General features: G+C 45.9%; 5 protein-coding genes and 1 long non-coding RNA gene across 16 annotated transcripts in view; 1 reads left to right on the top strand and 5 right to left on the bottom strand.

Annotated features, from left to right (window-relative positions):
• Nucleotides 1-5,982: 5,982 nt before the first annotated feature.
• Nucleotides 5,983-36,841, bottom strand: LOC120832988 (uncharacterized). 2 transcript variants are annotated; one of them, XM_078089018.1, is made up of 23 exons: nt 36,408-36,841; nt 24,182-24,311; nt 19,742-20,931; nt 17,499-18,562; nt 13,114-17,318; nt 12,420-12,458; nt 12,202-12,320; nt 11,853-12,030; nt 11,559-11,698; nt 11,172-11,298; nt 11,041-11,076; nt 10,804-10,946; nt 10,483-10,609; nt 10,046-10,191; nt 9,526-9,652; nt 9,363-9,392; nt 9,170-9,282; nt 8,836-8,968; nt 8,606-8,745; nt 8,023-8,146; nt 7,746-7,904; nt 7,159-7,321; nt 5,983-6,893 (listed from the first exon to the last, which is right to left on the bottom strand). In XM_078089018.1, the coding sequence occupies exons 1-23, from the start codon at nt 36,740-36,742 to the stop codon at nt 6,805-6,807; spliced, it is 9,057 nt and encodes a 3,018-aa protein (XP_077945144.1). In that variant the 5' UTR covers nt 36,743-36,841; the 3' UTR covers nt 5,983-6,804. The 2 variants fall into 2 exon arrangements, with proteins under 2 accessions (XP_077945144.1, XP_040055668.2); XM_040199734.2 differs by lacking the exons at nt 24,182-24,311; nt 36,408-36,841 and adding an exon at nt 21,800-22,139.
• A 3,848-nt stretch (nt 36,842-40,689) lies between these two features.
• On the bottom strand, nt 40,690-41,961 carry LOC144388336 (uncharacterized). Its single transcript, XR_013452662.1, has 2 exons — nt 41,753-41,961; nt 40,690-41,108 (listed from the first exon to the last, which is right to left on the bottom strand). It is a non-coding gene; the product is annotated as an uncharacterized LOC144388336 (long non-coding RNA).
• ccr6b (chemokine (C-C motif) receptor 6b) lies at nt 40,951-43,631 on the top strand. Its single transcript, XM_040198714.2, has 2 exons — nt 40,951-41,097; nt 42,282-43,631. The coding sequence occupies exons 1-2, from the start codon at nt 41,068-41,070 to the stop codon at nt 43,353-43,355; spliced, it is 1,104 nt and encodes a 367-aa protein (XP_040054648.2). The 5' UTR covers nt 40,951-41,067; the 3' UTR covers nt 43,356-43,631.
• A 10,222-nt stretch (nt 43,632-53,853) lies between these two features.
• Nucleotides 53,854-89,399, bottom strand: pxdn (peroxidasin). 3 transcript variants are annotated; one of them, XM_078089017.1, is made up of 23 exons: nt 89,083-89,399; nt 81,558-81,629; nt 80,548-80,619; nt 77,157-77,334; nt 75,342-75,413; nt 74,308-74,379; nt 73,518-73,687; nt 71,071-71,188; nt 70,477-70,646; nt 69,568-69,840; nt 68,950-69,225; nt 67,363-67,475; nt 66,980-67,136; nt 65,969-66,077; nt 64,053-64,210; nt 61,007-62,013; nt 60,355-60,851; nt 60,030-60,164; nt 59,712-59,920; nt 57,645-57,732; nt 57,393-57,525; nt 56,688-56,801; nt 53,854-56,197 (listed from the first exon to the last, which is right to left on the bottom strand). In XM_078089017.1, exons 6-23 carry the CDS (start codon nt 74,316-74,318, stop codon nt 56,060-56,062), a joined length of 3,876 nt encoding a protein of 1,291 aa, XP_077945143.1. In that variant the 5' UTR covers nt 74,319-74,379; nt 75,342-75,413; nt 77,157-77,334; nt 80,548-80,619; nt 81,558-81,629; nt 89,083-89,399; the 3' UTR covers nt 53,854-56,059. The 3 variants fall into 3 exon arrangements, with proteins under 3 accessions (XP_077945143.1, XP_040055451.2, XP_040055452.2); XM_040199517.2 differs by having other exon boundaries at nt 77,263-77,334; nt 89,083-89,360; XM_040199518.2 differs by lacking the exon at nt 77,157-77,334 and having other exon boundaries at nt 89,083-89,394.
• A 4,649-nt stretch (nt 89,400-94,048) lies between these two features.
• Nucleotides 94,049-173,877, bottom strand: myt1lb (myelin transcription factor 1-like, b). 8 transcript variants are annotated; one of them, XM_078089013.1, is made up of 22 exons: nt 173,107-173,277; nt 145,385-145,495; nt 140,258-140,303; nt 138,704-138,737; nt 122,524-123,005; nt 118,218-119,336; nt 115,455-115,589; nt 111,953-112,043; nt 110,324-110,431; nt 109,278-109,441; nt 108,706-108,986; nt 105,413-105,637; nt 103,772-103,893; nt 102,652-102,720; nt 101,608-101,670; nt 101,380-101,463; nt 100,038-100,259; nt 99,402-99,496; nt 99,113-99,216; nt 98,965-99,012; nt 97,430-97,492; nt 94,049-96,554 (listed from the first exon to the last, which is right to left on the bottom strand). In XM_078089013.1, the coding sequence occupies exons 3-22, from the start codon at nt 140,301-140,303 to the stop codon at nt 96,414-96,416; spliced, it is 3,696 nt and encodes a 1,231-aa protein (XP_077945139.1). In that variant the 5' UTR covers nt 145,385-145,495; nt 173,107-173,277; the 3' UTR covers nt 94,049-96,413. The 8 variants fall into 8 exon arrangements, with proteins under 8 accessions (XP_077945139.1, XP_077945136.1, XP_077945135.1 ...); XM_078089010.1 differs by lacking the exon at nt 173,107-173,277 and adding an exon at nt 173,739-173,877 and having other exon boundaries at nt 95,806-96,554; nt 98,869-99,012; XM_078089009.1 differs by having other exon boundaries at nt 95,806-96,554; nt 98,869-99,012.
• A 75,533-nt stretch (nt 173,878-249,410) lies between these two features.
• The window catches only part of eipr1 (EARP complex and GARP complex interacting protein 1), a 38,150-nt gene continuing 31,315 nt past the window's right edge, over nt 249,411-256,245 (bottom strand). Inside the window, exons 7-9 of the mRNA XM_040200045.2 lie at nt 255,674-255,841; nt 253,560-253,727; nt 249,411-249,962 (exon numbers count right to left, since the gene is read on the bottom strand). Of these exons, the coding sequence (XP_040055979.1) occupies nt 249,788-249,962; nt 253,560-253,727; nt 255,674-255,841 (511 nt within the window). The 3' untranslated portion in view covers nt 249,411-249,787. The remainder of the gene's footprint in view (nt 249,963-253,559; nt 253,728-255,673; nt 255,842-256,245) is intronic.

Raw genomic sequence — 256,245 nt, 5'->3', positions numbered from 1 at the left:
CATCCCCATTTGGTGTCAGGCTGTCTGCTCTAAATTTGCAGTCTCTGAGCTTTTGATTAAACCTTCAGCTCTTTTTGTTAAGCTCTCTCGAGCCAAAGAAGAAAACTGTTCTAACAGGCTGCCCATAACGAGTGGACTGACCTTTGTGGATAAAATTGGTTTGTTGAGTTTCAAGAGAAGTATTTTTACATTCTGCGGCTACGACAACATGGTCCTGAGATGTGGCTCATTTTTTTTGTGTAGCTTATTTTTATCTGGCATCTGCAGCTCCAGAAGGGCAAAAAGAACAGTGAAGTTTCTGGTAATATACAGAGCAAACAAAATGAAGAGTAACACATACAGACTCCGCACCATTGGACAACCTCAATTTATTGGTATAGCGCGGGTGACGCGTTGGGCAGTTCTGAGCGCCCTCTCTGCTTACCGCCGTGGAGCTGAGCACTTTGCCGTGATGCAACCACGGCAACCAAAACACAATAACCGCTGCGCGTTTTGAGGCGGTCTGAGCAGGTTGCCAGATTATCCAGGTGGATTTACTGAGAAAGGCACTTGTTTGTGTTCACGTACAATCGTATCCATGTGGATTTATTTCAAAATATGAAAAGCTAAACTAGTTAAAAGACAATAGAAAAGGTGGTTTTGGTCAAGTTTGGAAACGGGGGAATGAGGATAAAAGCTGTGCCAAACGAAAAGGCCACAGCATCAGCAAACATTATCACAAAAACGCTTCATCTTCCCACTGACACATTGAAACTCACCCACGGAGGAGAACTGCATATGACTGAGTTGAACCCCCTGCTGGCCTTTCAATGGAGGCCCTGCAGCTTTGTTCTTTCAGTGATTAACACGTTAACATAGATGGAGAAATATTGTGGAGAAAAAGAGCACAACATTTAGCTACTCTGCTGATTGCCGTCGCTCTCTGTAGGCCTTCGATCCTTCACATTGCCGTGTATTAGACTCTGTGGGCGTGTGTGTGTGTGTTTAGGGGGGGAGGGGCCTGCTGGCTTTTTTTTGTCTGTTTGTATTTGTGTGGGTGTGTGTAGTTCTGTGTGTGTGTGTGTGTGTGTGTGCTGTTTGTATGCACTGCATGTGTGAAGAGAGGAGGACGAAAGGGGATGCTGAATCGCACCAGAATCTAACACACACACACACACACACGGCACAGGCATTCAGGAATATAAAGTGGATGGCATCAGAATTCAAGGTTGTATCTCCGGCTGCGCACTCAAAATCCATACATATTGTACGTCTGTTATAAAGGCTTCTTATCACTGTCAACAAGCATGTTATTTTAACCCTCACAAGTTACCATTTACTACACATATTTGCGCCACCCTAAATTGCCAATGCTGTGATAGGGTAAAGAAATGAGCAAGTAGGAGAAGTTCATTTGAGCCTTCAAAGAAATACTTCATGCACAAATAAACAAAGCATCATTCATCGATATTATCCACATTTCCACTTAGAAGATCAATATAGCAGCAAACAGCTATTACGTCTGGCTGAGCGGACAGTGGACTGCAGCTCTGTGTGTGTTGTAATACTTTGTTGACGTAGCCAGGCTGCAGCGCATGCTTTCGGTGAGCGTGAGGTGGACTCAGCTGACCACTGGTATCGTCACAGCTCAGCGGCCCTCGCTGAGGTGACACTGCTCCGGCAGCGTCTTGGTCTTGTGCGCTGTTACCTCTGTTAGCTGCTGAGATTAATAAATGAATTCTTACTAAAATCATCCGTCTATGAACTAGAGTACTAAGCATTGTTTTGTGATTCAGTGTGTGTTTTCAACCCTAAATGAGTAAGACAGCTAAATCTTTCCTTTCCAATTTCTGCATTTGTTGGTGGTCAAATCTATTCAGGCTGCAACGAGAGATGTGTGCAGCATGCAGGTTTGTGGCTGGTGGGGGACGGCACGGCAACATAAATACATGTGGGACAAACAAAATCGACGACCATCAGCACAGTAACATCTCTTATCTTTCATCCATGGCGTGACAAAGGCAGCAACAAAAGAAATGAACGTTTATTCTCCTCTTTTTTTTGGTAAAGGCTACAGAGGAGCGAGTGAGAGAAAAGCAGATATAGGTGGGCAGAGTGGGACACCAGCACTGGGATGAAGAGGAAGAAAAGATCGGGAGGTGCCGATTATATAAGAACAGCACAAATATCGTGGTAAAGACCTGAGAGGGAGCAGAAGCTATTTTAAACCTAGGATTGAGCTCTGAGAAAGAAACAGTGTGGGATGATATGTTGGCCATCACAGAAACACTGTGTGTGTGTGTGTGTGTGTGTGTGTGTGTGTGTTCCCCTCCCTGTAGAACTCTGGCACATAGCGGACTAGGACTTTAAAGACATGTTAGGTAATGCAGACTGGAGCTTTTTGATCACAGAGAAACACCTCCAAACCTGTTAACTTATCATTTCATTCCAAAAAAATCTTGGATGTAGTTTCAGGGTTTGGCTGAAACGGAGAGTGCTGAACAAATCCAAGCTGACTCGCACATGGTTGTGGTGAGATGTCCAGTATTGAGGGTGGATGTTGGTAAAGAAAGAATACAGAAAACACACAGCAGACACAATAATGTTAATTACAAGAAGTGGGACAAATGTCAGTGTAATTTTCACTCTTTTACCTCCGTCCTGAGGGAAATATCTGAGAAACCATTTACACTCCCTGTGTCTTGTGCAGGTTGGGTGACAATGTGTAAACGGCCTCCATGCACAATGAGAGATGCTGCTGGTTTATGAGTCGCTGTTGGCTAGCCGGCTAAACCATTATTACTATAATTTAAGGTTAGTTTTCCTCGAGTCTATTTGTCAACCGTGCAACACCACCTCCCTGTGGAACGTCTGGAGGAGATACCTGCAGTGCACCCGGAAAGTATTCACAGCGCTTCACTTTGTCCACATTTTGTTATGTTACAGCCTCATTCCAAAATGGATTAAATTCATTATTTTCCTCAACATTCTACACACAACAACCCATAATGTCAAAGTGAAAACTGTTTGTTGCAAATTTTTTCAAATCTGTTAAAAATAAAGAACGAAAACATAAACTTATTTACATAAGTATTCACAGCCTTTGCTCAATACTTTGTTGAAGCACCTTTGGCAGCAATTACAGCCTCAAGTCTTCTTGGGGATGATTCCACAAGCGTGGCACACCTATTTCTGTGCAGTTTCTCCCATTCTTCTTTGCAGAACCTCTCAAGTTCCATCAGGTTGGATGGGGGGCGTCGGTGCAGCCATTTTCAGATCTCTCAGAGATGTTCAATCAAAAGTCAGGGCTCTGGCTGGGCCACTCAAGGACATTCACAGAGTCCCGAAGCCACTCCTTTGTTATCTTGGCTGTGTGCTTCGGGTCGTTGTCCTGATGAAGATGAACCGTCGCCCCAGTCTGAGGTCCAGAGCGCTTTGGAGCATGTTTTCATCGAGGAGGTCTCTGTACATTGCTGCATTCATCTTTCCCTCAATCCTGACTCGTCTCCCAGTTCCTCCCACTGAAAAACATCCCCACAGCATGATGCTGCCACCCTGCTTCACTGTAGGGATGGTATTGGCCAGGTGATGAGCAGTGGCTGGTTCCCTCCAGACATGACGCTTGGCATTCAGGCCAAAGAGTTCAATCTTTGTTTCATCAGACCAGAGAATTTTGTTTCTCATGGTCTGAGAGTCCTCCAGGCGGGCTGTCATGTGCTTTTTACTGAGGAGTGGCTTCCGTCTGGCCACTCTACCAAACAGGCCTGATTTGTCCTTCTGGAAGGTTCTCCTCTCTTCATAGAACAACGCTGGAGCTCTGTCAGAGTGACCATGGGGTTCCTGGTCACATCCCTGACTAAGGACCTTCTCCCCCGATCGCTCAGTCTGGCTGGGCAGCCAACTCTAGGAAGAGTCCTGGTGGTTCCAAACTTCTTCCATTTCCGGATGATGGAGGCCACTGTGCTCATTGGGACTTTCAATGCTGCAGAAATCTTTCTGTACCCTTCGCCAGATCTGTGCCTCGATACAATTCTGTCTCGGAGGTCTACAGATCATTCCTTGGACTTCATGGCTCGTTGTAGAAACATCTCAAGGATGATCAGTGGAAACAGGATGCACCTGAGCTTAATTTTGATTGTCATGGCAAAGGCTGTGAATAATGAATTTAATCCATTTTTGAGTAAGGCTGTAACATAACGAAATGTGGAATAAGTGAAGCGCTGTGAATACTTTCTGGATGCATTGTAAATGTGCCATGTATAAAGGAAAGGCTATGAAGCATACCTGGATCTACAGTAGATTTGAAGTCTTTTTAGGGAGTCGTCTGTTAACCCAAAACATGGAGCTCAAATCGGCCCAAAGCCGAAACAGAGCTGAGGTGAACTGCGGCAATTAATTAACTGTAAAGCTCCCTGTCAACTTTAACACTCAGATAGTCATTTAAACCCGCCTCTAAATCAAGCATTACATCTATTTCCTGCATGCGTTTCAAATCAATTCATTCTGAAACATTTGTCTGTAAATTTGTTATATTCATTTTCAATTACAAGTTGTGTATGACATGAAGTCCGTAGTTTAACCACTTCAAGATTCAAGATCAAGAGGGAATTATTCTGTCTCATTAACAGTTATTATATACTTGTACAGTACAGAACAGGTTCATGTATTGTTTGGAGGAGAGTATAAAAATATCTGACTGCACAATAAGTGATTGTTCATAACGTGATGTGATATTGTCCCTTGGTAACGATCAGAGATTATACTTTAATGATATTCTGTCTGGTTATGGGACTTCTATAACAGTTCCATTCATACTAATGTCATCAGTAACCGAAGATTTGTCCACTTTAAAGTAAATCAGTTGTTTCTTTCAGTCTCTTTATCTGCAAAGTGCATGAATGAAAGCTGAAATGTTGGATGAAAAGTCTCTCCAATACAGTGATAATAAAAATCGAAATGTCTCCATTCACCACCACTCATGTCCTTTACGTATTTGTATTTTGTGATCATGAAAAATGTTAATAAGCACAGCAACTGGCATCCCGCAGTGTGTGCTTTGTGGCAGACGAGTCTCATTTGAATCCTTGTGTGTGTTGAGTTTTCACACTCAGCAGTGCCAGCTGACATGACGCGGCCTCATGTCGCCGAGGTGTCGGGTTCACCTTGAAGCGAAGGACAGTCTTATTTCACACAGGGTCAGGACAAAAACACTTTGAGGGATACTATATATTGCTGCACCTGATATTTAAATTGTGTCTGCTTGATTATATGTTATTTAGAGTATGTATGAAACTCCCACCAGGTGGAGTGCTGCGTGTCCCTTAGTAAAGTACGCTGCCCTCTAGTGGTTACATTCAATCTTACACCCGTAGAGGGGATTTAAGTTAAATTAACCACTAACCATCATTTCCTGATTTGATGGAATAGTGATCAATTCTGATGACTGACTTTGTTATATCATTGTAATTTTATTCAGTAAAGTTATCATATTCCATACTTTCCAGTGCTAATACTAACCATTTTATATATATATATATATATATATATATATATATATATATATATATATATATATATATATATATATATATAATCTATAAATGATATACAAGTGTATTATTTGTTAGTCCTTAAAGACCTATCATGTTCTTTAAGGGAATCATGTGACATTATTTGTCTGAAGCTGACAGTAGAACCAATAAAGGAGCCGCGCGTCGGGCCTAACAACACCGCAAACTATTATTGGACAATAAAGTACAGCCTCTCGTACTGAATTGCTTAATTATACATTAGTTTGTCTAAATACACTATATCGAGAACAGCATTTGTGTATGTCGAAAATAGTCATTGTTGTGTTAAAAAAGTTATAAAAGCCTTATTGTCACAAAAAGCTATAAGAAATTCAAACAAAAAGACATTGTATAGTATAATGTATTTCACAATATTAATATCTGATCATTAGACGATTTAGAGCTACTCAAACAAACGTTGCATAAAAACAGGTTACAGTCTAAAGAAAGACTTTTATTTTCTATAAAAAGACAAAATCACATATCACATTCTATTTTGCCTGTGCAACAGTTCTCAAATACATTCAAATATTTACAATCCACAGTGGGCAGCATTGACCGTGCAGTTCTGATATGAAATTCAAACTCAAATCATATGGCTTATGTACAACATAAGCAGTGAAAAATGTAAAAAACAATAAAACCCTAAAAAGGTATTTCAATCCACAGCAGCCACCAAAAAGGAAACATCTACAGTAAGTAGGTACATGGGGCTTCATATTGCACATGTCAATACTTTGCATACATTCGTATTTGCCAACAATATCATCTAAAAACAGACATTGGAAACAGAGACTAGAAAGTCACCACAAAGTCAGGAATCAGGAACATGTATTACCAAGATATGTTAGACAAACAAGGAATTTGACTTTGGTTGGTGCATAACAGCAGACAAGACGATGGACAACAAGTAGAGAGGAGCATGCAGCACAGACCCACACGCAGTGGAAACACAGACACGGTGCAGAGTCTTTGTTAAATAGTGTTCAAAATGAAGTGGCGAAAAACAAGCAATATTGTTTAAGCTCGTCATTCACTCATTATGACGATAGTTTTACAGTTGGTCCAGTCAAATGTTACCCTCCACAACGAGAGTAAACACAGGTCAAAATACCAGGAAAAAGGGTGCAGTGTTTGCACAAATCCACTGAGGGGTCACAGGCTCCAGGGACAAATCCTCCTACTGGCTCCATGTTTGGACAGGGTCCCACGCTGGCTCCAGAGACAGGGGGCTGGTCCGACAGGTCGAGGCTCATCACAGCACTTCCAAGGTCCACCTCTGGTCTGACTTTTTCTCGTCTAATGTGTTGAGGATCACCTGGTTCTTGTAATACTGCTGACCACCTAAGAAGCATAGACAACATTAATTAACAAATACACCGCAGTGCTTTTGCTTTGTCAAATATTTAAAAGGACACCAACTGGTTGAATGTATTCACTGAGAAAATGAAACCACGAAATCCTGTAATTTTGTACCAAATGTGTTAAAAAGCAGCAACTATTTGACTCCAGAAAGAAAGATCACACCAGAAGATGGCGCTGATGACATACTGACAGAGTGGATGCTTTTTAATAATAAGATGTATGTTTGAAGAGAAGGTCGCCTGACCTTTGACCTCCAGGACCAGGGCCGGTTTGAGGAGACAGTGCACGCGGCCCTCTGGGCTGATGTTCCACAGGTAGTTGCCTTCGCCTCGCTTCGCGGCGACTCGAAGCCGGCTGCCCTCCATCACCATACTGCCTGAGGTCTCCAGGAAACAGTCCTCGACCAGCTGGGGACATGCAGGGCATGTGGGTGAGGGGGGAGCTGGTTCCATCCATCCGTTATTATTTATTAAAGAGGTCGTTGTGTGCTGGCAAACTGGCTGCCTTTCATTCATTGCACTGACAGGTTTGAGACATCCTGCTAATTATGATTGCAACCCTGCTGTACACACCCTTGTTTGAGGGCACACAGTTCACTATGATGACGAGGCCACAAAGTACAGTTGACATTTACAAACAATACCACTTTAGATGAAAAGATTGTATGTGGCATTTATACTGTGAGAAAAACAGTAAAAGAGACAAAGTACTAAAGATAATAGGGCAAATATTTTAACTGTGTATGAAAAAATCATCCCAGAGGCGTCTAAAAAGACAAAACCTCAATGAAGTATAGAGGGGGGTAGATGACTGGAACCCCGGATGTTTTACCTTGCAGGCGAGCTGCCCGTCCCGATAGACCCAGACCTGCTCCAAGCCTCCCGTCTCCTCCCCAACCTGAACCCTCATCAGAGAGACGTCCTCAGTAGTCCCAGTCAGGGACATCAGGCCTCCCGTCTCCGTGCTGCGCAGACGGACGTAAGTCTGCTTCTGGCGGAGGGAAACATTTAAATCATGAGTTAAGGTCAAAGTATTCACAACTGTTTGTTTGATTGACGTAACGTGACGTCAGTTATATCATTCGTACAGACCATAGAGCTGTTAATACCTGGAGTAATGGACGTAGCGATCCTACTTGCTGCCTGCCGCTGAGCTGCCACAGATCGGCCACCTCCCCCGGGCGGAGAAGCAGCTGGGCGCCGCGGTAGTTACTGCCTTCGTACAACACCCACCTGGAGACAAACACGGTGTTACTTCAGCTTCACCATGAAACCAGATTCCCAGCAAAGCTTCAGGATTTACAGCCAATCATTGGCTCTAAAAGCTGACACCGCCGAGGGGATGCCGAGGGGACGCCGAGGGGACGCCGAGTGTCTCTGCAGCAGGATTCTGATGTTTTTACAAGATGGTTTTGCTCAACGGGTGTTAACGTTTGGATCATATCTGTGAAAGCTTGACTTATTTAGATATGTATTTTAACTGCCACCCACAAGTGCTTAAATGCATATAGATATGACATGTTTTAAGTCTGCTTAATCATAAAACATTAATAACTTGGACTTTGGTGCGTTGGTATGTATGACCTGTCAATCATGTTGGGATTAACAGCAGCTTGTTACTGCTGATGATGCAGTTACTAATTGGCTTCCATTTAGATTACGGAGCGTGCCAGGAAGATAATAGTGACATACGTTCCCCCCTCCACCACCACGGAGCGGGTGTGGGTGTCCAGGCCGGCCTGCAGCAGGTTCACGGCTCCACCCGTCAACAGCACCCTGCGTCCTCTACAGCCCGCCTTACTGAACAGGATGATGGAGGGCAGAGACAACTCCTGCACAAGAGAGCAGAGGTTCCCTTTGTTAGTCTCATCCACGGTGACCCGCTCGCCACACAAAGGGCTCACATGCACGAGGACACTCACATGTCCAACGGGGTGAGTGGAGCGAATGGCAGCGTCTGAGGACAGGAAGCCCATGGCCTCCGCGTTGGGGTAGTGGCCCTCCTCCAGCACGTACATGCTGCCTGAGAACTGAGCTCCTTCATATGCCACCCAGCTGACACACACAAGTACAGACACGTCGTGATTGGCTTACTGTTCTTCATGTACTGTTTTTGTAACTAAGAAAAAAGAATGTGAGAAAGTGTGTACTGGTAATGTGTACAAATATATATTCACACACACACACACACACACACACACACACACACACACACACACACACACACACACACACACACACACACGTTGTGCCCACCTGCCAGCCAGCACCTTACAGGACTTTGGTATGAAGTCGTCACCCAGAGCTGCTGTGCCGTCCTCCAGATCCACCAGCCTTCCCTGGAAGTCTGCCTCAGAATACAGCTGTATCTGCAACACATGGACACTGGATTTAGGATGGACAAACAGCGCAGAGATCAGGCTTTATGTCTTAAATGGAGTGGTGATACCTTGAACTTTGTTGTTGCCATCGTAGCGTCCTAGGGAACGACAGAGGGGAGGTATTAACAAAACGACCACGTTAAACTTATTTCAAAAGGCTTTGATTTAGCAAGATGCCATTTACTGAAACCAGCAAAAGTTCCTGAAGCGCCACCACACATGGGTTCTTACGTGGAAGACCGGCTGTATGGAGGAGATCTTGAAGTTGGGGGCCCCCCAGTCCTCAGGCCCCGCATACAGGCCTCTCTCCAGGACGTACAGCTCCCCGCTGAATCCGGGATTCTCAAACGCCACCCACCTGCCGGGACACAGAACACCAGCATGAGGGAACGCGCTCACAGCAGGGAGGACGTCTCCTCGTAGCCCGGCGGGCTGGGACGGTGTGCAGTGCACGCCTTCAGGAGGCTGGAAAGCAAACCGCCGAACCACACTTAAGTAAACAAAGTGAATCCTTGCCCTCAAGAGATGGAAGATCTATTTCGTCTTCTGACAAACACGTCATATCAATTACCCAAAAGGATAATTGTGTCCTCTTTGGCTCGATGCGTCTGAGCCTGTGGGAGTCTTCGGGTGTACGGTGACGTAACTCATGTGTGGAAGGTGAGAAGCGCCCGCCCAAACAGGGCGTGGACGAAAGGGTCAAACTTCTTTTACTTAGTGAGTTGTTGTCTTTCTGACTGGTTAGACTTACACTCCGCCCATGACGTTGACGGACTGCGTTTTGCCGGCGTGGCTGAAGTCGGCCATGCTGAGGACGGGACCCAGCAGGTCCATATTCAGCCCCAGCGGGTCAAAGTGACGCTCACTGAACAGTTTCACATGCGGGGACAGGAAATCCTGGGAAGGAAAGACAGGGACGTTATCACAAAGGGATTCCTACAACTTTGTAGTTGGAAGAGGGGAAATCATTCTGAGAGAAAGGCTCTGTAATTATTGCTTCATACTTATGATGACTCTAGTACACAGTCGTACTTGTATAAACATGTATTTTTGCTTTCCAGTTCAGCTGGAACGGTTTAAATGGCCAATTCTCTCTGAGAGGTGGAGTGCAGGAACCCAGCACCGATCAGCGCTTGGTACCAAAGATGGAAACGGTAATAAGACGGCAGCATTGGAGGCGGTACTCACTGGGCATACAGGCCGGAGTGACAGCAGCCCGTCCTCAGACCCTCCCCAGTCACTGCAGTGAGGATACTCCCCCTCCTCCAGGATGTACTGCTGGCCTTCAAAGTCTGCTTCTAGATAGCCCACCCAGCTGCAAGCACACAGAGAATCATCACTAACATGTCGGGATTTGTCAGAGCCGTCTCCTAAAATCCGATGCATGTTTGTTCTGCACGCACAGAGATGCATTAACTTTTATCTCATGTGATTCTAAGAGGACAAAACAAAGACGCTGACAGCTGATGATCACGAGCAGCCCGCCTAATCCATTAACCAGATACTTACAGACCACCAAGGATCTTTAAAGACCCCACTGCAGACAGCGTCCTCTTCGTTTGCGCCTCTTCTGCTTCCTCTTGCAAGTTGTACACGTCGCTGTCGACTTCTGTGCACGCTCCCTCGAAGTCGGGCTTCTCAAACAGTAAGGCCTGGGTGGAAGGAGTTCAACATGAGCGGTACCGTCAATGTGGGTCCTGTGTTCAGTTTGTCGCGGTTTCTACAAACAGCTATTGACAAACACACCTTGAATTCGTGAGGATGCTCCACACTTATTGGTCCCTGTAATGAAGAGACAATCGGTGGTCAGACCGAGACAAATGACAAAATGACGGTAGTGCAAATGCACTATATGTTGCATATTTCGTGTTGTGTACCAGTCGGAGGGGTCTGATGGAACCGATGAAGGGCTCAGGGAAACCCCAGTTCTGTGGGCAGGGGTACTCCCCAACCTCCAGCACTCCAACAAATCCCCCAAAGCCCGGATCAGAGTACACCAGCCAGCTACACAGACAGCCAGCAGCATGGGGGAGAGGGAGAGAGTAATGTATGACTAAATAAATAACTCCACAACAGATGAAAAATGTTTGCACCATCAATAATCGGCAGCAGTTCAAACTATCCCGAGCGTTTGCCTGCAGCATGCCTTCCGTCACGCACAAGGAACAGATGCTGCACACAAACGAAGAGCTTGAACCATTTAAAACTAGCAGGGTCGACATGAATGGTGAAACTGAAAGGCTTCCCTTGACCTCTGAACTTACACTCCAGAATGAACCCTGATGGAGCCGGTGGTTTGTGCAACCCCGTAGGAGCCGATCTCTACAGCCTCGTCACAGTGGGACGACATCCTCCCCAGGCCATTCACCTCCGAAAACAGGTCGATGCGGGGCACGCTGTAGTCCTACCAGGTACCACAGGAAAATGGTTCAGAGGGAGCAAGTGTTTAGCCCGATTCTTTACAGGTAACTGAAGAGTACGAGTAAGCTGGGAAGCTTCTGGCACTGGACGGTTTCATTAGGCGCGTGTGACAGCCAGAGGCATGAACTGATGCTTACTCTAACAGCCAGTCGAATAGAGCCGATGACCATCGGCGCCGTGGGCACGGGCTGACCCGTCTGGTCCAGCGTGGTTGGAGCCCCCTCCTCTGCCCACATGTTCACTATGTGCTCCGTGGGCCCTTCCTCAAGGGCGATGATGCGACCCTGGAAGCCGGGTTTTTCATAGAGGAGCCAGCTAAAGAAAAGGAGATGTGTGAAGTGAAATGAGTTGATGGATGACCAAAGAGAGCATCACTGTGCTCCGTGCAGGGATGAGGACAAGGAAAAACGCAAGCAAACATTTATTTGTGAATTTATGATGCAAATGTGTCGCATGGTGGTTTAATAAATGCTTCCAGAGACGGACCATCCTCTGATTACTCTGACTGAGATGACCGGGGACAGCCTCATGGTGGTAGCATCCTCTAAATCACCGTGCAGTTCAAACGGCCGCCCTCCGAACTGAGCGTGCTCGTGAATGACCATCTGGAAAACAGACATTTCATTCAAATATGCAGCAGCAAACAATGGGCCATTGACACAAAGCATTAAAGGAAATGCAGGAAAATGGCCTTTAAATTGTACCTTTCCAGGCCTTTTGTGGAACCCTCTCACTGCAGGTATCTGAAAGAAAATGTAGTATTTTGATTGTGAACCTGAACTTTTAAAAAAAGATTTCCGTGAAGCGAGTTAGCGGGCGGCCGTATTAACCATTTATTTAATACGTTTAGCTAGCTCACATTTTTTACAGCTTAGGAACGAGCCCACCATGCAGGTCATCAGGGCTTTTCAATACACTTTTTTTGTTTCATGAGCAACTTTCATAGGAATGAAGGAGGATCACCGGGTGAGAACGTAGTGTAGGAAGTTACTGGAACAAGCGTGCTTTAATGAAAGGATCCAAAAGGTGAGCCATGGACCCTTGTTGTGCAGGAGGAATGATTTGCACACTGTGCTCATGCAAACACAATCACACACCCTTGGATGGTTTTGCTTTATTTGCATTTCAATGCAAATGCCCAATGGTCATGTGACAACCCAGTCCTCACATGCACGTGATTCACGACTTTGTTGCAACACCGCCACAAAACAAAAGAACAGGATATGAAAGTGAGACATGTCACCATGGAAACTAGAAAATATCTACGCTCAATGAAAAAGCTCAGACCCCATTGAGAATGTGGGCTATTAAATGCTTAGACTTTTAGTGATATTTAGTACAAAAGAGGACAAACATAATAAAACTGTTGGGGCTTGTTTGAGAGCCTGAAAGTCCTACCTTAGTCTTAGAAGTAGTGCGTCCATTTCCAGACCCCTGCTGGCTGCTTCTCACCAGAGGCGGCCCTGAGGGGCCCTTCAGGCCAACATTCACATTAGACACACCCAAAATAGAGGCCTGGTCCATCACAGTACCGTCGGGATCCAGTTTAGTTTTAGTCATCAGTGTCGAGTCCAGGGAGGTCTCAGAAACAGATTCTTCTTGAGAAAACGCATCTAAATGATCAGGCAGCTTTGCCTCCGGGAGTGGCAGAGGAGACGGAGGAGGAGGGGGAGGAGGGGAGGGTTTAAGTGCTGACTCACTAATTGTACCTATACCGCCACCCACAGGTGGGCCTTGATCCATAGCCGCATTACTTGCAGGCCCAGGTGACTCAACAACCTCCTGCTTTCCAGGCGCCAGCGAGCCCTGCTGCTGGGGGGAAAGTGGGCTGGGGGCAACTTCCTCTTTGGTCTTCCTGGAGCAGCGAGGGGAATTCAGTAAGCTGGAGAGGATGGACATCCTTTCGAGTCGTGACGTCAGCTTCCCAGGCTCTCCTCTGTTGTGTTCCCCCTCTTTTCCTGCCTCAGGACTCGTCTCTTGTTGTCCTTCCAGCTCACCTAGCGATGTCCTGTCATCCGGAGCATTATCCTGAGCCCGTTTTTCTAGGGTCCGTCCTTTCCTGTTAGCCGCCTTTTGTTTAATCATCATCGCTGGGGAAGGATCTCGAAAACCTTTTGCGTTTTTTCTTAAGCCAAACTGAAATTCCTCTGGATCAAATGTTTTCTCAAAATTGTCCTCCTTAATGGCCGGCATGGCAAAAGGTGGCGACAGGGACTTTTTAGGAATGTGTCTCTTTGGAGGTAGTGAGAAGGGGACGCTGCCCTCCTTAACGCTCCTGATAAAATCATCAATGTCATCAGGCTCAAGAGATTCATCCTCACTGGCTGAGGCCTTGAGGTCTTTCCTCCTGTGACCCTTCTTGTGTCTCTGATGCTCCACATCCAACCAGCTCGACGGAGATTCCTTTATCGGCTGAAGACGCTTGGACGCAGCCGGCTGTCCAGCTGTCGCACAGAGAGACAAATTGCCATCGGGTGTTGGCTTTGCGTGCTTCTGAGGGTCACTGAGGTTCATGGTTCTCTCTCCCTGTATCGGAGTGCTACCCGTTTGGGCTTTTTCTTTGGTGACATGAGCATTGTTCCGAGCATCAGTGCAGTTAAGTTCTTCATCTGGGACAACAGGCGTCTTTTCTTCTCCAACACCTTTGCTGATTGATGCATCTTTTGAGAAAGACTCTTTCTTTGATTCTGCGCTCTGATCCTCCTGCTTGGTCAATTTATTTTGAGCATCTGCACCCTCTTTCATTTCCTTTATGTTCTTCTGTTTCTCGTCAGCCTTGCCGGCAGCTTTTCCCGTAGTGAAAACAAGCGGGTTAGCATTGAAAGTTGACTGATCAGTTTCCACGGGAACGTCTTTGATTGAGCGCTTCGGGTCCTTTTGGACACGCTCATCCGCCAGCCTCTTTAATGGGGATGGATCCTGTAGTTCTTGAATTTGGCTTCCTGTCCTCACTGCCGTCTCATTCACTGATGGATGCTTTGTTTCAGTCTGGTCTTGTGCTCCGTCAGCGCTCTCGGTCTTGGTGCTAGCGATTACGGACTTCTGATCCTGTTGACTGCTCTCCTCAAAGCGGGCGCCTGCAGCTGCCCTCTCATTCCCCAAACGTCTTTTTGATGGATCCTTTGTTTCAGCCTTTCTCTCGCCCTCAGTGCTCATAGGGGGGGCTTCTTCAGTTGTATCTGCTTTTAAATCTTCAGTTCTTACTGTCTCTGGGGCCTGCTCCAGGTTACAATTTGGGAGTTTGGTGTCAGGCAACTTGTTTTTTATGTTCTCATCTTGGTCCCTACCAGGTCTGCACATGAGGTTTTGTTGGGTGCTAACGTCGCTGTCAGAATTCATAATCGCAGTCTCACTCACCGAAGCCTTCAGGGGGAAATCCTCGGGTTTCCGCTCTTCTTTAGTTCCCTCTGCACTTGGAGTTTTGGTGCTCACAAACTTCAGTTTTTCAATTTGGCTTTGGGATATCTTCTCTGGAGCTTCTGCTCCATCCGGTGCCCGTTTTATGTCAATATTTGCATCTTTAGATTTTGTTGATCTGCTCCTATCTTGTTTGTTTATTTCCTCATGTTGATCCCCGACAATTATGGACATGGGTTCCTGTTGACTGCTAACTTCACTGCTAGCACTGGTAAAGCCCGTCTCAACAGATACGTCCTTTGTTTCGGTCTCTTCTTTAGCACATTCAGCCCTCTGGGTTTCACTGCTTTGTGCTTCTGGATCCATCTGTAAAATGGGCCTTTCTGTTTCCTGCTCTGGAGCTTCTTCTTTGGACTCTGTTGAACTGTTAACACTTTCTACTGCTTCTCTGTTTGTAATGTTCTCATCTTGCTCTCTTGCAATCCCGGTTTTCTGCTTCTTGTGGCTCCTGACTTCTGAGTCGACCGTCTCAATTGGTAAATTCTCCATCAGCATTTCCTCTGTTTTTCGCTCTTCTTTAGGAGTAGTAGTTTTAGTTCTTACAGCTTTCGGTTCTGGTGAGTGAGTTGCTTCCTCATACTTAACCGCCTCTTCTTTAGCAGGAAGTACTTTGGCTTCCAGTGTTTTCTTCCCTGTTTGTGTCTTCAGATGCTGATGGGGTTCCTTATCACCACTCTTGGCATTTTCTTTTAAGATGATGTGAGCTTCCTGCTCGGTGTCAACCACGCTGTCCGTGTTCGTATGTTCATGGAGAGCGCTTCTTGCTTGCTCTGCTTCCGCCTCCTTCTCTTCCAGGGCCTCCACACCTTCGGTCTGTGGTCCCTCTCCTGAGTCAGACTGGAGACATTTGTCCCCTGATGACGGACCCGTCCGCTTGCAGGTTTTCGTGGTTACTCGCTCTGCTTCATCTTCGATAGGTTTGCCTTCTGGCTCCTTTTTGCAACTGTCTTGTGAGTCGGCGCTTTCAAATTCTCCCGTCAGTGAAAGAGACTCTTTGTCCAGCTGATGTTCAACATTCTTGGGAAATTCACAAACAGTCACAGTCTGTGCTGCTTTCCTGCCAACCTCCTCTTTGCCCTCAAAATCTGCTACTAAATCATTTTTAAGAATGATATTAGTTGTTTGATCCTCCAATAACCCTTTTTGATGCTCTACATTGGCCAAGTTAGATTCAACTGAGACAGCAATGGAAGTAATATCAGTTGGTTCAGCATCCTGATCTTTAGCAGGGACACTATTGCTGCTGTTATATTCCTCAGAGGGGACCTTTTTTGTTTCTTTGAGGGAAAAACCTTCCTGATCAGAGGAGCTTATTATGTCACTGTGTGGCGTTTCAACCGGAACCGGTTTGGGTGACGCATCAGTAACTCCTCCTCTCTCCTGGATTAAATCTGCTTTACGGTTACTTGTAAGCTTTGTTGTCCCTAAAATGTCTTTCTCTTTTACTTCTTCTTGACAAATCTTTGGTGCAATCGATGTCTCGATGTCTTCCTTTTCAGTACACTCAACTTTTGTTGGTTGTTTGATCTTAAGCTGGAAACCAGCCTTAGAATCCTTCACACCGGTGAGAGGCAGCTGAGATGGACTTTCCTCTGCAACCTCAGTAACCGGAGAAACGTTCACTGGAATAATGGCATTGTTGTTTTGCGTTGGACGGACTCTCTTAATCCCCTCAGCTGCAGGACTGGTTATGCTCTCTTGTAATTCTTTGGTCGCTTTTCCTTTTAGCTTGCCTTCCCCGGTACTGGAGGCATTGTCTGTCCGTTTTATCACTGGCTGCTGTTCCTTTGGAGACAGAGACGTGACTGTGAGTGCGTCACCACCAGCCTCCTCCTTCCCTTCATCTGCTGTGCCACGCTCAGATGCTGCGTCAGCTGTCTCCGTGTTGGAGACCTCCCGTTTACATGTTGGTGTGCTTACAGAAGTCTCAGCAGATGTCTGTTTTCTGGGCTTTTCTTTGCTGGAGCTTCTCTGACCCCTTGTAGGAAGCTTGCTAACAGAAGCTGAGGGATCAGGAGAACCTTTGGGGAGCTTGATGTTGTCACTCTGTTTGGGGAGCCTTGATGACACGTCTCTGCCGTGCTCGGTGGGAGGTTGAGGGACACACCCGGTCGGCGTGTCCCTCTCTTCGTGGCTGCTGCTTCTTTTAGAGAGAGGTTTGGATGGTTTGGTTGCCAGCATGCTTCCTGTTGAAAGCAAACAAAATGTTTAATATAACAACAACATCTACAATGACAGCATTGACATTATTTACGTGCATGTAAATATGAAGCCAGAGTCAAGAGATGCCAACGAGCGCCTCTAATGCTCACCGATCAACACGTTACATTTGCCTGTGTCCGGCACATGACATGCAGGGACTGTACCTTTCTTGGGACTTCCGGGGAGCGGTGGAGTTACTTCTTCCTGGTCTGGACTCGGCTTCTGCACTCTACTGGATCCGTCTGAATCCGTCTGACGAGATGTCAATTTTTCATCATGGTTGCTTAAAGTTACATTAATCGCATCGTTCCTTTTTCTTGTAGGAGATGAAACGGGCAACCGGCTCTTTGATGCCAAGGAGACATTATCATCCAGACGGTTTTGCCCTTGTTTTTGGTCACCAAGACCCTCCCTGTCAGTTGTGGGTCCCGGTCTGATACGACTCTCTTCGAAGTCTTTCTCCCCACCGTTTACCAGGGTTTTAGGGTCACGGCCCTTGTGCGTTTTTTCATTAGTAAGCTTTGTTGCTATCTTGTGTGTTTTAGTGGGAGAAATGTCTCCTGACTGAGCTTTCTCTTCAAAACTGGGTTTTCTGCCTGTTTCGGTGGCAGGAAGCGGGGATTTTAAAGCTTCTTTGCTTCTGGGTAGTTTCTGCTCTTTGGAAGTGACCAGTGGCAACGCGGCGTCGGTCGCCGATGGTTTATCTGGCGTCACTGGCGATTTCACATCAGCATCTGATGCTGACCTCTTGGGGATTTTAGACTTTGAACCTGAGGGACTGGAGCTTTGGTCCTTTAATGAAACGATTTTATCATCACCAGGTCCCCTCTGTGGTGGCGTATCACTGGAAGTCCGCGCCCTTGTGCTCTCGGCGGAGGCCTTAGCCTTTGTTGTTCCATTTTTGGTCTTGCTGCCGGCTGACGACGGCGTCTTTGCTCCACTGGACGTGCTCTGCTCACTCTGTGCTGCTGCTGCTTTGAGCCCTGGTTTAGAGGCTGTGGCCTGGTTGGTTCCTTGGCCTCTCAACCCAGACCGCACCGCTTGAGACTTTGTTCTGTGCATGTCTGAAGTCCCAGAAGTATCTTCAAAGTTTGTGGCCTCAAAGTCTGTTTTTTTCTCAACAACGGTTTCCGGAGTGTTTGTGTGTGCGTGCGTCGTCCCGGCTGTGGTTCCTGGCTTCCTCCCGGCTTCCTCAGGTTTTACCTTGTTGTTTTGGAGGCCTGGCAGTCTGAAGGGAGAGAGACAAAGAGAATAACATCAAAAGGAACGTTTGTGAATAACATAAACACCACAAACTACATATAACGATAAATTGTCAAGTACATTTCATAGTGTTCTCCTTTTGGAACCATTAAGTGTCAATAAAGAATCGTTAGACATCATAGGCTTCTTAGTGATCTGGTCCTAGTTGTGAGTTACAAAAGGGGATTGGTAATGACACATTCTTGCATCTGTATAGCAAATATGTTACACACCTCCCCAGACATAAAAATGCCTTCATCTTCCATAAATATCCATTGGTGGTGTGTTCAAGGAGAGTGTGAATCCCCCTGCAGCATCTCTGCACCTCTAAATCAAACCAGGAATGTTTTCAGGCATGAACACCTGTAGCCTGGAGGGCAGAGATACTTGCATTTCAACGCGTGTGGTTCACCCCTTTTGAAAGAAGTAGTCAAACCAAAGTGTGCAGGCGGTCAACGCCAGTTGCCCATCAACTTTTGTACTTCTTCAGGCAACTTATATACACGATAACTAAACAGCATCGGTCACCTTCATGCCAAAGAAAAGGTGATACAAGTCAAAAGGATCCTGGCGTCTTTTTTACTTAGTAAGTAGCACATTTTGTTTATTTTGTTAAGTTGAAGAGTACTTTACAGGAATAGGTCAGTGTTTTTGTATGATTAGATGTACTGCACATGAATATTTCAGTGCCGTCTGTATTGTTCTCCTCTGGTACAATGGGGCTTGGGAACGTAGAGCTCAGGTTGCATGCGGACATGGCTCTCTTTACCTCTGTTTGGCTCTGTTAGGCCCTGTTTGGCTCTCTTTACCTCTGTTTGGCTCTGTTAGGCCCTGTTTGGCTCTCTTTACCTCTGTTTGGCTCTGTTAGGCCCTGTATGGCCCTGTTTGGCTCTCTTCACCTCTGTTTGGCTCCGTTTGGCTCCGTTTACCTCTGTTTAGCACAGTTTAGCCCTGTTTAGCCATGTTTGGCTCTGTTTGGTTCTCTTTACCTCTCTTTGGCTCTGTTTAGCTCGGTATAGCCCTGTTTACCTCGGTTTAGCTCGGTTTAGCTCTGTTGACCTCTGTTTGGCTCGGTTTAGCTCGGTTTAGCTGCCCTGCTTTTGGTTTCCCACAGGATCAAAGGCCCTATTAAACAGTAACCACAGAACATGAAACAGATACTCACGCTTTTCCTGCCGTTGCGTCTGAAGTCTTTGTAGACAAATCTATGCTCGGCTCCTCCTCCGCTGGTTCAGTCCCGTCCAAACCCGTCTCCGGGGTAACATGGACCCTTTCGGCAAAAACCTTGTGTTTTGAAGGCAGGTTCACGGTCTTGCGCGTCACCCAAACGTCTGTGGGTCCGTGCTTCTCCCTGACTGGACTTTGCTTGGAGCCGGTTTCAGGCTCTCCTGGCTGTGGGGGGGCGGGCAAGGAGCCGGCTGACTCTGGCAAGCTGCCACTGGGCTCTGAGGGGGGGGCAGAGACCCGAGGGAACAAGTCGTCCTCAGGAATCACGTTGACAGGTATTGCCAGGACGGGAGGCGAGTCCGCTCTGAAGCCCTGCTCCGCTTGTTCCGTTACATCCCTCCCGTCCTCCCCCTCCCCTTCCTCCTCCGGCCCCAGGTGCGTCTCCACCCATATGGCTTTGTGGAGCTGGGCGGGAGATCCACCTCGGGGCGCTGGCTCGCTCTCTGTTGTGGCGTCGCACGTGAACAACTGACCCCTCCTCTTCTTCTCCCTGGCTGTGTCTGGAGAGTCCCCGCCTTCCCTTCGGCTGCTGGTGGGGTGTGAGGTGGAGGACTGAGAGCCTAACGTTATCCCCCTCAGAGTGGTGCTGTGCCCCTTTTCTCCAACCTTCAGGGAGGATGTCTTTGACGCTAAGCTTATGGAGGTGAGGTTTGGGGACGTGGGGCCCTCGGCCACCTTGGAGAGGGAGATGTTAAACGTTGACCGTGTGGTTGGGCTGAGCGCCTCGCTCACGCCGCCTCCCGATTGATTGGTGGCAGCCGCGTCCGGAGAGGTGGAGGTCGAATCCCCAGCCGTGCTGACCCCGCGGGCGGGCGCTTCCCTCACACTGCTTCTTCCGCTGCTGTCGCTGTTTGCTTCAGCGGCGAGCACGGAGACCACGCTGGAGCCGCTGAGGCTGGAGGTCCTGCTGAGGGCGTCGGCGCTCTCCGCTCCGCAGTCCCCACTGTCTCTTCTAGACGGAGTCGGCGTCTTGTGCCCGTCCCCCTCCCGTAGAGACCGGGGTGAGCCCGTGGGGGCGCTGACATCGGTGGACGCCTCTGAAGGATGCTTGCTGCTGCTGCTCTTCTTTCTCTTGGAGCTGAAGAAGTGGCTGAGACGATTCAGCATTCCTCTCTTCTCCTCCGAGCCCTGGAAGGGGAAGGACAGGAAGAGAAGAACATTTTCTCTGGGCCCATTTGTAACTATGATAATAAGGATGCATCTCTTGTACATGCATCTCTGTTTGTTATTCCAAAAAATGGTAAAAATATATAAAAATGAATGAATAGAAAAGAATAAACAAACCACAACTTTAAACTTACAGCATTAAACATTTCATTTAATAGATTAGTTATTCATACTTGGTTTTGCCCGATAAGCCAAACCCACTCTACCCCCCCCTGCCCCCCCCTCCCCCCCTTCAGTCGTAACCCCTGGGCAAAAACTGTACTTTTTAATATATCACCAGAATTATTCTGGTCACATCTTCAAAAACATACATTTACTCCAGTCAAAGGTTGGACGCACCTTCAGGGGGTGTACAGCAGGTAGAAGAGAGGACTTTGTGCACAATGCATATGCTGTTGTATGTTTACTCAAACTCTTATATACACACCCTTTTCTTTTCACAACAGAAGGTCTCTATTTTGGGTTCATTTGTCTTGTACGGTTTTCATTTTTCCTCAGCCCAGCAGGTAGAAGGCAGACACCCGCGTGTCAATACCAACACACTGGTAAGACAATCTGGAGAGGGACCACTAATGACTAGACGGACGTAAATCTTCCTTCATGCTCAGCTCCAGGGTCTGAAGTTTTCACAGGCTCAGGCGTCCAGTGAGAGACAGAGTTATATTAAAGCGGGAGACAGCAGCAGTAGCTTTTCAAAACTACATTTCGGTAGAACGCTGTGCCGACTAGAAACACACCTTGTGAACCTGGTTAACTGTAGTCGCAGTAAAACGAGCATGCCAGGACAAGAAGCAGGAGCCACAGGGCAGAATAAACATGAGTTACATACCATTTGGACTTCCTGGAGCCTCAACAGTTGAATTTCCTTGGTGTTCTCTGCCCATTAATGTATCGCAATTCTTAAACTGGATGTTCCCACGTCTTTAGAACGGGAGAAAATAAAAGTCTTCTCTTGTAAGCACGCCAGCAGCGCTGACTGCATGACTTGTGTGAGTCTACGGTTCAACGTTGCAGTGAACAAAGCGCCTGACCGGAGGGCTCGGCCGCTTGTATCACAGCAAACAGTGGGAACAAATAACGAATAAAAAGGGAGATATTGTGAAAGATGGTTCACATAAAGAACCAGTGAGAAGAATCCACAATCCGGTAACAGTGAAAAGGGTGTGGCCAAGCTGGCCGGGGACCAGCCCACACTTCCTCATTCTAAAGGCGTTTAGATAACATCTATACCATGCAGTGGGTCAAAGGTGCCATGTGACTACGTAAGTAAGGATTTAGAACTGCTGAGAGTGGAATGAGCACCTGTTATAACATTATTATTATTATTATCATCACATGATTTCACTGAGCAGGTAAAGAACGTCTAAAACGTACCCGGACAGCTGGGTTTGGGTCAAAAGCAACATACAGTAGCTCCAATTCGGTTTGACTCGCTCACAAATCCACCGTTGAAGGAGTGACAAAAACAAACAAATCAAAGAGAAATAAGTTTTGAATGGCTACCTGTCGGCCCCTATCCGCTGTCTGAGCGTATTTACTCATAGCAACGACTAGTGGCAGGTAGGTGGAGACATAGCAGCATATCTGAGCCCCGCTTCCTTATCTCACAGCTTGGGCTGTTGACAAATATTCTATAGAATGTTAAAATTATTATTCGAATGGAAAAAAACAAACAGCGGCAGCAGAGGCGTGACTGCCTGCTTAGCGGGCGCGCGCCTGCACTGACTATATTGCATGAATGAAATAGACTCCATCGGCTACAACAGCTTCATGCACTGCTTTCTTTATTTGCCGTTTCATGACAAGGAGAAGTTCTGTGTTTACAGCACAGATCGCTCCGAGAGTTCAATGCCGGTACTGTAAAACCTTCAGTTTCAATCACTGACGTATTTGGGACAAGCATCGCGACCTTAAACTGCTTGCACAAAACTCTTGATCAGCACTGTGCATTTGTTTATTGTTGTCGTTCTTTTAAACGGCTTTGCACAGAGAGCGCGGCGAGAGAGAGAGAGAGAGAGAGAGAGGTCTGCGGTCTTGGCCGTTAGTTAATTTACTTATTTTTGTGTAGGTAATATTTTGTTAAATCGGTTTAAACGTAATTTAATTAGCTATACAAGTAGTTATGTCTCGTTGTATTAATTTGTCCTGTTAATTACGTGTCTAATGTGCAACCAGATATTCGAATATATTGGAATATCTGTCTTTTTTAAAGTGAATATTCGAACGTCATTTTTGACGAATTATGCCAGCCTTCATTCTGTGATCAACAGCTCCACACGGGATGAATGTGTCCATCTTACTAACAGCACTGGACCCTTGACAAATTGGAAACCATCACTTATCTTTGAGTTAATCATTACAACACAACACAACACAAATTCTTTATATATATATATATATATATATATATATATATATATATATATATATATATAAAGAATTTTCCATCCATCCTTCCATACCGTGACTTAAAGCTACAACGAGGAACTTGTACTGTGTGTCTATTGTAGAATCCCTGCTGACGAAAGGGCGACCAGATGAGCGAAGAGGAAAACCAAAGGAATAAACAGGTCAAAGTTCATCACCGTAGCTTCAAGGACAAGTACTTAAGTCAATTTAAATTGAATTAAAAATGGAATTGAACATATTCTTTGATTATTATTGTGGATGCCTTTTATGTGAAAGCAGCATAAAGATGCAGTTAGTTAAGGAGGAAACAATTTAATCACTGATTATTGTAACAGTACATCAAATTGGCTCATTGCATGTTGTGAGTATAGAAACTAAAGCTTATGTCAGACAAAGTCAAAAGAACCAGATAAGTTTATAAAAATTATTCAAATACTAGATTATAACAGTAAGTCCAAAAATAATCATAGAAATAATAATTTTGATTTATTTAATGTTACTGTTCTTATCATTTGTATCAGTTTATAGCTTCATTCATTTCTTTGCGAAACTGCAATGTGGGCGTTAACATCTGGAACAATAGTTTGCTAGAAATAAAATACATTAGTATTTAGGATACGTAGTATTAAGGATTACGTTTAGATGAAGTCAATGTCATAATTGAATCAACAGATTATTTTAAAGCTTCTTACACAAACTATTATATTGCAGATATTACCCTTCTGAAAAGTGCAACCACACTGTAGCTCATTTGTCTCTCAAACACTGACAGCAGGTATGAAAACGTGTTCATAAGACCAACCTTGGAGTACTTGAAGCCGTGTGGCTGAGTCATGTCGAAGTTGATCATGGAGGAGGACTCCGAAAGAGGCTCCCAGTCCGATTCAGTCCGGAAGTTACACTCTGTGGAAACACTGATCTGGTCGAAGCTCCTGGTAGAGGGACAGGAAACAGGGAGAGAGAGGGGGGTGGGGATGGGGGGGTTATGTCACTGGACTGTGTTTCTCCCCTCCCTGGTCACGCTACGGCTTTACAGTTTCTACTCCTCACGGACTTGCATGTGGCCACGGAGGCACTAATTAGAGACACAGCGGTTTACTGAGCGCAGGACCTACGCGGGCTCGCGTGACGTCCTGCCTCCATTTAGTTGGGACGCACAACGTGACCATTGACACGCAACGTGGCTCCCCGGGCGGCAAAGCGCGCACGCTGAGCAATTAGAGCGCCATCGAGGATTCTAGAAGACGCGTGAGGCCGGCGAGGGGCCTCCGTCTCAGGTGGAGCGGCTGAAGCTCCTCAGTTTGCCCCAAAGTGTTTTACAGCAGCTGCCGGCCTAAACATCAGAAGAGAAATTTGATTTTGAAATAAATAATCTATTCTCGCCATTTCCTAGCTTTCCTCTGGGCGAATTTTGGGGGGCTGGCCTTCATGCTAGAGCTTATATCCAATGATATTTCAGCAGTTATGGTCCAAGAAATCTGCCCTCAGGCCTCCAGAACAACAGTGCAGGTCCCTTTAGCTTAAAGTCAAAGGAGACAAAAGAAATCCGATTGGTTGGTGACACCGGGGCCAGCGAGCAGGCGTACAATGACGTCAGAGCGCGCCCGTCTTTTCACCGGCTACGCACTAGTGAGAGGCGGAGCTGCACAGAGCTGGCAAACTGAAGCCAATGACCCCATGGCAACCTGCAGAAGTGTTTTTCTTTCCACATGGTTAACGGAGGACAAGGGATTGGTTTGGTTGGGACATACTTACAACGCCTGCTTAGGAGGTGGATGAACTCAGGTGGGACTGTGCAGAGGACATCAGTCCCTCCTGTGGCGGCAGTTCACTTGTCTCCAGCAAGTGAGCCGTTTGTCCACCAGGGGGCAGAGACGGGCTGGACCAGCAGAGCCCGTGAGAGATAACTAGTTGGCACGGATAACCGGCATTTTTCTGTATTAAAAGAAGTGCCGACACTTTGAAGTGACTGCAGAATAATGCTGATAAGCATCCAGCTTATCTACTAGAAGCCTGTTTAACCGGCAGCCGTGTTTGTGCGCATCGCGTTTACTTTCGTTGTTCAGGCTGAGCCGTGGGACCACGTCGACCACGCCTCACTCAACGGAGCCTGCGGCAGCTGCCAGAACCCCCTCTGCCTTAAAGTCATCCTCGGCAGGCTGCTGTGACGCACCTGTGGAGGATCTCTGATGATCCACCCACTGACATACATCCACTATGGTCACTGCCATGGGCGAACTTGGCCTGTATTTTGAGTTGGTAGACTAATGGTAGAAAAAAAAAATTAAAAAAAAGAATTATGACTGTAAGTGTAAAACCTAGTAAAAGTAATGACATTCAAAAAAATAAGATTGAAGGTTTGACACATGCTTCATTCTTAAAAATGACTCAACATCCCGAGGAACGACACGCACAAACTTGTTTATTTTATGGAATATGACAGTGGGAAATGAAGCGGCCTCAGAGGGCCATCATGTCGACACATGTGCAGCAGGAGAAGAGAGAGCTCCTCCTGTTACAGTTGGGACTTGTTCTCCATGAGGCTCCACTCTTCTGGACTGTTTTTGTGGAGAAGCGCACAATGTTTTACACAGCAATGGTAGAGGCTGTGTCTTGAGTCACGGCAACTGAGGTCATTTCAAGAAGCCCCAGGCGTCTGTGTGTGAATACGGTATTTCCCTCTCAGTTATGGTGGATTATTGTTTTTTTGTTCCTGCTTATTTATATTACTTGTTCTTGAGCTTATTTCCTGGTTGCACTTTAAGCCTAGTTGATGCTTTGTCCCTTGCGTGTCCCTTGCGTGCCTTTTCACATCGCCTTGCGTCCTTGCGTGTGTCGAGACATTTTTCTAGGCTTGCGCACCAGGCTGCGATTGGTCCGCTAACTACGTCCTCTGTTGTGAGAGAGAACGGATCAGATTTAAGAACTTTTGTCGGAAGAAATGCGTAAATATGAGCGCTTATACAAGCCGTCATTGGCGGGTTGGATTCACGGAGGGAGATCGCGGCAAACGCCGGTTTGCAGGTCGAGAGGTGCACAAAGTTGTGGAGGAAAATACGGGACAAATGTGTCCGCGATGAAAAGCAGCAGTGTCGATGCACGGGGCAATAAAGTCTATGATAAATAAATAAACAAATAAATGAATAGATGTGACTCTCTAGGTCGTCTTCAACAAAACACGTCACACCGCCTGTTGTTCTGGCGGTGAATCGCTCTGCAACACACGCAGAACCATGAAGTGAAACGAGTGCGTCGACGCAGAAGCATGCGCCGGCCTTTAGGCTACTCGGCTGGAAATCCTTTATATTCTCCTGCTGCAGGACTGAAAAGGATCCGCTTCTCACTTCTTGTCTTAAGGAAGAAGTAGTAGGTGTGCGGTTGAATTCTCTAATTCTTTGATATCCTGGATATTAGTCTAATACTGACTCAAATAGATGGATGTGGTCTCTGATACTGTTATTATAAAACAACAATTCAGTACACTGTCAGTCACTCCGACAGCGTGAGGCCTGCAGCTCAATAAGTAAACACTGGTTCCAGATCAGTACCTGGTGCTGGGAATCAGGACTGACGCAGTGCTCATCTAACTGTAAATGGTAAATTACCTGTACTTGTATAGCGCTTTTCTAGTCTTCCGACCACTCAAAGCGCTTTAACACTACATGACATCATTCACCCATCCACACACTGATGACAGGAGAACCACACACAGTGACACCTGCCATCAGTCACTAACATTCATACGCTGTAGTTGCAGCTACAGGAGCAATATTGGGTTAAGTGTCTTGCCCAAGGACACATCGATAAATGACTGTAGATATTTCATATCTACACATGACTGTGTAGCTGGAGGCACTAATTAGAGACAGTCATGTGTAGATATGATATGAACACGGCTAGACTCCAACCAGCGTGGTAGAGGAAATGGGAGGTCGCCGTCCCATATGGGGGCCTATCGATGCCCCTCCTAAACCCTCAGGGACGGACTGAAGCCAGCTGGTATTTGGTTGAGTGTGAGAGTTTGTAAGGGCTTAAAAAAGGTGTAAATATGAATGGAAGAGCACTTTATTGCAACATATCACGTATAAAATATATGATGTACAATTGTGGGTATTTCATACTGTTTAGGGCCTGTTTGTACCTCTTCTAGGCCCCGTCCTCACAAGATACGGTCCTTCCAAAAAGGACGAAAATAAATGTTTGAACACAAAAATGAATAAATAGGTTTTTTTGTTTGTTTAATCTTTAATCCTTAATGCTTCTGTCCGGACCTTGCTCGGGCATGTGCATGCACTAACTTCCACTGACTAAATCCACTGCAGGTTTGAGGCCAACCCAAAGATTAACACTGATCACTGGTGCCCAGAAAAGTGTATCCACGCTAACTCGTGTTGCATCGCTAAGAAACTAAACGGCTAAGTGAAACAAGCAGAGCTCAGGGAGCGCCGCCAACCTGCAGATACACCCGGAGAAACTCTCACGTGGGCTGGGAGGGATTCACATCTCCTGATCATGATTCAACATGGCGCCGATGATGGCCGCCATGGTGCTTCGGTGCTCGTTGTTTTTGTTTGTTAACCTATGCCGTCTTATCTGTCTGTTGATGTGCACCAATCGCCAAGTCAAATTCCTTGTATGTCTGACATATTTTGGTAACAAGTGTTTCCTGATTCCTGAACCAGGGACTCTCCCTCCGATGGCCCATGAGGGTCACAAATGATTCACGAGAGGCTGTTGATGTACGCAATATGTATGCAAGGGCTCCAAGTTCTCTCCTTTTCTGCTGAGACAACATTGTGGCGATGTTGAAAAACAATAAAACACAGATATTATCTCAAGCAATGTTGATGCATTCATAAAGCAAATTAAAATGCCGAGGAACCAAAAACCGCCGGCAGTGCTCACTGGAACGACTGCGGCGGGGGGGGGCGAGCGCTTGCAGCCGAATGGCGTCTGGCAGCCTCGACTCTTCCACTTGGCCCCGTGACCGGGGTTGGGGAGGAAAATGATACAACGCAGCTGATACTGCTGACATTTTGCCTTTGGAAGCAGAAACGCATCTCTCCTTTACCTCTTATGTATGGTATATGGTTATGGAAAACAACTTCTGTCAATGACAACATGATAAGAAATAATATCACTTGGGTGTTTTATGAAGACGTTTATCATGTATTATCATCCTGGCTGTAATCTGCTTCCATATAGGAGATTTTGAACCCACTACTGTGACACATCCATCCACAGTCCACGCGTCACTATTTCTCTGTGTTCACAGTGCGTGCATCGTTATAAAGCGATGACACCAGATTTGTGCATGCATGCATTACAAGCTGATAACACATTTCTCTTTCAGGCAGAAACAAAAAATGCCTGTAAAAGAGCGAAAGACGAGAGTTGGGCTTGTCCTCCTAAAGCTGTGTCTCCAATAATCAACAAGAAGAACTTTTTCCCACTGAAAGACTGGTCAGCTGGCGTTTCTTGCTTAAGACCCCTCCCTTTACCACACACACACACATTGTTTTGTAACTGCATCTGTGTTTAAAGCCCAGCAGGTTGAGGTCATGTTGACTCGAGTCCACTTATACCTGCATGTCGGCTTCTCCCTCACCCTGACTTTAGGGTTGTGTTTGAGGGCCTGCTGCAGCACAGAAGAACACCAATGTGGTGTTAACACCCAGCCAACAACACATGTCAACATGCATCCCATGTGCAAACACTGGCCGAGAGAGGAAAAGACAATATGTCAAGTCAAGTCAAGTCATTTTATTTTGTATAGCCCAGAATCGCAAATTACAAATTTGCCTCAGAGGGCTTTACAGTCTGTACACATACGACATCCTCTGCCCCGAAACCCACCATCGGCACAGGAAAAACTCCCCTAAAAAATGAAAAAACCCTTACAAGAGGGAAAAAAAGGGAAGAAACCTTAGGGAGAACGTCAGAGGAGGGATCCCACTCCCGGGATGGACAGACTACAATGGATGCCATGTGTACAGAATGAACAATGTATAATACATGCAATTCCTATGACAGAAATGATTCAAGTAATTGTGAGTAGTAAGCCAGGCGCACAGCAGGACCACTGCAGAGGCAACCACCATCAGATAGAACCACCATCCACAGAATCCTGTGGGGAGGGAGAGCACATGCACACGTGTGCATATATAAGACTACTAATGGAAACCCTTCCTCCGGCAGAATAACACAATAACAATTGCTATGGTGATAATGATCCAACAATCACAACGCCATGCAAAGCCAGATAATAAATGAGCAAATCAGCAGCTCAAGGCGTTCTCATCTGGGCTTTTGTTGGAGAGTAAAGTGAGCAAACCTACCAGAACGCTCTGTTCCAGAACGCTCTCACTGCATTTGTTGGCTTGTGACTCACACAGGTAACAATATGAATCCTCAGCCATCAGCAAGGTTAGTGAACTCCTCTGTCATCACATGGGTGAAACACACTGGATGAGCTGGCCGGAGCTGGTGAAGTGAAATACACCCATTGAAATTTGGCGTTGTCGTTGGACCTGTTTTTAAATGAGGGCTCTGCAGACTTATCCAGTGACTTTCGTTTGTTCACCTGGTTTGTCAATCAGCAGAACGTACCCGGGGAGCAAAGAAATTCAGATAATAATTCATAGAATAATGAAAAATCTCCGGTAGAAAATCATATGGCAAATTTGCATGCATCTGTGTCTAGATGTGCAGCTGGGGCCATCACACAGATGTTCAAACACTGATACAACGGCCCTCCTTTTAAAGTGGCACCGTCATAAATATGCTGCCCCAACAGTGAACCAGGGCTGTAGTGGAGGGTAAACGCACGTAAACGCCGTTTACGCACCTCTGGAATTTTGGAAATAGCGTTTACGCACCTATAAATAGCGTTTACGCACCTCTAAGTGGCGTTTACGCACCTCTAAGTTCCCTGCGCCTTGTATTCTTCCGTTGGAATTCCGTTGGAATAATCCGAAATAAACTTGTAATAAAAGTGTAATTTTAAAACAGCTAAGACTACGTTTCCTATTGTTGAACATATAAACGCCGTGAATCATGTTCATCTGCGCTGTATTACGGTCTGTGAGCATCCAATCAGTGCCTTGCGGCTGCAGCAGCGACACCAATCAGGATCCAGGAGGTGTGTAAACACACGTTGTGGATCAACCCAGTGGTCCCCAACCTTTCTTACCTCACGGACCGGTTTCACGTCAGACAATATTTCGCGGACCGGTCGAGAAGGTCCGATGGGGGTAATAGTCGTTGCGGGCAGAACGACCGACGGGGGGGAGTTAGTAGTCGCGCGCTCTGTGTGTTCGCCGGTCGTGCACGGCAAAAGGACAAGAAAAACTGGTGACGCGTTGATTAGAAAACAAGTCAGTTCTCAACGTGAAAAAACCCCTGCTGTATAGCCTATTTATGATGACATAGGTAGTACATGAGTGTTCCTTTAACTTATGTTGTCAGTGTAATTGACAGGCTGCTTAACTGGTTAACTCTTAAATTCAACATATTTTTTCAGGCAGTGAGAGGACAGGCAATGATGCAGAGAGCACAGGGAGAGAAACACCAGGTCCAATAGAGAGAGAAGCACAGAGGAGCCATGAACCCTAGAACACATGTTCTGGGGTTCATGGCTCCTCTGTGCAAGGCAGGACCTGACGTGGAGGACAAGGAGGCCCTCTGGGCACTACTGTAAAAAGGAGACTCCATATGTAGATAGTTCTTAATCTGCAATTGTCTTGTTGTGTTGTGTTGACATACTTTTCTTTACTGTTTTCTTAAATTTAATAAACTACAAACTACTAACACATTTATTCATTGTCATTGATTGTATATGACTTTTACTGATAACATAATGCAATATAGCCAGGACAGCCTTACAGAGTCGCAACGCTTTGTGTTGCGTTGCTTCGCATCGCGTCGAGGTCTGTATGATCACAACATTCAGAGTTTACCCACCTCTAATTTTACCACTACAGCACTGCAGTCAACACTTTCTGTTTGCAATGTACAGACAACCATCCCTGCATTACCTTGGTCCTAAAGACATCTTCAAAAAGTGTTGATTCTAAAAGGAAGGTTGATGGACTGATAGAGGATGATACCCTGCAGATTACACCAAATCCCAAAAACGTGTTTCCGGTTTGTCGGTTCAGATTTGGCTGCTGACCTCGTACAGTTTGGCAACAGAAGCAAATGGATCTTCCAACTACTCTCTTTAATAATCCGTTGCAGCACATTATTCACGGGTGAAACACGCCTCCTTCTCCCCCCCCCGCTGACAGATGTGACAGTTCCCAGGAAAATGCAAACTTACTGAACTGCATCACAGAGGCTGAAAAGAAGTATTCGCTTCATTAAAGCAAATGACACAGGTGACAGCCTCTGCAAAGTCAACCAGTCATCAAGGGCTTCTGCTGTCACTCACTCAAGTTATGTGGGGAATGAAAATGGGCATTGCAGGTGCAGGTGCACGATGACGTTCTATTTTACCTCCATCAGCTATTCAGTAATTATTAACTGTTAAGTAAAAACAAAAAACAAAAAATTTCATGAGCCGCTCCCTGGAGCGACTTCCTTAAAGTGTGTGTGGCCCTCCGCCGTGGTCCCTAGCTAGGATCCTGAACACATGTGGACATCTGGAGCTGCGGTGGGTCGCCCCCCCCCGCGTCACAGAATACAATAGAATAGAAGTCATGTCCCTCTTTTTCTAGGAAGGCAATAACTAAAAGTTGGGCAGAGTTGCTCAAAGAGCTGCTATAAAGCGTCATTAATTATCATGTGATGAGCTTCTAGTGAAAAGCTGTTCTGGATAACTGCATTCCTGTGGAAGGACAAGAAGGAGCAGAGCCGTCGGCGGGCTGGACCGGGAGATCTGTTGAGACGTGAAGAACGCCACAAACCGCCGCTCTGTAACCGCCGCTCTGTAACCGCCGCTCTGTAACAGCCGCTCTGTGTGCGCGTGTGTCTCCATACGGACGCTGTGTATAACCATAATGTCTTGGCACCCGACTGACGGCCAACCTTTTCCCCACCGTTGGCTTGGCGCTGGGTGGCCTCTGAAGTAGGACTGTGCGCTATACCGTTTCAACAGGTATAAAATGTCCTTACGGTATGAATTCTTCCCGTGCCGTCATACCGGTGTCGAGTCGCAAAAACCGCCGAAGCTCTCCGGCAGGCAGGAGGATTTCTTTTACACCTCTTCGCCAGACGCAAGCGGGCGGAGCTGCTTGTTTTAAGTGTATTGAGATTACAGCTCGCCCGCTATCACAATAAACTCATAAAAACACATAAAAGAGCGATGGCGGAGGACCAACGAGATACCAGAGATGCAACACATCTTGTGCCCAAGAGTGGAGCTGTGTGCGGTTTGAAAGGGTTCTTGTGAGTTAGATCAGAAAACGATTCATTGCAAAGGAGGTCGAGCCTCTGGTGAAAACACGATGACGTGCTAACTCACCCGGCAGCGGTGAACAGCCGTTCAGGTGGCCGGCGGTCCTTTTCAGAGTCAATGAATGAATGTTTTTACTTGGAAAAATTGAAATACCTCGATATACTGGGATACCGCCAGAAGCCAGCATATCTATTTCTCAATCATATTCAGTAACTACTTGACAGTTTGCGGGATAACAATTCTTTATATACAGTATGATTGTGTGTAGCCAGTAACCCTATGGTGTAAATTGTTTATTTGTTTGATTCCAAGAGAAATGTAGTTAATGCTGCTTCTGTAACACTGCTTATTTTGAATAGCGTACTTAACAGAAAGTGCTTTTATTTTGTGAAAAACAGGAAGTAGCATGACGCTTGACGTAAACTATAACATGTGAACCTGTATTCGAGAGCTCGTTCTGCGCACTGTTTTAGACCGTAAAAAGTTACCGTTCAATACAAGACGTGTTCGGGTCATTATTAGAAGCTCCACAACACCCTATAACATTTTAACAGATTATTGTTATGAGATATTTCATCCTGTTTGCTTTTGGGGTTTGTTTGTTATGAATCATGTCTCTGGTATCAGTCGTATTACCGGTTGAAAGACACGTGCATTTATAAACACATGTGTGCACAAGGACCAGATAAACTAATGACACTGTGTTAAACATAATTATCATGTACACTCCTCCACTAATCGTTCCTGAGTGATGCTTGTTGGATACATGAAACATCTATATTATCGATCGCTGATCGATAATATAGATGTTTCATCTCCTGAAAAGGTCCTGAAAAAAGTTGAGTTAGGGTTTTAATGACGTCTCCAATGGCAACAGATGGATCAGTCGTCTTATATTAGGATCTTATTTATTACTTAAAGCTGCAACAAAGAACATCCCTTTTTGTGGACTTTGCCCGTCCCTCTAGAACCCAGAGTCCCTTTTGACTGCAGCAGGGGTCCGTCGGAGCGGCACGCTCAGCCCTGGTTCAGGTTCTCCCGTACCCTCCTCCCTCCAGCGGGTCCAACGTCATGGCCACATATTTGCTCCGATGCTAGTTTAAGATGTGCACGTCTGTTGTCATGTGAACAATGTATACCTTCCTGAAACGCAACAGGTTTCACTTCCCAATCCCCCCCCGGGCCTCTGAAGATAAGAGCTTTTGGCTCTTATCTGTCAGTAGGTTGGGTCTCAACTCATTCCAGTGCACGACACAGAGAGCAGAGGAGATACGTTTCCTGATTCCTGATTATGTAGCGATGGAAATGACTGAAGATAACTAACATTCCATAAAGGAACATGGTCTAGATAGACCAGTTCCATAGTGAAGGTAACTCTGGATGACTTCTGTTGTGATTTGGCACTAAATAGAAAATAAAAAGAGGGGTGTGGGGGGGTGCTGCCCCAATATAATGGTCGGGCAAACACCGATCTCATTACAGAAAGCCTTGAAATCGTCTTGGTGCTCCTACAACATGTGGACCATATTTCAATAGAGTCATCTGACCCAACAAAATGGAAAAAATTCAACTTGTTTATAAGAAATGTACAGAACACGCTTATAGATCATGCATTCATTCACAGACACATCGGAAACCATGCAGGCCAACTCCACTTGACACGAGACGAATGAGTTTGACTTTCATTGAGCCACTAGTTAAAGAAAGGAACGTTTTTGCTGAACGCAACCTCTGACCTATTGGACTACACAAGACAAACCTGGGTCACGATCATCCATGAACAGAATATGTGTTTAATACAACGGCAGAGCGAGTTATGGGGACGCATGACGGAGGAGTTATTTGCCAATTTCTGAACTGCTCTGGGATCACAAGTGCACAAAAATGTTTCAAACTCCACACCCTCGCCTTGGGGATCGTCTACATAGCAGGAATCTGCAGAAGGGTGTGACGGGCTTATCTTTCTGTTAAGTAAGATCGCTTTGGAAAGCTCCATGAGTGACGTTCAAATACTCCACAATTGATTGCTTTGGTGTTTTATGGCAAAATATTGATTTCAAGTAGAAACTTACAGGTCCAACTCCAGCGACTCGCATAGTAAGGCCATTCTAAAGCGCTGTGACATAATCCAGCCCCGTCATACTGACCAGACTCCAGCACAACCCTCCGGCCAAAGTCATCTCATCTCAGTCAGCAAAACAGAAAAGGCGTTGTATCAAGCTGTGTGTGTGTGTGCGTGTGTGTGTGTGTGTGTGTGTGTGAAATGTTCTTGAAGCAAAAGACGGGGTGCAGCAGGTTGCAACACTCGCATAGGACCTTGGGGATAAAAAAAATAACTTTTTGACACAGTCTTTGTTAAGTGAGTTGAAATGTTGAGTAACAATTCTCCCCTTGTGCCAGAAACAGGGAAGGTTTGGTATCAAAATTAAGGCAGAGTTTGAAGATACCAGCGAGGCCATCGGAAGAAGCCAGCTGGAAAGGAACCTTCCAGCATTATTAAAAATCAATAAATAGATTACACTAATCAGATTGCTCTACATTGTTTCACCTCTGGCAAAAATCTAGGATTTAAAGTGCTGGTCAGAAGCCCCACCTTTAACTAACTAACAATTATACGCCTTCTATTCTATATCAAGCACGAGAAAGAGGCCACAAAATAAATCAAATTTGCCGTCAAGAGATGCCGAATTGCACATGAAGGTTCCACGTGTGAGGTGCAGAGCAGGTCTGACCCCAAAGCCTAGAACCGATGCGATGATCAGCAAGCAGAGAACTCACAAAGAGACATTTAACCCCATTGAGCCTTGTCATAACTAATTGCGCACCAGACATCACACGAGTCACGTGACAGGTTGTTTTTATTTACGCATTGTCCCCACTGTGACCTCCGCTCCGTCCAGCTGAGACGCAACAAGCGCCACGCGGAATCGTGCTTAACCGGGACACGCCAGATACCTGCAGGGCAGGTTCGTCCTCCGAATACCAACAACGTACAACAACAATAACAGCGTGTGTCGGTGCGTGTTCACACGTCTGCATGTGACAATAACACCGGAGTCAGAGGCTCTCGCCCCGTAACGCTCGGCTGCCGAGCAAACATGAGCCAACGAAGCTTTTCAAAAGAACTGGAAATGCATCTGGTCTAAATAAAGCGTTGGGGAAGTCAGTCATTACTGTGACTGCTGGAGGTTAACCAGTGAGTCCTCTATGTCTCTCATCCATCCAGGGAGGAGTGACTCATTGTGGATGTGCAGGACACAACGTGGTCGGTCTGCTTTTACGTTGCACGACTTCCCACACAAGGAAGACCATTGTGTGTACAGTGAAACGTCTAAAGGCGGCGAGGACAGGCTGTCTCTGTGGGGACATTTCCAAAGAGCCGGAGGGGCCAACCGTCGCTGCGTGACATGTTTCTACACATGCACGAGGTTCTCCAATGACAGGCGCTCTCCAGTAGTAGAAATGGAGACTGTGGTCTTTATCTTTGGTGTAGTCATTTAAAACTTTGTGCCAGTTAAAGACTGCATGAGCTGATACTTTGAACGGTAATCATCTGCTCTTTTCAATATGTAATTTCAGCACAAAAGGCAATAAATAGTAGAGGGAAACATGATTGAACTTGTGGACTTACAAGTGACTGTCGAAGCTGTCCAGCTCATCAGGGAAGAAGACGTCTCCTCCTCCTGCTGCTTCTTCTTCTTTATCTTTGCGCTTGGACTTCTTCCGTTTCAGCCTGAACGACAGCAGCCGGCCTCCCTTCTTCTCTCTCTGGGCGGCGGGTGGAACGTCCCCGTCCGATGGGGAGATGCGTCCCGGGCTGAGGGGACCGGGGCTCGCCGGTAGGGTGCCCGACTTGTCCCGGGGGCTGGTCGCGGCTTCATTTGACGGTTTTCGCTCCTTGCTCTCTTTGTCGTGTGATTTTATTCTAAACAGGCGCTTTACTCCCTGTGCGCCAGACTTACTCATGGCGCCTTGAAACCGGGGTGCTTGTTCACGAGATGCGAGGCGGGAATGTCAACGCGCGAGCGCTCCTCCTGCTCTGCGCGAGGAGGAGGGGTCACCGGGGCAACCTGCGGAGCGAGTTCCGGCCAGGCTGCACACCTGGGGATCATTAGGAGGAGTGTCAATCAGCTTCCGTCTGACACCTTCACAATAAAATATTATCCAAGCGTGTACTGATATATATATACACAAATACCCACATAAGTATACACAATATATATATATATATATATATATATATATATATATATATATATATATATATATATATATATATATATATATATATCGCAGATCTGTCACAACCGTGCAAGGTAAAGGTGATGCAAATGTGGATTTGGATTGTGGTTTTCTTGGTCAACTTGTGTTCTTTCCAAACACCCAATGTACTCCTTTCCATTTTCAATTTGACTAATTTTTTGTCCACTGATTGTCCAGGACCTCGGAGCATGCTTCTCCTGTCCTCCTGTAGGCGATGGGAACACATTTAAACCAACCTCAACTAAAATGTGACCCGGTCCCAGTTTAAGAATGTTTTTACAGCCCAATAACTTCTCGGTGTTCTCGGTAACGGTGCATCAGAAGTGTACACTTAACTACAGCATCAGCTAAATATTGATATGAGCTGTCCTATTATCCATCACAGTCTCATGGTGGTGAAATCTGTTGCTTTTGATTACATGAACACACATTTTATTGTATTTTTTGTGTTCCCCGGAACAACATTACATTTGAATAAAAGTTAGGTTAAGAAAAGAAAACCCTTAGTTAGGTTGGGGTTAAGAAAAGAAAACCCTTAGTTAGGTTGGGCTTGAATTTGGTGTTATAGTTATACAATGAATCCACAACCAGTCCTCCAGTTGGAAGTTCTGTTAGTTGAAGATGACCACCCACCATATACGATCCTTTTGGATATTAAACACTACATATAGCTTCGACAGTCACATGGACTTTAATTTGTCTGTCCACTATCAACGATAATTGACTTTTTATTGGTATTGTTATGGTGCTGAGTGACATGAAAAAAATGATTTGTGTGCATGTCCACAAAACCACTAGATTGCCTTTTTTGACTGACACTGCGCTGTATAATCTCACACACAAGGCAGCGGACACATTTAAGTGTAATGTAATGTAATTTAAGGAGTCGCCACAATAAAGCTTTTATTTTGAAAGTAAAACTTTCCCCAGCACCTTCTTGAATGATACAGCAGGCTCTTGAATTTCTCAACGCCCCCTGTCCAATTTAGTCTCACCTTAATTCAAACCTCCATTTAGCCTTTAATCTCTATACCCTCGAGGTATGTGTTTGGCTCTAAATTTATAAAAGGAATTGAACTGCCAGTTGTCTTTCATGATAATTACTGTTTTACCTCAAGTTCTAAGTTGTTAAAAGTGTGGAGAGCCTTATGAAAATAAGGCCCAGAAGATGATTTTTCCAATAAATAAAAGCTCAGTTGACATGGTTTGACATTCCACCTTGTCCTTGTAAGTGATGCCTTGATAATACATGTAGAAGGTGGCAGTTTGTCCACATACACGTGAAAGGTGTTTATCATCTATTCTACGTGCATCAGCCTCTAATGCAGTGGCGGCTGGTGCCCTCTACGGACGCTATTAATGGACTCTATTTATTATATTAGAAATACATTTGACAAATAGTCAATATTTGTGTTTTTGAAACGTGGATTATATACCCGGTGATATTTATACATTAAGACACACGCGCAAAATTCATGCTTTTCAGTTGGGTTCGAAGAAGATTTTCGGCAACATGTTTGTGAATGTGTGACGAATCAGGGAACAGAGCGGACACATCTGGTGCTGTGGAGTAAACACAAACACGCAGCACGCGGAGGGAAACCAGGGCCCTGTTCCTCGTACGAGGTTCGACTAAATCGATCAAATGTCCGAAGGCGGATCGGCGCTCAAACCGTCTCGTTAGTTTGAACCAGATGTCAATCATCAGGATAATCGTCTGACGTCAGAAGGCGGAAGAGTCGATCACCGAAACCAGGATTTTCTGACATTATAGCGTCTTTTTCCTCCGCTGACGAGCAGGAAATGATAACGAACACATATGATTAGATAATGTTCATCTGAATCATTTCTGTCGGATGAATTTAACGTATTATACATATTTAAGTTGTTCATTCTGTACGTCCATCGCAGTCTCTCCTCCCAGGGAGGATCGTTAAAGGTTTCTTCTTTATTCTCCCCATTAAATGCTTTTTCATTGTTTGGGAGTTTTTCCTGTGCCGATGTGAGGGTTTCTGGACAGACGATGGCACATGTGTACAGACTGTAAACGACAGTGTGAGACAGACTGCGGGACAGTGGACGCTCGGCTGCAGCGTGTGGTGTTCATCACGTGAGGTGAATATTCTTGTAAATAAATGATTCCTTGTCCTCAGCATCTGTAGCGCTCGTACAGGACGCCATCGCGGCTAAACGGGTCTTTGACGACGCACCAAGGGCTGCAGTGACGACACACAACCACGACGTGGATGAAAACTGCCACATTGTATCCAAAATAGTTAATTGTGTAAAGTTTAGTGGGGCTTAAGAGTTGGTCTTTCCTCTTCAGAGCTGGACGCGGGGGGCTTTCGGGAGCTGCCGCCGCCATTCTTTCAAATCGACACTCCGCCAAGAGACCCGCCCTCCCCTGACTCTGATTGGTTTATTTCAGGTTCACGGCCAATCAAACCAACGATGACAGCGAGTATTACCCAATCAGGGGCCGAATAGAACGAGGCTTCGCAGAATGGGGGTGGGATTTTTTTGCACGGGACGCTGCATAGAAGACAACTCGGAAAATACGGGACAAACCCCGCCCGTATTGATTCAAAACGGAAGCTCTTTATTCTCCAATACGATTTCGTATTTTAAGGGACAGGTGGCAACACACATATATATATATATATATATATATATATATATATATATATATATATATATATATATATATATATATATATATACATATATATATATATATATATATATATACATATATATATATATATATATATATATATATATATATATATATATATATATACATATATATATACACATATACATGTTTTAGTAGATTTTAAATAAATATATTTATATCTTAATTTATATTATTATTTTTATATTGGATGTTTATAATATTTACGATATGGTAGTTATATTCTGAATATTGTTTTATTTATTTTATATATAAATACCAACCATACCATTTTTTGCAATGAATTATACTGGGACGTTTACTGAAACCGATTGGCTGGCCCTGCTAAAAAAATAATCCGCCAGCCGCCACTGCTCAACTGTATTAGCTGCAATCCACTGACGTGACATCAGCTCTATCTGCTGGCCATATGGAGGGAAAGCAACAGAGCACTGCTACTTCCTCTCAAACCACCATCAATCACAAGTAATGCTCCAAAACGACAAATCCATAAAGGATTCATAAAGTCAGAGTTTAGAATTATATGGTAAATATGTAAAGCTTAAAAACTTCAACAAGCAAAAAACCCCTAAAAGAAAGCTTAAAAACAGTATGGAGGGGCCAAAATGAACTTTAAAACAGTAGATTATTTTATGTGATTTCACGGAACAAATAATGCGATAAGAAAAAAAATGACAATGAAATGCTATTATTATTATTATTAAGAGCAATAAATAAATAAATATTAGGGGGTCGGCAATTGCTCTTTATAATTTTGGATCCAAGTTTAAAAAATAAAGAAAATAACAGTTAATTATAGAAACCAAATTAAAAAACAACCTAAGATGAACTTAAAACAATAATCATTTTATAAAACAGACTCAAACAAACTGATGTTTGAGGGCAGTTAGTTTGAAACAACCCTTCCTTCTGCTAATTTGGAAATTCATAAATGATACAAAAGAAATCTTCTGTGTCTTTAAAAAGTGACTTTATTTCTTCATTTTGATCAAAAATCAGATGCCATAGTAGCTCACAAAAAACAACCCTTTGGTTTTTAAAGCATGAACTTCAAGTCGACTCTCTGATCAACTGGGGGAAATGAATGAATCCAACAAACTAGCAATAAATCAAAGCACTGGCTGTAAAGGCGTGGGGGTGTCCCTGCAGGTGAGGCTCAGTGATACACCTTAATCACACACAGCCTGTGAGGATGTGAGGTTTTGACTTCTTCTTCTTCTGATATTTGAACCACTCAGCATTTGTCACACAGAACTCACTCTTCTCAGCTTTGACACCCGGGAGGAAGCGCGTTCACTCTCTGCTGACTTGACGGCGAGGGACACGGAGGATAATGGAATTTCCTGAGATGTCGATCTTCGAGGTGCGTATGTTCTGAATGGAAGATATGAGCATGAATATTCGCAAAATGAAACGTTTTCAAACTTTTTTTCAGTTTGGTGACTGCGAACATGTTTTTTAGGTGTCTATGTATCATTCATTCAGCAGCCTCTAAAAGTCTTATTCAATGATTAGGCCTTGACATTGTACTTGTGATACATTTTAAAACTGTACTGATGAATGTTGAAGATTCACTGTGGCCCGTTTTAAACCCCCAAGGATCGATTGCTTTTTAAATTTATTTATTTATTTATTTTGATTTAACTTTTAAATCAAATTTTCTGTTTCACAGGCGGAAAACCTTTATAGAACTGTCAGTCCTGTAAAATATTGAAACGATACAGAGAACGCAGTTCTCAAAATGGTCTCAAAACAAAAGGCTCATATTTATCTCAATCTGTCATCTTCCAAAACAAATATATGAGACCTTCCTCATCGGCCACAAGCACATCTACACATTCATTTGTCTTAGTGATTTTTGAGAAGTGAAAAGTCTGAAACCAGAGATATCAACAAATGTCATATCTGTTCCATATATCAGGCTTTTTGAAGAAGTGAGTTGAACCAGCAAAACATTTTTTATATGCTACTTTTTGCAGAAAGGAGAAGTCGTGTTGATGTGAGGTGTGTGTTCTCACCTGAAACAGAAGAATCTACTGTTCTTGTTGCATGCAGAGGCACTCTTTGATCATCACTCTTTGATATGTTTTAGTACATGTTAGCGACCTTTCTACACACAAAGTGGTGCATCTAGAAGGTCCTCGCTGATACACATCTAATCATCCTCATAAGATCAGACACAGCACAAAGTGCAACCACCTCCATCCTACTTTCATGTTCATTTAATGTCGAATTGGGTCACTGGCAGCCGGAGGAAGAGCTGAACTAGAACAGCCTTCATCCTGTGTACAGACATAAGCGCTGTGACGTGATGGGAGTGTTACCAGTCATTGCAGGAGGATGTGACACGCCATGTGCTGATACCGTCTTTCCATCTATTTTGGAACAACCTTTTTTTTTCAAGTTTTACAGATTTGTTTGAGAATAAATACAGTATTAAAATGACACTCCTAAGGAAATGTACTTGGTAGAAAGTAAAAAAAAAAAATGTTATTTTCCATTTGCATTCCCCTAACTGTTGGCCATTTTGTGTAAATGTTCCTCCAGATCCAAAACATGACGTCACAGACTGTAGACTATTCCTATTACAGTGAAGAACCCGGCGGTGAAGAACCCTGCAACCTTGACCCCAACCCCATGGAAATCATCGCACAAACGTACATCCACTCCATCATCTGTGCCCTCGGCCTAATCGGCAACACTCTGGTGATCATCACCTACATACGCTACAAGAAGAGCAAGACCATGACGGACGTCTATCTCTATAACGTAGCTGTGGCGGACCTGATCTTTGTCGTCGCCCTGCCATTTCTCATCTACAACGAGCAGCACGGCTGGTTAATGGGCTCCGTGGCTTGCAAGATGCTGAGGTCAGCCTACAGTATCAACCTCTACAGTGGCATGCTCCTGCTGGCGTGTGTTAGCGGCGACCGCTACGTCGCTATAGTCCAGGCCAGAAAGTCCTTCGGCGCACGCCCGCGCACTCTGCTCTACAGCCGTCTTATCTGCTCGGCCGTTTGGGTGTTCGCAGTGGCTTTAACTGTGCCCACACTTCTCTACAGCGAGCGCAGCGAAGACCCCCAGGCCACGTGTCAGCTGTCATTCAAGGAGACAGGAACGGCGAAGCTAATGAAGGTGGCGGTTCCCAGCCTTCAAATGGCCATTGGCTTCCTGCTGCCCCTGCTGGTGATGATGTTCTGCTACACCAGCATCGTGTGCACCTTGTTGAGAGCCAGGAGCAGCCAGAGGCACAAGGCCATCCGCGTGGTCATGGCAGTCGTTGCGGTTTTCGTCGTGTGCCACCTGCCCTACAACGCCACGCTGCTGAACCACACTCTGTCTCTTTTCAAGGTGAGGACCTGCGCGTCAGAGAAGATCAGACTCCGAGTGCTAGCCGTCTCCAAGAGCGTCGCCTACTTCCACTGCTGTCTCAATCCCGTCCTCTACGCCTTCGTTGGGGTGAAGTTCAGGACCCACTTCCAGCAAATAATATTGGACTTGTGGTGCTTCAGCAAAAAGCACACCAGCACAGCTCGCTCGTCACGCGCAACGTCCGATACTTGCATCTCAGGCCGCGTGTCTTCAGACGGCTCCAACAACATGAGATCATTCAGTGCGTGACGCTGCAGCGGTACAGGCCACTGGCAATGATCTTTACCGAAGATCTTGTGTTCTTTGTTGTATTACTTTGCTTCTTGCTGTACATAAGACGTGGGGTATTTGAAACTTCTGAATTCTCAGCTGGCATTAGCAATTTACCTTCAATCTAAAATACTGTAATATTGTTGAAACCTAGATATTAATTAGCATGTGACTTTCAATAGAAATTCTATATCCACATTCTCTCTGTTTCATCTGTACTTTTGCAGAAAAATAAATAAATATTTTTCAAGAAAAGATCTTTAATGTTTTTAAATGTTATACAAACTCTTGGTTTTTGAAGAATCCCATAAAATCATCTAGATATATTTGTTAATATATACATATACACTTTTTTGTGTATTCTCCTTCTTCACTGCTGGGTCAGTGAGATTAATGTGAAAAAGACAAAATAAGACACTGTCTATGGCCTACAACAACGTGAGTATTACCTCACAGCTCCATGAATTATGGGACAACACTGGCTTGTATGTTTAGTGATTTCAAACCGACTCATAAGGGGTCCTTTTAAAAATATAACTGGAGGATTCGATGTGTTATTGGGACACAACGTTTTCTTGTTTTTCTGTGTAGGATAAAGCAATTCCACTCATTTAGGAAAAGAACAAAGGATGAGATTCTTCTCTACACATCTACTCAATACACTTGTCCACCTTTTGTATATCAGATTGTTTTGGTTCTGTCACATTTCCTGATCAAGTTCAATTGCTAAAATAGCGCATTTCCTTAACAGCTTAACATTAATGATATTACTAAACCAATGACCATAGCAAAATCTTGTCCTCTTGCCTTGGCTGAATCTGTTGGCATGGGGAGAAGGTTTTTCAGTTTAACTGGCTGCTTGTTACCTCTACACTCCAAATCCAATTATCGTGTGCAACTTTTACTCTCTGGAAGCCCCCCACTGCCGGAACAAGGTTTGTCAGCACATTAAGTCTGACTATACAGTTCTATCAAAACCAAAGGTTGTTATTCTTAACAAATCATACGTCACGTCCAAAGGTCATCAACGCATTCATCTCAGCAATTGGCTGAGGCCCCGACCGGAACCTCCATACCCTTTCACACAAGCGCAAAGTGGCTAATTTGTTAACAACGATCAGAGAACAGAAGGGAAGGTGGTGGCCCAGATTTCAGCTACACCAGAACCCCGTTAACACTAGTCTTTGCCCTCAGGATAAGTACGACCGCTCATGGAAACCTCTAACTAAAGGCAGATAAAACTTAATTTCACGCTATTGATAAACTATTTCGATCATCACACAATAACACTCTAAAGAAAGATTTATGCAATTTTCTGTCAACGTCTTTTTTGTGGGGCAAGACGGAAAATGTATCTTCCTGTGAAGGTCATTTCCTGTGGTTGGTTTAGGGTACACGTCAAGAGTGGCAAATGCCACCACAAGTTTCAAGAATCACGTATCACAGCTAGAAAAAAGACAGATCCCAATAGAGTCTCATGAAGGGCAGATTAACAACAGCATGAAAGCCATTAATTACCTGGTCCAAACAGTATTTTTGAGTCCACTGGCATCTCAGAGAGACACAGAAATCGTTACTCTGTGAGTTGTTGACACAGCCCTCTTCCTGGATGTTTAAGTTCTGTGCTGTTCTCAGCATAGCAATGTCTTTAGCCGGCAGCTGGAAGCTAACGATGCTAACAGCACAATCAAGAGACTTTGGTAAAAAGAAAGGTACTGTGAAATTCACATTATTAACTGGCAGTTACAATACTGTAAAACGGAGGATGGATACAGGATGGATACATCTGGACACGAGATACTGCGTCTGAACGGGTATCTGCCATATTTTCCTCATAGGTTGCCTCGACACTAGCTACTAGGTGTCCCCCCTGAGTTGACATTCACGATTTAAACAGATGGCAACTCTGCTCCATTTAGGTGTCCCAGGAGGTCGTGCACGTTGAGAGCCTACATAATGCCATGCAGGGCCATGACAGCACAAAGGAAATGTGTGCTGATGGCAATGCGGTAAGTTGTTGATCATTTATTCAACTTAACTACATTTATAAGCCAGGACTGTACACGGTATTTATTTGACAACTTGACTTACTTGTTTCTTTGCATTAGAACATTAACTGTTTGTGCTTTGTTTCCATAGCTGGACCAGCGGAGCCTAGCTCTTAGTGAGTGTTAGTGCACGTGAGCGAACCCTGTGGGTAGCTCAGCTATAACCGCTCTCACACGGCCTTTCAGTAGGTATTGAGTAGGTGGAGCACCCCCTCCGGCCCCCTCCAGGTAAACGTTACATGTCATTTAGCTGATGCTTTTATCCAAAGCGACGTACAATAAGTGCATTCAACCATAGGGTACAAACTCAGAAGAACAAGAAACAAGAAAGTGCAATTTCCTCAAATAAGCCAATTTACAATTTGCTATAGATGGGCGGCACGGTGGCGTGGTGGGTAGCACTGTCGCCTCACAGCAAGAAGGTCCTGGGTTTGATTCTGCTCAGTGGCCTTTCTGTGTGGAGTCTGCATGTTCTCCCTGTGTCTGCGTGGGTTCTCCCCGGGTTCTCCGGCTTCCTCCCACAGTCCAAAGACATGCTCTGGGGATCAGGTTGATTGTTTTTAGTTTGTGGCGGAAGATGTGAAGGCTCTCTGTGGTCCTGATGTCTTCAGAGCTCGTTCCACCCTTTCAGAGCAGGACAGCAAAGAGTTGTGATCTAGTCGAGTGTTTTGCTCTCAGTGAGGAGGAACAAGCAGTTTATCAGATGCAGAGCGGAGAGTGCAGGTCGGGATGTAGGGTTTCGCCATGTCCTGATGTAAGCTGGACCCCATACATTCACTGCATGGTACGTGAGCACCAATGTTCTGAACTGGATGAGCCACCGGTACCAGTGAAGAGAGCGGAGGAGTGGAGTAGTGTGGGAGAATTTCGGAAGGTTAAAGACCAGTCGAGCTGCTGCATTCTGAATGAGCTGCAGAGGTGGAATGGTGGTAGCAGGAGACCTGCAGGAGGGAGTTATAGTAGTCCAGGCGGGAGATGACAAGAGCCTGAATCAGTACCTGGGCAGCCTTCTGAGTGAGAAGAGGACGTGTTCTCCTGATGTTGTAGAGAGAGTATCTACAGGATCGTATTGTCGCAGTAATGTTGGGAGGCAGGGAGAGTTGGCTGTCAATTGTGACGCCGAGGTTCTTAGGTTAAAGGGTAAAGTGGGCGTTAACACGGAGTTGCCAAAGTTGACAGTCAAGTCCTGGGTCGGAGAGTCTTTTCCTGGAAAGAGAAATAGTTCAGTCTTGTCGGGGTTGATTTTCAGGTGGTGGGCTCACATCCACTGGGAGATGTCAGTCAGACAGGCAGAGATGCCGCCACCTGGGTGTCCGAGTGAGGAAAGGAGAGAATTAGTTGGGTGTCATCGGCATAGCTGTGGTAAGAGAAGCCATGCGAGCGAATGACAGCGCCAAGAGAGTTGGTGTAGAGCGAGACCCAAGATGGAACCCTGAGGAACTCCAGTAGTAAGAGGACAAGGTTCCGACACAGATCCTCTCCAGGTTACCCGGTAGGTTCGGACGAGAGAAGGGAGAGAGCAGAGCCTGAGACACCAAGTTCCTGAAGGGAGGAGATAAGGATCTGGTGGTTGACTGATGCAGCAGAGAGGTCCAGAAGGATGAGGACAGAGGAGAGCGAGGCGGCTCTAGCAGTGTGGAGTTGCTCTGAGACAGCAAGGAGAGCAGTCTCTGTGGAGTGGCCTTGAGGCAAAACAATAGTGGTGTAAGAGTTCATTCTGAACGCTAGTGGGCGCTGTTCGGCCATCTGGAGGTGAGAGGAAAGGGTGGAGGAGAAGAAGAGGTGGTCCGGAGAGACTCGGGGGTTGCTGTCAGTGAAGTGAGATAAAAAGTTTGAGGAAAACCCAGAGCGTGTTGGACTGAATAATTTCATGAGCATACACTTCACACGGTTCATACACGGCAGATATATGTGTGCTGTCAACATAAACGCATTAATCTATGCGATTAATGTGGCCAAGATTAATGCAACAAAACATTTTAGTGTAATTAAGTTTGTTTACTTACGGGGCCGGAGGTTGACCACGGAAACAAATCGATTGCTAGCTTCTGTCAGTTACATCAAGTTGGAGAGAGCTTTTTGCATTCAAAGTAAAACATACAGAGGCACGACATACAGCGGAGAACTGTGCAGAGGAACTACTGTCCAACAGAAGGGGGTAAGTAGCAAACGGACCACTTAAAGCACCACTATGCTAAGCTAGCTGCCAGGCTACTTCCATCTCAACATCTAAGGTCACCCTGCGCGGCACACAGTCTGCAGAGGACCACCACTGTGTCCCTAACAGAGCGTGGTTTGAAAACGTTCTGCTAGATGTGGGGACATTGTTGGCACTTCAAACACAGCCGCTAAATGATGGAGAGTTGAGAGCAAAGTGCACAAGGACAGCAGGACTGCATAACTTCTCTAATATATTTATTCTAATCTGTATTATTTCTATAGCTCTATAGCAAGCAAATACCATCTTAGTAAAGATACAGACACTGTGCAGAGAATGTATTCTTAATTTCAACAATTAAGAATACATTTTTTAAATGTTAACACTGGTAAGTGATATGTATATTAACAGCATTCCACAAAATACAACATTTAATTTTATATACTACAGCCCAACTGTTATTACAAAAAATAAGCAGCACCTTTAGACTTCTGTCTAGTCACTAGTTCAACATGTTCCACCCGGTGGAATTCTGCCTCCAAGATGATCAATTGTGTAGTTTTGTGTTTACGTTTACAATTAAACAATAGTGTGTAACATACATGCTTTCTAAAGTGATAACTCATTACTGTTATGATTTAGTCTTTAGAAGAAAAACAAACATTTATTAAAAACAACATTGTAAAAACAACATTAATCGCCATTTATCAAGATTAATGAACTTCAAAATGCGATTAATTACTTTTTTTTTATCGATAATCGACAGCCCTACTTACAACACACAACAACTCACACCAAAACAATCAGAAATGATAAACGGCCCTACGTTTGTACGCCCACTACGTACAAACTCGGATTGCAAAAGTTTTTGTTCCGAGACCAAAGCTTTTTTTTTGAGAGCAAAAGTTTTTGTTTTGCAGCCAAAAATTCTAGTTTCATAAGCAAAACTTATTTAGAAAATTTTACTTCCGAACTTGATTTTTGAGAAGGTAATACATCTTTGCGCTTACAGCATTTAGTGCACCTAAGACAAATCTATTCAATACAAGATATAATACACAGTTGGTGTAGCTCCATTCCTAGTTTACATGAAGCTTAGCGAAATGACAAATAATGCAAGCTTCAACATATCACATACACACCTCACATCACAAAAAGATTGTGTAATGAGAAAGGTGCGTTGCTATACTGTAACATTTTTAAAGGGACGATAACGTAAAGACACTCTGGGATTGAACCCCCTGCCTCTAAATGCAATGGGACCTTTTAGGTAACATTAGCTACTACAGCGCACAACAGGAGCACCGGCAGGTTCCACGATGTACCCTGAATAGAACAACAGAAAGGTGTTGCCCTTTGACCTGTGCCCCTCTATCAATCCCACACTGTAGCGTTTGGCTCACAGATGCATTCCAGCAATACACATTTGGGTTGTATATTTGCATTCATCTGTGTATCCTAAACCTCTAATTCTTCTTAGGGCATAAATTCAAGGCACTTTTCTCTTAGCTTAAACTAAAACAAGTCCACCGCTCGAGAAAAAACCCTGAGCCCAGTTCATTTGTTTTGCCCGAGATATCTTTCAGTATTCATCATTTAGTATTTGCAGACATACATCCCTTCCCTGTGTCACGTTGGCCTCCTCCTCCCCATCAAGTAGCCCATTTCAGGCCCTGCTGATTAGGGGTCCTGGTAGCAAGGGGATTATCCCACTCGGTCAGACTGGACTCGGCTGGTGTCCACTGAGGAATGTGGGCGGGTCAAGCCGTCAGCCCATCAGCCAGCTAGTCAGCCAGTCATCAGTCCCCACATGAGACTACCGACCTTGTTTTTATCATTATCAATTCCTCTGGAGGAACTGTATGTTCCTCACTGCTCACTTCCCAGCTCACCCACACACACACATACAGGGAAGGTAACCTTCCTAGCTTGTTTTGTCTATATTTCAGCGACTTGGAGCCATTGGGGGAGTTTGCTATTTTCAAACGGAGAGGAGGCAAATGTAGAATTAGTCAAACTTAAACAACATTGGAAACAACAAAGCTGAGAAGGACATATAAAAAAGACTAAACACTGCTACCCAAACAACTAACCACACACACTGCCATACACGTTAACACACACACACACACACACCGTCAAATGCTCACTGCTGGATATTACACGCAAACCTCTAACTACTTAACGATGTAGCTGAAGCACATGTGTGATGGGGGCCAAAATGGCAATTTATTTAAAAAAAAATGCTATTTCAAAAAGTAGATTCCATAATCTGGTTAATTTTCTGTACAGTATTCGTACCCTTTGCTCTTAAAACAACCGGCGTCTGCTGGTTGAGTTAACTTGAGGTAACTTGCAACCAGAGACAGCGAAAAAGAGGTACAAAAAGACACTAGGGGGGTCATTCATCTCCTCAGGGAGCCTCGGGGGAGATCATGCAGCCTTTTGTGTGTGTGCGTGCATGTGTGTGTGTGTGTGTGTTTTTCATCGGTCAATATGGGTCATGTGATCAACAACTGCTTCAGTAGCAAAATGCAACAGGCATTTAGCTCCTTGCTGTTTATTTAGTCTAATGCCACTAAACCATTGGACGCTTTCATCCCCAGGACAATTTCTTACAGTTACACATCATTGTACAATTCCTTTGGAGTAATATACACATGTTAGTATCATGTTGAATGTACTCTTATTTGTTTGTTTACCAATTTTAAATCACGCTGTATTCCATGCACAATGTTTAATGTCATGCAGCAATCAGTTTGTCAAATTCCTTGTATGTGGGGGGATAAAAGTCCCAAATCACGGCTCCTGTTCGGCTTGGAAAGGCTTGCGTTGAGAGCCGTGTGCTTTAGAGCGCCCCCCCCGCGCCCGTACCTCGTCGCTTCAGGGGGTCGTGGACTAAGCACTTGCCGTGCCCTCTCTCCCCGCCGGGGAGGGACGGGCCCCCCTGCTGCCGGCGTGGCTGTCGCGTTGCGTCGCCCGGGCAAGGTCGCTCTCATAAAAGGCGTCAGGGGTCAGCGGCGATGTCGGCAACCCACCCGACCAGTCTTGAAACGCGGACCAAGGAGGCTCGCCTCCACGTGGTGGTTCGCGGGCCCCAGAAGAGGCCTACCTCTGGTTTAAGGGCGAAATGGACATAACTGACATTGGCGAGCCCTACGTCCAGGGCCCTTGATCACCCTCGTGCCAACTGTGGTGTGAGTTGGTGGCTTGCTGCCTGAGCTTGCTGTTGCGGACGCTCAGGGTTACAGCAGCTCAAGTCGGATGTGGCACGTCGTAAGCCGGCTCTACTGGTTGTCACCGGGAAGTGGCGAGGAGAATAGCGACTACTAACCTGCCGCCTCCAGAGGTTTACGACTCGTCTCAGCAGCGAGAGCGGAGCCAACGGTGTGTGTTGGGGCGAACCTTGCTAGGAATTCGTCAGGACGCGAGGCTCCGAAAGAGCTGGTAAGGGATTGGCCTTTCTCGCACGGGGGAAGATTTCCCGAAGCATGGAGTTAATCCTGTCGCTGGGTGAATAGCGCACCGGTCATGTCTAGAACTTTAATGGAGTTAAATCTGAAGAAGGAGAAGCAGCCAGGGTTTGAACAACCAACCAGCAGTGTCCAGTGAAGCCAACCTACTCTGTGAGCTATGGTCCAAGTACTGTTGGTTCTTGAGACATCAGAAGAAAGCATTTCCAACAATGAAGCCCGTCAGCGTCATCGGCAATCATTGAGCTGCCCCTTCAGTGCCACATCAAGAAAGCACCATACGGTGAACTAGAGCGTAAAAAGGTTGTGTTGCCGTTTGCTGGTGGAACGTGTCCATAAGAAGGACCCCTCCCCTGGAAGTCACAGCAGCTTCTTGTGCACCTGCAGCATGTGTCAGTGCCCAAAACACCAGCGGGGGCACCGCGTGAAATTTCCCACAAGCCATCGCCCCAGTCCTTCGAGTACGAGGACGAGAAACCACCTCCCTCCCCCAGTGGGGTACCGCCTCTCTCTCTTTCATCCACCCCACTGTGGAAATGAGAAGGACAGAATCCTAAGTGATACTCCAGGTGGCCCACGTGACTCGTGGGAAGCCTGTGTGCAAGTATGCACGAGTGCCGTTAAAACGGACGTAGGAAATGCACACAGAAATAAGTAAGTAAGTATTAAAGTTGGAACAAAACAAACCTCCACATGAAATTTTGACCAAACCCCGTCCTATGTCCACAGTGGTTGTGTGCAGGAGAGGCCAGCTTTAGTGGATCCCAGTGGGATCACAGGGGGCACTGGTCAGACATACTTCGGTCATATGACATGACCTGTTTAATATAGAACAGCTCAATATCGGCCTCTTGAATTCCACTAGATTCTACTGATTCTAAAATTAAACTCATTAGCAAGATCAGCTGAGCAGGTGAGCCCATACCTCATTCATAAATTTGGTGTTTTATTGTAAAACCTTCTGTTCTAGTCATTGTCGTAGTTCGTCGATAGATATTTGCAGCAAGGCAGCTTGGGTTAAAATATCTGATGCAAATAAAACTGGTGTATTCCAGGGGTCCGTTTCAATTAAGAGGTTTAACAAACTCTGAGTCAAACCCTGAGTTGATTTACCCTGAGATGGGAAACTCAGACTTTTGGGTTTCAGAACAGCTGGAGTAGAGTTGGTTCCATCAACTCGGAGTAGGTTGACTCAGAGTTGAGCGCGTGCACCACCACAGTATGAAGGCAGCATTAATGGATCCGTGATACGAGTTACCATGGCAACCAGCACAAACAATTCATTCACCCCTATTGAGCTGCAAATATTAATGCAAGCCTAAGATGAGTATGAACTCGAGTTAGAAAGAAAAGCAACATCGCTACTGCAGCAAAAGATCTAAGAATATGTTCCAATAGTGTTAATGTCAGTTAATATTTAATGTACACACTAATCATAACCCATATCTTTACTGTTTTTACACACATAATTAATCACAAGAATAATATCGCTGGTAAAAACTGGTGCAATGGTATTGAACCTGTAATGTATTTATTAAGGTGGAACTCTTTATTGGCTTCACTGGTTTGTGTCCAGGGAACAAAAAGGTTTAAAAGACGTTTCAAGGCGACGCACACGTTTCTCATGGCTCTGCATACAGCAGCTTTACTAATATTATAATGTTGTAAAGGAAACTTGCTCGTATGTGAGAGCACGTCCACGATGGGGGACATTAGTTATATGAGGACGGGTGAGCTTATGTACATATTTGATAGACGGTGTTATCTGGAAAAGACAATATATCTAATCGGGGCCTCGATATTCTCTCTAAAACAGCTTCTTCATTAACAGGATTGTCCAGAAAAGGACGTGACATGTTCTAGAAAACACTTTAGTCCTTAACGTAACATCTTATTTTGTTCATATGTGGAAACTGCGCTTAAATCCGCCTGATACTAGTAATGAATGAATGAGGAAATGAAAGCCGCTGTGTGATTGGCTGGGCTGCTGTCAGAGGGAGGAGCCTGTGAAAGAAAAAAACCTGCTCCCGACCAGGTGATGTTTCCAGGCTCAGTTACCATGGTGACTGATCCTGAGCTTTACTTACCTCCCTTTGTGAAACAGACAAGCCAGAGTTTCCCTCATCTCAGGCTTAACAAACTTTAGTTTTCACTAAATTGAATATTGTATTTGTCTAAAACGAGATACATGTTCCATTTTCCACAAGGGACTTGGACAAATTGCCTAGTTTCCGCTTAATTTGGCCACGTTTGTGAAAATAATTGTTTCAAAAAAAAGTTATCAGTGTTGTTTCAGATCTCCCTAAATTTAGTTTGAGTTTGCGAACAGCGAACAACGACTGTGTGAATGTTCTCCTCAAACCATTCCAGGGACTTGATGCTGGCAAAGCAGCGCTTAGCCTTTCCAAACGATTAGGTCATATAATAATCAGCTTAAGGGAGAGAGATGCTGTCAGAAGCCAGTAAAGCCACCTCCTCTTAACTCAACAGCTTTAAATCAGGCTCTGATCCCCTCGTCTTCCTCTTCATCCCATTTCTCAATGAATCGGTTCTCCACACATCTGAATGGAGCGTGTTTAGATGGTGACCTCAGAAGAAGCAGTTATTACAACACAAAAGCCCAATAAAACGGCATTAGTAAATAGCAAACATCAAATAAAACTTTACATCTCAAAGAGACTCAATGTGATGAACTGCAGCCCTTAAATAAAGTTCACATTGCAAAGTGGGCATTCCAGCAACAGTGTGCTGGTAGCAGGTTGAGCGGAGAAAGAACACGCACTCGCATGCAACACTCATTCAAATGTGGCTTATTGATTTATTTATTCTTACTGTCGAGAGGCATACATTACAGTGCAAACCATTCTTTGGCAAACGTACAATACACATGTCATGATAGGTACTATTATATCCACATTGTAGGTAAGGCGTGTTCAGTCTTGCAGTGCATTGCATTGACACTTGGGGAGGTTTTTGGGGGTGGAAATAAAAAGAAACAAAAAAATGTAATTAATTCAAGATATATGAATATGAAGACTAGTAACTTAGAGAGCGCACAGTGCTTTGACAGGGGAACCTTGGGACTCTGGCCAAAATGCATGAAGCCTGCAAATAAGAAAGACACTTATTCATACACAATGTTGATGGAAATATCTGAAAATATATTTATTCCATTGAGACGTCCACACCGTGGCACACCAAGACGTGTACATGTAGGCGCTGCTGGAAGAGCCACATTCAGGAAGTAATGCTTAAAGGGATGTAAACACAGTTTGAGGCACAAACCGGTGCAGTTTGTTTAAACATTTGATATGATACCAATTGACAAGTACAACATCCAACATTCTGGAGAGTATTTCCTCTGTTTGGTTACAGCTGCTCGCTTCTTAAAGAAAACAATGGAAGGGAAGACTGTGGCTGCAGCCTCTTCACCATAACCAGGAGCCAAACAGGAACAGAGTTCAGGGCCGGCTGACGGGGGCCAGTACATCTCACATTGGCACCACCAGAGACTAGTTTTGACACTGTATCCCAACCATGAGCGGCCCTCCCCCCCCCACGCCTCCCCTCTCATATGGCTTCCATTACAGCGGAATGAGGGTCAGCATCGGCGGGCCGCGCTCCACCCAAGCCACCCGAACGACGTCACCCCAGGAAGCACACTTAATTTCCCCCCACATGGAAACCTGAGCGGGACCAGCATTCAACTATTTCAACACCGCGCGGGGAAGTATCCAAGCGCTGAACACAGGAGGAAAAAAAAAACAAAAAACTGCTGACGTGGGAGAAGGCGGAGGCGGAGTGGATGCTGGACAAAGGAAGGCGTGCGAGCGTGTCCTCGTCTCAGCAGGAACAGGACAGCTGCAGTGTGGTCGCAGTCCTTCAGTCGCGTGTAGTCGGGGGACTGGAGACTATACATGGAAAAGAACGGCTACGTCCTAACCTCATCTCAACATTCAGACGTAGTTTCACAGATACACACTTTAGAAAGATCCACATCATACATTTGGCTTTAGGAGGCCGAGGAAAATACTGGGTCAAAGTTCACAACATTACAGTGGTAAAAAAATGGAGCATCTTTCACTGCTTTCAAAATGAAACTTGGAAAGGAGCACAACAGTGCAAGAGGTGGTGTGAGTGTCCCCGCGTCTCCACTTCACTCAAGTTCAGGACAGGCCAGCAGAGTCCACCAACAAGTTGTCCATGGAAAGAGGAGCAGTGATCAGTAGACACGTCTTTTGCATTTAGAACATGTTCCTAGGGCTTCACATTATCTTCATATGTAAGCGTTTTGTGTAAAAAGGAGCGGGGAAAAAACAAATGCATGACTTGATAAAAAGCACCATGAGTAAAAGATGAAGTAAATCTAATTATAAAAAGTTTAGTTTGAAGGAAACCATCCTCTCAATTGTGATCATAAAAAGGCATATACTGAGCGTTTATAGGTTGTTTTGCGTACAAAAGACAATACCTAAAGTTTGTATTTAGTGATTAAAATCATGAATAAAAAGGGGGGGAAATAGCACCAGTTTTTGGCATCTCTAACCTGAGAAACTTATTGAGACAATCTACTTCCCTTCCCTGCTGGTCGACGGCATGTGGCCCTGCGTTTCGTCACTACGTGTTACGGGCGGGTTACACCTCAGGAGCCCCGGGGGCCTCCGGGGGCCCCCGGCGAGGAGAAGACCTCTGTCCATCGGTGGTTAACAATCCTCCTGCCTGCCCATGGGTTCAGAACATCATCCGTTTAATGATCACTGGCCACAATATAAACCGCGCCTAAGGCCACTGTCCCTGGTGCAACGACCACCCAAAAAATGAAATGGCCTCCCCTCCCCCCTTAACGAAGAAGAATACAAAATGAAACAAAACAAAAACAGGCGATTGGTGGCTGTGGATCGACACACCTTCATGAGTCCCATCTGATCTCTGGGTTTATCTGGGTGTGACTTTCAGCCACTGCAGTATGTTGGTCAGGTGTGGGAGGGCGGGAGGTCCTGAGGATTATTCGTGGGGGGGGTCCACTTGAGGCGGCTTGGTGGCCAGTTGGTGGCACACCGGGCAGCAGGAGCCTTTTAGCTTGACGGGCCGTTTGCACTCAGCTGGTGGACAAGACTCCACAAAGCATGTCATCTGGGTGTCCTGGGGGGGCAGAGAGGGCATCAGGTCACTTCACTTATTAGATTAGACCGGATGGAATGTTTGTGATCTTGGCCGGCTGAGATACAAACAGAGCCGCGCTATAGCAAGTCGTCTGTCGGAATAAGAAATAGCATCACGCGTTCACGATGTGAACGTAGCACAGCCGCGGACTTAGCACAGCCGCGGACGTAGCACAGCCGCGGACGTAGCACAGCCGCGGACTTAGCACAGCCGCGAACATAGTTAGCGCTGCTGGGTTCGGCACAGAAAGTGCTCAATGACAAAAATGAGGCGAGCAATGGCGGCTTTGTTTCAGAGCAGCAGCACATTGTGTCGAAACAAAGGATTCTCTCCCAGATATTCTCATTGTGCTTCTGCCTACCAGGATTGCAAGGTGGAAGAGGAAAGTTTGAAAGACGCTATGGGGAAAGAGAGGACTATATAAATGCAGAGCGGTGTGTGTGCTGCATATGGATCGCTATGAACGTACTCTGCAGTCACAGATGGTGCAGGAGTCCTGCTTCCAGCGCTCTCCGTCCTTGCGCTCACGTCCCTCACTGTCGGTGCAGTCGGTCTTGCTCAGACGGGTCTCGAGTCTTTTGATCTGCAAAGACAGAAGCATTTACTCCGAGGAGCAGTGGTCCGTGCTCACATCCACCCTGTCACGTGACTCTCGCCGTGTCAACACATTCTTATCAAACTGGCGTCACATACTCATCTACAACACGATCCTTATTATAAACACAACAAGCAAGCGCCTTCTAAAAACAGCCTTTTACTACAGACCCATCTACTCATACAAGCAATAGGGACAGCAACATGACACATGCTAAATACAGGTAGCGTTAGTTGTAATTAAATGTGTCCCTGCTCGCGTGCTGTTCTAGAAACAACGGTTGGTTGAGGGGAGGCATTGACCTCGAGTAGTTCGGGGTCGGACAGGCAGCGGCTCAGGGCCTAGGACCTGAACAGATCAGTGGATTGGACCTTGGGGACCATTGATGCCCGTCCTACAGCTTCAATGATAGGTGGTGGAGCCTATGACATAAGCACGAGTGTAACTTGGTAACACGCTCTCATGTGCACTGGATTTACTCCCTTTACTTCGACTCTAAAAGATGGTGCTGTTAAGTGTACTGCTGACATGATAATGAACAACATCTGTGTGTTTGGGCTGCAGTACAGTGAGACCCACCTGCTTTCGTAAACTTGTGATTGTCTTCTGCATGTCAGACACAAAGTCCTGGAAGTCGTTGATTGACGGTTCAGCGGTTTCTTTGGAGGTCTCAGTAACGTTTACAATTCTTGGTCCGGCTTTCTCCAGTGAGCTACAAAAGCAAACGTACAAACATCTGGATTAATGAAGTTAATGGGACACAAGCTTTGGACTCAGAGTGACACACTGTTGTTGGGAGAGTGGTTGTGGATGTTTGCGTTGCTGTGTTACCTCGTCTGCTCTTTGTAGCTGTGCTCAGCGGACCTGCGTCCTCTGAAGTGGTACGACAGAGCGTTGAACTGACCCTTGGTTCTGCAGTCTGATGGCATTTAGCACAACGCATCGTGGTTCATTAATGGATTCTTTGATTCTGCAGAAGACTAACGTGTCCATCAGCCATACGTTATGTTGTAAAACGTTGGTGTTTTAAATAAAGTTATATTATTTGCAAAAACAAAGGCCACCTATGCAGGGAAACAAAAGGTTAATGAATCCCATTTCTGCACATACAGCCACCTACTCACGTACAAGCACGCCATACATACACAGAACTTTCTCTCCGCTTCAACGTGCTGATGTGAGACTTTGGGGGCTGGTTGTATCACCATGACTCACTCCTTACTGCAGTGAGATCAAAGGGAAGGAAAGAGCCGCCCACTGTCACAGAACCCCAGCACACACCTGGGTAGACGGCGTAGAGCCACGAGACGCTCCACTGCAAAGGGGGGACGGGCGAATGGCTTCGGGTACCTAAGCCGCTCGGCCTGTGACGGCCTTTCATTTACCACATCAGTCTGTAAGAAACGAGGACTCTCACAACAGGACGTCCCGTTTCCTGCTGAGGGAGCCGAACATAGCGAGTGTGTTAACTTCCTCCCTCGTGTGTCTGCCAGAAGATTCTGTCCATGAGCTCCGCTCTTCCCTGGTACATTCTTTAGAGGGCGGGTGAACGTCTGGGTCAGGATAACCAAGAATTAAGAAGCCCCATATGTCGCTTATTAAGAGGTTATTGTTTGTTTTAAATCCTTTAATACGGTGGCTCGTTCTGCTGAGACAATGAATACATGAAGCTGTGTTTTGAGTTGAGGAGTAAAACTAAAGTGTCTACGTTGCACAGAACTCATCCATCCCAAATACAATCAGAATAAAAAACGTCTTACAGAAGGAATCAAAAGACATAAATGCACCTCCATTTACCACCCTGAAGACACTGGAGCACTTTGTGAACATGAAAAACCAATTCAATGAATCGTGGATCTAAAAGGCTGAGGAGAAGAAAAAAAGAATTTGAATAAGTTTGCTCAGTAATTAACGATCATTGTTTGGCTTTCAGTCCCAATTATCTGTTCTAATATCGGCCGCTTGCTTTTTTAACAACAGCTCACACCTTCAAATAGATGGTACAAACAAGCCGACTCCTTAGACCGTAGCTGGTTTAGAATAATGGCGAGGGAGGGGGTTCTTTCATCTCTGTTTCACTGTCCGCTGTATAAACATTCGTCTCTGCAGTGTTTGGAAATTAGAGCATTGGCGTTGTCATATCTGATTCAGTGTAGTGGGAATCCAGCAGAGCAGCTTTTAAATTCAAACTTTGACACTCATTTCACAACAAAACAATGTTCTTTTCTCTCAGAGAAATGATCCCACACGCACCTCCTTATCAGGGGCTGAAGCAACCAACACACTAGTGACACTGACGTGAGCCGCACACAGGGAATGAACTCTCTGCTGCTCTAAATCACAGCATGAGCACGTGAGGCCGGACCGCCTTCAGAAAGATGTTATCAAAAGCAAACCAAGAGTCACATCATGTGACTTCACGAACAAAGGCACAAGAGCCTCACAGTCAGTCACACTGATGAAAGGTGTGACAGGTCATGGTTTTCAGGAGTCATTTCACACCACCTGTCATTCATATTTTAGATCATTTGTGTACATCGATACTGCCTTGAGAGAAGTTTAAACTTAATGTCAATGTGCATTAGCTTTGTTATGGACGCCTTTCCATTCTATTAAAAACTAATACACTGTAAATGAGACAACATTAGTAAGAGGTAGCATGTGTTGTCCTCTACTTGGTGGAAAACAGCGGTTTTATCCCTGAATGGTTCAGTCTGCATAACCGACTGTACTGGAGCCCAGAATTGAACGATTAGTTTCGGTCCTGGTGGAATGCATGTGTGCATGTTGACATGTAGCCCCAAGCAATAGAATAGAAATGAAATGTACCAGTAAATCCCATCTTTGTCAAACGGATGGCGAGCCTGTCTGAGGTCATATTCAGTGAATGTGTCTCACCTTCACAGCAGTCCTGCCACATGCGCAGGTCAATGTGAGGGATGTCGTCACAGCTCCCGTAGCCGTGGGGAAGCTCGGCCACCCTAAAAACGTCCTGCTGGACGCGTGTGATGTTGTCCCCGTTGTCGCACAGCACCCGCGTCAGAGAAGCCTGCTTCAGCTGTGTCAGCTGGGCGGGAGAGAATACGCCTGGGTTTTCATACCAGAACCTGAAGCAGCCAGACAGGAGGAGAAGCGCAATGGGATGTTTTCCACCTCTCACACATGAGTCTCTACTCGGAGCGCTCTGATACACTGACTTCAGCCCCCCTACAGTACCTGTCTCCCTCCTGCAGCCGTTTAAACTGGGTTGCCAGCAGACACATGAGGGTGGGCCCCACTCTGCTGCCGGGGACCAAGTCTTCAGCCATCAGAGCGGGGAACAGGTCGATGTTCATAGGACTGCCATACAGCCTGCCACACAGGAAAGATAGTCAGGCCCACTAAACCAGGCCAATATATACTGCAATCAGAGGTATTATGGTGGAGGACAAGCTTCCATCAGTCAAACCACAACAAGAACTGTATAAAGTAACTGGATACGAGGCTGTCTAGGCAAAGCAAAGTCTAAAAATAAGAACGAGCATCTCGAGGGCGTAATCACCTCTGCAGCTTCTCTCTGACGTTAGGATTCTTAATTTCGTTCCTCAGGTCGTCGAAGGTCTGAGCCGAGGTCAGGTTGCAGAAGACCCTGTAATCATTGTACGGTGGTATACCGTGGTCCCTTCCCCTCTGTATGTTCATGGCAGCCAGATCCAGAGCCACAGCGTGTGCCATGGAGAAAAGCCTCTCAGTCAGCTCCGTATTCAGCAGCTGCGTGGTAACCCGCATTTTGCCGGCGACACCAAAGAGCCCGCGAAGCAGCGGGTCGATGCCGCCCTCGTTCACGATGCGGAACGGGGAGAAGAAGGCCCGGTGCAGGGAGATGTGTCCCTGGGGGATGGGCTGGAAGTCCTCGTCCAACCTGTAGAGTATCGGGTTGATGAGGGTGTGCCCGAAGCGGAACGCAGCCGTGGCGAAAGCGTTGAGGATGCCGGTGTTGACATTGGGGTTGTAACCGGTGTATGTGCCGATCAGCTTCATGCCGGCCTCCCCCAGGATCTAGGAGACGGGAAAGAGAGCACCACATTACATCTTAACCCGTAATACTTTGGTTGTAATCTTAAATAACAAGCAAAACAAACAAAACAACGGTAAAAACAACACACAAGGGAATCGCAACAGAGAGGCGCTAGAATTAAGATGACCGTTTCTACCTTTGGCAACCAGTGCTTGTAGGTGATGTGCTGCATCTGGGCCCCCACGATCTTTCTGGCCTCGTGGTAGATGGTGTCCCCGTCCCAGTGGGGGTTGAGTCTCAGTAACTCTGTAGCTACCCGGTTGTGTTCTCTGAACCACACGGTGTGCATGGCGGTCAGACCCAGCTGCTCGTTGGCGCGGTGATCGCCAGCTAAGAAGCAAGGGATTGGACTCTCGTTTTCATCTCTCATGCACTCAGTGGGAGGTCCGGCAGCAAAGGGCAGAAGAGGCTTGCCCGTCCGCTGGATGATGCCTTGGCGCAGCAGACCCCTTTGGCTGGCCAAATCTCGAATTTCCTCAGATTCGTGGCGCGAGCTGCCGTAGACATTTGAAGCATCGATGTAAGAGGTCAGGTGGTTGATCTGCTCTCTGGGGTACACGCTGTTCATCAGGAGAGAGGTCATCCCGCTGCCGCACACGGGGCTGGACCGGACAAAGAACATGCAGCGGGCGCCACTCCTCAGCTGCTTGGGGTCATTGGCCGGGAACTGGATCGGGAAGCATGGCGGGTCATTGGTGCATACCTGAGTGCACAGCTGACCGTCGGAGAACCGCGATTGGCTGAGGGCCGCCACTGTCAAGTCCATGTCATGGTCCAGGAACTGGCCCCACTGCATCAGCATGTGGGTGTAGCGGTCGTCAGGAGTGATGGTCTCCGTTCCAATCATGGCGGTCGACACCAACCTCGGCAGCGGCAGCCTGTATCCGTTGTGCTGCTGCTCGGTGGCCCCCCTCGGGAGGTTGAAGCCATTGTCGTAGACCGACTTCAGGAGTCGCTCGAAGGCCGTGAGCGAGGCGCCCCACATGGGGTGCTGCAGGTTGTTGCAGGTGCCGTCGTGGCTGCGGTACTTCTGGTGGAAGCAGATGTCGGAGCAGTTGTTGAAGCGACGGTGGGCCGTGCAGCCAGACAGGTTGGCGATCACGTCCAGAAAGTGAGGGGACACCAGGTCGTTGTAGCGGAATGCTGCGGAAAGAGGCAGATCTCATTAGCAGAGGCTGGAGGTCAACAGCCAAGCTTTCCATTGGGATACACCCGAACATATTATTCACATACATCCTTTTTTATGGCAGAGTTACAAGCACCTTGTGCCCCCGAGGGCACAGGCTGCATATAGTGTGTCGCTCACTTGCCCCGACTCGCTTCCATACGCGAGACCTCCTATGTGAGAGCTCCAGTCTGCAGCATATCAAAGTGTGTGGGGGTCTGAGGTGTGTTATGGCACTCGGACAACTGTCAAGTGTGTGCGGCCAAAGGGTTGGCTGAGACCTTCCTGTGTGGGGTAAGGGTAAAAGGGACCAGCGCTTTGCACAGCTTGTTGGTGTATGGTGGTCTTATGGTGTGTGAATGCAGAGTGTGGGTGTAGAGATTCAACATACGCCACATGCTTGTTTCTGCTGACGGGGAGAAGAGTCTCTGGGAGCTTGGCTCGGGGACGGTGCAACAATGAACACTTAGTTGTTGGCATAAGTAACGCAAACACCGCCTGACTCTCCCTTTGTTCGCATTACACACGGCTCATTTCTTTTTCCCTGCCTCTTTTTTTTCCTCGGACTAACTCGACGAGCTGGAACTCGTTAACACATCATGGGCGCACTTATTTTTCTTTATATATACGTATTTGTTACACCGAAGCTGTCCAAAGCCCCACATCTGACACGCTCTCCCCCAAAACCCTGTGTAGCACAACCGGCTGCATTTAACCGCCCATCACAATGAATACTTTCCCTGCCGTCTGCCATGCAGACCTGAATGCAAACATCAACATCTTGTGTGAACACACATACACACAAGAAAACAGGAAGGCAGAGATCTGTACACCAGCAAACACCTTCTCAAAAAGGGTCCTATGCTCAGCGGTGTTGGTGGGTGTGACATGGCTCATAGAACTCCAATAGGTCTCTGCGCCGTTGTTCCCGCTGCAGAGGGAATGGCAGACGGAGGGAGGGCCTGGATGTACTCACAAAAACACGGCAATCCTTAGAGAGGTCAAGAACGGAATTACTGGCTCATGAGACTTGACTTGAATCCAGACAGACTTTAGCAGGATGTTGATTGTGTCATTTCCATTTGTCACAAAAAATTGCCAATACAAATATTAATACTACCAATAAAAAACTATTAAGTCAGTGATTACGCATCATTGACGTAAAGTTTAGTGATTTTCCCCCCAGGATAAAGTCAGCACAGGGCAGTCCTTCCTCCGAGCCATCGCACTGATTACTGGCAACTAGAGCCGCCAATAGAAAACAAACAAACTCATTTTGAAATTCATTAATCTCGAATGGTGATTAATGAATATTGTTGATTTTTTAATAAATGTTTGTTTTTCTTCTAAAGACTAAATAATGAGTAATCACTTTAGAAAGTGTGTATTTTAGACACTATTGTTTAATTGTCAATGTTATTTTAAACGCAAAACCACACACATTTGATCATCTTGGAGGCAGAATTCAGGTGGAACATGTTAAACTATCTCCCCACATTTGCTAGCTTAGCCTAGCAGTGCTTTAAGTGGTCCGTTGTTTGTTTGACACGTGGAGTAGTTCCTCTGCACAGCTCTCTGCTGTATGTCGCGCCTGTTTTACTTTACTTCCAATGCAGGTTAAACAAACTGTTGCCACTATACAGCTCATGCTTTGTAGTTTATTTTGTGTAGATAAGATAACCTCTGATTCTTATCATCACCGGCATCCACAACCTAAAGTTATTCTGAAGAGAAAAGTAAAGTAAAAGAAGCGTCCACGTACAAGACAATGTTTCAGGTAAAATAAGCACATTGTGTTGGAACTGGGTTCATGTTCACCAGCAGCGTCTCCTGGGCCTCGCTCCATGAATCTTCACACAGAGTGGATGGATTTTATCAGTCCTGGTGTACATACACATTTTACACAGCCAACCAGTCTTATTAAAATCATAGTTGGAGCCTTGTTTGTACACGTGGTGACTCGGTTACAGTAAAGGTACAAAAGGCACAGTCTTTCACATGTGGTTGTCAGACCCACCGGTGCCGTTGGTGTCGACGGTGAGACCCTGGTTCACGTGGTTCTGGATGAGCAGAAGAGTCTGCTCAAAGATCTCCCCGGCACGGGCCTGCTCCACCGTGTAGGGGTCACGTGGATACCGGAAGAGTGCCAGCAGCTCTCCTGGCGTACGAGGCTGACTGCAGGGATTAGAGCCGGAGACGGTGTTAGGCAGAGAACCAACCACCATGAACAGGACAGGAACTTTCAACCTCAGGTCATATTATCTGGGATGAACCAGGACATGTCTTTCAAACAGAGACTTCACCTGGTTGTGACATAACGTTGAAACATGAACCATTTTTACATCTTAATGTGCTAAATAGCTAAGTAGCGTTTTATGTGATTACTGGTACAGCAGCAACACAAACTGTGTAAATTTGTGTGTATACAAAGTAAATGTATTCAAAAAAATGTTCTGTTAAGTTTGAAGTGTTTCCATTCTGTGGTGCGTTTTCCTTTTCTCTTCCTCACAGGAAGTCGGCAGCACTAACAGGGGTGTCAACAGCTGTCAGTCACACTGATTAAAATTGCGTTTACATTGTTGTTGTTTTTCGCCGTGGGAAAATGGCTGCCTAATCGTATTTGATCATCTGGAAAAGCTGGCGTCACAGATGCAATTTGTTTCCACAATGAACAGCTGCTGTCGTCAAAAAAAGCCGAGGTTTGGCTATTTGACAATTGATCAGATCAACACGTGCTGGAAACATTTCTCATTTTGAGCGATCAGCCGAGGAGGAGGCTGCCTCGTTATCTGCGACCGCCATTCAACAGAGCGGGAAATCCCTTCATCTCCAGCGAGGTTTCATGTGTACGCTGCTCCTCTCCATGCGTGGCTTCGTGTATGCGTGTTTGTGAACGCATGTGTGGGCAGAGTGCATTCGTGAGCATGCCAAGAACAACACAGCTGCTAACCACATAACTCAACAGGAAGGAGACACTCAGGAGCTACATCAAAAGCACGTACAGTACGTCTGCAACCCCGGGTCCATGCAAAACAGAACCAAGAAAGACCTAATACTCATTTTATCATCCCCAAAATGCCTACGCTGACGTACAGAAGAAGAGGAGATAAGGATTGCTTGGCAAGCAGTTATGTAGTGACTGAAGCTGTGGGAACCACTGTGTGACTGAATGTCTGTCCCCAAGGGAACGTTTTTAAATGGAACATTCTGATCGCCATCTTTAGAGCTGCAAACTCCTAAAACAGGAAATAGCTCAATATAAGCACATTTTCTCCCAGAAGGCCCTGAGTCAGGCTTCAAACATGCAGTCCATGTGCCCAGATGATGTGAGACATTTCTGGTCCAACTGGAGCCCCAGGAGGAGCATGTAGCTCAGGACTGAGACTGCACAGCCAAAAATAAAAAGCATCAATTACAAACTATAGTTGAAGAGTGCTGCACGCTCGGCTACAATCTATGACAAAGATGCATTTAGTTTTAAAGATATGTGACCTGTGTAAATATAGAACAAATAAAAATACATTCAATTCAAAGCACCACAAGATTCTCTCCTGTGCAGACATTGTACAGGAAGAGAAACAGGACAATACAAATCAAAATCTGAAACCATGCAGTCTGCACCAAAAATGATATATATATATATATTAATAATGATGACTAGGTGTTCGGTTGTGTACCACAACGTTGGATATATCGGACAGCAGGTGAAGAGATCAGCGTGCCGAGTCTGTTCTTACAGTAGAGCCGTGCGGTACTTTGCAAATGAAGCATTAGGTGGAGAAACGTGTGCTATGAAATGTGAAAATTAACATAACTCGAAGTTATATTTGACCTGATTCCTGAATGACTTTAAATATGGTGGTCTGATTATGCTGACACATAATTAATGGATTACTGATTCAATCACTTCAGGGAGTGTAAAGAGTCACTTACCCATCGAAGAGGCGTCTCCGCGTCGACTCAATGGCGCTGTCCACATTGCGGATGGCCTGCTCGATGGACGTGCTCACAAAGGGGTCGCCCTCCCTGCTGACTGCAGGGACTGTTGGCCCACGGACACAGACAGGTCGATTAGAAATAATAAATCAAGCATGTTGATCTTAAGGAGCATATACAGATTAGCTCAACACAACCTTTTCTTTTCCACTTTTGTGCGCGAGTCCTTTTCACATTACATTGCTTATTTAAAGGTTCTCTATTCGACATTCATATCACAGAGTAACCAGTGTTGATACAGAGCAGTAGTGAAGTGCGTTCTTGTCAGTGGTTCTCAGGGCTTTGTCGTCATATATCTGACAATCAGCTAGCTAATGACCACCACTCTGCCCTGTCATACGGCGGTTACAGCGGATAGGGCCATCCTGACCGATGGAGTAAACAATGCCATTGTGGCTCAGTGGGAAAGCGGATCGTCCATGTTGCTGTGTCCTTAGACCTCTAATCCCAGTTTGCTCCCACAGCCTACAGTGTGTGAGTGGGTATAAATGCTGGGCAATCCGCATGGGCAGGTTGCACCTGGTGCGGTAGCTTCTGTGTACGAATGATGGCATGGTGTTTGGGAGCTTTGAGTGCTCGGAGAAACAAGCACAGTCGATTCACAAGGAAATACAGTGACTGAAGCTGCTATGGGACGCGGTGAGATGCAACGTGACGACCAAGAAAGTAGGACAACAACTGAGAACCACAGTGCTGTGGTCTGACCTGAGAAATCTAAGCAGGAAACACCAACACAGCTGACAAACTGCTTCCCAACATTGTGCCTCCAGTAGTTCCTTCCCCAGGAATCAAGCTTTCGATCAGAGCATTTACTTACTATTATATGACTACAAAAAACAATCACAAATGTGACCAGATTGGCTGCAGCTACACACTAGCTCGCTTGTTAATGTCGCCCCAGCTTGCTCCTGCTACGGGCGGCGTGCAGACAGACAGCACCGTGTTTACCTGTGACAGTGAGCACCATGCCGGCGACCTGATAGCCGATGGGATTGCGAGCGACACACTCGTAGCGTCCGCCGTCAGCAGTGCCCACGTCCTTTACCTCTAGATAACCCTCGGGACTTATGTGGAACTTCCCACTCTCAGTCACCTGCACACCGTCCTGGGGGAGCGAGGGTAGAGGTCATGACCTTGGGAGATGTCCGTGGGACCCGTTTTGTTCTTGGGTGGAAACTGGAACTGACTCAGCATGTTAATCACAGGTACTTTACTGTCATTATTTGCCTGAACTAATATAATGGCAGATTACCCAGAGACAAGTCCCTTTATTCCTCCCCTGTTCTCATTCAACCACTGCGGCGGTGCGCTGAGGAGCTCTATTGTCTAACCTTGTTCCAGGTGAGGACAGGTTGTGGCTGGCCCTGAGCGCTGCAGGGAATCTGGACATCCTGGCCAGACTCCACCGTCAGGTCCCTTGGAGCATTTGTGAAAACAGGCGTTACTGAATGAGTTAAAACATACACACACATATGCATGTGTTAATGATTATGCGACAGTGTTCAAAGTACTGTACATGTATCAACTGCATCATCTGGTCCATCATAGCAGACATGAAAGCATAAAAAGCACATTTTTGTTCTAGTGTCACACACACACACGCGCGCGCGCGATTTTCTTTCCTTTATGACAGAGCAGCAAAACGTGAAAAAAAACACATCTAACAGTCTTTGTGGAGTTCAAAAGGACGATGAAGGCAGACTGTTTGTGGAAAAGGAAATAGTGCATTGCTTCATGTGGTAGGAACTAGGGCAATGGCTCATACGTTTTGCTATTGAACGTATTGTGTGAGCAGCATCTATCAATTGGTTTTAAATAATGAACTTTACCACAAAAGGAGGTAGATATTTTCCATCCTGCCCACACATAAACAGTGTTGGCCATTATTACAGAGTCATTGTGTTATACTGTCTAACATTCATGACACAACCCTTCCACAGCTGAGGTGTTTGGTGGGAGAGGGGGATATTTGCTCCCACCCCCCACACACATGGTTCAAATTCCTTCATGTTCCCATGTAGTTCCCAGCAGTGGGCCACCTGGCCATGGGAAAATCCCACTAGTTTTTGAAACACGTAGTCTGACGGTAATTAACTGCCCTTAAATCAAAGTGGCACTTTCTAAAACGCAGGGTTCACTGCAGTGTACAATACACAACGCCAACGCTGCAGGCAACGTGGAAGAGGCGTGTGCTGTAACCAACACAGGTAACATCATCCAGTGGGACACTGGAATGTATCTTATGCACTGCTTTCACTTATACTTTCACTGCACTTATATACAAATACTCTGTCTATTTCTCTGCACAGTGCTGGAAGAACAATGCAGCCGTCACACAGCGCCAGCATGGATGTGAGCTCATACAGCGCTCTGGCAGAGTGGGACGATTATGCAACGTATACTTTGTGCCGTGTTAACAGCCATTACTACATGGAAAAACATGGTGTCATCACAGGATTACAGACGGACATGTTTTCCTGTGCTATGTCAAGCCTTTCATTTCAGCTGTGTGCACGCAGACACACACACACACACACCGAGAGACAAACATTAACCTCGTAAAAACAAATTAAAAACACAAGCACATGCTGAATAATTACATGTACTTTGCAAATACATTCTATAAAGGAGGAAAAGTTGCAGTGATTTATCTTGCTATCTAAATGAGCCCTGTTTAATAGAAGATTTGCATGTGATATGCTGTGTCTGGAGAGTCCTCCACCGCTCTAACAGTCTTCAAACTCAACCACCCACCACTCCCCTCCGCCTCCATGCAGTGTTTGATGAGGACCAAATATTTGACCCTTGTCTTACAGGACTTTTCCATATTAACCCCTGCAGCAGCTGAGCGTGATCCTCGCCTAGCTGTGACCTGAAGGATCACGTGGTCAGTTTGAGACTGCACCCTACACCCTCACCTCTCTGCTGGATGCTGAGCTGCACAGCGGAGCGCACAGTCCCCAGGGGGCTGACCGCCTGGCACTCGTACTGGCCCTCGTCGTGGGCCGCCACGCGAGTGATGCGGAGAGTGCCGGAGGCCAGGACCACATGCCGGCGGTCTAGGGGTAACGGACTGCCCCCACGGGTCCAAGCAATCACCGGCTGGGGGGAACCACTGGCCTCACAGGGAAAGTCCACCGTGTGACCCTCCAGGACTGACTGGTCCTGTGGACTGACAGTGAGCTGGGGGATCGCTTTGGGCAAAGGAGAAAATAGCAGTTCAGTTAATTTAATTTACATGACACATTATAGAGCTGTTACACAACTGTTGGGATGAGTCGCTTAGAAAAAACATGACTGCTAATGTGAGCAACCTCGTGGTTCATATTTAGAATAGCAGGCAAAATCACTGTGTCCAGTGTCACCAGATTTTTTCATCTTGTTTCATGAACAAAGATACTCTGTGTCTAATGAGTCAGCATTTCCAGTTTATCCAAAATACAAGATCAGAAACAGAAGAGAATGTGACACGCAGACTATATTAACTCAAAATGCCCAAGTCTACCTGACAGAGTAAAGGGAGGTCTGATAGCTACCTTGTACAATGATATACGCTGTAGCGTGTATGGTATCAACATTGTTGGAGGCAAAACAGGTGTAATGTCCCCCATCCGTCAGGTCCACGTTCTGGATATAAAGCCCTCCGGAGGGGGTGGTGTTGATGCGGGCGTCGTTGGGAAGGGGTGTGCGGTCCCCCTTGGTCCAGGTCACCCGGGGCTGTGGTTGGCCCGTGGCGCTGCACTCCAGGGTCACGCTCTCTCCCACCAGCACCTCAGTGTTCTGGGGCTGGATCACAAAACTTGGCCGTGCTGGAGGAGGAGGAGAGGGGTGGACGTGGGAATGGGCTTAGGGGAATCGACAGTTTTCATTTGGGTTTCTGGTATCAATGACCTCCGGGAGGCAATGGTGATGAAAAAAAGGGTTTTAAGAAGACAGTAAAACGAGCTGCAGCGCGTCTGCAAGGTCCGTTCATACACAAAGATCTGTCAACAACGGCACTTTGCTGCGGCTACAGCGACCGCTTACGATCACAAAACATGGCGGAGTCCCATCCATGTTTGGTCACTAATTACAGTGGAGTCAGAGGAAATATGTACACAGCTAGAACAGTAATCAAAGACAGGAAATGTACAACATCAGAGCTCCCAGGGCTGGTTATTCGACCTGATGAACTCTGAGGAGAACCCCTGTGCTACTCAGCAGACATCTAGAGAGATAGCACGTCACAAACATCAATGATCAAATGAAGTAGATGTTAAGATGCATTGGACACATTCTGTGGAGAAAGGTTTGTTTTTACCAGTGTTATGTGAGTCTGATGGAAGTTCATTTGTCGGGACATTGACATCATTGAGATTTCTGCATGACGTGCTGCACGATGCAGCTTTAGCAGTTAATAGGCTGCCTGTGGAGCGCAGAGGTGGAGATTGAAAGCAGACACTTACAGGGGGCTCCAAAGTATCGCAGCGTGACCTGTGAAGTCTTGACTTCGCCAGCCACATTTTTGGCCATGCACTGGTAGACTCCCTGGTCCGTCTCCCTGGTGTTCTGAATCATCAGCGTCCCGTCCTCCAGCAGGTTCAGCCGACTGTCATCGCGCATGTTCAGAGCATTGCTGGCAGGGGCCACAGAGATGCACATCAACACCAATTAAAGAGAATTCAGTTTTTCTTTACAAAATTCCAAATTCGTATTGGCACAATCACAACATTTCTAAAATGAAAAAAGCATAACCAGAACTTGGTTATTTTTGTTCAATTTGTTTCAAATGGCAATAATCTATATGACTTAAAGAGATTAACCAAATCAAACTAGCTGAATAAAGACGGTTGTCTACAATTACCGCATCACAGTTGTATGTCAACCGGTGTTATTTAGCATACACCTTCTTGGTTTATGACCTAAAGTGTGTTTGCTGAGGTCCCAGTTAGCTTTTGACCAGACTGCCAGCCAGTTCATCCTCAAGCCTGACACATCCGTTCACAAGAACAAAAAACATCAAAACAGTGAGAGGAAAGAGTCTTTGATTTGTGTCCTACTTGTTCCTGAGCCAGATGATCTGTGGTTTGGGGTTGCCTTCAGCCCTGCAGGTGAAGTAGACAGTGTTGCCAGATGTCACATCGACATCCTGGGGCTGTGAGGTGATCCTAGGTACCTCTGGAGGAACAGCAGATGGGACAATGGGAGGGTGATTGTAGACAGCTTTAAATTCATGTCCATTCGTTTTGGATGTGCCAATATTGTCCAAGTGTGAAGGCGGTCCCCATGTGGAGACGAGGTTTAGACAAAAAGGAGACTCCCCTCTGGCTACTGACTGTCAGTTCCTCGCCCTGAGATGTAAAACGGTCTAACTCCAACCTGCTCAGCAGATGGGCTTCAATCTGTGTATACCAATATTTAAAACAAACCCAAACTCATACAGGGTCCATACACATTTTGACTAATGGATAGCCATGACTTTGAATCAAATTTCCATCAATACTCTACTACCACTACTCTAATACTACTTCCATACTCCGGCTTCCTCCCACAGTCCAAAGACATGCTCTGGGGATCAGGCGGATTGGTGACGTAGGTGTGTGGATGTGAGTGTGAATAGTTGTGTGTCTCTGTGTAGCCCTGTGATTGGCTGGCGACCAGTCCAGGGTGAACCCCGTCTCTCAAGTTGGCTGGGATGGACTCCAGCCCCCGCGACCCTGTGTGCAGGATAAGCAGTTTGAAGGACGGATGGATGGATGGATGGATGACCTACTTTCTGCCCGTCCCGCGTCTTTCTCAATACCCGTAACCCATGACGTGCACCCTTCCATTTGTAGCCAACCACGGTTACGTGGACACTTCCCTGGTATAGTGGACTTTTCAATTAAGGTGGCGCAATTGTAGCTGGACTTTCTTTGCTAGTTGCAGTTAACCTGTAGCATCGATGCAGTTAAACCTAAAAATAGTATTCTGCATGGCATTCTATTCTTTTTTCAGGCTGTTTTTATACATAACTATATACAATATAATTTCCAACGAAAATTCATCTTGGCATCACAAGAACAGCCAAACATCCCACACAACATTACAACCACACAGCCTTCATATGATGAGCTAGAAGGACATACATATTTGTAACCAGGGTTTGAAAATATGTTACTGTTCATATGTGAATGTTGTCACATTTCCCCTGTGTAAACAGAAAAGGAGTTCGTCTTTTCCTTAATATTCAATTTCTGTTACTCCGTGGGCAGAGATTTATTTAAGGGATCATCTGTCTCTTGATAGACTATGTTGGTTTTTTCCATGGACTGTTTCGGTAAAGTAGGAGTTAGCAGAAAAGATACAATGAATAAAAGTGTGTGCCATTGAACAGCTGCATTTTTGTAAAAGAAGATAAAAATATTGAATATTGAATATTTGACATGCTGGCTGTTATTTATGGGATACACGGAAGTGCCGTCCATCCACCGCTCTGTCTGCCAACACTCACCACACGTCATACAATTTCATTATTTACCAATCTCCTCATTGAACCTGGATTGAGTTTGAATATTCCCCTATAAACTGTCTCTAAGCAAAGCTTCCCTTTCCCAATAAACGTTGGGACTAGAATTTGAGACAGAGCAGCAATGCAAAGGTCGTCTCAGCTCCGTATCGGTTGATGATTTCCTTTTTAATTTCAACATCAACAAGATTCAGGGCCAATGAGGTTAGGACTTTCCTTCCCCTCTACAGATTGGGATACAATACAGTGGGAGTCTTTAGTAATATTTGAGCCAGTTAGATAAAGAATTATTCAATCAGCCTAAATTATTCCCTCCAGACGTAATAAATGGATCCAAGCTGATCTGATCTATGCCGGCATGGTTCCAATACATACATGCACACAACCAGTAATGCATTTAATTACCCTCACGCTATTGCTATGTGTTGTACCCCGTTTGTGGAGATGACCAAACTGATTAAGAAAGAATGTGTATGCCTCATCACACTATTCCACCCATGTACGTGTGCATACAGATCATACATGACTCAGCAGCTGCAGGGGGGCTGAGACCAGAGAGGCTGAAGGAGGCCCTCAATGACTTCTACCCAGACTAGAGACACATGTGGTGCACACAGCTGGTCGCCTGCAGACCTCAGACACAAAGGGAGGATACACCTGTGTCAGACAGGTTGAATATGCATTCCTGCTATTTAATATGTGACGGTGGGGGGTCTGTAGGTTTTGTGAGTAGAGCGTGTATTGGATTAGAAACATGGAAACCACATGCATGCCACTTTAAGTGGTGCCTAGTTGATGCTGTAATGTATGTTGCAGCACATTTAGGTTGTTCGGTGAGACCTGATGGCAATATACTGCAACAGCTGATTAGAAGGTGTAAATCATATTTGATGAAACCTTTGAAGCGATGAAGAGCCTGTTGTAAATACGTTTCTAATCCCTTTGGTCACATCCTGGAATTGTCATGCTTAGTGGGAGGTGTGGTAATGTTGTCTGTACCACAGTTGAGCTCCTCTGCGGTGAGCGTCGCCACCGATCGGCCCTGCAGGCGGCTCGGGTAGTCACAGGTGGCAGCAGCCTGAGCGTTGCCCGACTCGGCGTACTGCTTCAGCAGGTCGGCCAGCCACAGCAGCTCACAGTCACAGTTTAACGCGTTGGAATCCAGCCGCCTGAACACACAGAGACACGCAAACACATAGCGGGTGAGAAATGGACACGTAGCTGTGCGTGTATGGGCATCGTGTAACTAGTCTGGCATAGCCAGCCACAGCTCAGTCCAAACATGGGGCTCAGCAGAGCTGCTGCCGGGGGGTATTACCTCCCTGCTTGGCCTCCCCCTCTCGTAACGGACACAGCCGTCTACCACAGGTGTGAACAAATTAGATTTTTAGTGACCAGGGTCTGATTGATTGTATACGTATATCCAGGTATATCTGCCATGACTAAACTGCAGCTTTCTTAGTCGTTTTAAGCTCTAATCTGACACATTCAGGTAATTTGTGCAAACACAGGAGGGTGGAAACAGTGGTCAAACTGCTGATTATCTTCCCTGCCGTTTGGCTGGAGCAGGTTGGGGTTTAAAGCTGTGTTAAAGATTGTCGGCCTCATGTTGCAGCCTCAACTTAAGCATATTATGTGCAGCCGTGGAAGCACGAGAACCGCGTAGTGTGGTTACATGTGACGGACAACGGACCCCAGTTGATAACCGGCATAATGGGAGCGAGATACAGATGAGACATACAGTGGAACAAAGCTGCTTCAGTGGTTGGTTGGTGAGATTCCCACTTACAGTCGCTTCATGGCCTGAAGATGAGAGAAGGTTCCTGGGACCAGCTGGGAGATTCTGTTGTTGTGCAAAAACCTGAATAAAGAGAGAAACGTGAGCTAATTTATCACAATATCCTTTACATTACATTACATGTCAGTTAGCTGACGCTTTTATCCAAAGCAACTTACAATAAGTGCATTCAACCATAAGGATACAAACTCAGAAGTACAAGAAAGTGCAATTTCCTCAAATAAGCCAATTTACAATTTGCTATAGATGAGTGGCGTTATTTGTTAGTCTTTTAGTGGAGGTAGAGCCTGAAGATGTGAAGGCTCTCTGCTGCTGCTGCTGCTCTCATTTTCATAATAGATAGATAGCTGGACTGAAAGAGCACACAAAGACTACATTCAGCACTTTTCAGAAACAACATCTTTGAAAATAATTGACCAAACCATTAATAGTCAAACACATTGAGGATAAACCCCTTTGCCATATCATATGTCACTTTCCAAATGGGACATAAAGATGATGATTTTCCCAGACATGCTATCATGGCTTAACCTTCTGGCCCTGGAGGCTCGTATTACACATCACAATATGTTCCTGTTTATGTAAGGCTCTGCCCAAAACATTCCCCCCAAACTATTGAACCACAAGTGTGTAGGATTTAGGGCGACCTACTGGCAGTAAAATATTCATGACTACTTTAAAACCGTGTATGGTCACCAGGATGAGTCCTTAAAATCTACAATGGATATATATATATATATATATCTTCTTGAAGGATGTGATATCACTCAGTCCCACTGGTTTCTTTCTCTTCCTCTGACTCATTTTTGGAAGCAGGACAATAAGCAAAGCCAACACACTCCCAGCGTAGGTCTGCGTTATCTGTTGAACAAATCAACTACTGAGGGAAAGGAGCACTGGCATCACTAGCTTAGCATGATGGGAACTGAAGGGACCACTCTTAGAATCAGTACGGGGTCGTCACATGCTTTTTTCCTGCTATGTGGGAGCTGCGTACAGCACATTTTATAGGAATCTCAACTTACAGTCGTTCCAGCTTTGGAAGGTGAGTGAATGATTGTGGTTCCAGAGACTCGATGTTGTTGAAGTGCAGGTACCTGGAAGAGAACGAGATGTAGAGTAAGCACAGTAAATCTGCATAAGGGCTACCAGCCAGTGTAAAATAGAAGTGCATCGTCCTAGTGAGGAGCAGACGGGGGGGTGTTAATGCCAACATCAAGGAGTCCTCCAGTGCACCCTGCTCCGCCTGTGCATCTTCATACTACTGAAGAGAACTAGCTCCGGCTAAAAGCAGCCAGACGGGAGGAATTTGTACATCAGGCGTTGAGTAGTCGATAAACACGGTCTGACAATCAATCTCTGGCTGAAGGTAGAAAGGTGGCCCACGGGGAAAGAGCAAGCGTGATGATTATCTCATGGAATGCAAACAGAGTTTATGCCCCCAAATGCCCTTGAGCAAAAATATAATCCAACTGGTGGCCAAAGCAGTGTTTCCCTACTCTGGGGGCAGTGGAGGGAGAAGGGGGGGTATTCTCCTCACACGGACATATTGGCCACATATTTATGTTAGTGTGGAGCTGCCGTGCATGGAAAAAAAAAAAAATTAAATCTGGGTATGTACTTGTCTTGACAGGAAAAGCAACAGTCAAAGCAGCTGCAAAGGGAAAACTAACAAAGACAAAAAGCAGCACAAAACAAACTGAAAATGAAAATGCAGTATTCCTCGAGATAAATACAAAATCCATCAACATGTTGATTCCCACAGTCCAAAGGGATGCAGCTTAGGCTCGCTTGGACTCTAAATGGTTTCCTTCAGCAGGATAAGCCGTTAAAGGTAATAGAAGGACACAATTCCTATGCTCCCTATGAACCCCATTAGCCTGCTGACAACATCAACTGATCGGTGGTGGTGGGTCATATAGGAACGAGTGTGTTTCCCCTCTCAAAGGAGCTTCAGGCTGCTGCAGCCCAGTGGGGATGTAGAGGAGCTAATAAAGTACAGAACTTGTCAACAACACTACAAAACAGATGCCAGGTTTGGGGATTATCTGGACTGGTAATCAAATTCATCCGACTTTCTAGCGGGAGGTCGGAAAGGCTGTTTGGGGGGGGGGGGGGGGTGGCAGGGGACTCCCCTAATATAATAATCCACATGCCAAAAAGATCATTTCTGCATACAGTGGTCACACAAGTTCTGTGACAGATCAAACAAGCAAGCAGCTATAATTGATCACACAGACTCAACATCCATGAGAGCTTTCTGAGAAATAAACACAAGAGGAGTGTCTGCAGCAGGAGGAAAGGCCGGAGACGTGGGCCAGGCTTTGCTAACACTACCAGGAGCTCCCGGCTGGACAACATGCTTTGAGCTTTGCATCGGGGTGGCAAACGTCCTGCCCACAACACATGCAAAGGGGTCAAAGAGGGTCAACGTGGCATACAAAGGTGGGTGCACACAAGGCATGCACGGTGGTGGTGGAAAAGAGGGTAGAGGTGCTTGGACTAACAGAGCGTTATGATACCGGTGTAAGGCCTACACAGTCCTATCATTCAGCATTCAAAAACAGACCACAACAAATGCTCTCTGACACGAGAGAACCTTTGAAGGAAACTGCATTGCTAGGCAACCACTTGGGTCTGTAGTTACGGTCAAAGGTTACTTCCTGTCACTGATAATTCACACTGCAACAGGAAATAAACTGGGGTTCATCTGGAATGTTGTTTGTCGTTTAAAGGGCCTACAGACCATGTCAAAGTTGTAAACATAAACATTGTGCAAACTCGTACTTTTATAAACTGTAAAAGGGTCTATAAATCAAATGTGACCATGTAGACCTCACCAGGCTTCCTGGATTGCATAAAACAGACGGAGAAGGAACAGCAGGGGGGCGGAGGAGCAGTTGGTCGAGCAGAAGGATAAGGTGGACAAGGAAGATGGTCACTTACAGTTGCTCAAGAGAGACAAGCCCCTTAAATGCTTGTCTGTCAATTGATTGGATTTCATTCTTGTACAAATAGCTGGAAGGAGAGATAATCAGTAACATTAGTAACACATACACACTCACAAAAGATCATCTGACTTCTACCTGGTTATTATGAGCGAAAGTAGAGGATCTGAGCAGATAACTATGGTTTAGATGCGGTTTTAAAATAAAATGAATGCTGCTACTTGTACAGTGTCTTTACTGAAGACGTTCATCTATCCAGTGAGGATCATACTAATCATTCATTGATATTTGGCAGAAGTAGCAGTGGGTTGGAAACTATTTGGACCAGTTTTCCATTACAATGTGTTTGACAAAACTAAAAAAGGAATATTTAAGAGATTATTGTGTTTAGTGCAACAAGGTCAACATGGGGAAAAACAAAACTATTCAACACTCATTAAGACTTTTAACAGAAAAGGAAATGACTTTCTACATCACTCATGGAATGCATTACATTCAATTAATGACTCAAGTACATAAACATTACAAAATAAATTATTAGATATTTGCACATCAAGAAAACCTTGTGCATCAGATGAAAATCAATAGAATAACAAGAAGTATGACATCACAGATTCCATGTGCGTTTAGTCTTTTCTCCTCTGGAATTGGAGCACCAAGCAGCCCATATTTTAGCACATACACATGTGCATGTTTTCCCTCCGTCATGCATGTTACAGAAATGTGAAACTAGAACAGCGATGGCTTAAAGCTGTTCATCCTTCTCTCTATTTCACTCTGCAGCGTTCCACCCATGATGTGACATGACGAGACGTACAGATCTCCTCACAGCAATGGATGGAAAAATAAACATCCTCTCTATATCCCTGAAGGCCCTTCCGAGTGCAATAACCTCGCTGTGAAGGATTAGGGTCAGGTTGCTTACGAGGGCTAATGAAAGGTTTATGCCAAAATAAAATACTTTATCAGATGTAAAATGATACATTGTCCAAATATATTGAGCTAAAAGTCCCTATCATTCACAGAGAAAGGACACTGCCTCCATAGATGCTAGGACCAAACCTCACCAATCAGCATCAGGGTAATGAGTTTACTTGGGTGACACCGGAGTGACCAAACGTATTGTTGTGACACCATGTAAACGGTTACTGATTTAGCTTTTAACTGCAGGAGCAGTGAATGAAGGTGAAACACAGCGGACTGCATCCTTGTGTGTGTGTGTGTGTGTGTGTGTGTGCATGAGAGAGACTCAGATCGCAACAGAACTCACTTTAATAAGCAGGTCTCCTCTCTCATCAAATATACAGTACAGAATACAATCAAGCATCTATGTTAACGTTCACTAAAAGAAGCTCTATGTGCAAAGCGAGGTAGGATGCAGTATGTACCGAAGCATGAATACACTAACTGGGGCCAAGTACAGAGCACTGATGGATGTGATGAGACTGAAGAATTAGAGAAAGATCAAATAAACAGCGGCGGGTTCCCACAAAGAGGAGCGTTGACCTCTGGTTGACCTGTTGGTGGAGGTGGTCGTGGGAGAGAGAGCGCCTGCATAGACGTTAGGTTTGGAGGACGACAAAGATGACAGGGTGGACTTTGGTGGGCTCCAAAGTTAGTGAGGAGGGAGATACAATCTGGCCCCCAGCTACAGACCACTGGCTCGTTGGGAAGGGAAAAGACTGGGACGAGAACTTACCCTAATCACAAAGGCTTTAGATCTACTCTGCTTCTAAGTGAGAGGGGCACTGTCATTAAAGTAGTTGCTAAATAGCCACAGGACTTTATTACCGCACAAAGAGAGAATGTGTGTCACTGTGTGAGCTCAGAGAGAAGCCAAAAGGAGAGCCCCCTCTTCTCTCTCTCTTTGAGCTGATATAATCTTGTCTCAAGTGCTTATCCCAAATATTAGTTGGGCAGCATCAAATATGCCTTCTCTATTTCCAAGTGCTTTATGTAGGTCCTCATATCCACTGGAGCACGGAGTGTGCTCTCAGCACAACTCAGGCCAATGGAACGATAACGCAAGAGTAACGAAGGCAGCCAACTAGCAATCCCACAGAAACCTCAGCTACCTGTTCTCTACTCGCTTCAGGTCTAGTGTTGCACGGTGTACCGGTACTAGAAAGGTATCGGGAAACCGTGAGAGTTGGCAGCCCTGTAGCTTTGTTGGCTTGCTTGACAACACCTTTCCTAACACAGTCAAACATCAAGCAACACAAGACAAAGCAAGATCCCAAATAAGTTCCTGAATAGTCCAGCAGAAATATATACATGCAAAACAACCTACAATTTCACTCATGTGGGCCGATATGATCATGAGGTCAGAATGCACACAAAATTGTACCAAATAATACACACTTGATGCAATAGGCTACATGCTGGTGGAGCCTGAGGGTGGATCTTCACCTAATCTTTTTTATTTTTAGTTAAGGAAATATGAAAGTGAGAATATGAAACTATGCAAGTAAATAAAGCATTGTTCATCCCACAGACAGTCAAACGGATACCAGGTTAAAAAAAAGGAACCTTACATATGTTTTATTTATTACTATCATAGATAAATATATTCCATTATCCTACTTGTGGTATCGTAAGTATCGGGTAGCGTAATATTTTGGCAGGTATAGTATCGTAGTCATAATTTTGGTATCGTGACAACCCTATTCAGGTCTACACTCCCCGACACACAAGTACCAAGGAACAGAGCAGGGGAGACTTAAGCAGTGTAAACAGCTGCCTTCCACACTTTTGCTGCACCAAAAGCGAAGCGAAATATTTGCCCGAGTAGATTCCATGCAAAGTCAACAGATGCGAATGGTTGCGGATGAAGCAAATTTAACGGGCGGCATAATTTGCCCAACGCCGACTCGTGAGAGTCAATCAGCGTTGAGTTGCTGCCAAAAGCCTGAATATACTTTATGTAACAGCCAGAGACGACGGATGACGTCATGAGCCCAAACACAACTGCGTTTGCGGTTCTGACGTTTGTGTAATTTCCACAACAAATAAAGAGCAGAAATAGTGGTTATTTCCATGGTGGATGGCAGAAATGATAACTGTCTTTATGGAGAAGAGCCGCGACAGCAGGCGAATTAACTACAACTAGTCAGGTGAGTTAACTCGCGCGAGTAAATTCCCTTTGCTTCATCTTCTGTTGACTCAACTCCTTTCACATTGACCTTTTGACTCCAAATCGGAGAGAACAAAACGCTGCCACATGGCTTCAAAATGTATCACTTGACCGCAAGTGCAAAAGCAAACTGGCATGAGGGCAACTTACAGGTATTTGAGGTTTTCCAGGTCTTCAAACGCCCCCCTGGGGATCCTTTGTACATGATTGTTGTTGAGGAGGCTGTGGAGGAGAAAACTGAGGTTATTTTGGAGTTACGTTTGTTCTGGCCTGCTTTCAAGACAAGATGCAGAGCAACGTAATTCACAGATTAATGATTTAAATGGGAGTTCCTAATGGTAAGAGGTCACTTGTCAGCTCTTTTTGTGCAGGGATGAATGACAAATATATTATGTAGGGCTGCGACAATAAATAGCCGACATCGAGGAAAGAGCAGCCAGCAGCGCCGGCAGTTGTTGTCAGTTTTGTTATTGTTCAGTCAGAAAGCATGAAGAGGATATAAAGCCCTCAACAGGCACGAAAGGGACTTTTCTTCACCTTGAAACTGAATGAACTACTGGGTGAATACCCTGCACATATTACGATAGTGGCATCACTGTAGTTGTTGATATTCCACAGCAGATATGGAAGAGAAAGCCCCCTCAAGAATGTTATTTAAAGCAAGTGAGTGTGTTGTATTCTTTCCAGCTGAACAGCCTTAACAAAAGCGATATGTGGAAGCCCAATTGTTGCCCACAAAAAGAAAAAGGAAACCTGGACAGTTTCTGCTGTATTAGCTTAGCAATGCGCCGTCTAGCAAGCTGGACATGTGATGACATATGATGAATGGCTCTGTGGGTGGAAGTGGAAAAATAAATTCCTCATAGATTACGAGCTGACCCACATGCCTGAAACACAAGCTGAACAGAGCACAGATTTACGTGTGTGTGTGTGTGTGTGTGTGTGTGTGTGTGTGTGTGTGTGTGTGTGCGCGTGTGCGTGAATACAAAGAGGACTTCCTATGGAAGTGACCATCTTTCTGTGTTTTCTTTTAGGAAATTGGCCTGGTCCAATTTCAAAAGGAGCCTTCTTGGTTATTATTATTACGGTATCCCAAAAAAAGGGTAATATCTGTCTAGACAAGTTCACATTCATGCAAGCATGCAGGGACAACGACTTACAGTGTGTTGAGGTTCTTTAGTCGTCTGAAGGAGGCTGGTTGTAAATCCTTGATTTTATTGAACCTCAGGTCTCTGCAGAACATAAGGAAATATATTTAAACCAAGGAAAGTATCAAGTAGGTGTTAGACTTGGAAGGCAGTACACATAAGCATGAACTGGAGTCCACGACACTCGAGGGCAGATTTATTTAACATTTGCTTCAAAGAAAACAATCATGGAACTGGTCTCAGTATCTTTGTCCCTTAACAAAGTTAAAAAGGCTGTGTAATGAAAACGACATGCTTTGACATAGCACTCATCACTCAGTGTGCAATCACAGCGACAAGCTGGACACCATAAAACTAGCCCTGTGAAGGTGACGTCATAGGTTACCTACCTGCCATGTGGCATTACCAGCTACACAATGACAAGTGGGACGTCTCATCTGAACACTGTTATGTCTGTGAACCTTTGGCTGAGTCATCTAATCTCCAGCTAAGCCATTCGATAAATGTATTTTGTACAAGATGGGTACTGTAAAGTGGAACAAGGAGCGTCCATCAGCCTCCTACTGTACCTAAAAGCATTCACTCGTTTTCCCACATGCACAACCACCACAGTGGACTGTTCTGTGCATCCGGAGAAGAAAACACTATTGAAGCCAAAGCGATGAAGAATGTGTTGGAAGCACAGGGCAGATCCATCACAGCCTCTCTAGCTTAACTCAACCTGGCTAATGAACGCGCAAAGCAAATACTGTGAGTCACACAAACGTAACGTACCCAAATGATGACGCAGAGCGATTGAGACTCCAGTGGGACGAGAATGTAGACATTACGAAAAACTGCCTCACCATGGCACAACAAAACTGCCTCACCATGGCACAACAAAACTGCCTCATGGCTTTTTGTTTTTTCAGCGATGTCAGACACAACATGTCTTGCAATCGTAAGCTTTAGGGCTGTAGCAAATTGTTTGAAACTTCATTCCTAACGTTTAAGTTTTGGACCATTGCTGCATGTCTTTTCATTGCATTCAAAGCTGTGATTTCAGCACAGCTGCAGATGAAGACCAGACTACTTGAATAGTCTCACCCTTAAAGAATCAGAATTCCAGTGGTGTCTGCGTGGGATTGTTTCCGACATTATTTCCCAATAACTCTAGTATGTGGAGTTTGAAATAAAGTTCATTTGAAAGACGTTTTTCATGCTACTTGATTTGAAGATTTAATTTAAATGTTGTGTCTACATTAGCTTAGCATTAATAATGCTATACATTCGTTTCTTTTTGATTCCTGTTTCTGTGTAAACTCTCAGCAACCCAACCGAGATGGACAGATTACTGGTGTAATGCGTAAATCAGATGGTAGTCAGTTTGAGCTGTAAGAGGTGACCCGACACACAACAAACCAATGAGGCATATTTGTCCTTGGGCTTCACAAGAAGAGACAGCCGTGTGTAACGGCGCTAGGGGCCTGCAATGGTTTTGGAACCATTGTCCTAAGCAATGGGCCCGGTGTGCAGAGTGGCCTCCTCCGACATGCCAAGGCAGGGGCCGTCCTGCCTACATGCCTCCAGCTAGAAGCGATAAGGTGAGGAGACGGGGGGAGCAGCTCTACATGCTAGTTCAAACAGCACCCGTCACACACAAAGGCACCGCGTCTGATCCCTTCTGGGGTCACTCTAATCAAATGTTCCCCAGCGTTCATTCAAAGCTTCACGTGAACTGGCTCAAACATCACGGTCCTGTATACTGTGAACACATGTATTGAAACCTCCAGTCTCCTTTGTGATGGCTGTGGGTGTGTGACGTGAAGCGTTTGTCCTGGTCGGTGGTCAGTATTCTGGCCGTGTGTACGTGCGTCTCAGTGATTGTTTCTTTGTGAAGCGGGCTGAGTGAGCAGCGTTATCGTCGACCGATGGAAGGTGATCGGTATCAGCGATGGCGCCATCAGCACCGATGTATCCAGGGGCGGACTGGCCATAGGGGATACCGGGGAAATTATCGCTGGTTATAATACGGGTAGATGGAATCCAGCGTTCTGATTGGTTGAGAGTGAGTCACGGGGTGTGCATTATTGCGCGATAATGTACAGTTGCGCTTCACATTTACCCGAGCGTTCCGTATCAAAGCAACCGGTTAGATTTTGTGCGACCGGTGCTCGGTGGCGATCGCCGAAATAAGACCCGGAAATCCCACAAATGATCGGTTTCAGGCCATGCAAGCTTTCACAACCGGACAAATAAGGTGGACGTCACGAGCGATGTGAATGAAGATGGTGCGAGATCCTGCGAGGAGACCCAATGCTGTTTACATGCACGTACGGGGACTATTCTTCTCTAGACTAGACAAACTGAATGCAAACGGAAATGCGATACGCAACGTTCGGTGGCAGCGAACTGTTACATTAATGGACGATAAAGTACAGCCTCTTGTACCTTATGGCTTAAATAACGCACACCCTGTGACTCACTCTACACCAATCAGAGCGCTGCATCTCATCTGTCTGTATTATAAATATAATGTATAGCGTAACTGTGTATAGTGTGAATAAAGTGTATGGGTATTTTTCCAAGTAGGCCACTGACAGGTGGAAATGTGCGACGCTTCGAGCGGGCAGCGCGCCGTGTATTGAGCGGAGCCCGCGGGTCGGCCCCTGGTTGTATCCCCTGGGTGCTCTCAGGCTCGCTGTCTGTGGACCTGAAAATTGGCCTTTGAACTGTGTGTGTGTGTGTGTGAGTGATTGCTTTGTCTGTGGATCTGTTAATAAAAACGTTGTGCTTGAGCCAAAACCTGACGGCGTCCATCCATCGGAACACAGAAAGCACGCCATGCTTCACAACACAACAACAGGATCCTAATTCATAACAGTAACAAACACAAACGCCAATTGTTTTACAAATAAACACCAAGTATTTACTAGACTTTGTCAGCCGAACGAGATGATCTATAAAGCTGCTTTTTCATGTTTTATTGTTAATAAACAGGAGAAAAGCAGATATATGTATGGAGGACGTTTAGGAAACAAATCATTGGTTTTCAAGAAATTGTTCATCTAGTCACCACAAAAAAATTAGCGTGCTTCATTATATTTTTCCAGCACTTATCAAGACTCATTTGAGTGTGTTTTGGATGGCACTGCGCCAGAGGAAACTATAAAACAGCCAGGCTAACCACCCTGCACGGTACTCTGGGTAATGCCAAAACACAAAGGACATGACAATGTGACAGTTACAGCATTAATACAATGAGGGAAAAATAAGATGCTTTGATTTCCTTCTGATAAAAGTAGTTTCTCATGAACACTTAGGCTCATATTTAACTGGCCAGGGTAATAAGGAAAGAGACACAAAAAGATGAAATGAGAGCGTGAAAAGAGCGAATGCCTCATTTTATTATTACATTCAGTTGTTTGCACTGCGGCTTTTTGGCATAAACTAAACTCAAGCCGTACATTTCTCAAAAGAGAATCTGAAGGGCCTATTTAGACTAGACAATCTGTCTGCTGAGACAGGGACACGCTGTGTGTGAGACCTGCAGGTCCACTGGGGTGATTCAGGGACAGAGTGACTCACACCAGACAATTACAGAGCTTAGGGAACCACAGGGAACTAATTAAATACACCATCAACTCTCAGACAAGGGTTACAGAAATCCGGGAATATTCTAAACAAAACCAACACAACGATTTACATGTCACACACATGTCATACACATTTACAGGTCATTTAGCAGACGCTTTTATCCAAAGCGAGTTACATTACACTTTAAACCCATGGCTTTTCACATTTTGCCCGGGGAGCTATTAGGGGTGAGGTGTCTTGCTCAGGGACGACTTGAGACATGGGGCAGCCGGGACTCGATGGCACACAATGTTCCCAACCAGCTGCATCCAGCGTAGATCGAGCTTATTTTACCATCAAAGATTTTGGAAAATGTTCCGCCGTTTTGCAACCCAAGATTATGTCCACTCTATATCACAGGAAAACAATTTGCGTCAAAGTCTTTTCTTCTTTTCACTTGGCAAACAACAAAAACAGCATCGCAGCCAACTTGGAACTTTGTAGGGATGTTTGCCCCTCACCTCAATTGGTAATGGCAACCCTAGCAACAGACAGCTGTCAAACCAAAAACTGAACTAAATTTTCATGTCCCTCAGTGGCATGGACTTAAAAAAAAGAAAGAAAACATGTGCTCCTTTTGCCGGGCAACTCAGAGGTTTGACACCAAAATAGGAACGCTTCATTACCAGGATCGTATCCGAGAGGAAAGCCAGTGAGGTTTTAGATAATGCTCTGGGCCAATACATCAGTGTGGCACTGAAAGGATATCACTTATGTCTGGTCTGTTTTGTGGATAACCTCGACATGATTGTATATATTTTGATCTGTTAGTTATGTTGGAAACCTGCAGTGCAGTTGTGACCAGTCGTAGCACTAGAACACCAAGTTTAAACTTAGTTCAACATCGCAATCACAAACAGCAGCACTAACACAAATGATGGACAGAAATCCCCACAAAAATGCTGTGTTTTTATATTTGGCAAATGTTTGTAGCTGCCGATTATTGTCCTGGATGCATGTTTGTAGCTGACCGGTCAGACAAGGACTGTGAGTGGCAGGAAAGCTGGAGCAACAAGAAGTATCTGCCACTGTGGTGCCATGCATTTACCACGGACGGTATAAACCCTTGAGTATTAAAGAAAAATAAAACCAAATGATCCTAAACTGTTGACCGTAGCTGTAAGGAGGTTTCTCTAAGCTCTCGTCTGAGCCATGACGACGAGTGGACCTGGCTGCTGCCCAACTCCACCACCATCTGAGTTCCATGTGTGGACCGCTCCTCTCGTTCTCTCCCCTCCAGTCAGGGGCGTCCTTTGGCTCTGTGACATGAGCCCAAGTGGGCTTGCCAAAGACTCTCGGGCGTGCATGAGTCATTGTTAAACACGAACATGGCCGGCTCCGCGCTGGAACATCGGACCAGGATCTCCAAACATGGCTGCGATGGCTCTCTGCAAAGCACATCATGTTTCCTTAACCACTGGTTCCATCTATGTTTGCACCAAGATAGTATTTCTTCAGCTGGGAATGCTGATGATGATGCACCAAAGACCTTTGCTAGGCATTTTGAAATTGCCTTTAATGCTTATTCGTTTGTTGCTTGTCACTTAAACAATGTACACTGCAGGCCACAGCTGGAACCACTGCCCTCCACAGGATACTCCAACCCAAATAGGTACGTCGTCACTAGACTACAGCATGCAACACTTGTTTCAGCTGTCCATAATCCCCGGTGCCACATAGGTACTAAAGTCCATTGGCTTTCTCTAACTGGCCGATCAGTCTAATTTCCCGGATATCACAGTAACACATTATTAGCAGAGATATAAATTACGCCTTTATATAGCACTTTCCTATGCAAATTTGGGAAACACTTTATGGATAGCCTATAGGACAATGAAAGCATTGGTAGACAGAGCACAATAAACACTAACTCATTCTCCTTTGTATGAGTTCCAACATGTGGTATATTTCTGGGGCGCAGCAAACGCTGAAATGTATTAACCGTCGATGTGGGAAACAGCCTAAATTCTGGATTCATTTACGGTACTTTTTCCAGGAACTTATCTAGAAGGAAATGTGCACCAGAGTTCTTCTGAATTCACCAGCTGTCCTGCATAGGATGGGCCAAAACAAGGGGCCCCCAGGGGGCCCGCTGAGATCCTGTCAGCAACTATCCTCGGCCCAATCTCGCTGCGCAAATGAGTGACGCTCTGGAGATTTCTGCTTTGCATTCCATAATGCTGCAGAGACCGAGCGCCTCTCAAAGCCTGACTGCAGCAAATTCCACACAACGCAGTGAGACCAGGCCGCCGCTGTGTGCCGTGAGCGCAAAGGACATTTACACAGAGAACAACCAGGTAGGACTCAAAGGAGGCGGCGGCCATGGAAATGTGTCTCCTGCCAGGACACAGCAAACAACCGACAACATCCAGCGAGCGGGCTTCCTGTGCCAAAGCACCAGATTCTACTCACGACCTGCACACTCGTGCCATTCACTGAACACTAATGACGACTTCTCCAGCTGGGTGACCCTAAAACCTCTCACACACACACACACACACACGCGCACACAGCCAACACTGAACAACTTCTTAACTGCCAACCGCCAAGTATGCAAAGAAAATGTTTGTTTACCGCAACTGTGTTTAAGAGCCTCGTTCATCACAGTACACTGTAATCCCAATTTTACGATACGTGGACTTTGGGTATCAGCCAATACAGAGAACCAATCTAATCCCAGTGTACATTAGAATATGTCCCTGATATATATGTTTTAGATTCATAAATGACAAGTTCACAGCAGTGTAGATTACAAGCAAACAACCAGGAGGAAAAAGACACTTTGTTAGAAGCTGTACAGACAACTTCTATTAAAATCCATTCAGACTAGCATGTTATGAGGCTTAGTGCAATTAGCCACAGCAAACAGACCACAAACTGCAGCCAAGGATCAGATCTTTCTCACTGCAGACGTAACAGTTTGGGGTAAATATTGTATAGAACCGAATGGGATGAAGCTGAGCAGTACGTCGGGGCAAGGGGGCAAAAGCAACAAGTGGTTGATGCTCTCCTGGTCCCTCTACCAGATTTAGACCCAGCCAGAAGACTGTCCTCTGGGGGTATCTAGGCAGTAAGTCTGTGGGCTGACCCCAAATGACACGAGGCCAGGCGAGTGTCTCTTTGTCCCACCGTGCCCGGCCTGGATCAGGACATTTACAGGTCTGTGCATCGTGGCCTGAGATGCACATTTACCGTTGTTTTCTTGTGGCAGCTACATTATAAACAGACCTGTGTCCTGACAAACAGCCCCATTCACAAGTGTATGTCAACCGAGAAGTATTTCCCTCCCTTTCATCTTGGGAGGTGGGAAGTCAAACATGGAGATTAGCGGCACCAAAACCCATCCAAGCACAACTTTAGCTTTTCTCAATGCAGAGGAGGAAGCGGCTTTAGGAGCTTCTCCACATCTCCATCACAATGTGGTGTAGTGATGAAGGAGCCCGTTTGTCACGGCGGTTCTTGAACTGCTCCATGGATATTAGGACGTAAACATTTCAACGCTCCGAACGAATATTGGACTGAGGCTCAACTCTTATCGGACTCTCGCTTATTGTTTGGCTGTAAATGTCTCAATGATGGAGATGTGAACACCTCAGTGGCAGAAGCGCTTTCATGTGGTGGGACTCCGCGTCGCTTGAGGCCGACTTCTCCAGCTGTGTGTGACCCCAAACCTCTGCTGGTCCACCTCCACCAGCTGAACCCACCGGGGGGAAACTTTCCCAAGCAGCGAAACAACCTCCGCACTACTTTCAGCAGTGGCTCAAGACTTCTACGATGTTGCTTTTTTAACACGGACTAATTAACACAACCATTAAAGCTTTAACGCGGGCCTCAAGTGAAAAAACAAATATGTACAAGTGCGAAATGGAGCGTTCGCTGCGTCCCCGTGCGGCGTCTCCGTTGAGGGGGAAAAGCTACTTACAGAATGGTGGTCTGCGGCGACACAGCCGGCACGGTGTCCAGGTTCAGATGCATACATCTCACGGTGGTTCGGAAGCACAAACAGCGACTCGGGCAGCAGAGCGCGAGCCGCGGGCCGCTGGCGAGCAACAACAAAGACAGCGCGAGCACACACGGAGGGAGAAGCTGGCCAGCCCGCAGCGCCATTGCTAGCTAGTGAGCCGTGCGCAGACCGCTAGCTGCCGCTAGCACGCACACCCACACCACGGTCAGCGAGACCGGGGGGGAGGCAGGCGAGGGGGGGGGAGACAGGCGGGGAGGCGGGTGCGTACGTGTAGGTGTGTGTGTGTGTGTGTGTGTGTGTGGCACTGGAACACTGATTCATGATCGCTGAACTTAATGTCATCCAATGAAATTGCAGTTGGTCCTCCTCAACTGCTGTAATGAAACACACACGTTAAATACCTGATGATCATGTCAAACTACCGAAACTTCATATTATCTCGTAATTTCTTTAAAATCGCTTTTTTAGGAACATACTGGTGTAACTTAGTACACCTTAATTAAAATAACAACGTATATAATTAAAGTAAACGTGTAAAAAATACTACTTTAGCAGAGTCCAACATTTTAGTCAGAAGTACAGAAGAACATGTTTGAATCGATACGCGCAGGTTTATTGATGCTTTATCAATGTTCCACACATACAAAATAATTATGTCATTTTAGTGCTACGGATAGTTGTCAAATAGCTAAAAGTGAAATGTAATGGTGTAAAATGTATTTATGTTATCAATTGGATTTATAAAGCAACATAAAATAATACGGTAAAGTACAGGGAACTAATTATATTTAAACAATAAAGTAGACTCTTACTTGAGAAAGCATATGCTGGTCCTTATTAATAATAGCAATGATGTTCAGTCATGTTCAAAAGTAGAAGAGAGAAGAGTAGAATTAGCAAAAAGAACAAAGGCATGCTAAGAAAGCACATGTTCACTTTACTAGCTTTGCGTTAGCTTAGTGTTAGCTTAGCATTAGCTTGGCTCAGGGCCCCTGGAGAAGGTCCCGCCTGCAGCCTATCCTTTTGTTAAAGACCAGTGGAGCTGCTGCATTCTGGATGAGCTGCAGAGGTCGAATGTCGGTAGCAGGGACACCTGCAGGAGAGAGTAGTAGTCCAGGTGGGAGATGACAAGAGCCTGAATCAGTACCTGCGCAGTAGGGGTGTAACGATTCATTTTAACAACGATTCGATTTGAATCACGATTCATGGTTGCCGATTCGATTCATGGACAATCTGGGTTAATTTAGAACGATTCGATTCGATTCAGTGACTTGAAATCAATTCAGTAACTTTACTGGACAGTGCAGGCAAACTTTCTGAAATCCCTGTTGTTTCTTGTAAGGAAATCAGGTTTAAATTAATTATGGGTATTATAAACAAGCAAACAACAATCAGTGGCAAATGTATTAACCTTTTTTTTTAATCAAGTGCAACCATTTTCAATGTAAACATTAGACAATAATTACACAATGTTTGGATCGATTCACAGAACCCCGGATTTCCAACCACATTGTAGGGTCGCATGTCTTTACAGAAAAACTTGGCAATTGTTCCTGTGATGTTGAGTTTGGTGCTGGCGAGGCCTGAGGTGCCTGCTGCTGCTGCAGCGGTGACGCTGCTAGAGGTCCTGACTGTCGCCGTTGTTTAATCCCACGGCACCTTAGTAGATGGCCGGAAAGATTCGTCGCGTTTCCGTGGTTTTTTATTTGTCTTCTACATATTCTACAAACAGCGACCGACTTATTTAGAACACCTCCGTGTTTGCAAAAGCCAAAATGTTTCCACGCGCTGGATCGATAAGTTGGTTTGTAAATGTCTCGCTCGCAGTCGTCTCCTCCACGCTGTGTTGTAGAGCGTGTATCTACAGCATCGTGTTGTCGCAGTGATGTTGGGAGTCAGGGAGAGTCGGCTGTCGAGTGTCACGGCGAGGTTCCTAGCAGTCAAAGTGGGCGTTAACACGGAGTTGCCAAACCTGGTCAGGTCCTGGGTCGGAGAATCTTTTCCCGGAAAGAGAAGTAGTTCAGTCTTGTCGGGGTTGATTTTCAGGTGGTGGGCGGACATCCACTGATTGATGTCAGTCAGACAGGCAGAGATCCGTGCTGCCACCTGGGTGTCCGGATGAGGGAAGGAGAGAATTAGTTGGGTGTCATCGGCATAGCTGTGGTAGGAGAAGCCAGGCGAGCGAATGACAGCACCGAGAGAGTTGGTGTAGAGCGAGAAGAGGAGGGGACCCAGGACGGAACCCTGAGGAACTCAGGAAGACGACTAGGGGTTTCGAGGAGGTTGGAGAAGATCGAAAAGTTTAAAGGCTGGATTGCACGAACAACATGCATTACAAGTCACAACACCAGCACACAAACATGTTGCAAAGAGATGCAGGCACTAACTGGGTCAAATGCAGTTCAACAGGAAGCAACTGTTCCCCGTTTTAGAATAACATGCCCATACAAAGAACTAAACCCGACACTCATAGGCAGAACACCTACTTTGCACAAATCTTGCAAACATCCTGATATGTAATATATGTTACCATATTATCCTGATAATCAAAAATGCTCCTAGACTATATAATTCAAGCGCATTTTGTATTAAGCACCTTCTTTCATGTTGTTGTTAAACTGCCTGAAATAGGTCTGTGGCGTTAAACTGCAGGACAGAATACTCTTGTTGCTCGCACGACACATAACTTCAAAATATACTCACCACTCTCTCTTAACAAAAAATGTAACCATCCATCGCCAAACCTCTTATCCTGCAGATGTGGGGGGGCTGCTGGAGTCTATACCTTCAGGCGAAAGACACATTACACCCTGGACTGGTTGTCGCCAATGGCAGGGCCACACAGAGACTTACAACCATTCACACTCATATTCACACATCTACGGGTCCCCAATAAACCCGATCCCCAGAGCATGTCTCTGGACTTTGGGAGGAAGCCAGAGCACCCGGGGAGAACCCCCACAGACACGGGGAGAACATGCAGACTCCACACAGAAAGGTCACTGGGCGGAGTCGAACCCAGAACCTTCGTGCTGTGAGGCGACAGTGCTAACCACCACGCCACCGTGCCGCTCCACAACGTAACCAAGTTAGGCTAATTCAGGATTCCGACCGTGGGCTAATCAACGTGTTGATGATCACAGGTGTGCATAATGAAGTAGACGTGTTGGCCCAGGTAACGCGCGCGGGTACGTGGTCACAATCAGAAGCGAGAGCAAGAAACCGTGCATGGATCATAGATGCCGGATGGTACTACATGTTCAACAATAAAATAGAATCAGTGGACATCTGAGTATTATTAAAACAGCTTTTACATAAAGCCAGTCATCCAACACGTAGACTGAGGCCTATATGTTAAATGGTTTGCTGACATCTGCTGGTTAATGTAGAGATAACACCTATGTTTTCCTAATGAGCATCGGCACACGGAATGATGACGTTGCATCATTTTGAAAAAGTTTATTCAGATTTGATGTTAATATCAACATTACATAAACCATCTTGGAAAAACGTTGAAGGTAAAGCTCCATGACTTTATCTCTCATACCACATCGGCCTATCGAGGAGTGACAGTCGGCCTGTTTTACACTACAAGCTCAGAGTAAACTGGTAGTTTACACCTTTGATTGGTCTATTATCTCAGATTGGAACTCCACTCAGTATCAATCCATGTCAGTACTCATGGTGGTTGTGTTGTGTGTCGGTCAGGGAGGTAGTTGTGTCTCCTTTTGCTGGCATACTGCTGTCTCATTGCTCCTCACAATGCGGCCCCACATGCTATTGTTAGCATGACAGTTTGGAAGCTCGGGTAAACTTTACAGTGCAAGCCTTGTTTTAGAATATTCCATGGACTGTGGTATTTTATTTACAGCGAGCATAATAACAATATCCTTTGCTACCAATATGCATTAGTGCGTTCAATTCTCAAGGAGGCCTTGATCATTTTTGCTCTCCATCCCCTGTTGCTACTTCTAAAGTTATGAGAGAGTTAATTTAAAGTGAGGAATATCTACCATCTGATATTGTCCATGTGTCATGCGTGTGGATTTGAGAGCTGTGGCTAGTCGACGCGGTGCGGCAGACCAACAACACTGACATATGTATGTATGCAACACCTCTGCAAATTACAGCTATAAAAGAGAGAGCGAGAGAGGGAGACACTGGATACACTGAGGAAGAGGAACAAAATGTCAATGTGTATAAATACTGTTTTCAATGGAATATAATTAACAGCACAAGGACAGGAGCCCCCCTGTCCTGCACCTACACAATGTTATCAAAGAGACCAAACAACCTGATGCAAAATAGCTGTAAAAGATACAACAGAGAGCAGGGAGCAAAAGAAACGCTATGTGATCCATCCATCCTGGCTACAAAGGAACAGTTACCATAAAGAGACTCGGAGGGGACTGAAAAGAGATAAAAGTTACCTACAAAACAGATGAAAAGAGATAACAAAGACTCACAATGACTATAAAAAGAGCAAAACAACCACAGAGGAACTACAAAGAGACTCAAAATGTCAGCCAGCAACTGAAACAATGGCAAAGAGATTCAAAAAGACTACAAAGAGAACAAAAACTATTCAGACGACACACAAAAGAAAGATGAAGAAGCTGGGAATGACCACAGAGACTCGTTATCACAGAGGGGCAGTAGGTATAAATCCATCACATACTTTATATTTGTATACTTACATTCCACCACTTTCTATAACTAATCCTAAGTGTGAGCACATGAACACGGAGGAGTGTCCTTATTTCAGCCCCAGTAAGTATTTAAGGGACAAATCTGTTCACTTCCTCTTTGGCTCAGTTGTGACATCCCTCTCCCCGAGGCGCTTTGTGATACTGGTCAACACACATAAAACGGACTGACCGGTAAGGAGCACCTGGACTAAATCACTTCACGGAGCTCTGGAAAAACCTTTTTTCTTTTACTTTATTCAGAGTAAGATGTGTCAACATCCAGCATGACAAAAAATTGTACAAAGTTCACAATTTATAAATGAAATATCACAGCAACTTGTGATCTCACACATTTATAGCAAAATTAAAATGTCAACAAATCCATGCTGTGTAGTACAAAAATAAATCAAACTTCAGTTCCACAGAGAGCACAATAGTTTATACAAAATCCTTTCTTTGTCGATGGCCACTGAAAAACAACCGTAAGAATGAATCGCCTCAGATAAATTAATAAAACTTTTATGAATTCACTATAATTTATATGAAAAGTCAGCTTCCTAATCCTGTTTGTGTTCCCTATAGACAGTCACAGGTAACTCTATTCCCATTTGTTATTTACGTACCCACATCACATGAGCAGCCGGTTTGTGCTTTAAAATCCACCTTTCCCTTTTTTACTGATTATGAGACTTAATTGAGAAAACTGCCAGCTATTACTCTACCGAAGCGTTACTGTACTGGCGAAAAAGCTGCAGACACGATGCTGTGGAAAAGGCCTATGCAGTCATGGATGATGGGTAGTAACGGTCCCGAAAGGAGGACAGTAAAGTACAATACATGAGACTCCATCAGGTGAACGACAAGCACCTTTTTGCTTCAGCCCCCAAAAAAGGCTATTCTGAACATGGCCGAGGGAGGGGCGCACGCTGGATCGCGCCCCCCCTCCCAGGTCTCGTCTCACCATCTCTTCAGCTTTTTTTAATTCTTTTTTTATAAACCTTGAACTGATTGACTATTTAATCCTTTATACAGTGATTAGATATAAAGTGCTGCTGGGGGGTAACTTCATCGTCCTAAAACATAGCAAAAATGAAAGTTATTACACTTGATAAGTATCACTGCAGTGGTTCAAACCTCCTTCCTCTCTGATTCCAAGTGGCTCCGAGCAGTTGCTTTCTCCAATCCGGTGCCAAAGAGGTCGTCTGGAAAAAAAATTGCACGCCGCCGTACGCAAGGGTAATATCTTTAAGGACAAGTGCAAATAGTCTACTGGCACATAAGTGGGGACAGTGACCCTGTAAGTCCCGCTGTCATACTCTATAAATACTCTTTACAAAACCCTCTGAAAGCCTCCTTCGGGCTCCGGGGTACTGCTTTCAGCTTCTGTGAGAACATCAGAACATGGAAACGAAGGTGTCCCTGTGCAAAGTCGTACAGAAAAACAAGTGGAACTCATATCATTTCCCTTCTAAAACGCAATGTCCAGGTTCCCTCCCTTTTAAAAAGACTTTTTTCTGTATTAAAAGATTTGTATAAAAATCAATATTTTACATATATTAAAAAGATGTTGTGTTACCCCGCTATGCTTACAAACAAGAAATTGCATATACCCAACCTTTTTTTTTTTCTTTTCCACCGCAGATTGCATTCCGTACCTACAATAAACGACTGATTTAGTTATTATATCGCTGACGTTACTTAGTCAAAACAACACGAGTCACCAAATTGCGCAGATTTGATAGCTAAAGGCTAGAATGTGGTCATTGTCTTCACACGCCATTCTATTTGAGATTAGTTTCGGGTGAGCATGTGACCATGCGTTCCTCTAGGAATGAATTGGCTCTCCTAGATTATGGGATTTTCCACCGTCGGGTTTCCGTGTAATGATGTTTACAATAGAACTATTCATTCGTACATTCATACATACATCAGGTCAGTTTCCTCTGCGGATTCATTTACAGCACCAGTTTAAAATGCCCCCACCAACAGCTAAAACCTCTGGTTTTTTTACTTCTTCAAAAGAAAACACAAACATTTCTGAAGCATTGTCCCAAAACAAAGCCATTTGCAAACTGGTTCTTGCTCTTCAACAAACCACACGCAAGAAGAAGAATACAAAATAAAAAAACATCTAGAATCATACAGTCCCAAATCATCCAGTGGGGAGAAAATTTAGTAGCTTCCTTTTTTTTTTACTCCACTGTCCAGTTTTTTTTTCCATCTAAAATCCTTTGCTGTCGAGCAATAAAAAGAACTCCCGAACTATTATCATTAGCTTACTGTTCGGAAATATACACTAAAATGTGCATACATGAGCAGCTAGAAACATTACATGACACGATGTCAGCTCATATGAAAACGTACAAAATGTGAATGTCCTCAAAAACTATTTTGCCGATGACTCTTCTTGTGTTCTTCCTCAAAGCAAGGCCCGGAAAAAAAAATCATCTAGAGGTCTTTTATAAGTATCGCACCCCTTAGTATTTTTTTGAAGGAGCAGAATTTAGAATATATAACACTATGTGAGACCAAACCACCACTGGCTGTTGATTCAGGGGCCACACCTGCTGGGGAACCAAAGTCTCGGCCTCTGCTGACCGGCTACACTTGAATCCCTTGAACCGCCTGCTTGATGTTGTCCAACAGGACTTTGTTTTCTGGGCTCTGGTACGGGTCCTGGTTTGAGTACATGTCCGAGAGGGTGGTGACGTAGGCGTCAAAGTTCTGCTCGCTTATTGGCTCCTGCGGGACCAAAGACACAACGCGGAGGCTGTTAGAGGAAGGCAGAGGCAACGGGACATTTAATAGTTTGACACGGGTGGATATTTCTCAACCTGGACCCTGATTTCTCATACGTTTGTATCTAGTGGGGGGCAACGGTTTGTTGGAGTAAGTCCAGTCATGAAGGAGAACTACACAGAGCGACGTTCCTTTTCCAGGAGAGAACTCTTCTTGGCTAAATATGGGACTGTGACAGGTGCCGTTCTTCTTCTGTGGTGCAGAGGTGCCTCTGTCTGTCGACCTTCTCTCTCCTCTTGCCCTCTTCCTTCGTAGGAGCGCTTCATCCACATACTCCGGCTCAAATGAATACAGGCTGCCATCAACAGTAAGGGTTGCCTGGTAACCATTGCTAACAAAAGTTGGAATCCAATTCTTGGCATTCGGTTCCCATGAGTAGCACAATTTTTTCCACATGAACCATAGGGACAGTAAATAGCAAATTATTGTATGTTCCATTATAACTATATATGATTAGAATGATTTAAAATTCAAGCTAACTAAAAATTGCAACCATATTTTCAGTTTTGGTGACTGAGAGTTGATGCCTGATTGCCACTTAAAAAATATGAAAAAAAAGATGTTTCCCAACGTCCCATTGCTGTGGGAGCTTGTTGCCACAGCAAAACTCCATCCATGTCCATAAAGTTGTCAGACTCTTTTAGTAGAGATCCATTGAAGGTTAGGAGGACACAGCGGCGGCCATCTGCAGTGCTCGGCCTCAACACTGGAGTAATTGTCCCTATGAATCATCTTATCAGCTTGGATGTGTTGTGAAATGTATGACATCGCTACGTATTATGATTGAATTTCCTTTCTTTGCTTCCATAACAACTTACTTGCTGGTGCAGCTGTAAGCAGCTGTTGTTCCTCAGAGGAAGCTCTTTGTGTGCCAGTGGTTTCTACGGAGAGAGAGCACGGACAAGTTTATATTAGAAACCACGTGGTTATTCTTACATTAAGCACTAGAGGGCAGTATTTGATACAGTGCCACACACAGAAGACTTTAAAAGAACAGGAAAATAGAAGCTGGAAGACAAATGGAGTCAGGATTTATCAGAAACACTGCTGAAATAAAAAAGGAGGATATTTAAAATGAGCTTTCTACATAGACATAGACAATTTTTAACTGAAGACGGATTCTTTGTCAATAAATACATGTTAACTAATCCATTATGCAAGAGGATGTCATGGAAGAAGGAAATATCAAGGGATAAAAAACAGGATGTATGACTACTCTAAAACAACTAAATGTAATGCCTTTTTATGATTATTTCACTATCCAGGGTCTGAAGTTCATGAATATTTTTATTCAAACTTGAAACAAATCCATTTCCTATACACTTTAATCATTGTATAATGGTAAAACCTCAATGTTTGTTGTTGAGTGTATCACAGATTTATGTTGTTGGAGATGCTACCACTGTGAAAGAAATGGCCAATCAAACCTCAGCTCACAACTCCCCCTCGTTGTTTGGAAGGTAAATCAATGCTGACTTAGACTCGGCATGCACAGTACAACGTGATCTCCAAAACCTGTTCGTAAAAATGTGTACAAAAATCTTGAACATACAAATTCGTAACAATGCGAACTGGCGGTGGTTGACCACGCCCCTTGAGTGAACAACATGGCGGACCATGTCGGATTACTGAGTGAACGTCTCTCCGCCATGTTGGATTCTTGAGTGAACGTCTCTCCGCCATGTTGAATCTTTTGAGGGGGTTAGGGTTAGTATTCTATTCTTACAAGTTAACATTTATTTCTCGTTAAAATTGCAATCATAACACGTTTATTTTACATCGTTAGACTTCACAAAGTGTGTTAACGGGGTGCAGGTCCCCATTCACTTTGAATAGGGTGACGTCATCAGTTGCAGTCCCTATTTAGTTCGTATGTATCACTACGAATTTGTATGTCCAAGATTTTCGTATACATTTTTACAAACAGGTTTTGGAGATCAGACTGGATCGTAATAGATGCTACATGTATGCTAAATGAATGCTAAATGGATGCTACATAGGCGCTACATAGATGCTACATGTATGCTAAATGGATGCTACATAGGTGCTACATATATGCTACATAGGCGCTACATATATGTTATATAGCCTAGGTGCTGCATAGATGCTATATACAGTGTAGGTGCTACATGGATGCTACATAGGTGCTACATAGACGCTATATAGGTTCTACATAGGTGCTACATATACACTATATAGGTGCTACGCGCGGCTATGTTCTGCGCCTTGCTGGCCTACTGTTCCTGTTGGCCCTTACCATATGAGGGAGCTGGACATTAGCTAAACTGTTAGTCAGTGACTGACTGAGGTGGGACAGCTTATGCAGGAGAGATTCATTTTGCTGTTCAATCACCTTGTTTTCCTCCTCTATGGACTTCATGCTGGACTCCATTGTTGTGATCTGAGGGGAGGACAGGGGGGTGACAGGAAGTTACGGTATGGCGCTGTATTGGCTCACATGTACATTAACACACTGGACGCTGGAGGTAGAAGGGACTCACTTGTGTTCTGAGTTTGATCATATCTGCTTCCACTTGTGAGTTTGATTCACTTAAATCTTTGATATCTGCATCCAGCTGTTTGATGTCCTCTTCATGCTCCAGTCCTGCAGAGGAAGAGCGGCAGTGACACATCAGCGAGCCCTCAGTCATGCGTTCGATTAACAGTCTATGTGTTGGACTCAACTAATTACAAAAGGCACAATATGACACTGTAGCTTGGTGTCGGCCGTTAGTCGGACACGGTTTGCTGATTGGTTCGGCTGTGTGGCCGAGTGGGAGTTGCGGTTACCGTTGCCGGCACATTGCTGCTTTATTGTTAGCAGTTCCACTCCGGAGAGCCTGGCTTTCCTCATGGCCGAGGTGGCGCGCGGACAGCCGGACAGACTGCAGGCAGCGACAAGGAGAAGCATTGTTTCAGTGTATTACACACTCGTATAGGGAGGTTAGGAGGAAACATTCCATTAAAGAAAGTCTTGCCATGCTTCCTTTGCTGCTCGTTCGATCAGAGGAAACGCTAGCTTAGCCAATGGGGCTATCACAATATCAAATTATAACTACAGGGTTATTGTTGCCAAAAGATTCATGATAACAATATTATCCCAATATTTATAAAAAACTTCGTTTTACACTTAAACTACGGGTGAAAGGGAAACAGTAGCGCACAGTAGTAGCGGTCCACAGGAGCCGCCAAAAAAGAGCACCAAATGAAAGCTTTCTCGTAGTAACTCCAAATATCACGGTTAATAATACCGTTAAATCGAGTTATATTTATTGAATCTGTACAAAACCAAGTGTTTTACTGTGTCCATCCTTTTTCTTTGTCGTGGACTTCAACGCTCAAAGGTTCCTATGGTTCGTAACACGATGAATGAAAGGAAAACCAACTCTTCCAATATTAGCAGCGCAACCCAGCGTCCTGACCCACCTGCGATGTGTCAGGAAGCTGCCGCTGACGTGGCCCGAGCCGTCACAGCCCGGCGTGGGGCAGGACATGCCCTCCGTCTTGCCGGACTTCCATGTGAACTGGATGCCGTTTAGGTAGCCGTCCTTCTGCCGTTTGGCTGCTATGGGGCACCCCGATGCGCTTCTGTGGGACGCGTACTTCCCCGTCACGTGTCCCTGTCCATCGCAACCTGGGACGGGACACCTGTGGGGGGGGGACGAAGTGGAATGTTCAAACTAACGGCGTAGTCCATTCATTGGCACGCGTTCTTTCAAGTTGCTCACGTCTTCGTAGTTGATTCATGGAGACATGGAGTTATTGTGACCAGGTGAGTGTACCCGCTGTGTGCTGTACGCTACAGTGTGTCTGCCTCCTGAGTACCGACACACCACAGAACGCATGCGCCAACATCCTTTTTCTCCGCCGCTCTGATATAAACAAAGGTACTTGTTTGAAGTGGTGCCGCTGGCGGTCTTATCGCAGTTTGGGAATGCTGACAGGGCATCGTCACCAGTGCTAATCACATGCAACAAGGCGGTAAATGATTCCAAATGTCACAGCTCCCAAAAGGGATTGTGAGCTGAAGCTAGCTATGGTTGTGAGAGTGTCTGTCTGTAAATAGCTGCTACCAGGTTTTGGTTCAGCTGTCTGACTGCAGAGACAGATACGGGGGTCATCACGCGTCGCCACGTTGGCCTTTCTGTTAAATATGAGCCCGGTACTCGAGTCAACATAGATCACAAGTCTGGGGAAATTGTTGAGCTAATACATCCACCAAAGCCCCAATGCTTTAAGGGGACAGTCCACCCCAAAATCTACGATACATATTACCTCCTTTTACAGCGGTGCTACTTCATAATCTTGATCGATTGGTTGTCCAGCTCGTGGTACTCAAATCATACAAAAATACAGTTAAAAAACTCAAAAAGCAATGTTTCTTTACAGAAATCCTGACCCTGTAACTCTAGATAATCCATCGAGCCATCCCAAAGTCCCTTACTTGTTTCCGACAGAATGACAGCGGTTGGATGGAGAGTGGCCACAGTGTGTTATCTGTGCTCTGGACCACCGGAGAAATCAATGCAGCTTCTGGCCCGAGGCCCGACAAGCCCACTGTGGGATTTAGGCGGAGGCCAATCAATCTCTCTCTGCATCCGTCTCCCTCTCACCTGTGTGTCTGCAGGAGTCCACCAGAGATCTCTCTAAACTGCTACAGCCTCTGAAGTCTCTCCTGCACCTTCTCATTTGGCTTCACACGCTCTTGTCAGAGCCAGTGCTGAATAACTTGTGCCGGGTGAAACGGGCAAGTGCTGCTAGGACAAACCTGATAGGTTCCTGGTCCTCCTTGTTCTCCTTGCTGTGGATGATCTTTATCCCGCTTTTCCTGGCGCGCGGACACCCTGAGAGACTGCAGAGAAATGATAGAGAGCGGAGGCACACAGTGTGCGCGAGGGAGGGAGAAGCAGCAGAGTAAAGGAAGTTTACGTGTCATTCATGTAGCATGAGACAAGGCGCTGAGAAAAAGGGAGCGAGCGCTCCATGTATGTCGTACCTTCTGTGCGAGGCGTAGTTGCCAGTGATATGTCCCGAACCATCGCACCCTGGTGTCGGGCACCTGGGGCAGAAAACACAGAAAGGGCTCAGGGTCTACAGCAAAGGCGTAGCATCCCGAGGATAAGGTTGTGTGCGCATATTTATAGTTGTTTGGGCCATTTGCTTCAGCACCAATGGTAGGGGGCCCGTGTCCCGTGTGGTGGGCGTGGACAGACTAGACCACAACAGGAATATTTGATCTTAAGAAAAATAAAGAAATTCACATGCCAAAACTTTATTAGTATTTAAGTCACTTGTATCAATAAGGCTTTGTTCATATGTATTTGTATTGATCGGTGCTAGCAGATGTGCCGTACATTTGTTAACCATTTAACTAACTCTGCGCTGTGAAGTTTAAAACAGGTGATGTTTAGGGATCTGAGGGCAGATGATACTTTATCAGTTATACTTCATATATTAAAGAAGAGTAATATTCTATATTTTTCTTAATTTCAGCAATTAATGACATTAGAAGACCAAATCTTTGTTAGTCCATTCTGACTTCCCTGTCCCGGCTACTGAAGACGTACGTCTTTTAAAACGCCTCGTAAATAGTATCATTAAAAAAGGAATAAGGAACGTTATTTGTCATCTGGAAACAGAAAACAAACACAAAGAAATGCATGCATTGGGGACTATTTTCAGTGGTGCATTAATTAATCACTGATTCATGTTTGCTGTGCCAGTGAGTATCTGCAGCAGCAGGACAGATAGGGGGGAATTAAAGCAGAGTGTGTGTGTGTGTCTGTGTGTGTGTACACGCAGACAAATATAACAGTACTTAAAAGGATCAATAGTCTGGTCCTGTTGACTGGATTGGTTGACAATATAAGCAGATTGAATAGAGCAGACCGTAGGTATTTTCCTTAGAAAGCAGTGAAATAAAACTCCATGACTCCATATTTGAGCAGCTGCTGTGCGTTACCTGTTTCACTGTAATAAGGGGCTGAATGAGCGAGACACAAACATCATCCACGTATCAATAAATCATCTCACGCCTTACTTGAGCTCTTGAGCGTTGTTGGCCAGCATACTTCGGATGCTTTTATCGGCTAAAGGACAACCTGAGAGACTGAAAAATACAACCAGTGGAACATTAGTTACCCCCGAGCGCTGTAACACAAAGTCCTCTCTCAGACCTCTCGGCTCTCTGCACGCACACATTTACAAACATCAACTATTTGGAAACGCAATAAGAAACAAAAACCTGATTGAAATCAGTTAACCCTCTGAGTATTTGAACTCATACGCTACTGCGTTGGTTTTCGACGCTGGGTGCGCTCTGCACTCCACTTCAAACAGGGCGGAGTGAATAAAACATGTTGAATTAACGTGTCGGCTTGTTTTCAAAGAACACAACTTATGGGGAATCGTGAGCGTGTTGTGGGGGGAAAAGCCCGGTCTGCGTTGCACTGTGGGGAGGCTTACAAGGCTTCACAGCCGGCCCACTGAGGAATCACTCCGTCCCGAGGTCCAGCTTAGAGATGAGCACGTATCCCATCTTTAATTCAGTTACTCCTGATTTATTACAATAGTCAGAGGGCTAACAGGGGAGAGAGGAGCGTTCGGCCTACAGCTGTTGGACGGCAGCGTCGAGGTAAGCTGAAAACAATAAAGACAATCCACCAGGACGAAAGGAAGTCAAAGGCCAAATTGCTGGTCATGTGACCACTTCCATCACACCTCGACGTGGGACATCTGCCGCCGGAGAAACAGAGAGATTTATAAGCCCAGATGGAAGGAGGAGGGCGTCTAAAAATAAAGGGGGAGAGGGGAGTTGTTTCCGATTGTTTTTCATTGTTTCCAGTTTAGCTTCACTGTCCGTGATCGATACGGAGGTTTCAGCTCCACTAGCTGTGGCAGACTGACGGCCAGTGTTGTGTCTTATAAAGACAAAGCATCAAAAGAAAGGGAGAGACAGCTATGGAGGCATCAGAGGAAGCTTCCAGCTCAGAGATGGCTGTGGACAAAAAAAAAAAAGTCATGCAGCAACACAGGATGTGGAAGCGAAGAGGAGCTGTGGTTCCCTGAGGTTAAGAGGAGCAAAGAGAAAAGATGAAAACAAAAGAGAGTAATGAGATGGGGGGAGAGGAGAGGTGGGGGTGAGGAGGAGGAGGCCTTACGTGATCAGGTCCTTCTTGCCCTCCTTGCAGTGGACGTACTTGGGCTTGGGGCTGGGGATGCTGACGTCTGCGGTGTAGGAGCGCTCCTCCAGCAGGTCGTGGAACGGGTCCAGGTCGTCCGCCTGAGATCGGGTGGGAGCAGAGGTGGAGGGGGGAGGGGGGGCAGCGGGGGAGGAGAAAGGGGAGAGGTATTCATTATATGTTATTACACTCTCAACTGTCAGTTAGAAAGGGTTTCATTTACTGGCACGTGATGAAACTCAGAGTTTCTCATTAAACAGCCTTTTGCTTTGGCTTCCGTTACACGCACACACACACCCTTGTCGGACCATGGAGTCTTGTCAATTTGAATGCTAATGGTTGAGTCTGTGTGACTATTGAGCCTCACCTGTCAGTCTAACAGAGCAAGAAAATAGATCCCCGAGAGGAAATAACGACTCGGCGTAGCGTGCGTGTCCGTGCGTGTGCTCCCCTGTGCGGTTTGCACACGTTCGAGCGCTGTGCGTGAGACAACGGGGCACAGAGGGGAGTTGGCTGTCGTAATGCAGCAGTCGGCCTGCTAGATGGCACTGCGGCGCAGCGGCGCAGCGCGCGGGCCGCGCGCTTTGTCTGCAGTCCTTTCAGCCGGGCCACGACGGCTTTGGATGAAGATCCTCTTTCTTTTCTTTCCGTGCTCAGTGTACGTACAGTAGTGGCCATAAGGAGACGGGTCCAGATACTGCCCAAATTATCCGGCACTCAAGCTGTCTCCGAGTGTGTGATGCTGGGTCAGCCGGCGAGCGTCTCCAATTAAATGGAGCGCAGGCTGAGAGGCAGACAGGAAGGAGGACGACACATGCATGCATACGGGGCGGGAAGTAGGCTGGGGAAGGAACACGCGCATACACGCGGACGCACTCCCAGAGAGACATGGGTACACACACACACACGCACGCATATGAATATTCACATCCTGCACATACATTGTCAGAGGCGCGTGCGTGTCGCTCTGACAGGCGCACCCAGCAGTGCTGCATTGATTTCCTGCAGTTCTTTGATGAGATGAGCTATTCCGATTCCCTCCCAAGGTGCTACTTTGCATAATTCATTTTTGGAGAGCAGCGAAAATGTAAAAACAGAAAGCCGGCATGCGGGGAGCGCGATACAAACAGAGCGGGTACCTCTGCGCATGGCAATGCTGACATCAATTAACATACGGATTCATTAGGTTTCCCTCAAAAGTCCCTCATATGACTTTCTAATGAGACCAAAACACTGGGTGAGGCAGGGAGGTGCCAGACCTGGAAGACAATCAGACGGCAAAGCAAATGTTTGACTTGCAGGCGGCGCGTTTAATCAACGGCTTGGAGGGAAATCATTTGGGCCGAGACACGTGGAAGCGACACTATGCCGACTGCACCGTCTACAAGCATCAAAGCGTCGTCCGCATCATCATCATCCGCCGCATCGGAACCATCTTCTCCAACATCTCGCAGACAAATGAATGTGTGTTGGGGAAGAGGGTAGTCGTCTGGTCAAAGAATACACATTGTTTCCTTCATCTCTTGGGCGTCCATCTTGACAGGAATCACTGATACGTAAGCTGTGTGTGTGCGTTCTATGTGGACCCCTAGCATTTGGGCTCGCTGTCTCCCCCGTTACCTCTTTCTCGTCCTCGTCTATGTGTTTGATCTTGGTGTAGTCCACAGGCAGGTCCCAGCAGTCGGCTGCGTCCCCCATGCCGTAGCAGCGGGAGCCCAGCAGTGCGGCTTGCCTCTGGGGGGACATGGGCTCCAGGGGGGTGAGCACCGAGTCGCCGCCGCTGCACAGACGCTTGCTCATACTCAGGTCCAGCGTCCCGTTCTCATCGACGTCCAGACCCGGGCTCTGCACGGTGGGATGGGGTTTGCGTGTGTGTGTGGATGTGTGTTGAGGTGGGTGTGTTTGTGTTAAATTGTTTTTCAGTGAGATGATTATGAGGAGGGGGGAGGTGGGGGGTAAAAGGATGGAAAGAACACACAAATGGAGAGAAGGGTATGAAAGAGAGAGAGAGAGGATCTGATTAAATAGCAACCAAACTCATATTCCAGCACCAGAGGCGAGTGAACACAACGCAAAGGAGGAAATGAAGAGTGCTCCAACGTCTCTGGTCCTCTGGAAATCTGAATCTGGGAAGTTGAAATACCCCGAAACGACATTCCAGCGGTGTTTTTTCCAGTTAAGGACGCGGCGGGACACCCACAAAAGAGGGTCAGGTCGTTGGTGCTGAAGGACGAGTGCAGGCATCTGTGACTACCTCTCTCTCTCTCTCTCTCTCTCCATCCCACTATGCAGTGGGAAGGGTGTGCGTGCGTGACTGTGTGTGTGGGAGAGCCTAATGTGAGTGGACATCACAGGGGGGCAGAGGCTGGGGGTTAGGGCCGGGGTGGGGGTGAGGGTGGGGTCGAGACGAGTGATGAGCAGCGGTGGCTGGAACTAGACTGCTGCAGTCCCAAAAATAGCGCCGCAGCGACACCGTGTTCCCAAACTAAGTGGGCCACATCCAGCTCAGCGCCGCGGCCTCCTGAGCGCGCGCTTCTTTCTGTACATCCGTGCGCGCCTTTCCCTCCATCTCCATCTGGCACGTGCGGCGTGCAGCCGAGCCCCCGCTCCCCCAAGGCTTATGTTTTGGTAGGCGTGTGCGTGCGTTTGTGTCCTCGCTCTCATTAACGACCCCGTTCTCCTCTCGTCCTCGTCCTCCTTGCTTTCCTTCAGGAGAAGGAGAGCCCGGTCTAATGCTGATTCCAGCCGACAGCGTCCCGAGGGCTGGATCCTCCTGGTGTCTGAAGCCAGAACCTCCGTGACGCACATGGACTCAAACGCATGGTGGGGGGAGGGGGGGGTCTGGCACAAGGAATGAAAGGTGCAACAACTGGAGCTGAACCAAGGACTCAAAAAGAGTCGACAATAAAGGAAGAACTACTCTATTACCACTGGGCCATTAGTGAGAAAACTCACTATGAATAATAGAAGATATAAAGAAGCAAAACGATATCGTATGCCATTTTATTTAATTATTAGAATATATCACATGCATGTGTTACTTTAGTAAAACTGAAATGCGATTAAAAAAACACATTTTCATTCAAATTTTAATAATCTGAAATGTAATATAAATGCATTAGAAACAATTAACGCAGCAAACTCATTTTACACTCATGCTAGCAATATTTAATTTGCTAGTAACAGTTGACAAATTGTTCAGCGACTTACAATTTTTGGAAATCAAAGTGGTCAAAAGCCATTCTAATCTAGTTTAATTTGGCTGTGGAACATCAATGAGTGTGTACAAGTCATTGTACGAATCATTTTGAGCCTAATGGGCTTCCATACCAGGTCGTTGGATTCCGCCTCTATCAAACACGCTGGCCATTAAAACCCAACTAAGAGAACAACCGAAGCTTTGAGGAAAAAGAAAGAGGCAGAAGATGACTAATGAGTTTACGACTATAAGAACAATAAAAACAGTCTTTCTACCATAAAGGTCAAGTGGCTGAAGAATGGATGTGATTACACCTGTGCCTCCTCTCTTCCTTTCAATATACCCCCCACCCCCCTTCCTATGGCATTTAACGAGGATGATGTGTGAAATTGCCCCCCACCTCCGTCCCACTGGCCCTCCAGTAACCTCCTGACCTCACTTCCGCCCAGCTATTCCAAGCAGCATCACATCCAGGCTTTGTGTGTAGTTTAGGAGGCTGTGCTCAGGGAAATAACAGCGTCTCTCAGGCTGTACAAGGCTTCTGTTTGAGAACGGTATCACGCGTCGTAACCACCGGAACAGCACGTGGATTAGTGGAGCGATAACGTCCTAAAAGATGCAACACTCGGCTGTTTGTCTTTGTTTTCATGAAGCAATGTTGTGAGTAGGGGCAATTGGTATTTGTGTACTCAAACTAAATCGGAATGCTGTTAACGCACTCGTCAAAATGTAGTCATTTTCTCCTGGTGTTCTTCAACACTTTTTGGTGAAATAGAAATAATGGGAGTAACAAGCCAACCAGCTTTAAAGTGTTTTTTTTCTTTTTAAATAAGCCCTGTGAGGTGGATCTAATTCATGCAGAGTACTTCATGTGGCTTTGGAGAAGTGACTCATAAATATTTGGTGTGGTGAGCAGCAGAATGAGTGTTTATTCAAATGAATCTCAGAGGTTTAGAGCAGAAATCGGCACTTTGGTTGAATAGATCCCACGAGCTGGAGAAAGAGTCGGATAGTCAGGCGCAGAGGAGTGTGTGTGTGTGTGTGTGTGTGTGTGTGTGTGTGTGTGTGTGTGTGTGGGGGAAGCTTCATTCAGACATGCAAAGGATCAGCGTGTGTCACGAGGTGAGGTGTTGGGACGAAAGAAGAAGGACACGCGGTGGAACGAGGTGTGGGACCAGAAGACGTTCTGACTGCTTCCCCTCCTCCTCTTCCTCCTCTTCCTCCGTACTGATCCATTTAGAAACCTCCCTCGCCGCCTGGTCCTCGCCTTCCTCCTCCAATCACCTACACTCTCATTATCTCCGCTGTCAACACTAGCATTAGGCCCCGCGCTCTGCCCCCCCCCACCCCCCCACTCCTCTCCACGGACCCCTTTTCCCAGCTCAGCGCCTGGGCACAGATAACGCGGGAACACCGCCACGTTATCGGCTCAGAAATGACACGCTGAGCTCACGCCGTGTCAAGCGGCGCCTCGTCCCACTCCTATCTGATCCCCAGACGGTGCCCCGCCGAGCCCCGAGTGTAAGACGCGGCCCCCGGAGGTTCGATGGAACGTGCACGTGAAGCTTTGTCGGGTCTCCCTGCCGGCGTTAGTGTGACGCAGGTAATCTCAGTCTGCCAATCGCGTTCATTTAGAACATGTGACGTGATCACGAATGAACAAGTGATGCGGTGACGTAGCATATTGTATGCGTTACTGATAGGCCCCTCCTACCTGCGAGCACGGGTCCCGGGGCTTCCCCCCCATGCCGTGGGGCATCTCCCGGCAGCGCGTGGACAGGTTGAGGATGGCCGTGGCCGCCATGTGGGCCGCCTCCATGTCGTGGCTGTAGTCGAAGCTGCTCTTGCTGCAGGTGCTGCTGGCGCTGCTGCCCCCGCCCCCCCGGCCTCCTCCAGCACCCCCTCCTCCGCAGCTCAGGCTGCTGCTGCTGCTGCTGGGGGCGTAGGTGCTGGTGGTGCTGCTGGCCGAGCTGGAGGTCTTGCAGTAGCGCTTGGCTGCAGGGGGAGAGCGGATGAAGTCGGGGTCAGGTTAGGAGGTCGGGTTGAGCCGCTGCCAAACGCTGCCCACACTTTGGAAGAAATAAGTTGGCTTTCTCCGTCAAAGTTGCATCATTTGTATAATATTTGGTATTTTAATTGACACTAATCCAAATCTAAGCTAATATCCCACCTCCTAGGATTCCAAATCATATTATTTTTGACCCTTAAATGGATTTCCTTGATGCGGCCGGCCGAGCGACTCTTATTGTGTGCAGGAGGAATGAAGGAAGCGACATGAGAGCGCACCGTCGTATCCTTTGGGGGAGGTGTCCCTCTGGCCGTGGACCTTGGGTGCGATGGCCCGTTTGCCGTACGCCGGGTGGTTGCTGCTGCCGTCGAAGGCGCTGTAGTCGAAGCTGGTCTTGGAGTACTTCTCCAGCTCCTTGGCCAGGTTGGAGCGCGGCGTGCTGCTGGAAACATTGTTCTTGTAACCATACTGTGGACAGTCCAGTTGTTTGACCGAGCACATAAGGCCCGGCAATGAATGACGAGGGGGTGGAAGTTGGACCGAGGCCCTCAGTGGGAACTGGTTTGGTAAAAAAGGAAGAAGAATGGGGGGGAAGGGGCGCGGGCAGGATGAGAACCTGCAGGAGGACGCTGGGAGACGGTGCAGCGGAGGTGGCGCTTCTCTTTATACACCACAGCATGAATGTTTTCTTCCACTTGCTTTATAAATAAAAGCAGCTACAAGTGTTTTAAGTGTCTAGTCAATTTGAAAGGGTCAAGATTGAATTCCCACATTCCTTTTATCACACTTGCATACTTTTGATTTGCTTTTATCATCTCATAAGCATGTTTGTCTTCCATCTAAGAACAGGAAGAAGGGTGCTGTGGACGTTCAGTTTGATATAAAACGCAGAATTACTTGTGACTCTTCATGACTGTTTTCATGACTATCAAAGCCGCTCTCATTGAAAAAACCTCGCTGTGATAAATGAGGCCAATTTTGTTCAGATTTAATCAAACGATCTGCCTCTGACAGTCAGCATGGAAATAACATGCGGCCTCCTGGAAGTATTCTCACGGGACAGGAGAACATAAACCTAAAAAAGCAGGGGGGGGGGGGGGGGGGCTGTACGGGACATAAAGAATCTCAATGGCTTCAGAAAATTGAGGGCGGGAAACCGTCTAACGTGACTGATAGTTCTCAGCGCGGTGGGCATTACATCACATTACAGCAAGTGCCCTCCGGCAGCTCGGGGGAAACAGGCCCCGTTAGACTGTGCAATGACATCATCATCTCCCGTGTGCCGGCTGCCTCATCATACATGAGAGAGGAGAGGGAATACTACCTCAGGACCCGGTCGGAGGCCTGGCTGGGCTTGGGCACGTCGCAGCCCTGGTGCTTCTCCTGGGCTTTGGCCAGCTTCTCGGCCGCAGCGATGGGACATCCGGACAGGCTGAAATAAGGACGCCACATGAGCTGCACGTCTCCGTGTCACATTGAATGCACACGCTGTAAAACGCTCAGTCCTGCCTGTGGTTTGGAAAGTATTCTTATAATGTAGAAGGATTCATTTTCATTGTTTTTATACGGGCTGCAAACAATCCAAATATTTGCTTGGGAAGAAAAGTGAGCCAAAATAAAAAAAAACATTCCAAATATTGAAATTGTATGAAAAGCCCAAAACAAATAAACAACGACGTAAATGTGCTGCCGGGAGTCACAATAAATGCATAAAAATCAACAACTGCAACAGCAAAGCGCCTCATATCCAGTCACACAGCAGAGGTTCTGCAGGCCTCTAGGGGAGCGCTGACATTTGGCCTCAGTCTTCTACCACAGCTATGCTAATCTGTCATTGTGAGACAAAATAAATATGAAACTCCACTCGCCTGCTGCGTATGGAGAAACTGACTGGGCAAGGAGTGTTTGCCTTGGTTTTGGTGCTGCCTGTGTGTGTTTGTGACTTTCTTTCTGCTGCACTTCCTTATTTTCATGGTACAGCAGGTTATACTTGGTGGTAGTTTCCACCCAATGGAAATGTTGCGCGTGTGCCCTTGTCGGCCACCATATTTTCAACACTACCGCAACACCGCAAACGGCAACAGTCTGTGTGTTTCTGGTTAAATGTCTGGAAGTAATTCTCAGAATGGACATTCTCACACGGACGAATGTACACTCAAACATTCTCTGTCTGTAAGACGTCCTCCTGACAAGCAAAAGTTCACGTTGTTATCCGTAACCCCGGTTACTCTCCATCCAGCCTGTCATCGCCGCGTGTCGGGCCGCGGTGAAAAGAACGATCTTTGACAACGGCCTGAAGCCGGTGGAGGGTCGTGCTGGTGAACACCTGTCGTGGGACGCGTGCAGCAGCCAGAGCGTGCACGGTGTTCGTGGGACTGTGCGGTCGCACATGGAGGTTTGTACGGGCTCTTCCTGGTGAAAGTTTGCCCGTGTCGTGAGTGCGGCACAGATGCATTGTGGTCCTCGCGGGCCTGCGCCTCCCCTGTCGCCCCGGCTGAGCTGCAGAGAGGTGCTAATGGCTGCTGCTGGGCCTCGACTCCCCGAGCATCTGCTGCGGGGCGACACTCCTCTCTCACCGTCTGACAGCACCGGCCTCGGCGGCCCCTGCTACTTCCCTTCCTCCCTCCGAAACCTGCGGCGGATGCATGCAGGCGTTTTCCGCCGCGCAGGGTGTGAATTGCTGCATTCGAATGACTCTCCGTTCTGCCGTGGGGATTGTTAAGCAGCTGAACTACTTTAATTATTCCCTCCCACCTGACATAAGAATCAAGACCTGTCCACGCAACAAAAGTAATGTGTTGCAGTCGGGGTTTAGTAGAACTAATCAGAAAATGATGTGGAAAACTGAGGATGGAAAAAAAAAAAAAAATCATGAACCCCCAAAAAAAGTCCCACGGTGAAAAAAAAGAAGGTGAACATGGACAGTGGCAAACGTGGGCGGGCCGTCACTTACCTTCGGTGGGAGTTTCTGTTGCTATTGACATGGCCGCGTCCCGTGCAGCCAGGCGTAGGACACTTAAGAACATTCTCATACATAGCCACGACTTGACGCAGACAGGAGACAGGAGTGAAAGACAGGGAAGGTTAGGAGCCCCTTACAATCACGCACCCGCTCTATTAGTGTGTGAGGAGCTTGGCATTATAAACATCATTAAGAAATGAGCCTGAGCGAACCCAAATGACCCCTTTTTCATTTTAATGAACACTAGTTTGAGAGGGCAGGCGAGGTTTCCCACCATATTGCTTCCACTTATCCGGCCTTTCAAATTAGTATTCATGGAATAGGGACGGTCATGAATAAAAAGATGTCATTTGAGTTTAACAGGACAGAGCCGGCACATGACAGAAATGGAGGCGCATTTTGGCCATGCAGAGAGCAGAGCGCCAATCGGGCAGCAATCATGCAAAACAGCAGTGTTGAAATCAATGGTGGATGCATGCAAGCAGCTCATTGATGGGGTGAGCTTCGTTATCAGCCGCACGTTGTTAGGGTAGATAGCGCCGTCTTCAATACCATTTACCATTAAAAACAGTCCATAACTGTCTCAGATAACCCCGGCAACCGGCCATTTAGATTAATCATCCATGGCTGTCCGAGAGGAGCCGCCGGAGCACCGCAGGCGGCGGGAAGGGTCGTTTCCAAATCAGCAGCGCGCGCGGTGCCGAAGCCCATCGGCCCCGGCTTCATCATTATCACCCCCTTAAACTTTAACCCCTCGTCCTCCTCCTCCTCCCCTCGCATGCTGATTGCCGTTCGGTGCAGGTAATTGGACAAAAAGCCTGCCACCTCGACGTGCCACGAGCCAACGCATTTGCATTTGCAGGTTCTGCCCTGACCTCCGCAGACACGCGTAGAGAGGTGAGAAGTGAAGGCAGCCGAAGGCCCGGCTCGGTCGAGGGAGCAGCGTGGCTCCAGCTGCCTCGCATGTTACAAATGTAATTTGCTTTAAAGAGAAAAATAGGATATTTCTGCACAGAAAGGAGCCACAATGAGCAAACCGGAATGGGAATTAATGAATCATTTAATCGTCAGTTTTCACATTTCCCAAGAAACGGTCTGGTTGCACTGTGTGATTTGCTAATTAAATGAAGCCATTGCATTAATAATACATGGTCCATTCAGTAAAGCAAACGTGTTAGGGGGGAGAGAGACGCACGTTTCTCAATGTGACGGCCCACAGGTGGTCATTTCAATAAAATAAGACTTTGATTTTATATGGTGATTGTCTATCGTTATTGTTACTATTATTACTATCATTCATTGTTGTTATATAAACAGATTATGATTCCACACATTCAAGTTGAAATGAGTTACTTTATTAATTACCACTTTTTAACATTGTGAGAACTCTGCTCATCTGTCTTCTGTCTGAGAAGAGCGGCCCAATGAAAGCGCTGAATACTAGAGGTGTAACGCAGCTGATCTGGGAGCATTTAGACTTTAACCAGAGTTTCACTGACTATTGTTGTCGATGGTAATCAACTGATCAGGAGATCAGCATTAATGCTCTAGTCAGTATCAGCAGGAAGCTAGTAAGGTTAGCAGCAGGAGCTAATCGCTAACGTACGGACAATTTCTCAGAATCACAACCGTTTCTTCTGCAAATATCCACTATAGATGACTGTAGCAAAGTACAAGGATACTATTTGTCATTTTTGATACGGTTATAGTTATCAGTGTCACCCATTAAAATTGTATTAGTTCCTTTTTCTTCAGCTGATCCGATCTGTGACTCCAGAACACCGCATCAAATTCAAATGTAATACTCTCAGGTTGCTTTTTGAAATCCACATGAAGCACTCTTCATGTCGGCATAAATGAAATGCACCAAACAGCACTTATTTAAGAAACGTAAATAGCTCACTTTTAAAGCTACTACCAAAATGTGGCGAGGGACACCGGGGCCGCTGCCAGGAGCTTTAAGGCAAACTAAATTATGACCCGTGTGGAAGCTCACTTGACTTTAATATTGGCTTGTACTTGCCACATATATTCATTCTGAATATGTTGGAGCCAATACCACTTGGTACAACAACCAATCAAATACCGCACTTGTGTCTTGTTTTTCAAGCAGCAGCAGCATTTGGTCCCCTTCCAAACATCACGGCTATAAGAGAGTTCTGTGTCTGAAGATACAAAGTTCTGAGAGAAATGTTTCATTTAATGACATTTTTACGTGTATATGTATATATGTACATGAGGAGCATCTGTTTGATTTGACATGGAATCTGTGTGAGTCTGTATGAGACTATATAAACTCCTCCACCTGAGCAGGTGTCCTCCTAACAGCCACAGTGCATCTGTGTGTTTCACTCAGAAGGGCTGAAGATGACAGATCCAGAGGAGGACTGGTGGTTTAATTTCCCCCAAACGTTCAGCCCCATCAACACATTAAGGGAACAGGAGACATCGCATGCAAAAATCTCCAGTGACAATCAATTCAAGCTCATTCCAAATTCCATTTAGGGGCCTTCTACATTTCTGGGAGAGAAGCAGAGCATACTGAGATGCCGCTGGACTTTACAAGCCGGCTTTAATGGCAACTAATTCCGCTGCCATTATTAAAAGCCTCTTTTGTTTTGATTGCGGCCTGGGTCCCAACCGATCATAACTTGATTTCACGCTGCAGTCAATGAAACGTGTAAATGGGCTTTTATTGAGAACTTTGCAGAAGGTGAACGAGACTAAATTGCCGGGGTGAGATCTTGAAAGGGAAAAACTCACTATTCAATCAAACGCTAATGTTTATTGCCACTTCACCTGATCCGTGGCTCGCAGATATGATACGTCTATTGAACAGAGCTTAATTAACCAAGGACTACAAACAAATGAATGGGGTGTACGGAGCGGGAGGCTGTGGAAGGCCCGCGCTATCAAGGTCTGTGAGCACTCTCCGGTTTGGGTTGGAAAAATAAAATGGCTCAATCACCGTTCCCACTTTATAGAAATGGATGGACTACAAACAACATTCAAGCCATGCTGCGAGGAAGCATGCGAGCGCCTACAAGCTGCACAATGATGACAGCAACAGTGGACGGGATCATCGCACGCTCTCAACCAGGGGGAGGAGCTTCACGCAGTCAGGTGAGTCTCAGACTGACAGTTCATGACCATCCCATCCGCCACTGGCCCATCACGAGGCCTCCTCTCTCGCTTCATCGTCACGGCACACTGGGCAGGCAATCCGCAGGCAAAACAACAGCCCCATGCAAAAAGGTCACAGGAGAAGTGACCCGTCTGACCCCTCGCTGTACCCCCCCGCCAAAATATCAACCGCATACCACACACAACGAGCCAGACACACAACGAGCCAGACACACAACAAGCCAGACACACAACAAGCCAGACACACAACAAGCCAGACACGCAGCGGCGATCGCTGGAAACATGCCGACATCCTGCACATCGGTAAGGGCGAACGAGTCCAACCGGTAGCTCAGGCCCGAGCGCTTACTTTCTGGTGGCACCCTGTCTTTGTGCGGACAGCCGGACAGGCTCCGGTGGTGGGGGTACAGGCCCGTCACGTGACCCGTGCCGTCGCAGCCCGGTGTCGGACAGCGGCTCTCCTTCTTGTCCGCGCGGGAGGCGTCTGTGGGCAGAGAGTCACATGGAGGGGTCACATGATGCAGCAGAGCTTTAAGAGGCAAAGTCAAGCTGAGTGAAGGCCTTCGCGCAACGCCACGACGATTTATGACACTATTATTTATATTAGGGTGTAATTTTATTTATATTAGTTAAGGCAGTGTTCACTTTGGAGCTAATGAGAAAGTAAAATTGTCTCTGATGTAATTTTTAGACTGTTACATACAATATAACAGCGCTTTACATACTATTCATTTAAACAAAAACTTTAATTAACTTAATATTCATTATTTAGTTTGAAGTTAATGTTTTCTTTCTTAGTCATAGGGCATTATTGATGTATAATCTTATTTGAATTGATGAGTGAAGACAAAGATAATAATTAGCTTGTCGACAATCATTTGATCATGATGTTTGTTCAGTGTGACGGAAATTATATTATAGATTTGGGAATTATTACAAAACTCTTAGTGAACTTCACCAAAAAGGGTTTCATCTTTCAGTTTGGCTCAAGGATGTGTTTTATTTCTCTTTATTAAAACCACACATTGCACCAAATGTTGTCGAGCTCACTGTGGCAACAAGGGTTCAAGAATCACACACACACACACACACACACACACACACACACACACACACACACACACACACACACACACACACACACACACACACACACACACACACACACACACACACACACACACACACACACACAATTGGATTGTCCTTCCCTTTGCTAAAATGGCTTCTCCTATTTCTCCCCAACCCAGATGAGATAAAGTTACCACCAAAAAGCAACTGGGCCAACCGGCGTTATTTGTGCAAACACGACCGTCCACCTCTGAAACATTTTGTCCATCAGTCAAGGTCGAGGCTCCTTCTTACAGTCGACATGCAGGGCATATATCTTACCACAGCCGAGCTACTGGAATATAGTGTTGTTTCAGATCAGCTCGTGTCCCTCGAATGGCTTACAGATGATTACTGGAGACTCTCAAGTATTAGCGGAGCGGACGCGGGAGCAGCCGGTGTCTCCCCCACAGACACGCAGACCACTGACTCAGGCTGTAACAGGCCCAAAATACACCACGGGTCGAGAGGGCAGAGCAACGAGAGGAATCGTCAAGCCAACGAGGTGGGAGGGTTGAGAAAAGCACTGAACTGGAAGGAGGTGCGGAGCCCACCTACTCGTATATTAACAAGTGAGTCACCAGGAAACACCATGTCTCATTCAGCAGGACAAAAGGGAGCTCATTACTCCTCCGTGGCTGTCACGTATGCATGCCGCGCATGACTTTGGTCCAACGCTGCTGTGTCACGTCTGGCTCGGTGCAATCAAAGCAGGGTCGTCTGGTGGTGATGAAGAACTTCATTACCGTTTCTTTTGGGGGGGCGACTGCAGATTACATCGGCTGTCAGGCTTCGAACGGTGTGACGGATATAATTCCCCCGTTTTCCACGTGTGCAGAAATGGGAGTGTTATTTATTTATTCACTACTCTGCGTGACGAGCGAGTGTCCGCTTCCATCGCAGACAGTGGGGGCGGCCGGGTGGGGGGCATATTAAAGAGCAGGGGATATTGATTGGGGCTTGGTACGGTCTGCGCTTTGCATAGCAAATGGGCCTCATTACCATAACGTCTCTGGATAATTAATGTGCAGTCGGTCGGCCTGCCATTGGTTGTTGGTCATTTCGAAACTGTTCAATTTTCATCTCGGCCCGGTGCTGCTGGCAGGGCTCTTCTTCCCCCTCCCGGTCCTCGCTCTGCTTCCACGTCTCCCAGGGAAAGATCGTTATCGTCACGCAACGGCCTTCCGCGTCCTTACAACATTACAACATGAGGCAGACACGGAGGCCACGGGCCGGCTTTTCAAATGAACATTTGTGTGACATTTAAGTCGCAATGTATACCTGCGGTGAGTTGTGTGCCATTTACAGCGTGAATTGGCATGCTCTTATTTGTTGGTCTCGTTTGATATCTTTCTTATTGGGGGGGAAAGGATTTAACCTGTCTATGTCTGAATAGCGTTGCAGTCTAGGACACGAGGAAAGGACTGATTAGGAGCTATACTAGGGAGCTTGAAATCAGACTACTGTAAATGCCACTGAAATGTCTGTATGACTCTATGTGCACGATCACACATCCAGCACACTGTGGAAGACGGAGTATTTTAAGTATCAATCTGAACGGTGGCTCGTAGGAGACACAAAGAAGGACAAAAAGCTCCCCTGATCCCGACAGAGTGAATCCAGGAGGCCTCTGTTTTGGAGATTCCTCTCCCGAGGGCTTGTGCAGGTTTAAAAATAGGCAGCTTTACCCCGAGCTGCATCGCAGGGATGAGATTTGCAGTCCTAACAGGCCGTGCAGATTGCCATTACTTATGCCTGACAAGCCGACCCTCTGATGTTTCCATGCTGGCCTATTTTAACAACATAAGCTGCCGCTGCCGCTCCCGCTGCTACGGAGATGCGTATTTCCAAATTGGATGAAAAAAGCTTGTCCTGGGGTTATAGTGGGGTTCCCACAACGCACATGTGCTGTCTAGTCGCCAGCGCAGGACAGATATGTGGAGACAAACATTTGACCTGAGCTGGTGTCGCTACGGTTTCTGCACTTCACACAAGCACTCACCTTTGTGGTAGAAAGGCTTCTTCATGCCATCTGGAAGCCGGGCTTTACGCTCGACGCCGTAGCCGTGGCGCGGGCCGTGGTCTTCGTGGTTATACCTCACCCCGTCTCTCCTGGCAGCCTCGGCCGCCATTTTATCCCGCATGGCCTTGGCGCGTTCTGACTCGAGTGCGATGGCTTTCTCCAACAGGGACAGGTTGCCCTTGGTCATGTCGAACACTTCTTCCGATCGGTCCGACGTCACGGAGGCCGTGTCCTCGTCGAAGTCCCGCAGGTTGGCGTGGTAGCGGTTGTCCTGCGCGCAGCTGGAGAAGGCCTTGGAGCGCGGGCTCAGCTGCTCCTCCAGCTTCATCAGATTGTCCAGGTCGGAATAGTTTCGCCGGTCGTCTTGGCTGTGGTGGAAATCCCCGTAGCTGTGGTGCTGCGCCTGCTGGTTGGGATCCCCGCATGAAAAATGGTTCTGCTGGGACGGCCCGTTCCGGTCGGTGGACTTGGTCTCGCTCAGCTTCCGGGCCAAGTCGAAGCACTGGTTTCGTAGGCACTCCAGACTGCTCAGACACACCTCCTCGTCGCTGTTTTCCATTTGTCCGTTGCTGTTGATCTTAACACCATTGCCACCGTGTGCGTTTCCCCCGTTGTGGCCGCAGATGTTCTCGGCCGCGCCGTCCCCAAACTCCTGTCCGTCTAAAGTGTCGGACATCACGGCGCCGTGACCTTGAGCCAGAAGCTTCAGAGAGTCCACGGTCTCCCGAACCACATCGCTGTCCACGTCCAAAGTCAAATCCCCCCTTTGGGTGACCGTCCCCTCATCTTCTTCCTCCTCTTCCTCCCCGTCGTCCTCTTCCTCCTGGTCCTCTTCGTCCTCCTCGTCCTCCTCGTCCTCTTCGTCATCGTACTCCTCCTCGGCGCTGTTGGACGAGTTGCTGTTCATCTCCGATTCCGTCATGGCTCGGTTGGCGGCGTCTTCTGCGATCTTGCCCAGGTTGAGGAGGGACTTGGCCACTAGTTCGTCGTAGTTCTCGTACTCCTCGTTGTTGTTGCCGTCCTTCTCCGTCGCCGGGCCAGACTTGGCTCCGCCGCCGTGGCCGTGGCCCCTCTCGTTCCTGCCCCGCTGATCGTCCTCTGTTGGAAAGAAAGAACAAACGTCTTGTAATTTCATTTCCGTCATTCTATTTTACTGGTAAATCAGATTTCTGGGCTCGGTCCATCTAAATTGGATAAGGAACTCTTTGCTTCCCCTAATAATTTACTTTGAGAGTCTTAACAGCAGCTTGTGTTCTGAATTGTGAATCAGCACAGGAAGTTAAATATAGTCGGGGGAAGTTCCACGGAAAGATGCGCCGGTAAATAAATTGTGATCTTTGAAACCAGGGGCATCTTTTAGTCCTAAATTTGAACATATTTCCTGGATGTCTATAGAAAGAGATCTAATGATTAAAAATACTAATGCTGTGATGGACGGACGGATATTTTCTGCTTAAGATTTCTGTAAATAGTTTCAAATGAGAAACTATTTTGTTCCGCTGTGTCAATCAAAAAACGGAGAAAATCCTTTTTACCAGAGTCTTATATCTGAGATAATATTGTGTTCCATCTGCAACAGGATGAAGCTTTTTATCATTTGCTGTTTAAGTTCCTTTTTGTATTCAATCATGGGTATCTTTAGAATTCCTTTCACTGCCTAATTGATTCTGACAGGCTGCAAAAGGTTACTGAACCTCTTCTGTCAGTAATTTCAAGCACTTCCAATCTCTCCTTTCACATTTCCGCCCTTAGCCGCCATGAGCGCATAGCTCTCGCTCGCGCCACATTCGCCTCGTGTATTCCTTCAGAGGACCCCAGCGCACCCCCCCACCCTGCAAGTAAAACGCCGTTGTTTCTTAGAGATGAAATATGAATTAACAGCCAGCTCGCATGTGAATATGAAGGAGAAACTTGACTGTGTACATTAGAATGAAGTATGTATACACATATTATCCAACTGTGGACTTTGTACATAGACTAAACAAACACCAGCTGCCTTTCTCTCACTCACACACTCCAACCTAATGACAGCAGCACACTATTGGTGCTCGCGGGTCGAGAGCTTGAGAGCGGGAAGGGAGAAGAGTCACAAATGACCGGGCACATATTTTGACAGTGGGCGGCTGCTAACATCAACCTCCGGCACCGGGGGTTTAATTTTTGACGATACGAAACACGGCACAGGAAAGCAATTTGAAGAGCAATCAAGGTACATAAGAGAGATGTGGAAGCGAGACCGATTGAGGAGGGGACAGAGAGGCCGCCCCGCCTTGGATTGGCTTTGGATTAGCTACGGGGATGCGCACGGCGCTGAGAAACACAGACGAGCTTCAGAATGTCACCTCTATTACATTTAGGAGATTGGAATCTGCCCGGGCGACCATGCGGTACTGTGGTCCCGGGGCAAATGGGGAAGATGGTAATGATGCGTACCCAGAGATTTTTCTGGCATTCTCAGGGAATATGCTGCAGATTACGATATAATCAATGCATACATGAATAAAGATATAGAACATATCGTCTTAATTGTAATATTTATTGGAACTCTAAAATAAGTTGGTATTTGAATATAAAATAATTTAACGACCGGGAGTATATAACTGTATTTGTGACTTATTTGGGAAAGACAGGAATGAATAGACAGAGTGCGTCCAAAAAAGGTTCAGCTCACAGCACTGCAGGTTTTCTGAGAGATTTTTTTTCTTGACCGTGTTTCTCTGAAAGTCACTGAGAATAGTAAAATATGTGTTGTTTAAATTATTGCTAACATTTGGATAGAAAAATCCTCCAAACCTCTGCTTACTCCTCACCCCAAAGGCCCGATGCAAACAACACGGGAATCATCTGCTACTAACGGACACGGAGGCTCTTGACAGGCTGAAGAGATCGAGAGTCTCCGTGTTACACTGAAGCCTCGGCCGTGAGCTCTAACCAACACCAGGCTGTGGAAAATCACATTCTGAGAAAAGAAATAAAGAAATACGAGCTCGGCTGCTGGGATGCAACATCAACACTTTGGGTGGGGTGGGGGGGGGCCACGCACCAACTAGGGTTCACACACTCCTCTCAGAGCTTCACTCTTAATTGAACTTGAAGGCACTGTCAGGTCCAATCTTGATGCGGGGGTGCGAAGCAGAGAAACCTGCCAAATGTGGTCTTGGGCATGTTGGGAGGGGCTCCAGAGAAGATCTGGTTGAGGGTTATGTGTCATGTATTCAGGGTAGGCACCATCAAAGACTTTGCTAGACAGTGACTCTCGTATTCTTAATGTTGAATATTCATCAAGGGACGGACGTGTGAAGATTTGTTTGTTTTCAAAAATGCTTAATCTCTGTTGCTTACCAAAATAATCAGCTTTAACACCGATGGTCTTCTAGACAATGCTAAAGCATTTCAGTGGAAACAAATTGCTTAGTTGGATCCTGCTGTTTTTAACCATCAATTTAGATCATTTCTATGGAATTTATGCACTTATATATTTTTTTAAGAAACAGAAAATCAAGAATGAAACAAAAAATTGGTCACCTGTGCACCTCTCCTCCAGCTTCTATTAGACCACAGTAACAGGATGGTTACGTTCTTTAAAAATAGTAAGTATGTAAAACTATAAATGAATAGTAAATAATTAAAATAAATCACTGTAACAAGGTTTGTGACGTCGTACTCCAATGCAAAACACAATCAGTATCTGAACAGCAGGTCCACCTGCTCAAATATGGACTTATGGTCAAATGTGGACTTAATAAAAGACGGAGAGAAATGCTTTTAGGAATTGTTAGACATTCAGGAAAAGATTTACACTTGCTTTCTAGGGGAAAGAAGATTTACGGCCCCCCATAAAGCTCTTCTGGAGCTCTCTGGTTACCACGTTAGAACTCGATGTTAAAGCACACTGTGCAGGACTCAATGGCGTCCAGTGGTGACCCTGGAGACGGCTGGGTGTCCCTCGGGACCTGGCCTCGCCTACTGTAGGGGCACTGAGGTCAGACACCGGCTGCACGCTACGGCTCCAGTTACCAGGGTGGAGAAGTGTGGTTTGTCCGTTCCGGGCTACTGTAGAAACATGGCGGTGCAAGAAACTCTATGAAGAGGAACCCAAATCAAACCCAAATCAAACAGAAGATTGCTGAAGACTGAAGTTTTGTGACAGTGAGAAAGATTTTTTCTGACCCACCAAGCGACATAAATCTAGTGTTGAACTATTGCTTTAATCCTTTTCTATTATTTGCGTATCAAACATCAGTCTGATGACTTTTGCTACGTAATAATGAGAAAGTGAGCTCACCTTGACTGTGCTCTGCCTCCTCGTCCTCGTCCTCGTCCTCTCCCTCCTCATAGTCCACCTCCTCTAACGCCTCCTCCTCTTCCTCCGCCTCGTCCAACCTCTCATCATCCCGGTCCTCCTCCTCTTCTTGCTCCACATCCACCTCCTCCTCTTCCTCCTCCTCCTCCTCCTCCTCCTCTGCTTCTCCATCCCCTCTCTCCACTACACCTTCTTCGTGCTCCATTTGCTCAATGTTGTAGTCCATGTAGCCTTCCACCTCCTCCACCTCCTCCTCCACTTCTCCGTCCTCTTCCTCCTCCTCTACTGCTCCTTCCTCCTCCTCTTCCTCCCGGTCGTCCATCTCCTCCGTGCCGTCGGTCTCGTAGCACTCCTCCATGGTGGAGTTGTCCATGTCATCTAGGTAGGTGCTCCTCTTGGGGGAGGTGTCCAGGGTTTGTCTCTCTAGGCTCTTTCTCTTTTTTGCCCGGGGGCAGCCGTACACACTGCAGAGGGGAGATAAGAGGGCAGCCGTTAGCCTCACCTGGCTACGAATGCTAATGCTCAGCTGCTATCAAGTGTTAATGTGCAGCAACTTACAAGCCAGAATGCACAAAGCACAAAGACGCAACGGCACAAGAGCCTTTTACTGCAAGGAGAGCAACACCCCTTAAGTTCATCTGCTGGGAGACATATGAAACTTTGCTTAACAAACCCTAATTAGACATGAACTCATTAACTCATCGGGCAATTATAATAAAATGCTCCATTTTGTCTAGAACCCGGTTACAAAGGGATAAGAAAAACAAATCCCTGAAGCAAACTAAGCAGATGATTTGCTTTATTTTCACATTAAATTATAAGTCCAATAAAACAAAACAGAAACCACTGTGCATGTCACACAAACACTGAGTTCTGTAGCGACATCCTCTGCCTCTGACGTGAGTGCAGCTGCCTGGAGTCGACTGTACGAGGGAGGAGACGACCTGTAGCTGGATTAATTGAATCTCGTCCGAGGCACCTCTGGTCTTTAATGTATTCTGTGCCCCCCCGGCAGCAGGGGGACGGATCCTAATCGGATAATCTGGTAATCTGTGTATTCGCTCAGGCTATTGATCACAGGGGCTTAATCCATTTCACTCATCAAACCTCCGAGAGCCCCCGAGCTGCCACCTGCCCCCCCCCCACCCCCCCGGCTGTAAGCTGCATGTGTGTGACTTTGGGGGCGCGTGTGGCTGAGGTGCATGCGTTTGGCTCCATTGGAACAAAGGCGCCCACACGGGCGGAATGATAATGAGTTCTGCTGAGTGTTTTGGCCCTCGAATCAACCTCTTGTCCAGGCCGCCGCGTCACAGAGCTAAAGACGCTGCGGGCGTGTTCACTCGGCTGTGAAATATCCCTGGCTCCTATTTTTACCACCGTTGGATGTTTCCAGCGGCTGTGTGCGCTACTTCGAGCGAGACCTGATGTGAGAGAATGGCACCGAGGCTGTGCGAGGGAAAATGTTGGTCGTTAGAGGTGCGCTGTGCTGGAAAAGAGGTGAGCTGCTGTTGCAGGCCGGATTGCTGCTAGGAGGCTTTTTCCCGTCAATGTGTCCCACAGTCCAATATCCGGTCCCATCCATCCCTCCCTCTCTCCTCAGTCCCTGACGGCCATCAGTCAGCCAGGGTACAGTCAGCTGGCAGGCTCAATCTCGCCAAGCCCAGGGATCCCTTAATGGTCTGACCCCCTGCACCCCCCCCCCCCCCCGCAACCAGGGGCCTCATTTCATTAATCCAAGCCCACGTGGAAACTCATTCCCTGCCTGACAGCCGGATCCCAACCCCAGGGCAGCATGAGGGGTCTGTGGGACAGTTGGGGAATGAGTGTGTGTGTGTGTGTGTGTGGAGTGGGGAGGGGGGGGGACACTACAGCACTGTGATCAATAGCGCTTGTGACCAAACATCTCAAAAGCACATTAAAATGCCACTCATCCTGGCCCCCTTGAGTTCCGGGGCCCTCTCCAAATAAATCAAGGGGGCCGGTCCCAGTAGGTCAGCAGCTGCCAAGGCAGGCGGGTTGGCAGCAGACAAGGATAGGAGGGTGGAGGGGGTGGAGGGAGGGAGAAGCGGGGGCTCCCCGCCCCTGAATGTGCTTTATAACCCGACTGTGCAAAAAGTTGCTCCTTCACTGGAAGTTACTGCAGTGAGCGTCCTGCTTGTAATGGGGCTCGTGCTAAGGGGGCTCAGGGGCTTTTGACACTGCAAGAGGTGCGTTTGCCCCTGAGATGACTCAGTCGCAGGAAGCCCCCCCCCCCCCCCCCCCGTCCCTCCTACAGCTGCGCCATCCCACCATCTCTGTCGCAGCGACCTTGACTGCACCGTTCGTCATCAACAGGCATCCCACTCACTGCGCTCGGCAATTAAAATTACAGCAATAATTAGGTGGCACTAAAAGAAAATACTCTTCTCTGGGCATTGAAAGAAAAGGGGGCGAGCACATACTGGAAATAGCGCTTGGACTGGTGCGGTTTCCCTCGGCTTTGTCCCCTGGCACAATCACAAAATCCCCGGGAGGAGAGTGCAGCGTGAGAGGTAGCAATCACAAAAGAAAAGAGCTTCGGATCACAAAAAGACCACTTCATATTTTATGGAGAGGGCATCCTCGCCATGATAAGATGGAACAAATTCTATTACCGTGTGAACAAGTGGCCCTTGAATGCATAAACCCCCCCCCCCCCCCCTTCTGGAAATGCTACAGTGAGGGCCCCGTTTCCGGAGCGCTAATGCGAGGCGGGGAGTGGAGCAGCAGGAGGGGCACGGCTCCCGCTCGGCTCAATTTGGGGGCGACAGCTAAGCGGCTGCTGGAATGCGACAGCGTTCCACGGCACCTTTATTAGCAGTCGTATTAGCGGCTGTTCTCAGCGGGGGCCGAAGCTTTAGCCAGCCATTAGCATCACAAGCTATTTGTCTGCCTGACACGGGGGATGAGGCGGCTGATGCCTTTTTCCTCTCGGTGCTCGCTCTTTCTCCCCCCCCCTGCTCTCCGTCCGAAGCCTCGACACCCAACCTCCTCCATTGGGGGACACCAATTCCCTTCTAAACGCCCACCCCTTGCCCTCACCCCTCGTTCGCCCCTGTCTCTCCTCAACCTCCTTGTTGTCGCTCCTCAGCGCTCCAGCTGGAGATGGAGGGAGCGTGCCACCTCTGGCCGTGGCCCCCGCCTTATCCAGCGGATGGATCTATAGACATGTGTGGCAGTGCCCCGTCTCCATGGTGATACCCTCAAAAAATCCATGAGGGATTCCGCCATCCTCACAGCAAAGCCAGGGAGGAGGACATGAGAGAGAAGGAAGGACGAGGGGGGGAGGATGAGCGGTGGGGAGGCAAAGGCAGGCTGTGGTAAAGCCAGACAGGCGAGATGTATGTTTCCCTGCATATATATATATATATATATACAGTATATACATATATATACATACACACACATCTTATTTGTGCATGCAGAAATTGGGGTAAATATAGACGAGCTGTTGAAAAGAAAGAAGAGGGGTGTGTGTGTGTGTGTGTGTGTGTGTGGGAGAGGAGAGAGGATCATTTCAGAGCTGTCAGGCATCTCCCACTAGCAGGGGAGAACAAAAGAAGGAGTCTTGGTGCAGGAGGCTCAGCACATGGCAGACGCTGCAATTTGGGGCGTTTTCTGTCATCTCCGGCTCTCACTGGTATATCAGCTGCTGCGGCTCATTCACCCACACACACACACATGCACGGACACGCACCAGTTGGTGCAAGAACTCATCAGATATTACTTGTTGTAGAGCGGTAATAATCCTCATGGTCAGATGAACATGTATGACGGTTGTGTGCCGCGATGGAATTACATGTGCCGAAGGATTAGAGTCTTAGTAACACAAGACGTTTCGGTGTAATCTTTTCACGTGCAGGTTGAATGTTTGAATGTCTCAGACGGCGGTTCTGGTGGCGCGGTAGCTAATGCGCAGCCTGCAGCCACTATGCTTTAGTCAGACGCCCCTGAGCCTCCCTCCACTAGTCTGAGACGCAGTCCAGCGACTAGCAGGCACTGTGGCCGACACGGATTTACCTGTAGTCAAACGATTTTGCAAGAAGATTGATTAGGAAATGATTAATAACGTTCACATGCTGCCCTCGTACAGTGGAAATAAATTCCAAATACACTGCAACAGTAGTACTCTCCCCAGTGCTAAATGAAGATTCTGCATCGCACATCACATCATTCTGATGCATATATATATATAAAAAAATAAATAAAAAAACTGTACTTCATGATGATGAAATATTTGTTATGTATTTGGAATGCACCCGAACCCTAATCCTCCCTGTCCGTAGCTGGGTAGTGGAGGTCCTGAGCTGGAAGGCTCATCCAGCAGCAGATTCTGGGGTGTAATGCGCCTATCTGTCATGCTCCAGCTGAATTCACTCCTGGATTAGCCAGGTAAGGAGTCTCTCCACCAGCGTAATGACTGCCATCAATCACCACACGCACACACACACACACACACACACACACACACACACACACACACACACAGGGGCCAACTAGTTAACTGCTAGCCCATTTGGAGAAGGAATCCTTTCCTCCAGTTTGTTCTTTGTCTTCACCAGCCTCAGTGTGTGTCGTCATGATGGTTCAGCCAAATTCCAACCATAATCCCTCTCTTCATTTAGTTTTTTTGTTCGCTATTATTTGTTGAATATCTGTATATATATATATATTATATATTCGTTGAATATATCTATATCAATATATATTGTGGGGATTCTCACCAAATCTACGGTGATGTCTTTCAAACTGTTTGTTATGTGGATCAGCTGTTCAGTATTTTGGAGAAGAAAAGGAATCAAAACTCCTCCAGACTTCTTTCTTAAACAAAAGTGTTCTATTCTATATTGTTGTTAAATCCCATTAATACACCATTAAGTACACGTGACTTAATGAGGGAAAGTTGGAGGTCAGACATGACACACATGGCTAAAGCCTGATGTCTTGTATTCCTCGGTGCCATGGAGAACCCATGTTAAAGTCTACTGTCTTGTACATAACATTGTGTTTGTTGAATATGTCCGTTCTGCACACTGTGATTGGTCGATCCCTTTATTTGCTGTGCAAAAGTTCAGAAAAAAATCAACCTGACTGCAGAAAGAAAATGAGCTTTTTTAACGCTAACTGCCGTTCTATGTGAAAGCTCTCTGACAGAAACCACAATAAAAAAAGAGCCCCGCGGTGCCTGAGCGCCCTAAAGCGTGTTACGATGTGATTCTCACTCTGCGTCATGTTTAGCCGCCGCGGAGGAACGCCTTCTGACGTTGATGTAATCAAGTTGGCAGCCACTCCAAGGAGAGGGCAGGCCAAGGGGTGGGAGGGGGGTTCAGGGGTTAGAGGTCAGATTGTGCCCGGCCTGGAGCTGCCCCAAAGCAGCCCTCCCCCCCCGTGCGTACCCTTGGTTGGCACACTCGCTGCTCATGATCTGTTATTCTCTTTGATGTCTTCCTCTGGGAGGCGGTTATAAAAAAAAAAGATGACAAAAAAAGGCGTCAACACCTGTTTATCAGGGTAACAGCGGAAAAGGTAGTCTGCAGGCTTTTCATAATATGTAAAATAATAATAATATGCACGGGAAGCAAAAAGGGGGAATTAAAAAGAGTTCAAAATAAACAAATGGCATCAAAGAAGAAGCTGTGACGAGGGAAGCAGATTCCTCATTTTTAAATGCTTTTCGAAGTTTGTTTTGAATTATTGGAGCTGCATGTCGATGGAAATACAACACTACCATCATTCTTACGTGGGCTGGGTACTCCTACAAAAGCGGTTGCAGTGGCACGAGACGAGTACCGACGTCTTCTCTCTGCTGTTGAAATGATAAGAATGGTGTCAGAGTCAAAGTGAAATGAACCCCAGGGCTCTAATGACAGAGCCGACGGATCAAACCCAACTCGGCTCTCTTCCCCCTCAGTCCACACCGGCTCTCTGCTGATATAAAGCCTCCCCATTAAATATGGAAATTTCCCTTTTTCGGTGACAGATACTTCACAGAGGGGGGCTGATGGCAGAGCCGGTGTTTTTTTGGAAGGGGAAGTGGCAGATTTTGATTAATGCGACCTTATCTGGTTGCGCACATGGAGGAGGAGGGGTTGCTGAGCTTGGCGGGGGCGGATGGCTGCCTGTTCTCTTCCTCCTGCTCCGCTTTCCCTGGCTGGGCTCCCGCCCCGCCGTGGTTCCTCCATCTCGGCGTTTTAACGTTGCGCAGCCCATCCTCGCCCTCGCTCTGCCTGCATCTCAACGCTCCCTTTTCCGTCTCCAATCGCACTCATGGCGTTTCCCTGCTGCTCCGTCTCCATCTTCCATTTGGGATCTCCTTTTCCTGTATCTTCTGCTCTCCCTCTGCCAGGCGGCGTGTAGGGTGCAGCCTCCCCCCCCGTGTCGCTCTATCCCCACCTGGCCCGCTTCCAATGCTTTTAGTGAGAACTATCTGTCAAGCTATGAATAATACAGGCCCGGGGCTGGCGTTAGCTTGCTAGCTAGCTATGTGGAATCCAAATGAGGTCTCCAGCAGGAAGAGAGCACTTGACTTTTAGCTCACTGCCGCGCGCTCCCTACCAAGACAGGCAATTACTCAGCCCACAGCCCCAGCTGCAGCCGTGGAAATCACACACAGGCAAACACACAAACACACACACATACATGTGCATGCCGACACAGCCTTGCCCCCTGATCCAGAGAAGAACAACATCTGCCCATGCAGTGACACAAGTCTGAAACCTTCCTGCCATACATTGATTGAAAAATCGATAGGATCATCTTTTCTTGCTCATGCAAAGCAAATGTTTTTGATGGGGATGGATTATGAAATTGAGGCATTGATTGTGGCTCCTGGAACAGGATATACATTGAGGCTAAAGTGATTATGCTTGTATATAGTTGCAGGTGCAGACTGTTCAAGTGACGTCTGGTCATGTCTGGTGAGGAAACCAGTATAGAAACTATTAATGCCGTTGTGGCGGTGAATATTTGACACGCAGCTCAGCTCGAGAGGTCCATCAATCAACGGCGGAGTCACCTCATCATCGCTTATCTGTTGATTAACAGGGGAACACGCCGGACACCTTTATCGCACTCGTCCCACCCTTATGGCGGCGGGCGGAGGGGGCTATCGCATGTATCGGCCACATGACACATGTACGGGCCGCGTAATTAGTTTTGCGGCGAGGCGTTCCGAGGTGAAGGCGTTAACCCATCCATCATGGCGTCTAATCACGCGGGGGTGGAGTGAGGGATGTGATTACACAGCGCTAGGCAACGACGGGCTTCACAGGTAAAGATAGTCATACAGGATGAGAGCCTTCTGCATGCGTCTGGCATGTGTGTGTGTGAACAAGGTGTGTGTTTTGGCTGTGGGCGTTGGGAGGTGTCTGTGTGGCGCTGTGTGCGTTTGCGTGCCTACGCGTATTGTGGTAATGAGATCTAGTTAGTGAAGCTCCAGAGTGTCTTATTAACAAATAATAACAGCGCTCCTTTGTTTTTTGTTGTTGTTGTTTTTTTTGGTTACCTCTCCTCCTTTCTATTATTCACATCTCACAGATTTACTCATGATTCTTTCATAGGAGCATCTTGTGCAACCTAGAAACTGAATGTCGCACGAAACCTTCCTGTCACATGGTGCTTTGTGTACGAACAACTACATTATGTTCCCGTGCGTAAATGTATGTGTTTATTGTCCATCCCAAAAGTGTCCTGCATTGGATTGTAAAAGAAACCCCTCTGTATTTGCACACACATGAGTGCGGATGACAGAGAGCTATGAAGTAGATGAGTTGGGTTTTTCCGGATCAGTAACGAGGGCTGCAGTGAGGCCATTCTGCCATTCAACGCATCAAATCAGCATGGCGTCCTGTGTGCTTTAGCCGGATCTGAAATTGCCAGGTTGAAGAGAGGCACTCAGCTGGGAACGCTGCTCTACATGTGAAGTGGGTTGTGTGCGTGTGAGGGCTTTGCCGTAGTGTGAGTCTGTGTGTGCGACTCGCATGTCTGCACGTGTGTGGCTTGGCACCGAAGACAGCCTACGTGGGTGTGAACGCCCGTGTGAATGTGCGTGTCAGAGTGCCGGCCTTGGCCTCTCGTCCCTCTCGGCCTCCAGGTGAAGAGCCTCTTGGAGGCCCTGCTCCAGTCGAGGCCCCTTGAAGCCAGGCTGGCAGCACTCTACCCAGATAGAGGTAAGCCTGCCGGTCACCATGCGTCTTAGCACCAAACACTCAGTGGACTATCGGACTTCTTGGCACCAGCAGGCAGTGACGTCCCGCGCTAGAGACAAACCTTCCGGCAATCCTCAATTGACTTCCAGGATATCGGTTCGGACAGAAGCTTCCAGGGAAGCGACAACATGTCAGTTGCGCCTGCTTTAGTTCACATTTACACTACGTACTATTCTTCTTGTAGTCCCCGTTATCATACTCTATCAGGGAGGAGGTTGGTGTGGGGGAAGATCTACAGCACACTATACAGTCCCCCTTTTTGAAAATGGGAACCACCACCAGGGTCCATTGGCACTGCTCCGGACCCCCATGCATGATTTCAAAGGCGTGTCAAATAAGACGGCCAGACAATGTCCAGCACCTTCAGCAACTTGAGCAAAACTCATCCACACACGGCGCCCGGCCACGAGGGAGCTTTTGACCACTGTAGCAACTTCTACCAGGGACATGAACGCAACCCCCCCCCCCCCCGTTTCTAAATAAATACAGGTCTGAGCACTGAAGAATAAGTTATTCTACCAGTGTATAAGCATACATCACATTGGTGGTTTTGGTCTTTATCAATTGTATTTGTCAACATGAAGCCAAACGCAGCGTTTGAGCAGACGAGAAGGACTGATAACAGCAGTCTTCCTTGAGTGGTCGTGGTAGATGTTGTGTTTCGCCCGTCAACGCGCTCAAAGCAATGAGCGTCTCCACTGGAGAGACCCGAGACTCATCGCACCACTCTGCTGCCTGCTTCCCGCTGTATCTGTCTGAGTGCTTTGAGAGAGCAGAGAGGCCTCTGTGTGTGTGTGTGTGGGTGTGTGTGTGCGTGTGTGCGTGTGTGTGTGTGTGTGTGCGTGTGTGTGTGTGTGCGTGTGTGTGTGCGTGCGTGCATGCGTGCGTGTGTGAGTGCGCGCGTGTGTGTGTGTGTGTGTGTGTGTGCGTGCGTGCGTGCGTGCGTGTGTGTGTGTGTGAGTGTGTGTGTGCGTGCGTGTGCGCGCCTATAGAGATGGCATTTAAGTGTCTCTCCCTTTGCACATGGATAGTACAGCAGACCCATTACCTCCCTGGGCACGTTTGTGTGTCTACCAGCATCTGTGCGTGTGTGTGTGCGTGTGTGCGTGTGTGTGTGTGTGGCATCACATGTATTTGCTGTGCTCCTGCCCTCTACCTTTCTGTTCCCATCCTTCTCTCATTCATCATGCTTCCCTCCCTGTCCTGCTGCCGGAGGTCTCTGCTAAGGTGTAATTTAGATTCCCCCCCCGTTCTCTAATTTCTGCTTGAGTCAGGGGGGGCGTGGCTGCCCCCCCCCCCCCCCCCCCCGTACTCCCCCCCCCCCCCCCCCCGACACCGTGGATATAATCTGTCAATCATTTCCACCGGGCCGGGAGATTGCGTTCAAAGTGAGAGTAATTGTTAAGTCTGCCCCTGCGTGGGCTGGATTGAACGCCCTCTCGCTTTGGCACCAAGAAAAGCATGTATTCCGAGGCAAGGCCAGGTGGAATTGTGAGGCTTTATTGTCGCCGAGGACACGCGGCGAGTTCTCCTCATTTCACCCTTTCTCTCGTCCTCTTTGCCTTTGCCTTACTTGCCTCTTTTCCAATAGTATATTCTCTTTCCATACAATTGTGCCAACACGCCTCTATCCTCTTCCTCCATGATTATCAAGCCCGTCTCCGTTCTAGTCAACATTAACCTGTTCATCGTCGTTGTCCTTTTTATCAAATTCCTTAGAAAGCTGACATCCAAATTGGTGAGTAGGAATGTGGAAACCGTTCCTCTGCCTTGGCTCTCCTGGTTAAATTATTGAAACCTACTGTAGAAAACACTTGACTCCCTAGTTACCTTCCTGTTCCACAGAACATGTTTTATTTATTTTCATGTTTCCATTTTCTAGGAATCTCATACCTGTATTTGCCGGTGAAGTACAGAATACATTCTGTAAATGTGGCCTCTCTGAAACAGCAGATTCAAACCAACCTTGATGATCAAGGGCATCAAAATCCCCGAGTCTCATCACTTCCTGTGACATTCATAATGAATGCTACTGCGGCTCGGTGTAGGAGCCCGGGTCCATCACCTGGACCCTGTTTACTAATCTGCAATGCACTGCCAACCAAAGCGTGCACATAAATGACCCATCGACCTTTGTCCGTGAGCACACACATCACAGTTAACCACACTCCCAACCCCGTGTGTAGGACAGCTGCTGTCATTGTTTTACAGAATCTGTCACGGATGCCGATTAAGTCTGGCGTAGATATTGGACGTCATACGTGTGTAACGAGTGCAGTAGATTAGGAAAACCGTCTAGTGCAAATGGCTTTAGATAAGGCGGGTGTAATAGGTGACGGTTTGCCAGGCCCCACCCCTCTCAGCTATTGTTGGGATCCCTGTCAGGCGTTTTTTATTCTTGCACGCATCAAGGTGGCAAATCTCATCAGGTGATTAAGCTTACATTCGCTCCGTGACGTCTCTGGCGGATTTACAGGATTCTGTGCATCAATTTACAGCAGCCAAGCGTTCAGAGGCTGTGGAAATGCTGCCAATCCCAAACATTGCACCTTTAAACTTTCATGGAAGGGGTCTTCAAATATGCACTGCGCGATGTCGTGCTCACCCAGACTGAAGCTGAAGCGAATCCTGAGGATCATAATTAACCAGAATAGTTCATCCGTATTGAGAAATACACCAACAGCAAAGTGGTTGCGTAGCTGTGTAGCACCTAGTCCTTCGGTCACCACTAGAAGGAAAAATGTAACATTAAATTGTCCTTCAGTTAAAGACAATATTTTTATTTCATATTTTTGACAGACCAAGAAAGAAAACGGGGCGTTCAGCAAACACAACGCCGTCTTGAGTAGCTTTTAAAGGGTTTGCTGTTGATGTGCTTTGGCCCCGTCAGTAGAAATAACACATCATCACTAACGTACAGTGTGCTGGTTAACTGAGCACACAGTTTATCTACTCAGCACACATGTTACTACGCTCTAGCATGTAGAGAAATCCAAAGCTTCACAGGCCCGTTGTCTTTAGTTGTAGCTGCGGAGGCTGTGATTGGACCAGCACAGAACGTGGGAGGAGTCATAGAATTGCTCTAAAATGTCAAATGAACATTTCTGCAAATGCTGCTAATCCACAACAGTAGACGTGTAATTGATACTAGCTTATAGATTGCGTGTGCGCACACACACACACACACACACACACACACACACACACACACACACACACACACACACACACACACACACACACAGTAGAGAGCTGCAGTAACACCCGTGTGTGAGCGTCTGCAGTCTTATGGCATTTGCAGGGCCTCTGAGGAAATTCAAACATTCAAAGAGAGCGGTGGAGGATACGGATGGTGTGCAGCCGTCTAAAGGGGAGGAGGGGGGGAGGAAGGGGGGGTAATTAACATATTAATGACCCCACCTTCCTACAGCTTCTGTCGGATAGTCCAAACACTTTGATAAGTATGCAAATGAGAGCAGCAGCATCTGAAGAGGGAATTAGCTCTGCCACAGACAGCCGAGAGAGATGGGAGGGGTGGGGAGGAAGAGGAAGGTAGGAGGAAGGAAGGACGGAAGCAAAGGAGAGAGGCAGGGAGGGACATGGAGGGGGAAGCGAAGGAGAGGAGGAACGGCGAGATGAAAAGAGGAGGAAGGAAGCGAGGAGCGAGTGAGGGGGAAGAAGACTGAGGCGTGCCGATGAGCTGATGTCCTCATGTTTATTTTAGGGATCTTTAATTATCCGCCGTGCACGTTTAACACAAATGTGTGCGTTTCTAGTATTACACAGAGATACGGAGATATTAGTAAATGAGTTACAGATGCTTTCCTTTTATTCTGGTTCTGGCTCTCAGATCGATATGGGAAGGGTGTGAGGGGGGAGGAGGGGAGGGGGGGGGGGGGCAGACAAGGGCAAGTTTTGAGGATGAGGAGGCACCGTGGGAGAGCAAGCGTTCAATGAGGAGGAAGGAAAAGGGAATGAGGAGGGGAGAGGGAGACACTATAGGTGTGTGCGTGTGTTACCGAGACGCACCTTGTGTGAACCAATGATTCCCCGACACGCTCGTCACGTTCTACAATCATGTGGAATAATTAAAACGTTTCATTAACTTCCTGTTCGCCCATGATTCCGCTCTGACGCCGGCGATTAAAGCCGGGGCAGCGACTTCCCGCCTCGCTCATCCGGCTGCTCAGCAACACGAGGACAACCTTGTGTCTTTTGTGTGAAGGCGCGACTCCGACGGGGGGGAAAAATGAGGGGCTTTAGCAGTCATCTGCCTTACTTAACTGTTCTCAGCACTCCGGTGCAAACGCACACGGGGGCTGACAATGAACGCCGCGTGCTCAAGGTGAAATCGTGCAAATCTGGATTTGGTTTCCATGGATGTTTTTGATTAATGCAAACACGGCAGTGAATACTTTGACTGTGCGAACACCCGCCCAAGGCCCTGAGACCTCGTCCTCCAGCACCTTTACATGTTGATAGCTTTGATATGGGAGGTCATTGTATTTCTCAAAAAATGTTCTTTACGGATGCGCGCGGTCAAGTGAACAATTACCTTGTTTCCCGCCAGCCACACGTCCATCGGCTGGCACGCGGATGGACTCAGTGCTCTTTGATGATGCCACATGTAAGAAGTGCACTCGCCCAACCACCCGGCCGTGTCTCAATCATCCATCATGGCCTTTGTTCAAAATCAGGGGCATTAACACCATAATTATACAAAACCCCGTGCTGTGCCGTTACGTAAGACGCCTCTTTTTGTCTTTTGAAATTGGGTTAGTCCATCTATTTCTTGAAAAAAAGGGGGGGGGGGGGGGGGGTGTCTGAGTAGGGGGCATGGGGGCCATTTGTCTCCCAGTGCCCCTACCATGGGGTTTCGCAGTGCGCGAGCACCCTAATAAACACCATTAGCACGGCCGGCTGTGAAAGTGACGATAGATGTGGGGGGGGAAAGTTTACGCAGCGAGCTCTCGGCCTCGCACAGCTCCCCCCCCCCCCCCCCTTTGCATATTAAAAACCACGGGGAGCTTTATTCAGACGGGCTCCCTGTTTATCTTTATGTTATTTTTCTTTCATAAAATAAATCCAGCCCTGTAACTGACGCTTATGTCAGGAGCCTTAATATCTGCCGGTGTGGCTGCTGCCGTCCAGCAGACACGGGGCAGCTGGGGGGACGGCCTCCATAAACTGTGCCCCTCCCCTTGTCATCCTACTCGCCGCTCCAGCTGATTCTCGCCTCTCCTCCTGCACCCGGTACTACGTGCACCGATCTAGGCACGAGGAAAGGGATCTGCGGATCCACTTCACACTGGGTGGGTGTGTTGCCGGGGACCCTGGGATGTGCAATTTGGAAAACGGGACACGTTCAATATGGATTCGGTCTGAATAAAATAGTTTTGTGCAGCAGGGGGGCTTCAGGGCTCTGCAGGCCGAGTGGAGCATGTAGTCTGCAGTGGGTCTTTACGGGCTGCGCCTCATTGGCTGCCTTCAATCTAGCTGTTGGATGCTGGGTATTCAAACCTTACAACCAACGCTCCTTCACTTCCCCGGAGTAAACGAGCGATGAGCGGCTTTACTTCATTTTACGAAGTACTCGCACACGGACACGCTGACCGATACTATTTCCTATAGATTTTTTGTACCAGTCCTTAAGATTTCGGTCCTGTCTGACTGAGAGTTTCTACAAAAGGCGAGACACTTTAATATAGTCCACATCCAGTTCGTAACACTGCTAGTATCTACATATTGCAATAGGCTCAGTCAAAACTGTGTCATCTCCTTCGGTGAGTGAGTTGTGATAGTGACTGATTAATAATGTATCATCTAACCATATGAACACTGCTTGTTGGCGCTGCTACGGAAAGAAAGGAGTCGTTAGTTTTGCTCTAAATTGTGGAGAGTTTGTAACGGACACGGACGGCTGTGCCGACCACCAGCTCACTCATATGTCATTTTCAAAAAATGGCTTCGAGCTAATCCAGTTAGCACGTATGAAGAATGCTGTTGTTCGACGCCCATGATTGGCCGTCTGTCTCTCCAGCATCATCGCACATAGTTCTCCACCCGTTCCTGCGTGTGCTGGCTGCGTGTTACATGGCTGCATACAAGTAGGGCATGCGATGACCTGCACGCGCGGCGTCGCGGGGCAGCCGATCTGAAGCAGAGCCGGCTGCTGCACGCAAAGTCAAGCGCGTTCGTCCTGAAGACCATCAGGTCTCCGGGGAGAGGGGCCATCGAGCGGCATTATCGGCATTATAGACGCCTCAGCCCGGAGATAGGCTTCACATCGATCGCCTGATTAATTACTGTCTGCAGGCGGCGGCAGCAGAGTACGTGTGTGTGTGGGTCGGGGGGGGGGAGTGAGGCGAGGTGAGAACTGTAGAAAATGGGGAAAAGGGGGGAAGGTGAGACAGTGGAGCAGAGAGACGAGGGAGAGGAGGGAGAGTACACGTTGTACAATCTATGAATATCAGCTAAAGGCTACACAGTAATCTTCCAGGTGGAATAATATTTTATTGATATATAGGCAGGGATGAAGCGTTATCTTAGCTGCAACAGCCCCCTACCACGCAGCCAAGGACACAATTAAATTCACACATTACTGCGGTGTAAACAACTTGCAAAGACAAGTAGAGGACACTGAAACAGCCACTGCTGTATCCAGGTTACACTTTTCACCAGACAAATAAAAATACATATACAGCACCAGTCAAAAGTCGGACACATTTCAATCCAATGGGAAATGTCTCCAAATGATTGACTGTTTCCATGTATATATAAATATATAGGTGTACATGTATGGGATGCAGGGATGCAGCTGGACGGGCAGGCTGAGCGGCTCACATTAATGAACTCCCGTCGGATCCTTTGGGCTACGTTCCCCATTCTCCCCGGAGACTGTGAGGAACATCAGTCAATAAGCTGCTACGACGCCAGTGTGAGCGCTCCATTAGGGCCACTGCTTGGGAGGGGCTGCCAGTGCATTTGGATGGGGCAACAAGGCTATTTTTAACGTATTGGGCATCGTTCGCCCCCCCTCGGTTGAGCCCCCCAGTCAAGCCGTCTTTGGTCAGAGTGGTGAGGAATTATTATTCATTTTTGAAAAGCTTAACGGACATTTATATCTTGTGACATGTGATAAAGTAACACCGATGCCAGTGATAATATTGAGCATGGAGACAATCCTGTGATAAAAGGAAAAGTCCAACTAAGCTAAGCTAAGCTTATCTTCATCAAGGCCAAAATCTTGTGTCCACATTTAAGACCATAAATGATCATAGCAATGTTTTTTACCCGGCTCTTCCCTTCACACCGTTCCTTAAAAAAGGACAATACCTCTCAAACACAGATGCAGGGAACCTTTGCAGTGACAAAGAAAACCGTGAACCACCCCCTCACCTCAGGAATGTGAAGGCTGCAGGAAGGGAGGAAGAGCGCCGCTGCATTCATTAATGGATTGATAATGTTCCATCGTGCTAAATATCATCAAACACATGAGACAAAAACTGAACAATTTAGCCTGTTTAGTTGAATCACTAAACGATGAGAAACTCATTTAATATTTCATAGGGGGAAATTGTAACAACCAGCGGAGAGAAGGAATCGGATGTATTTCGTTTCAGTTTTGCGGTTATCAGCTTTTGTGACGTTAAGAACGTCGAAACATCGGGAGGGGGAGGTGGGGGGGGGGGAGGAGGGGGAGGTGGGGGGGAGGAGGGGAGGACTGAGGTCTCTCTGTGTGGCCGAAGACACAGAAACGTAGAGAACAAGCAAGAGAGAGAGAGGAAGAAGTGTTATCAGAGCCCTCTGATGTGAGCGACTGCCTCTACCTCACCACCAAGACAGCAGTCGGCCACTGTGTGTGTGTGTGTGTGTGTGTGTGTGTGCGTGCGTGTGTGTGCGTGCGAGCGTGCATACACATTTTCAATCGCACTGACCTGAAAAGCTGTGTTAAGACTGGATCCACAGGCACTAAGAGAGGGAGAGGGAGAGATTATGACACTGTGCATCCGTAAACCACAGGCTCTTTGTGTAACACATGGAAAGGAAGCTGCTGAATAGTTGATCACTGGGACTTGAGATCTGTGGAGGTTTACCATGAAATGTGAAACACTTTCAGCTTAAAATGTGAAAAGTTAGAACATATCCTTGATGTTGATTTGGTACTTTTAAAACATTATAAATTGGTCCTGCAATATGCATTTCTCTAAAAGTAGTGTGTAGCCTTATTCTGAAACAGTTCATAGTAAAATGATTGGTTCTTTGCTGTGTGTAGAAATAGTACGGGACTACAGGACTGTGCACATGTGATCACTCTGTTTGTGCTATTCAAGAAAAATGTGTAATTTAAATTAAACATTATTATGTAAATGCTTATATTTGGAACTCACTTATTTGTTCTTTGTTTTGTTACCAGAACTGTTCGAATTCTTTAATTGTTCTACAGTGCTCTAAAAACTATTTTTCTGCTAATGGAAACTTTTGGATGACACAAGAAAAATAAACAACACAAAAATGTGAAACGCTCGCCTGTGAATATTTTGTATCCAACAAAGGTTTTATAGGACCTCCTATAAGCCTCTACGTTTCACTCTACACTGTCTGTAACTGTAAAAAAACAAAGAGATCACTTTCCTGTTACAGAAAAGGTGCTCACGACAAAACCAACGGTCCTACGGCCCCAAAGAAGCTGTCAGTCCTCCACTCACACCTGAGTCGTGTCTTGGGCCGACAGACAGAGGACCCAGGAGACTCAATCCATCGGGGGGGTTCTCATCCACTCAATGTAGGAGCAATGGTCAGCACCTCGCTCTTTGTTCAGTCAAAGATGGCTGACACGTCCTAGTGTTAAAGGGAATTCAATATGCATCCTCTGATTCAGAAATGGCCTTTGATGCCGTGAGAGTCAGATGAGGGCCGGTGAACTTCCTCAGTCTTTCTGTTGTTTCTAGGAGCAATGACCTATTATGTCATCAACCAACTCTAGAGAAGACCGCTGATGTTCTCCCGCCAACACTCACAGCTAAACTGGCTCTCAGAGACACTGAACTGCTCCTAATTCATGCCGGTTTTAGTCGCGATTAATCCATATTATGAATTTCAAAATGTGAGATGAATTAGTTAATTTGTTTTTATTAAGTAATTAATGCACAGATTAATTCAGTTACAGGAGATGTCAAGTCAAGTGGAGTCCTTAGCTTAGTTAAGTCCCCCTGCAGGAGTTTGACTCGGATTAAGTTTATTGGCCAAATGATCAAATCAGTTCAAAAAGTTAAAATCAATTTAATGTGTAATGTGGAGTTTGTGATTCTGATTCAGCAACATATTTCAAAATAGAGACGGGAGAGAGAGAGAGAGAGAGAGAGAGAGAGAGAGAGAGAGAGAGAGAGAGAGAGAGAGAGGATGCAACTCAACTCTGGCAGTCCAGAATTGGTGGTGAAGGTGACCCTGAGTGGCCGTGCCGCTGTGTGTGTGTGTGTGTGTGTATATACCTTTGGAGCGGGTTCTGTGGTGCTTGTCGTCTGCATCCACCTCCATCTGCATAGAAGGCACAAACAAGCTGTTAAATACACAACAGAGAAGCACGCTTTCATTTAGATCACTGTTCCTTTCTCTCCTTCTCTAATATGCGATATCAACACTTGGATGTGAAGCAGTCACGTGCTGCACTGTAGATGACCGACTGACACGCTGTCATTTAAAGAAGGAACATCCGCTTCTTGCAGATCCTGCAGAGCAGAGGAGACCTGCTGTCATACAAGCAGCTGGCTGATTATGCTTTTATACAAACGAATCGCTTGGATCAAAAGTCAATATTTAATGTAGAGCTGTCTGTAATGTGAAAAAAAGTAGATTAGTATTTCAGGGAATAGCTCTAAACTAAAACAAATTACACAAGACTCATATTTGGAAAAGACAGATATATTAGTTTGTTACCTGAACTAAAGTGTTATTAATAACCCACTTAAAATGCAGTTCAGGAAATGTTTCATCTCTTGCTGTTAAATGGAATTTTTCTTTATATAATAAGATTTTAAAGAAATAAACTGTATGCATTTAACAAGCGGAAACAGAAATGCAGAGTGAGGATGTGCCTCAACATCATACATTCCATGTTCATAAATATGCATGTTGAAATGAAGCAAAACTCTAAGTTCTCATTTATCCTTCTCTTGTCCATCCGGCCAGACATTGACGCAGTCATGAAGGTGTGACCATCTTTCATGTCCTGCAGCCTACGCATCTAACCTGAACTGCATGCTTCTCGTCCTCAGGGCTCGGCCCTTTGTAGCGCCCCCCCCCCCCCCCCCCCCCCCCTCCCACGCCCTCCCCCGTCCCAGCCTCTAAAGGTGGGTCTGTCCCCACACCAACACATCATAAATTGTTGAGCCGCCTCAACGTTACTCTTGCTTTTTCCAGATGTCCCTAAATATTCACGCCTGCGGGCTGTGGACTATGACGTGGGCCGCTGCCCTGTTCGGACGTCTCTTCATAATAAACATGATTTATTAACGCTACACTTACTGTACTGTGGAGCCCCCCGGCCCTAATGGTGTGGTTCTTTATGAATGCCCGTAAAGGCTTCAACGGGGGGGAAAACAAAATGATGAAAGGCGGGGGGACCTTGTAAATCTTATTAGCATATCAGGGAGGGATATTTTCCGAAGTATATTTAATAATTAAATTCATATGTGTTAATATGTTAACGAGTGAATGGATTCATAATATGTACAAATACAGATACATATTGTACATAGAAAAGATCACCACAGTGATGGAGACAATAAACTGTATAAACCCAGCTCATCCAGACAGACTAAGCAGAGCACTGTGAGCGTGTACCAGAGAAATCACTTGCATATCAATGTGGGTGGTGCTGTCATTTCTATTCAACGTATTCCGTGATTTAAAAAGTCTCTGTAGGTGGCGCTCCATTCTTTCTCCGTTCAGCCTCGGAGGCTTCTGTTCCTCCCACTGCTTCTCTTAAGTAATGTCTTTTCCCGCTTTTAGATGAGAAACGCATTTCCAGCAGCAGCACTTGTATCACACTCACTTTTTTTAGAAATAACTGTTTGTGGGGAAGTCAATATCAACGCTAAAATCACTTGCATTCTGTCTTGAATAAGGAAGATCAAACAGAGGGATGAGTGTCAAACGTGTACACATTGTGTATCTTTGAAGGACGTGAGGATGAAGCCTCTTTCGGAGCCGATGTCCTCAAAAACTGCACTCAAAAGTTTGTTACTGACAATGAATCCATCAGCGATGGGCAATCTGCAGAGGGATTCTATAGTTGGCTTTTCACTTCATTTCCTGTTTGAGATGTGCGGCGCCTCCTGGACTGGAGCCCCTTTATTATCTTTTTATTATCATTTTGTAATTATCTAACTTTGCGGGGTGGGTGTCACAATGAGTGTTAATTGGTCTTCCTGTGTTTTCTAATGCATTTAAATTGTTTTTATTTAATTTGTGTTTTATGCTTCTAATTTCCAGTGAACATCTGACGTATTAATACAAATCTCACATGTATGTATTAGAGTGAGTCGATCTGCGGAGCGTTTCAAGGCCTACATCAGTCTTCTCCACCCAGCTGCAGCTCCCCCCCCTCGAGGCTCCTGGTGAGCGCCGGACTCAGGAAGCACGCCCGGCTTGCCGTATGTCGGAGAGTCCTCTGAGCAGCCCACGGGAAAATGTCACGGCAGTAATGAAGGTTAGCCTGCTTACTGAGGATTAGGAGGAGCCGCGCTCCTTCTCTGCGTCTCTGCGTCTCAATTAGGCGCCGGATCAATGTCATTACGGGGCGGGATGAATCACCACGGAGTCACGTTGAGCCGACTCTCGCTGGGCTCAAAGCAAACACGTATGATGAGGAGCTCCGAAGGTCCGGCTCGCTCTGCTACTCTCACACGACCCGTCAGACTCATACACCTCCATGTTTGGGGATATTACACGTGACGTGTCATCCATTAACAACCCTCTGGATTATCTGCACCCCTCGCTCTTGTTTGAAGGCAAGTTATTTTTCACAGGAGAATAATACTTTTTTTTAATGGCGATATACTGTCACATCAATAAAAAGTTCAATTGAGAAGAAATAATGACCCGCTGCAATATTTAGCATATTCTACAACAAATATGTTTCCAAAGACACGTGGATGGTCTTGTTGCACAGACCTGATGTCGGGAGTATCGGTGCAGGGGTGGAAGTAGTTAACTTGTGTTGTAATTCACCATTTCATTTCACACATGACCTCCACTGGGATTCAGTTGGAATATTCAAAGGGCACCAGCCGGTGGGTATTTAGCTGAAAGTCCCGCTGCACTTCATACTCCTATCTACCATTCATTGCCTCTAAATATGCATGACAGAAGGCCCTGTGCTTTTTCATTTGCATCCACGTGGAGCACTGAGCAGTTTACATCGAGTGAGGTTTTTATTCACTCCCAGAACACACGGGTCTGCCGGTGCGAAGGCTGCATCCCATTTCAAAAGCGCGGAGGCTACAAACACAAGATGAATTGTCCGAGAAGGTGGTCCTTTGGAGACATGTGCACATCGTGGATGAAGGGTTGAACACCTGCATTATTCCACATGCACATTAAAACAAGCAGCCGTCCAAATGCCAACAATATGGATTGTAGAGTCCTCCGCAGAACCAAAACAAATATGTAAATGATCTTCCTTGGAAATGAAAGTTTCCGTGCCGGTTATTGGGAGTCTTCATCACGCCAGACAGAAATAAGGAGGAGGTGTTTGTTGCTTGATAAGGAATAATCGGGACATTACTGGGAATGAAACATGATAAGAAATGCAGCGATTATTCTAATAAGCGCTGAGACGAGTGCCGTGTGTGTGTTCATCACTGGGGTGGAGGTGGTGGAGGAGGAGGTGGTGGTGGTGGGGTTGCTCAGACATCTGTCACAACGATTCACATCGTTATCAGTTTCCCTTTGTCTTCACCTTGAAGTTTTGGGAGAATGCGTCTCAGGCATATGGAGCCCGACCCGCCCTCCGCCACGCGCACACGGACGCGCACACGCATTGGTATTCTGTAGGGTACAGCGGCGGGGAGCCACCAAAACGCCACTGGCACTATCGAGTTTCACTGCGAATAGGTATTCACGCCGTGCATCACCCGACGACAGCAAACACGTGTGCCGAAGCGACGCTAAGTGCATCTGAATTAGTGCGCGGGGCCGCGGAGACGACAGCGGCGGCGGAGTGCGCGCTGACAGTCAGTGAGGAGGAGAGCGAGGGTGATGGAGGCAGACGGAGAGAGTGATTCCTAACTAGTGCGGAGGATGGCTTTGGTGGGCGACAGCAGCGATGCAGGGCTGTAAAACGAGTTAGAGAGGCACGAGCCGTGATCAGAATAGAATGCCGCAATTTATCAGCTGGTCCGGAAACCGCAGAGGGGCTGCAAGGATGTGTGCTTGTTACCTAAATGATTGCTCAACGGCCCGGCTGGGTCATGTTGGCACACCCTTTCCTTTGTGAAGTCATGGTTCTATTCGCCTTTATTGCCTCCCATCTCCGTCTTTGAAACCTTTCATTGCTGCTGCATTCTTGGACTGGACAGCAGAATTTATGAAACTTATAAAGGAAATAAGCGGTCAAAAACTGGTTTGTATTGGCATGTGTTACAAGATGTTTTTTTCTAAAATGTAATAATAAAAGGGTCAGTACAGATCAAAATGTACAGATCAAAAAATAGATCTGATATTACTGAACATGCAATCCGTGGAGACTTTTCATCTGGGCCTTTGCCAATAAATAACTTTCAGTCTAAGGGGGCATATTTCAAACTTGGCACACGAAAGAGGTTCAAACATTTCAACAATGTCACATTAGAAAAAGAATATTTGGTTCTCTCATTTATTTGTGTACAGTGTACTAACCTAAATCAGCCCGTACATACGTGGTCATTTAAACATTTGAAAACATGAAATAGGCAATGGCCTTCTTTGCCTTTTTTTGTTTCATCTTCTGGTGAATCCCGTTCCACTGTGCAAATGTTACCGTGGTTACTTTTCTTTTCATATTTTTGCTTAAAAAAAAAAAATAAATCAATCAAGATTAACAAAATTGAAAGTCAATCTTTGGGTGGTCTCTGTGGAGTTTGTAAAGAGCATGTTTTACAATTCAGACACAAAGGGACGTGTGCGAGCTGTGAGGGGCGCATCCGTGACATGAAGGCTACAAATTGTAGCACTTAAATTGTACTTATAATGGCACTTATCTATAGCAAATTGTAACTTGGCTTATTTGATATTGCCTCTGAGTTTGTATCCCTATGTTTGAATGGACTTAATGTACTTTGGATAAAAGCGTCAGCTAAATGACATGTCATGTAATTTGGAAAGACTAAGATGACTTTCGTGGTGATTCTAATCCTTTTAGGTCATGTATGTTGATAAACTGTTCCTGTTGATTTCATGGATAATTATTCACCTCAAACGGGATCGTCCACCTGTGTGTCATGGTTCCGTGTAGGAGCTAGAGACACTGATACCTGTGACTACAGCAGCCGTTTGTCTGGGACATGAATGGAGCCTTTCCCACTGGAGACAAACGTGGGTTTTAGTGTTTTAGAGTTTGTTTTAGAGCGCTGCACTACCTGAAAGGGTTTGGGCTGGAGGCAGCTCTTTGGTCCGGACCTCTGCTTCCCCGGTGACCTGCCGACGTTCAGACGTTCAACGGCTCACCGCGTCTCCCTCAAATTCATTTTCTACACAGGGGGGAGGAAGAAGACGGGAAAGCGTGCGTCATTAAAACCATTTTCCAGAACAATCGCGGCCCCATACAGCGATACAGAGATTCCTCTCCTCTGACTGGGCTCCAGAGTAACCATATAGCACCGGATATGCAGCACATGCCAAGCGAGCGCTGGCTTCCGCCAAAACAACAGCCGCTTGTCGTGTGCGACGGGCTTGGCAACACGGAGTAATTAGCTGAATCTATCATCTTCTGCAGGAAGTGGGGACAAATATAGCTAATGATCCGTGCCTGCATGCCTGATTTTACGCCTCGGATCTCCATCCTTTGCCTTTGAGTTAGAGGAGGAGAGGAACGGGTGAGGCGGAGTGGCGGTTGATATACACGGAGTTCAGGGGTCAATGTCCTCCTCCAGTAAAAGAAAATAATAATAATGAACACGGAACGTGATAAAGACGGGAAAGAGAAGAGGTGGAGGTGTGAATGAGCATATGCAGTCAAACGCTCCGCCTGTCTCCTTCCGCTCGCTGCAACTAATTGAGAGAACGTACGGGAGAGAACAGATGAGGTGCTGATGGTGTATAGGGACCGTCAGAAAGAATGAAGGCCCCCATAGGGAGCCTAGCAGACGGCCCGTAACACACACACACACACACACACACACACACACACACACACACACACACACACACACACACACACAGCTATTCCCCACCTATTTCAAAGCAGCTTAAATCAAAAACAATAGCTGGTCCTTGAGGACAAAGCAGCTATAGGCTCACAGTGCTTGTTGTTTCCATGTGCTAAAAGGAGCGCCGCTTCTTACGTGCATAGGCAGACTTTTTCTTTGAACCATCAGGGGGCACCTTTTTTTTGGGCTTCATCACACAAACACAAACCTCCGTTTTCCACCTTTTTTTTCGGTCCTTCTGTAGTGTTCCTCTGAAGCGGGGCCAAGCTGGAAACGTTACAATGCTACAAAAACTACAAAAGTTGCAAGGGGATAGCGCAAACAACGCTTTTAGAAAAGTCCAGTTGCGACGGGTGAATTTATTCTTGCGAGATATTTCTCCCCCCACTCCCAATCAGAGTGTAAGTGATGGGTCCGTCCTGTGATGAAGGTCTTCATGTGGAGGCTGATGACGAATCACAGCTCTGAGTCTTCATGCGAACACTGCGCTCCCCCCTCCCCCCCTTCCCACCTCTGTACTTCTCTGTGTATCATAAAAAAAGAGAAGACAAATGGCAAGAGTGTAACTAGACAACAGAAGACGCACATAGCACACAGCGAAGCAGCGCGCGGCGTATTTAAAGCCTGTGCCTTTGTGTGGGATTCCAGCCAAAGAGTTGAGGAGCTGGTTTGCTAGTTTCAGCACCAAGGACAGTGACAGACAGAGCGAATGCAGGGAAGAATGGTCCTTCGACAGCAGTGGGAGCGCACACACACACACACACACACACACACACACACACACACACACACACACACACACACACACAAACACCCACACACACACACACACACCACACCACACCACACACACAAACTGTCTTATAAATGTCTTATTCCATCACATACACCCAGACCTCAGTCTGCAACGACTAATACAACGGAGGAGCAGTGCTGGATGAGCAAGGACCTGACGTGGTGCACGCAGCCACAAGAGAAGCAACAACACACAAGTAATCAGTTTGAAGTGACGACCACTCCTGACAGGAAACACTCCCCAGGTGTTGATAATCCCAACGTACGAGGCTTTGTTGCAGACCAAGTCCTCCGGCTGCAGTGAACCCTTTGCACAACGAACGGGGAGCACGGCTGCTCTTCACAGGGGCTCCTGTATGTATCACAGCGAGGACGCACACACCCAAAGCAGCCCGGGAAGAGCAGCTGCTCTGGCACATGCACACTGTGACATTCTTTTTATGACATATACTGTACAGGTATTTTAGACACACACACACAAAACACATAAAGAAACACACACACATGGCACATGAGGATAACGGGTACACACATAATCACATAATACAAGAGACATGCTTTATTCATGGGAGTACGCGCACACACACACACACACACACACACACACACACACACACAGCAATCTCTTCCTCCCAGGCTCTGAGAGCGACTGGGGCTGCCTGACCTACATTCTGGCAGATATGTATAGCGGCAGAGAGGAGATGAAATCTCCCTCTTTGTGGCTCTCTCCCCCTCGCTCTGTTCCACATCCTGTGTTCTTTTGCGTGCCTGTTTGTTGCATCTCGGACACACACACACACATACACACACACACACACACACACACACAGGAGGTGAAGTAGGGACTATGATCTCTGTGCCTGTGTGCTGATGCTGGGGTTCAGTCACATGTGTCAGGTGGGAACAGGGTTCATGTATGATCCTCCATTCCTCTGCTGCACATTGAAGATCCACAAACTACCCCGATGGATGTCAGTAAAATATTTATGTCCCCAAAAAATTCTCAGGGAAAACAAACGTTGCGGTGCGATAAAGGGAGAAATGGAACTCAGCCAGAGATCTCGGTGAGGAGAAGAGGAACCGATGTGTGTGTACTGGGTGATGGTGTGTTTGTGAGCTGGTCTGATTAGCCAGAGCACAGGAGATGGAAATGTACTGATTATAAAGCCAGCTGGCAGCTGCATCTATTCCTCCTGAAACTGTCGTGTGGGAATCGATGCCTCTACTAGACCGGACTGCAAACACAGATTAAGATAACACATAAGAAACAGCACGCATATCAGTTTTTAATTAGAGGGACATTTTTGACCCAATTCCTGCCTCGTTTTGTCCACTGTGCCCATGTTATCGTGACAGGGAGTCCTCTCCTTGCCCTGACAGCACAGAGGTGAGCAATTCAAGAGGGGTTCAGCACATAAAAGATAAAAAAAAAAAAACTTGATCCACTATATCCCTGAAGTAAACCACCCAAGCCCTCTAAATCCCACTGAGACATTACACTGACCCGTCTGTCAAATCAGTGACAAAGCAGAAAGCAGCTGAAGAAATCTCATGACCATGCACCAAAACCACATTAATATCTTATGCTGGCATTTCTCTCTCCCACAGATCCTCTCGCAAATCAATTTCACAGTGGAAAAAAAACAACAACAACACAGGTTCAAAAGTAAGATGTGCTTGTTATTCAAGTAATGAAGTAATCCAGGGATTGAACTGTTTACTGTCATCCAGCCATCCCTGCAGTCTCTCCTCCCTCTAACCGGATTGACGCTCACTCTGGGCTCCAGGCGGGTCCAGCCAGGACACACAGCTGAGCAAGGAGCGGCCCATGTTCAGTCAACACACATCACGGCTCAGCTGCTGCCTCTGGTTACTGCGCCCGTTAAAAGGAATCTGCCTATGATGTCTGGATCTCTGGACCCTGGCGTGTCTGAGGAAGGGCCGGCGAAGGGGACTGGCTCTCTGTCAAAGAGTGAGCCGAGGTAAAAGCACTTCTACGACCCGCCTTTGTCTTCAAGCATGCGGGTCACACGGAAGGCGGGTACTCACGGAAGGGAAAAAGAAGCGGGAAATCGATACAAAACACACACAGGAACACGTTCGTTATTTCAGCCTGCCCCTCTCGATGAGACAAACAAGAAGCTGAAAGCACACACAGTGCACCCCTCTGCTCCCCCCCCGTAAGGGTGAGGGTGGGGGGGGGTAACATCGAGCGAAACTGCCGCCGCAATTACCCACGGGGGGGTAATCACCGGCACAATGCACTATGGGTTGGCTGCCTGGGAGTGAGACCGAAATACTCAGGTGAGGAGAGAAGCCAGACAGCAATCAGCCCAGCAGGGGGAGGGAGACGGAGAGGAGGGGGGAGAGAGGAGAGCAAAGGGCCATTCCTTTAATTTCCAAGGGAGAGCCAGGGCCTTAATTACTTGATGAGTCTCCTCTCTCCTCTGTCTGCTCTGTGTGTGTGTGTGTGTGTGTGCGTCTGTGTGAGTGCCCATTATCCGACTGGGAAGACTCCAATCACCTCACAGCAGAGATAGCGGGTGCAGGGAACAACATTGCAGCGAGGGGGAGAGAGAGAGAGAGAGAGGGAGAGAGAGAGAGAGAGAGAGAGGTGATTTGCGCCTTTGGAAGCGTTAACGACGTCTCTCGTCCCCAGCAGCTATAGAACACCAAGGTTGAGGAGCGAGACAGCGAGACGGAGACCTGAAATAGCCACAGGAAGAGGCACCTCCACCGATGGAAAGCTATGCTAACAGAGTTTCCGTCACTCAGTTAAAGCTCTGTGAAAAAATGAAAGCCACCGCGGCCGCCTGGATTAAAGGCTTTCACGTGACCTCTATATGACTACAGAGCCAGGTGGGATGAACGCACACAGCCTTTAAGGCTACGCGGGACAACAAAAAGCCCAAATAGAAAGCTGGTGGTCTGAAATCTGTGCGCTGCTGCGGGTCAGAAATCACCGTTATGCCGTGAAGATGAATGACAGTATCATTGGTTACTAAAGAATCGCTTTAGTTCAGGTTTGATGAGCGCTATCCAGCTCCATCACAGCGCTCTGCGGCAGCGGCAGCCAACCGCTGCGTTGTTTCATGGAGGGCAAATACGTTTGAAGGATTCCTTCCACAGGAGCATAAACATTGCTATTGTTCTGGTAACTGCAACCTGCTTATAACATTCAATCTAATATGAGGGGCTTGCAGATACTGTTTGTTTAATCCCAGAGAGGAGAACGAGCCTTTTTACTTACATTTATATTTCTTTGGTCTTCACAATAGAGTATTTACATGCGCGTAGGACAAAAATACATAAAAGACCGTATAGATTAAATCTATACTACAGTATATACCTCTCTTCTAAATGCCATGTCCATCTGTTTAAGAAAATAAACGAGAATGTGGAATAAACATTCGCTCTTCCTGTTGTAAATTGGGTCTGGTGGTTTGTTGCTTATAAAAAGTGGGTGCCTGATCTCTGCTGAAATCTCTCGAAAACAACTTTACATTTACCGAACTGGTGACTATTGTCATCACACATGAAATGCTTATTCAATGTCTGACAATTCCTCAGACTGAACAATAACAACAACATCTCCCCCGTATTTCCCGATAAGCAGGTGGGAATGTTTCGCCGCCACGTGAAACCACACGCAGGGCGTTTGGTCGGTGAACTGATGCGTCCGTCAATGAAGGCTGAGCGCCCAGTTGCAGCCGAGGCGGCACGCCGTCTCTGCTCAGTAGACCAGGCATCCGTTGCAGAGGCGCTTTGCCGCGTCTCCGCAGTAGAAAGGGTGGCGAGGCGTCTGTGAAGGTTAGCTGCCTTTTAGCACGTCAGATGGGAGTTTAACCCTCAGCTATGATAAACTGGGCTGAGCCCGAGTGCTCTGCCCCGGCTAATGAAATAGCTCCCTTTGTGTTGCTGCAGGATGACATTTCCAACATTTAGTCCTCGTGGCATCGTCCTTCTCGTTATTCATATCAGATCATCCCCGCGGAATTGGCAATGACATCGCCTCGTGTTTGTGCGTGCGTGCGTGTGTTTACAGGATGTGTGTGCATGCGTGCGTTTAAAATGACTGGCGTATGACTGGATGGTGGTTTGTGTGCGTGTGCGGGCGCTTATGAGTGCACAGGTCAATATGCAGTGTGCAAACACAAGTACTCTTCTGTATGTGTGTGTCTGATTGCACCCAGTTCGCTGTGCACTGATGAGCTCTATTGTTCTGCTCTCCATTTGCTCTGGTTCTTTCCACGGAATCTCTCTCTCTCTCTCACACACACACACACACACACACACACACACACACACACACACACACACACACACACACACACACACACACTTCCCCTCCCACACCAACCCCACCCCCCAGCTTGGCTGCACAGAATACCAATGATGCAGTCTGCAGATAGATAGACAGGGCTGTCTGTCACATGGCCCTATATGTCCTGAGGCTTTACCCTGGGATGACACCAGGCACACACACACACACACACGCACGCACGCACGCACGCACGCACGCACGCACGCACGCACACACACACACACACACACACACACACACACACGCACACACACACACACAGCTTGGCATGCTGTATCTCAGGCACACACACACTGCAGACATTCACAGTGAGAGATATATACACACTTGCGCTCATGGGCACACGCACACACACACTGATTCACCGCAGGCCAGCTAGCCCCCCCCCAGGATACTCATTCTATCGCTCTCTCATTCTCCCTCTATGTAACAAACAGTCACGCAGGCTGGACTGAAAGACGCTGAATGCTGCTCCACACACACACACACACACACACATGGTGGTGTGGGAAGGAACCCCTCCCCTGCTTCTCACACATTCGTCACTGACACAGCTCTACACAGTCACTGGTTGTCCTGTGGCAACAAAAATAGCAGCCTAATAGGACAGAATAGAAAAAAATAGTCCCTTCGCTCTCCACTCAAATAGGAACCAATATTTCCAGATGTGGAGTCAAAGGCTCTGGACAGCAGAGAGAATTGGTTTCCGTTTGAGTGAATCACACGGATATTCAGAACCAGCTTCCCCCCGACAGCCCGAGAGCGTCTGACAGCCACGGCCCGGCCCGCACAAAAAGCAGACAAATTCCAACTCTCCCTGGTCTAGTCTTCATTATCATCCCACTTTTCATTTCTTAAACCCTAACGTGACTGTGGCTGCGTGGTGGAGCAGGGGCTGTGATTGGCAGCCTACTGGGTATGAGTGCTGGACAGTCCTTGCATGGTCTGAGCACAAGCTTCAAAGGTACAGTCCATTGAGTCCGGCCTGTGTTTCTCTCTCACTGTGTTTCCCCACAGACACAATAAGCCCCTTTAAACAGACCATTACTAAATGCATCGCGTTATATTGGAAAAGCTCCCACATTGGCTTTGTCCGGCTGACCCGGAGGTTGACGCCGGTTTTTTTTACCCAACGTCACATCCGAGGGTAGATAGTAAAGCTACGGTCAGTATTTGCTGAGTTACAGACACCCGCTTCGTTCTCATCAGTTCAACATGAATTACAAGCCAGTGTTCCCTTATAGCTGTTGTGCGTCCCAATGCACACACACATGCGCGCACACACAGGTCAGCACACTTTTACCAGTGAAAAGACACTGCGCGTTGGAAAATGTGTCGGTCTCCTCCTCTCGGTCTGCATTCGGTGGACGACGAAGCGAGCATAGCAGCGTTTATTTGGTGACACCAGCTCACACACTTTCCATCACCCCGATGAAGAGAACATGGAAACTGAACGGCGCCTCGTGTCACTGGAAACCATGAAGCCCATCCTGGGAAAGGAAACGCTTCACGTGCCACTGCTGAGCAAATTGGATTCTGAGATCGTACCAGCAACAACTCAGTCGTACGCTTGTTTCAATAATGATCCTCTTGGCGCTCGCTGTGCCAGGCACACATGGCCACACTGGAATACCAGCAGAAGAAACAAACTGTGTGTATATGTAAACCTACACTCATAACCCCACCCCCTCCTGTTGGGAAATATGTATATGTGCATTTCTGGATTTTTGTCAGAAAACTTGTTATGTTGCTATCACACGGCGGGAAGCAGCTACATCAAGGTGGCAGCCTGAGAGAAGGTGGGATGTTTATATGCAAATGGGAGTGGGGATGAAGCTGTGGACGGTGGGTCCGGGTGGAGCGGAGACAAGGAGAGTTCTCTTTGTGGCCGTGCGGCTAATACAAAAAATGCATAAAAATGATGATTGTAAGAGGAAAACGTGTCAGTCTCGCAGCGCTGAATGCCGGGAGTCTCACAGCGTCACTTTCATCGACTGGAAATGAAATGTTACGTCAAGCTGAACGAGGAATAATCCAACATCAGCAGTAACAAGGCCTCAGAGGGAGCGAGACACCCCGTCCTAACGGCAGCTTTGAAGTTTCGCCAAATAAACCCCCCCTTGAACCAGCGGCGTGCCCGTTGGAAAGATGGCTGTGTGGTGCTCGCCATCAATAACAGCAGGCAATTGCAGGTGATCTCCCTCCTGTCAGCACCGTCCACCCATCCATCGTCAGCCAACACCGGGATGTAATGAAATGAGGAGGCACCGTCAGAGATCATTCCTCTTTTCTACATCGCCAATCAGATGTTCTTCGTCCATTCCAAGGCTTTTAAAGCAAATGTCAGAAAGAAGAGTAGACACAAGGCGAGCAAGGACAAGGTGTCAGTCATATAATGACAGAACACATATTCAACTGTTTCAGACTTATGTGTTTTTCATGAACCAATACCAGGTATGAACTAAACGTCGTGTCCCTCTGAATGTCTCTGGTAGCATGAGAGCAACTGCATGTGTATGTGTGTTGTGAAATTGGCAGATGGACATTTGAAGCGGCTTTGCACCCTGCGGCAGGACGCACACATGCATGCACACACACACACACACACACACACACACACACACATTAACACTCCGGGGCACGGCTGTAACATTAACGCAGTGTAACGTAAAGCCATCAAAAACACTGATCCAATATTTCAACTTGTCCCAACGCGGGGGAAGTGAAGACGACCACAACACACCACATTTCGCCTGTTTCCTGGAAATACCTATGAAGGCCTTTGTTTTAGCGAAGCAGAGGCGCCTCCCGTCAGCGCGCGGTGCATTCACACTGCTGCAAACATCACCTGGTGCTCGCTCCTAATCTGGTTCACCTGCGTGTGCCACTGTGGGCTAAACGTCTCTCTCCTCATGGGCCCGTCTTTGTCTCCCAGCTGAGGGGATGGGGGGATGAAGGGGTAGGTGGAGGGCTGTGGGTGGACGGGGGAGGGAGGGAGGGGCAACAAAGGCTGCCTGCTCCCAGAGGAGTCTCTTCTGCCAGCCCAGTGCCACAGATCAACAGTCAGCCAGCCAGCCATCAACTGGCCTCATCCCTCTCTCTCTCTCTCTCTCTCCCACCCTCTTTTCTCCCTCTCTCTCTCGCTGTCTCTGCCAGAGGCGCTCGCCGTCCCCGTGTCTCCTTCCCAAGCCAAATGCCTGTCCCACAACCAACGGTGCATGTCTGTCTGGCAACCTCCACGCCCGCTGCTCTGCCTGCCTGTCTCTCCGTCGATTCTTCCTCCGGTCGTCCTGTCTGTCTGCTGCTGTGTCCGGGTGCACGGGTGTCTGTCTGCCTGTCCATCTGCCTGTCTGCCTGCCAGCCACTCTTCCTGGCCAATGCCGCTCTGCAGGAAAGCGGCCAGGCTGTCCGCCGCTCTGCCAATCTGCCCGACTATCTGCCCGCGTACTCGTCATCTGTTTGTGTCCTCGCTTGTTTGCCTGCCCGTCTGTCTGAATGTTTACCTGTCTGCCGCTCCATCTGTCTCTTATCTGTTTATTCGCCTGTCTGCGTCTGCGCTGAGGTGCTTTGTAAAAGGCTGAACATAAACCCCTAACCCTATTTTATAGCAAGCAGTGTTTTAGAAAGAGTGAGCATACAGCTGAGCTCCAAATAAACACTTTCAAACTGGCTCATAACTGGAAGAAGTGGATTATTGACTGATGAGTTATATTTATATTTGATCGTCCATCACACTGTACCAGCTTTGGCAGAGTATTAATCTTCAAGCTGGCGCAGTACAATGGTTATCACATTGTGTTTCACACATATATATATATATATATATATATATATATATATATATATATATATATATATATATATATATATCGACAGGCCCTGAAGATCATGTGTACCAAGATTACACACAACCAAAAAATGGACAAAGAACGGTACCGTCTGAAAACGCATGTTGTCATGTAAATAAAAATGAACAGAAAAGTTAAAAAAACAAACAGTTGACGACCGTCACCCTGTGTTTTTTTTCCTCAACCAATGAACAAATGTCGCCCTATGTGGAATGTGGAGAGACACCATATACGTCTGTAGCTGCAGAGACCTGTCAATCAAAGTAAGCCCCACCCTGAAGAACACCCCTGCTTTATGGTTGAATGTAAATGGGTCATCATGCTGTATTGAAGAAGAATTAACACCAGAGATGGAGACAGTAAACTCATGTTTACCATGTTTACTGAGGGAATGAATCGATTGGCTGAAGACTAATTCCCTTCCAGTATGATGCACTGCTGTTTGTCGGGAAGAGGAAAAGGCTGTCTCCTCCTTTTCTCACCCTCCTCTCTGTGTCTCACTCCCATGTCCTCTCCCATTCTTTTCTCAACAAGAGAGCAAGAGAGTGTTCGACTGGCTCGTCTCGACGCTCCCCGCGCTCGCTCGGCAGTCAAGGACAACTCTAATAGAGGTAGAACAAAAGGAAAGGGGTGCGGGGGGGTAACAACAGACCGACGGAGGGGAACAAGCATGCGAGGGTCTTTGAAATTATACATATTGTTAAAACAACAATAGTGTGTATTTCCATTTTTTAGTGGCACTGACTTCTGCTCTGCGCCACTGTCCACAGGTGGGGAGCCAGAGGGAGGAATATCTCAATGTACACCCTGTTTTGCATATCACACAGCTAGAGACTGGCTGGTCCCCTGGGCATCGAACGCACACACAGCTGTGTACAGTACATTCATTAGACTACAGGCCAACAGCACGTCTCCACCGTGTCTCTAATGCTAAACGTGGCGTTCGTCTCTTTGTAAACTCACCATTTTTGAGTAATAACCTCTCGTGTATTCCGCATTCTTGGTGAAAGTTTTTCTGAATTGGATGCTCCATCCTTTTGTGGGTCCTGATGTTACCATGTTATGATGAGCACATTGTGTGTTTCTTTCTTCTTTGCGGCACCTCAGTACGTGTTTGTGTTTACAGTCACTCCCACATAAAGACTTTGCAATGAGCACATTTAAATGCCTCTGCAGCTCGATGGCTAATCCCTGTTGTGGATTGGCCCAGTTAGAGGTTCTCAGCTTTTGGAAGGGAATACTAAACTGGGGATGAGGTGGGAGGGGGACGTGGGTATCTCTCTATTTATAATGGTAAACCCGGTCCATGTTTCTGCTGCGCCGATAGATGTTATCTGTGTCAGCCTTTGTTTCTTCCCTTCTCTCCTCCTCTTCTACCCTCGTGTTCCCGCTGTTTCTCCCGACGCCGCGCGTCGCCTGCTCTCTCTCTCTCTCTCTCTCTCTCTGCCTCTCTCTCATTCTTATTTCCTTGTTCTTTGCTTCTCGCCCCACTCCTCCCTCCTCTTTCTATCCGATGCCCAGATGCAGAGAAGGCAGCTGCGATGTTCCCGGTTGAAGCCACTGTGTCTAGCATCTGCTGTTGGCAAAAAATAGATATAGAAAATCGGCATCCATCTCTGTCTCTTGCTCCTGCTCTCTTACGCCATTTCTCTCTCTGAAATGCAATGAAAGAAAACCACCGTCCTTTTAGAGAGGAAGGGGTTAAACGGCTACGCGGCTCCTCTTCCACCGAGCTCACTAATAACCACCAATTATTGAACCGTAGATCAGTGTACAAAAAAGAAACATTCTAAAAAGGCCCAGTATTTTAGTCAGGGCGTGTTAGCCCCGAGGCACATAGCTAGCTAGCTAGCTTCTCCACTTGAGAAACCCAAATGAGGTCCCCTCAGATTTGTAATGCCTAAGACATGATACAGAAGTCTCCTGATCAATTTAACAAGCTAAATGTGCCGGGTCGCTGTCTGGCAACCCATCTCATGACTGTCAACAAAGAGGATGACATATAGCCGGCTAGCTAGGGATCTCATTTAAGAGGGCTCGTCAGACACAGCCCTGCTTTGTGCTGAGGTGGAGCCCTCATGAGACCGGGGCTTCGGAGGTGGGAGGAGCGTATCGGCTGACTGTGCCAGGGAAGATGCACCCAAACATGTGGGCTGTGGGAGCCCAGGCTGTAATTAGCGCCCTGAGCTTGACGCCCACACGCCTCGAACGAGACGCCATCCATCCCACCCTCCCCTCTGCAAATAGGCTCCCAGGCGCCTGGGCTATGGTGCACAGACACACATGCACAGACACGCACATGTACAGTATATATACAGTTAGGGCCGGGCCATGTATAGGAAATCAAATACCGTTTTTCACCCAATACCTCCATAACGATATTGAATATTCAAACACAATGAGATAATCATCAGAAATATTTACTTGATGTAAGGACAGATAATATATATATATATATATATATATATATATATATATATATATATATATATATATATATATATAGCCTATATATGTATAGCCTGTACACACAATCAGAAACATACAAAGACACAAAGAGAGATTCAAAATTGCCCTCAAACAACAATGTATGGTTGCTTTTAGCACCAGGGGTTGCTTTGTTACCTTTCTGTTATTTTCTAAAATAAATAAATCAGGCACACGTGAATCTGTCAACCTCTCTGAATTTGGGGATTTATGCTGTACAGCCAAACAATAACGGAATAGAACTGCTCGAGATTGAATAATGTTTCGGCTTTCTTTTAATTTATTCTAAATCATGACAAGCTTGGCAAAAACACTAATATGCCAATATGATTTTTTTTACTGTGGATCAAAATAGAAACCAGAAACCAATCCCAAACACAGTGCAAAAACTGCAGAGAGTCTCCCCATCTCCCCTGGTCGGCGAGAGCAGAACACACTGGTGCGCTGGCTTTTGACCACGGCAATTTTAATCAGTCTTTTTCACACTTCATTGGGAATTCATCGCCGCCTTACCCCTTCAAACATTGTTTGGGAGAGTTATCAGCGGCAGGCAGCACATCCGGTAATTATACATGCAAGGTAACGCTGGGAGCTGTGCTGAATATTTCAGCCAAATGCATGGGCTGCTGAGAGGCACTGGAGGGTACAGCTGCTTCACAATGCCACGTCTATGGCGGCCATGATTGAAGAATGGCGTCTGAGAGTCACATCCAGAAAGTTGTCACTTGCTAAGCCATGTGAAGTGGGCTGGAACGCTAAGTGTAAAGCAACTTCATTTGCATTTCAACAAGTCAATTTTGGAAAAAAGGTTTCCTAATGCAAAGGTCCCCAACCACCGGGCCACTTGGTCTTGGTACCAGGCTGCAGACAGAAAAAAAACCCAGACAAATTGAGGATTTTTTCCATTTAAGTTTTTTCTGAAAAATATTTTATTTTGAAAAAAACGACTGGATTTTTTCCCAATCCCATGTCCTAATCCTTCTTGACAAATTTCAAATTCCAAGCATCATTCAAGCGTTTTTGTGCGCAGCCACTACTACTACCTTCCCCCCGTCGGTTGGTTATTTTGTTGTGTTTATCCCCCACACCTTCAAGACAGGAAATATTGTCAAACATAAAAACAGCCTGTGAGGCAAAAAAGGTTGGGGACCGCTGCCCTAATGTACACTCACTGGCCACTTTATAGGTACACCTTGGTAGTAAAGGGTTGGAGCCCCTTTTATAATTCTTCTGCCATACTTTCAACAAGAGGTTGGAAACATTCTTCAGAGATGTTGGTCCATACACTGTAACAAATTGCTGTAAATTTACGGTGCATTTCGGTATCTTACAGTATGTCATAATAACTGTAACATACAGTTAAATTTCCATCCCTTGCTTGTAAATTAACAGCCAATGTCATGAATAAACAGTTAAAGCTGTCAATTTACAATAATAGCAGACTACCGTAATTCAAATTTGTAGGTTAATGTATGGAAGCCCATGTCAGCCACTGAAAAACAGGTCCTGTAAGTCATCATAATGAGATAGTATCTCATGAGATACGATGATGACTTTGACTTACAGGACATTACTATATGTAGCTGTCACTTTTATTCAAAACGCCCATGGTTTGACATCATTTTATGTGGAGTAATTGGGGTTTAGGTGTCTTGCTCAGGGACACTTCAACTTGGCACAGGGAGCAGCCAGGATTCGAACCGCCAACCTTGTGCTGCACATTTCATTAGCCGGAATGTAAAGATTAGGAATATTTGTATTATTCAAAGTGTTCATTGCCTAAAAGTCATTTGAGTGTTAATCGTGACGGACTGCTCCTGAACGTCACGTGACGTCAGGCGCGTAATCTCAGTTCATCCAGAACACCTGTCAGTTCAACATGGGAGGAGTTTCTCATTGCCTCGTCTCTCCAAGTAACGTTGGTAAGTGTTATTTGCTTGGCATGATTAACATTCTCTTTCCTTACATCTTGTTGTCTTCCTCAACTTTGTAATTTTAATATTTCACTAATGACAGTCTTTCTAAATATTTAATTTTGGTTTGTTTTACAGAGGCACTGGATTAAGGACGCCAGCCGTTTGCTGCGGTCAATTGAAAGTGTTCCATAGCGTATTGTTGCAGTTAGTTTACCTTGTTCCTAATGATTTTATGATTCATTTTTTTATGATTGTATACATGCGGCATATTTTATGTTTTGATCTTGGTTACAAATGCCGAACATTTTTGTCTTTGAGGCATCTAATGAACTCCAACCACTATGACCGAAATGAGTTTGGTTGTCTTTCTTTAATTTGTGGGGAATTAAATGCAAAAGTATACGATTATAAGTAAACGGTAATACTCTGGTATTTATAACACAAAAACAGTAATCGTATGGTAAGAAACTGTAATCCAATATACGACAACATACCGTAAATTACGGTAGGGCACTGTAAATAAAACATGGTATTATACCGTAAAATAACGGTAAATTCCTGGCGTCCCTGCTGCCAGTAAAATACCGTTAATTTACGGTGACATTTTCTAGAGTGTAGTAACATGATGACATCACGCGGTTGCTGCAGATTTGCTGCACAACTATGATGTTAGTCTCCTGTTCAACCACATCCCAAAAGTGCTCTATTGGATTGAGATGTGGTAACCATGGAGTACAGTGAACTCAATGCTTTCATGTTGTTTAAATTCTGACCGGACCATCTGAATGTTGCAGCTGAAATGGACACTCATCAGAACAGGCAACATTTTTCCAAACTTCTATTGTCCAGTTTTGATGAGCCTGTGTGTAGTATCAGTTTCCTGCATTTCTTGGTTCTAACGAGTGGTTATTTGAGTTACTGTTGCCTATCGCCAACCAGTCCCCCCATTCTCCTCTGACCTCTCACATCAACAAGGCATTTTCGTCCACACAACTGCCGCTCGACTAACAGATGGATATTGTCTCTTTCTGGGACCATTCTCTGTAAACCCTAGAGATGGTTGTGCAGGAGAATCCCAGAGGATCAGCTGTTTGTGACGTATTCAACCAGCCCGTCTGGCACCAACAACCATCCACATTCAGAGTCACTTAGATCCCCTTTCTTCCCCATTCTGATGCTCCGATTGAACATCATCAAGTTGTCTTGACCACGTCTACATGCTAGAATGCATTGAGTTGCGGCCATGTGATTGGCTGATTGGCAAGTTTTGTTGACGAAACAAGCAATTGAACAGGTGTACCTAATGAAGTGGTGAATGAATAAAGGAAGGGGAAAAAAACAAACATGGTTGCTTTGCAGAGATAGAGAAGCAAAATCAAAAGGCTTCCAAAAAGATCGAGGGCAACATATTCTGACATAGCCTAGACTATGATCTATATTTCATGCCATCAGAACATCAAAATAAGTGTTCATATGCTTTAAAAAGCCATTTACGGTGCAGTACTGTACATTGCGAGCACTGCATAATATCACAGTAAGAGAGAACAGTATCGTGCATGCAATTGCCCCATATCTACTCCCTGTCATTGAATTGGCTTTGGAAGGAGATAATGAGGAGTAGAGGGTTCGGAGAGGAATCATTATTTTACCCAAGGCGGGGGTTGCTTCTTACCAGGGTCTGTAGGGCGCCTTCCCCGAGCTAATGTGGAGAAATGGAAACAGATGGAACACATGACTATTTGATCTGCAAAGAGCTCTTGGTGAGCTTTGTAGTAACTGAACTAGACTGCTTACAGGCAAGAGAGGGGGTTGTATACGTATGTGGGGGTGTGCATGTGTGTGCTGAGGGAAGTGTGTGAATGTGCCTCGTGCGGGTGGCTATTGTTTGTGTGTGGATGTGTGTTTGTCCATCTGTTCTCGTGGGTTCGTGCTCCTCTAACATCAAAAGGATTGGTTTCACACAACAAGCGTACGGACTCCTAATTAGGATTGAGCAATGCTCGGTACAGGTAGAAGACGCAGCAGCTGCTTTTGGTTTTGTGCTGAAAGCTTTGAGTGCTGCTTGCTGCAAACCACCTTGCCACACTTCCCGATTAAAGGGACCGTTTACTTTTTGGGTTTGTTATATAGGTCCATTATATTGGAGAGAAAGCAGAGATCTCTATGGCCGGTATCTCTAAAACTAGGCCTCTCGCATCTAAGAAATTATTAGTCACTACAGGTAAGCGGTAAAATAGGGTATGCTTAATTTTGGAGTGAGCTATCCCTTTTGATTTGATTACTGCAGCGCTCTACCTGTGAGCTGGATGATTTTGTGTGTGTGACGTGCTCTCCATTCTGAAATGTTCATTCACAGATGCACTCAGCGTGTAGCTCTCATCTACTCCACACATGCTGTGTGTGCATATTCTGTATCTGTGCCTGTGCCTGTTTTTGGGTGGACACTGTTCCAGGTGTCCACCCAAAAACAGCATTGCAGTTGTTCAAAATATATGTAAACGCAACATACTAAAGAATATGGCTCCAGACTGCACAATGCACCGTGGAGAGCACACTAGTCAGGTTGTGTATTATTCTATTGATCTTGCTGCAATGCCGGTGCCTCCATGCCTCTCTGCACAGTATTCACAGATGCTGCAGCACTCCCATTTATTAGCGCTGTGTGGATTGGCCTCACACACCGACATCAAACTACTGTAAGCACACATACACACACAAGCGCACACACAGTCACGGAATGGGGTACATTATCACATGTGGCTCCCTGTTAGGTGAGCTTGGGGGACGTGACTGGCTGATGTGTGTGTGTGTGTGTGTGTGTGTGTGTGTGTGTGCGTTACACCTGTCAACAGGACTCCATAGGCTGTGTGCTGATGCTATCTGACATCCTCGCTGCCATGGAAGGGCGTGTGTGTCTGTGAGTGTGTGTCTGTGTTTTTTAGTGACCGTTTGTATGAGTCATTGTTATGCCCCCACTGCTATTTTCCCCAGAGGATCCTCTATAGTCTGACTGGTGGTTTCGGTGTGTGTTTTAGTGGGTTTTGTCTGGCTGTGTGTTGAGACCCTATTAACAGTTGGCCCCTTACTCACATAGTAAACAAACACATTGGACCAGCAACATTTCATGTGATATGGTCTCTCCTAGTCCTTGAACCACATTCAGAAATGCAATGTGCTGAGGATCTCACACTCTGTAAAATAACAATCTGCTTTAATTTACGGGAAGGATATGCGGTTACTTTGATCTACCAAGTTGGACTTACACCCACAGATGACATGTAGCAGTCTGCATTGAACAGACATGATGCTCAAACTGGGATGAAAATGGCTTGCGCATAATATCACAATCTTCCTCATACAATGAGGTGGGCGGCTGACATTCAGCTTGTGAGAGTATGTGCCATCTCGCCGATGAGCTTAGGGAGGGGGGGTGTTCGGTGCCTGTTATGCAAGATGGAAATGAGTTTGCCACGCTTTGCTGTAGCCAAGCTATTTTGGAACGGCTCACATCAGAAAACGCTGGGCCGAGCGGGAAAATTAGGTCATTTACAAGATCAGGGCAGCAGGTTCTTTCAGGAGGCGAGCCTTGGCGACGGCTAAGACTAAAGAGCTAAAATGTGTAGCGCCATTTATTCAGGGCAGGTGGTAAAGAAATTTGTAGTTAAATGAACAAGATGCGTAAGGTTGACACGACGTATTCATGGAGACCTGACAATTACCTGAACACATCGCAGCCATGGAAGAGACGCAGGGATGCTTAGCTAAGCAGTGCGTAGCTTCGAATGCCTCCTGCATCTTGTAGCAGATCCCACTGCACACCATGACTTTCTTGTCTGAATGCAGAAACTGATGCTGACACAAAGGAGGGGGGCTGATTTATTATGCATTGGGCACAGTTGGTGAGGGGGGATAAAATATGATGGCATCCTTCTTGTTAACAACAAATATGTGATCCATCCGTCTTGTTAACCGCTGATCTGAGATCAAGAAGTGAAGGTGAAGCTTCCCAGAAGGATTTTTTTTGGAGAGGCAGTCAGGACCCGAGCGAGACAATCGACGACCAGAAGGTACAAAGGGAAGAGAGTAAAGTAGCCATGTTGTGTAGCAGAACACCTATGTGGTTTAGCTACACTGCAGATAGGCGATTCACGTTGCAGCCATTGTAGATGTAAATTCAACCTAGTTAGCCTGAAGCACACAGCGTAGGTGTCCAGCGGGGGTGTTGGTGTGTGTTCCCAACATTCCTTTTACAAGTAGGAAAAAAGAGCTGAATTTACATAGATTCATATACAATCCCTCACTGATGAGTTGTAACCATAAAAACCACCAACCATTTTCTTTTGAACTCCTCAAATGACCACGGCAAACAGGTTTGTATCAGTTCTACGCTCATTCGACTTCTGTGCGCACGTCCTTTGGCAGACCAGCGCAGGAGAGGTCGTAAAGAGACAGGAGGAGAGGGACGTGCTTGGATAAAGGCAAAGGGCAGACAGGGTGAGGGTACATCCGGAGAGACACAACGCCGTGTGTTGGTAGGAAGGCCCTGAGGTGCCTTGTCAGCGGTTTCAGGGGCCCGTGTCTGAGGAGGCCTCCAGGTAGCACGTGAGCTGCCCTAGTTTGAGGAGCGGTGTCTCTGTGTGCTAACGCACACCGCTAAAAAACACACACGCATAAAGACTAAACACACATCATTTTTTATCACATTGGTGATAGCCAAAGTAAGTTGGCTCAATCAAATTCAGTGTTAAGTGAAATCATAAGCTTGATTTATTGTTTTTTTTACATATTTATATTTGTCCATCAGCTGCACATTGCATCTCTGTCAAAAACAGGATACCTACTGTCCAACAGGATGGATTTGACTCAAATGTACATAAAAGAACGACTACTTATTTAAATCAAAATGGCTTATTGGTCGAATGCTCCAAGTGTCTGAAAGCTGAGCTAGATAAAGCAAGCTGTGAGCACTGCGTGGTCAAAACTGAAAATCCAATCATTGTTTCCCAAACAAAAGCCGCCTGTTCACAAAACACAGTTATTGATCTGTGCTGTGTGTGTGTGTCAATATTTATGCATCCATGTCTGTTAACTGTTGCCTAAACTTTCATGTTTGCATGCATGTGTAAACTATCCCCGCCTGCATTGCCGCACTTGGCACCCTGCGTGTGTGTGTGTGTGTGTGTGTGTGCGCGTTGGATGAGCCGTCAGTCCTAAAGAGGGGCTACGCTGCTGTCATGCGATGACACCTCTTATTTGCTGCTATCCTGTGAAGCGGAGCTGAAGGCAGAGGTCAGGCCACCCTCACGGAGACACTGCTGCTCAGAGCACATCATGTCTGCCTGCCTGCCTCCCCACACCGTAGGAGAGGCACAGCCCACCGCACACACACACACACACACACACACACACGCATATAGACCAATACCCATGCTTATTAATATACACGGACACACAGATTCACTCATCCTTATTCACAGTAGCCGTGTTTATTTAGATAAGCCCCTCCCCCCCTATTCTGTCAGGCTGTCAGAGAGAAGCCAACAGAAATACAGTATGTTTTAGAAAGATATATAGGACAACAAAGTAGTAAAAACATGTTAAAAAGACAAAGATAGAAGCTACAGCTCACAGTGTAACGGTGGGTCACCACATCGCCTGGCTGAGACAGAAGACAATCGCATTGAGAAGCAATGCAGTTCCTCTGTATTCAGGATCATTCAAATACAATCAGCATACTAGCGTAGCATAGACGCGCTGACACTAGTTAACGATGTGCTAATATACTCTGCTAATGTTAGCTCCGCAGGTTTCTTATATATGGAAACATAACGTTTGAGAAAAGCGTATCTCCTTCTACCCTCTCCATGTAAGCTGCATTGTTGTTACAACGTTTGATCAAACCAGCCTGAACATGAGGAAAACCTTAAACCACTGCGCAACAGCCTATGCAGCAGAGCGCGACCGAGTCCAGACCGAGTCCAGACCGAGTCCAGACCGAGTCCAGACCCGTGCCGATGCTTTTTTGTTTCCATTAGCGACTGGACAGTTAGCTGTACTTCGTTTCCAGTACGCCTCAACTAAAGCTATTGAGTAAACTAGAAACTGACTCAAAAACTTACTGTCTACAACAATAAATCATTTGTGTCCCCATTGAAATGAGGCTGGGCGATGACACAATGAGATAATGAATGGTCTTTGAACACAATCATACCATGATTCAAATCACATCTCAAGATATCGGGATATATATATATGCTGTTGAAGACGTTAGAAATGTTAATTCATACATGTCAACAAATCTCATGAATAAATATAGACATGTACATGTCTAACTACTGCAGGAAAGTTACTTTGATGAGAGAAAGTAGTAGGACTCAGGCAGACTTTCATAAATTTAAACAGTACTTTAACACCTGAATACATCGCATGATCATTTCTATCAATTCTTTTACTGGACAGTGGAAAACTGCGAGGGTTGGGACACCGTTACGTTATGTTGTTAAGTACGAGACGCACTATATTTTGGGCACCTCCCCCTGCCCCAGGTAGAAACCATTCATTCATTCTATTGTGCAGAAGCCAGGATCCAGCCTGCATATGAGGACACCTAAAATACTCCTGCTCAATGCAACGCTAGAGACAATAGTCATCGTCCCCACACATCCTCCCTACCCCCTCCTCCTCGCCACTGTAGGCCGTCCATTCGTCTCAGCCTGTGTCACATGCCGTCATCAATTACCCATTAGACAGTGTAATATTCCCCCAATATTGCCGGCGTGCGACTGGGAGATTTTAAAGTGATCAAAACCGACAAATGTGATTTACAGAGCTAGCATAAGTAAGGAGATTGTGCCCTCCCTGATTGCCCTGTTGAATAATGGATGCGTGTTTGGTAATCATTTTCCAATATCACACCACTTTCCCCTAGACTGGCCTAGCAGTCCTCGTCTTATTTCTGTTCTTTCCTCTCTTCAGATCGGAAGATACACTTTCATACGCTGGAGTCCTCTGAAACAACAATGGGAGGCGTCAGATTCTTTGTCTCCTTGATCCAAAGTATCTGGGGACTTTCTTGACATTCAGTAGGGACTCTACAGTGATAGCGTCATCGCTGAGGAGGCGAGTGTTGTTAAAACCAATTGTAGGCTGAGTCATCTTGTCATCGTTGGGAGGGAGAACATCTCAACAAGTGCAAATCATGTACTTAATTCTTTCCAAAAGGTTGATGTAAAATGAGCAGACAAAAGTTTAAATCTTCTTTTAACATTAGCACGAGACAAATGGGATAAAAAAAGTTCCCTCGCAGCTTATTATTGATCGACTTTCAGGCTGATGGATGTGAGGTTTATCCTTCTAAACAGGCTGGAATGATTGTGTGTGATAGGTCTTCCTGACGGTGTGCGCATGGCTGGTGTGCGTATCGGCTGGTGGATCTGTTTTTGGTAAGGCCAGCCAATTAGTTTCAGTAAACATTCCAGTATGATTCAATTCAAAAAACGCATTATTACTTTGCAGTTCAAAATTTCACATTTACTGCATAACAGTTAACATAATAGGGACATCTTATTCAACAATTCAGTATATCAATGAATATATAAATATAACTATAAATATATAGTTATATACGAAACAATATTCAGAATACAATAACTACCATAACTACAATGAACTATCTTGGATCAAATGTGCTGTTTTCATCCACGTCCTGGTTGTGTGTACTGCAGTCCTGTGCGTCTCACCTGGGTAGCGATGTTAACACGGCGACGTAATGCGCGCGGTGTCCGAATATACGGGGTTAGCACGTAGCTAACTATCTAGCTAATCATCCCGGTGGAGAAGTCTCTACAGAAGCCTCGGCTTCCCTTTCACGCCGGTCCGTCGTCTGATCGCGAGGTCCGGCTGATCTGAGTCCACCTGTTTCACCTCTAGTTCCTGCGCGAGTCAAGCGGCTCTTTGAGGAGAGAATGACGAGAGACTCACCCTGACGTAGGGTGGCGAAGGGCTGCTCCCAAATCTCAATGTATTTTAGGGTGCTAAAATTATAATGTCACTCATTAACTTTAAAGGCTCTAAAGTGTCGGCCTGTGCCGGACTATCGGCCGTAGCGTCCATCTCCGTCGCTCAAGGTGAGGCCACGCCTCATCGCCCTCAAAGGACCAGCCGCCACTGTTGATTGGTATTTCTGTAGTTCAGTAAACTCTGTTATACCTTAAAGATATTTTTTTTGTGTGTATTTGTGTCGTGGTGACAATAAATGTATATATAGCCAAGCGCTTGCCTTCAAAATGATTTACTCGTAAGTAGGGCTGTGCGTTATGGCCAAATATCTATATCCCGGTATTTAGAAAGATTCTGACGGTATGACGATATGTGACGTATTCCTTTTTCAAGTAAACACATTAATTCATTGACAACTTGCTCGCAACCGGCCGCCAAGTTAGCTTGTTAGCGTGTTAGCTTGTTAGCTCGTTAGCTTGTTAGCGTGTTAGCTTGTTGTGGCTGCTACTGTTGCCACCAGAGGCTTGACAGACTTTGCAATAAATGGTTTAGTGACCTAACTTACGTTGGATTTTTCAAAACCAAAACCCTCCAAACACACACAGCTCCTCTCTTGGCCACAAGTTGTGTTGGTGCATCTCTGGTCGTTGTTTCTCCTGTAGCTCTTTTCATGTAGCAACAGAGTTTCTTGCTGCCGTAATTTTTATAAATATACAATTATTAGTGTTACTAATTGTTTGTGTGTCACAAGCTGTTGTGTCGTGGTGTTTTACCCTGTTAAAGAGTGTTTGTTGTGGGTTTTTCAATGTTGTTATAAAGTTATTACCATGACTCAATCTCAATACACGTTAGACGAGTAGCTCCGGCCGCTGGATGCTCCGCGATGACGTGTAGGAATAAAATCTAATGCCTGCCAAAGAGCAACGTCTATGTAGCTCAGTGATTATTAATCATTTATTGATGTCAATAATTTAGTTTCACACTTGCTATTAACCAAATACTCCCCTTGCCGTTTCCAACACCTGCTCGTGCATGTACCTTCCCTTCTTGTCACGGTTTGCGTCCACAATCTTCAGTTCATACTAAATGTAGCACCAAAACCCATTGTAATCGCATGACAAAACACAAACAGTCTCAAGGTCAGGGCTGATCATGTTGGAGCAGCGCTCCCTCCAGTTGCTCCTATGCTCTTCGTAGCGGTCCTGGGAATGGGCCAAACCAGGTCATGAAAACCCTTATTTACAGCTAGCTGGCTGGCTGTGTGAAGTAGGTCACGGCAACTCCTGAAATGGAACGAACCTGGCTAGCACCGTTTAATACTTTCTTTGAATGCTCGCTCCCTCACAATGGCACCTGAGGGAAAGACACAGATCGACGTACTCTACCCTTCACCTTAACAAGTCTCCACCCTACTGTAAACGTGTCTGCACCCAGTGGAAATCCGGCTTTCACCTGACGAAAGCAAACATAGCCTCCAAACACTAACTTCAAAGCCTGCTTGGGCAGAGGTTTAGCTACTAATACCATTGGGAGGATTCAAAGAGTAGTGACCACCATATCTAATGTGTAACAACGAAATCCCCATGAGGCAGGGTGGCACCTTACAGTAAATGATCCCAGTGGGCTCCAGGTGAGGCAGCGTAATATACAGCTACGAAGATCTAATGTGGCACTCTGAGCTCATCATCTTGTGCTCGGACGTTTGCTACCTCTACAGCGTGTCTGATCGTGGTGGATAGGTGCGGGGCCCGAGGTGTAAGTGAGCGCTGTCCCAAGAGGTGATGGATGCCTGTGGGAGGCTGTTATGCCACAAGGTGAAAATGTCCATTAATCAGCCCCACTTCCTCCATTGCCGAGGCTTTCCCATTACCAGCGCGCTCCAAGCAGGCTGATTGGTTTTTAATTGGCCTGCCCGCCAGGAGATAGATCATGTTTTCCCTGAGGAAAGGCACGAAAGTGTGTGTGTGTGTGTGTGTGTGTGTGTGTGTGTATGTGTGTGCGTGTGGGGGGGGGGCACCCGCGCTCTCAGGAGGGATACCCACATTGAGATTGTCTCTATACGCCTATCTAACAAGAAGGATGAAGAACAAGGTCCGGGTGGTCACCTGTCACAGGCAATATTACTGCTTTTGCCGGTGTAAAAAAATTCTGTGGTGACATGACAGCTACCAATTATCTAAGTAATTATACAAGCACTTCCTTCTACATATGAGAATGAAACTGGCAGCTCTTTAAACTACATCTTAACCCCATCCCCCTGGTTGTGAAGTAGTCTTGTGGCGTTAATCTGTATTGGAATTTTGCCTTGTTTCACCTGGTCCCTGTCCAGACTGACATTTCAGTCTTCAAATTCAGTTTTTGCAAAAGGAAAACAGCTAAAGCTAAGCTGCCGAAAAAATAAAATAAAAATCAGTGATGAATGTGCCATAATGAGCAGCCTGTAGCAGCAAGTGAGCAGGGATGCATGTGTGAAGGACACAAGAGCAGCTACATCTTTCACTTAGTAGACGTCCGTATTGACGTTGTGTCTGCTCAAATAGATCAATTCCCTCTCCGCCCTCGACTGACCACGTCATGGAGGCTGATTGGAGGGACACATTGATTCCCTGTGGTATCTTCCCACAAAAACACAAGGATACAGGTTCAAGACGCAACCGCAGGCTGACACATCTGGCCTTTGTACAACTTAGAAGAGAGAAAATGTACAGATGAGGAATTAATGTCTGAGAGAAAATGAAAAACAACCCCAGCTGCTGCTACAATTGTTTTTTTGTGTGTTTGTGTGCTATGATTCATCATAAGCAGAGGGAGCAGACAGCGTCCGTGGTGTCAGGAAGATACATTGTGTAAGTGTGCCACAGCCTGGCGTTGGGGGTCGGTTATGTTAGAGGGCCGGCTTGTGAAGCCTTCACAGCAGGGACACGGGCCGGTCTGCACGGGGAGGGGAGGTACGCTCCTCTTGTGGAGTTGGAGGCAGCACGGACTGCTGGGCGCTGCACCCAGTGCACCAGGCGCTGGTATGTTGACTGACCGGCACAAATAGTTGTGCAAAGTTGGTGAAATACAATTTACAACGCATTGTTTTTGCAATGTATAATTGTTGCATTAACCATATATATCCATTTCTCATTTGAACAACTTTTCTCCCTGGATTGACATTCATACTCCCGATTCCCGACATGAGGGTCAGTAGATGCTTGTTTTTCAAATTCCTGATCCTACCGCATGCAAGACTTAAAAAAAAAAGAGTTTACCGGCATCGTGACATGGATTCAATGATTCCCCTAACAACGTGCTCACGTGTGCGTGCACGTGTCGGTTTGTGCTCATTGGGACGGAACTCCTCCGTGCGCACAGATCGGTAGATGATTAGGTGAACATCGGTAGGTGAACATTAAAAAAAAAGGGCAAGATGCCAGTTGGGTAGGGAGGGGGGGGGGTGATGTTTATTCATATATAGATCCATATATGCAGGTATGTTTTTAACATTTGTTATGTCAATGCACAGCGTGTACATCAGTGAGTGTGCTTGCAGTAGCGACCACTGCAGTCGAGCACACGGTCTGAAAGCAGAGTCATGCTATAGCAGGGCATGGCTCAGACATGCCGAGAACAGCGCTTGATTGTGTTGATGTGTGATCCCCCCATTCAATATGGAGGCTAATATTACCCCCCCCCCACACACACACACACACACACGCGCGTGCACACGCTCACACACACCCCTGCCAACTGCATGCAGGGGGTCCCCAGGAGGATTTTGGCAGGAGGAGGAATATGGGACATAGAGCATCTCTCATGCAAGGCTGGAGTAAAGCCCCCCCCCCTCCCCGCCACCACCTCGCAGATTTTTTGTCACGTTGAAATACCACATTTAGACACAATAATCATAAAAAATACTTAAACACAGAGACTCTGAGAATAGCATATTCTGTCACACATTACAGTACATTTCCATGTTGCTTCCCCCTCCAGCTCTGACTAGACTGTTATAATTACGAGGGGCTTCTTTCACTTTGACACCAAGAGAGAACCAAGCGGCACAGAGAAAAGATGAGAAGGAGGGGGGGGGGGGGGGGGGGTTCCCGCAATGTTGGTCGCAGCCTGAGCTGGCTAGCGTGCTTTCCCTCTATAATTTAATCACATTCAGCTGTCTCCCTGTCCTCGCTCAGCAAAGCACATCAGGCACCACGGTGGCACGCACGCGCACAGACACACTGGCACACACCAACGCCGGCCAGATGTTTCCTTCCTCTTGCAGCGATAGGAACCTCCCAAAGAGCACAACTTCCATAAGTGCTTCAATAAAGTGACACAAACTGCCATCTCCAAACAAATCTACGACTACAAGGTGCACACTCCGACCATGCCGGGATCATTTCTATGTTACAACCCCTCAAATATCCCTGGATTCGCTGAAATATTGTCTCTCTTATTTGTTGACATGAAAAACACTCATTTCTGACACACTTTGGGAAAGGGAGAGGGGACACAAGCAGATCACTTTGAATCGTAACGTTTGTCTTGACGGGATGAAAGACATCGCAGCGCACCTGCTCTGTCACCCACGAGAGCACCAGCAGGGACATCTGTCTTTTTCTGACATTTAAATCACAAGAAATACTGTGAGTTAGATGAAATATACATCGTGTGACTCTTGCACGTGTGTGTGTGTGCTTTTGTTTATATGCATGCAACTCCATCAGAGGGTTTACTGTATTTAAAGTTGGGAAGTAGAGCGCTCTTCCCACTTCAAATCCCCTGTTTTCCCTCCCCTAGTTACTCTTCTCGGTCTCCACCTCCTCTACTCCTAATTGTTTTCTGGCAGTCACAGCGCCTCGGTGTCCTCGCCACCCCCTGGACCTCCGACTGACACAAACACAACACATCGCTCTCCACGAGAGACTCATTTCACCAGACTGAAGCCCTTCAGGAACAACCACAGCAAATAAAACCATTTCAACCCGTATTTCATTTTTTTTTATAATAACAACAATACACTGTTTGATTGACCTGCCAAACAAATACATATTGATGAAAACTGCTGCAGAAGACCATCCCGTTCCCCAACGCAAAGGAAGTTTTCAGTGCAGCATTATTTACAGCCGGAACACAAAACTTATAGCATGAATTTTAAATGAGTGCCCACATTTAACCGATACTTCTGCACGCTTCTTCATGAAATCACACTGCATTCAAGAGGGAAGCCCTTGTTCCTTTCCAATAGCCATTAACAAAGGTAAAAGCGACGTGCCATGTACACAATATTAGACCCACCAGAGCAACTCGACTGGTAAAAATAAAGCAACCAAATCACCGCAGCCCACCAGTACTTTTTCTTACTTAAGTCACTGCACCAGTAACACGGCATCACATGACTTTACCCTAAACAACTAGCAAAAATAGACTACAACACAAACTGTGTCCAGTTAAGAATTACAATTTGTTGATCCGAAATATTCCATCACACCACTCAAATATTTTCATTGCTAGATAGTCGGGGTACATTATATCATAAACCAAAGCAAAGGCATAAGATGTACTAAACAAGTCAAAGTTACCTACCAACTGCAGTCTTCGCTTTAAACTTTCCCTCACGCTCTCCAGAATGCGCTCCCTCTCCTTCCTCCAGCCTTTCCTCCACTTCTCTCCCAATTCACTTAGTGTATTCACTGTAAACTTCTGCTCTCCTCCTGCATGCAAATCATTTTTACGACTTGAGAGATGACTGGGAATGAGGGAAGGAGGAAGAGCGATAGGGAGAAAGGATGACAGAGGGGTGGAGGAGTGGAGATAATGGTTGGAAGGCAGGCGACCAATGGGCCGGGAGCCTAATGGAAAAGGGGAATCAGGACACACCAATGAGGCGCAGCCTGGAGAGAGAGAGAGAGAGAGAGCAGGAGGGAGAGGGGGAGAGAAAGAGAGAGAGAGAGCGTGGAGGAAACGGGCGAGGGAAGCAGGGATGGCGAGAGCACAGTCGGGAGGAGACGCTTTAACGCAGAAAGACACTGAGGCAGAGAGAGAGCAATAGAGAGATAGAGGGTGTGCACGGTATGTGGAGGGAGGCGAGCATCCCGAGCAAGATGGAGAGAGTGCACATCAGAGAGGAGGCAGGGGAGAAAAGAAACGCACAAAGAGAGAGAGAACAGGGGAGGCAGAGAGAGGAGGGAATGAAAGAAGGAAAGAAACTGACTTACCCGGCTACTGGCATCCTTCACACGCCGCCTCGCAGACTCCGCACACACACATATGCACACGCACCCACCCGGCGATACAGGCACACGCCGCGCCGCCGCCGAGACTAACCAAAAGCAAAACAACAAAGGAGAAGACTGCCAAAGCCGACTGGTATACCCTAAAGCAATCGTGCTTGTGTGTGTGTGTGTGTGTGTGTGTGTGTTTTTGAGAGTCAGGGAGAGAGGGTGGGAGTGTGTATGAGCATGTGTTTGTGCTGGGAGGCGAGGGAGACAATTGAAGGGAGCTTAAATGCTCTCTCTCCTGTCTCAGTCCTACAATCTGAACTGGTTTCCTCCTGTCGCTGTGTTTCTTTCTCCCTCTATCTGTGTATCTCTCGCCCTCTGTACATTGTGCATGTATGTCCTCTTGCAACACTCATTACGCTCTCTCTCTCTCTGCCCTCCCTTCCCCTTCTCCCTCTTATACATTTATTCAGGGCTGCAGACTGTCTGCTCCGAGAGTCAGTTCTTCCCACGGGCCCCGGGTAGAGATGGAGGGAGGAGAGAGAAGGGAGGAGGGACGGGCATGGGGGGGTGATAGTGAGCCATGTGGAACATGTGCAGTGCATTCATTTCAAATGGGAGAGACTTTGTGGAGAGAATTTGTGGCTTTAAAAAGGCGAAAATGAGCCGGTTGACTGCACGTTACGTGGCCTGGGATCATCCAGAGAGCCGAGAAAGATGCAGGATGCAAAGGAAAAGGAAGTCTCTGGCTGATCGCTGCCTTGATTAACACTTGTTCCCCCCCCCATTCCAGGCTTCAGGGCTGGCTGAGCACCAGAATTAAGAGCGCAGAAGATGAATGAGTATTGAAACAGGCTAGTTGCGACCATGTGTTCAGTGATGAGCACTAGTGATGCCCCGCTCCCAAGCATGAGACACTATTTACATCATCATGTTCGAACCATAAACAGGGTGACATTCTGCACACTCTCGAGTGGATGATAATGGAAATAACAATCATGATTTCCAAATTTACCCAGATGTGCAATCACACAGAATGCTAATTTCATTCCTGAAGACATCATCACAATGAGATAAATTAGGTGCATTTCTTACTGGAAATGAGGTGCTAATTCATTGATTTTCCACCAGCGAGGGCAGACTCTCATTCTCACAAAAATGTATATATCTACAAAAACATTCACACAGACACAGGCCTATAAGAGCTGTGCTCCTCATATCTGGTATACGTGTTTATGAGAACAGTAAACAAATCAAATGGCATACAGCGGTATTTTACAGAACCAACAAGCCCTGCCGCTCTCTCCAACAATGCTGCCAGGCAATGGAGGAAGGCATAAGTACTCTGGTGGGTTGGGACACAGATGCCTTCGGGGCATTTAGTATGAGCAATTTCAAATTCTTAGTTGACTATGTTAATGCCAATCAAGCAAGATGAATTTACCTCACACCCATAAACAAATAAACAAAAGGGGAGAATGTGCCTGAATAAGGAAACACCAGTAATTTGAGGACTCATCACAAATTAGGAACATTAGTTTTAAATCAATGTTTAAGTAGCATTATGATACTCACTCATGTATCAGCATGGAACCAAAGGTCTCTCGCAATGATACAGCAGAACCAAGCTGACTGGATGGGAAAGGGTTCCCTCTGCTGAAAATGTATTACAGTGAACCAGGCTGATGTTAAAATGGCTGCAGAAAACTCTGCACTGCTTTTTTTTTGTTCTGCTAAACTCATTTAAATACATGTGTTTTAATATCAGTTTAAACCCTTAAAGCCAATACTAGCTTGAAGCCTAAACTAGCTCAAGCCCCGAAATACAAAAACTGCGGCCAACTCAGCATGCACTTGATATTAAGTGCACCTATATGCTACATGACATATGCAGCATTCAACATGTCACAAAATGGAATAAAAGCTATTTAATCAAAGGTTCAGGACAACGATTAAAGTATGTGTGTACAGGACCTAACTGAGTAAACAGTAAATGAAACATGTTAATGGTACAAATTTAGAGATTTCTGAAAATAAAAGGACTTTTATTTTGGAGACATTTTTACAGTAAAATATTTTATTCTCAGTATCATAGTAGTTATATCGGTCGTTAACACATGTATGTTAGTCTTTGTCTGGAATTATTAATACAAATAATGTTATTGCAGTTCAAATATGGAAAAATTGTATTTTTTAACTTGCTAGCTTTTCCTTTTTTTTACTGTGTTTACTGGAAAAGAGTAGTCATAAGATGTCCAGAATTATTGATTAAATAGCTTTTATTCCGGTTACATGTTTAATACCGTAGATGTGAGCATATACTGTAGGTGCACTTAATATCAAGTGTTCACCGCAGTAAAACTAGCTTAAACATTACATCCAAAACTAGCTTTATACCTTAAAACCCAAACTAACTCAAACCCTGAAAGCCCAAACTGGTTCATTCACATTGAAACTAGCTAAAACCCTTAAAGCCAAAACCAGTTAAAACCCTTAAATTCAAAACTAGCTTAAACATTACATCTAAAACAAGCTGAAAAGGACATGCTGCTTTTCTCTCCCCCCCTTCAGCATCGATATCAGAACATTTGTTAATGCTTGGCCTGTTTGCTTTTTACGTTTGAATTTCTGTTAAAAAAAGATTTGCAACGTTTACCACTGTTAAGACTAAAATACCAGGACATAACTTGCCACGTCACGAGGGCAACGTTCTGCTCCGCGCCGACAAAGCAGCGGCGCCCACACTTTGCCGGCTCGCGAGCTCCTGGTTCCCCCCCTGAGGACCGGTCCACGGGGGGGTCGCGTAGTAGTCGGGCGAACGAGTAGTAGCGGGAAGCAAAGGAACAACAGCGCTGCACGAGCCACTGGTCTGTCAGAAGGAGGGAACAACCATTCCACAACACAATGTTAACACAACACGTTCAGTCAGCCTGCGTTGCTTTTCAATGAAATTAAGTGTGCAAGGATGCTAACTAGCATTAGCATTAGTTTCCCTTAACTAATCTTCTTTCTGTCACTGTAGTTCTTGTGTTGAATTGTGTTTCCCGTCAATTTATGTTTCTACCGTTTCCCTCTTAAAGTTGTTCCAAATGTCACAGTTAATATGTTGGCCCTGAGGGCTCAACTCGCATGCAAATCAGGGAAACACATGCAAACACATCGAAATACAAGCAAATGAGGAACACGTACCAATACGGCACAAGTCAATGTCGTGTTAAAGTTAGCTTGCTTTAGAATCACGTTCAATAACCCAATCGGTTGTGACGGACAGCTCCAGGTGCTGAAACAGAGCCGGGTGCTAAAAAGAAAGGCCACTAGACAGTCAGAGAGGCAAATGTAAATGAATGGAGGAAAGACAAGTCTGACATGTGCCACAGTCTGGAGCAGAATAAAGAGGCAATGCTGTCATGGTAAAAAGCTAAAACTATGAATTTCCTCAGATTCTCTGTATTCTTGCATAGTTCGGTTCCTCTGGTTTCAGAAGAAAAGAGTACCTTCCCAAAATGAACACCAAGACCCGTAAATTAGACAATCATTCACTGATAGTCTGTCAAAATAGGCTTTAAAAAATAAAATCACTTATCAAAAGACAATGCAGTAGTATTAAGTCAGGAACTACACATTGAAATAAAGGCTGTTTTATTGCATCTCCAGCCAGGAGAGCCCACTGCTGACCATTACTCACACAATGAACCGGTTTGGGACCACTGGTTTAGACTACAGTGTTGTCTTGCTTGACCTTTAGGCCAACATGATGAAAATAAGTCTCATAACCCTTGAATATGTGGGATGACATTACTTCCTTTGAGAGCAACAGTCATGTGAAAGTAGATAACCCAAAGCATACATTGGTACCTTGTCTTGCTGCCTTGTGAGGAGCGGGGATAAATCATGCTGCAAAGGGTTGTATTAACAGGAGTTCATTCATGACATGTGAAGGAAAATACCTGTGAGCCGATGGCCTTTAAAGTCACGCAATCACTCGAGGTGGTCGTCGTGGCGCAGGGGGTAGAGCGGGTGTGCTGGGAACCGCAAGGTTGGTGGTTTGAGTCCCGGCTGCCCCATGTCTCAAGTTGAAGTGTCCCTGAGCAAGACACCTAACCCCTAATTGCTCCCCGGACTAAAATGTAAAAGCCATGGGTTTAAAGTGTTATGTAAGTTGCTAAATGACCTGTAATGTAATTCCATTCGCAGGCCAAAACCAAGAAGTGATTTGAATATTTAAAAACAAGTGTGTTTGAGCAGTAGTGCTCACTGCCTTCCAAATGAAAAAAGGGATTCTGTGAGATGAAGGTCGAATTTAGTACATATCTGGGATTATCGACCGAAAAACAACTTGACAGACTCAACTAAGCTGTATCTAAAAACAATGTTTTTGGCTTTCAGAAATTCACCACTTTAAAGCAGACATATTATGTCCTTTTACCACAAGTTCATATGGTTCTATGTGGTCTGAATGTAATGTCAAAAAAATACAAAATACCACAAGTATCCTTATTAACAGCACCCTTTTCAGCCTGCATAAAACAGCTCAAAACGACCCGTTTGGGGTGTTAATGCTGATGAGCCAGCTACCCCCCCCCCCCCCCCCCCCACTCCTCATCCACATTCCTCCGTGGTTTGCCTTGCTGTGTCATCACGAAATGTAAAAAACAAAAGATGAAAAATAAATGTTTGACCAGCAATCTGTGATAGAAATGTAAATACTGAATCATTCCATTGATTTTCATAGTCAATATATCTGAATTTGTTTTCAGATACGGGAGAAAGATGCGGAGGAAATAGAAGTCTCTGCACGTCCCCTCACTAGACGTCACTTTCTGTCAACCACATGGCTTTCAACCAGCGGCACACCCCGAACACGAGGAGACTCCTGAACAAGTTCCATAATGTTCAACAGGACGTTTCTGAATGATTTGATAAACACAATCCTAGCTGGGACATGGTCTTCGTATATGAAATTGATCCAATGTTTCCCCTTACCAATGCATGGTGCCGGCACTCCCGCCCGTTTTACAATTATCCACCGATCTCAGTTCCGTCCCAAAGTGCCTCCGTCAACCGGAACGCACCCACACTTTGGTTTGTCGGCGTAAGCAGTCACCCCCTTCCTAAAGCTGTAACCCTGAAGGAAACAATCCATTTTGGTCTTGGGCCTGGAAGGCAATGGAGACAGTGTTAGGGGATGGAGGGAGGGCCAAAGCGATGTAAGGCAGACTCCAACTTTGTCTGATGATGTCGTCAAACCCCGGAACTGCCAAACGATTATTTTTAATAGTATTAATTGATTACAGGAATCATTAAAAAACGCACAAGTGTTTTTTTCCCAGCGTTTGGGGGATTCTAGACACACCAGACCTATCAAAGGGGAACTATTATAATATGTACTCTTGACCTGAGATATCCCTCTAAACGTCCCCCAACCCTAAAATCTATATAGGAGACCCACGCGCAGGGCAATGGAAGGTATCACTAACTGTTCCCATGACAGCTGAGGATCCTTGGCCTGATGGTGAAGACTGTGTATTTTAAAGAAGTGAGTGAGCTGCCTCTGATAGCAACTTACCTGCACATTATCTCAAAATAAAACTGTGTGTTATTATGGAGGAGCCTAACTAAAGTGAATAACTTCTTCAAATCTGGTATGAAAGCATACTTGAACTATTTTCAGGCTTTTTTTTTTTTAAGTGAACCGCTGCCTCAAGCTCCAAACTTGCAAAACAAGTGTGCGTTGCACAGTACAAACCTGCTCTGGAGAAAAGTTCTCCCTCACGGTTCCAGTGTTACTTTCACGCAGACACGGGAGCTGTGCACTCATACTGTGCACTGTGATGCATTTGTACATTTACATTTTTTACTTTGGGGTTTTTGCAAAAGAGTGTGAAAGAAAATAAGGAAGGCCCACAGCTGTGGGAGGGAGGGAGGGAGCATGCGAGAGGGATGCTGTTGAGGTTAGAGGTGTCGATGGTGGACGAGCGCTGGAGCCAGGCAGCTGAAGCAGGAGGAAAAAGAGAATCAGCACGTTTTGGGACTGTAGACAATAACGTGGGAGAAGGCGAGGGCTTGTTGTTCAGTGGGACCGAGGGAGAGGAGCGGGTGGGGCGAGAGGGGGGGTGGGGGTACCTTAAGGGAGCAGGTGGAAACGTGGAAGAGCAGAGGAATAACAAGCTTCGGCCTACTTATGTACAGTATGGAGTCTCTGTGTGTAAATGTGTGTGAGAGAGAGACGGAGGGAGGGAGGGAGGGAGGGAGGGAGGGAGGGAGAGAGAGACAGAAGGAGAGGGACTTCCATCTTCGGAAAGGGATGACAAATGTGCCAGACATGAAGGACCAGAGCACATACAAACCCTTAGGGAGCCACTTTACCTGCACATACACACAGACACACACAGTTACACACACCAGTAGCTTCGGGGGATACGGTCTAACACAACACAAAGTTTGCTGCACTATAAGGATCTGCAGACACTATTCTGTTCTCAGCCCCAAACCCTGTGACAACTTGAACCCCAGCGAATGCGTCCAACCTCAGCGCCGCACAAGACAACTCCTAATATTTGTATAAGGGAGTTAAACTACAAATGAGAACATACACAATGTGGCCACTTTGTGGATTGACTCCAGTATGTTGACTAAACACTGTATTTACCCTGACAAAAATAAACCCATTTATATAAATCTATTAGAGATGGGAATTTTTCATGTTTTCTTGTGTTAAATGTAGGACATGGAAAAAAACATTACATCACATTATACATTACAAAAACATCTGATTACACAACAGTTTCTCAAGAGATGGATTCATATACAGGCACAAACATGATTACACATGGAATTCATTCATTGATATACTCTATGTACTGGAAGGTCACACCTAAAAAAGGGAACTGCTAAACATCACTACTCAGTCAATCAATATCAAATATTCTAAAATAAAATGTTAAAATTCACCAAAGAAATTGCAGTGTCTCACAGCCTTGTAAAAAGGAATGAACAAAAACTCAAAAACAAAAAGCAACCTTATAGCAGACAGACACAGGTAAAACCTGGCTGGTTGGCATTTTTAAGCTGATGAGCTTATGGAAATCAAAACGGTGCTTAAAAGTGGAGGTAACTTTAAATGATATGTATTTCATATTCACCAGCACAACCACTTCCCAAATGGACAACTGTTTGCCATAACCTCTTCATAAGAAAGAAAAGAGATGCATCTTTAATTCTAACATTGGTCTAAACAAAATTACGTGGAAAAATAGCAGTAGTTCCCACAGACACGCACCTACAAGATCACACATAGTCACGCATTCCTTCCGTTGCACAAATGTGTACACATTCACACACAAAATGACAGCATGTAGTCGCTGCATACACACACACAAACACACACGGGCACGTGTGTATGCAAATTCAAAAGCATCCCCATGAGAACAAAGCCATGGCTGGGGTATAAACAAGGGGGCATACATAAACATCACTTGTCAATGCATTATGCAGACACGCGCTCCGACAGACACACACACACGCAACCCTTTTAACCCTCACAGAAGACCACGCATCATTTCACCCATCTCTCTCTCTCTCTCTCTCCCTCCTTCTCCCTCTAGTCCCCAAATCCATGGCATATGACCTTCTGTGGGACGGATAAAGAATGTGCTTATCAGTCATGCAAATTAGGCTGAATTCATTTTCCACAACAGATGGCCCCATAGATAATGATGATGGAGGAGAGAAAATTAAATGTCTCCCGATCGGTGACCATGGCAACCGCGCCTCTGCGGCGTAATATCAATAATAAGTGTGTCGCATAATAAGGTTGTCAGTCCTAGGAGTCCAAACCTCCCCTGATGGGACAGGGCGAGTGAGGGGCTGGGGGGAGCGGGGGGGGGTCGAAGTTCCTCACTAAGTTTTGGGGGCTCTGGTGGGAGGTGGGAGGTCTGCTGAGGTGACAAAAAATAAAAAAAAACATTTCTGATGAATCACTTAATAAGTCAGCTTGTAAATGTTTGTCAGGCATCAGTGCATGATTTTGAATGATTATGTTAATGCATCGTAACTTTCATGGAAGTTATTCAACATCTGAGTTTCCCGGATGTCCAATCTCTCCCTCCCTTTAAAATGACAAATGCTTTATTTATCTCAAACTTATCAGGTTGACCACACTAATCAACCATAAACCTTGTGAAAAGACCTGCAGACACGCTGGTCACCTTTATGGCTTCCACTTTGCCGTGTAATGTATGTTGTAATTGTGGGTGAAATAAACACCTGGGAGGTATGCATTCAAGCTCTGTTGCTTCCTAAGGCCGGCCGCAACATTGTTTTGCTTTTATTTCATCATCTTTGAATCCAGGAGAGGAGCCGATAGACAGCTGCTCTGTTCATCCGCGCCTCTCGCTTTGCTCTTTGACCACTACTGAATTACCCCCCTGTTGGAATTCTGCCTCAAAGATGATGGTTGTGGTTGTGTGTGGTTTTGTCTGTAAAACACAATTAAACAAAACTTTCTTGTGATTACTCGTTAATTTATAAGATTTAATCTTAGAAGAAAAACAAACGTTTAATCATTTAAAATGTGAGCTGAATTTGTTATTTTCATTGAATCTATTGACCGCTCTGTAGTAATTAAGCTAGAAGAGGGTTTTTTTGCTGCATTATGTGTTATGGTTGGAATCATTTTTATTTTGGATTGTGAGATCTGTTTTGTTTCTTTCTGTCTTATTCTTAGCCACATTGTTTTAATACATACGCATAACGATAGGTCCAACCATGCTGATGCATATTGATCAGGGACTTTCCACACGCAGCCATCGAGAAAACCTTCATGCCTGCTCTTGTTCAGAAGTTCTCTGCCCCCTTCTTCACCTTAGCTTGCAACACCTGATAGTGTTGCCATAGTGACTCCAACTTTTTCTCCCTCTGTCGTTGAATTAACAGTTTACTACTGACCACCATGGTCTCTCTCGGCCTTGGTGTGCTACTCGGGAGTACAGTTGTCCCTCTTCAGTATTGTTCCTTTGTTCCCTAACATCCTCCTCCTCGTTTTTTTCTGTGTTTACTTGTGACAATCGGTGTATATATACATATACTCCTTAAGAAGTGAACATCAATTATGAGACTCAATTTATAGTATTTGGTTATAAGTACCCCGTTAGCTCAGTTAATTATTTGGTAATTTATCTTTTTATTTTTAACAATTCCATTGTTGTCAATAATTTAGTTTTACACTTCCTATTAACCAAATAGGACCCCTGCCGATCCCAACACTCCCATGTCATCATATACACTTGGTCAGTATCCACTGGCATCACTTCTTTAACTACTACGTCCCCTGACTTCCTCTTTCACAGACAGTCATGATTACCACTAGAGGCTGTTCTGCACATGCAAACCTGACGCTTGAAAGATAGACAGTTTATTTAATCAGGATCATCAAATGCCATGGAAATACAATTTCAAACAATGTTTTTAGGGGAATCAATAAAGCCATGCCTGATTGTAACTTTTTTATCCCAGTCATTTTAGAGTGTCTTATAAAGTTCTGTTCTGCAGTGAAATCTTAAAGATCTAATTATTGTTGAGAGTGAGACATAAAAAGTTACACCAATTTTGGTTGCTGTAGAATTCGGGAGCAATGGAATGAAATGACACACCTGCGTGCAGGAATTGAACCTGTAACATGACCTAAAAATTGAATTGATCCCAGCTGTCAAAGTTTAAAAACTTTATTGGAAAATCCTGAATGGGTTACGCAGATCAGAGCAGATCTATGCAGATCTATGCACAGCTCTGAGAAGCAGCTTCACCCACTGTGGGCACCCTTTTTAATTAGAAAGAATGGTTTGACATTACAGCTACTGTATTTTACACTAAAGCTATGGGACATTCTACAGCTGCATCTTTTACTTTCATTCCATCTAATGTGCAGTTCTTATCACCTCAATACTGTCGACAAAAGCTAGTGTGCCATTGGGCAGCATTAGAAGTCGTCCTTCAAGAATACTCAAATCTGTAAATTTGGAATAACTTTGGATAATACAGAAAATGAGACCAATTTCTACCTTTCTAACCGCAGTTTGTCTAATTACAGAGCTGATTTCTTAAACCCATTATTTAATCTTAAGCCCCAGCCACACTGGTCTTGATGAAAACAATAATTTTCACCCAAGTACGAGCCAGGCTGGGGAATTAAACCCATTGCTCCAAAAAAAGAGAGGAATTGTTAAAGAGATGCAGGGACACTGAACGCGGTAGAAAGCAGAATGGTGTGTTTCCCCATCAACGGACCTTTCCTACAGTGTTCCCAACATCCCCTCTCTCTTTATTGACCAGTTACTCACATATGGTTGAGTAAACAGCTGCTCAAATGTTGCTCCATTGCCTGGACCACACTGGTCTGTGGCTTTGTTTTATCTTCACTGCTTTAACACGCACTGGTCGATGACCCGTCCCCTCTCCTGCAGGATTAACTTGAGCTCTATGAGCTGATTCTTTTTTTTACATGTACATAAAAATGTCAACATACGACTACATATGAAGTATCAATAGAAGTAGTTCAATGTCTTTATTTGTACTACTGTCACACTGCCCACTGAACCATATTTAATGGATTTTGGACCTTGTCCTATGTTAAAAAAGCCTCCTGCTCTTTGAAGGATAAAGGAAGTGGAAATCAGCCTCCAGCTCGGGGCGAAATATGTGTACATCTGCTCACTGTGGTGGCAGTTGAATGCATTTAGTTTGCACTGTTTGGATCATGAAACTAGTGGGTGTAAGGAGGAATCAAAATGTCTGCTTGAATCTGGACTCCCCTGTCGGGTCGTAGGGGAAGGAAACGGGCCCTCACTCCGTACACCGCTACCGGGCATCTTTCTCTCCAACGTGCGCTTACTCTGCAACAACTGGACGAAGTTCAGTTACCGGTGGGGAGCGACAGAGACTTTTCTACATCCTCCGCTTTGTGCTTCACGGAGGCGTGGCTCTGTAGAGCAATGCCGGACTCTGCGCTCCAGCTGACAGGCTTCCAGCTGTTCACAGCAGACGCTGAGCTCCCCGGCAAGAAGAAGGGTGGAGGAATCTGTTTCTACTCCAACAGCAGCTGGTGCAACGATGTAACAGCGATTCTACAGCACTGTTCTCCTGGTCTGGAATACTTTATCAACAACTGCAACCCTTCTCCTGTGAGTTAGCTTCATTCATCCTGGTCGGTGTTTACATGGCGCCGCATGGGAACGTACGGGAGGCACAGTGGACACTCGCCAAACAAATACTGACGATGAGGACAGTCTAGGCACTAGCCCCCCTGCCCCAGCCCATGAGGGGCTCATGCCTCGGTACCTACCTCCCCAAAACCTCCCACAGCCACCTAACCAGTGACGACCCTCTCCATTCTGGAGAGGCACCACTCTCGACTCCAACTGCAAGTGGATCACAACTTCCTGTCGGACAGGAAAAGCATGTGAGGCTGGTGAAACATGTCTCAGCCTCTCAGACCACCAGCATCAGTTCGCCTCTGCTCTTCTCCCTGTACACCAACAACCCCATCTCCTCCAGTTTACGAATGACCCCACCCTCATTGGACTCATCTCTGGTGTGGATAAACCAGTGCAGGCAATGCAACAGTGCAAAGTGAATGTTTTATTTATTACAGGATGTTCTTCTTAAGGCAGCTGAAGCCATCAACATGCCAAAGACAACAATGGTGCACTTTTACACGGCCACCGTTGGGTCCATCCTCTGCTCCTCCATCACTATCTGGTACGCTGCAGCCACAACCAAGGACGAGGGCAGGCTGTGGCAGGCAGTTGGCGGTCAGGCTCATTAACAGAGCCTTGGTCCCCTACTAGAGCGACTCTGTCAATCCGACTTTCTACCAGTCACTGCCCTGCACATCCCCTGATATTTTTTTATTCAAATACACCTTTCAGACACTTTCACATATACTGCCAGTACACATGTGTGGTGTATCTGTTTACTTATTCATATCTAGATTTTAGGATATTTGAGTCCACCTAATGTATTTACATTATGTCACGCAGGCCAGGTCAGTCAAATTGTGGACGGGGGAGTTGCGGACACGGATGGTCCGGTCGACAGGAGTGGGGGGGGGGGGGGGGGGGGGGTACATGTGGCACGCTGTCATTTTTGAGCGGGCGCTGCTCCCTGGAGGAACACTATCGTTGGTTCTGGTCTGACGCATGCGCTCACTCACAGAGTGGGACCCCCAGTGGACTTTTTAGGAACAGCAGCTACTTTTATAGAAATGCAATTTCTTGCAAAATAGTAATCCGGCAGGCCGCACTGGACCCCCCGGTGGGCCATGGATCCGGCCCCTGGTTTACACAAACAACCAATTGTGAGCCACACCGGTGTTGGGCCCACCTTGTTCTTGCCACCCTTTTGGTGTTTTGTCTCCATCCATGAGACCTCTCGGGAAACTTAACAATAATATCATATATCAAGAGCGAGATGTATTTACACCCTAGGAAGCAGCCAACTCTGTAATATGGCCTAGAGTCATGGCATCTACTCTGCCTGCAGGAAAGTGTGGCGTCAGTAATCATAGACAACACACTTCTAAGCTAATGATTCACTGGAGCTGCTGCCATTACACACCCACCTTCAACTTTAATAGATGTTAAGGGCTGGGGGCTCCTCCAAATATAAACCCATGTGGATGGAGGAAAAAGAAAGTGGATGACTCATCAGATGATTTTCCATTGCCCAGGGCTCCAGGTCTTGAGCTCCTCCAACTGCTTATGCTTCTGTGCAATGGCATCAGATACATCTCTTTTTCTGCAAGAGAGATCGTTTTATTTAATACTTTTCTTCTTATCCACAAATCCCATAAAAAGACCCAAACCAACAGCAAATTAATCCGACTAACAAGAATGTTTGTGTAAACACAGCTCTTGTTCATCTGTGTCCAAAAAGGTAAAGCTATCGATGGTCAACATTTTTCCATTAACATCCAGCTATGTGAGAAAAGAGAAAGGTTGTATTCAGCAGGCGCTTCTGTAAATGTATTAAAAGAAATTATCTGATTAATCGCACATTTTGAAATGCATTAATCGAGATTAATCACAATTAAAGTTTGTTTTTCTTCCAAAGACTGAATCGTATTAATTAACGAGTTATCACTTTGCAAAGCATGTATTTTAGACCCCGTTGTTTATTGTATTTTGTATTTTTAACACAAAACTACACACAGGTGATCACTTTGAAGGCAGAATTCCACCGAGTGGAACATGTTGAACTAGTGGCTCTTCCTGCTGTCCTCGTGCACTTTGCTCTCAACTCTCCATCATTTAACGGCCGTGCCAAACACAGCCAACAATCTCCCCACATTTAGCCAGGACTCAGTCTTTTAGGACAGTGATGGTCCTCTGCAGACTGTGAGACGACGCGTGTTTGCTTTTTTTTCATTTCTTCTCTTTGGTTGTCGACTTAAAAGTCTCTGGAATTTCCTGTGACATGCTGCCAGTTTTGTAAAAAATCTTGTAGCTCTGAGAACCTGCTTTTTGCCCATTTGTCCTATTTGGTTGACTGTTTATTGCCGCGGATTGCCTCCCTCTCTCCTCTACCCTCATCATGCACTCTCGCCCCCTCTTCTCCTCTGCGTCTGCCAGCCAGACGCTCTCAATATAGCTCTGCTCATAAACACAGAGCGAGACAGAGAGAAGGAGGCAGCGAGAGAGTGAGAGAAAGGCTCCTGTGACAGTAATAAAAATGAGTGAGGGACAGGGGAGAGATGGAGATTGGGGTGAATGAGTGGGTGGAGAAAAGGAGGGAGGAGAGGACACACATGTAGAGCAGACCTACAGAGCGAGAGAGAGAGAATCAAGCAAAGCAGGGAGATACTGCAACAAGCAAGACAGTGAGGGAGAGAGAAGAAATATGAGAGGAGCAAAAGAAAAATGACGTAGGCAGGAGAGAGGAGGTTAAGAAAATGAGAGATGGAGACCAGAAAACGCACTAGTGTGAAGTGACGGACAGGTGGAAGGAGGAGAGGGTTGGGGTCAGATCTACGGTGGCCCTGAAGTGCAAAACACAACGGCAAATAGGAACGCACAACGAAATGAACTCCTTACGGAAAGGGTAGGTCCTTATAGCAGAGGACGGACCCTTCTGATTGGACAGACGGACTGTCTGTCTTTTAACAGGAAATTATACAGGGCCCTCAAGTGTCAGGCATTGAGCGAGACAGCCACGCACTCCCACCACACATCCAATTCCTCACGCCAAGGAATCGTACTCCGGTCCCCGAGCCGTGTCGGCCATAGGCCCCTAGGCCCTGCCGGCCGTAGCGTCCGCGGTACCCCCCCGGAACGTCCCCCTTTTATTTACAACACCTAAATATAATTGAACAACAAAACACCGGTAAAACAATGGTGAAACACCTGTAGGACACTTTTAAGACACTCGTAAAACATCGCCATCCCTCCGTGACTTCCACCCTCATCACAGGCTCTCAGTCCCGCCTCTCATTTATTGATTGACAGAATATCTAGAAAGCGGCATTTCTCAGCTTTCAGAATCCGATTGTGCAAATAGTTAAAGGAGTCACGGTCATTTGAATCCTCCATGTCACTTTCCGTTGCCGGCAAAAGGCTTCGGATTAAGAGGGTTAAAAGACAGACAGTCCGTCTGTCCAATCAGAAGGGTCCGTCCTCTGCTATCTGCTATAAGGCCCTACCCTTTCCGTAAGAAGTTAATGTCGTTGTGTTTTCCTATTTGCCGTTGTGTTTTGCACTTCAGGGCCACCGTACAGATCGCTTGGAAAAAGAAAAGCAGTGATTGAAAGGAGAGCAAGACACAACATATCAGGGTTTCTCTTTGAAGGCCGGAGTTGGCTATTTTAACCACTTAAATAACGAAGCTCATGGCTGCAGGGACCACACACACACCAACAAACATGCACACGTTTGCCTTTGCAGAGCCCAATAAGAAAAGTGTCGGTGCAAAAATCACACAAACTTGAAATGCTTTCGTAATAAACAATCTTTGATAGCACAGGAGTTTCCGGTCTGTAGAGCGGCAGCAGATAATCGCAATGCGGCTTTACACGTCCTCCTATGACAGATGGAAGTTGGTAACTGTTGGACTTAACTTGGTCAGGTGGCCAGAGAGATGAATTGTAATTTTAAACCCAAATTTTCGAGTACTTTCTCTGGGTGTGTATAAGAAGCATGCACGTCCCGGTTTTTGATGAATGATGAAGCAGGTGTTTTGACCGTTGTGTTGATTGCAAGAAAACTAGTTTGTAGAAGTTGTTAGCTTGTTGTTAGACGGCAACCTCTGGTGATGGTGGTAATTCTGGCCGGAGCAAAGGTGGATGTTACGTGTAGAAGAAGAAAACCGACACCTGCTACGGCTGATTCATTGCTAAGAGAAGCTATAAACAGTAAACCCTTATTTTGAAGGACAAGATTCAGTATCTAAGGCAAACTTCCCTCATCCCTCTGTACTCTTTATCCGCTACAACAAATCAAAATGTTGCTTCAAATAATGCAATTAATTTCTCATTTTGCATAATATTGAAACTGCCACACTGACTCATAACAACCCTGTCACCCCGTAGTAGAAAGAAGCAAAGAAGAACAAAAAGACATGGCCGGATCTAGAAAGTGAGTAGTGGGAACAGGTGAGCAATTGTGCAGGTGTGAATAATGTCGGCCAGATTGATAATCACAAAGGTTGGGAAAACAAAAACAGCACGAAGTTAAAGAAGACAAGACCCACAAGGAGTCTTCAAAATGAAAGCAGGAAACACTACACCTGGAGGAAAACCATGAAACAAGAAAAAAACCAACAAAGGACACAAAATTCTCTATTAACAGAAAGGTGGAGCACAGTCCAGTCTCATCATAGAAAGTCAGAGGACGATAACAGGTCCCTGCAAAATATGTCATGTGTGTTGTGTGGCTTTATTTAGCCGGTCGCTCCTAACCTCCCATTTACCTTGAGCACATGTAAGACAGGAAGGTGTGAATGGCTGGGAGAGTCGGAGAAAGATGGAGGGAGTGAGTGAGAAAACACAACGTTGTAATTACCGGCTACATGCTGGTTCGGCAATCATAGCCTCTCCTCCTCGCTTGAGTTTTCCTCCCTTACTCTTCCTCCACCGCTCTTTCTCTCTCAGGGGGTCCGAGCAATCAGGGCAGATATACACTTCAGTTATCAGGCTTCTACCTACACATTTGCACAGAAAATTGCATACTGTGATGGCGGCAGAGCTGAGAATAATTACAGCCATCACTGTCCCCGTCTCTTGGGACAACTGTCTGTCCTATGTGGGCAACCATAGGTATAAAGTATATAGTTATTCCTATGCTGATGGTTTGTAAGGCATTGTTATTGTGTTTGGGTTGGAGGTGGAAAGGCATTATACAATAGTGTCTGGAAGGGCTGCAAAGGACATGCTGTAAATCGCATATTCATTAGTACACGTGGTACAATATCCATAAAACGTGTATGCTGTTTGTTTACCATTGATTTTAAGAGAGATTTAGCTTCTAAAAAGAATTGCTTTCCTGGCCTGTAAAGGACTTTGGTTATCTGAAAAGTGAAGCGCAACCCCTTCGGTCCATTGTGTCCCTGATGAATGGGTGTGATTGTGATTCAGAGTTAGTCCTAATGGGCAGACAGCAGCCAGCATATCGCCCTTGAAATCTGACTGTGTGTGATTGGTGGAATAAAAAGCATTTTCAGTGGATGAAAGACGAGAAAGGCGCTTTACAAACACAGTGCATTTACAATTTAACATTCAACTTTTCAATATGTTTTAATAAAGAAAAGAATAGATCATATTTTACTACTATATGCTTTAAACTATGCAAACATTTGATGTTGCAATAATGGTGTTCCACTAGGTTCTATCCTGGTAACTGTCAGGGATTGCGGGAGGTAGGACTCAGACGCAGAGTTCAAAACAAAAGGGACTTTAATTGTCAAAAAAGGTTAAAGCAAAAGGCCAAGGGGCAAAAACACACAGGAACCGGGGGGAAAACGGGAGACAGAAACTACGACCGTCCACGACGAAAGACAAGGACAAGTGTGGCAAAAGACAATGACGCGACAAGTGACAACAGACACACGGCTTAAATACACTAGGGAGGTGCAGGTGATTGGACACAGGTGGAAACTATTAGACGATCACAGGGGATGACGGGACAAGGCAGGAAGTGAAGTTACCCGGGGACACGAGTGGCAGAAAACTACAAAATATAACATGAAGTGAACCACACCGTGACAGTAACTTTCTCAAATATTATTATAATACAAATATTATAATTACTGTTCATTGATTCTTGAGCAATTCAGGCATAGGATTTTTTCGCTTATTTCAACAACTTGACTTTACAGAAAGATGATCTTTGCATTCCAATTGCACTTGCTTGGTTCCTAGTACTGCTTGGGTCGCGATCAGTAGACAGGCCCATTCAGAGCGGATGGTCGTTGATGAACCAAATCGTAGTGAAGGGTATACTGCTGCTTGCACCGTTCTCAAAAGACAACTCAACACCCATTTATTCTCGTTAGAAAGCGAAGAAGAGTTCAGTTGTAAAGCCACTTTCGTATAGGTTTGGATATCCACAGAGAGAAATGGGGACAGAAAGGAGCACTGGAACTGGAACCTAATGAAAAGGCATCATTTCCTTTGACCTTTGCACTGGTCGCCTTGTCCTTGCAGGCAGGACTGGTGACCCTATAAATATATTTATATGATTCCAGTCGCTTCAAAAGGATGACAAGTTGTGCAGGCGTCTGCTTATGTAATCTGCTGGGTCTTCCGGAGAGAGCTGCTGGCCTTAAAGCTGACCTACTCGTTGTGGAGAGCTCATATTCCACGGGAGTCCGTCACCACAGGCGCCTGAAAACGTCACTGTTACGTCCCCTTTTTGCGCCAGAAGGGTGTGGACAAACAAAGCACAGTCAATTTTAAGAATTACACAAGAACGAATTGCAAAATACACAATTTAATCTTTTACATGAGTCTGTACTCAGAGTGGGGGAGGCCAGGACCTGTGGTTGAAACAAACAAAATAAATGATTATAACAAAACCAGGCCTGTCTACCTATAGGTTAAACAAAAGGGCTGTGCATACTTCTCTAAAAACTTCTTGGGACACATGAATCAGGAATCAGGAATTATTACCAAAATATATTAGACATACAAGGAATTTGACTTACAGTTGGTGCATAACATCAGACAGTAAGACAATGGACAACAAGACAGATAAGACAGCACAGTGCAGGAGGAATTTAAATTGAGAATGAAAGTTAAAAAGTTAAAAATAAAGTGCACCAGCGGACAGAAATTGACATGGGAAAGTGACAAGTGTATGTGCATGTGGAGTGTGAAGGGAGTGACAGTCCAGTCTCTGTTGATGAGCCTGACTGCCGACAGGAAGAAACTATTTGTGTGGCGGGAAGTCCTGGTCCTGATGGACCTCAGCCTCCTGCCAGATGGAAGGGGCGCAAACAGTTTTAGTCCGAGGTGAGAGGCGTCAGCAACAATCTTTTTAGCTGCTTCAGGGTCCTGGAAGCGAACAAGTCCTGGAGAGACGGCAGATTGCAACCTGATCACCCTCTCTGCAGAGCGGAGGACACGTTGCAGCCTGCCCTTGTCCTTGGCTGTGGCTGCAGCGTGCCAGACGGTGATGGAGGAGCAGAGGATGGACTCCATGATGGCCGTGTAGAAGTGCACCATCCTCGTCTTTGGCAGGTTGAATTTCTTCAGCTGCCTCGTGAAGAACAACCTCTGCTGAGCCTCCTTGGTGATGGAGCTGATGTTCAGCTCCCATTTGAGGTCCTGGGTGATGATGGAGCCCAGAAAACGGAAGGAATCCACAGCGGTGACGGGGGAGTCACACAGGGTGATTGGGGAAGGTGGGACGGTCTTCAGAGCGTCTTCAGACGTAGTGTTCTGAGTTCCGCTGTGAACCAGGGTTTGTCGTCACCCTGGTGCATGGTGGTACACAGCTGTTCTCACAGAAACAGTGTTTTAGGGTCACCGTTACGTCACCAGCTGTTGTTGAAGTAAAAGCAGATTCCTCCACCCTTCGTCCTGCCGGAGAGCTCCGTGTCGTGGTCCGCTCTGAGCAGCTGGAAGCCCGCCGGCTGGAGCGCAGAGTCCGGTATTGATCCGCAAAGCCACGTCTCTGTGAAGCACAAAACAGAGGAAGCAGAAAAGTCTCTTGTCTCTCCTCACCAGCAGCTGTTGTTTGTCCAGTTTGTTGCACAGTGAGCGCACGTTGAAGAGAAAGATTTCTGGCAGCGCTGTGCGAGAACCACCCTTGCGGAGTCGCACCAACGAGCCGGCCCGTTTTCCTCTCCTTTGGCGAGAAGGTCCAGTAACTCCACGGAAGACAGAAGAAAAGTTGGAAGTAACTCCGCTGGAGTTGCTTCCCGGATGTTCATGAGCTCATCTCTGGAGACACAGAAAACGCAACTAACAACAAAAACAACAAAAAACAAACAGCACTGTCGTACCGAGGCAGCCATCCATCTTAGAGAATGTACAGGGTACCCCCTGCAGACTCACCGGGTCATCAACCTCCCACCACAAACCTTCACAACAAACTCGCAGTATCACCAAGAGGTCAAACAAATCAGAATAACCGCTTGTCTTAGACTGTCTTCCTCCTCTTATTGCTTACCCTGTTGATTGGCCGACACAGGGGGAACTCAATTACCATTGCAACTGATGAGAGTGAGAAACACAAAGACAGGAAGGGGGCGGGTATCTTGCCCCAGCCTGCCACGCAACAGCCGCAAGGCAGCAAGAGGTAGAGTCTGCGAGGGTGTGGAGGACTGAAGCGACTGAACTTATATTCTAGATGCACTGCCAGAGTTTCAAGTATTCTATAGCGGAGGAGCCCCCCCGCCCCTTCCTGGCCAAGCTGAGACAGAAGGCTGGCAGGAGGAGGGCGGGCGCTGCTGTGTTTTCCTCTGCAGAGATATGAGAAAGTGAAGGGCAAGTTTTTTGTCGGCGCGGCTGCAGTGGATGTTTAGAAGCAGAAGGTCTCTGTGTGACGTCGGACAGAATCAGCAGCAGGGAGTTCTTGGAGGACAGATCAGGGGATGTGCAGCACAGCTTACTGCCCAGGGAACATCGCAACAGTGGGGGCAGTTTTTTTTTAGTGGGAAAGTGTGGACTATGGCTTGGCAACAAAGCATTAAAGAAACATGCCAGGGATTTATCAGGCATATCTCTGATAGGCAATTCTTCATTAGCATTTTGTCGAAAAATGTCATGCTCCAATAAAGTTGTTAGCAAAGACTGTTTTCAGAACTATTCAAGCAAAATCGTGTATCGCACAGCTGGAGATAATTGCAAGAAATTACGAGTCCCATTTGGCTTCATTGACTGATTTTCTGAAAACCAAACTCAATTGTGATTTAAAAATGATCACTGCTTGCGACATCAGTGTCCAGCAGTGTCATTAAATCATACATTGTTAAAATCATATTTTTCAGTAATAGGTGGTTGTAGTAGGGATTCAAATGATTGTCCAAGTGGGAGTTTGATAGCAGGATGGATATCAATTCAGTCACTGACTCCAGACGTCACCATGGCTTTGTTCACAGTTGGAGGGTGTGTAAACCCGTCAGCGTCACAGTGAAAGTGGGACTGCTGTTAATGGTGATGAAAGCCTCAAAGTCTGCCTTGTTAAACCACAATGTCTCCTTCACTATTTCGTCAACCAAAGATACGTGACATGGACAATTTATGGCAAAGTTAGTTGATTGGATTTGGCAGAAATGGCTCTATGAAGATTAAATGAATATAAAGAGCTCATAAGGAGGTTGTGGTGGCACATGGAGCTGCAAAATGCACGTTTTGCTGTTTTGTGGATAATCAAATAACCGTAATTCAATGAAAATGTGGATTTGAAGTCAGGCTAAAATCCCCTAGCATGAGTTCTCTATTTCCTCTCTTTGCAGAAACCAACAGCATCGCTCCTAAGGATGCTTGATTTGCAATCCTGTCTTCTACAACTGACTGCATTCTCAATCCCCCAGCAATTATGAACACATGGTTAATGTTGCAAAATAAAACAGTGTAAGTGTAACTAGTATTAGTCCTGCTTAAAATAGGGTAGTTTGTTCCAAAACTGAAGCTACATTTGCGGCGCTAACTGCCTTTCCCTCTAATTGAATATGCAGTGTCATTGTCTGGGACGTAATATTTAGAGAGCCGGCTGTCACTCGCGCACACACACGCGCACACACACACACAGGCGAGCAGTTAGTAAAGCTAGAACAGGCATCCATCCATGGAAGCCACACCGTGTTCAAGTCAAGTCAAGTCAAGTCATTTTATTTTGTATAGCCCAGAATCGCAAATTACAAATTTGCCTCAGAGGGCTTTACAGTCTGTACACATACGACATCCTCTGCCCCGAAACCCACCATCGGCACAGGAAAAACTCCCCAAAAAATGAAAAAAACCCTTACAAGAGGGAAAAAAAGGGAAGAAACCTTAGGGTTTCTTCCCTGTTCAAACAGGGAAGAGGATCTGACTCATACTGTGTGTTTCTCTATGTAAAATGTGTATTTCATTTCACATGTTCCCACACTGCGCGTCCTTCCTCCCCTGTTTGTGTGTGTTCTGGGACAGCAGACAGACAGAGGAACCCATTGGCCGAGTCTTGGCAGACATCTGACGAAGCATTCTGTCAGTGCACGTTCACACGCCGCAGGTCACCTCATTTCCTCCAACACAATTGTACAACACAAACACACACAGAAACGGGATCATAAATCATTGTCAGAGTTAGCATTATTCAGCAGCTGGTTTCTTCATGGTAAATGAACTACTTGTTATCTACACTCCATTGCTTGTTAACTTTTATTATTGATTTTGTAGAATCCCAACGCTGACTTTGAGTCACAAGCAAACACGATATCCTCCCCCTGAAATGACTTCAGCTCTGTCCAGCCTCCTCCGATGGAAAAACAGCATCAGACTACATAGACTTTACATTCTCCTACTCCAGTACCGGAGATCACATCAGCCCACTCCCTCAAACGCTGGAATGGCTCCCTATACACCAAACCATGCCCCCCATTATTGTGTGTTGCTTATGTACTGTTTTAAGTAGCCCTATTGCTTTGGGGACATTAAAGTAAATGTTTTCACAAGTCGGTCGGTCAACCGTCAACTTTTTAATCTTTGGTTCGGGAAAATTTTGCTGTCCTCTTGCGAAAGATTTTACGTTTATGACAGTGCTGGTGTCAGGGTTGGGTAGGAAGGCAGGACTCAAACGCAGACTTTTAACGAAAAAGACTTTAATAGTCAAAAACTCCCACAAAGTAAAAGGCCAACGTGCAAAAACGCACACACACACACACGCACGCACGCACGCACGCACGCACGCACGCACGAGAGCAGTACATCCAGACGATAGACAGGGACATCCGTGACAAACGACAATGACGTCACAGGTGACAAACAACACACACGGCTTAAATACACAAGGGAGGTGCAGGTGATTGGACACAGGTGGAAACAATCTGACAATCACAGGGGATGACAGGACCAGGCAGGAAGTGAAGTTACACGGGGACACGAGTGGCAGAAAACTACAAAATAAGACAGGAAGTGCACCACACAGTGACAGCTGGATTTACATCTGCTCTCTTTTTTGAGTCAGCATGTTTTTCTTTAGCCAAAATTAGCATCCCAATTATAATCAAAGTTATTGTGATTTACAGATGCGTTGTCCTGACCAAGCAATTAACCACAATCATTAGCTCGTAACTGTAAGCTTACAGCACCTGGCTTCATCCCTCCACACCTTCTTTCACACATTTGGTCAGTTCTGGCTTTAAAAAGACAAATGTTAAAAAAAAAGCCAGCGACAGCAACAATGTCAAACGCAAGGCTTAAAAACAATATCCATAAACCGACGTGCCACGTTTCTGTAACCATGTCCATTTCTTCTGAACATTCTACGCAACTTCAACGGCAATCGTTCCTTTGACAGCATTGCTTGCGTTATTAGGGAGAAACAGCAACAACCACCACTGTCAATCAGATACCTAATAATCGTGATAATGATTTTGACTTAATTTATACCACAATTTTTGATCCAAAGGTTCCAAAGTGTTTAGAAGACAAGCAGCAGTTAAACAGAGTGTTACATTGATCGATGTTCAGTTGTTCAGTTTGAGCACCATCGACTCGCCTCTGCACATGACGGATTGAATGCACTCTCGTGGTTCTCTAAGACATAATTGTGTCAAATTTGTTGAATTATAATGTAGAGTTGCCAGATACAATATACGTGGTGGTAGATGAAGGTTCCACTGTGAAATCGAATGTGTTTGTGTGGGATGCCACCTCCAGCACTAACGTCATTTAACAAAAAGTTCAGTAGTTAGAACTGAACTTTGTCTGCCTACAAGTGGGTGGTAGCAGAATTCTCTGGTTTTTAGTACCGTTCAAGTTAAAAGTAAAGTTTAACAAGGATTGTCATTCTTAGAGTGGGCGGTATGTGTGTGTGTCTACACGTGAAACTTAAGTTAACTTAAAATTAAGTGAAGATCAACTCTGGGGGAGATATTTCATCAAAAGTCTTATTTTCTGTCTTTCTCCCAGTGTTCCCTCACAGGTCTGAGGTCACCATCTAACTACAGTTCAATGTCTGGATGTGATGTTTTTAATTGTTGACATATACTCTACATTAATAAATACTTAAAGAATAACCTTATAGCGATGTATAACTACATTTAACTGTGAATTGTATGTTCATTCTGCTTATGCATTCAGAATGAGGGCTTAAACCAACACTACACAGTTTTTTTTTTTTTGTAGGTGGCCAATTTTCTGTTTTGCTTGTTTGCCCAACAAGCTTCAGCTATTGATACGCACAGCATCATCAACAGTGACATACAGTATGAATCAAATGATCTTCCATGAGCCAATCACAATAAGAGAGAGAGAGGAACATTTTAAAATCTTCTTACACATTGGACCATTGGTCAAGTTTGTTCTGTTTCCAAAGGTGTCTCCAAGACACATGTTCACATGTGTGACCAGGGTGTCATTTTCCTTTCATTTAGCTATTTCCTCTTTGGGATGTTGTAACTGAAGGTCTCATGACTGCCTTGCCTCTTCTCATGGTGTGTTCATCACACAGGCTGCAGGTAGACAATGTGAGGCAGACACCAACTCTAGTGCTCTACAGAGCGTTAAGGACGTCTATAATCATTCTGCATGCAGACTGTTGGTGAAGGTGAAACTAACACTAATGCCTGACCCTTCTGAGAGAGAGGTTTTATAGATTAACAAAAGTAAAGCAACTACTGGTAAAGCAACAAAAGAGTATTCCATACATCCCACAATGCTAGTCAATATCATCGTTCATGAAAGGCATATAATAAACCCATAAGTACCCACTATGGAATTGACATTGACCCTTTAAAAGTCTCAGTTCAGACGGTTTTGTTAGTAAAGTTTAATGGTATGAATAAAGAAATGAAAATATATTTCCAGCATACTCATATGTTATTATGCATGCAGTGAGCCTCAGCTCAATGCCTCTGTGAACTGTTCCCCCGCAGGTCAGGTAGCTTTTTGCATCTCTTTTGATTTAAGTAAATTATTTATTTCCTGGATTAGTAAATGCACAAGGCAAAGAGTCATCAAATTGCATTTTTTTTTTTCTGAGGAAGGATCATTGGATTGAATTGTCCACCCCCACCATGACTCACCGTAACACTCATCAATTCAAAATGACACCCGCAGCTTGTGAAGGCACCGTGTTCAGCTGTGTAGGTGTACATTATTGGTTAAAAGTAAGTTCACAGTTCAAACATATACTACTGGAATGGAAAAATAAATGTATGCGAAAAAGAAGGAAGCTTCTTTTTAAATGCACACACTCACAAGCCAATACCTTGGCAACAGCAGTGGTCAAGTCACTGGCAGGGGTGCCAGACGGCTGCAGGGACCGACAAATCAGTCACACACACACACACACACACACACACACACACACACACACACACACACACACTTTTGGCACTTAATCCCAACTGGGGTCAGAAAGCGCTCACCAGGAAAATGTTTATGTGTGTGTTTGTGTGTGCGATATATACAGTATTTATAGATTGAAAGAGGAAGTCGGGGGGTGCCAACGGTTGCCTTAGGGGAGAGAGGGAGGGAGGGTTGTAGAAATATAGAGAATAATACATATAGATGGTTAGAAAAACAAAGAAGAAAAGATGGATGGATGAATTCAGTAGACAGACAGACAGACAGACAGACAGACAGACAGACAGACAGACAGACAGACAGACAGACAGATAGATAGATAGATAGATAGATAGATAGATAGATAGATAGATAGATAGATAGATAGATAGATAGATAGATAATGCGATATTCATGTCTCTCTCATGGTCAGATTACATGGAAATGCTAAATAAGCCAAAACTCTTTCATGTCTTTGTGATCAGCGTCTGTGAGCTGGTGATCGTGACTTGGTCTGGTCTCTGCACTGTTACTGTGGAAGGTATCTGAGCCCAGCTGATTCCCCTCCCTCCCTTCCTCTCTCTCTCTCTCTCCCAACCACAGCCTGTCTGTGCTGTACTGGTTCACCAGCATGTGAAACAGAGAGGGACTTTAACATTAACAGGAAACCTAGGAGGGATTAGAGGACATTTTGAATTTGAAATGAGTGAGAAAAGAAAAATTGACTTTTGAATTTGCTTGCCATAGAAATAAGGGGATTCATGTTTGTATTAATGGACATTCGTACATGTGTGCGTGTGTTTTGTGGAAGCGCACCTGTGTGTGTTTGTGTATGTGTGTTTACGAGCCCATCGCAGCAGAAACGCACGTGTAAACACTCATATACCCTAATTTACAGCGGTTTACCAAATTCCTTTTCCATCTGTTTGCAGATTCAGCCAAACAGGGTATTAAAGTGTACACATGGACCCTCGCGGACACACACTCCTACCCACACGCACACACACACCAGGGTCAGACAGAGACAGCTCCACACACACTTCTTGAAGGGCAGCCAAACCACACAGAAAGGCTGGATGGTGCAGCTGGATCAGGCTTATGGGATGTGTGTGTGTGTGTGTGTGTGTGAAATTTAGAGGGTGCCAACAACCAAACCAGGGCAGAGATATTAATACACTTGCGAATGGTCTCATCCAGCATCAACGGCCTAAAGCTCCTGAACAAACCCCCACCGCTGCATGCTCAAGTCCCCCAAACGAGCTCCACATCCGAGTCCATCCGCTTGTATTGTTACTATTTCCCACGTCAGTGCGTCTGGGCCACGTCCAAGCTTCAAAATGGGAAAGATGTGAGCCGCTGGCGAGGGACACTCAAGGCGGATTGTATCACTTAACTGATTGCTAATTAAGCAAGCTGCACAGTTTGATAGCGGTGGGGCAGAGAGCACCGCCTCTGACGGCAGGCGGGGTTTGATGTGCTACACCGATTATTCTCACGGCGCATTTGTTCCTCCTTCACCTTGTTCTAGTGAACCCCCGGGTGCCAGAGACGCTGTCATAGCCACCGGGATGATGGCAAAGCTCCACGTATGAAATGGCGATGAGAAGAGTTGATATGAAGGGATATGCGATGGCATCCAGAACTGATGAGTTCTGCCTGGCATTAACATTCCTGCAAATTTCCCCCGATATGGGTTTCGATGATGGCTGCGGAAAGCCTCATAACAACTTATGAGAAAGAGCCTTTACAAGCGTATTATGAATTGTCCATTGGGAGCAAAGGAAAAATGAGTGTCATCTATCGTACCATACTAATGGCTATTACTGCAATTTTAAGATCCATTACAAGTAAAGGTCCCGCATTTAACATTTTAGTTTTGTAAAAAGGATTGGATGATATGATATTGGATCATTATGAAAACATCATTGATCAGCAGCACTTTAAAGCAGCTTAAAGGCGCGGAGAACACCGAAACTGCTTGAGGTACGAAACCTGTAGGCTGATATGAAAATACAAACCCGATTCCAAAAACGTTGGGACACAGTGCAAATTGTGAATAAAACAGAATGCAATGATGTGGAAGTTTTTAATTTCGATGTTATCCAGAATACAACACAGATGACATATCACATGTTTAAACCAAGAAATTGTATCATTTTAAAGGGAAAAATTATGGCATCAACACATCTCAAAAAAGGGACAAGTTTACCACACTTGACACATGACACTGCCACTCTGAGAGGCTCTTTTTATACCCAAGCATGTTGCCAATTGATCTAATAAGTTGCAAATTGGCCCTCCAGCTGTTCCTTATATGTACATATAACTTTTCTGGCCTCTTATTGCAGCTTGTTCCAACTTTTTTGGAAAGTGTGGCTCTCATAAAATCCAAAGTGAGCCAATATTTGGCATTGACATTTCAAAATGTATCACTTTCAACATTTCTATATTCTATTGTGAATAAAATATAAGTATATGACATATTATTATAAATTATTGCATTCCTTTTTGTATAGTGTCCTAACTTTTTGGGAATCGGGTTTGTAGTTGATAAACCCTTATTTTGAAATGTGTCAACTCAGCTGTCATACAGTGTCATCAGGTAAGCAATCATCTTTTTGAAACATATAAATAAATAAAAATAGATATTTGTATGAACTGCGTGCACGGTGAGGTCAGTACTTGTAATGTACTATGTTTCTCCAATTAACGTATGGTAGCTTTTCCCCAGATTAAAAACCAGCCCTATGACCCGGTGCTCTGCCCCGGTACTGCGTCCACATTATGGGTTGTCAGTTGTTGGTGTATGTGCTAATTGGTGATGACAATTCGTCTGGGAGGCCCCGGCGCAGTGTGCTCAGCCAGGCATGTCTGCTCTATGCAGCACTGTGTGCACACACACACACACACACACACAGACATGTGGCTGCCAGTCGGAGGATCAGCAGAGACCAGGGTGGCTGTGATGGATGTTACGGTGTGTGCGCGTGCGGGTGTTGAGTGTGCTCAAATCTGCTATTTCTCGTTTCTCCTGCATGCTTGTATGTGTGTGCACTGAAGGTGTTACCTGGGTGGAGAATGACGTGCATGACAGGTTGGATATTGAAGCGGTGGCGTTGGCGAGCTCACCTTCGGCTTTACTGCGCCACTTGGGTGGTGTTGGTGGTGGGGGGGGAGATTAGCTAGATAAATGGCCTTTCCCCCGCCCCACTCCTCCCTCTGCTTGCTCTCCTTCGCTCTACCCATTTTGAGAAGGTCACAGAGTGAGAGCGGGACAAGGGATCGCTCCTCTCTTCTCTCACTTTGTCCTCAATAAGGTGTCCTGTTTGATGCACGTCATAGAGAACACTACAGCAGAACTCCAAACTGTCCCAAAGAAACAACCAACTACCTGACAGAGTGCTTAAAGGACGATTACAGTCATTTTCAGCCTGACTTGTTGTTGAAAATATGAAAATTGAGGATGTTCAAAACAGCTTTGCCTCTTTGAATAAATATCCATGAAAGCTACTCTTCTTACGATAGTCTTGTGTCGTGCGACCAAACCTCTCACCTCCTGTAGAAACACCATGTTTGGAAATTCAAACATCAGCCAGATGGAATTGAAGTCAAGTCGAGGCAGTTGGTTCATTGACTCAACTCAGATTCTATTCCTGCCAACAATAATATTCCTGCTTTCTCATGTCCTTTTACGCCGTGCAGCCTGTTCTGTGTGCAATGAAGAATCCTTTGTTTGACGTGAAAAGGGAGAACGGCTTCTTGTGGGGCGGGTGAGTTGGTGTCCGTGATGTCAGGTCTCACTGATTGATGTACAGTTATGTTATAGTTGAGAAATGCTTTACTTCTTTTAAGCAAAACCATGATGTTTTCCCGAACATAACTAAGTAGTTTGGTTGCCTCAACTGTGACGTAAAATGACACATTAAAATACGAGACCATGAGACGCAAAAGATCCCTCAAATGTTGTGCTATTCACACGCCTTCCCATGTGATAAAGTTGATTCGCGAAAGTCAACAAAATGTCTGTGTGACTGGTTGGCCACGATTAGCAAGACGTGCAGTGAGAGTTTTAAATATATGGATCTACATCACGCCGTAGGATAGTGGTTCCCAAACTAGGGGAGGAAGAACTACACTGGGGCCACCAGAGAGAGAGACAGAGAGAGAGACACACACAAAAAGAGAAAAAGATGATAAATAAGCTGTGAACATGTACAGGTTTGTGACTGGTGTAAAGTATAAATCAGACGGCGAGTCCACTACAACGATGGCACAAAAAAAGGTACAAAAATATAACAAGTGCTTAACAAGTACTGCGTTTGGCCAAGAAGAGACTCCAGTGTGTTGAGTGTCTTCAAATACTGGCAGCAGACAGCATGAAGCACACTATATAGAAAAGACCCCTGGAAACCCACCACCCTGATCATGTGAACAAGCACCTTGAGTTTTTCAAGCAGAAATTGTAAAAAAAATGTCCAGCACAGTCACTATGTAAAAGCTGCATCCGCCCCGTGACCTACAGTGGAGCCTGCGGAATAACTGTTCTACCTTAGTACGAGCTGCATTTCGAGGTGACTGTGACATTACAACCTTGAATCATCTGCCACCCAGTTAGTGAAAAAGCAGCGCCAAGTTGGCCCCCCTTTGTATTTTCTTCACGTACAGATGATAACATATAAAGAAATATATCAAGGCTCAATGTTGTAAATCAGTGGTCCCCAAACACCAGGCCACATACCGGACCGCTTTGAAAAATGACCGGATTCTACCCCGATTACATGCACTTGTCCCTCTTAACCCATTTCCCAAACGTCCCCCGAGTGGTTATTGGGGTGCGCAGTGACCACTCTGCAACACACGCAAGACTTTTAGAACCATGAATTGAAACGAGTGCGTCGACGCAACGACGCAGACGCAGAAGCAGAAGCATGCGCCGGCCTTTAGTTGGTGAAATATAAACTGCTTCCTCAAAATGTCAGACAAAATCTATCATGTCGATGCAGCATATAGGAGAGCGCCAGATCCTTTCACAATATCAGGAGACTTGTCTTCTTAAAGGTCCCCGTGTTTGCAGGTCAGCCCCGTCTTTGCTTCTTACCAGGTTCCACTTTGCAAAGTGCAGCTTCCGTGGGGTTTGTTTATCCCCTCATTTATTTGCCTGTTTGTTTGTGCGTTTGCTCTGCTCTGCTCTGCAGCTGAGCTAACAAGGCGCCATTTTGCCTGTGTCGCTTGTATGGTCCAATTAAAGGGTGTGATCAGCCAGAACGCTTTAATGATGGTTGTGCTGCTGGAGTTGACCGGCTTACGAAGAGAGAGGGAGGGGCGGGGGAGGCAGCGAGGGGGGAGAGATGGCATTCTGTGAGCTGGTGTCTGCAGCATACCAGTGTTGGGGATCAGTGGCTTCACAGCAGACAGCAGGCATGGTAGAATTAGCCTTTCGCTCCTTTTGTCAGAGGGAAGGCCAACAAGCTGTAGCGGCTCCCTGAAACCCATTGTTACCTTTCAAAGCTCGGCTTATGGTTGTCCTTTTATTTTCAGGTCAATATTAGTGTACAGAGCTCGCTCGGTGCAAAAAAGTCAAATTCATCTTTTATCTACAGTCTGTCTGTCTGTCTGTCTGTGCTAGGGGGCATTGAAATCAATAAAGGGGGGAACACACGGTAGTACTGGTGTGCGTGCACTGACATTCAATTGTCCAAGTATGACGCGTACTATTAAGTCTCTTTTAGTCGGCGCTGTGTGTGTCCATCTTTATTATTATTTTTCTTCTTCTGCGCATAACCGCGCACCTTGATGACCTCATCAAAACATGACGGTTACCTGAACCAGACGTATCCAGGATACTACACACACCAGCCATGCCACGTTGCCCCATGTCATCGGGCATTTGGTTCCAAGAGCACAAAACTGGAACGATATGCTCAATGCATTTACAATGTTTAAATCCAAGAGGCCAACTTGATGGTGTGTTGTCTTCTCAAGACGTCCACCAACACTAGTGGCACACACAAACAGGACTACAGCCATGCTAGCAGCTCTCTTGCGCTGTGGACAGTGGTGTTTAGAGCTTATTGCTAAGTTGGGGCTGGCTAGCTCATGGCGGCCTCGCTGCACGGCCTCAATGCAGACGTTTATAGCTGGTAACGCGTGGACGGAAAGCACTCGCCCTCTCGGGTTAACGCTGTTAGCTCAGCACAGATTAAAGGTATTTGCGCCAATAGCTGCACTGCTCAGCTGTGCCCAACTTAACAGGCTCACGGAGGTTATAGAAAGTCCTCTGAATTTTGTATTGAGCGGATTTAATATTTTGTGTCATTATTATTGAGTTTATTTGTGGACTTCACCACTGGTACTTGCCGTGGCCTGAGGATGCAATCACACCAACAATTTAAAGTAATTTTGTTTTGAACTGCAACTCTATTTTGTGGAGCATTTGGTACAGAAGGAATCAGCCTTCCATCTATATATTTTGTTAGAATGTGTGACCTGCATGAACTACATCTATCTTTGTTAAGTTTCCTGTGTTCTGTAAGTCATCAGCCCCATCACTAAGCGCCAACCGATCACTCACGTCTGTCAGATTATCAACCGCCAGACTTCTTTTTCATGTTACCTAGTATTGGCCTGAATGTTTGTACTAGTTCCGTCCCCTATCGTCCTATTGCCTGTTTCTTCTGTAGTGACAGGCTTTTTGTTGTTTATCCTGTTTCTATTGCCAAGCTTTTGATTAACTTCAGTAAAGCTCTTTGAACTACCCTCTGTTGTCTGATCACCAGTGGCGGCTGGTGGATTTTTTTTTGGTAGGGCCAGCCAATCAGTTTCAGTAAACATCTCAGTATGATTCAATGCAAAAAAGGTATCAAACACGCATTATTTCTTTAATAATAATTCATAATTAAAATTAATAAAATGTTAAAATTATTTTAACATTTATTCCAACAGTTTAAATAATAAATAATCTTATTCAAACAATTCAGTATATTAATGAATATGTGTGTAAATATATATATATATATATATATATATATATATACACACACGCGGTGTGCGTACGGCGTTAGCATGTAGCTAACTAGCTAGCTAAACCTGCCAGTCTAACATCCCGCTTCCCTTTCACGCCGGTCCGTTGTCTGATTGTGAGGTCGGGCTGATCTGGGTCCAGCTGTTTTAACTCCGGCAAAGTTTTTCTCTCGTACTGAGTTCGGGTCGGGTCTTCTTGGAAGGACACTGCCGGTGGTCGCTCGTGTTATGTTGTTAAACGGCACGTCGCAGATTTTGCCCTGTCGAGAGCACAGCGTAGGGCTGCAAAGGGCTATGCCCAAGACTCAATGTATTTTAGGACTCTGAAATGATATGTCACTCATTAACTTTATTCAGTGATTGGCTAAACTGCTTCTTAGACCCGCCGCATCGGGACCGTGCCCGTGCCCAGCTGAGACATGCGGAGAGGACGCGCAGGAAAAGCATGTATTTTAATTTACAAACAATACTGGGTATATTCCATGCTTCAAAAACACAAACAGACACATATTGACTGTTTGCAAAACAATTATATATATATATTTCTTTGTGACTCAAGGTGGGGCCACGCCCCATTGCCTTCCATGGACTAGCCGCCACTGCTGATCACTCTGCTTGTGACTATTCTCGGATACCAAACAGAATGCATCAATGCGAAAAATGCTCTGTTGATGGTATATTGCTTCGAGCCGGGTTTGAGCAATACATTCACTAAATGCTTTCTATTAATTAAACAGTACACGCAACCATGAAGACTGATTTAATACTAATAAGTTATATCCCAACACCTGTTCCATTTGAGCACTTAAGCTTTGGTTTCAAATCACTGGTCACAACTCCCGGCCCTCGCTCCTTGCATGTTGTCACTCTTCATCATACACGCACTGGTAACAAGACACACGTGTCGGCGGTGTGTGCGCGTGTGTGTGTTTGTTTACCCACAGCGTGAACATTACATCGGAGAGGGATCATCAAATGCCCCACGGACAGATGCTTAGAGATGCACACGTGTTGTCTATACCTATCTGTGCGTGTGTGCGCTAGCTGCTGTGTGCGTCATAGCCTGCGTGTATGCGTTTGTAGTGCATTTGTGCAAACGTGTGTGCTTCTAGCATCCGACCCTTGGCTCTCAGCAGAGGCCAGCGTCTGTTGTCGAGCACTCTAATGGACGCCCAGCTGGAGTCAGGCACACACAAGGGCAGCCAAGGTCACAGCCATCGTCTCTCCGGACCCCATCATTTGCCAGAACCCTGAAACCTGCGGTGTGGGCCGCTCGCTGTGCGTGCACATTTGTGTTCCTGCTTGTCGATGTAAATTGTGTGGTGTTGAATTTTTATATGAATTTGTGGTTTTGTGCCTTTAAACGAAGAAACTGGAGTATATATTGAGTAAAGAAGAAAAATGTCATCCTTCTCACACACACAGCTAAAAAACTACCACATAAAACAACAGCTGTATATAAAACAAGTATAGTTATACTTTTTTTATAGTAATTGCAGGACATCTTGCTTTGCAATTATAACGCATGGCAATGGGAAAAAACAAAGGCAACAATTGCCACTAAAGGCGAATACAAGGAGTAATAAATGTTCAGGATTTAAAATGAATACCACAAAGATTTCTGTGGTTATTTCATAGGTGGAAAGACCACTAGATTATATATTTCAATCAGGAGGAATTAGAAATCTACCATCGAAAATTCAATAATGTTACCAACAAATTATACAAAATATTTGTGTGAACCGGGAGATTTAGCTGCTCAGCAGCGATGTCCTTTACCATCAGTACAAGACCATTGGTGTGCTGGCCGTACTGGCCTTTTAAAGATCAGTGGACAGCAATGATAGCGCTGTTATCAACCACAGCCTCTTGTAAAATGAAGTTCAAGTGCATCACTTTGCACCAACATTCAAACAGGCACTTGTGTTGTATAAGTGTGTAAGCCGTTCACCCATTCATAAAACATAAATGTTCCTCTGTGGGATTTCTGGTGGTTTCAAGTTTGCCATGATGTGTTGGGTGTGTTATTGCCCTCAAGGAGCACACAGATAGTACTCACATCTGTACCTGAGTAAAAGTACCTGAGAATCATTTGAACATCCGTGCTCGACACTTGGAACGGTCTGTGTGGCTGTTATTGTGACGCCTCCATGGCAACGGCGGTCGAGGCCTGAGCATGGATGTGTGAAGAGAACTGAATATGGCATTGAAGATGCCACGTTTCCAATCGAGTCCACGGAGAAAAGTAATTTTAGGTCGAGTTTAGAGAAATAAGCTCCCTTTTCCAAATTAATAAATGATAACTTCTTTGTTGTTGTTGTTGTTGTTGTTGTTGTTGTTGTTGTTGTTGTTGTTGTTGACGCTCTGCTTACATTATCATAAAAATAATTTTCACTCAACAACCCTGCAACAAGAACTCGGTGAGCAACCATCGTTGTACACTTGCACAATGCATTGTGGGATTCACAATGAACATTCAGACAATCTAATGATTCCTATGAATTATCCAAGAATTGCCGGACTAAGCAAGATACAGTTATGAAGAGATGACATGTTGAACAGACATGTGTTGTGTCTGTGATGTTAACTGATACTTATAACAAGCACCTACTTCAGGTAATTATAGTTTTAAGGAAGCACACATGGTCACACAAGTGCGGATGTAGATTCATTGTGTGCGACTGAGGCCCGCTTCATTCTTTCCAAAAATTTGTAATAATAAACCTTTATATTTTCTGCCACAGAAAAAAGTTGAAAAGGTTGAATAGAATTCAATTAATAATAATAATAATAATAATAATATATAATCCAATGATTAATAATAATGAATAATCTCTATACATTTTTGGGGTAATTCTTTTGAAACAACAAAACAATGTGCTCAAATCAATACTGTACCTGTCTGTAATTATGCCCCCTACGGAGCAAAAAAATGCCACTGTTTGATTGACTGGTAATTTTGTGAGGTGCACTAGAAAAATAATTGCTTTGCACAAGATAACGTCTTTTGTGAAATATCCACCACAAACCCACACTAAGCAACAGCATGTTGGCACCAAGACAGCAAACGACTGAACTGAACGTAGAGTCATAGGGGTTCAACAACATGCACAAGCAAAGAAAAAGAACAATGCTCCAACATTTGAAAAGTGGACTCTGCAGTTAGCCTCGACACTACAGAGCATCGTTGTGTCTTTAATCTCACTGTGTTGGTTCTAGTCCAGTCTCAGCCCTCTCATCCAAACCACGTCCAGCAGCAGACATTTTCATGAATAAACATATTGAGATGTTGGAAACGGAAACCGGGCTAAAGGTGAGTCGATGTTGGCATTACATGAATCAGCTGACTCATGAGACATAAGTCAAAATGAATGCTGTGTTGGCTTCATGTCTGCTTCATGTTCACACACTATTTTCTATCACGTTCACCATATTTCTGGAGCAACGATATGTCGGTGCTGGGTTTTCATCTTGTTGTGCTGCCTGTATTCTGACTCAAAGCATATATACTGTTACATCTGTTTTACAAGGGTACCTGTGCTCAACCCCACCCCAGACCAATGCGATTGGTCTAAAGAGATGCAAACAAGCCGGGGCCTTGTTTCCCCCTTGGTGCCAGAATGATTGTCTGTGGACACAGACCTTCCTTGAGAGCAGACACAGCGTTGTGAAGCATCGGACTATATGAAACTGTGCTTTCTTCCATTACATTTAAAAAAAAACGTTACTCCTCTTCTCTTTTTTTCAATGTTTTCTCCACAGAAGAAACGTTAAGTGCATGCAGGCCTTTAAAAATACACTTCCATATTTGCAAGAAACCACTTGGTTAGGTTTACACTTTTTGAATCTGTGGGACATGAATTACAGCACATCCATTCTTTGGAGCGATATGTATGAATGCTGTATGAGAGACAGCCTGCCTGAACAACTATCTGAATTCATAATAATGATAACAAAATACATTGATAGAGCTTTTTACCAGCTTAATTACACATGCGGAGGAACACTAGAGGCCACATAACTAAGTGCAAAAGGTCTACCAACCCACACTAACATGCATGTCTTGTTATCAGCAAGTGACATCATTCTTTGTTCCCGCCAGCTACGTTCCAGATCTAATTCTGTACATGTGATCCCCTGGTGGAGTGAAGCTACCATCTGGGTTTGTTTCTGTCACTGTCAGCACCCTCTTTCCTCCAGCCTGTGGGCTGTGAGATATTCCTCTGTCTTTGGGCCTTCCGCTGGAGCACGCATGCACAGAGAGGATCAAAACACCTCTGATCACACAACTGTTGGCATGCAAGTGAAAGGACTGCGTGTGTGTGTGTGTGTGTGTGTGTGTGTGTGTGTGCACGCGTGTGTCACCTTCTACCGGCTTTGCTCCCATGTGTATCTGCATGTCTATGGGTGACTCTGTGCGTTATCTGTTTGCTGATGAGTCTGAGCCTGTGGGCATCTTTGTGCGCATGTGTGTATATGTGTCAGTACTTTCTCCTCCAATTAAATCTGTGTGCATGACTGTGTGCAGGCTTGTGTGTGTGTGTGAGAAAAGTCAACATTATCTTTAAAGTCTGTTTGACACTCTGCTCTGTGCTTTCACTCTGTGATCCACAGGCTCTTCCTGTATGTCTAGTGGGGCCGGTGGCCCAGTGAATAAAGGCCCAGCTCACGTTCCACGTGCCCTTTAACGAAGCCCCCTAGAGGTCTGTGGCACACGGGGGGTTTCGTACTCCATCGTCATCTTTAGCTACTTATTTTTGCAATCGCATCTAGGAGGTGTTGAAGGAAGGAGGTGAAAGTATCTTTACGTTAAGCTACATTTTAGTTGTGTCGAAAGTCTGTCTTGTGTTTACTGACACGTTGTCCCCCACACGTCCAGCAGGGCTTATTACCTTTATCCTCCTGTATTTGGTATGTGAATAGCTCACACAGACACTTTTTATGAAATAAATCATTTTGATAAAAGACACATATTATGTTATCATATTTTATAATATATTAATACAATAATTTTAATTGTAATAATAATAGAAATAATGTAATAATGAGAATAATGAGAATGTCATTAAAATGGTATGATTCTCATTATAAAATTAATTATGGCTGATTTAATGAATGAGTGATTGAATTTGCTCATTTGTACTCAGCATCATCAGTGTTTCATTTATGGCTCCCAATCACAGAGTCATTCATCGGCTGACTACCGTCCAATCATATGAAGTGTACTGACATCCGTCATACCCTCACACTCCATTGAACAATCACGTTAATCCCTTTTTCTGCTGCCGCAGCTCGCTCAGCAGCTTCAAACTTCTCCTTATGTTCAAAGCTTTTGGTATTGTTGTCTCTGATGATGTTTATTTTTCATGCATGTGTTTGCTGGGGGGGATTAGTTCTCCGAGCAGAGTCCGTGCTGCTGCTCAGATTATGTGAGAGCTCCTGATTGTGTGAAGGCTCTTCTGCAAAATCTTATTGTAAAACAGTAAATGAAAAAAAACAACAAAGAAACTCATTTTGAAGCGGTTGGCGTTCTCGTCAGATATGCGGCCGTGGTTGTTGACATGTGGTTGACTGCACGTCTCATAAAGGTTGAGACTCTGACCTGATTGGTTTGTGGTTAAAATAGTTTGTGTCAAAATAGCATAAACGTGACCTATTGGTTTCTTTTCAGAGCGTGACGTTGTGTCAAAACATAAAAAACATGAGTGACATATTTCAGCACAAAACACATTTCATGAATATTTCACTAACTGCTGTGAGAAAGTAGTCAACATGAAGTCAATTGTTGAATTTCTTGTCTCACACTAGGGGACGGCCAATTTCCTTTCTGTCCAACTAACTGCCAGTTTACACAAGCATCTTTGTAACTGTTGTTCAATAGAAAAACTCATGAGACATGGAACCATCTTCAGATCTGACACTGGTGATCTTTCATCTAGTATCATTGTTGTGTGTTTTTCCCGGTCACATCCGTAACGTTCAAAATGTTAGTTTGACCAGTTCATCCACCTCGTCCTCTCTGAGTGGAAATATTTGCTCTCTGGCCTCAAGAATTCATTGTTTCCGAAATATTGAATCAAATGTAAATTGGATGAACTACGTGCCAGATTTGAGAGCATTTCATTAAACCCAAAAGAGAAACTTTTGTTTTGTGTGATGCTCAAAATGATTTGTCTCTTAAAGTTTAAGACTTACTGCGTTTAATATGCCGAATCAAAATGTTCCTTTCTGTGTCTTTGCTTCCACTAAAGTACGTCGAACTAATTTCCCCCCTACACACACACACCTGTTTAACATTCCTTTGGAGACCTGTGTCTTTGTGGCACGGCGCTCGCCTCGAACGCTACGACTGCATTGTAGCAGCCCGCTGTTGTTTTGTTGTCGGGTACTCTCTCCTCATGCATGTCCCCTGTTGTTGTGTCTGTTCAGATTGGTTGCGGTGTAAGTTGTCACAGATGCACATACATATATACAGCCGCCTTTTTTCTCTCCCCGTTCCGGTCTCACGCACGAACACCACACCCACACACACACACACACACACACACACACACACACACACAATTTTCCACAGCATTCCAGTGTCCTTCAGACGGCGTCGGTGTCACCTGCTCCCGTCCCCGGGGCCCGGCCCGGTGGGGCTGCAGCACACGGTGAGAGTGCACCGTGAAATGAGTGTGTAACCACCTCCTCTGCTGGCCCTGGTCAGACGCTCCATGCACCACCCTTTCAATGCTCTACCTATGCTCTACTGATGTAAAACATACTTTTAATGGAAGGAAGAATCAAAAAATCAAATATATCACATTTTTATTCATCAAAAATAAATTCAAATGTCAAAGGTTAAGGATTAACTTGGTTTGTTCCCGAACCCGGTTTGACATGGACGATAGACCTGGTAGGTGTTGCTGAGAAGAACCATAGAGAACTCATCAGTGACAGGATTATTTTGTGTTATTATATATATTTTTGTGGTTTTGGTTAGAATTGTTCATGCTCAATATGCTGTGAGAAACAAAATGTGAAAGTGAAAGCACTGGGCAAGTAGCACAATGACGAATGCTACATTCAGATTATAAGTAAAACTCATATTCACATACTTATCTTATCTGAACTGATCATGTTTTGTATATTTTGTTTTAGCTCTGACTGGAGCTCTTTTAATTCTTCCATCTAGCTATTCAGAATGAGAATCCTAGTCGGCTTAATTGGCTTATTGGAATTTGATTCCTTTTTCCACTTTATTCTCTGCAAACTACATCAACAAAAAAAGGGCAGGCGTCTGACTGATTCTTTGTTCATCAGCGAAACGGCCTGCTGCGATATTCTACGGTCATGGGGCCTGACTACAGATTTAGAACCGAACTGTTTTATCTTTGGTTTTTGAAAGGTTGTTTTTTAACTTACAAAGAGGGTTAATCGCTTAATAAACGACTGGATCTGGATTGGGAAAATAGCTTTATTTAGGAATTTGGTTTGGTTTGGGGATGAAAGGTCAAGTGTGCAGTATAGGACAGGAGGTGGGGACACCACGCTGTCAGAGGAGAAAGAGATGAGCGAGAAGAAAGATGGAGGAGAGAGGAAGCCGCCGATTCGGTTGCCGGGCAGGCGGGCGTAGAGGAAGGGATTTGGACTGAGCTCTGGTCCATATCCTGCATGTTAGACTGACACAGCAACAACCCTGCCAGCGGCCAAATCCTGCAAATCACCCCTCCACCACGGGTAGCAGAGCAAGGACTGAAGGGGAGGATTGTGCAGGGAATCAAAGAGGGGAGGGGAGGGAAGGAAACAAGCGAGAGGGTGGACGAGCGGATGGATCGGGAAGACGGAATGAAATAAAGGGAAGGGAGCTGAGCTGCTTGTGTGAAGAATCGAGTAGACGTGTGAAGGAGAAGCCGGGTAAGCAAACAGGAAAGGAATGAAAGAGTGGAGAGAGAAAATAACACAGGGCCAAATTGGCTGCGATGGAGGGAAGACGGCGATGTCGAGAAAACGCAGAGACGGACAAGGGGAGACTGAGCGGGTAAAGGGGGGAAGGACACAAAGACTGAACGATAGGGAAGGAGAGAGACAGAGAGAACGAGAGGCGCTTTGAGTTGTTTCAGGTCTCGCTGGCACTAATGAGTGTGGCGTCTGTGTGTGTATTGATGCAGTTAGGGAGAGGAGGTAGTTGGGGGAGGAGGGGGGATTAGTATGATTGAATAGCCCCCCCCCCCCCCCCCCCCTCTTTCATCTGCTATCTGCCAGGGTCAGTGAGCACATAGAGCATATCCTAACCCCCCCCATCTCGTCCTATCTGTCTCCCCGCAAAACATGCATCGCCTCTGGGCACTTCTCACAGTGAGGCCGACCGGGCTGCCAACATCCAACCAACTGGATGTTATGGCCTTAAGTATAACCCCCCCACGTCCTTTTACCACCTCCTGCAAAAAACAACAACAACCAAGAAATCGGGGCTGTTGCTTTGCTCGCCAACCATGCTCCTCACCTTTACAAAACTCTCCCTCCACCCTCCCGGAGGCTCGCCTCCTAGAACCAGGTCCGCCATTGATTGTTAAAGGGTGGGAAAGGGCAATCAATGAGGCTTTCCCAGCGTGCATGGCAACTATAGAGTCTATATCACGGAGCACGAGGGTCAGACTTGGTCGTGGGGCTCGAGGAGACGTATGATGGCCATTTATGTAGATTGGCACAAAGAAAAGAGAGGGGAGAAGTGCTATGCTGTAGAATAGTGTCCAGTACGACTTTACACACACGCAGTAACACACACAAACTATCCGCCCCTCCCACCCCCCAACGGGGGGCCTCTTTAAAAATTAATTCAGTCAATAATGACCCTTCGCCCTCTCAGTCTCTCCTAGGAGCTAGCATAGCTGCCTCCTCCCACACAGCCTCTATTTCTCCTTCCCGCCGCCGTTCACACACACACACACACACTCGTTGAATCTCTCACAAGCCTATGCACAAACACTCCTCAGCCCATTGGAATTATAGCCAGGGAATCCACACTTGTTGGTGGTACCATAGCATCGCCATCAGTTACACTAGCATGTCAGGCCAGAGCGCTGCATTCTGTTCACACTACCTGCATGTCATCTTGTGATTAACCGCAGTTATTTGTCCTAGTTTTTGACGTAGTTTTCCTTTGAGCGACAGAGGCAAAGTGTCACCTGGTGACGTTCGCCAGTGGCCCAACAAATTAGCAGTACTATCTGGTGGCGCAGAGATAAGCGTCACGGTACACAGACGATGGGACTTTGATCCAGTCGGCCATGTTGGCTTCTCTCCTTGCTGATTGGTTCTCGTCTATCTGATTACTCATACCGCTGGATCGCGCATTTTGGACCAGAAATTATAGGAGAGGCCCTAAAAGCTCTTGGGCTCAGAGCCAAGCTTTCACTTCACTGCAGTGTGTCATTGAGGCATTTTTAGTTTGTGCCATATTTAAACTTAATTTTGTGTTCATGCAGATTAAGACCATATCTGACTTTGTAAATCAAACCGGTTAGTAAAATGGTGTTTAAAATAACTAAATAAATACACTCATACTCAGTGGAAACAAAGTTGTAGCTTAAGCTTGAGGCACCGCAACCAAACTTAACTTTCGTTTTTGTTTTAATTTGAGAGCCAGGCTCACGGCCAGTGCATCGGGTCCCTGTGCCTGGTCAGTGTCTCTGGCTGTCTGATACCGACGTACCCTTTAGCGCTGCTACGAAACGCACAAGAACTTTTGACCAACTCCAGAGAAAACCCACACTCAGAACAACTGGCATACTTTAAATAGCAAGTAGGTTGGATAGGAGAGGAGGATGTAGGGGCCAAGCAAACACAAGACTTGTACCCAGGAGACCACAGTTTATGAGCGCACTGTTCACTTCATCAATGATGTTTTTAACCCTCAGCCTCACCACAACGGTTGTATCTCTTAAGGGGAACATGAGTGTCAGAGTTTGAAGGGCAAGGCCACAGACCAAGCTCTAGGACTTGATGAGTTAAGAATGAAAATGCGTTGCCTGAATAGGTCCTTGTTTCCAGAAGAAAGGATTTACACTCCGCTGTCTAACCGTAGCCCTGACGCTTATCAAACAGGACGCAGCAGGTGTGGCTGGGAAGAGTCCCCTCCAGCATCTGGACTATCAGCACTGGCGCCCCCCAAGAACGTGTGCTCGCACCACTGGTCTTCTCCCTCAACGACTGCACCTCAGAGGACGCAACTGACACAACGGTCATTGGCCTCATCGGGGATCCATCCATCCATTGTCAAACCGCTTATCCTGCACACAGCGTCGGGGGGGTCTGGAGTCTATCCCAGCCAACTTGGATTGGTCGCCAGCCAATCGCAGGGCTCTCATCAGGGATGGTATTTTTAATATATAAATGTGTATAGAAATATATACACTGTAACAAATTGCTGTCAATTTACGGTGCATTTCTAACGGTATCTTACAGTATGTCATAATAACTGTAACATACAGTTAAATTTCCATCCGCCTTCACTGTCGTTTCAGTGCCCGGAATGTAAAGATTATAAATATTTGTATTATTCAAAGTGTTCATTGCCTAAAAGTCATTTGAGTGTTAATCGTGACCGACTGCTCCTGAACGTGACGTCAGACGCGTAATCTCAGTTCATCCAGAACACCTGAGCAGTTCAACATGGGAGGAGTCTCATTGCCTCGTCGCTCCAAGTAACGTTGGTAAGTGTTATTTGCCTGACATGATTAACATTCTCCTTCCTTACATCTTGTTGTCTTCCTCAACTTTGTAATTTTAATATTTTACCAATGACAGTGTTTCTAAATATTCAATTTTGGTTTGTTTTACAGAGGCTCTGGATTTAAGGACGCCAGCCGTTTGCTGCGGTCAATTGAAAGTGTTCCATAGCGTATTGTTGCAGTTAGTTACCTTGTTCCCAATGATTTTATGATTCATTTTTTTATGATTGTATACATGCTGCATATTTTATGTTTTGATCTTTGTTACAAAGGCCTAACATTTTTGTCTTAAAGGCATCTAACAAACTCCAACCACTATGACCGAAATGATTTTGTTTGTCTTTCTTTAATTTGTGGGGAATTAAATGCAAAAGTATACGGTAACATTCTGGTATTTATAACACAAAACTGTCAGGGTTGGGTAGGAAGGCAGGACTTAAACGCAGACTTTAACGAAAAAGACTTTAATAGTCAAAAAAACTCCACAAAGTAAAAGGCCAACAGGCAAAAACACACACACGAACCGGGGACAAAAAGTCAAGCAGTAACGAGGAACATCCAGACGGTAGACAGGGACATCCGTGACAAAGGACAATGACGCCACAAGTGACAAACAACACACACTGCTTAAATACACAAGGGAGGTGCAGGTGATTGGAAACATTCCGACAATCACAGGGGATGACAGGACCAGGCAGGAAGTGAAGTTACCCGGGGGCACAAGTGGCAGAAAACTACAAACTAAGACAGGAAGTGCACCACACCGTGACAAAGACAGTAATCGTATGGTAACAAACTGTAATCCAATATACCACAACATACCGTAAATTACGGTAGGGCACTGTAAATAAAACAGTAAGTTACTAGCGTTGACTGCCAGTAAATTCACAGTAAAATTCATTCAAGTTTACGGTAACATAGTGTAAAAACCATTTACGGTATTATACCGTAAAATAACGGTAAATTCCTGGCATCCTTGCTGCCAGTAAAATACCATTAATTTACGGTGAATTTTTTTAGAGTGTACATATATACTGCTCTATTCCTCAACTGGGAAGCTGATTAAACCTAAATAATAAGGTGAGAAAGGCAGGCAAAGACAGACATGTACCTGTTGCTGGCTTCTGTCAGTGGCAAAGGCATCTGGGATTCTAGCGAGGTGGAGCGTCCTTCAACAGGACATATAAAAAAAACTATTGGTCGGCCCAGGGCCTTGTGCTCTCCCACACTACCCTATAATGGATCATTCTATTGAGGATCTCCCACACTTCTTGGTACATGGTAGTGATAAATAGAGGGCCCATATCTGTAGGGATTGAGTACGTATATGAGTTAATATATTTGTAATATCTATTATAAATGATTTGTGTTTATTTCCAGACTCAGGAGTCCATACAAAATGAAAAAGAAACAAAAACACAATGCAGTACAAAGCATATTGTTGGCAATAATAAAAAGGTCAACACCTTGCATCACTCTGTGTATAGGCTCAGTTAAAGCCTTCATGATTACATTCACAGGTTCATTTAATCAACATTTCGATTTGTAAATTCAATTCCTCAAGACAGCATGAAATGTGAGCACATCACTAGTCACAAACATGACTTGAGTCCATCTTTGGAGCCTAAGCAAGATTCTAAAAGTATCATTAAATACCACCTGAAGCTTTTTTTTATCTTTGCTCTGCTGCAGCTGCACCACAAGCTGGATAGAGCGGAGGACAGTAAACAGAGCTCTTTTTGCTTTTGCACAGTGTGCAACACTAGCGCTGCACATCATCATCGTCACTTAGGTCACTCTGCATCATGTGACCCAAGTATCTCGCTTTCTGAACTAAATTTAGCTATTGGCTTCCAATGAAGAATTTAGGGAAATTTAGCTTTTGATACTCCTTGGTTTCAGCAATCATGACATGAATAGACGTATCAGAATTCGTAAAACAGCCAACAAAATGTCAATTATTGGAGCTGGCAGATCTTAATTACAAATAATGTCCTCAGTCACATATTATATAATTTCAAATATCTTTAAGACATGTAAACTAATCCTCTCCCATTTTCTTCGACACGAGGCTTCTACAACACAGATGCCAAAAGTGTGTGAATGCTGACCTAAAACACCACATTCGCTTTTGACTCCACCTGCGCCTGTTCCCATTATCAGCCATTACCACCGCTCACCGCTCCAAGAGGAGGTCTCTGGTGGCGCCCTGTTCCCCACGCTCTCAGTTGGGCGACGCTCCACCCCTCCACCCTCCCCTCCCTCCATTCATCCATCATGAGTAGGCTGCTAAATGGAGCAGAGCGCCTCGCCTCTGACCCCTTTCAATGAGCCATGGGGTCTTCCAGCGCCGCAACGCTCCTCTGAACCCGAGGGGAGCGATTTGGAGCGACCCGCTCGCATCAGTAATGTCGAATAGCATTCAGGGTGCATTAAGCCTCTGGACATTCCCTCCGTGTAGACCTCTGCTTTCCTCTCTGCATTCATTTCTCTCATTCCACTTTGGTTAACATGACACGGTTAGCCAAAGTACTCAAAGCATACTGGCAATTAATCATAACTTTTGGGTCCAAGTAGAACCCTTGATTATTTTTATTTGTCAAAAAACAGAAATGCAGAATTATATTTTTATGTATAATAATTCATTTTCCCTCAGGATCAACCACAGTGAGGCATACAAATGATTTTACAAGCATGATTTGTTTTGAAATCTAGTAAACAACTGAACATCTGTTGAAGTTTATTCTTGTACATAACATTGTTAGACACCGTCGTCCAGGGGACCTTAGTGAAGTTGATCAGGCCTCGGTCTTCGTCCATGTGGCACTCTACTGCCCTTACTTGTTATGTTAATTATGATTTTTCAGTAGTTTGCACTGTGGACAGGAGACAAACAAAGCAGATCTTGAGTCTTTTATTGGACCTTCTGTCCAGACCAAAAGAAATGCTTTGCATTTTATGTTCTTTGAAGGACATTGTTGCTTCTCCAAAACACTTGAGACCCAATCAGTGCTCCTTCAAGCACATAAGTACGTTGAGCTAAATAATAACACCAGCATACCGATAAACACACAAAGTCATGTGAACATGTCAATTTGACGATCTTTAGCAGTTGCAATATACAGTATGCCATGTTCAACATTGTAGTTTAACAAGCTAGCATGCTACCAATAATGTGCAGCTGAGCATTTGACCAACGTTATGGAATTATTTGTCCATCCAGAAGTTCTGGAGGTAGTTCTTGAGCATAGTTGGAACAGAGCGGTGACTGAACATGGTTTGGTTCCAGTGTGGCTAAAAGAAACATAAACGTAGGATAAGTAACTGTGAGCCTGTGTGAAAGTGAGCCGACCTCTGTCCTACCCCCTCAGTCACGTCTAACAAAAAAATACACTAAAAGGTTGGCTTCCAAAACTGGAAATGATCTTGGAGACATTTCAGAAAGGCATGTTCCAACCAAATAACTCATACGTGTTTTTAATGTTTTTAAAGTACGGCATTTTATACTCTAATGGATTTAGTTTTTTGTGTCCAACAATGCTTCATTTTACAATTGCGTATTTGGTGGCCAATAACATCTTTTTCTGTTCCGTATTGCAGCCCAATTCAAAGGCAGCACTGCTTTGAACATCTGTTTTGTCTCTCTGTTGGCCTTTGTTAAAGTTAGACATTTTGACTGTTACATATGTGTCTAACTCCACTGTCAGTAGACTGTAAAATTGTAATCCTTTAGCTTATCGTTCCATTACCCCTGAATCATCCATGCATCTGTCTATCCTGCCTTAAATACTTCCCTCTTCCCGTCTACCCCCTGTCCATCCCGTCAACACGTCCTCCTCCTTCACCATTTGTCCTGCTGCCCATCCATCCGCTTGTCTTCCTCCATCCATCAGGGCATTCATTCCTCCCTCCGCGCCTTTATCACTGCTGCACTCCCCTTTCTATTATTACTTCCCTAGCTTCCTTTTATATTCCTTCCCTTCCCACAGCCTCCTCCTGTCCCTCATTCTGCTTGCATGTTACATTATTTACATGCTTTACCTTTTCAGGTCTAAATAAGCAATAAAGCACCAAAATGTACCATAAGTAAAAGTACTCATCATGAATAACATCATCCTGTCATTTACTAATGGTGCATTATTGTGTACATCACTTTCATTTTAAAGCTTGAAAAGGTGGGGCTTATTTCAATGGCTTTGCACACTGTGGGATATTATATCTTGACCTGTAATTATACATTATGGGTTGGATATCTAATCTGAATCAACAATGTGATAACAAATAATTATTCAATACATTTAGTGAAGTGACAATTCCCTCCAGATTACTGTTGAGTTGGAAATGATTTAAAGTGAAGCACTTAAATATTCCTACTCTAAATCATTAGGTCAACAATTAAGTTGTGAAATACAAAATTTCAGAATTCATCTTCCTTTTCTGTTCATTTGAATGAGCCCAAGAACAAAGCTGGACCTGAGGCTGGGAGGCAGGTGTGTTCGCTGTGTATGGATGCAGATCATCGCCGGAACATTCGGGTATTTTCATCCCAAATCTATACTCACCAGTCAACTTTTGTTTTGTTGTTTCCAAACCGGTAACGCTTGTTATTGCTGTTTAAAGACCATGAAGTTAACTATTATCAATGATGTAGTAACATTTTAGGTTCTGGGGTTTAATTTAACATTGTGATGGGTGGGTTATTCAGATTTCATTGCTGATGTTTGCTGTCATCAGTGTTAGCCTTTTGCTCTTAACTAGGCTGAGCCGCATGAATTTGTGGGAATAAACTGGAAATATGTCAAATAATAACATCACATATAGAAATGTACAGATAAAAGCGGCTTGTGTACTTGTTCAGTAGAACTAATTCCCTGAGGAGAAACCAGGCCCACCCAAACATAATTATATGAAATCAAGCCCCTCTGGATGAAGCACCTGGACTGTCTCTAAATCCCTTGATGCATGAAACAAGCAGAGAGCAAAACAAAGAGTCCGCGCCGTCAGCCTGAAATCGAATCCTCCATTGTAATCCCTTAGTTTTTAATCAAGGCATATCCTTACCGCCTTTAATACAGCATTAGCACGCATACCATAAATTACGACTGCAGGAGATATTGTGATCATTCTATCTTTCTATGCCGGGTTCATTACGGCTGATAGCTGTCGGTGGCGGTGTGACATCGGCTCTGGACTCGGGCCATTTGTACCTCTTCCCACAGGTGACCACGACAGTTCTTTAACAAATGCACCTCTGCAGCACCCCGGGGAGTGCGAATGGTGCCATAAATGTGGCAATCAGTGCTTGGTGCGTACCAAAGAGTCATAGAGGCTGATTGCGCTGTGGGAGCCGCAGAGCGGTGCTCCTCCGACTCTCTCCATGCGAGGAATAACAAGCTCCATCGCCCACAGTGTGAAACAACAGACTGCTAATTGGAATCAGCACGCCTCTCCCTGAGCTTATTCAAATATCTGCCGGATGCCGGGTTCAGGGCTATATGTAAGTTATGGGGGTGTGCTGTTGCAGCTGTTGTCCACGTGTGAAGCGGATCTCCTCTGCAGAACGATATTATTAATGAAGATGAAACGCCCCACATGGAAATAACACCGACTGCAGTGGACCTCGCTTTTCCTCAGCACCTCCACGTTACATCACTCGCTGTGCTTCGTCTAAGTATATTTCCATGGAGTCTTTTTCATTCATTGCTGACGATGCTGATAAATGCTCAGCTGCTCAACCTCCATGACCCCGTCACCACAGACGAATGAACCCACGAGGTGGCCCCAGGGCCTCCACGCCCCCTTTTCCTTCCCCCGTTCCTTCTGTTCATATGTGGTACCTTGATTACACACAAAGGCGTTTGGAATGTGTTCCACAGAAATGTTGTATCTACTCAAACAACAACAGCCTGAAATGTAATATTGAGACACGGTGGTCCACTACAAAACCACAAAAGAAAAATGATCACATCATTGTGGCCCTCATCGTTGTTGGTAACATATTACATTGTGTCACCAAAGATTTCCAACGGCTGGCCGGCAGAGATGGTGCACGTCTTGGATCAGCGTCTCGCTGCATGCAGGGGACGAGGGTGATGAAGTACCTGCTTTGACAACTGTGGGCGTTTCACCTATCATCCATATCTCAACAGCTTAACAAGGGTTATCATGTGCTGCTGTTGTGAGAATTATTGAAGGGGCAGAGTCGGTGCTACATAGTGTGTGTGTAGTTTCATATCTGCACTTATGAGCATACCGGTGCTGTTTGTATTTGCACATGCTCAAGAATGTGTGAAATGTTTAGTATTTGCATATGCACGTGTGTGTGTGTGTGAGAGTGTGAATGAATTCTACTCCAGCTGCCAATGCAAATTAGTAATGGCATTTTGTGTGTGTGAGTGCTTATACAAACGTCTTTGTGAGGAACAATTAGAGTTTCAGACCGACACAGCGAGGAGCACTTTGTGGGAAGTGAGGAGATTTTCTTTCCCTCAGGACAGACCTGTTTAGGATTTTGTCTTAATGGTTCAATCTAGGATAAGTATTAGTGTTAATGTGTGTAGTCATAAAGGTAGAAGTACAAAGGGGTGCTTGTGTGCATGGGACAGCAGACCCCTGAAGAAGATATTGATTTCTCATTGAAGCCCCCCGGGAAAAAATCCACCGGAGAAGTGAAGGGCTGAACTCTGCGCGTGTTGGGCTGCACGTCTACACAAAGAGGTACCACACACACACACACACACACACACACACACACACACACACACACACACAGACACACACCTGGCTCGGCGCACACGTACCTGTAGGCACAAGCCACAAACGTGATGCTTGTTTACAACACACACACTCACACACACACACGCACACGCGTGCACACTCAGTCCACCTCTTTGTATGATGTGTGACGGAGCGCATGTATCCCATCTTGGTTTTTTTCTTCCCCCTCCCACCCTCCCCCACCACCTCACCCCTTTTTAATTAAAGCATGCAGTAAGTGTGAAATTAACTCTCTCCTACACCAGGCCTGACAGCTCTGAGTGGGAGGAGGCAGAATCAGACGCCTTTGTCTCTGAACGTAATTAGAGAGATGGAGAGAAAGAGAGGGGAAGGAGGGAGAAAGAAAGAAGGACCAGCCGGTCCGCCACAATGGGAGAGCAGCAGCGAGACGGAGGAGATAAAAGAAAGAAGGGGTAGGGAGGGACGAGGAGGAGGGGGAGGCCACGGAGGATGATAGAGAGGAGGAGATAAAGTAAGATGATGAGGGGTTTGGAGGAAGGAAGATACTTTAGGGAGAGGAGATACTGTATTGGGGAGAGAAAGAAGGAATGAAGGAAGTATGCAGAGAGGTGCCTCAAGACAAAAACAGCTTATTCTCCAAGCCTGGGGATGATTTGATCCTTCGCAGCACCGCCATGTCCTGCAGTGAGAGAGAAACATGAAAGAGAAAACGAGCAGAACAGAGGAAGATGCAGAGGAGCATCCGGCTTGATAGATGGTACAATTTAGAAAAGGAGAGCGACAGGGAGTCTTATGAGTTTAAGAATTGATGAAGACAAAACGGGCCGGGTAGCAGGGCTAATAACTTGGGGGGCTTCACGCCGATCCTTATGGGCCGTGTCCTGGCTCTGATGGACGGTTTCCCCACCTTCCTCCGTCAGCCTAGCGACTCCCCTCCACATTCAGAAAGGATAAAAAAGGAGGAGCAACGTGCTGGGTGTAAACGGATGGCTGGTGGAGAGGTGATCAGCTGCAGCGTTGTGAGCGCCCACCATCGCTCATCTCTCTTCATGGTTTGAGCTTTAACACAGCTGGTCTGGCTCCTGAAGTTCCTCTGAATTGTTGTAATCTACTTCCAAAACACAGTGGGGGAAGTCCGGGCCGAGGAGCCAGAATCTTGTTTTCTGATAACGTCACACCTTGCTGCAATGCCAGTCAGCCATTGAAGAGGATATTTACTCATTTTCACTTTGAAAGTGTTGGGGAGTGACTGCATGTTTGAAGATGTGCAGTTTACCAGTTACTAGTTTCCCCCTGTACTCCTCATCTCTGCTTGAGGCCAGCGGGTCCAGGCTAGCCGACGCTATCACGATGTCTCACTGTGACGTAGATCCCGGGGTTTTAAACATGGAACGAGGCCTTGTGGGGCCAATGCAGAAAGCTGTCCTTCCTACTATGTGTTAAACAAAGACTAGGCCCTGGATATTTTTTCAGGTGTACCATGAATTATTAATAAAATTAGAGTCAGAACAATTTCATAGATGAACCCTCAACCCGAGAGCAACACGGAGAGCAATGGCCGAAACGCGATCCGGGAATGTGGTCGCGCTGTCTCTTCATTATATATCTATCGTCCTTCTGTCATGAAGACCCACATAATACATTATTCTACCATGTGCTCAAGTCAAAGTTGACAGGCAAAGGCTTGCAGCTTCTCTCTTAACTGGTGGCGCTAACCCACAAAACGGCAAACGCATGTCCTACATGCACCAGCTGTGTACTCTAAATGACTCAATTCTCCTTTTCTTTGGGTGATTTTTATGTTCATGTTGTCTAAAGTCGCTATCTGATATGTCTCACTGACTTTTCCATTTTATCAAAACATTAAACCTTAAAATCAAACACTATGTTTGTACACGCAGAATCTCATGTGTGTGTGTCATACACAGCTGCTGTGTAGCATCTAGTTTTGCATTGAGACCGTCAATACTTTGGGTATTTAACTAAAATGTGAAAAGGTCCAGTTAGAGAACGTTTCTAGAGGCTCACAATGCAGAAGATCACAATACTCAGCGTGATTACATAGAGGAATACAGCTGTATCAACATTTGCATGTAATCAATACACGACTAACAAATCAAATGAATTCGATTCTAAAACTCTTTTGACAATATTTATTGTCATGTAACAAAGAACTGAACATAAATGTGTGACTGCAAATATAAATAATGTTTTCTCAAATAACTAAATAACAGTAGGGCTGCATTTAAAAAAAATAAAATTAGAAAATTTCTGCATGTTCAATTAAAGTGCTTCGATTCAGAAAAAATAAAATAAGTGGAAGATAAGCTTGAATTTCACATGTTCTGCTTCACATTTGGACTTGACAGTCTCAGCCACACATTTTAACAATTAAACAGTTTAATAGAATATAAATATATATTTTACATTACACTTTAAACCCATGGTGTTTCACATCTTTGCCCAGGGAGCAATTAGGGGTTAGGTGTCTTGCTCAGGGACCCTTCGACTTGAGACATGGGGCAGTCGGGACTCGAACCGGCACACCCGCTCTAACCCCTGTGCCACGACGACCCATATTGCCATATTTACATATATATATATATATATCCACTTTTTGGGAGAAAGTGGGAGAATTAAGCTCTAGTTGTTAAACCTGATCTTGATGCATCAGGCTCGTTCTCCTCCTCACGTGGAGGAGCTCGTTGAGCCTCATGACGGCGTTTCAATGGTTTCTAACCACCAGACACGAGGCAGGAGACACTGGTTTAGTGCTGCAGTGTGAAGTATGAACAGAAAAGAGTTTGTCTATTATGGATTAAATGCTCGACTTTCGCTGTCGAAAAGTGCGCTGTCACGTTAAAATCACAACCGTCTTTTTTTAGCGGTCTGCCAGTTAGTGACCTCTGAATTAAGTCATTGACCCCGCCAATCACATATGACCGATCCACTTTAAAGCCCACGCATTGTGCAAAGCCACGAGCTTTACAGAGCCATTTCTGCTCCTCTCAACAACGTATTCATTTTTTTAGGCAACATATGTGTCGACCTTCTGTCACCTAAAAAAATGAATTGTACCATTCGGCATTGGGACTTGGATGAGGTCCACCATGGCTATTGTTGCCGCGACAACGGCATTTTGTGATGTTCATGACATTAGCGTGAGCATTTCCCTCACCCACACACCGTATTTTGATATTTGTAGTGCAGGCAAATCGCCTTGTGGAGGCCAACGTACAGGAACCATTGTTTACTGAGCCCACAGTACCAATCCTGCACTGGAGTGCCGGTGCAGGATTGGGTTCAGGTGCTGTGAAATCCCAAAAGCTGCTGCCGTCTCCTTTAAATATGCCGTATCCCCGCCTCCAGCCTCCTGCTGCTGTCGCATGCAACCCTGCGGCTTCCCGGCACCGTCCGCCTTCTCAGAATCAGCACCCCACCTGCATCTCCAGCCAACTCCTCCCAACTCCAGCAGAACCTCCATCCACCGCCACCAGAGTCTGGACTCCTTGAGGAGATGTGACTGCCGATCAGGGGAAACGCAGCGCAACCTCAAATCCCCTCGTTGAGTTCAAGCACCAAATAAATTCTGTGTCACTCATTAACCCATCAACTGGCATAATACATGTTGACTAATCCTTTGGTCGTCTCTCCTGTTTGAACTGATATTTAGCCGTATTTTGCCCCTTTAGGTAGATTGTCAGAGAGAGACAGACAGAGTGCGAGAGAGAGGGTGTCAAGAGTAATTCCAAGTGGATGTCTGGCCCCTGAGGGCACCCTGCCCTGCGGCTATGGAGGCTCAGACATTGAGAGATGCTCATTCTGCTGTGTGATGAGAGTAACAACAAGCTGCTCTACTCTTTAACACTGAATCTGCTACCCAACGCTTGGACCACACTTTGCACGTTAGCCACGATGTATGTATGGTCTTTTTCATCGGTTGAGAGCCACTTTCTGGTATTTGAGCCTCATTATCTCACATTTGTCACAGTACGATTATGTTGTTTGATTGTACCTATCCATATTAAATGATCTTGAACTGCTTCATAAATCTCAGCACTTTTGTACGTATTGCACATCATTAGAAGCAAGCATTTCCAGAGCGACCGTGTCTGAACGCAATGGTCTCCCAGTCATAACAACATATATTGGTCCCCTTCTTTGTTTTGCTACCGTTGGTTTTCACACCATAAATAAATACTGCACATGGTCACATGATCTGTACCCAGGACCACCTTTTCAGGGTCACCGGCCACGTCCGAGGACCGTACGCACTGCACAACTAATCAAACCTCCAGGTGAAGTGTGATCTGATCCGGGCTGGTGTCCCGTATTATGTGACAAAATGTGTCTTCATGGGTCCGCACTACACCCCGGGTTTTTCATGAATGTCCTCGTTTGGTGGAGTTAGAGCTCGTTAGGGTTAAATGTTGTGTAATACTTCTTACCTGGAGATGTTGGAAGAAGAATATGTGTTTTTAAAACCGTATGTTTCGATGTGAAACCTGTGGAGCCAAAGGTACCAGAAAACGATACCTGGTGTTGGCTAAAGGTGTACTAAAGAATGAAAAATGCATACATGTGTTTTTTGCTTTTTAACAATGAATAAAGACTTGCTTCCAGGAACTTGTTCCTTCATTTCATAATCCTAAGCAAAGGGTTCAATTGACAGCAAGGGGTAAGTTTCTGACTTAAGCTAATTCCAGATGAGCTGTGGCTCTGCACTGACTCTTAATAAACTGGATCATAAAATGCTTCTCCTCTCTTTTGCTGAACTTCATGGAGATTTGTTAAAATTGCCAAACACACAGAAAGCAGCCGCTAAAATGTTGGAGAACAGTAATCCAAACTTTCTCTGCTTCTCTGGCGAAATATTTAGAGAGTTTGACTTTTGCACTTATTCTCCCTGTCTGCATGCACATCGACCGCTCACAAAACACGCTCTTGTTTTCACCAGCAGCTTATAAAATAACAACCCATTTACATACGATGGCCCTTACCTATCAGCATTTTTTAATGGGAATCATCTGGAATGTGTGTAATTGCAAGCACTTTAGCCCAAAAAGCAAGCTTTGTGTTGGTAAACGCTGGGCTGTGTGTAATGTTTTACACTAATGGGACCGCTGATAAACATGAGTGTAATGATGCCATGGAGTAACAGAAACCTCTAAATATAATATCTATTCAACAAGAAACAAAACAGCCAAAGTATTGAGTCAATTTTACCCAACGTGTCGATTCCATCTGAATCAGCCACTTAGTGTGTCCAAAGTGTGAAAGGAGGACTGTCAAATCAACCGGTGGCTCGGCTGCGCTCGCTGCCATTGATCGAATTGTCTGTCTGTCCAACCGCACAACGCCCTCTCTGTCGTGTTCACAACATCCCGGCTCCCGGTGTCAACACCCTCCAAATGCTGCCGAGACGTCCATCAAAAAGGCCCGCCCGGCCCCGCCACCCTTTCCCTCCATTAGCTGCACGCAAACCCGTGGCGCTACGCGGAACCAGACAGCCCGCCTCGGCCCCTGGCTCCGGCTATCGATTGGTTCTTACGGTAATGGCCGTCTGTCTCCCTATTGTCTAATTGGCTAAGTGATGGGATTGATCCCCAGATTGTTCGCTAAGTTCATTCTGCCGTGGCCACCGCCAAGACCAGCGAGGGGACTGCATTGCATGTTGGGAGCTGTGCAAGACATACCCCATAATGGCTCTGTAATTGATCAGCTGCAAGCGAAGGTGGGGGAGGCGGGGGGCGATGCATTAGTGCTGGAGGATGTTAAGAGAATGTTGATTAAGGCTCATTATGTGATAATCGATCGAAGCGCACGTGTGGAGTGTGTGGCCCAGAACAAACCTTTTACCCGACATCTTGTCTGCAGAATTGCTGATCTCCAATCAGTTTTTTTCCCTACACGTGAGGCTCCAATAAAAGATGCGGTCGAGTGGGTGCTGAGTAATGATCCCAGGTCAGCTCTCTTTCGTTGAGAGGATTGAAAAAAAAAAGGAAAACATCTAGGGGAATAACATCAAACCTTCTACATGACTATGATCCCATCTGAAATCTATTCATTGTCAAGTAAACACAAATATTCTCCTTCATAAGCGGAAAGCCAGAGCTCCTGCTTAACTTTCACATAATCTATTTACACACAAAATTAAGCAACACTTACCCAATTCTACATCTGAGTCTCACCTTACTCCTCCTGTTGTTCCTCTCTGCGCTCGGGCGAGGTGGGCAAGGGAAATTCCGCGTAGTCAAAGAGGGAGGGACACAGACGTGCGTGTGCTTGCATTTGAATGCATGCCGCTGCCAGCAGTCATTGATTAACGGAGGATTAACACCTCTGATGGCAAACCGAGCGCACGCGCGCAGAGAATCGACACCCGCCATCACACATGTACACTTGCCGGGAGCTTGCGGAGCCTTCCGCTGCCGCCGCTATGTGTCATCTCCCTCCCATATGTGTACTTCAGGGCCCTCTCCAGTCTCTGTATTAGACCGGCTCTCTCAGCACCCCCGAGTCTCTGTGCTGTGCTGGAGAGATCGTGCATCTAGGTGTGTGTGTGGGTGTGTGTGTGTGTCTGTGTGTGTGCATGGAAAGGGCCACCATCTTCTCCATTCTTGTCGCTCTCCCGTAAAACAATTAAATCCCAAATGCTCACTTAACCCCAACCTACCGCAGTGGCAGTGACTGCGACACACACACTGTCCCATGTGTTTGTGTTTGTGCGTGTGCTCGTGAATATGCATGACGGCACGCAAAATCGACACCAGCTAACCCGCATGTTTGCGCGGCAGCTCCTCCTCCACCGTCCTCGTTATGAGTCATGACTCCCCCTGAATGACCTTCAGTCATATTCAGGTATGCAGCGTGATCCTCTCACAGATGGCAGCGGCATCAGTTTGATACCCCTGACCACGGACGACAGGGCCCTGAGGGGGGGGGGAGGACTCCAGGCATGAATGCGTCTCCCGTCTCCTTCAGTCTTATTTGAGATGTTAAGATTGAGGTAAAATGTTGGCGTTGTACGTTTCTGCAAACCACAGATACATTGACCGTTAACTTTGTTGTGCCGGCCTTCCCCCAGGTGCGTTGATAATGCATGCTCACATGAATATGAGTTTCTTTAATTTCATATTCATGCCCCACATGACTTCCGATGTCAAATGGCTCTGCGCCGACGCAGCACTGGAAGAAAAGCAGAGCAACGGTACCCGACTCCCTCCATGTCACTGGAGCGCATGGTACCGTGACACAGAGACACCGAGCGGACCAGAGACCAGGGAAAAGACACTGTCAGAGACCCAGTAACCATTTAAGCTGGTTGCATTACCCCAGAATTGCTTTGTATTATTTTTATCAATTGGATGTTCGTTTGCATGTGAATTTGGTGACATTAAACATCTGGCCAGATGGGATCACAACAAGATTCCTCTGCTGTCTGTATATTCAGCAAAGGTTATTGAAAAGGAAGTGGTTTCCTTTACAATTGGCTTACCTTCTTACGCTATGTTGTCATTGTGCTGATACAAGGCTGAGAAGAAACGTATTTTTCCATTCCGGGTTGGCTTGGTATGTGTTTGTAAAGGTAAAGCCATATAAGAAAGGAGTCATAGAGGGGGGAGAGATAAGGAGATGGTGAAAGGTGGGAGAAGGGAGCGAGGCGCTAAAGGGGGAGATGCTGATACACAGTCATATGTCATCACAGAGGAAACAAGGTAAATTCCTTTCAACGTGCTGCATATGGCCCCATAAACCGCGTGCGAACAATGCAATCTGCAGAATACATGCATGCAGCCTTTAGGCGAGTTGTAGTTGTGCAAAGCCGCACAATTACCCTCCCCAATGTACTGTCAAAGCAGCAGAGGCCTCCAACTGCCTCCGCTTGTAATGAGTTACATATGTGGTAACTGCTTAGTTCAGCACATACAAGGGGTCGTGAGATCAGGGCAATTAGGCCATTAGATTAAAAGCCCCATAGTGGTAATTGTTTAGGCTGCAATGGGTGTAATGGTACAGCAGCCACAGCGTGCTGGACTACAAGTTAAGCTAAAACATACATGATTTACTCAAATGAGAAAGGATGGTGAGGGTTAATGACCTGCAGTGTCTCCTAGTGTGTGTGTGTGTGCGTGCGTGCGTGCGTGCGTGCGTGCGTGCGTGGGCTTGGTAACAGTGACCATGAATGTGTGTTAGCTGTAGCCAGGGCACCAATTACAGACAGCAGCAGGAGTAGCAGCAGTATCTGTCATTAATTTGATACGGACCATGGCTGGTTCCTATGTACCCAATGGACACCAGGGTGTTTGGACCATTAGGCGGCTTCTCTACAGCCATCCGGTCATCTGAAGAAACTCCTGTAACGTGGGAACATAGCACATCATTATGGCTTCAGCATGTGCGTGAGTGTGTGCGCGCAAGAGAGAGGACGTGGACGTGGACGCTTTGGGAAACGGAGGTTAGCACCCGCTCGATGATGGAATCGGCAAACGGACGCCACCTTTTGCGGCGCGAGGACAAGTCATTTTAGCAGCCTAATGGAATCTTACAGAGTGGGAATACAGTGTATAGAGGGAGATATCATCGTGGTGATTTCTGATATTTCTACGTATTCCCTCATAGTGGAAGACGGAGTCAACGCAGGAGAGATTGCCAGTGCCTCGGGCAAACCCACTGGACGGCTTTGCTTGGGTTTTTACTTGCTCCAAAATCCTGCACAGAATGCCTCTGAGACAGCTAATTCATGCTCTCCTTCCACTACCAAGTTTAGCTTGTAATAAGCAAAGCTCAGAGTCATAAATAACTACGAGATGAACTAAATCATTAGCCCCTTTGCGTGTGCCGCTCGGTAGGTAAGGTTTATGTGTGTTTATTGGCACTGTGAATCTTTAAGGAGGGCTTCGGTGAGTGCTGTAGATCAATAGCTTTTCTATACACAAGTCCTGCACTAAATCATTTCACGTTGGAGTCTGGTTTCAACTATCATTCACGACGGACTTTAGCAGCAACAAGGTGCCAGCGAGGCTGCCAGATTAAAAACCTCGCCTCAGCCCAAAGACTATTAAAGATCACTTTGATGCAATTAATATATTCCTCGCCAATAGAAAATATACCTGATTAAAGATTTCTGTGCTGAGGGAAGTTATGCTAGTGTTAGCACTTCCACACTCCCAACTCCTCCAGGGGAACGCAAGGGGTCGACGGTGGCGCACAGCGGGCAGAGAGGGCGCGCCAGGGACCGCATGGTCGGCGGACCGAGCGCCGCCTGCTCCAAGTCGAAGTGGTAAAAATGTAAAAAGCCCTGGGTTAAAAAACTCGCTTTGGATAAAACCGTCAGCTAAGTGTAATGTGATGAATAACCAAAAAGTGCTGAATTATTTTCAGGGACATGCAAATATGAAATACAATTTTAGGAAATAATGAATGTATGTATTCACACTGAATTGAATAAGATGTATACAGCTCTCTGATGATTTGCACACACGGTTTCCATCGGCTGGCTGCACGGGGGCCAGAAACACAACTCTTCAGCCTCGCAGCACAAAGCCCTGCTGTATAGTGTGTCCTAACTGCAGCACCGCTTCAGGTGACCAGGTGCAGATCACAGACTGGATTCCCAAAGAGGACCAGGAAGCACTAGTCCTTATCTCCTTAACAGCGAGCTGCTTTAGACAGGCCTCTGAAGAGGGAGCACAGCCTCTTCAGAAGCTGCGCGCTCAAAATATCCAGCCACAGATAACAAGGGGAGGAGGGGAGATTTCCATTCCTGCCTTTGCCTCCATGTTGCTTTCTTTCTTGCACACGACTGGGTGGGAGATGCAGGGTTGGAGCAGAAGGTTTGTGCAATAAGCCGTGAGAAACAAGATCGCGGCCATCCGTTAGCTTATTGCTGCGGCGCCAGCGGGACATTTGCATGGAAAACACGGCAAATGCCTGAATAAGATATTATTCAAATGCTTTATGACTGAATCAATCATTTCAGAAGTGAAAGATATATATTTATACAATGAACCTCCTAATGTAGCTACACAAAATCATATCTTACCTCCATTGTGGGTCCAAGTCCATGTTTGTTAAAGGGGGGCACCCGGTCACAAACCCCGGAAAACCGGCATGACTTGTGGCTCGTAAGCCGAAAAGGTGTGGGCAGTTTATTGTTGCTCTGTCTATTCTAACTTAGTTGTGAAACTTCAGTGTCCAGAAGTTGTGTGGGCTGGCAATTGTGGCATTGATTGTCTGAGTCATCCATCATAGCCGGGAAGACTACCCACCTCTGGTGGCCCAGCTGTTTGGGCAGCTTCAGCGGGGTTCTGGCCGTGCTCGTGCGTCTGCTGCTGGGTTGGTGTGGACGGGGTCATCGGTGGCTTTGTGGAACACAACATTCAGCTCAGCCCAGCGAGAGGAACGGAACACACGGTCAGAGGGCAAGAAGTGACATTTTGGGAGGAAATTAGTTTGAAATTGAAGTTGATTTCACATTAGCCAGCTGTTATACCAATGTGGAAAATTATTATTAACCAGATTTTTCTGCTTATGGGGGATGTTCGCTTTGCGGGTGTTCAGGATGATGAAAACAGAATCATTGCAGTTATAAAAAAATAAATTCAAATGAAGTGAAAACATCAAAAATGGTTTTAACCCAAACCTAGTCCATAAGAATAATTCTCTAAACATGTGACTGGTTCAGGATAAAATAACGTGTTGAAGGGGGACAGCTTACCAAAGGACACTGTACACAGAGTCTGTCACTGCATCACACTCCTTACGGTGAATAAACAAGCAACAAGCAGGAGTTAAAAATACAATTGGCCTCATCCAAGGACCACCCGTATCAATGCATTTGTTCTTGCAGTATAATTAAAGTGATTTATTAGAACCTTTTCCTCATGTTTTCTCTTAACCTATGGTATGAGTCATGTACAGACACTCTGGTTGCTGCCGTAGGCGACTATTATGCAATTTGTTTTTACCGTCAACTCAAAGTTTCAACTAACTCTAACTCTATCTCTAACTCTAACTCTATCCAATGCGAAACCATCCGCTTCATTATTAGACGGCTAAAGCAGCTGACACCTTACAAAGAGCAAAGTGGGAGCAGTTTGGGGTAACGGAGGGTCAAACACAAGCACACAAGAAAAGGACTCAAGTAGGTGGTGTTCATGCCTCGTGTTAAAGCCAATGAACATTGCATTATTTTACTGCAGTTTTGTTGCGTGACGTTAGTTGAACATGCACACTCACGTAGCCCAGGCGGAAACAAGCAACTTACGCTGAGTTTGTACAATTAACAGGGTTTCGATTTTCACGTCCAGATCGCTCTAACCGTACAAAGGTTGCTCACCTGTTGGTTAGGAAAGAACCGTTTGACTACAGGTACTAAACGTTCAACCCAAAGGGAGCAGGGAGGTAGTGTCACACTAATGTGCCATACTATTCAACATAACATGGCATCGATTGGAACATCGGTCTGAAACGTAGGAGGATTCTTCAGCCTGCGTGATGAAGCGGTCAAGGTGGGGAAACCAATAAAAAGACGTGTCCTATAACCACCATGAGACGCAGGGAGTTCTACAGCCGGTGGGAGGCTGCTCAGCTGCTCCTCCCCGCAGCAAGCGTCTCCTCTCGCCTCCCCTGCCGAGAAGTCAGCTTTCATGTTCTTTTCAAAGTATCAGGTAGAATTACCCAGGGCAACCTTGACAGAGCCCGGGGCAAAGGCAGCACTCGGCTCTGTGTTCTGCGCCCGGGCGCGGGGCAGGTGCGCCATTATCCCGGCACACGCCACCAGACCAGCAGCCCTGGTGCTCCCTCTTCCCACGCACACGCGCACACGCACACACACACACACACACACACACACACACACACACACACACACGGCCTTTGATTGTCTCCAAGCCGAGGCTGTCATTAAGACTCATTAAGAGGGGATGGTTTTATTGAAGGCGGTCGAGTTGAGGCATCTGCTGAATTATTCATGTGCTCCTTCCACAGCACACTCTCTCCCTCGCTCTCACTCACAAACAACACACACACACACACACACGCACACACGCACATATACCACACGCTGTTGAAATGCAGGAAGCTGGAGCACACTAGAGAAAGAGGGAGAGATGCAGCCTATATAGGTCACTTCCTCCTCCACCCGCATCGCTCAGAAAGTGGAACTGGAAGGCGGGAGGGAGGGAGGCAGAGGGGGAGCGGGGCTTATTATAGCAGCCAGCTGCACACACACATACACACACAAACACACAAACACACAGAGGTCCCGTCGCATCCACCTCAGAGACGATTGTCACAGCTATGAATGAAGCTCAGAAGGTAATTCATTGCTGAGAGACCCAGAGAGGGAGTCGCTGCTCCGTGTTGCGTGCCTGTGTGCGTGTGTGCGTTTGTACCAGTTTGAGCTTTAGATCTTTAGCAGTGAGGACGTTGTAGACGGCGTTGGTCGGGTCCTGATAGAATGAGGCAGAGGATCCGGGTTAGGGTCGGGTGTTTTGGTGGTGATGGTTAAAGTTGGGGTAAGAGGCTGGGGAATGTTTCAATGACTGTCCGTTGGGCACGCAGGCCAGTATCAACACATCTCCTCCACCAGTGCCCCCACCCACTGACTCTGTGCTCACAGGCGCACAGTATGCACGCAAATGGATACACATTTACATTCAGTTGCATCATATATTCCATTAAATATTGATTAGGGATAATCAGGTTTTAATAACAGAGGAGAGAGCTAAGCGCTGTGGGTACGTGCGCACTGGAAGCTAAAATAGTTAGACTATGCTAATGAGGTCTATTACAAATTGTGTCTGGTGAGAACAGGTGTTATAAATTGGAAGAACAAGCTTGACAACAAGCTCCACAAAAGTAAAAAGGCCTAAATATAAGACAAGACAACTCAATCTTAATCAATGTTGAATACCAAAGGGAATTTAATCTACGCGGATAACATTCACTGATTTTAGTGTTTAAAAACCACAAGGGTCACAAACCCGATTGGTCATTAGCTGATCAAACATTCCTCATGCGGCTCACTATGGTTACAGTTCAAGCATCAACAAAAAGGTTTGTATCCCCATGTAAGACAGACATACTCAATTAGCAGCAATCTGGCTACTTTATCAACAATATGACTGAAGCAGCTTTATTTGATTGTATTATTTGGCTCTTTAATTAAATTCAAATTACATTACAATACCCTTGTTTGTTTCCATTTAGTGTGCAAAGAGGTTGTGTAGTTTTTACAAAGCGATGCATTAGCTCCATCCACTAAGTTAGCCTTCAAAGATTCAGTTTTTGTGTGTGCGTGTGTGCCTGTGTGTGTGCCTGTGTGTGTGTGTGTGTGTGCCTGTGTGTGTGTGTGTGTGCGTGTGCCTGTGTGTGAGGGGGCCATATCACATTGAGGTTCACTGCATCTCCTTGTCACCTGGGTTCCTCTGTCCTCACCTGATGTCTTGTCAGTGACCAAATGTCAAGTGCATCTGTGCCTGTGTGTGTGTGTGTGTGTGTGTGTGTGTGTGTGTGTGTGTGTGTGTGTGTGTGTGTGTGTGTGTGTGTGTGTGTGTGTGTGTGTGTGTGTGTGTGTGTGTGTGTGTGTGTGTGTGGTCAAGTAGGCCGAGGAGGAGACAGATCTGGGTCAGGCAGTTCCCACGAGGGCGTCCGAACGCCCCGCAGTGGATGACATGTCTGATATGAACGAGGAGGAAAGGGAGGAAGAGTGAGAGAGTGGGTGTGCAGCCAGACAGTGGAACAGCCAGGGGTCAGGGGAGGAGAGGCACACACACACACACACACACACACACACACACACACACTGCTGTATGTTTCCTTGTAGCTGGTCCACATACATCAGTGCATCAGTGCTGTGACACTGTGTGCTGTGAAGACGTAGAAGCAGACAGTAACACACAGAGTTCATTTGCAAACAGTGAACCGGATGTACGGCATGTGTATGCATTCATTCGGTGCAAGCTACTAGTACTCGGTCAGGAGGTTTCACACGTCCTCGTGAAACAGGTGGAAGCTAAGTGTTGTGCTATGCTAGTGAATCATGCATTGCTTGAGACTAGTTTTGTTCATAGCAAAATGGATGCAACAATGTGAGTTCATAAACATTGCATGTACATTTATAAAAAACCAATGTTGTGTGTCCTCGTGGAACATAATGTCAGGTGAGACACAAAGGAACTAGATGCAGGTGAAGTAGTGGCTAACCAGGGAGAGGTGAAAACAATCGGGGCGGGCTCAGAAATCCCATAGGAAGGCAGGATGTGAAGAATCTAAAAACAAAATAAAAAAGTAAAACTGGGACATGACATTGCACAGCACTGTATTACATTAATAGGGCAGAAATAATGTTGTGATGAGTCTTGGTGTGAGTTAATCTCCACCTAGAAGGAATTTGTATTTAACCAATTAGCTGTTGTCACACTCATCCTCCAGGTAGCTTGTTGACAAAATGGGGGAAGAGATGCAGAGACAATATATGGCAGAGATGGCACAGAAGCTGTGAAATGATCCCATAATGTGCTTTTTCCAAATGTGTCTAATCTTATACTAATATTGTCTACAATTTGGCAGCGACAGATTTGTTGTTTTTTAACCCAAATAGAATGGTGTCAGCTGTACCGGAATCCTATCTGGCCGCACTTATTAGAAAATAACCTTTGTCTCTTTTCTTCTATACTCTGACTGAGTAATGTGGACATTTTCACAAGCACCGAAAATCCACATTCCACTTGTTGCAAAATGAAAAGATAAAGATGAATAAAAAATGCCCCAATCTGAGGCTTCGAGGCGGCAGTAGTTAAATCAACTCAGCTAACCCTGGTAAAGACACGCTTGCTTTTGGTATTCTTTTAAAGTTCGGGGGCTACGGCTACAGTATTTAAACTGGGGGAAGTAAATTACACAATATTGAATGTCCATTTGTCCGAGGACCTGCTGCTGACACAGTAGCTGTGGCCTGGAAGCAACCACGACTTTTTGAAGCCACCTTTCCTACACGTTAGCGAACGTCTCATGGATCATCCCTTCAGACACCAGTAAAAGCATCAAAGAACATTTACCCAAGAGTTACTTTTAAAGAATTTAGAGAATAAAGTAGTGAATTGTGCACTTTTGTTTTAAAGTAATGAATAAATAAACTCTTTATAAAAATACGGTGTTTTCAAACATATTACTTGCTTGGTTACACGTAAGAGTTTGTTCTCATGCTTTATGTGTATTTAAGGTTAAGGTCCGGATTAGGGGGGTGGACGGTGGGGGTTAAGTAGTGCTTAAGTTTGGTTCTATCAACTCGCAGCCTGGAAGGGATTTTGATATGAAAATGTCCATTTCCCCATTACTCTGTTTTTTTATTAATGGAGGCAGTCTCAGGCCCGCCCCCAAAAGCCTCCATTGGTTGAGACGTGTGACAACACCCCCCCCAAGCCGGTACTGATCAACATCCCCACTTCTTTGACCCATGCAGTGCTGTAGTGGTAAAATTAGAGGTGGGTAAACTCTGAATTTTGTGATCATACAGACCTTGACGCGATGCGAAGCAACGCAACACAAAGCGTCGCGACTCTGTAAGGCTGTCCTGGCTATATTGCATTATGTTATCAGTAAAAGTCATATACAATCAATGACAATGAATACATGTGTTAGTAGTTTGTAGTTTATTAAATTTAAGAAAACAGTAAAGAAAAGTATGTGCTTCTCTCTCTATTGAACCTGGTGTTTCTCCTCTCCCTGTGCTCTCTGCATCATTGCCTGTCCTCTCACTGCCTGAAAAAATATGTTGAATTTAAGAGTTAACCAGTTAAGCAGCCTGTCAATTACACTGACAACATTAGTTAAAGGAACACTCATGTACTACCTATGTCATCATAAATAGCCTATACAGCAGGGTTTTTTTTCACATTGAGAACTGACTTGTTTTCTAATCTACGCGTCACCAGGCGTTTTTCTTGGTGACCTTTTAGAGCGCGCGACTACCCCCCCCCTCCCTCCCCGTCAGTCGTTCCGAAATATTGTCTGACATGAAACCGGTCCGTGAGGTAAGAAAGGTTGGGGACCACTGGGCTGATCCACAACGTGTGTTTACACACCTCCTGGATCCTGATTGGTGTCGCTGCTGCAGCCGCAAGGCACTGATTGGATGCTCACAGACCGTAATACAGCGCAGATGAACATGATTCACGCCGTTTATATGTTCAACAATAGAAAACGTAGTCTTAGCTGTTTTAAAAATTAAAGTTTATTTCGGATTATTCCAACGGAAGAATAGCGCAGGGAACTTTGAGGTGCGTAAACGCCACTTAGAGGTGCGTAAGCGCTATTTATAGGTGCGTAAATGCTATTTCCAAAATTTTAGAGGTGCGTAAATGGCGTTTACGTGCGTTTACCCTCCACTACAGCCCTGAACCCATGGCTTGTCTGTCTGTTTGCTCAATAGGCACATGACTTTCAAAATAATAATAAAACATAAACTGCATTAATGCACAACAAAATAATTGTCGGCGTTAATGAATCAATCCCTTAACGTGATAATATCGTGGTTTTCCTACTAAAGTAGAATAATTACTTATTAAAACCAGTCATTCAACATGCACCAAGAACAGAATCATTTATTCAGAATTACAAATAGAATGTTTTTGTATCATCAGAACAGGCTGGATATTAAGTTTGTTGAATGGTCTCTCACTGAGAGCCCTTTTCACCACGTAATAATGAATGGCACATCAGGTTAGAGAAATAATAACCAGCAATCAACTCAAACCACCAAAGTTTTCAAAATCCATCATTAAATTCAGCATGAGTTCACAGAGCTCGGAGCTGAACGGCTGCGGCTAAATTGGTTTAATGGATTTCATGGGGTGCAGTTCACGGGCCTTTTGATTGACAAAGAGGTCTGAGAGTCGCCACGGCGCCCCGCTCCGCCTCCGTCCCCGAGCTATGCACCATTGATCAAACACATACAAACTGTCACTCTGTATTGGCAGAACGCTGGTGACAAACTCACCAGTCAATCAACCTCACATCCCGCCGCCGGAGCGACAAACTGAAGCAGGAGGAGGACATCGGATACCTCTTTGGTTCAAGGGGTTTGTGACAAGTGATTTTATTGACTTAAATATGTTATCATGTATGCAAACATTAGCAGTTGTTGAATAAAAAAAATGTCCTTTTTTGGCAGAATCTAAAAAACGATATGAACTCTTTTGTTGACCAGCACACACAAGGGGCTCCGGCTGAGTTCCAACGTACAAGTCAAACTTACTTACCTCAAACAAAAGTGCAAACTACAACCCGCGATGTCCTTCAACCCCAATTGGCTCTCAATCACCATGGCGATGTGGCGGCGAGGTCACAGGAGTGGACATCGCACCGGACGTGAGAAATGAGCACAATTACAGATTTTGAGAGGTATGTGCGAGGTGGTGGCGGGAGGCCGTGAATAACCCACGGATCCACCCGGCGTGCTTGCTCGGTCAATGGAGAACATCGAGGTGGCAGAAGGGACGTGTGTCGCCACACGGCCAAGCAAAGCTGAACAACGTCAGGCAACCACGCTACAACCTCTTCCCTGTGTCCAATGGCGTGGTGGCGGCGCCTTCTTCTGCTATTTTTAATAATGTGTTTGACCCCTTTACCCGTACCTGTTCGAATCTCTTCCTGCAGATACTACAGGCCTCGGGCTAGATCTGCTCTCTATCGTAACCTCTCCCCCCTCACCTATCCCACCCGCTCAACACATGTCCAGCACCTCGTCACAGGAGGTCTCTGGAACTGCCAGTCAGCGACTCGCAAGGCTGACTCCATCTCCGGCTTCGCTATCCAGCAGTCACTCGACTTCCTCGCTCTCACCGAAACCTGGATCACACCTGAGAACACATCCACCCCAGCCGCTCTCTCCTCCGCCTTCTACTTCAGCCACACTCCCAGGCCCACTGGTAGGGGTGGTGGCACAGGTCTACTCATTTCACCCAAATAGAGCTTTTCTCTTTACCCTCTACCACCATCCACCCCATTGTCCTTTGAATTCCATGCTGTAACAGTCACTCACCCGGTACAATTAACCATCGTTGTCCTCTACCGTCCGCCAGGCTCCTTAGGTCATTTCTTGGAAGAACTGGACATTCTCCTGTCTAATTTCCCTGAAAATGGACCTCCGCTCATCCTCCTGGGTGACTTCAACATCCAGACAGAGAAGTCATCTGACCTCTTACACCTACTTTCTTCCTTCGCTCTGTCACTCAGTCCCTCTCCTCCTACTCACAAAGCCGGCAATCACCTTGACTACATCTTTACTAGAAACTGCTCTACCACTAACCACACATGAACTCCACTTCATGTGTCTGATCACTTCTTCATCTCTTACTCCCTTCCACTCTCTATAACTAACAAACCTCCCTCATTGACTAACTCTGTACCGGCTCGTGGCAATATTCGCTCCCTCTCTCCCTCCTCGCTGGCATCCTCTGTTCTATCAGCTCTCCCTTCAACTGATTCCTTCTCACTCTTGCATCCAAACGCTGCTGCAGAGACTCTCCTCTCAACTCTTTGCTCCTCTCTAGACTCTCTCTGCCCTCTTACGACACGACGGACTGGCAAATCCCCTCCGGCTCCGTGGCTGTCTTAACCGGTGCGTGCCATGAGAGCCACCATGCGAGCATCGGAAAGGAGATGGCGTAAATATAAACGACCTGACGACCTGCTTAAGTTTCAATCTCTCCTCTCCTCGTTTTCTGCTTCTATCTCTGCTGCCAAAAGCTCTTTCTACCAATCCAAAATCGAATCTTCATTTTCTAACCCCAAAGAACTCTTCTCGATCTTCTCCAATCCCCTCGAACCCCCTACCCCTCCTCCCCCCTTCTTCCGGGAGACTTTGTCAAATACTTCACCAAGAAAATAGCTGACATACGCTCCTCCTTCTCAAACCCACTTCCTACTTCTCACGTCCCACCAACCTCACCTCTTTCACCGCCCTCTCTCCTAACCAAATTCTTACCCTAGTAACCTCTGCCCGTCCGACCACCTGCCCTCTTGACCCCATTCCATCACATCTTCTACAATCTATCGCACCTGACATTCTTCCGTTCCTCACCTGTCTCATCAACAACGCTCTGTTATCTGGCTGTTTTCCCAATTCTCTGAAGGAGGCAAGAGTCAACCCCCTCCTGAAGAAACCTACCCTCAACCCTTCTGAAGAAAACAACTACAGACCGGTCTCTCTTCTTCCCTTTTTGTCCAAAACCCTTGAACGTGCTATCTTTAATCAACTCTTCTCTCTTCAACTCTCCTCTTATCTCCACTGTAACAACCTCCTTGACCCCCACCAGTCAGGTTTCAAGGCAGGCCACTCCACAGAGACTGCTCTCCTTTCTGTCTAAGAGCAACTACACACTGCTAGAGCCGCCTCTCTCTCCTCTGTCCTCATCCTTCTGGACCTCTCTGCTGCATTTGACACGGTCAACCTCCAGATCCTTATTTCCTCCCTTCAGGAACTTGGTGTCACAGGCTCTGCTCTCTCCCTTCTCTCGTCCTACCTCGACGGCCGCACCTACCGGGTAACCTGGCGAGGATCTGTGTCGGAACCTTGTCCTCTTACTACTGGAGTTCCTCAGGATTCCGTGCTGGGTCCCCTCCTGTTCTCGCTTTACACCAACTCTCTTGGCGCTGTCATTCGCTCACATGGCTTCTCTTACCACAGCTATGCCGATGACACCCAACTAATTCTCTCCTTCCCTCACTCGGACACCCAGGTGGCGGCTCGGATCTCTGCCTGTCTAACTGACATCTCTGACAACTGACTGACAGTCAACTTTGGAAACTCCGTGCTAACGCCCACTTTGAACGCTAAGAACCTCGGCGTCACACTCGACAGCCAACTCTCCCTGACTCCCAACATCACCGCGACAACGCGATCCTGTAGATACACGCTCTACAACATCAGGAGAATACGTTCCCTTCTCACTCAGAAGGCAGCGCAGGTACTGATTCAGGCTCTTGTCATCTCCCGCCTGGACTACTGCAACTCCCTCCTGGCTGGTCTCCCTGCCACCGCCATTCGACCTCTGCAGCTCATTCAGAATGCAGCAGCTCGACTGGTCTTCCACCTTCCGAAATTCTCCCACACTACTCCACTCCTCCGCTCTCTTCACTGGCTACCGTTCGCTTCCCGCATGCAGTTCAAAACATTGGTGCTCACGTACCATGCTGTGAATGGATCGGGTCCAGCTTACTTCCAGGACATGGTCAAACCCTACATCCCAACCCGCACTCTCCGCTCTGCATCTGCAAAACTACTCGTCCCTCCCTGAGAGCAAAACACTCGACTAGATCACGACTCTTTGCTGTCCTTGCGCCGAAATGGTGGAACGAGCTCTCTGAAGACACCAGGACCGCAGAGAGCCTTCACATCTTCCGCCGCAAACTAAAGACACACCTCTTCAGACTCTACCTCGACTAAAGACCAACAAATTGTAGCACTTAAATTGTACTTGTAACGTCACTCATCTCTAGCAAATTGTAAACTGGCTTATTTGAGGAAATTGCACTTTCTTGTTTTCCTGAGTTTGTACCCTATGCACTTATTGTACGTCGCTTTGGATAAAAGCGTCCGCTGAATGACATGTAATGTAATGTAAAAACGTGGGAGGCGTTAGGGGAGGAAGGAGGGTTCATTTTATGGACATTATAGGAGGTGTATTTGTAAGGGCTCTCTCATATCCTACTACCACTAAAGGTTTAAAGTGTTGTGCTACACCGAGGAAACATATATATTAGGTACCTACAGTGCATCCGGAAAGTATTCACAGCGCTTCAATTTTTCTACATTTTGTTATGTTACAGCCTTATTCCAAAATGGATTAAATTCATTATTTTCCTCAACATTCTACACACAACAACCGATAATGACAAAGTGAAAACTGTTTGTTGCAAATTTTTGCAAATCTGTTTAAAATAAAGAACGAAAACATAAATTTACATAAGTATTCACAGCCTTTGCTCAATACTTTGTTGAAGCACCTTTGGCAGCAATTACAGCCTCAAGTCTTCTTGGGTGTGATTCCACAAGCGTGGCACACCTATTTCTGGGCAGTTTCTCCCATTCTTCTTTGCAGAACCTCTCAAGTTCCATCAGGTTGGATGGGGGGCGTCGGTGCAGCCATTTTCAGATCCCTCCAGAGATGTTCCATCGGGTTCAAGTCAGGGCTCTGGCTGGGCCACTCAAGGACATTCACAGAGTCCCGAAGCCACTCCTTTGTTATCTTGGCTGTGTGCTTCGGGTCGTTGTCCTGTTGGAAGATGAACCGTCGCCCCAGTCTGAGGTCCAGAGCGCTTTGGAGCATGTTTTTTAATCGAGGAGGTCTCTGTACATTGCTGCATTCATCTTTCCCTCAATCCTGACTAGTCTCCCAGTTCCTCCCACTGAAAAACATCCCCACAGCATGATGCTGCCACCACCATGCTTCACTGTAGGGATGGTATTGGCCAGGTGATGAGCAGTGCCTGGTTCCCTCCAGACATGACGCTTGGCATTCAGGCCAAAGAGTTCAATCTTTGTTTCATCAGACCAGAGAATTTTGTTTCTCATGGTCTGAGAGTCCTCCAGGCGGGCTGTCATGTGCTTTTTACTGAGGAGTGGCTTCCGTCTGGCCACTCTACCAAACAGGCCTAATTTGTCCTTCTGGAAGGTTCTCCTCTCTTCATAGAACAACGCTGGAGCTCTGTCAGAGTGACCATCGGGTTCCTGGTCACCTCTTCACTCTTCACTTTGTCATTATGGGTTATTGTGTGTAGAATGTTGAAGAAAATAATGAATTTAATCCATTTTGGAATAAGGCTGTAACATAACAAAATGTGGAAAAAGTGAATTGCTGTGAATACTTTCCGGATGCACTGTATATATCTATATCTATATCTATATATATATATATATATATATATATATATATATATAGAGAGAGAGAGAGAGAGAGAGAGAGAGAGACAGAGAGAGAGAGAGAGATATCTATATACATATTCCAACATGAGGGTTCCCTGAAAAATACACCCTAAATAAAGAGCTCCCTGTAATAACCTCAGCTCGCCCCCTTTCCAGAGCAGTTTATGTTTCGCACCAGCGATAGGACAGTAAATAAGTAGCTTACGGCACACAAGAGCTTTTCCCCGACTACAGGCTGTTGGCAGTCCTAAGTAGCTGTGATGGGGCCGTGTTTCATGGGGGCTTCCGTCGCCACGGAGCTAAACGCTTGAGAGGGACAGCACGCTGCGGCTGCAAGTAGGTTAACATTTAACAGATTTATTTTCTTTTTGCATCCTACAGTAAATCCCTGCACAAATCAAATGGTCTGTTCATTCTTCATCCACCACAGGATGCACAGTATCCATCCATCCTCTTGATGAGTGATTTAAATGCGTCCGGTCTTCTGGACAAAGTTGGCAACTTGCGGACTAAGCAGTCTGTCGAAGCAGATCCCTTCTAGCTCAAGAGACAAATAGTCTGTATATAATGTTGTTTAAAACAAGGGCATTAAAGAACAGATATGCGTGAGTCATGCTTGCTGTCAACCCATTTGAGGGAATGAGAGACAATTTATTTATACTTCCCTCTTCCAACAAACACGCACAAAATCTTGACCAACACTCCAAACCAGCCCAAACCTGACTTTAAGCATCTCGATTGAATGGGCGACCATATCCATAGGGAGCGGGGCGTTGAACAAAACAAAATGATAAATACTATCAAAACTCATAATGGCAGCTTTAAATAATTGGGTGCAGGTAAAGGACCAACTAGCATGATGCTATTGACACCGGGCAGCCTCTGTAATTCTAGAAAAAAAAATGTAAAAGCCGAACTTCACTGTAGGCTGTTTTATTGACTTTCCTTTTAGCAAAATGCTTTTAGTGAATTCAAGCCCCTTTTGGTAAAAGGTTGCTAGGTGTTTCTGGCTTTTATTGTGAAAGGTAAGAACAGAAGGTCCGCGCTGCCGTTTTTAATATTTGAAACTAGTAATAAAGTTTGCCTTCTTTGTACCCTCTATTCCATGTTGTTGACCACTGCGGTGAACTTTTTGGATACGTCCACAAAACGTGAGCTCAAAAAAATAGCTTTTCACCAAGTAATAGCTGTGCTTTGTGTGAATAGCCTTTAAAAAAATATATTTCTGCGCAAATGAATAACGTGCGTGGAAGAGGGGTTAACTCCAAAGCCAAATCTGACCAGAATATTAAAGTTTAAAGTTTCAAACGAGACGTTTTAAACATGTCAGGAAGGTGGTAAGCTCCGTGAGCCGTGATGTACACACTTCATTCTCTCCATATCACACCTTGAGGGGGGGGTCCCTCAATGCCTCAGGCGCCCCCCCTCCCTCCCCTTTCCTGCTATCAGTCACTCTTTCTTTTCCTTGTCTTTCTTTCTCCTCTTCCTGTGGAGAGCAGCGTGTTTGTGCATAATTTCCATTTCAAGGGGTCGTATAAACTCCCGTCCATACAAATGAGTGAAACTCTCTGAGGTAATAATCACCTGAAAGCCCCCCGCCCACACTCACGCACAAACACACAAACACCCCAGGTGGCTCCACATTGGATCGGTGACATGAATAAATAATTAAATGAAATCTGGTTTTACTTTTTATTTCATTTTCTCAGGCGCTGAATCCAATTCCGCCTCCTACCGTTGAGGACGTGACCCTCCGGTACGATCACCGCCGATCAGGACGTGTGTGTGTGTGTGTGTGCGCGCCGTCCTGCCTGTGTAACACATAGGTAACAATAAGTAATATATGAAACAGCTTTGGTGGCATTCACACAACACCCAACAGAGAGAACGAATAAATATAGGTGATTATATTATACCTTAGGTGTATGATTTACCTGGTGACGCCTCCTTAATTTATCCACATATTGTAGGAATTCTTCCCTCTCCTCTGCTTAAGAAATCATCTTATATATGCTTCAGTTAGTAGGGCATTAGGGAGAATGATACAAAGATACATATTTTACATTTTCATACGCCAAACGGTATGAAAGGTGCGATTGGCAATCTGGACAGATTTATTTTTAATCATGCAAGCAAAAACCTGGGCCCTCTCTTGGCAGTGGCAGCTCCACAGGTTGCTTGGTTAGCGCCCCGAAGGTCACACCCCCAAAATGATCCTCGTGAATGTAAACGACAAACGTGTTTACTCACAGCCGCCATATGGAAAAGGATAATGACACGCAATTAAAAGAAGAAAGAAACAATTTTAGAGCAGAATATTTTAACCCAAAAAGTTTTTTCAAGAAGTTAACAACCTTAACTTTATGCAGAGATCCAATCATCTGTACACAGGATTTCAGCTCGTCGCGTGCTACCTAGTTTTATTTAAGAAGAATTGTGTTGTAAAAAGAACAGCGAAGGTGTTGAAATAGCACGTATAGGCAGAATGTGAAGTAAAATAAATAAAATAATCAAATAAAACGCTCTGTGACGAACATTGCAAGTTTCCAGATGTTTGCCGATATTGAGTGATTACCTTTTCAGCGCATATCATCCCTCTGTATCTACACCGTGATGCCTCCTCTCAATAATTGACTGCAAGGTAAGGGGTGCGTGTGCGTGCATACGTGTGTACGCGTGCGTGCATACGTGTGTACGCGTGCGTGCATACGTGCATACGTGTGTACGCGTGCGTGCGTGTGTACACGTGCGTGTGCGTGCATACGTGTGTACGCGTGCGTGCGTGTGTACACGTGCGTGTGCGTGCATACGTGTGTACGCGTGCGTGCGTGTGTGAGAGCAGCCTCTTTGATTAGACAGACAAATATATTGTGTATTCAGCCACAGTGCCGCTGTTCCAACTGGCATAGCTAATAAAGAGCCATGCCCCTCCCTTGGCACTGTCGTGTGAGTGTGTGTGTGTGTGTGTGTGTGTGTGTGTGTGTGTGTGTGTGCGCACGCCAAAGTGTGATGCATAGAATAAAGCTGCAATTAAAAAGGCCTGTCAATGGTGTGTCTGCCATAGCGGAGGCTCGCACTGTCACTATCGACCAGCCTCAGCACACACGGTAGAGTGAGAGTGAGTGTGTGTGTGTGTGTGGGGGGGCGAGGGGGGGGGGGGGGGGTGGCAGCACGTGACACATAGAGGAGGACTGGGAAGAACGGATCCAGATGGTGACGGTAGAGAAATTTCTAATTGCGTTTGGTCGACAAATAGAGGTAGTGGTGTGAAACAGTGATCCACTGTCCATCGCTCCATCCATCCATCCATCCATCCTTCCATCGCTCCATCCATCCATCCATCCTTCCATCGCTCCATCCATCCATCCAATCAATCATCCATTGCTCCATCCATCCATCCTTCCATCCAATCATCCATCGATCCATCCATCCAATCATCCAGCCATCCTTCCATCCAATCATCCATAGATTCTTTCATCGCTCCATCCATCCAATCATCCTTGCATCCATCCATCCATTCAATCATCCTTCCATCCATCCATCCATCCTTCCATCCATTCAATCATCCTTCCATCCATCCTTCCATCCATTCAATCATCCTTCCATCCATTCAATCATCCATCCATCCTTCCATCGCTCCATCCATCCATCCAATCATCCATCCATCCTTTCATCGCTCCATCCATCCATCCATCCAATCATCCTTCCATAGCTCCATCCATCCAATCATCCTTCCATCCATCCATCTAATCATCATCCATCCATCCATCCTTCCATACATCCATCCAATCATCCCTCCATCCATCCATCTAATCATCATCCATCCATCCATCCTTCCATACATCCATTCAATCATCCTTCCATCCATCCATCTAATCATCATCCATCCATCCATCCTTCCATACATCCATCCAATCATCCTTCCATCTAATCATCCATCCATCCATCCATCCATCCATCCACACTCTGCGTTGCTGCATCTTTCGGCGTGTTGTTTGGGGGTTTTGTGCTACGGTCTCACAGACAAAAGTGACCAAGCGGTGGAACGTCACCTTCTGAACGGCAGCAGCTCAACATCCTTTCTCTCATCCAGAAGCAGATGAAAGGAGAGTCAGTGAGTGAACGAGGAGGTGACTCTGTGGCTCCTATATGTTTTCACAGATAACTGTTTGGCATTTTAACTTTTCCAAGGTCATATAATATGTCAGTTTTCACAGCTTCTTATGCTTCCCCCAAGTGGCCCAAAATATATTGCAGGATTAATGATGTATCCCAAAAAATACTTGTATTTATTTATTTACTCAATATCAGTCATAACCATGGCGGTACCAGATAACAGCAGGCTGAAGACAAAGTTAACATGAAAACAAAGAAGATTCAGAAAAAACATCGTCAGGAAGGAACATATTTATGCACATGATTTTTCCAGATTTATCACGCATGTGTCACAGCATGACAGATGTTCTTCCAGGACTTGTTTAAGCAACAAAAGCCTTTCATTGTTTCCCGTGGTCAGTGAAGCGTGTAAGCTACAGCGTTTGACATCACACACTGCAGCATCTCGCACGATGGAATGTCTGTCGGCTTACTTCCTCACTTGCTTTCTGCACCATCAAACGTGCACGCACGTTCTAATCCCCCGTCCCTCCCCAGCCTCTCAGAGCAGGATGCGGTACTTGAGGGCGCGGGGGACCCTGTTGATGACGAGGCGCCCGTCGTAGCTGAGCGATGCGAAGAGCCAGGGGTCGGCCGACGACCACTCGGCCGCGTAGACGCTGTCCTCGTGTTCCTCGAAGGTGGACACCACGCTGTCCTGCAGGGGCTCCTTACCCCTGAAGCACACGCAGCACAAAACACAGGCAGGGTGAGCTTTGGACCCGGAGAGACTGATTCATCTAGTCAGAGTTATTGTGAGGAGCATCTGGCTGGGAAACCACTCAACCATGATGCCTCTTCGTGACCTACGTAAATAAACACGTGGTTATTGTTGGTGCTTGTTGGCGGTTTGTCCACGGTGTCCTCCTCTCGGACGCTGGTGGCAGAGAAAAGGGAAGCGGGTGCTTTGGCACCATTTTCCTCCCAGACTAAGGCGTCGTTAACAGAAATAACGCCGGCAGTCAATCACACGCAACCTCTGGCAGGACCTGCATGGAGTGGCGTTCACACTAGATCCCGTCTAGCTGTAAAGTATCTTTGATCCCAATCGACCGGTGTAATAACTTATTGTCATTACATTTGAGATGAATCAATTACATTTTACAATACAGCTTAATGTGGTACACATGCCCTTTAATCAAATACGTATGTTAATTATTTCACAATTAATACCATGTATCCAATCATGAGGGCATAATACTAATGACCTTTGATTTTATCACCTTTATGAATCAAGACTGTTAAAAATATCTTGTGTAAATTAGTGCAGGAATTCTGCTCCAGTTGAACAATCCACATCAAATTCTGCATTGAGAGTTTTTGAGACCCCAAATATGCGAAAATTATTTTAGCAAATTGTGGAAAAAAATCCTTTTTTTGTTGTATGATGAATGAACCGTTGATGATTGACATTTAAAAAAAGATATTTGCAGAAACCTGTTATCAAAAATGACTTGAAGCCGCCAACAACTCACCACTGTCTGTCAGCAGAGCAACACACACCTCGTGGAAAATGTGTGTTTGGTCACCTGCGTGTGTGTGTGTGTGTGTGTGTGCTTGTGCGCGTGTATGATTGAAATAACAAAACCCTCCTGTAAAAGCACGGCTCAATAGCATTACGCTGGTCATATATATGCTTCCATGAAGCACACACAACCTGTGTTTGTACGGCTTCTTTGCTTTGTGGATAGCGCACGCACACACACACACACACACACCAGCTGAGTACTGGAGAGCATTTACTCCCCCCGTCTTCAGCACACAAACAACCTCCCCAGTGCAGAGACACCTCTGCCACCAACACCCTGACATCAAACACACATTTTCAGAATTATCATCTAGTATTATTAACTTCCCAAATTCCTCCCATTAGGCAGCGGCTACATATTTGGATTTATTTGACACATTAACTCTTTCTCACAGACAAGAGCTGCTCCCTCGGGCTGCAGCCTGAAATAAAAACACTCTTAAGTGCTCCGCTGGTATAGAAAAGGAACAAGAGGGTGCGTGTGAGCACACTCGACTAATTTTAAGGGTTTTGTCAATGGACGGTTCACCTGCTAATGCAAAGCAGCGTGCACTACAAACAGGGCAACATTTGTCACAGTGATAAACACTACCGCCTGTTTATTGAGTACTATGCCCGTTTAAAGCCTCAACATGTGAGATCTGCTCAATCTTCATATCTGCTTTCACTGGCTCCCTAAGCTGCCCCCTCTGAAAGAAGTATGCTGGTAGCAATGGAGGTACGAAAAACTAAAGAAATGAAAAGGGAAGTTTCTGCCTCAGGGGATGAAATCATGTGATATCTTAGCGTCCACAAACAAAGACGCATCTCCAGTGACTGGAACTGGAAACGGCGACCCCCTATTTGTCATGAGCATGTGACTGGATTCTACACAATGCACCTCAAAGAGAGGTGTCTGTTGAATTATCCTGAAACAGGTTATTAATATTTTGTTCATCTGATTTACAATGAGTGAGTGAGTGTGTCTGTAAAACACGACGTCATTCAACAGCCCCACAAACTAAAACCCTAACAAAGCGATTATACAGCTGAATTACAGACACGCCGTGTAGAACGCCACAACCGCCTCCCTTCCCAAGGTCAGAGGACGACAACGTCTGGTTAGTCTGTTCTGGGCTACGATAGAAACGTTGTGCCGTCTGTGGAGAGCACAGAAAGGAGAGGCTCACTGAAAGCCAACAAACACGCAACCAATCAGAGTTTCTGATGATTACACACCAATGGAATCGTTATGAATATCTCCCCCTTAATCCCACAGACCTTTTGCATTCGACAGCATCGGCTTTAGCTACGTGGACCTAATGAACTGAAGGTGTTTTACAGGCCTCCATTAACACCCGATCTCAACGGAGGAGGAGTGAATATGTACTCATCCTAATGAGGGGTTGTTGTATTGACAAAAAGGCCTAGCAGATAATATCAGTCCTTTTGCTTGGCCAACTTAAAACAAAACATTCTGCAAATGTTTCACGACCTGTTGAATCTGGTAAACATCCGTATGAAAGTGTCAAGTTACAGCCTGGAGGAGTCCTGTACGCAGTGTCCAGGCCTCGCACAGTACGTACGGGAGGGGTCAAAGGGCGTATTGGAAGGGACCAAAGCGGAGCGCTGGTGATTAGAAAGAAGAGGTGATAATTGTGGATGAGAGTCAGTCATTGAGTGTCAGAGGGGGAATTGGGCACATTTTAAAAGCAGTGAATGGAAAACATTACGGATAATATCCAAACAGTGAAACACAACTTTGCGAATGGATGTGGAAGAGACGGTTCAGGTAGTTCAACCTGCGGAGGTCTAATATCTGTGTCCTGAATACACAGAGCCTTTTGGTGTAAGCTGTACGCTGTGTTTCATTCGGCCAGGAACCAGTAACTTAGAACTGGAGCCTGGTTGTTCCACCGACCAACACGCCCAGATTCTGAGACGTGTAATACAAACCAGTAAAAGGGTACGATATTTCCACCACTTTACCTTCCCCTTTCAGTCAGGAGACTCGACTGACAAAAGAGTCAATTTACCTGGCAGAACTCTGGAGTTAGTGGTCCACATCTGGATCGGTGGGTTCGTTCTTTTGTGGTATTATGTGACTTAGTTGTAAAGTCACTGTTTTTATCAAAGGATCAGAGGCTGAGAGCAGAGGTTTTGTCAGAAAGGGCTGACTGATCTCAAAGTCAGAAGGGTCAAATATCAGTAATATATCTTGTATACACGTAGGTGTGCTAAAATACGCCCACAGCAGTACGTTGCTTTGCTGCTGTTTGCTTCTCCAAACTCCATCTAATGTAGTGAGCACACTGAGTATGCAGAGCGTCTTCAACACATTAGAGCCCTCTATTGAACCTGAGAGATCCCCCATGTGCATTATGATGCAGATTCAAACTAAAGGAGCGGCTCTACTGTGCAAATACTTGAACGATGATGGAGGTCATTGACGGATCACCGGGGAGAAGCAGAGGACGCGTCACTAAAGCATTCAGAAGAATGAAATCACAACCCTGTTAATGTATAATTACTTGGCAATGAGGGACGCTTTATACACAATATAAACATCAATAATTGGTAAAGGAGCTGATAATGTACCGCTCTATGTCAATTCCTTCCCTCCATTACACTCGCCCGTGGCGAGTACACAGTGTAGTACACAGTCGCCCGTAAATCCAGCTTGAAGTAGAATAAAACGTCGTCACCTTTAAGCGTATCAATGAAAAACAGAAGCATCTCCTTCTCTAAGGACGAGTGGTTCCCTTACTTGTCCTCGTGGTGGTTTTCCTCCCCCTCGCTGAGCTCCTCGTCGTCCACCAAGTGCCCAAATGGCTCAGAGGAGATGGACACCATGTTGGAGAGGATGAGGCGGCTGTCACTGCTGGCCGTCAACACCAGCTGGTCGTGGCTGTGGTTGTAACGGACGCTCCACACCCTGGGATGGAAACACGCACCAGGCGACATGTAATCACTGCAGTGCATTCATGCAGCGCTGTGTTAAAGAGCCGCGTGTGGATCTCTTGTTCCAAACAAAAACTGATCTTAATAGGGTGAACTAAATGTACACACACACACACACACACACACACACATAGTCGTGAGTCTCTCTTTCATGCATTCATGCCCACACAAATCATGCAGAAAATTCAGCGTTCTCACAGTGGGATTCACAGCCTTCGTGCCCCTCTAGGTGTAGACTCAGATGTCAACAATTGAGGATTTGGTACCTTTCACTCTACATTCGGGCTCAGTTCACGAGCCGATGATCATAATCATAAACTCCCTCATCCTGGTTGCTCTGATCCACCTTGTCCAATCCTCCACACCTTCCTCTCTCTGTGTCCCCCTCTTTCTATTCCTCTGTCTACAGTGTCCCCCTCTCCCGCTCTTATTCACCCTGTGTGTGTGTGTGTGTGTGTGTGTGTGTGTGTGTGTGTGTGTGTGAGCCAGGGGTGCAGCTCAGAGTGCGGCACCAATTCCCTCACAGGGAGGGATTGAGGGATAACGGAGGCTGTTGACAGGAAATCAGCCTCGGCCACGCCGTTCCCCGCGCTCCCCTAATCCGCTTCGCTGCTAAAAAAATAGTCCCCAATACCCCCAGCAGCCCTGAGGCCATATCCCTGCTCCTGCAACACACACACACACTCCTATGCATCACACTAAAGAGTGTACACACAGGACCAATACACACATGTGCATTATTGAAATAATATATAACACATGTAGCCACACAGAGAGATGAAAAGAGGACCCTCACAAAAAACACACACACACACACACTTACATACATGCACGCACACACACACACAACACGAACTTACATACATGCACGCACACACACACACACACACACACACGCACACACACACACACGCACGTATCTCCTATCTGAAGCGATCCCGTCTGCAGCTATCTACAGTTATGGATATGTTCTGCAAGTATATCTTTCTTTTCTAGATAACACGTGTGTGTGTGTGTGTGTGTGTGTGTGTGTGTGCCTTTATCTTTATTTATTGGTGTGCTGCAGCAGCAGCCTAGTTTGGCTCGCAGGCACACTGATCATCTATTCAGCTCACACAGGAGAGGGAGAGTGTGTCTCCCATGCTCACACACACACACACACACACACACACACACAGGCATGGACACACACATACACACACTTCTGCAGCACGCTACGTTGAGCTCTTGGCCCCGCCCCCAGGCCTCACAGAGGACGAGCAGTGCAGGACTCGGCCCTTTGACTCACACTGACAAAATGAGTAGCAGCCTATTTAATTAGTAATTAGTGTACAAATACCTTTAATTGCATGAGGAGTAGTTAGTGCATTTCATTAGCAAGGAGATAAAGACATTAATAAAACCACAGCAGTTATCACCATGTTTATCGTTATTGTTACTGTGCTTGCGCCTGAATAACACTCCACGCTGTGTGAAACCACCACACACACATCATGACGGTATAGTCGGTATATTCATTCATTCATTGGGCTCAGATGAAATGATTGGACGGGAGTTCCACAGGAACTAATCCGCCTAAAGTACAGTAGGGACAATCTTCCAGATGGAAAGAGATATGCTTAAATATGAAGTTGATACTATCAAAAGGTTATTGCATTATATTTGAGTTGGATTTAAACTATGTCAAAGCCCACCCACATTACTTCCCTTTTAACACTGTGTTGTGATCATTGTGGAATACGGTTTTAATGTTTATATTGTTTCAATGCCCATAAAGAAAACTCCATTAAATATTGAACACGGACACTGATTGTGTGACACTTGAGAGGGGCCGATGTGGGCCGACCGTGGAAACTTGAACTCTGGTGCTCGGTACAGTACCCCCCCCCCACACCTGAACCTGGACCCCGGTCCACCCACCAATGCGAGTGCTCCTCCAGGGTCTTGACGGGCTCCTGGACGTTACGGACGTCCCAGAACTTGACCTTGCAGTCGTCTCCACAGCTGGCCAGGTAGTACTGGCGGTTGGGGTTGAAGTCCAGGTCACGCACCAGCTGGCCGTGGGCATTCTCTATGCAGTAGATCTGACTGGAGAGGGGGGGAGAGGGAGGGAGAGAGAGAGGGAGGGAGGGAGGGAGGGAGGGGTGATTAGGACGAAAGGAGATGACAGCACGCAAGAGGGATGAAAGAATTAGGATGGAGGGATTAGAACCAGCAGCCGGGGACAGAAATGATAAGAGTGGGGTGTGGAAGACAGGGGGACAGAGAGAGACAGGAATATGGAAGAACAACGGGGAGAGGAGATGAGAGAGAGAGGACATTCTGGCTGAATAAAGCTTCCTCTGTGTCTGTCAGTGAAGACGTGGTGAGTTATAAAGGACTCGTGACCACGCTGCAAGATAACGGAACGGCATTACAGAGGAGGGATTACCACGTTCCATCTATGAGCCCACCTCCACCACCTCATCTCCTCTCCTCAAATATACAGTTCA

Source organism: Gasterosteus aculeatus, chromosome 15 (genome assembly GCF_964276395.1).
Source record: "Gasterosteus aculeatus chromosome 15, fGasAcu3.hap1.1, whole genome shotgun sequence".
Lineage (NCBI taxonomy): Eukaryota > Metazoa > Chordata > Actinopteri > Perciformes > Gasterosteidae > Gasterosteus > Gasterosteus aculeatus.
This window is presented reverse-complemented; position numbering and strand designations above follow the sequence as displayed.

Excerpts from the sequence above, each read along its gene's own strand:
- LOC120832988 (XM_078089018.1), bottom strand. The coding sequence starts at position 36,742 with ATGAGTAAGTCTGGCGCACAGGGAGTAAAGCGCCTGTTTAGAATAAAA. Across the intron at positions 11,699-11,852 it reads CTATTCGACTGGCTGTTAGA|GACTACAGCGTGCCCCGCAT; the intron begins GTAAGCATCAGT and ends GGTACCTGGTAG. Across the intron at positions 7,905-8,022 it reads CGCTACGTCCATTACTCCAG|AAGCAGACTTACGTCCGTCT; the intron begins GTATTAACAGCT and ends TCCCTCCGCCAG.
- ccr6b (XM_040198714.2), top strand. The coding sequence starts at position 41,068 with ATGGAATTTCCTGAGATGTCGATCTTCGAG. Across the intron at positions 41,098-42,281 it reads CTGAGATGTCGATCTTCGAG|ATCCAAAACATGACGTCACA; the intron begins GTGCGTATGTTC and ends ATGTTCCTCCAG.
- pxdn (XM_040199517.2), bottom strand. The coding sequence starts at position 89,267 with ATGGCGCTGCGGGCTGGCCAGCTTCTCCCTCCGTGTGTGCTCGCGCTG. Across the intron at positions 69,841-70,476 it reads GCGATACTTTGGAGCCCCCT|CACGGCCAAGTTTTGTGATC; the intron begins GTAAGTGTCTGC and ends CTCCTCCTCCAG. Across the intron at positions 60,852-61,006 it reads ACAAGCACTGGTTGCCAAAG|ATCCTGGGGGAGGCCGGCAT; the intron begins GTAGAAACGGTC and ends CCCGTCTCCTAG.
- myt1lb (XM_078089010.1), bottom strand. The coding sequence starts at position 140,303 with ATGGAGGTGGATGCAGACGACAAGCACCACAGAACCCGCTCCAAAG. Across the intron at positions 123,006-138,703 it reads GTCTTAACACAGCTTTTCAG|TGTGTACGGCTGCCCCCGGG; the intron begins GTCAGTGCGATT and ends TCCCCTCTGCAG. Across the intron at positions 105,638-108,705 it reads CCCGGGACCCGTGCTCGCAG|AGCCCGGGTCTGGACGTCGA; the intron begins GTAGGAGGGGCC and ends CCCACCGTGCAG.